We start from the raw sequence: 226207 nt of genomic DNA on the forward strand, positions 1-226207 counted from the left end.
GCAGTCCTACTCCTGGGCACACATGTGGAGAAAAACATAGCCCGAAAAAAGAGAGTGCCTCCTGGGAAGTGGGGGATGGGGAGGGGTAGGGGGACAGGATTTATTGTCATTAAATGATCCATCACACATCAATAAATGTAGAACTGGCGCAATTGAGGATTCAGTGATGACACAGAAATCCCAAGCTCAGTACTCATCTTAACAAGGCAGACACAATCATCATTGTGATTAATAATTTCCCACTGGTTTTTTTTTTTTGAATTCAGAAAAACTGAAAAACTATTTTCCTATAACTGTCATTGAAGGCAAGAATTTTTAGTAACCACTTTATGATGGAATTAGTAACCGCCTAATTATTTGGAATTTTAGCTGAAAAGTCATCTACTCATAACAGAAATATTACCTTCAGAAAGCCCCTCCAAGCCACAAGGGTCTAGAATTCTAGGACCTACGTTGAGCTGTAAAGGACTCCATTGACCCCTGTTACTGAAAACGTCATAGTTTTCAAGTGTCTCTGGCACGTTCCTTCATTCAGTGTAAATCTCAGGGGCTTTTCAGATCACTGAGATCAGTTTATGATGGGTCCTTGGTAGAAAAAGAGCTAAAAAATCCTCTCTCCTCCCCTATTTAAAATCTTTCATCTGGTCTATGCTTGAGAACAGACCAAGTGTGGCTGACCCTGCAGGGAAGTCCTCTGCTGGAAGCCCCAGGGGGCTTTCCCCTCCAGGCTGCTGGCGATCCTGCACAGAGTTCTTTTCCTTCCCCAGACATCACCATTCTCGGTCAGGCTGGGAGGCACTGGATGGAAGCTGGGTCTGGTTGGTGGTGGCAGTACCTCAGAGGAGGCACTCAGGTGTGCAAGAAGCTGGTATCACCCCAAGAACAGGTGGGCTTAGAGGACTCACCCGAGAAATGGGTGACTCTCCACACCTGGGCCTGCCTGGACTGGGGATTCTTTTCCCTTCTTTCTACATCCATTTCAAATTCCATTTTCACTTGCTACTTTTGAAAAATGACTGAAAACTGCCATATGACCCAGCAATCCCACTCCTGGGCACATACCCTGAAAAAATCATAATTGAAAAAGACACATGTACCCCAATGTCCATTGTAGCACTATTTACAAAAGCCAGGACATGGAAGCAACCTAGACGTTCATTGACAGATGAATGGATAAAGAAGCTGTGGTATATTTATGCAATGGAATATTATTCGGCCATAAAAAGGAATAAATTTGAGTCAGTTCTAGTGAGGTAGATGAACCTAGAGCCTGCTATACAGAGTGAAGTAAGTCAGAAAGAGAAAAACAAATATCGTTATTAATGCACATATATGGAATCTAGAAAAATGGTACAGTGAACCTATTTGCAGGGCAGAAATAGAGACAGAGACACAGCAAACAGACTTGTGAAGGGTAAGGAGAGGGTGGGATGAATTGAGGGAGTGGCACTGAGACACGTACACTACCATGTGGAAAACAGATGGCCAGTGGAGGTCTGCTGTTTGACACGGAGAGCTCAACCTGGTGCTCTGTGACAACCTGGAGGGATGGGATGGGGTGGGGACCTATGTATACTTTTGGCTGATTCACATTGTTGTATGGCAGAAACCAACACAACATTGTAAAGCAATCATCCTCCAATTAAAAATAAATTAAAAAAAAAAAAGAAAATGCAGTGGTTGCAAGATCTGAAAATCTTTTCTTTTGAACAATGTCTTTGTTGTGGCAGGAGGGAATACTTAGCACTTTTTAATTTCTGTAAACCATCTCCCGTCTTCCAAAAACATTTTAAAGTCACGACTTACACATCATCATAAAAGACATCTCAGGACTTCTCTGGTGGTCCAATGGTAAAGAACCCACCTGTCAATTCACCACAATAAGAAACCTGCACACTGCAACTAGAGAAAGCCCAGATGCAGCAACGAAGACCTACTGCAGGCTAAATAAATAAATAAATATCAAAAAGACACCCCAGAGAGTATTATATTAATCAAACACAATGAAAAATAAAATAAAAAGTTAGATGAGCAAAATAACCAAAAGGCTAAGGAAAAACAACAAAGCACTGAAGGTACGTCTTTCGAGAGAAGAGGACTTTATTTTTTCCTCTTTTCCTTAATCCTAACATTTTTATTGTAAAAATAAATTCACATATACTGGAACTTTAACACATATTTAAGGAGCTATTAAGAGTATTGTTTTCACTCCTAAAATAATACATTAGCTTATTTGTACAGATTGATGTGAACACAGTGGTTTGCCGTTTATTTTATATTTGACTCTAATTTTATGGCCATGGATTAGCCCTACGACAGCAAATACAGGCTAGATTTACAGGGTCGCTGTCTTTCCTTCCCAAGGAAAGTGTATTAAACTGCCACTCTGTGCCCGGGCCTTCTCAATCTGAAAGCACAGTAAGTAGCCCTTAGACCTACCTTCAAATAGAAAGAAAGAAATAAACAGAACAAGAAGAGAAGGAATGTGGACTGCAACAATTTCAAATATGTACTATCAGCTTTCTTTCTTGAGCACTGCTCTTGACCAGAAATCCTAGGAGCGACTGGCTTATCAGTTGATGGGGAAAGATATTCAAGGAGAAATCCACACAGACACTGTTAGCCAGCAGTCAGCACTGAACGCACAAAATGATAAGAATGCCAGTGTTTAAAAGAGCTGGGACTTTTCGAAACGGAGCAGTACATGGACTTTGTCAATCTGATGTTTTAACGAGGAGACAAATGCCACCATTTTACTTTGCCAACTTTTTTTTGGTGGAGGAGATGATGTTTGCTTCTGAAGATGCTAATAATATCTCTAGTTGCAGCCAAGAAAAAGTTGCCCTCTAGACTACTGTTGTTACCAGCACTTGGGCTCAGAATGAGTATTTCTGTGAAACAGCAGTGCTAGAAGTCTTTTAAAGTCACTTGAAAATACTAATAATTTAAGCTTTCCCAAATTTCCAATTTTTAAAAAAAAAATTATTAGGGCAATTTCCATTACCAAGAATGCACATGGCAGAGAAATATTTAAACAGAGATTTCTCTCTTCTGCAACAGTTAGGTTTCCTTAAATATAGGGAGATACCGTTAAACCAATACATGAGAGTCAATTTGTAGATTTTACCTTTTAAATTAAGCATAGTAGATGGTATGTTTCAGTCCCACAAAACATGTTTTGAAGTAGATAAATCTGCTTGCAGTAACTTCATAAATGTCCCTCTGACTTTGGATTTATTTCAACTGTCTCTGGTGAGGGCACTTCACATGCTTATAAATCTCTTTCGTTTCTTTTTGCGCTTTAGTGCTTCATGTTAATGGGCTCCATAACTGTTACATAAAACACATCTATCTGCTAAGGTTTAGGACCAAACATTTGTACCAAGATTGTTTAAAAGTTAGCAGCCTAGGTGAATAGTAAATAATAGTGAATAGAAGCAAACATAAATATACAGATCGATTAAATAATCGATTTTTCCCAAAGAATTTTTTGGAAAGGTTGCCTGAACCTGTCAAGGTAGACACATTCAGCACTCAGATCAATGCAGCGTGCAGCAAGAATCATCAGGGTTTCATAGCATTCAATTTTAGTTCTCTCAAGTAAATAGATTTCCCCTAATTTCTGGAATATAATCAGTGTTTAATCAATCTCCTTTTTTACTCTAAGTTGCAAGAACTATATTCACTTGCTCTCCACTTCTCACTCCTTCCCAATCATCATACTCAAACCCAACTATGCTTCTTGCTGTTCAGTTGCTCAGTCATGTCCAACTCTATGCAACCCCATGGACTGCAGTATGCCAGGCTTCCCTGTTCTTCACCATCTCCTGGAGCTTGTTCAAACTCATGTCCATTGAGCTGGTGATGCCATCCAACCATTTTGTCCTCTGTCGTCCCCTTCTCCTCCTGCCATCAATCTTTCCCAGAATCAGGGTTTTTTCCCAATGAGTCAGTTCTTCACATCAGGTCGCCAAATATTGGACCGTCAGCTTCAGCATTAGTCCTTCCAGTGAATATTCAGGACTGATTTCCTTTAGGATGGACTGGTTGGATCTCCTTGCTGTCCAAGGGACTCTCAAGAGTCTTCTCCAACACTACAGTTTAACAGCATCAATTCTTCAGTGCTCAGCTTTCCTTATGGTCCTACTCTCACATCCATACATGACTACTGGAAAAACCATATCTTTGACCACACAGACCTTTGTTGACAAAGTAATGTCTCTGCTTTTTAATATGCTGCCTTGGTTGGTCATAGCTTTTCTTCCAAGGAGCAAGCGTCTTAATTTCGGGGCTGCAGTCACCATCTGTAGTGATTTTGGAGCACAAGAAAATAAAGTCTCTCGCTGTTTTCATTGTTTCCCCATCTATTTGTCATGAAGTGATGGGACTGGATGTTATGATTTTCATTTTTTGAAAGTTGAGTTTTAAGCCAAATTTTTCCCTCTCCTGTTTCACTTTCATCAAGAGGCTCTTTAGTTCCTCTTCACTTTCTGCCATAAGCATGGTATCATCTGCGTATCTGAAGTTATTGACATTTCTCCCTGCAGTCTTGATTCCAGCTTGTGCTTCATCCAGCCCGGCATTTCTCATGATATACTCTGCATATAAGTTAAATAAGCAGGGTGAGAATATATAGCCTTGACGTATTCCTTTCCAAATTTGGAACCAGTCTGTTGTTCCATGTCCAGTTCTGTTACTTCTTGACCTGCATACAGGATTCTCAGGAAGCAGGTAAGGTGGTCTGGCATTCCCATCTCTTGAAGAGTTTCCCACAGTTTGTTCTATGTTCCCTAAATTAACCATTTGTGGCCACTGACTTAAAGTTAGATAATTGTGTAATTTCACACTTGAAATTCATAGAACAGGCATATTAAAGTTTCAGATGAACTTCAGTTCCTCAGTTTTATATGTTTCTAATAATACTTTGCTCACAGGGTCTTGCACACAGTAGGAACTCAATGAAGGTGAGATTGCCCCTTCACGGTCATTTTTAATGGGCTTGATCTCCACCTCATACTCTCAGAGCCATTGACTGGCATGAAAGAAAAATCACTTTATATAGTTTATATAGTTTAAACACATTCTACCTCTGAAGCTCCTTGAGGGCAGGAACCAAGGATCTTCAAATCTTCATTTTTTTTACCCCAGTGCCTAGCGTGGGTAAATATCAGCAGAAGTCAATGCTCCCACTTCTCTTCTGGCCTGCAGAGGAGTTCTGGGAAGGTGAGAAGAAAGGCAAGATGACCTTCTAATTCCTTGAAGACTGTTACTGAAGTTTGGCATGGGTGGTCCGTGAAGGGAGAACATTTGAGTAAATAATTAGCTCCAGAAAAAAATGTGCTATGCACATTAAAGATGGAAACAATAAGAGTCCCAGTGACTTCCCTCCAATACTGAGTCCTAGCCAGACCCTAGCACCTCCTAGTGATCTAAGGTGACTTCACCCTCATCCCAACAACTGAAAGGAATTTTCCAGGCAAAAACTCACCATTCAAATGCAAGAATTAACAAAAGCCTTCAGCATTTATTTTCTAAACATGAATTTAATTTAGCAAAGCTTCTTTGTAGTTTGAAGGAAGGTAACATTTGACTCAACTAAGGTGTCATTTATAAATGAGGAAAAAAGTAACACAATAGCAAAGAAATAAAGTGTTTTGAATTACACTGAGAGGTAGCTTTGAGAGCCATATTTATGTTAAAAGCAGCAGAAATGTAAAACTTGCTTATGATATACTAGGAAAAAAACCTAAATATGATAAAACTGTACTCTCTGGTACTTATAAATCATTAGTAAATGAAACACAGCCCTCTTTATGATGAATCAAAACTACAACAAAAGTGGCAAGCTATAAATATAAACCTCCAGTTTATTTTGACAGTACAAAAGATAACTGCTGACACACTAGCGAATCCTTTTCACATTTCACAAATGCAATACATTTGGATAGATGCAATATATACTGTACACATTTTATATCAATCTTATCTTTTATGTTATTTATATTATACAATTTACACCACTATTGTATCACAAAAATGCTTTAGAAACATGTGAAAGAGACCATGAAGGAATGCACACAAATGAAAGTAACTGCTTTAGGTAGTGGCACAGCTTATAAGTGATTTTTGAATGACTGAAACTTTTCTAAAGTTGGTAAGAGACATCAAGTCACAGAATTAAGAAGCCCTGTGAATCCCAGTCATTCAGTCATGTCTGACTCTTTGTGACCCCATGTACTATACAGTCCGTGGAATTCTCCAGGCTAGAATACTGGAGCGGGTAGTGGTTCCCTTTTCCAGGGAATCTTCCCAACCCAGGGATTGAACCCAGGTCTCCTGCACTGCGGGTGGATTCTTTACCAGCTGAGCCACCAGGGAAGCCCAAAGACTTGCTCCTTGGAAGAATAGCTGTGACAAACCTAGGTAGTGGTGGTTTAGTGGCTAAGTTGTGTCCAACTCTTGTGACCCCATGGACTGTAGTCTGCCAGGCTCCTCTGTAGATGGGATTCTCCAGGCAAGAATACTGGAGTGGGTTGCCATTTCATTTGCCAGGGCATCTTCCCAATACACAAATCGAACCTGGGTCTCCTGCCTTGCAAGGCAGATTCTTGACTGACTGAGCTACAAGGGAAGTCCATGAATCCCAAGAAGGATAAATAAAAAGAAATCTGTACTTAAGCAAATTCTAATATAACTGCTTTGAAAATATAGAAAAATATTAAAATCATCTAGATTTTAAAAAGACAGACTGCTTTCAAAGGAGTAATAGCAGATTTCTCAATAGAGATAATGGAAATGAGAAGTCAAAAGAAATGACATGTTCATGTTGTTGAATGAAAATAATTTTATTCTGGGCAAAAATATCCTTCAGGAATGACATTTCCAGATAAAAATAAAATAATTTCTTACCAGCAGACTACCACTTAAGGAAATACCAAATAGAATTCTTTAGGCAGGAGGAAAATGATCAGTGTATAAAGTTAGAAGTACAGGAAGTAATAAAGAGCAAAGACAATGCAAATATTTGGATAAATCTAAATGTATATGATTTTATTCGGCAATACTGTGTTTTCCAAATTTTCTGGCATACTGAGTGCAGCACTTTAACAGTATCATCTTGTAGGACTGGAAATAACTCAATGGAATTTCATCATCTTCACTAGCTTTGTTCGTAGTGATGCTTCCTAAGGCCCACTTGCATTCCAGGATGTCTGGCTCTAGGTGAGTGATCACACCATCATGATTATCTGGGTCGTGAAGATGTTTTTCTGTATAGTTCTTCTGTTTATTCTTGCTACCCTTTCTTAATAGCATCTTCTGCTTCTGTTAGGTCCATACCATTTCTGTCCTTTATTGTGCCCATCTTTGCATGAAAAGTTCCCTTGGTATCTCTAATTTTCTTGACGAGATCTCTAGTCTTTCCCATTTTATTGCTTTCCTCTATTTCTTTGCATTGATCACTGAGGAAGGCTTTCTTATCTCTCCTTGCTATTCTTTGGAACTCTGCATTCAGATGCTTATATCTTTCCTTTCCTCCTTTGCCTTTAGCTTCTCTTTTTCTCAGCTATTTGCAAGGCCTCCTCAGACAACCATTTTGCCTTTTTGAATTACTTTTTCTTGGGGATGGTCTTGATCACTGCCCACTGTACAATGTCATGAATCTCCGTCCATAGTTCTTCAGGCACTCTATCAGATCTAATCCCTTGAATCTATTTGTCACTTCCACTGTATAATCATAAGGGATTTGATTTAGTTCCAACCAGGAAATTTGAAAAACTCAGCAGTGGCCACAGGACTGGAAAGGTCAGTTTTCATTCCAATCCCAAAGAAAGGGAACGCCAAAGAATGTTCAAACTACCGCACAATTGCACTCATCTCACACTAGCAAAATAATGCTCAAAATTCTCCAAGCGAGGCTTCAACAGTACGTGAACTGAGAAATTCCACATGTTCAAGCTGGCTTTAGAAAAGACAGATGAACCAGAGATCAAATTGCCAACATCTGCTGGATCATCGAAAAAGCAAGAGAATTCCAGAAAAACATCTACTTCTGCTTTACTGACTATGCCAAAGCCTTTGACTGTGTGGATCACGACACACTGTGGAAAATTCTTAAAGAGATCGGAATACCAGACTACCTTAACTGCCTCCTGAGAAACCTGTATGCAGGTCAAGAGGCAACAGTTAGAATCAGACATGGAACAACAGACTGGTTCCAAATTGGGAAAGGAATACATCAAGGCTGTATATTGTCACCTTGCTTATTTAACTTATATGCATCATGCAAAATGCTGGGCTGGATGAAGCACAAGCTAGAATCAAGATTGCTAGGAGAAATATCAATAATCTCAGATATGCAGATAACACCATCCTTATGGCAGAAAGCAAAGAGGAAATTGAAAAGCCTCTTGATGAAAGTAAAAGAGGAGAGTGAAAAAAGCTGGCTTGAAACTCAACATTCAAGAAATGAAGATCATGGCATCTGGCCCCATCACTTAATGGCAGACAGATGGGGAAACAATGGAAACAGTGAGAGACTTTATTTTGTGGGGACTCCAAAGTCACTACAGATGGTGAGTGCAGCCATGAAATTAAAAGACTCTTGCTCCTTGGGAGAAAAGCTATGACGAACCTAGACAGCATATTAAAAAGCAGAGACATTACTTTGCTGCCAAAGGTCCACATAGTCAAAGGTATGGTTTTTCCAGTAGTCATGTAAGGATGTGAGAGTTGGACCACAAAGAAAGGTGAGTGCCCAGGAATTGATTCTTTTGAACTGTGGTGTTAGAGAAGACTCTTGAGAGTCCCTTGGACTGCAAGGAGATCCAACCAGTCCATCCTAAAGGAAATCAGTCCCGAATATTCATTGGAAGGACTGATGCTGAAGGTGAAACACTAATACTTTGGCCACCTGATGTGAAGAACTGACCTACTGGAAAAGACCCTGATGCTGGGAAAGACTGATGGCAGGAGGAGAAGGGAATGACGGAGGATGAGATGGTTGGATGGCATCACCGACTCAATGGACATGAGTCTGAGCAAGTTCCAGGAGTTGGTGATGGACAGGGAAGCCTGGCGTGATACAGTCCATGGGGTCACAAAGAGTTGGACATGCCGGAGCAATTGAACTGAACTGATTATGAGTTGTGGGGATAAAAATAAAATTCATGACTACACCTACACAAAATTACATGAAAGCAAATAGAATTAAGTGTCCTGAGGTTTTATATTATCCAGAAAGAGAATAAAACTAACAAGTAACAATAGGCTTTGAAAAATCAAGATTGCATGCTGTAATCTCTAATAAGACTACTGAAAGAGTATTAAAAGGATGAGTAAATATCAGACTAGTATAGGAGGAATTCAGATTACTAAAATCTGTTCCATCAAATCAGAGTAAGGCTAGAAAATGGAGAAAGAGAAACATAAAATAGGGTACCAATAGAAATAAAATATGAAGACATTATATTTAAATAGAAACATGAAGTAAATACATTAAACGTAAACAGGCTATATATTCTGCTTAAGATAAAGATACCAAACTTTATTAAAGAAACAATTTATGCTATTTACTAGAGATATATTGAAATATAAGGACAGATAGATTAAAAGTAGAATAATAGTAAAAGATAAACCATGCATTGGGTAGACAAAAGAAAGACAGTGAGTTATAATTCAGACTTCAAGGCTGAAAGCATTACCAGAAGTAAAGAGTGATACTTCATAACTTATCAAAAAATAATATTGTAGTTTTTTGTACTCATAAATAATACAGTTGCCTCAAAACACATGAAGAAAAATTTACAAATCTATGAGGAGAAACTGACAATTTATAGTGATAATGAGAGATTTTAACGCGCTCCTATAGTAACTCTTATAACCCTTATAACAAGCAGATAAAAGGTCAAGAATGATAGAGATATGAAATGTAGGATTAAAAGCTCGATCTAATGAACATACACAGAATACTGAGTCCAACAAGGGCAGAAGACACTGAATACACAGGAAACTGTTTACCCCCCAAACTGACCAGATCTTATGTCATAAACCAAGTCTCCAAGTGTTTTAAAAGAATGAAAAATAAAGAGTATGCTTTCTTACCACAATACAATTAAGCTAGGACTTCTTATTAATAAAAGGATTGTTAAAGAGCTATGTTTTGGAAATAAACCACACTTCTAAGCAACACGAGTTTTTTTAAGTGTAAATTCAAAAATATTTTTAACTGAATGATAACGAAAATACTACATATCAAAATTTTAGATGTGGAAAGCATCTAAAGTTGTGCTTCTTAAGGGGAATTTTATCATTTTAATTGCACATAGATGTGAAAGAAGAAAGGCTAAAAATTTTGATGAATTAAGGAAAATAAATCAGAGAGAAAGACAAGTATCACATTATTTCTCATAGGTGGAATCTTAAAAACATCAAAAGCAAACAAACAAAAAAACAACTTATCTCATACAGGGAACGGATGGTGATTGCCAGCAGTGGAAGTTGGGGATGGGAGAAATGGGTAACTTATTCTTGGTTTTGTTTTTAGTTTAAACAAATGGAAAAAACCACAACCTAAGTTCTTTGTATCATAGTTTTCAGGATTCTTTCTTCTCAGGAATGTTGTTATTCGTGGATTTAAGAAAAAAAAAAAAAGAATTCGGCTTACACAACATTAAGAGCTGAACTACTACACCCACCCTCCCCTGCCAACCCTGCCACACACACACCTATTAGAATAGCTAAAATTGAAAACACTAACACCACCAAATGCTGGTAAGGATGTGGAGCAACAGGAACTCTCACTCATTGCTGGTACAGTCACCATGGAAGACAGTTTGGCAGTTTTTTACAAAATGAAACATACTCTTACCATATGATCCAGCAATCACTCTACAAGGTATTTATCCAAAGGAATTGAAAAATTACATCTGTATAAAAACTTGTATACAGAGCTAGTAGTGTCTTTTTTCATAATTCCATAACTTGGAAGCAATCAAGCGCTGTCCTTTAGTAGGTAAATGGATAAACAGCAGTATAGCACACAATGGAGAGCTATTCAGCAATAAAAAAACAAATGAGTTACTGAATACCAAGAAGAGATAAGAAAGCCTTCTTCAGCGATCAATGCAAAGAAATAGAGGAAAACAACAGAATGGGAAAGACTAGAGATCTCTTCAAGAAAATTAGAGATACCAAGGGAACATTTCATGCAAAGATGGGCTCGATAAAGGACAGAAATGGTCTGGACCTAACAGAAGCAGAAGATATTAAGAAGAGGTGGCAAGAATACAGAGAAGAACTGTACAAAAAGGATCTTCACGACCCGGATAATCACGATGGTGTGATCACTCACCCACAGCCAGACATCTTGGAATGTGAAGTCAAGTGGACCTTAGAAGGCATCACTATGAACAAAGCTAGTGGAGGTGATGGAATTCCAGTAGAGCTACTTCAATTCCTGAAAGATGATGCTGTGAAAGTGCTGCACTCAATATGTCAGCAAATTTGGAAAACTCAGCAGTGGCCACAGGACTGGAAAAGGTCAGTTTTCATTCCAATCCCAAAGAAAGGCAATGCCAAAGAATGCTCAAACTACTGCACAATTGCACTCATATCACATGCGAGTAAAGTAATGCTCAAAATTCTCCAAGCCAGGCTTCAGCAATATGTGAACATCCTGATGTTCAAGCTAGTTTTAGAAAAGGTAAAGAAACCTGAGATCAAATTGCCAACATCTGCTGGACCATGGAAAAAGCAAGAGAGTTCCAGAAAAACATCTATTTCTGCTTTATTGACTATGCCAAAGCCTTTGACCGTGTGGATCACAATAAACTGTGGAAAATTCTGAAAGAGATGGGCATACCAGACCACCTGACCTGCCTCTTGAGAAATCTGTATGCAGGTCAGGAAGCAACAGTCAGAACTGGACATGGAACAACGGACTGGTTCCAAATAGGAAAAGGAGTACGTCAAGGCTGTATATTGTCACCCTGCTTATTTCACTTCTATGCAGAGTATATCATGAGAAACGCTGGGCTGGAAGAAACACAAGCTGGAATCAAGATTGCTGGGAGAAATATTAATAACCTCAGATATGCAGATGACACCACCCTTATGGCAGAAAGTGAAGAGGAACTAAAAAGCCTCTTGATGAAAGTAAAAGAGGAAAGTGAAAAAGTTTTAAAGCTCAACATTCAGAAAACAAAGATCATGGCATCTGGTCCCATCAGTCCATGAGAAATAGATGGGGAAACAGTGGAAACAGTGTCAGACTTTATTTTGGGGGGCTCCAAAATCACTGCAGATGGTGATTGCAGCCATGAAATTAAAAGACGCTTACTCCTTGGAAGAAAAGTTATTACCAACCTAGATAGCATATTCAAAAGCAGAGACATTACTTTGCTGACTAAGGTCTGTCTAGTCAAGGCTATGGTTTTTCCTGTGGTCATGTAGGGATGTGAGAGTTGGACTGTGAAGAAAGCTGAGCATGATGCTTTTGAACTGTGGTGTTGGAGAAGACTCTTGAGAGTCCCTTGCACTGCAAGAAGATCCAACCAGTCCATTCTGAAGGAGCTCAACCCTGGGATTTCTTTGGAAGGAATGATGCTAAAGCTGAATCTCCAGTACTTTGGCCACCTCATGTGAAGAGTTGACTCATTGGAAAAGACTTTGATGCTGGGACAGATTGGGGGCAGGAGAAGAAGGGGACGACCGAGGATGAGATGGCTGGATGGCATCACTGACTTGATGAATGGGAGTCTGAATGAACTCCGGGAGTTGGTGATGGACAGGGAGGCCTGGCGTGCTGCGATTCATGGGGTCACAAAGAGTCGGACACAACTGAGCTACTGAACTGAACTGAACTGAAGCCATTAGATGTTCAAGCTGGTTTTAGAAAAGGCAAAGGAACCAGAGATCAAATTGCCAACATCTGCTAGATCATGGAAAAAGCAAGAGAGTTCCAGAAAAACATCTATTTCTGCTTTATTGACTATGCCAAAGCCTTTGACCGTCTGGATCACAAAAAACTGTGGAAAATTCTGAAAGAGATGGGAATGCCAGACCACCTGACCTGCCTTTTGAGAAACGTATATGCAGGTCAGGAAGCAACAGTCAGAACTGGACATGGAACAACAGACTAGTTCCAAATAGGAAAAGGAGTACGTCAAGGCTGTATATTGTCACCCTGCTTATTTCACTTCTATGCAGAGTACATCATGAGAAATGCTGGGCTGGAAGAAGCACAAGCTGGAATCAAGATTGCCGGGAGAAATATCAATAACCTCAGATATGCAGATGACACCACACTTATGGCAGAAAGTGAAGAGGAACTAAAAAGCCTCTTGATGAAAGTGAAAGAGGAGAGTGAAAAAGTTGGCTTAAAGCTCAACTTTCAGAAAACGAAGACCATGGCATCTGGTCCCATCACTTAATGACAAGTAGATAGGGAAACAGTGGAAACAGTGTCAGACTTTATTTTTTTGGGCTCCAAAATCACTGCAGATGGTGACTGCAGCCATGAAATTAAAAGACACCTACTCCTTGGAAGAAAAGTTATTACCAACCTAGATAGCATATTGAAAAGCAGAGACATTACTTTGCCAACAAATGTCTGTCTAGTGAAGGCTATGGTTTTTCCAGTGGTCATTTATGGATGTGAGAGTTGGACTGTGAAGAAGGCTGAGGGCCGAAGAATTGATGCATTTGAACTGTGGTGTTGGAGAAGACTCTTGAGAGTCCCTTGGACTGCAAGGAGATCCAACCAGTCCATTCTGAAGGAGGTCAGCCCTGGGATTTCTTTGGAAGGAATGATGCTAAAGCTGAATCTCCAGTACTTTGGCCACCTCATGTGAAGAATTGACTCATTGGAAGACTTTGATGCTGGGACAGATTGGGGGCAGGAGAAGAAGGGGACAACTGAGGATGAGATGGCTGGAGTCCATCACCGACTCGATGGACATGAGTTTGGGTAAACTCCAGGAGTTGGTGATGGACAGGGAGGCCTGGCATGTTGCGACTCATGGGGTCGCAAAGAGTCAGACATGACTGAGCAACTGAACTGAACTGAACTGAACTGAAATGACATGGAGGACATGTTAATGCATACTGCTAAGTGAAAAAAAAAGTAGAATCTATTTCAACGAGATAGAAAATAATAGGAAATTAAACTCAAAGAAAGAGAAGGAAGGAATAAAGATATAAACTAATGAAATAAAATCAATATATTATAATCCTAAACTCATTTGATGGAGCTGTTGGGAAAAAAAAAGAAAAAAACGTGAAAACAGTCAATGTCAGGAATGAAGAAAACCTTTACTATAAGTCCTGCAGACCTACAAAATTATAAAAAGATGTATTAAACAAATTTATGTAAATAAAATTAAAAAATATAAATGAAGTAAATTTCTCAAAATATACATGGAAAAATTGACAGAATACAAAACTTAAATAGTCCTCAATCATTAAAAACATTAACCTATAATTTAAAACTACAATAAAGAAAACTCTAGGCATAGATGGCTTGAAAGAAACAATCAAGGCAGAAATAATGGCAATCATTCACATCTTTTCAGAGCATAGAGAAAAACCCCAACCATTTGCCAATTCATGTTAAGGTGCTAAAATAATCCTGACTAAGAAAAAAAAAACACTGACAGGAAATTCCAAAAAGGAAATTTTTTTAAGCTCGTCTGATTTGTGAATATAGATGCTAATATTCTGAAAAAAATAGCAAAGTTACCCATTATCATAAAAATGGAAAGCTGGTAATTTGCTTGGCCTGAACTGGAAAGCCAAATCAATTTATTTACTGGTATTTTTTCCTGAACTTCATTTCAGGAGAAATGCCTTTTTTCAGTTCTTGTTAAGTTTGCTTTATATACGTATCAGTTCAGTCGCTCAGCCGTGTCCGACTCTTTGCGACCCTGTGAATTGCAGCACGCCAGGTCTCCCTATCCATCACCAACTCCCAGAGTTCACTCAGACTCCCATTCATCGAGTCAGTGATGCCATCCAGCCATCTCATCCTCGGTCGTCCCCTTCTCCTCCTGCCCCCAATCCCTCCCAGCATCAGAGTCCTTTCCAATGAATCAATTCTTCGCATGAGGTGGCCAAAGTACTGGAGTTTCAGCTTTCTTTCTGGAGTTATTTCTCCACTGATCTCCAGTAGCATATTGGGCACCTACTGACCTGGGGAGTTCCTCTTTCAGTATCCTATCATTTTGCCTTTTCATACTGTTCATGGGGTTCTCAAGGCAAGAATACTAAAGTGGTTTGCCATTCCCTTCTCCAGTGGACCACATTCTGTCAGACCTTTCCACCATGACCCGCCCGTATAGCAATATAAAAAAAGGTTAATACATATTGGGTGTACTCCTGAAAGCAAGAATGGCTGAAGATTTGAAAATCAATGCAATTCACATGAACAGAGTAAAGGAAAATCATGTGATTATTCTCGTTGCTTTCAGTATGTGATGTTGATCAAATTTGTGACAAAACCTCTTAATGAATCAGAACTAAAAAGGAATTCTCTTAAGCTGAAAAAGGATGTCCTCACTTAGAAGAATATTCAGCAAATATCAGACTTAATGGTAAACTATTGAAAGCTTTTCCTCTGGCATTAGGACAGACAAGTGTATTATTAGTTTCCTAGACTTCCCATAACAAAGTACCACAAACTGGGATCATTTAAAACAACAAAAATGTATTGTCTCACAGTTTTGGAGGCTAGATGTCCACAATTAGGTGCTCACAGGGCCACGCTCTCCTTAGGGAGGGTCTTTCCTGGCCTCTTCTTGGCTTCTGGTGGTTGCCAGCTATCCTGGGCATTTCTTGACTCAGAGATGTACCACTCCAATCTCTTTCTTTGTCTTCACATGGTGTTTCCCCTTGCGGGGGGTGGTTCTTTGTCTCTCTTCTTTTTACAGGGACACTAGTCATATAACCTACTTCAATAGGATCTCAACTTGATTACATCCGCAAAAAAAAAAACAAAAAAAACCCATAGGGTCACATTCACAGATACTGGGGTTTCTGACTTTGATGTACCCACTTGGGGGCAAAATTTAACCCCCGAAACAATGACTCATCCCTATAGTCATTTCTTTTTGTACTCAAGGTCCTGGTGGCAAGAAAAAGAAATAAAAGGTATAAAGATTAGAAAGAAAGGAATAAAATTGTCACTATTTATGAATAATATAGTTATCTATGTAGAAAATCCTAAATAATTCACAGATAAATCATTGTAATTAATAAGTTTAAAAAACTAGCCTATTCAAGATTAATATACACAATTTATTTGACTATGATATAATACTGGAGTGGGTTGCCATTTCCTTCTCCAGAGGATCTTCCCAATCCAGGGATTGAACCCGGGTCTCCGGCATTGCAGGCAGACACTTTACTGTCTGAGCCACCAGGGAAGCCGTGATATAATACTAACAAACAGGTAAATAAATGTTAAGAAGATATAATTTACAATTGCAAAAAACAAAACAAAGACCAAATACCTTGAAATCAACTTAACATTATATGTATAAGGTTTTTAGACAGACAACTATAAAATCTTACTGAGAGAAATTAACAGGGAAATAAGTGGAGGACTATGCCATGTTCATGAATGGAAGACACAATATTACAACTATGCCAAGTCTTTCCGAAAGGAGGTATACATGCAATGCAAATCCAACTAAAATCCCAGTTTATGGAAACTGACAAGCTGATTTTCAAGTTTATATGAACACAGAAAGGGTCAAGAATAGCCAGAAATCTATTGTACAAAGTAAGAGAACTACTACTAACTATGAAGACTTATTATAAGACTATTTTCATTAAGACAATGTGGTGCTGGCATGAAGACAGACAAATACGTCAATGGGACAGAAAAGAGGGAGGACAGACAGACCCATATAGATAGGGACATTTATTCCATGACAGAAGTAGCATTACAGAGCAATAAGAAGTCACTTTTCAATAAATTATGCTAGACAATGGAATTCTTATGGAAAAAAATTCAGCCACTAGCTTGTCCTATGCATCAAAATAGCTACACACAAAATCATGGATGAATTTCATAAATTTCAGCAAAAAGAACTCGTAAGATTCCAGTCACAAGAAGTTAAAACTAAACCTTATTGGAAGACGTCAGGATCGTGGTTAATTTAGGGAGAAGAAAGTGTTAGCAACTGCAAGTGAACACAAAAGGAGTTTCTAGAGAGCTAGTGAATATTTCATTTCTTTAGATATGTGGGGTTCTAGCTGTATTTGCTTTTTGATAATTTGTTGATTTGTACATGTACATTTTGTTCACTTCTCTTTATTTGTATTAATCTTCCCAGTATAAAAATTCACTCACTGAATAAATATTTGTTGAGAAATCACTATATACCTGACATTGTACTAGATCTGAATCAGGAGAAATAAATACAGGCATAAACCCTCTGATACCCTTAGCTTGCTACAAAAGGGGGATTCTTTCTTCATTGGGGGGTGATAGTGATGAGGAAAGCCATTAGATCCTTCACTGGACTGAAATACCAAAATAGCTCACAAGTGTTCTGCCCAGCCTTCAAATGTGGTGGTTACCCTTTGTATACATAATAAATGGTTCCAGTGTAATTCTAGACCCACACTTAGTTACACATAGGAATCCTATGTGCTTACCCAAGGGAAATCTTGGCTTGAAAGTCATGGCACTAGCCCCTAAGAAAACCAAGAGAAAACTATCATTAATTTGTAGTTAATTTTGGCTCTATTACATTAAAAAAGTTCTTTGAAGTCCTAAGGCAAACAGCATTGAATTTTAAAACGTTTTCCTGATTATAAAATACTTACATGTTCAATGTAGAACATCTGGGAAATCAGAAAATTGCAAAGAAAACAAAAACCTATTATCCCACCACCATAGCTTCTGTAAATGTTTTGGTACATTTCTTTCCGTTTTTAAAATGCCTTTATACATTTACACAATCGAGGTCCGATTTTGCAACATGAGTTTTTCATTTAAAAATATGAGTATTTCCCCATGTCATTAATTTCTAAACATAATTTTTAAGTTTGTAAAAAGTATATCCCCAATTTGAATAATCTCAATTAGAGGTCATTCGTTCTGTGTAATCGAGTAGAAACATCCAGGGTCTCAAGAGTTCTGAGAGAAGTCCAGAACTTAGCTAAAGCCTCTGATGGAACACTGGAAGCTGGCAGGCTTGGCAGAGGCTGCTCGGCTCCAACGGCGGCTGCGGTCACAGAGGGGGACCCGTCGCGGCAAGCAAGATGCCAGGATGACCCGGAGCCTGGAGAGTCCTCGACTTTGCATCAGGTTTAATACGCGTCTACTCTGCAAGTTCCCGGCGATGCCCCAGCCTGCATCCCTCAGCTCACGGGTCCGGACCGATCAGGCATCATCCGAGCAGCGCCGGCTTGCTCCGGATGCCCGCGCCCAGTGCACCCTGCACGCGCGCGGCGGTTGGACTCGGCTCCGCGCTCCATGGCGCGCCTCTCCGAGTCCCTAGCTCGGGTCGCTGGGCTGAACCTGGGAGGAGGCGCCCGAGGTTCCGGGCCTGCCCGGAGAGCCGCGTCTCCATCCCCCCCGCCCCTCGAGCCGGGAGCGCGCAGGCGCAGCCGGCCAGGAGTCCCGCCGGCAGTCCAGGAGTCTGCGGTCGCGCCCCAGCCGCTGCTGCCGCCGCCGCCTCCGCTCATCATGGGCCCGGGTCTCCGGCCGCTGCTCCCTCTCGTGCTTTGCGCGGGGCTCAGCGCCCTCGTACCGTCCGCGGGAGCCTCGGGCTTCCGCAAGCGAGGCCCCTCGGTGACGGCCAAGGTGACCGGGCAGCGGGCAGCAAGTTCCCCTCGTGCCGCCCGGGGGGATGGGGGAGCTGTGGGGACTGGAACCTCAGGGGCAGGGGCGGCGATCAGGGGGCTTCCCAGGCGCAGAGGATGGGAGGCCGCCGCGGGGCTAGGTGGTAGTGGTGGGGGTCCCCGCGCGCGCGCGTGGGTAGGGGGGCGCCCTCGCTCTCCTGGGAGACTTTAGGGGCGCAAGGCCGAGCCCGCCCCCGCCGCGGGCTGTCTGAGCGTCATCTCCTGGGCTGGTGATCCGACGTGGCCACCAGCCCCCGAACCGGGAGAAGCTTCCGGAACCGGCGAGCCCTTTCTCTAGGGAGGAGACAGCCGAGGACTTCCTTCGGCGTGGCGCGGACTTGGGAATAGAAACAGGAAGAATGCAGGAGGGCGAAGGAGACGCGCTGCGAGAGGAGGGGTTGCAGCTGGGCCGCCCCCGCGGATGTCACCCGGCCGCTCAGAGCCCCAGGTCCAGCCCCTGTCGCTTGGGGTAGGGTAGGCGTTACGTGGCCTTGCTTAACCAAGGACTGTCCTCCTTTTCGTGTTTAGGAACCACCATCAATCCCCGCCAGGGAGGGAGAGGTGCGCTTTTCAGACTGGGGAGTAGACACAGGGCTTGGGATGCTGCTGAGCGAGGCCCAGGAGGCCCCTGCATGACCGAGGCCAGCCTTTCAATCTCGATGGGAGGTGGTGGGGTGGAGATCTGCCTTAGACTGCCTCCTTAACAGCTTCAGGTCTTTTTTCAGCACGTTTACCCAAGGTTAGAAAATAAGGGAGGATGCCCGGAGAGACAGAGGGAGGAAAGGAGTGATTTGGTGCCCGTGATCACTACTTCTCGAAAACCCACTGGCAGGAGTGTCTTAGAATCTGGAAGGAGCAGCTGCAGGTGGTCTTAACAATAGGTCCCCTGCCAGTAGAAATGACAGTGTTGTGTGCTTCAGTCCTCCACTGCAGACCGCACTGGAGGAGCGGGGAGGACACAGGGTGGGAGAGGTACAGCCCAACACCTGATGTAGCCTGAGAGTGAGGAGTGAACAGGAAGGCCCTGCTGCAGGGGTGCGGTGATAAATGAACTGTGGTTGGGAACCTCAGGGAGCGGGGAAGAAGAGTGGGGCTTCTTAGCCAGGGTGCTGTCACTGAGTGAGTTTTCATGCACTCTAGGTTTGGAATAGTCACTTAGCACTATCTCCTTTTTTCCCCCCGCCCCATTTGTCATGAAGTTCTAAAAACTAACTGTGCAGGCATGTCCTGCCACAGATTCGACTCTGCTGAATTACTTTTTCAGTGGGGCATTTTAAGACAACTACTCTGTTGGGAAGTGGAAATATTAAAAATGATTTCTCTGAGTGTGGACAAGTAGATGAATTGGCCATCACTCTAGTGTATTGTATGTTTTCCCCAGCAGTCTTTAGCTTTTCCTCTGATAGTGTTTGAAAACAAGAACCTGTAAATGAGAGGTATGAAGTGCTGTCTCTCCCAGGGCCCTTTCTTGTCTGTGAATCTTGCTGCCAGCCACCACCTCAGCCTCCTGCCCAGTCTCAGAGACTCACTGGTCTCAAAATCCACCCAGTTGGCATTTGCACCCTTGCATTTTCCAGCAGATGCCATGGGCTCTGTGCAGCGTCAGGCACCTGAGAGTGTAGAAAATAATGCTGCCATCTTTCCAGCTGTGCTCAAGTCACAGGTTGCTGGCACTTTCTGCAGTTCTCAGAGTGGCTAAGAGGCTTCACCTGAGGTAATAACAAGTTACCAAGAATGCCTGAGGCTCCTCCTCTGTAAGTGGAAATAGAAATAATACCTGCTGGCAAGGTTTTGCATATTAGATGTGATAGAGCAGGTAAAGTGCTTAGCCCTAGTTCCTGATTTAAGAGGTCAACTGTTAGTGTTATTTGTGTTATCTTATTAATCCTCCCGTGGCAGGGCAGGTACAGATGAGGAGCGGGGGCTTGGAGTTGCCCAAGGCCCCATGGCCAATAAGTGGTAGAGCTGGCTTGAGAACAGTTTCCTTGACCTCGAGGCTCCTGCACTTGGTGTCTTCCCCAGTTACTTTGGAAATGGAAGCACAGTTAATCCTACAAGGGTTTGGGGCAGGCTCTGTGAGGTCGTCTTGCCTCTTCCCCTATCTCTTCCCACCCTCTGCTGCTGCTGCTGCTGCTGCTAAGTCGCTTCAATCATGTCCAACTCTGTGCAGCCCCATAGACAGCAGCCCACCAGGCTCCCCCATCCCTGGGATTCTCCAGGCAAGAACACTGGAGTGGGTTGCCATTTCCTTCTCCAATGCATGAAAGTGAAAAGTGAAAGTGAAGTCACTCAATCGTGCCCGACTCTCAGCGACCCCACAGACTGCAGCCCACCAGGCTCTCACCTTCTAGTGCCCCATAATTTTCAGATGACTTTCAAGGGCAGCCTCAAGGGGAGAAAGGAGGGACCAAGGGCCAGCTCTTGAAGTGCAATGTGGAATTCAAGCGCCACCTTTTCCAGGAAGCCTGCTCTGATCTCCACAGATAATCACCACCTCTAACTATGAAATTTTACCTGTACATACCTTCTTGTAAAGCTTGACTTCCCATCACAATGACTATCTCTGTGCTTCCTCTTCTGTGGGACTTTGTAGCCTCATTCCCTTTCACAGGGCCTGTTCCTAAGGACAGGCAGAAAAGTCAGAGATGATCTCAGGGTAAGAGGGTTTGCCTGGCAGCCACCCCAGGCCCACCTTACCATCTGTTTAGGTGTGTGTATGCCCTGGTCTTCATTCAGTGTTGCCTTTTTTTTTTTTTTTTAGTATCTGCTTGAGCTAACACTGTGCTGGGCACTGGGGATCTAAAAATGCCATTTCCACCCCTTCAGGTAGAAATTGCCTAGACAGAGAGAGTCACATTCATGACAAATCGCAGTCCAGGTGAACGCAGCTTCAAATTGAAATTCTGTCTTTCACGTTCCTAGTATTGCCTAACAAAACTTGGAACTCTTAGCCAGATCCTTCCTCTACCTTCTGAAATGGGTGAGAGCCTTCCTTCCCAGCCGGTTGTGGTCAGAAGGGTTGTGTCGCTTCTCTGTGCATGGATCCCTTTTCTTGCCTCAGTGCTTTGGTTCCAGAAAGAACTGCCAGGTGGGGCTTGTGCCCATTCTTGTCCCCTCCTTCCAGGCTGGCATCCCATCACACCTCTGTCAGGATACCTTCCCTCAGCCCTCAGCATCCCTCCAGCACACTGGTATTCAGTGTTCTTGGGGTACTTGTCACCCGCAGCCTTGTGCTATGGCTGTTCATGTACTTGGCCTGTCTCTCTCCATAATCTCCCTGAGGACAGCGACTTCCTCCGCTTGTACCCTTACAATGCCTTCTGCAGAGATCGTTGACAAGTATTTAATAAGATTTGATTTTATTGTTTCCATTAGAGTTAGGGAAACTCTGCTGTATTTTCATGCCATCATGCAAGAAGTTGAAGGACGCTGTGGTTTGGGAAAAAACATCATATTAATACATGTGCTAGGCCGCATGTAGGAAAACAAGATGGTTATTGGAGAGTTACGCTGGGTGACATAGACACTTTTTCTTCATCTTCTCATGCTGTCCTCCCACATTTTATTCTCTTTGCCATTGAAATGTTCACAGGCTTTCTTTTCTTTATTTTAAAAGTCTGGCAGGCTTATGTGGTGCTTCCTTACGATTACATACCCAGTTCTTGTCCTGGAGCCTCTTCATTATTGCCTGTTATTTAATTTACACCTTGATTTGGAAATCCCTTTGGAAAACTGCTTCTTTTACCCCAGGCTGCATGCCAGGCTCTTGTGGGCATTAATGGAACTTCCTGAATTGTCCCGTTCACTGCACTGCCCAATCTCAAGGGCCTGGTCTTTTATGCATTCCCTAAACTTTTAGCATATAAATAATAATAACAGTTTTTTGCAGCTCTGGCCATGTAAAATTGCAAAATGCCACATGGAACATTAAATATCACATCATCCTATGAAAGACGTCCTGATGTATTGGTAGAGGCTCTTGTCTTGAACTAAAGCTTGACAGTCTTTACTTTGCGATTTTTCTAAACTGTGTGACATCTTTTCTCTTTGACACCTTCTTAAATTTTTTTAAAGCCATCTCTTGAATGTCTTTTGTTTTTTTACCCATTCAGATAGTGAATTGGTTCATATTATCTAAACTTGCTAACAGAATGCCCTTTGACCCTGCGGCCTTTTCAAACGTTCTATCTAGAAATCATCTTAACACAGTGATTTGTGAAGCAGAACATATATAATTTCGTTTTAGGTGAAACAGTTAAAAAAAAGTCCAAGAGAACTTTTAAGCATATCTGTCAAGAAAGAAGTGACTGACTTCTGGAGTTGTGCTTGCTCTCTTCTGTTTTAAAATGCTGTGACAGAGAAAAGGCACATTCTACTTGGGCAACTTTGGGAACTTGAGGACTGGACTTGGTGCCTCAAGTGTACAGCGTAAATGGTTCTGGCAGGACCAGCGTGCAATGTTTGCTGTACTTAGGACGCAGCAGAGGCCCGCGTGTCTTAGTGTGTTTAGATGTGAGTGGCAGGCCTTTTGGAGCAGGGCTGTGTGTTTTGATCATCTTTCACAGGCCCCTTGACAGCAGACATCTATTGAGAACTCACTGGGAATTTGGTGCTGCTCGAAGTTACAAAAAAATAAATCTGGACGGCTAGACTATTTCTTTCCTCACCAGTTTTTTTTTTCTCCTGCCAAGACTGGGGATCATCACCTTTCAGAAGAGCAGTAGTCTCCACTCTCAACCCCTAGTTTTGTCCACAGAGCTAGGAACCGAGGCGACAGTACTTGGGGGAGAGGAATTCTTGAAGACGTTACTGGCTCATTCTGACAGTACCGAGTCCAACTTTAAACCCAGTTCGTAGCACAGTGTCTGACTCAGTGATGGTGCGCCATAATGGTTTGGTGAATGAATATTTGCGAGTGAAATGCACCCACAAAAATGGTTTCAGAACTCCTTTGATTTATCTCTTGCTCCTTCACCCCCTCCTTTATAAAATGCTGGTGGCCGGGGCCCTCACACGTGGGTCTGTTCTCAGACTGTCACGTGCACTTACCTTGTACTGTGGCTTTTCCGCAGTGTGACCTGGTGCTCTGCCTTTCACCCCCATGCAGGTCTTCTTTGACGTGAGGATTGGAGATAAAGATGTTGGCAGAATCGTAATTGGCCTCTTTGGAAAAGTCGTGCCCAAGACTGTGGAAAATTTTGTCGCTCTGGCAACAGGAGAGGTATGCCTCAGTTTTATCCCCTTTAACTGTGCACAGAATTGAATCTTCCTCCTTTTAAGCCAAACATACTGATGTATTCTGGGGGATGAATGGAGAGAATAGCATGGAACCAGTGGGAATTTGCTGCATGTCTCGGGGAACTCAAACTGGGGCTCTGTGACAACCTAGAGGGGTGGGATGAGGTGGGAGGTGGGAGGGAGGTTCCAGAGGGAGGGCACATTGGCTGAGTCATGTTGATGCATGGCAGAAAAAACAATTATCCTCCAATTAAAAATAAATACCTTTTAAAAAATGTAAATGTAAAAAAAAGTTATATCTGGGAAAATAAGCATTAAATTAGCAGATGAGATGAATCTGAGACATCTAATAATATTTTACTTTGTTTTTCTATAAAATCTGTATTCTTTAAGCACTCAGTTTCCTCAAGGTTCTAGAAAGTGAAGCAGTCATTAAGTGAAAATGCAGGCTTCTCTCTTTTTACTTGTGCATGTTAGTATTTTGCTTCCCTAGTTTATTTATTTTTCAGTCAGCTAATGATAAATATCTGTCAGTAAACTATTGTAGGTACCTACTGTAGTTCTGTAGATATTTTGTGTAATTTTCTCATTTTGTCATTTCCAGATAAACACTGGGGTTTATCTTACAGTATGGGTTATATCTGCTTGTGTATTCAATTGACATAATCTCTTTAGAAAGGATATGGATATAAAGGAAGCAAATTTCATCGCGTCATCAAAGATTTCATGATTCAAGGAGGAGACTTCACCCGGGGAGATGGCACTGGTGGTAACGTTGTCTCTTAAACTTTTCCTTTCCTGCTTACCCAAGTGAAACCTAAGACTAAGATGGTATATTTGCCCAGCATATTGAACTCCCAGCTTCAAAGGAACAAAGTCAAAAAGACAAACTTAATTCTTCCAGAAAGATAAGAGTTTTTGGTTGGGGGTGGGGGGCCTCATCTAACAAAATCTTGGTAGGTGTGAATGAGTGAGGCCTCCTAATTTTAAACAGTCTTTGCTTGGGTATTCATCATCCTTCTTTAGTGGAGATGTATTCATTTAGTCGGCTGTTTTGCACTTATGAAAATCCTAGATTCCTGGTATGTAGCAATATGGAAAGAAGTCTGTCATAGCAAGGAGAGGTAGACTGAAAAGCCATGTGCCCGGAGGGGACAGCCAGCTGCAGAAGTGCATTTTGCGGGTGGGGGTGGTGGCAGTGGTCCAGAAGCATCATGCCAGAATGATGAGACTGGTATTTAGGTGGCAGGATCACAGGTGAATTTACCTCCTTCTTTCAAAATTCTCTTTTTATCATCAGCTTTTGCAGTAATAAAAAATTAAGTAATAGACCACTTGTCACAATTACAGTATAAATTAATTTTTATCAACACCATTAGAATTCAATAAAGAACCCATAATTCAGTTTATAGAATTTCAAATATAACTGAGCTTATTGTTTCTCACTGAGGATTCCAGCTGCCCGGCTCCCTGGTCTTTTTCTCATAAATGTAGTGAGTTCTTTTCCTGAACATACATACAATATGGAACTATACCAAATTTTTATTTGAGTACTTTAAGTACTTTATATACTTATTTTTATTTACTTAAGATTTTTAATTCAGCAAATACTGGGTTTGGTAGATAGTAAATGGCTTACGTTTTAAAGAAACAAGCCATTTTCAAACACTATTGTTGATTTTATGTTTATTGCAATGGTTTTTTTAAAATAACAAACTGGCTGTCATTAAATGCTTGGATTTGCCAAGACACCGGTGGAAGTGCTGCTGGGTGTGGGAAGGTAGACTGGATCAGAGGAACATGTCCAGGTTACTTGGTTGAATGGGGCTGCTGCAGAGCTGGGTCTCTGGTGGAAAAGCCTGGTTCCAGTGCTGGTCCCCTCGGGACTGGCACTCCGCAGTCCTGCCTGCGCCCCAGCAGGAATGGTGATGGCACTTCAGTGTTCTCTCTTCTGTTCCTCTTTCTTTCTCTCTCCGCTCTCTCTGCCGTGTGTGTGTGTGTGTGTGTGTGTGTGTGTGTGTGCACATGCACATGCATGTACAGAATTAAAATTCTCTGAGTTTTGGAGATAGGACCTTTTGGATCATTTAAATTTAGCCTAGACCTCTCTGTAGGCAGAACTTTCCTGCCAGGCCACTTCGTATGTCACTTACCAACCAGCTATAAATTGCTTACCTTTGGTATTCACTTCTGGTCCTTCTAACTGAGCCAGGATTGGATTCTTTTTTTTTCCTTAGGAAGATGAATTACATTTGACCTCGTCTACCAAAAAAAAAAAAAAAAGGCAGGGTTCCTTAAATTATTAAATATTAATACTCAGATTAATATAAAATAAGAGTTACAAAGCAGTGAAGTTGTTAAAATATCCAGTTAATTTATTTAGAAGGTGTATATCCCAAGATGTACACCTTAAGAAGAAAAATCATCAGGATTCACAAAATGTCCTTACTATTCCTCTACGGCAACACTTTCGAGGTAACCTGTTTGAAAAGTTAACTATGTTAGCTATGAAGAGGTTTTGGTTGTATATGAATGAAGAAAAATGCCCATGTAAGACCCAAGTCTTAAGGAACTTTTTTGCCTGGTCCTTCACAAGAACTGCATAGTAAGAAGGAGATAACATGAGCGCTGACTGAGCCAGACTTTAAGGTTGGCCACTGACGGATAAGGTGACCTGCAGTAGAGAAGTTGGGTGTCACAGGCACTCAGAGTTGCGGGATGGAGCAGATGGTCTGAACTGTTATTTTATAGGAAAAATGTGCTGTGCTAGGTCTCCAGCCCCCATGCCTGCCTCTGGCTCAAGGCTGGCTCCCCGGCTGCTCCCAGTTGCTGTCACCCTCTGTACCCTGAAGTCATCAAGCCTAATGACGTCCAGGCTGGCACTATGCTTCTTAGTACTGAGGCTCTAAGTGCTGAGAGAACCAGAATTGGAGCCAGAAGTTCAAGTTTTACTTTTTTCAAGTTTGATAAGCTCCCATTTGATAAGTTTGATAAGTTTCTCATTCACAATGGGAATGAGAGAACCTATCCTATAGGACTGTTATGAGGACTGGCTAAGGGTGTATATTAAGTGCATATTGCAGTTGGCTTGGCTGCTGAGGTATGAGTGACCCAGGACAAGTGACCTGACCCTCAGGACAGAGATGAGGTCAGTAGGATGGCTTACCCATCATTCCATCAGACATTACCATGCCATCTTGCCCTTCCATTCCTTCTCATTTCAAAGTGAAATCACTGACTTGCTTGGTCAAGGTCTGGGTCTTCGTTTGAGGCCAGAGGGCATCTTGCCTTCTTGTGTCATACTTAAGGCTTTTGTTTGTTGGTTTCTTTTGGTCCCTGGTGCTGTTTCCTTAAGGAGTAAATTTTATCCTCTGCTTAATTGCTCTTTATGTTTGACTGTCTTCCTCATTCCCATCTTCTATAGGGTTCTCTTAACCAGCTCTATTCAAACCTTATACTTCCCTTTGAAAAATTTACTTTTGTATAACATCTGTTGACCCTATCCTTTTTCTTTTGTCTCACCCAGGTATAAGCATTTATGGGGAGACATTCCCAGATGAGAACTTCAAACTGAAGCATTATGGCATTGGGTGGGTCAGCATGGCCAATGCTGGGCCTGACACCAATGGCTCTCAGTTCTTTATCACCTTGACCAAGCCCACCTGGCTGGATGGCAAACATGTGGTATTTGGAAAAGTCCTCGATGGAATGGTAACTTGATATATTATTTTTTCTCATTTAAAGCTTTATAATGAAAGTACTCTTAGTAATTTGCTCTCAAATTATGCTTCTTAGAGAGCCATAATTATATGCTGACTGGCCTCCTCAAAGGTGAATAAAGTATATATGGTACGTGGATTCAGACCCTGAGTTGGGAAGATCCCCTAGAGAAGGGCATGGCAACTCACTCCAGTGTTCATGCCTGGAGAATCCCATGGACACAGCAGCCTGGTGGGCTACACTCCATGGGCTCACAGAGAGTCAGACATGACTGAAGCGACTTAACACACACACACACACGGTATTTTAATTGTTAGGAGTATTGGAGCAGAAGCTGGGGGAGAAGTTGAGTCCTTAATTTATCATACTATTAGATATAATTAGAAACTCATTTTAATATAACCAAATGAAATCCTGTAGGTACAATGAAATATCATTTAAACTTAACAAGGAAGGAAATCCTGTCTCTTGCTAGAACATGGATAAATCTTGAGAATGTCTTGTTAAGTAAAGTAAGCCTGTCACAAAAAGACTGATTCCATTCAAATGAGGAATCTAAAGTAGTCAAGTACATGGGAACATAAGGCAAGATGATGGTTTCCAGGGGCTGGGGGATGAAGAAATGGGGAGCTGGTGTTCAGTGAGCATCTCTAAGAATCTTCAGTTTTACAAGATGAAAAACTTCTGGAGATTTAGTTGTGCAATAATGTGAATATGCTTAAACTAATGAACTTAAAGTTACACTTGGAAGTGGCTGAGATGGTAATTACACGTTATGTGTTTCTTGTGCTCAGTTGCTCAGTCGTATCTGATTCTCTGCAACCTCATGGGCTGTAGCCTGCCAGGCTCTTCTGTCCATAGGGTTTTCCAGGCAAGAATACTGGATTGGGTTGCTATTTTCTTCTCCATGTGTTCCTTACCACCATTTAAAATATTTTTAAAAACTCTGAGCCCACGTAGCTTAGTACAGATATAAGTCACTTTCAGAGGCACACAGTATAACCACCAGAATTCCTGAAGAGAATTCAAATTTATGCTCCTGTGTCTGAAAGAACATCAAAGGGGTCCAATTCATAATCCACAGGAAGAATTCTTAAAATCCTCAGTCTCTTCCACTCCCTGCATTTCTCCTCCTTAGCAGCTGCCCCAAGATGCTCTTCCAGCTCCTCAACTGGCAGCTGTAAGGTCTGCCGGTACAACCCTGGAGCATCCTTGAGTCCCTTCCCTCTGCCGTATTTCATTGTTTTCATGTGAACGCATCCAAATGCAAACAAACTGACCTCACTCACTGTAGTCCTCCCACAACTCCTACCTGTTATTCTGATTCCATTCCCAACTAAAGGGCAGGAACTGAGCTGGCTGACTCAGAACCTCCCTTACAAGGCAAAGATGTGTTCAACCAGAACTGTCAAATAATTCTCATTGGCAAGTGAGATAGGGCTTCCAAGGTGGCTCAGTAGTAAAGAATCTGCCTGCCAGTGCAGGAGATGCAGGTTTGATCCCTTGGTTGGGAAGATCCCCTGGAGAAGGAAATGACAACTCACTCCAGTGTTCTTGCCTGGGAAATCTCATAGAGAAGCCTGGTGGGCTACAGTCCACAGGGTCCCAAAGAGTTGGACACAACTTGATGATTAAATAACAAGCGGGATGAGAAGCAAAGGGGGCAAAGAAATGTCACTTAATATATCACTTTAGGTCCCATCACAGTGAAGGACATGCCTACATTTTCATAAACCAGTGTCCTCAAAAGAATGTATTCTTGAATAGCAAGGAATCCTAGTCTCCAGCCTCTGACTGCTTTTTAAATGAGTTAAACATAGTTATGCATGTGTTAAAACTGTTTGGAGTTTTAACTGCTGAGTCTAATCAGATTCCAAGTATTTTAAATGTAAACTGATTCAAGTGAGCATTTTTGAATACAATATAATGCTTCCCTTGTGGCTCAGATGGTAAAGTGTCTGCCTGCAATGCGGGAGACCTGGGTTCAATCCCTGGGTCTCGAAGATTCCCCCGGAGAAGGAAATGGCAACCTACTCCAGTGCTCTTGCCTGGAAAATTCCATAGACAGAGGAGGCTGGTAGGCTACAGTCCATGGTGTCACGAAGAGTCGGACATGACTGAGCAACTTCACTTTCACTTTAATGCTGCTGCTGCTGCTGCTAAGTCACTTCAGTTGTGTCCAACTCTTTGCGACCCCAGAGACGGCAGCCCACCAGGCTCCCCCGTCCCTGGGATTCTCCAGGCAAGAACACTGGAGTGGGTTGCCATTTCCTAGGCTGTAAGAAAAATGAAGAGTACGCATCTGGGGCTTCCTTCTTCCGGTCATGGTTTTCCTTCTGGTCTTCTGGATCTTATGTCTTGGTGTCCTGGTTGGCTGTGTTAACCTCCCTCCACCATTGGCATGCATCCTGGGAGATCTGCTTCCTGGTCCTAGACAAATAGTCCTGAACATTTTATGAGTCATAAACTACTTTGAGAAACTATTGAAAACTATAAACTGTCTCTAGAAGGAAAATAAGAAAGTGTGTGTGTCATACAGTTTCAAGGAATTTTCACAATCTCCTGACTTCCATCCCCTGACCCTCCAGAGATTGTCTAGGTGGTTTTCTTAACATTGGACCTCACCCCAGACTTGTAGAATCAGAACCTTCACAGGTGGGCCTGCAAACAAGCATGTTAAAAATTGTGGTCAAATATATCCAACATAGAAATTTCCATTTCAACCATTAAATAAGCAGTTTTTAAGCTGCCACAGGTAATTCAGGTGTGTAGCTGCTGCTTTAGGTACACATATGCACATAAGAATCCAAACACACAATCTATTTAGAAATATGTATTATTATTAGAAGAATGCTGATCTCTTATCTTAAATTAGTGTGGATTAGCTGACACCATGTCCAAAGCACTGAGAAACTTTGTTGCTATTTTGTTTCAACCTATTTTAGAAACTCATGAGAGATCTACTAGCTTAGTCCTTGCCTTGTATGAGACACAATGGTCCATGGGCTGTGAAACCATCCAGAGTAGAGAAAGGGGTCTTTATACCATTGGCAGGGTAGTGAGTGAAAGTCGCTCAGTCGTGTCTGATTCTTTGTGACCCCATGGACTATACAGTCCATGGAATTCTTCAGACCAGAATACTGGAGTGGGTAGCGTTCCCTTCTCCAGGGGATCTTTCCACCCCAGGGATTGAACCCAGGTCTCCCGCATTGCAGGCGGATCCTTTACTGTCTGAGCCACCAGGGAAGCCCGTGGGGTAGAGATTACATTAGCATCAGACTCAACCTGTAGATTCAGCTTCCCAGGTGGCACTAGTGGTAAAGAATCGGCCTGTCAATGCAGGAGATGAGACGCAAGAGATGCAGGTTTAATTCCTGGATTAGGAATATCCCCAGGAGGAGGAAATGGCAGCCCACTCCAGTATTCTTGCCTGGAGAATGCCATGGACAGAGGAGCCTGGCAGGCTACATACAGTTCATCGGGTTGCAAAGAGTCAGACACAACTAAGTGACTGGGTACACACACGTACAACATGTAGATCACTGGAGTCAGCTTTAAAATGGGCCAACTCAGAACTGGCTCCATTACTAAATCTGCTTTCTGGCTCATTTTCTTATGCTTAGACCTCTTACAGAGTGGAGCTGAAATTACCTCCAATTCCATGTTAACTCTTAAGTTGGGCTGTATAACAAGTGAATAGAAATAGTATTTATTAGAGCTAGGTTGCTAATAAAAAGAAGAGAGGAAACACACAAATATGCTCACTGATTAGCAAGCTTGTAGGTAAATTTTATCTGTTATATATAGATTTCCTAAGTTTTCCATAGTTAGCTTGCATGGTTTTTGTAATCATAAAAAATGAAAACTTATTTCCCACTAGGGCTCAGACTTCACATTGATTTTACCTCTTGATCATCATAGTTGCTGGTCAGAAGTGATCCACGGGTCTCCTTTTCTCTCACCAGACAGTGGTCCACTCTATAGAACTGCAGGCAACTGACGGGCACGACCGCCCATTCACCGACTGCTCCATCGTCAACAGCGGCAAGATAGATGTGAAAACGCCCTTTGTGGTAGAGGTCGCTGACTGGTGATGCAACTAAGAACACAGTCTGGCAGGGGGGTGTGTGTGTGTATGGGCTGATTCTTCAAAGTTACTGTTTTGCTTTGTTTTTCAATTTTATTCTCTTTTCTACTCCAGATTACAGAAAGGTTATAACAATCAACCACTCAAAATTTAGTTATCATGAATTTTGGTAAATCACTTGTTGAGGGACTTTGCACTTAAAAGACATCCCTTTCCTCCAGTGGTGCTATTTTTAAGCTAGAAACTTTGTATTTGGTATCTTCTTTTGAAGAACAGACACACAATCATTACTTAGCTGGATTAAGTGTGATCCCCAAATTGAGTGATGCTGAAGGTTTGTCTGAAAAAGATGGCGACAAGAAGTGTATTATTTTGTATTCAAACAGAAATTCTTTTCACGTAAAGGGAGATTTGATTAGTATTATCTGTGTCACAGGGACTTTTACCTTTGAAAGGTGCTTATTCTCTATATTAAATACTTTTTATATAAATCAATTATTTTTGAAAGACATTTTTTAACCTAAAGTTCTTTTAAAAAATTAATGTACAGAAATATATGCATTTTAATGTCATCAGTGAACAGATTAATAAAGGTTCTGCAATTCAAAATATTAACAAAACTGGATAATTTGTGATAAGAATGCACAGAAGTGATGCCCATCCACATTCCAGACACTCGAGTTGATTATTCACCTATTTATTACTCAATGTAATATGTCTAAAAAGTTCACTGGAGTCTAGTTGCCACAGAAAGGAATCTTTTTTTTTTTTTTCCCCCACTTACATAATAGGGATGAAGGTTCAGGCTACACTTAAACTGGATGGGAAAATAAAATCCTGTTGGTGGCTCTTGTTGTAACATACCTGGCTGTACCAGAGTGTGCCTACGCTCTGTTCAGACGGGAGTGGTAGGGATCACAGAACAATCCCATTGCTTTTCCTGCAGGGCTCAAGCTGTGAGGGTCCCCCAGAATTCCATCTCTTGAGCACTGTTCTAAGAAAACTGCTTCAATGAGAGATAAGATGATGAGTACTCATACTGTTGATGGGAGTATTAATTGCTGCAAGCCTCCTAAAAGCAGTTTTTCATTATTTTTCCAAAAAAATTCATTAAAATCCCTTTAACATGCCACATGCAAGTTTTGAGTTTGGGAATACAGCAGTGGACAGTGACCAGCATCACGGAATTGACATTCTAATGATGTCAGATGTCTAATGATGAAGACAGATTAAATGAGGTGCCATATAAAAGGGTGTTGATACTGTAGAGAGAACACAACAGGTCTGCTGGAGAGGCTGGGGTGTAGGTGGAGGGGGCTGTTCAGGTGGCCTCCTGAGGGGACATTTGAGTTGAGCTTGGAGGAGACAGAAGTGGTAGCTGTCAGGCCAGATACAGGTCTTCATGCCAATGGGGAGAGAAAATACGAGGATCCTGAGGTACAGTGAGAGGGCCCAGAAGAGCAAGCCAGTGTGCTGTAGGCTGAGGGTCACAGAGTAAGGCTGAGTGCAGAGCCTTCGGGGCCTGGGGCCAGAGCACAGCTTTTCTTTTATTTCCAGTACAATGGAGAGCTCTTGGGCTTAAGAAGTGGGGGGCATGATGTGATCTGCATTTAAGATTATTTTGCCTACCATAAGGAGGTTAGGGGGCCGGAAGGCTAAAGTATGAGGGCTTCCTTGGTGGCTCAGATGGCAAAGAATGCAGGGAGATCCAGGTTTGATCCCTGGTTGGGAACATCCCCTGAAGAAGGAAATGACAACCCACTCCAGTATTTCTTGCTGGGAAATCCCATGGACAGAGGACCCTGGAAGGCTACAGTCCATGAGGTTGCAGAGTCAGTGACTGACTAAACAACAAGGCTAAGGTACATACCTGGAAATTCAAAACATTCATATCCATTGACGATCCACTCCTGGGACCTTGCTGTAGAAAAGTGATCTGAACTTAAAAATGTGACACTGCTGTGGTCAGTCTGGCATCCAGTCCCCCTTGATCTGGAGATGGCCACCGGTTTTCTTTGAGGAATCACATCATCCCCGCAGGCATTTCTTATCCTTAGGGTGTGCTGACCCTTCAGACAGGTACATGCCTGGTCTGGCAAACTCATTCATTAACTCACTTGATAAATATTAGATGCTGGAGAGAGTTGCAAACAAACAGCCCTCATGGTTCCCTTGGAAGCAGACAAATAATTCAAATACATGCCACGTGAATATATAACAACATCAGGTGGTTATACATCCATGAAGAGAAACAGGCCAGGAGAGTGACTAGAGAGTGAAGAGGTGGTCAGGGGAGTCCCTGGTAGGACCTGAAGGGAGTGAGGGAACGGCAAGCCATGGGGACACTGGGGTGAGTGAGCGAGGCAGAGGGGACCAGAGCTGTGGTCCTGGATGAACAGCAGGCTAGAGAGTTCCAGAAACAGCTGAAGGTCCAGGTGTGCAGAGAGGGTGGTGGAAGAGTCAGGTGGGAGAGGTGGGGAGGTCCTGTAGACCAGCTGGAGCATTCCCTTGCCCTGGCCCCAGTGACGGGCTCAGGGATATGTGTTTGATCCTAGCCATATGAGTGAGCCTCAGCTCTGAGAGTTGTGTGGGAAATACCAGGACAGAGCTAAGGGAAGAGGAGAAAGAGCAGGCGTGAGAATGAAATCAGGAAGGGAAGACGGAAAGATTGATGTTAGAAGACGCTGCTCAGTCTCTGAGTCCAGCCAGCCTGAAGCCAGTCTCCACCCCCAGCTTTTCAGTTACCCAACCTATTACATTCCCTCATTTGCTTAAACCAGGGCGAATTGATTTCTTGTGACTTATAACCCAAAGCCTTTGTCTAATACAGCAATATTGGATAAGTTTTATGTATAAAGATGAAAATTACAGCATTATTTATGATAGCAAAACACTGGAAGCAACTTGGATGTCCCCAAATGGTTGTAAAGCTATAGCATGCATTCATTAAGACTAATGCTACACTTTTTAAGGAAAAAAGGAGAAATTCTGTATGCAGCACGATCTCAATTATGTAAATACATTCTCATAAAACAAAATCAACAAAATGTAGAATGACATAAAACAAAGGCCAATGGTAGGATTTTTAAAACTCTTTTCTCTTTGTAATTTTTAAACTTTTTTGTCTTCTAACTTTTCTCTATATTTCTTTATAAACTACTTAGAAAAAAATTATTAAAAAAATTTTAGAGGTAACATAGGAGGAAATTAGAAGCAAATGTCCTCTTTACATAAAAAGTGCTTTAAGTCTTCAAACGTCAGAAAGCACATAAGCCATTGCTACTGCCCCATGCAAAGAACATGTACTTTTTACTGTATTTGCCATCTAGTTTTTTGCATGACTATGAGCATAATGTGATTTCTCTACTGAATAAACTGTTAGGGTGTCTATTATAGCAGATGACCAAAGAGTTAACATCATCCCCCTGGTAGAAGCCATTTATCCTGAGGGTCAGGCTGTATACTGAAAATGTTAGCAAACTGATGACTACATATAAACTACTACTTTATGAAAGTCTATGCTTTCTGCAAGAGCTTTTGAAATAGCTCATCGTTGGCTAGTTGTGCTGCTAAAAGGACACATAATGTAGCCAAGGGTGTGAGGAGAATCGGGAAAATTACACTGGCTGCTCCTACCACCATGCCCAAATTATTACAACTTAGTCTTGAATCACTTTAATAAACAATTTAAAATGTTTTGGCATCCTTAGCCATGAGTTGCTTTATTCTAAGTGCTATTTAGCAATTTCCTGGATTATCAAATAAGAATTTAGTAAAATTTATTCTTGGGTCAGATTAATTAGAATGCCACTTTCAAAATTATTGACTATTCTATTTCTGATGAATTTTCAGAACTCACCAACCTCATTTTTTAGTTCAGCCGTTTTGAGTTACCTAAAGACAAAAATATGGCAAGGATTTTATAGCAGGAAAAGGATTTGGTTTTGTTTTTCAACATTCCTATAATTCAGACAGCTGAAGAAATCTTTGATCTGGAAGGCTTAGAAATTCAAAGGCTTAGAAATTCAAAGCCCCCTCCAGGCACTTTTTTTTTTTTTAATCAAGAAAAAGTAAAAACAGTATTTGTAATGGAAAATTTTGGTGCTGTTAAGTACATAACTTCTTTTACTGAAGTCTGCAATTCATCTTGTGGACTTCATTTTGGCCAAGTCTAAGTGTTAGGGGTGATATTAATATAACATCACCTACTTAGAGATTTGCTAGAGTTACTGATATTATAGAGTGATGGAAAAACAACTGGGAGTGCTGTAGAATCAGAGCAACTAGTCATAGGACTCCTGTTGAGGGTGAAAAAGGCTAACTGACTCTCAGTGGTGTCTGACTGTGCGACCCCATGGCCCATAGCCCACCAGCTCCTCTGTCCGTGGGATTCTCCAGGCAAGAATACTGCAGGGGGTTGCCATGCCCTCCTCCAGGGGATCTTCCCAACCCAGGGATCGAACCTGAGTCTCCTGTGCTGAGCCACCGGGGAAGCCACATCTGACACAAAGTAAGAGTCAAAACGAAGTACACTATGGAATCCACCCATGGAATTGTAAACCCATCACTGGTTCCATCAGGATGCTTGGGAGTCACAAATTTGGGGATTTAGAGAGGGTTCAACATGCCAATATCCCTTCTATTACCTATTTCTAAACTTTTATTAGGAATCATGTAACTTTTTACATTTCAGAGAGTGTAAAGGACTTTTTTCCTGAGGCATACCGGGCCTTTATATTGCTATTAAAACTAAGGTCACTGTCTGTCTTAAGTGATAAATATGATATCCTGTCATTTGGATAGATATCTCAATTTGAAAACTTGAACCTTTTCCTTCCAACCTGGACAAAAGACAGGCCTGCTTCCTATGTTTCCTCTAGACACTAGGACCTACATTGAGACAGAATGTCTTGAGGAAAAGAGTAAGAACTGGTCAGCTTGAAACAGAGATAAGTCAAGACTCGATTTATCCCTGCCATACTGAAGTACCCGAGAACTTTTAAATTGCCTCCAAGCCTATACAGGCTGCTCTCTCTGCCTGGAGAGCCTGTCCCATCCCTCCTGCTCCCCAGCATATCCCTCTGGGTTCCCTCCTCTGATGAGCCTTCACTGGAGACTTCTTCATACCTTGTTCTAGCAGTTAACTTCCCGGACATCTCCTGTCTCCTCCTTGGACAGGAAGTTGCTCTTGGTCAAATATTAGACCACACTCCTTGTCTCCCCCCAGGCAGTGTTTCATGTATGATTGATGCTCAACAAGAATGATGAGAAATGGTAACCAAAAAGAACATGCCTATAATTATACTATTAAGAGGTATTTAAACTCTTTCAGAACTAGATAGAGTTGAGCTTCCCTGGTGGCTCAGTTGGTAAATTCTGCCTGCAGTGTGGCAGAGCCAGGTTTGATCCCTGGGTTGGGAAGATCCCTTGGAGAAGGAAACGGCAACCCATTCCAATATTCTTGCCTGGAGAAGTCCATGGACAGAGGAGCCTGGTGGGCTATAGTCCATGGGGTCTTAAAGAGCTGGATACGACTGAGCGACAAACACCCACCCACCCAGGACTAAGAAAGATTGTTCAATACTGGCATTTGTCTTTGGACTGCTTCTACTCTTTTTCAAAAGGCTGTTATGTTAAAAAAAAAAATTCTCTTTATTTTCTGAATTAGAGGTTAGAAGGGCATGACAGAAGTAGATTGGCAAAAGTGACGTGGGTGTCAAGCAGTAAGGGGAGAGCCCCAGGTGGTGGCGAGCCTTCAGTGGCAGTGCCCGTGGTGGGTGGGAGCTGGCTTGGGTGACTTGCTTTGGTCATGAGCAAGCCAAGCTGCTGGCAGTCGATGAAGCCAAGTCCTCTGCTAAGCACTGCGGATTTGACCTGAGAAGCAATGAGAAACCACTCTTGAGTTGTAGGTACTATGCTGGGAAGTCATGGTGTCCACTTTGGAAACCTTTCACTTGAATCCTCGTTTGTTGGGCCATTTATGTGGCTCTTTGAGAAAACTGCACAATCACACAACTCCCCATGTGTAAACCCGATTAGGCAGCAACAGGAAGTCCTTTGTGGTCAAAGTCACTGCTCTCTGTGCTTGGCTTTGTTCCTGCTTTGGAGCATATTCCTGGCCCTTGTGAACTGGGCATGAAGTTAGAGATAGGTCAGCAGCATAAATCTGTCACCACAATGAGGGAAATCTAGCTTAGTTTCCTTCTGCCGCTGAATCAATGTTGCATCTAGTTTAGCTTCCATGCTTGGGCAGACACTAACCGGCAAACCAGGAGCCACCAAGACCTGGCAGAGGATTTATCCAGGAACCTGGGGCTCCCTGGGGATAGGGGTCTTATGTTAGTTCAGGCTGTTACAACACAACATCATGGACCAGTGGGAGGTGCGGGGCTTATAAACAACACATGGCTATTTCTCACCATTTTGGAGACTGGGATCCAAGATACAGGCACCAGCAGATTTGGAGTCTGGCAAATGCCCTCTTGCTGGTTCCAAGACTGCCATCTTTTTGCTGTGTCCTCACATGGTAAAAGAGACAAGTGAATTCCCCACACTTGAGAACTGATCACCTTCTAAAGCCTCATTCCCAAATACCATCATACTGGGGACTAGGTTTCAACATATGCATTTGGGTGGGGGTGTTAGTCACTCAGTTGTGTCTTGACTCTTTGCAGCCCCATGGACTGTAGCTCATCAGGCTCCTCTGTCCATGGAATTCTCCAGGCAGGAATACTGGAGTAGATTGCCATGCCCTCTTCCAGGGGATCTTCCCAACCCAGGGACTGAACATTGCAGGCAGATTCTTTACCATCTGAGCCAGCAGGGAAGTCCTTGGGTGGGGTGGAGGACCCAAATGTTCAGTCACTAGCAGGTCCCAACCTCCCATTCCAAGATCAATGAAAGGCACTATTGTCCAACCCAATTATTCCAACCAACCCCCCCTTACCAACTTCTTTCTCCCCTCTTTTTACCTTCCACATCCATGCCTATCAGCAAGTTCATGGGTAGCTCTTCGATACATATTGAATATCCGTCTCACCCTCTCCACAGCCACCCCCCCTAAAATAGGCCACCTCTCATCCCAGTTATCCAAGTGGCCCCCTAACAGCTTCTCTGCTTCCGATCCTTCACCTGTCCAGTCAGTCCATTCTCCACAGGTGGCCAGAATGAGCTTTTAAGAATAAATCAGATCAAGTGTGATACATCATATACCTTATTCTAAATTACATATTGTTTGCTGATGTTTCCGAGTTGAAGGATTTGTAAAAATTCTTATTTTTAAAAATTTCAGAGCCTGATCAAGAAAAATAAATGGGTATAAAAACCCAAAACAAATAACTGTTTGTCAATTATATCTCAATAAAGCTGAATAAAATAAAATATCCCTCCTGTGTAACCCCAGTCAGTTGTTTCCCATGGCACACAGGCTGTAAACCAAACTCCTCCACGTTGCAAGGAGGGCCCTGTGGGATCCAGCCCCAGCTCCTCAATATCTTTCTAACTCACCAGCTTTCCCTGGGAACGTTGACTGATACTCTCTCCTCATTTGGGCTTTGGAACCTGCTGATGTCTCTGTGACACCCCCTCTTCCCCCAGTTCTTGTCAGCTAATGCCTTTTAACATCCTTATGTCTCTACTTCAATGTCACTACCTCAGAGAAGGTTCCTGACCCGCCCAAAGCTAAATTAGATATCTTCCCTGCACATAAGTAAACCTCTTTATTTTTCCTTTATAGCATGTAACACACTTCACATTGACACATTGGGGGGGTTATTTATCCCTCTAATATCACATTATTCTACAAATTCCATGAAGTCAAGGATTCAAGTTTACTCAGATTCACATTTAAAGATATCACAGATTTAGAACAACATCATGATGCCTTATGTGATGAAAAAAATTATGATACCAAGATATAAAAGCTCATGTAAAAGAAAATAGCTTCTAAGTGTAAGATATCTCTTCTCTTTCACTACATTTAAAATACGTTTTTGGTTTTGTTGAGCTGCTAATGGGCTGGTGTCTTAAAGGTGTCATCAGCCTTTTGTAGTGGCCATCTGGCATTGTCTTGATTTTGTGCCTGCTCCTCCTAGAAGTATTGCATTTTTTTCAGTTAAAAAAAAAAGTTCAAGCATTGAAAAAAATATGCAGCACGAAGGGCTGTGGCTCTCAAACTTTAGTGCACATCAGAATCACCTGGAAGTCCTGTTAGATTTCTGGGTCCCACTCACCAAGGGTCCAGGGAAGGGCCTGAGAATGTGTACTTCCAACGAGTTCTTAGGTGATGCTGATGCTGCTGATCGAAGGTCTGAACTTTGAAAACCACTGCCCTGAGATGTCACAAAACCATGGTTTTTAATCACTGAATTAGCTTAGTAATGCATTTGTAAAGGATAGACTTTTAAGAAATCATTTGAGCCATTAGAACTTGTATCAAATTGGTGAGCAAAGTGTAGAGAAACAGAGTTTTAGAACAAACAGGAGGTAATGAATATTTATGCAAATGATTCTGGGAAAATGTTAGCAAATCCTGACTGCAAGGTCAAGGTCATTTACATATGCCACAAACATTTCTGAAGGCCCTGCCATGACGCACGCATAGCCAGCTCTGAGCTGGGTGATGGGGTGGGAACACAGGCTGCTGGCCACCTACTCCTTCAACAGTGGCTCTGGGATCTACCCATCTCTGCACTGAGAAACAGGGTAAACAAGTCAGATGCTGCCCCTGCCCTCATGCAGCTCTCCCCGGCTTCCCTGGGAAGAAAGACATTCAACAAATTAACAGATGAAGATGGTACCAGTGTGCTGTGAGAGAAGAAGGGGGCAAAGTCAGTTGTTGGGGTGCTACATAAGATCTAAGCTGAGACCTCATAGGTGAGAGTGGGCCAGCCTTCTGTTGAGAGAAGTGTTTCAGGGAGAGACTAGCAGGGTCAAAGGGCTTGAGCGAGAACCAAGGTTGGTGAGTCCTGGGAACAGAAAGGCTAATGTCACCGGTGAGCTAAGTACCAGGAAGAGGAGGGTGAGGAACTTGGAGAGGGTGGTAGGAGTTTCCATTTTAAGTGGGAATGGAAACGACTGGATAATTTTGAGCAAGCGAGTGACGTGACCCAATGGACATGTCAAGAAGATGGCTCTGGCTCTTGTGTGAAGGACAGGCTACAGTGAGAGTGGAAAGAGAGAGGCCCAAGAAGGTGCTGCAGCCGAGAGCACGGAGCACTCATTAAACTAAGAGCGCTCCCTCGGTTTAATCAAGGGAGATGGAAAAGCACAGATTTATAATGTAGGGTAGAAATACGAGCAACTGTCACAGCACTTTTCTGACTTACGTATTCAAATGTGATTCCAAAATGCACATTACAGTTTTTTAAAACAGTTCTAATGGGAAGCTGATGGGGGAGAGAGTGAGCCTGAATTTTGTGGATGATTAGTGCAAATCCTGATCCCTTTTATAACCTGGTGACCTTAGTCAAGCTATCGTGCCTTTCTAGCCTTCATTTTTTTTTCACTGTAGAATGGAAAAATAAGAACACACACCTCAGGAAGATCCTGGAAGGCTTTTATGGGATAATCCATGGACAGAACTTACCCCAGATTAGTGCTTTATCATGTTAGTTACTTACTAGTCTCTCTGATCTTCAATTTCTTCTTTTATAAAAGCTTGTAAAAGCTTAAGTTATAATGAGATCAAGTATGAAAAGCCTTAGTATCACAACAGGTGACACCCAGAGGTGCTCAGTACATCAGAGCATCTAACGGAAGAGATGATCAGAGCTGGAGACACTGTTGACGGCACCATAGCTGATGTTCAAGTAAAAAAAGACTGAAAATGTCTCACATCTTGTAGGTCAGACTTGCAATTATACTCTGAGAATATAAAACAACACTTTTCTTTAGTCAATTACGTGTACTCCAAAGACAACATTTCAATGTGCCCTCCTCCCTCCCACACAAAAATAAACACCTCCACCCTCAGAATCCAGACGGTCACTCTGCATCTTCATGGACAGAAAACATAAATGTTGCAGAATTTTCTGTTTTGATTTACTGTCTGTTATTTTCCTGGGTTTCTGCTGCTGAATTTGAAATCTATCATTATCATCAAGGATGAAAACTGGAACAAAGCCGAGATGAAAAATGATCATTTCAAAGCTGAGTTAGACTGGAGAAGATAGTTTTAATCACTGAACCTTATATCCAGTTCAGTTAAATGGAAAGATACTCCCTCATAAATGGCTAAAAATTCTGGAAAACAAGGATTATGTCTCTCTATTCTTTAGATAACTAACACCATGTTGTAATTTCATTGAAAGAATGGATGAATAAATGAATATATTCATTATATACTGTCAGCTGAGACCACTACCTAAACTTGTCTGTCATCCTCTCTGCTTCTTCAAAGAATCCTGCTATAGACTGAATGTTGGGGTCCACACCCACTCCCCCAAATTAATATGCTGAAATTAAATTCCCTAAGTGATGGTGTTTGGAGGTGGGGCCTTTGGGAGGTGATTAGGGATTAGTGCCTTTGTGAAAGAGGCCCCAGAGAGATCCCTGGTAAATTCCCCAGCACGTAAGCACACAGGGAAAACAGAGCCCCTTACTAGATACCACATGTGCTCTGATCTTGTACTTCCCAGAGTTCAGAACTGAGAGAAATAAATATGTGTTGTTTATAAGCCATCCAGTCTATGCTATTTCTGTTACTGCAGCCAGAATGAACAGAGATAAGCCCCTCCACCCCATGGCTACATGCAGTACTAGGAGAGTTAAATCTTCATTTGTTTCCTAGTAGATTCTGCAGGAGGTAGGGGAGTCAATAATCACCAAAGAAGGGGGGTTCATAAACCATCTCACACTCTCAAAGCGTCAAACAGTGGTTCCTAACCTAAGTATGTGTCAGAATGAACTGGGAAGTTTCTCTAAGTACCCATGGACAGACACTCACCCGCCACCTCCCTGATTTACTGATTCAGTTTTAGGTGATGCTGATGCACATCTCTGGTTCAGAACTATTGTTTTTAGAATCTCATAGGTTACCAGGGATATGAGAACAGCACCCTTGATAAATATCACTAATTGGTTGCCACACCCTTACTCACTGAGTCTATTCTAAAAGAACTGTTGGTAAAATACATGACATAAAATTTACCGTTTTAATCATTATTTTTTTTTTTAGTGGCATTAAGTGCATTCACACCACTGTGCAACGACCATTATCCCCATCCATCTTCAGAACTTTACCTTCCCCAACTGAAACCCACTAACTCCCCATCTCTCCCCACCCCCAGCCCCTGGCAACCACCACTCTATTTTCTGTTTCTAGGAGTTTGATTATTCTAGGTACCTCAAATAAGTGGAATCATACAGCAGTTGTCCTTTCGTGGCTGGCTGACTTCACTTAGGATAATGTCTTCAAGATTTATCCATGTTGTAGCAGGTGTCAGAATTTCCTTCCTTTTTAAGGCAGAATAATCCACTGTATGTATAGACCACATTTTATCCATTCATCCATCAGTGGACACTTGGGTTGCTCCCACCTTTTGGTTATTATGAAACTCATTTGTAACTTGGTTGTAGAAATAACTGTTCAAGTCCCTGCTTTCACTTTTTTCTTTGGTATATATCCAGAAGCGGAATTGCTAGATCATATCGTAATTTTAATTTTTTAAAGAACTGCCATACTATTTTCCACAGTTTGCACCGTTTGACATTCCTGCTAGCAACGTATAAGGGTTTCCAGGTCTCTGCATCCTTGCTGACACGTTATTTTCTGCTTGTTTTGGATAGTATCCACTCTGGTTGGTGAGTCAGAATCCTTACCTGAGCACTGTAGACAGCCATTATCAATTGACCAAGCTGACAATTTAGAAACAATTGTTGTTCTTAAACTGTGATCATAAGACTTATACACTTCTCAAAGTGAAGTGACTGAAGAATTTACCACGTGGTGATGGCCACAGTGCTGTTGGGATTGTATACACAGCCTGCTGTTTGAAATGGGGGAGAGGAGGAGAAGGAAGGACACCAAGAGAAAGGATATCAGGGCTGCCATATGCAAACTGGCCAGATGGCAGAAGTTAGGTCTGAGAAAGGCTCTGCGTGAAACAGCAATGGGCGGTGGGGGGGAACCAGTCTGAGACCAGCCCCAAGCAAAGCACCAAATCCAAGAACTAGGGGATGAGGGAGTGTGAGGGCTGTCTCTATATCCTGGCCTAAGTGGTAAGAGGGCTTCTTTTCCTTTTCTTTATTCTCTTTTCTTCCCTGTACTCTACTTCTTTACTGGCTATGAATCCATGATATGAAAAATTCATCTTACAAAAATGGAGAGACAGGAGAATATTACGTACACTAAATATACAGTATTTGCTTGCATGTGGATGAGAATTTCTGAAAGTACACACATAAACCACGTACAGTGGTGTCTCTAGGAAGGAAACTGGGAGTTGAGGAGATAGGATGGGAGAAGATTTTTCTTTTTATCTATCTTTTTATGTGTTTTTATTAAAATTTTGACTGTGGAAATACATTCCATCCTCTTTCCAACGTGCATTTCTGAGCTGCTGAGACCAGGAAGTTCCAACTCCTTCCCAAACTCCCTTGAAGTTGGGGATCAAGAAGGTTCTGCCAACTGCATGTGCTTTCATGCGCAATAGACAAGATGGAACTGGGTGAATGTCATCATCCTGCTGCTCTGTGCTGTGGCTGCTGACAAGCAAGGCCATGGGTGTTGAGAGGCAACCGCAGTGTAGGTGGTGACAGCTGGACACTTGTTCTCGTGCCCAGTCACCGGCTTCCTGGGTGCTGCCAGGAGGCAGTTATGGTGGGAACAGTTACCTCCTGAATCTATGTGCTGATCCCTGGATCACAACTACATGTGCTGGTTTTGACTTCAAGACCTTCCATAGCAGCCTCTCTGCTCCCTGAATTCCTTAAGACAGAGGTTGTAGCTTCCCTGGATGGAGGGTACTGGAAATTGCTGGGGCATTCTGCATATTGTGCCTAGAGGCCCACAGGAGGTCATTCCCTGCATCCTTCTATAAGATTCTGTAAGCACTGTTTCTTATGATTCCATTCTGCTTAAAACACCTACTGTAGTTGTGGTTTCTATTTCCTGTAATGGAACTGAAATGAAATATGAAATGACATAGTAAACATTTAAATTAAATTAAAAATGAAAGTCATCACTAAAAAAGACTTTAATTCTCAGAAAAGATTCCTTCAGAAGTGTGTCACCAATGATGGTTGATCTTTTTTTTTTTTTTAATTCTTGCTATCTTGGCAAATAAATTATTTAATGCATATCTACTGGCTTAATAGGTGAAGTAATTTAACTTCTACCTTGTTGGATTAGAAATAAATGTTTATGTGAATATGAGGGAAGTGTGTGTGTGTGCATGTGTGAAAAAAGAAAAGACACAGCTTGTGTCTCCATTATAAGATCCTAGCAGTAGAAGACAGATTCAAATACTTTGGGTTCTTCCTTTTTATTTAACTCAAAATAGCTAATAACAAAACATTTAAAAAATATCTCCAACACTTGACTCTTCGGTCAGTTTTGGTTGAGGATACTTAATTATTCAGTTCTTACTCTTTCCCATGCTGTCACACATCGAGCATAAATACATCCTCAAGAATCTGCAGCAAGCTTTAACCCTGTATGTTTAGAGCTTAGTCAGACACCATGATTTACTTATTTGTTTTGAATTTAAATATTTTTCTCCTACACAGAAGCTTATTAAGCTAATAATCATAAATAGGCTAGCTCTTAATTAGTTTTCAAGGACATGCCAAATATAGCACACATATACAGTCTGCATATATGATTTCATCCTTTATTAGACAAAATCTGAATGTAAGATGAACAGTGGAGGTGCATCATAAAACCATTTAATTTATATTAATACAAAATATGAGGTCAGTGAAAAGGAAATGATGAGCAACAAGGAAAAGAACCATCAATCTGGCAACTATACCACCTATTCAATGGAGGGATGCCCTTGAGTAAACCAAGACGAGTATTGTCAATCTGGAGTCCCCTTAGTCACTGTCAGTTCACATTCATCTTTTATAGGGCAAGCATCTTACAAGGGTAAGAATAATTCTAGTGTTTAAAGGCATGTGTTTCTTCTACAGAATAGTGCCTGAACAAACACTAACAACTTTAATTGGTCTTCAACAGTTATCTCTTCCAACACTGGAGGAAAAACTGGCTGTGGTGAATGGAGATTTCCAATATGGCACCATTCTAAAGGGCTTTCAAGGATAATCTTGAGACCCCCGTTCTGTCTTATGTGCTGACATTAGAAGCGAATCCCTGCATATGATGCAACTCCACTGTAATGCAAATTAAAATGCCATGATTTTTAAAATGCCCTAGTATGGTCAGTATAATTTCATGTCCAGTTTAGTTCCTTCCTCACATTTAGCACTATGTTTCTGTAATGCTCTCCTGGTGCCAGCATTTCAGAATGTTATCTATCACTGGCTGAGAAAAAAATCTCACGATGAAAAGATTAGTGTGTCATAGAATCTGAACCAAAAAAGCTACCAAAGCTGATCAGTCTCACAATGATTCAGGGTAAGATTTTCAATTAGCAAATGGTGTGAATGAAGTGGAGAGGAACTGTTCTGCTACACTTGGAGGTCCCAAAGAACTTCTTTAGTCTTCTTTTCCCGGGGTTTCTAAATTGGCAGCTACATTCTACTTCTTAAACACTTGGCCTTAACCTCAGCACTGCCCCAGTTCGGTTTCTATTTTTAAAAGCACCATTCTAATGGAAATGTCCCTGCTCTGAATTAAGCTGGGACTGTGAATTTTACCACTAGTGAGAGAGAGCCGTTATGTCATAGAGTTTAGGTTAATTTGGTAGGTTATCGATTTCCTCGACTACGACTTCGAAACGTGCTTCAGCTTCTTCTAGCCATGGAGGATTTCTACCTGGGCTGTAGATGAGGGTAAAATATCCCATGAAGAACTCCTTCAATAACCACATTTGGAAAATCTGAAAAACAAAAGGAAAACTGCTTTTCTTATGCACATCAATGAAGCATACGTGCATTTTGCTGAACACAACAAGGTAAGGCCTAGGCATAACTTAGGGGTGTGTATCATCCTACAGTTCGCCCTTGTTTCAGATGTGACATCAGACATGCTGCTTTGGCCTCGAGTCACTTGAGGGTACCCCTGTGAGTTGCAGGAATGTGCGGCCAGATTTGTAGCTTATTGATTTAAGGGATGTTCTAATGGTTAATGCTGCCAGGCCCCAGCTCTTTATCTGAATGTTTTCTCACAAGGAAGATAGATTACACTGGCAATTCAATTTCTAACAAAATCTCAATATACTTGAAGGAATTCTAAGATTTCTACTGGGAATACTTTGCGGCAGTTTTTCCATTGTGGTTTATAGCAGCGTTTAGCCCAAGGTGTCTTGAATCTGCTTGTTCTATTACGCTAGTTTCTAGAGAGCAGGAGGACGGGAGCCTGTCTTCCTAATGTAAAAGGGCCAATCTCTGACAAAAGGCCCCCTTTGTCAAACTTGAAAAATCAGCTTCATTTTTATAGGAGACACAAAGGAAATTCAGAGGTGTAGTTTCTGTTGTATCACTTAGTTATCAGAGTAGGTAAGACATGAATGGATAAATTGAACAGGGAACCAGTCTATCACATCTACACATAATTATACCCAGGATTTACATAAATGTAGTTATTATATGAGGAAAGCAAGAGATCCCTAAGTATGTTCACTTATTAATTCAACCTGTACCGAGGACCCACTACATAAAACCACTTACAAGGGCATTGGACCTCATCAGGGGAACAGAGAGGCTCTTAGAGGAGAGAGCTTGGGAGAGGGAGCAGACCGGCTGTGAAGTCTGAGGCAGGTGGGTGCCCTGTGGAGGGTTCAGAGACATGCATGAAGGCTAGGGTAGCAATAGGAGTGGCCTCAGTGAGGGCAGGGGGAACATTCAAGCCTGCTGAGAAGGGACAGGAAATCTGGCTTTATCTGAAAAACAAGGAGAAGCTATGGAGGGCCGTTAAACAAAGTGAGACAGAAATTAATCGTTTTGAAAAGTTGTCTGTGGTTGACATTCAGACAGCAGTCAGGAGCAAGGTGGCGATGGATTTGATGGGACTAGTGAAGGATTTCACAACAGTACCTACTGAATAGGTCATTGTGAAAATCGGGGAATGCAACAAAGTGCTTGGACCTGAAATTGGCACAGGGCTTAGTTCAGTTCAGTTCAGTCGCTCAGTCGTGTCTGACTCTTTGCGACCCCATGAACCGCAGCACGCCAGGCCTCCCTGTCCATCACCAACTTGCAGAGTCTACCCAAACCCATGTCCATTGTGTCAGTGATGCCATCCAACCATCTGATCCTCTGTCCCAGCTATTATGACATACCAGATACTGCCTAATTACTGGGGATATAAGTAACAGTGCTTGCCTAAGCCATGGAACTTACATGTTAGTCAGGGAGATAAGTGAATAAACAAACAAAATGTGTTTAAAAATGTCTCTAATACACAAGCAATTAATTACTCCATGACTGCTTGAGTTACTCAGAAAACTGCCCTTGCCTTTGCTTCTCGCTGAGAGGTGATGAGAAGGAATGTGATTTAGGGTAGGTTTTGTTGTTATTTTTGTCGGTTTTCATTTATTTTTAGAAACATTTATTGTAAGCTTATAAAATAAAATAGTAAACAGGGTGGAGGGGCTCTTGGAGGTTACTCAAAAGGAGAATCAGCAAAGGCTCCCTGAAGTTGGACCTGAAAGAGGAGAAGGCCAACATTGTGTGAGAATGAGAAGAGGGTTCGAGAAAGAAGAAATGGCAAGTACCCTGAAGGGAGAGTTCACTACATCCGGGACCCAGAAAGAATTGCTGTGTGGCTGGATCAGTGTGTGAGGGCATCCCAGCAGAAACATGAGCCAGGGACAGCCCGTGGAGGGCTGTGTCAACCATGGCACAAGTCTGGGGCTCACAGAGAGGGTTCAGATGGAAAAATAATACTGTGACTCAGCTGTACACTCAAGGTCATCAAGGCCACAGCAAGGAGGAGATTGTTCCAAAGAAAGTAAAGGTAGAAGAACAGAGAGTTTCGGAGAGCCTTCAGGAGAGCTGCCAGAACCAGGAAGAAGAGCAGAAAGGTGGGAAAGCCAAGGGGAACTGGTGTTTGAAGACAGGGAATGTGGTCACCAGTGGCTTACGTCGAGGGGTCAAGGAAGAGGAGGGCTGAGAAAGCCCACAGAGAGTAGTCACACAGCTGGCCCTGGGGACCTGGACAAGAGTTATTAGGAATTCCCCAGAAAAACCTAAACAAAGGCCAAAAATCACATGCTAAGGGAATAATGCTTTATTTTTAGCATTTTAGAAGAGGACAGTGCTTAACTGCCAAAATTTTAAAGACAGACACTCCTCTGACTTTATGGGTCTCAGTGTCTGTGTGAAAGTATTTCCAGATTCTGTATCCTCTGGAAAAGTAACCTCAACATTTTGTTAAGAAGCCGTACAACGTGAATATGGAACACAAGTAAAATTTATCTTTAAATGCTAAAGAACTGCAAGAATGCATCACTGGTATAATACCTCTAAGACAATAGGAATCTGATTTATGACACGGGTCTAGCCAAAGTTCCATGAAAGGAGATTTAGTGACTGGCTCTCTCATACCTGGTTCCATTCCTTATATCAAATTCATGATTTTCACTTACTCTCAAGCAGACATTCCCTTTCGGTGCAAGTGATTCCACTACACCAACATTCTACCAATGAGCCATACTTTTTCACTCTTTCCAGCTTCGGACTTTTGCCCCTGATACTCCTTCCCAGAAAGTTCTTCATGGTCAAGCCAAGTGCATAGCACATGCTACTTAACAACCTGGATGAATCGAGTTCAAAGAGCACAAAATACCTTCCCTCTTCTAGACAGCAAACTGGCTACTCTAGTCCATGGTGATCATTCTACTCTCCACACTTTTCTAGGAATTTCAGTCAAAGGCACAAAATATCTGAGCAGAAACAATACCTGGGGAGAGAGCTTGTGGAATCATTATTAAAAGCTAGAAAGACCACTTTATAAATCACTGCCCATGTACTCTAGACTAGGCTACATAGTGAATATTTGTTAAATGTAACATCTTGTTAACATAATATCAACCTAACACACCAGGCATATTTGATGCACATTAGAAGTAAATGCTAAAGAAAGGTAATTATTCCTCACTGAAAGAATTTTATAGGGAAAATACTATTATAAGACCATATGTGTATACTGTCTCATGACAAAAGGCAGCTTTCTTCTAGAATGGTTCTCCACAGAGCGGGGGTGTGTCTGAGCCAGGCTTCTTTAAATGGACAGCAAGTGGCTGACTCAAGCACAAGAGAACAGTCCCTTCTCTCTTGCTGGGGATAAGGTTTTATTGCCAGAATGTAGGAAAGGTGTCCACAGATAATCTATCTATTGCTATTTAGCTGCTATGCTATTTAGTTACTCACAGAAACAAAGGCTGCAAATCCACTATATGCAGAGAGCACAGAAGGAGAGATTAGGCAAAAAGAGATCCACCCTCCAGACCTGTGAAACCAGGCAAGACAGGGACCTCCCTGAGATCCACTTTTCTCAAGATCCAATGATGATAACTGCCCCGCCAGTTTCCTAAGGTGGTTAAGGAAATTGAATGAGACAATGTCTGAGAATATACTCACAAAGAGTTGAATATCAGAACACTTTGAGAGGGACTCTGAATAATTTAAATTTCTTGACACAAAGAAAGGACTTGGGCTAAAATATGACATTATGCTTAAATTGATCCCTTATACTTAAACACACAATCTTTAAAAAGATATAGTTGACTGTCAAAGATGCTGTAATCTAAATGGAAATGGAGACACATGCAATGTATATACACAGCTTTGGGAAAAAAGCATTAAAAAAAAAAGGACCAGGGCCTTGGATTCAAACCCTAGCATCTGGATAAAAACTGGCATAGTCCAAAATAACACCATCCCCCAAATTAATACCTTTACCCCCTTATCACTCTAATTCAAAACAGCCTGGAGAGAGAGAAAGAAAAATTACATTTCCTCCTGAAAGGCCTGCCCCAATTAAAATTCTGAATGTCTCTTACACCAAGAGCACTGGTTTATTGGCAGATTATTAAGCCCTGGACCAATGTCACTCTGTTAGACCTGTATTAAAAACGTGGTTTATGCGGTGCAGGGTCAGATCAGTAAAGAGCTGTTAGCAGATGACAGGTTTGATTACCGCTGGCTGCAGGCAAGACGTATGGATCCCTGAGGAACAGCAGCACCGGCTGGTGGGACAGTTTGCTGGAAAGGTCAAGAACAGGCATGTCAGCATCAGGGGACGACGGTAAACAGAAAACACTACAAACTAGCTTTGAGGGGATCAAACTGCTGTGCGGGGACATCTCAAGGTTTATGTATCTAACGGTGTGGGTGAATAATAGCAAGCAGAGCTGGAGGAACAAATCACCAGCAGTGCGCTCATCTTCCATTCATGTCTTTGTGGAATCGGAAGCAGACATACAATAAATCACTGATGCAAAGTGTTTTATTTTTTGAAATCTTGTAGTACGACTATTGATGAAATAGTATTCTTATTTCATGTATGAAACAATGCAGGGTTTTATTTCTCCACCCTTAAATAGAACTGGCTACTTCTGTAACTCCCCATCAAAGATCTGTCATTTTTAAATGAATTTTCTACCAAAGATTTTAAAGAAAATCTTGACTTGAAACAATTAGATGATGGTAATGAAACATTTAACAAAACCACAGTCCTATTCTCGGTTTGTATAACTCCTGATTGACTGGTATTTGTTCTTACCTTGACTCTTCAGATTCTGTCTCATCAAAAGATCTAAATTTTTTTGAAAAGAAAAGAAAAAGACAATAAAAGCTGGGTCAGTGCTTATGCTAACAAGGGAAGATATAGCTAGTATTCTTAGAGCTCTAAATTGGCAGACATATTAAGAAAGAGACTGGTACTTTCACAGAGTCACAGAATGGCTGATGCCTCCTCCTAAGGAATCCTAAGATGGTAATATTCTTATATTTCAGTTTTCCTGAAGAAGACCACTCAAAAATCCTACAGTTTTGCTTTTGGACTTATATAATGGAGAAAAGACTTCACTCACTTCATTCCTGCTATTTCTTAAAAATACATAACCACATATGAAGCCCAACTTCCCAGCAAATGCACCAAGTCGAAACAGGAGTACACCGGCCATGTAGGTGATTTGGTGAGTGGGGTATATGGTTCTTGTTCTGCGGTCACTGAAAAGTGGCTCTGAGTGAATGCTGCCAGTGAGGGAGCTATGACAGGTCTCAGTGGCTTCTCAACCAGCAGACGGCCGGGGTTTAACCTGCCTTTGGGTGTGGTTAGCTTAAACATCCTGTAGCTAGTGTGGGTCCTTCAGGCAGGTCTGGAGACAGCAAGAAAATGGATACAACACTTTCCCCAGCTTGGATCTGCAGAGAGTCTGTGGTGACGGAGTTCTGAATGAATAGATCTAATATGTCAGGGGTGTTGCTGATGGCCTTTGGAGGTCGGATTATCACAGGTACCCAGAGCTGAGTGAGAGGCTTGGTTCAGTGTTAACTCTTCGGAAGAACTCTCCTTGATTGCTGATGATATCAAATGTCTGGTTTCTTGGTAGAGAGAGATTAGGATACGCAGCTCTGCATTCAGAAGTTCTTGAGGGAGGCAGTGGGGAGGCAGAGAAAGAGTTTATGCCAGAGGCCTGGGCTCTGCCAGCTATAAGGCAGGAGATTTGGGAAAAGGCACTTTATTCCTGTGGCTCAGTTTGCTCAACTATAAAATGAAGGGAGTTGGGTAAAATCATTTTTAAGATCATTTACAGCTTTAAACTTACATGAATAAATGTGTTGAGGGGATATAGACTTTGCCCAAGTATCCACAAATAAACATGTGCTGTGCTTAGTTGCTCAGTTGTGTCCAACTCGTTGTGACCCCATGAAGTATAGTCCGCCAGGCTCCTGTCCATGGCGATTCTCCAGGCAAGAGTACTGGAGTGGGTTGCCATGCCCTCCTTCAGGGGATCTTCCCAACCCAAGGATTGAACCCAGGTCTCCCGCATTTCAGGCGGATTCTTTATCATCTGAGCCACCAGAGAAATCCAAAAATACAGGAGTGGGTAGCCTATCCCTTCTCCAGGGTATCTTCCCGACCCAAGAATTGAGCTACGGTCTCCTGTATTGCAGGCAGATTCTTTACCAGCTGAGCCACCAGGGAAGCCCACAAATAAACATATCAGTTCTTGAACAGGGTATTGAGAGCCATAATTCCCATCATGTAGCATCATTCCATGTAACAATAATTTAAAAAGTCAATTCTTCAAGTCTAACCCCAGTTAGTTGGTCCCTTGGCCTCAATATGGAGATGAGGACTCAAGAGCAATTCCTTTGACTACGAGTAGGGGGCGAGCAAGTGCTGTCCCAAGCCAGAACGGGTGTGCCCAGGCTGGCCCTTCCGGCATCATTAGGGTTATTTGGTAGGCCAATAAGTGTTTGCAAAGTAACTTAATGTCCAATAGGTAAACAACAACTCTTACCCACAACTCTCTGTCTTCGGTAGAGAGGGCAAATGTCGCACATTTAGGAAATCGAGAAACAGCTTGGGAAGTTCTTCATTTTCCAGAATGACAGCCTGTGAAAGTAGAAAACAATTAAGAAAGTGAAGTTTGCTAGACAATCAATCAAATAAACTATTCTGAAAAGTCATAACCATCCATCAAAGTTCTTACCAGCATTATTACTCAAAAGTGAAATGAGAGTGGTCCCTATTTCACCCACCAAGAATTCAGGCCAATACACATGCTATTCAGTGTCAGCAAATGCTTCCATTTTATCTATTCCTTCACTCAACCAGCATTTACAGAACATTTTCTATACTTTAGATGCTGACTAGGGGGCAAGACAGCTGGGTACCAGGTAGACACAGTTCCCTGCCTTCAAGGAGGTTCTAAATAAAGTACTTCAAAACCTGGGAACACCAACAATACTTTTAAGACAGTTTCAGCAAGTTTTCTTTATTTAGTGATGAAACGGTTTGACTGTGTGTGTGTGTGTGTGTATGTGTGTATCCTGACCACAACTGTTCAGGAAATGCTATACATGTTTTTTTAAACTAGAAGATTTAGTCAAGATCTTTTAGCTATTACCTATTTCAGCAACAGGATCAACTGACATTTATTGCCATTTGGACAGTTCCACTTAAAGGGTCAGTAACAGTTTTACCACTAAGTGTAAATCAGTGTATATACTGAAAAAAAAAAAATCTATAGAGTTCTTCCATTTAGGGAGCTCTGCTGAATAGCTGCCATAATGGCATAACTATGTCAGTTCTCAGATACCCAAATTATGCAATTTCCAGGAGGGATCGAATAAAGAACTGTAAGAGTGCATTTTCATATATATTTATTTTTGAAAGGGTCTGCCAGAGAAATGATTGCACCTCCCTCCCCCACTTTTAACAAAGACCATGGGAAAAGCATCAAACATTGTGCAATAATTTCTAAATTAATATAACTATTTTAAGGGTCATTTTTTGTAACTTACCATGGCTTTTTTTTTTTTCACCCTAATCATACACTATTTAAAAAACAATGAGAATTGATGGTGAAATGTCACTCACACAGCTGATCAGGAATAGCTATGTAAGGTGATGCAAAAGGTATATAAAAAATGACAAAAGATCAAACTGCATGTATCTTGTGTACACATAATTCTACATAATGCATTGTTTCTAGTTATGATTTTTATCTGGAGCGGCCCCATTTCTCACCATGGTTTGGAATTCTGTTACCCAGTTCAGGACACATACATGGAATGAGCTCGCACAGAGGTCACCAGTGCTAGCAGACCGATCTCTGCTTGACACTAGTGCTCAACTCTCCTGCTGCTCAGTTCCTGGAGAGTCATCAACTGAAGAACCAACCTCGTCTGGGGCTCTTACTATTCCTTACACAGCCCACTGTGTCGCTGAAGCTTAAGCAATGAAAAAGAGAGGGGGAAAAAAGGCATTGGGGGTAATATTTTATTCATTAAACAAATATTTACTGATCACCTATTATGTTAGGCACTGGAATATGACAATGAATATTATGTGTCCAGTGGAGTGTGGATTGGTATAGAAAATTGGTGATACACAAGTAAACACAAACACACATAACTTAATCTTGCCTTAGAATAAAGTGACACAGGGTCTGCATCTTCTGAATACGTTTGCATTCATCCATTTCCCCACCCGCTCATCCATTCATTCATCTTTCTCAAATGTTTACTCTTTTCTTGATTATAAAGTAGAAAAATGAAAAATTGACAAAATGGAGAGAAAAAAACCAGGTCTTTTATTCAGAGGCATACTTCTATTACTATTTCCATTAGTTTCCTTCAATTCTTTTGACCTTCATCTAAATTTTTATCTAACTGAGGACATTTTGGGGGGGGTACTCAGAAGGTCATTATTTCAGTGCCCAGAAATGAAAGATTTTAGGAATCATGATACATGTGCGGGTCTAAGGAATTTCTGCCATAATACAAGATGCAATGATTATCTACTTGTTTGTAGATATTTGTTTAAGAAGATGATATACTTATTTGAATAATAAAGCTTCATGTTGTAACAAACACAGAGCTGTTCACCCTGGCAATAGTTTTAATTATGTGAACAAGTGGTAGCTTTCAGATTAAAAAAAAACCCACACACACAACAGGGGAGTGGGTAACCGTTCTTATCTCCACCCCCACCTTTTAAAATAAATTAAATCAATAACAAGTGTGGGACACTTTTAATGACCTGAACTACTTAATTTCCAGGATCTTTAGACATGTCATCCATCACTGTAGTATGCAGGAAGACATCTCCTGAGTGTTCAGGGGGTTACTTTCATTTTATTAATGCAAGATTTAGGGAATTTTAACAAGGTGAATTGTTTATTTGCCTTGACAGATTGGCTTACAATGCACTGGGTACATCTACAGCATGATCATTAATGACAAAAGACAGGCAAAAAGCTGTTTACACTGCAACACCAAGACAGGAATTAATCCTGCTCACCCTCCCTGAACAGAGTACTCCAAATAGATGGTCACATTGTTTTAGGTCAGATATACTGGGGGAAAAAGAAGAGAGAAGACTTTAGAAATTTGTGAGCATTTTATTTAAATGTTCACTGTGCTGTGCTTAGTTGCTCAGTTGAGTCTGACTCTTTGCGATCCCATGGACTGTAGCCCACCAGGCTTCTCTGTCCATTGGATTCTCCAGGCGAGAATACTGGAGTGGGTTGCCATGCCCTCCTCCAGGGGATCTTCCCGACTCAGGGATCAAACCCAGGTCTCCCATATTGCAGGCAAATTCTTTACCATCTGAGTCACCAGGAAAGCTGAATAGCTTCAAATAATATTTTCCATAAAACAATGACCTATGTGGATTTCAGGATTTACAATTGTAAGAAAGCAGCACTGGGCAGTTAGTTAAGCATTCAGTTATGTGGAGGGAGTATTCTCTAACCTCTGCTAAGAAGTCTTATAAAATAATAGTTAAGTCCAGAGATAGAATAGAGTAGAACTAATTTAATAAAATATGTATAAGTGAAATGACTGTCATCAGTTAGTACAGAGATGTAGAAGAGCAGCTGAGCTCAACCAAATCTTTTGGCTCAGAAACACATGACCTCATTCCATGAGAGACCCATCAGTGAAGAAGGGCCTCATGACCTATTTCCTTTAAATCTTCCTCAGTTTCTCAAAAAGCTGCTGCTCAAGAAGAATCACTCCTTCTTGATGTTGCATTCTGGGCCATTCCACATGCTTGGGACCCCAGTCTGGTCTAGATCACCAGAACAATTCACTAGGTAAGCTCTTACTAAAAATATATATTATATGAGAAAAACCACTCCATCCTGATGCTAGAGCCTAGGCCATTCCATGCTTGGGACCCCAGTTTGGTCTAAATCATCAGAACGGTTCACCAGATAAGCTCTTAATTAATATATATATATCCAATGGATGGAGGAGCTTGGTGGGCTACAACCCCATTCTTTGCATGGGGTTGCAAAGAATCGGACACAACTGAGCGACTTCACTTTCACTTTCTATTTTATATATATATATAAATTACATTTTGAATATCAAATCACATTTCCCTGTTGTTTTAGCTTGCTTATCTTTATTTTTGATTGATCTTCAATGGTTAGTCATTTTCATTCTTTATAGAGGTAAGTTGTGTAGCTGGAATACGTAGATTTAGACCAAGACCTGGGTTTGAGCATCTCCTCTGCCTACCCTAAAGGTCATTGTAAGGATTAGGTGATGTCTTCAAGAGTCTCTGGTATAATTAGCATTTGATAAATGTTAATTATGTTTTCTTTGAATTTTTTTTTTGCTGTATCAATTCTCAACAATCTATTTGATTGGTTTTGGAGGTTTGGATTATTGTCTATTTACCAAAACTTCTTAGTCCTCTGTGATTCGTGGATCCCCTTGAAAATGATGAAAGCTGAGAATCTTGCTTGCTGAAACATACACACACATATATAATTGTGCTGCCGGTGGTAGGGGGTCCAACAGCCCTCTGTCAGCCGCGCCAAGGATGCCTCCTCTCAGCTCGGGTGTGGAGCAGCGCTGCTGGGCACTCTTCATTTGGCCTGGAGCCTGAAGCACTGCTGAGCCTGCGCTGAGGGCCAGCCCCTCGAAGGACACGCTAGCCTTCTTGTTTCAGTTTTCCACCTCTTTGTCAATTAGAACCCCGCTGGAGTGTGTGCCGCCTTGCTATTAGAATTCATGAGTGCTTTCAGCTCTAGGCTGTGGGTCTGGCCGTGAGGCAACCCCGGTAAAGGACTTTTTTCTGAAAGACCAAAATCTATCGCTGTGCTGGATGTAGAAAGCAGTTCATATTTATGGCATCTACATCTTCTGTATGTAACTCTAGAATTCAACAAGCCATGGTGCTGAAGGTTTCCTAATTAGCCAAAAAGGAGGGAAAGTAAGATTTAAACTCTATTTCTGCAGAGTATATGATAGTACGCCACACCTGTTATGAGAGGGGGAATCTGAATTGCTGGGCAGTACTGGGTCCCGGGCTGAGTGCTTTCTAACTGATTAATAACTCTGATGGTAGAGTCCTGACATCAAATGCAAATTGAGATGGTGAATTAGGTTAACTAACCATTTTGTTAGTTAATCTAACAAAGGCAGAATCAGAGAAGGCAATGGCAACCCACTCCAGTACTCTTGCCTGGAAAATCCCATGGATGGAGGAGCCTGGTAGGCTGCAGTCCATGGGGTCTTGAAGAGTCGGACACGACTGAGCGACTTCCCTTTCACTTTTCACTTTCATGCATTGGAGAAGGCAACGGCAACCCACTCCAGTGTTCTTGCCTGGAGAATCCCAGGGACAGGGAGCCTGGTGGGCAGCCGTCTATGGAGTTGCACAGAGTCGGACATGACTGAAGCGACTTAGCAGCAGTAGCAGCAGCAGTAACCATTTTGTTAAGGAGGGTGGCATGGTTTGGTAGCTAATTTATGCCGTAAAACATCAGAATTCAAAATGAAAGTGACACATTGGAGAAAAAGTTAGAAATAATCCCATTAAATTGTACAGGTTAAAGTACCAAGTCAACTACTGTAAAAGGCAGAATGAAGTACCCAGATGCATGCTGGATAGTAGGTCATAAGCCCTGCTGGTTGCAAGTGGTGGGTCAGCAAGAAAGTGCTATTTCCACAAAGGTCTAAAATGAGCTGAGCAGCCCTCTCACTCCACTGAATGCAATACTATTTAACCCCCAAGGAAAGAGAAATAAAAAGAAACTCAGACAAGCTAGAAGCAAACAGTGAAAATGACGAAAAGATTCAGAATGGTTTCCATATGAAGAGGTTACCCACCAAGCATGCAAGGGGGTGGTGGAGGACCAAGGAGATAATGTGGCCTTCTGGTTAACTAACCATTCTGTTAAGGAGGGTGGCAGTTTCCAAAGCTGCTGGAACAAGAAGAAACTACTGTCTAAACCAGCAGAGAAGGATCTATCTCTAGCTGAAACCTGGGCCATAAAACCAGGAGAGGCGGCGCATGTATGGGAAAAGTAGGCTCCTAAGAGCTTCTAAATAACTGGGTTCTGAATGTCTGTTGCCTGCTTTTTCACACACATGCAGACTGGAGATGCTACCAAATTAACTGAAAAACCACAGGAAAGAAAGTTTCATCCAATTTGCCACTAAGGAAGTACATAGATTAAAAACCAGGTTGTTATTAAGATGCACAAAGGCAATGGGGCTAAATCAAAGAATTTTACCAAGTGTGTGATAGATCACGTAACAGACTTTGCTAAGACGATATTCAACTCTGATAAACATGAACACAGGCGATTGGGTGTACCTTGTAAAAAGCAAAAAATAATCATTCTTTACTACGATGTTACTCAGTCACAGAAGAATAAATGACCTTCCTTATTATAGACCAAAATATCACTCTAAAAGAAGAATGGGGGAAAAAAGTCTCTATGAAAGTATTTACCCAAAAATTGCCTAAAGGGGGCAGAAAAACAATAGCATTGGTACCGGCATCCTCCACCAGCTAAGTGTTTACTCCAGGAGAAATGTCTCTTTTATTGAAAAGGTGCAATTATCATCATGTAACACAAATCACAAAATCCCGATTTTTCTACCTTATCAGCTTTATAAAATCGTGTTCCCAAAGGATAGCATTGATTAGCTGCACATGTTCTTTCTGTGACATCCCAAACACTTAATTGTCAGTTATCTTTTCTTCTTCAGTAAGTAAAATGCAGTCACAAAATTACAGAGGGACCCGTGCTGCCTTAACCTTCACTAGATGCCATCATGCAGTGGAAAACACTGGTAAAATATCACAGGATAACGCTGTCCGACAAGGGAGACGTATAAACACTGTAATGATTTCCCACGAGTTTCCATTTTAGAAAATTGTCACTAAGGCGAGCATAAACGGTGACATATCTCCACCGAGGACACGGTGAAATCGAACGCTGGCATTCTAGTTAGGTCCAAACCTAGCCAGCAGCCAATTATAACAGGAACGGAGAATCTTGTTGAAAACTTGGACAAGACCACTGTGCTAACCTTCCAAGATCACTGCACAAAGCTGTATTGTTTTCACTGATTTGATCCTTTTATTCTCTTTTCGAAACATTAAAGGGAAAAAAAACCCCACCACATTTCTTCCCATTGTCTATCAAGGTTTGTTATGAACTGGAAGGAACCTCTTGGTCACAAAAGTCAGGGTACTGAATTAAGTCAGGAGGTTTCCAAGAGCTTTTAAAGCTCTTTTCCTACTCCATCTCGTTTGGTTTGAAATGTCCGATTGGGGTGACCAAGTTCGTGACAGTTTTTCCTCTCTTTACCAGGAAAGATACTGCACACCATACTGACTTCAGAGGTGCAGCTGAGAACAGGGAGGGAGAAAAATCAATACCTTTTCACTGCAGTGAGTGGGCTTCAGTGTTCTGTCCTTTGGGAACCAAACCTACCATCTCAAAGAGGCTCTGTGGTCCTCAGTCCTCCACGTACCTCCTTGCTCACGATTTCACAAAATGAACCACAGGAAGGTTACTGAAGGAACATTATTTTTAAAAAGCCAGCCAGTAAACAGATCTAAGAAGGCTCATGATCACCTGAAAAATAAAAATCAGATGTGCTTTGGAGGAGCCCACTTCAGCACACATCCTTCTCTGTGTGCCACCCTTCCTAGGATGAATCGGCTCTGGTTCTGGTGGAATTTGCACTATTCAGAGATTCAGACAGACATCTGCTATCATTTCACAGAGCTTTATAGACTATCTTACAAGAAATCTGAGGACCTGCATGAAAAGCTGAAGGCTTCTGACAAGGGCCTGTTTAAAATGGTAAAGAATCTGTGTAAGGAAACAACGTGATTTGGCTTCAGGGATATTTGACAGAAGAAATCTAATTTCTGATAATACGGATAAAAAGAAAACTAGGGAACAATAGAAACTGGGAAAAAAACCCACCTTTTGAGCTATTCTAATAGCAAATTTTAAGTCTCTTATGTTTCTAGAATATCTATTCATAAAAAAATATATTTATTTACCAGGCATTAAGTACAACCCCTGGCACAATGGGTAACCAAACAAACATGATCTTGTCTTTCCAGGACTTACAGTCTAGTGGGGAAGATGGATAGTGTTCCAATAACCACAGGGATGGACATGAGATTACAAACTGAAATAAGTACCTTGAAGGGAAGGAATCTGTTTCTCTAAGCATTAGTAACAAATCACCCTATTTATGTATATGTATGCTCAGTCGTATTTGACTCTCTACGACCCCATGGATTATACAGTCCATCGAATTGTCCAGGCCAGAACACTGGAGTGCATAGCTTTTCCCTTCTGCATGGGATCTTCCTGACCCAGGGATCAAACCCTGGTCTCCTGCATTGCAGGCAGATTCTTTACCAGCTGAGCCACCAGGGAAGCCCAAGAATACTGGAGTGGGTAGTCTATTCCTTTTCCAGGGAATCTTCCCGACCAGGAATCGAACTGTGGTCTCTTGCATTGCAGGAGGATTCTTTACCAGCTGAGCTACCAGGGAAGCCCCCATTAATCTGTGAAGTATTAACAAAGCTTCCCTGGGAAAGTGACCCTTGAGCTGAGGGTTGAATGAGCTGACAGAGTAAAGGGAGTGGGATATTTCAGATGCAAAGCACAGATACTGTTCAAAACAGTGTGTTCAAAGGCTTGTGGAAGGTGGAAGCATGGCATTAGGAAAACAGAAAGGTCAGTGAGGTTGTGCCTGAGGAAAATAAAGCTGAGCAATAACACAGGAGAGCCTGAACTATAAAGGTGGGTTGGGGCTTCTGCGTCATGTGAAAGATGATTTATGCTTTGACTACAACTGGAACAGCAGCGGCATTCCTCAGATCCAGTGATCATGCATAATGGCCTCTCTCCTGCCTAAAAAATCCCATGGACAGAGGAGCCTGGCAGGCTATCGTCCACAGGGTCTCAGAGTCGGACATGACTGAGAACTAAGCATGAGCACAAATGGCCTCTTAATCCACGGAGTTAATTGTGATGACCAGATTTTTCATTTCATATTTGGTTCCTTTTCAATCCTGCCTGTTTTGCTCTTCATAGGTTCATGATCTTTTCTTATGCCTTCAACTATTTTAGACATTTTAATTTGGGCTTTCCATTCAATCATGCTTGCACTTGAGCTGCTTGGGATTTAGTCCTGTTTTTGTGTCTCTACGCGTAGCTGTTCATTTCTTCTGTTTTGCAGTTTTGCTTCATGAACTCATCTTCCGGAGGGCTTTATCTGTGGGAGAGGCTAGACCAGGCTCAAGGTATGCACCCCCTGAGTGGTTTTGCTTCTGCTCTGAGGAAACACATCCCCGACAGATACAGTCAGCTGGGGGAAAATATGTTACTTTTCTAGACTGGAGTCATGAGATCATGCAGATGCAGAAAATACAAACCCTAAACTCTCACAAAACATGGTTGGGAAGCAGGAGGAAAACTTTTGTTCACGTTCAATGGATGTTCATAGGCCAGTGTTCTCCACAGTGGGTTACAGACATGTGGGGAGTTGAGCAAGATAACTGTGATTCAGAAAAACAAATATTAAAAAACATTAAAACTATATTTAAAAGATTGAAAATAATAATGAAAAATAAAGAAATCTATCTTTTCTAATTTTTAATGGATGTATATCAGTATATGTAAAAAACATTACTAAATATGCATATATTAAAGTATTATGCTCCAATTTTTCTTTTGATAAGCATAATATAGTCCTAGGTTAATAGATTATTACTCTGATTACAGTGCACACAGGGTTTATAAAAGCCATTAAGGCCCAATCTGGCCAAACAATACTATTCAAATAGTCTACCTTAGACTTGGTCATACTCTTGCCTGGTGGTGGTGGTTTAAACACTAAGTTATGTTGGACTCTTGCAACCCTGTGGACCATAGCCAGCCAGACTCCTCTGTCCATGGGATTTCAGGCAAGAATACTTGAGCAGGTTGTCATTTCCTTCTCTAGGGGATCTTCCCTACCCAGGAATTGAACCTGGATCTCCTGCATTGCAGGCGGATTCTTTACCAACTGAGCTACGAGGGAAGCCCTACTTTTACCAGGGGATAGCAACCCACTCCAGTACTCTTGCCTGGAAAATCCCATGGACGGAGGAGCCTGGTAGGCTACAGTCCATGGGGTGGTGAAGAGTCGGACATGACTGAGCGACTTCACTTTCACTTTTCACTTTCATGCACTGGAGAAGGAAATGGCAACCCACTCCAGTGTTCTTGTCTGGAGAATCCCGGGGACCGGGGGAGGGGGGGGTCGCCTGGTGGGCTGCCGTCTATGGGGTCGCACAGAGTTGGACACGACTGAAGCGACTCAGCAGCAGCAGCAGCTCTGTTATTAGAAATGCCCTTCCCACCTTCTCAACAGGCCAGCTGCTACTTCTCCTTCAAGTTTCAGCTCAAGTGTTACTTTCCTTAAAAGACATTCCCAAGATCCTCAGGTTGGGCTAAGTTATCACTTTTTGTGTGTGAAATAACAAAATCATTTTGTGATATGATTGAGTCATGCTAGCTTTTGACAATTTTAACCTACTACCTATGGCATTTTTCATACGGTTTATAACAACAATAATCTTTATTTAATGCCTGGTCTGTGCTGGGCTCTTATTTAATCTTACTTAATTTTCACAGTACTATGAGAGATGTTCACTATCGACATTCTACATATGAGGAATCTGCAGCTCAGAAAAGGCAAAATCACCTGTGCATATTTTCTCAAAGGGTAAGGGGTCAAGCAGGAATGGAACCCAGGTCTCACCTGCTGTAGAACTACTGGTCTACAAATGTTATCTATTCACTGGGTCATTCATTCATTCTGGAAATATTTACTGACATTTACTGCACACAAAACAGCACTGGGCTACATAGTTTAGTTCTTTTCTTAGTAAATTTTATTGGAATCCTTTATCTTTTCCAATACATATTTTTCTACTGTTTTTATAGATTTAATTTATCCCATAAATAAATTTAAAGGAACCACTGAAATTAGCTCCCTTAAAATAACACTTCTAACTTTCTTTGGATTTAAAAATTTTCTAGGGACTTGCCTGGTGGTCCAGTGGTTAAGAATCTGCCTTCCAATGCAGGGAATATGGGTTCAGTTCTTGGTTGGGGAACTAAGATTCCATATGCCTCAGGGCAATGAAGCCCATGCGCTCTAGAGCCTACAACTAGAGAACCCGTTTACTGCAACAAAGAGTCTCCATGCTACAAATAAGACCCAACACAGCCCAATAAATTAATAAAATATTTTTCTAAAAGTTCTTAAGATCTCAGCTAATTCTTACAAGTATATAAGGACTCCAAGAAGGAAAACAATAAACTCCATTAATTTCTGTCCTATTTAAAAAAAAAAAAAAAACTGATGACAAAAAAAAAGCAAAGACAGAAACATTTCAAAATCTATTTGACAACCTCTGACCAACTCAGTTCTTCTTTGGCTTGGCAAAATGCTTTAAAGGGACATCTTATATACCTTTTATCTATTTAAATTATCTAACTATACGCTGAAGAACAATGTGGCTCAATTACACATTATAGATAATGTCAGATTTATGGGAACATTCACAGATGATCATGTTCTTGATCATCCAATAGAAAAAAAAAATTCTAAAAGCAGTTATAAACTAGCTACTTACCTAGAAGTCAAAACTGAGATCAGGGGACTGATACATTTGAATAAAACCATATATTACAAAGCACCTCAAAACTGATTTGCTAATTCAAAGAATATGGTGTGATACCAACTGAAATACAAATTACAGAATATGCTTATGGAAGCATTGTCTTTTTACTTTAAAGAAGAAATAGTAATCAGAGCCTGGCTTGCAAGATGTTGCCTGGGGAGAAACTCTAGAGACTGGTTTCTAATGAAAGATTTACAATTAGCATAGCCTATGCATGTTGAGGAATTGATGTTTTTAAAGTGCTTAAAGTGCTTGAAAACCATTTGCTCTCTCAAGTCACTTAAACATGCTCCCAACTATCTGCTTTATTCCTCTAATTTATTTCGTATTCTCTTTCTTCACATACTGTATACTGTGACACAGCTCAAGCACAGCTGAATTTGAAGAGGTGTAGTTTTTTTTTTTAATTTTATTTTATTTTTAATTGAAGGGTAATTATTTTACAATATTGTTGTGGTTTCTGCCATACATCACGGAGAAGGCAATGGCACCCCACTCCAGTACTCTTGCCTGGAAAATCCCATGGATGGGGGAGCCTGGTGGGCTGCAGTCCATGGGGTCGCTAAGAGTTGGACACGACTGAGTGACTTCACTTTCACTTTTCACTTTCATGCATTGGAGGAGGAAATGGCAACCCACTCCAGTGTTCTTGCCTGGAGAATCCCAGGGACAGAGGAGCCTGATGGGCTGCCATCTCTGGGGTCACACAGAGTCAGACACGACTGAAGTGACTTAGCAGCAGCAGCAGTAGCAGCAGCCATACATCAACATGAATCAGCCATGGGTATACATACGTCCCCTCCCTCTTAAACCTCACTCCCGCCTCCCTCCCCACCCTCACCCCCCTGCCCCCCTCCCCTACCCTCCTCAAGGTTATCACAGAGCACCTGCTTTGTGTTCCTTGTGTCATACAGCAAATGCCCATTGGCTATCTATTTTACATATGGTAATGTATATGTTTCAATGCTACTCTCTAAGTCATCTCACCCTCTCCTTCTCCCACTGTGACCCTAAGTCTGTTCTTTATGTCTGCATCTCCTTTGCTGGAGATGTAGTTTAGATCAACTAGGCCTTCTGAAGTATACACATTCTCATTGCGTTACAGGTAAGATACAGCATACTAGGCAAGTATCTTTTTAAAATTTTAAATGAAGACTGCCAACAGTAACTGACAACAGCTTATGGTTGTTAGAAGTACTGCACTGAATCTCCTTTTAAAATGCTGAAGTTATACAAGTAATGTTTTACGTGAATGTAAGAACCTTGACTGCAGCCATGAAATTAAAAGACGCTTACTCCTTGGAAGAAAAGTTATGACCAACCTAGATAGCATATTCAAAAGCAGAGACATTACTTTGCCAACAAAGGTCTGTCTAGTCAAGGCTATGGTTTTTCCAGTAGTCATGTATGGATGTGAGAGTTGGACTGTGAAGAAGGCTGAGCGCCGAAGAATTGATGCATTTGAACTGTGGTGTTGGAGAAGACTCTTGAGAGTCCCTTGGACTGCAAGGAGATCCAACCAGTCCATTCTGAAGGAGATCAGCCCTGGGATTTCTTTGGAAGGAATGATGCTGAAGCTGAAACTCCAGTACTTTGGCCACCTCATGCGTAGAGTTGACTCATTGGAAAAGACTCTGATGCTGGGAGGGATTGGGGGCAGGAGGAGAAGGGGACGACAGAGGATGAGATGGCTGGATGGCATCACTGACTTGATGGACGTGAGTCTGAGTGAACTCTGGGAGTTGGTGATGGACAGGGAGGCCTGGCGTGCTGCGATTCATGGGGTCACAAAGAGTCGGACATGACTGAGCAACTGAACTGAACAGAAGAACCTTGAATGAAGTTGAACTTGAACATTGATAGCGCATAGAATTCAGTGGGAACACTCCATGGGAAGCAGCTAGAGAGTAAGACACAGACTTGTTTCAGGCTGCAGTAGCAAGTCCTCATAGAAACGTGCCAAAAATGAAAGTAGCCCTTATGGAGACAGTGCATAGGCCTATAGTTAAAAACAAGTCTCTCTAGGAAAGAATAATGGAAGTGGGAGAGGGGCCCTTGACCTCTTGGCAGCAGCGCAGAATGCAGTCAATGAAATTGTTCACGTAAAATACACAGGTGGGCTACCAAAGGGACTAAGAAAGGTAAGCCACAACAGCATGAAAGATGAGAGAGGGGGCCTCTATGTGCACGACTACTCGCCATTGCATTGTATGTCCAAGCAGGAGCCTGTGCTCGAGTCCATGGAAAGAACATACCTACTCTGGCCCTTCCCCCCAGATCTAATGCTGAAATAAGTCCTCCCATGACTTGGAGTTAAACTATACATGTCTATTCAGGAATTTATGGGCTTCCCTTGTGGCTCAGCTGGTAAAGAATCTGCCTGCAATGCGGGAGACCTGGGTTCGATCCCTGGGTTGGGAAGAAGGGAATGGTTACCTACTCCAGTATTCTGGCCTGGAGAACTCCATGGACCATATAGTCCATGGGATCACAAAGAGTTGGACACGACCACGTGACTTTCACTTCACTTTCATTCAGGAATTTACACTCAACAATAAGTATGGATCCTTTCCTGGTGGTTTCCAAATTATACCAGTCTTTTTCTGATAGGCTCCCAGGTTTCCCAGGAAGCTGGCAGAGAACAATGGCAGGGACAACTGCTTCACACATAACCTTGAATTCTCTGCCTGCCTTCCGCCACTGGAGGCTGTGACAGTCAGTTGCCTAACGCAGATTCATTCTCCCCTTCATCCTTATTAATGAAACACCAATTTGTTTTTTGGGGGTGGCAAACTGCCAAGCTAAAAAAAATAAAAAATAAACAAGAATAACAAAAAACAACATCTGCCCCCCCTTCCCCCAGTATTTCCCAGATTCCCTTGCCACATGGCACAGACCTGGCCACTAAGATGTCAATGGTAGTCACTGAGTGGAAAAGACCCAAAATGTTTCCTGAAAGTGAATATTGAGGCTCTGCTGTCTCTCATCTTTTTGCTAATTTTCCCACCCCTTTCCTCTCCCCTCGTGCCTGGAACATGCATGCAGTCCCTGAGTTTATCTGTTATCTTGTGATCCTGACGGAAAAGCCAAAAACCCAGAGATCCAATCCCTGATGATTTTGAATTACAGGAAAAAACCCCACAATTACTTGCTACTGGCAACGGTTGAGGAAATAATAAGCCTGAGAAAGAGAAACCCCAATTTCAGTTACGTTCTTTCACTGGATTGCTACCTGTGGTAGAACACAAGCCTCTACTGGGACAGACTTCTTGCCTCTGCAGATCATAAAGTCCAATTTTTGGCTCAAAGAGCAGAGTACTGGGTAGAATACCTTAAGAAAGAGAGAGAAGAAAAGAAAAAACCCAGCTCTGCTATTTTACTTTTAATTCACTACTTTAGTACTGGGTAGAATACTTAGGAAGAAAGGAAAGAAGGAAGGAAAGGAGAGAGGGAGATAGAAAGGGAGGAAGGAAGCAACCCAGATATTTTTATTTTTAACTTACTAAGATACCCTGGAGAAGGGAGAGGCTACCCACTCCAGTATTCTGGCCTGGAGAATTCCATGGACTGTATAGTCCATGGGGTCGCAAAGAGTCAGATACGACCGAGCAACTTTCACTTTAAAAAAGCCCACAATATAAAGAACAGCCTATGAAAAATGAAAAAGCAATTAGGGTTCACATATACACAGCACTATCTATATATAAAAAAAAAAAGGACCAATACATGAAAAACTTGTCTGTCTAACACAGCAGGTGCCAAGAACATATATTACCAAATAGTAAAGAATTCAAGCATACAAGTAATAAGACTAAACAAAAGAAAAATTTAAGCTGATTATCCAGAAAAATATCCTACCAAATTGAGTCTATTACACAAATCACACACAGCATCCCTATGTGTTTCATTAAACTTATTTTACAAAGGACTGTCCAAATCACTGTAAAATGACCCAGGGGGAATAATTTAGCATTGGCTAGTGGAAGAAAATATAATTCCACTTTAACTTTTTAATCACAAATTTTATGATCTTTTAACAGCTCTCTATTAAGAGCAATTAAAGGGAGATACCAAAGGTTTACAGTGATACTCTAGCAAGTTGAAATGACCATATACATTTACAAGCAGAAGTTTTACATTTTGAAGATCTTAGCAAAGTTTGAGAGTAAAACACGGATTTATTTTTAAAAAGGAGGAGGAGGAGAAAAGCTGGAAGATGTGTTTCTGGGGCCTGAAGATAACATTTTTGGGTTCAGTTCTGCTTCCTGTCGAAACAACTGAGTGACTTCAATTTCACTTTTCACTTTCATGCATTGGAGAAGGAAATGGCAACCCACTCCAGTGTTCTTGCCTGGAGAATCCCAGGGACAGGGGAGCCTGGTGGGCTGCCGTCCATGGGGTTGCACTGAGTCGGACCCGACTGAAGCGACTTAGCAGCTGCTTCCTGTCCCTTGGTTGCCCCAGTGCTGTCTGGCTGTCCTTCCTGCTGAGGAGTCAGACATCACTGGGGCTAGGCAGAGATACAGGAAAAACTCAAGGGTACAGACACAACAGTGGGACCGACGCGCAACAACCTGGACATCTCGTCAGGCGTACACACTAACAGCACTGGTTGACCGGATCAACCATCCCAGGCAGGGGTCTACTCAGCCACCTTCAGCCTCAGCCTGATCCAGCTGCGCCCCAGGGAGGGAGCCAGGGAGCCTGGCATGCTCCTAACTTTTGCCAACACGTCTTTTTCATGCATGTTTCCTCAAGGCTCAGCTGGGTGCTATCACCTGGGGGTGGACACTGATCAAGTGACAACTACACCTTTTTCTTCTACAGTTACTGAAGAAATGGTAGGCAGGTTGTTTAGGTTTGTAAGAATTGTGTGCACTTTTGAACATTTACTTACTTAAATTGTTTAAAATTAATCATAGGCAATTTTCTTAGCTCCTCCATGCTTCAACAAGGTCAATAACAGTCTACTCCGGAGGCAGCGGTCATGATGAAATAAGACTCATGCCTATAAAGAAACTGCTACGGTGCCTGCTGTACTGTAAGTGCCTAATAAATGCTATTTATTATTATTCTTAGTAGCAGTAGTTTAAGGTGAACAAAAATAATCTCTCACAGAAGGTGAATACTTTAAAAAGCTGATTTAAATAAACATTTTCTTATATGGTTTTACTTGCGTCATTGCTAATTTTTTCTTTTTTAAAAAAAGGCTTGTGCTTTGTATGAGATCCAACTATCTTACAACTTCCTGTCCTCTTAACGTATACACTAATGCAGGCACACAGGCCAAGTATTTGTTTTATGGAATTTTTACACAGAACTCATTTAGTCAGAACTCTAAACACTATCTCTGTGGACCCATGAACTCAGACATGACCTAGCTGCGCTATAGAGAGCCCTTCTTCTCAATGGTGTTACCCCCACCCGCCCCCAACCCCCAACCCCTACCATGAGTGAAACCTTCAAATAATCGATCTGGAGACTTCTTTTTTAATTTTAATTGGAGGCTAATTACTTTACAATATTGTGGTGGTTTTTGCCATACATTGACGTGAGCCAGCCACAGGTATACATGAGTCCCCCATCCTGACCCCCCTCCCCCCTCCTCCCCACCCCATCCCTCTGGTTGCCCCAGTGCACCGGCTTTGAGTGCCCTGTTTCATGCACTGGACTTGGACTGGTCAGCTGTTCCACATATGGTAATATACATGTCTCAGTGCTAGTCTCTCAAATCATCCCACCCTCTCCCTCTCCCACAGAGTCCAAAAGTCTGTTCTTTATAGCTGTGTCTCTTTTCTTGTCTCAAGTATGGGGTCGTTGTTACCATCTTTCTAAATTCCATATTTATGTGTTAATATACCATATTGGTGATTTTCTGTCTGACTTACTTCACTCTGTATAATAGGCTCCAGTTTCATCCACCTCATTAGAACTGATTCAAACACGTTCTTTTTAATGGCTGAGTAATACTCCATTGTGTATATGTACCACAGCTTTCCTATCCATTCGTCCGCCGATGGACATCTAGGTTGCTTCCATGTCCTGGCTATTGTAAACAGTGCTGCGATGAACACTGGGGTACATGTGTCTCTTTCGGTTCTGGTTTCCTCTTTGTGTATGCCCAGCAGTGGGATGGCTGCGTCATATGGCAGTTCTATTTCCAGTTTTTTAAGGAATCTCCACATTCTTCTCACAGTGGCTGTACTAGTTTGCATTTCCACCAACAGTGTAAGAGGTTCCCTTTTCTATCTGAAGACATCAGCCCCTTCTGACTTTTCTGTCCTCCTTGTTCAGCTTCAGATTGCATGACTGACCATCATAATCAGTTCCCTGCAGTGCTTCCAACTCCATCAGCCCCCTCTCCCACCTCTGCGTACTTAGGACCTCTCAGTTCTGGTTGAATCCTGGCACCTCTCACCCATGCCTCAACCCCAGCTGCTAAGCACCAAGAGAAAACCACACAGTACAAAGAAACTGGTTTCACTTTAAATTCAAGGTCATAGCTACAAAATGTTGTCTCGCTACTTTTCTCTAGGACAATGGTTCTCCAACTTCAACTAGCATCGGTATCATCAAGAAGACTTGTTAAAACAAAAACCTCTGGCAGATCTCACTTTTCCTCCCTGGGATTCAGATCCGGAGTCCTCGCTAGGGGACTGTGGTCCAGAACTGTGGCGGTCACCATCCAAGTGGTTTATTGTGGCACTCAAGTGTCTTCAAGTACTGTGGCACTTCAAGTATCTTCAGCTCAAAAAGAAGTTAGAAGATGGGTTCCCTGGATGTTTGGACATTTGTGGCAAGGGGACTCTCTAGGTCACCCGCTTCTTTGAAGCATTCGTAGCAGGGAAGCTGGTTCACTCCAAGAAGGGAGGCGATGGCTACATGGACATGGAGAGCAAGTTTCTGAAGCTGGTGGCCGCCATCAAAGCTGCTCTGGCTCAGGCCTCATGTGCCATGAAGGCAGAGGCCAGTGACCTTGGCTCAGCCCCTCTGCATGACGGGAAGGACGGAAATGTCTTATGGATACCTCGTCCTTCCCTAATGTTCTTTCTCATGGCCGTTGACTGTGGGGAGAGGGATACCCTGGTCTTTGCCTGTGGGAGTGTGTGTGTGTCCCCAGGAGTCTAACTTTGCACACTGGTCCTGCTTCCTCCTTCCCGTCTCCCTGCATCCCCCGCATGTCTTCTTTCTACCCTCTGGGCTTTGGGGTGGTTCTGCTCCAGGTTTCCTTTTCAAGGGGAAGCTGAGAGAAGGATCAGGATGAGTGAGTCTCGGATTTCAGTAGTATAGTGATTGGAGCAGTTTACAACTCAATAAATGGTAAGGAGGTTAATAACAAAAACACACATTGCTGGGTTCCACCTCCCAAGTTTCTGGTCTAATAGGTATGGTATGGGATCTCAAAAACAGCATTTCAGAAAAGTTCCCAGGTGATGCTGATGCTGTCGGTCCAGGAACCACATGTTGAGCACCACTGCTCCAGAGGAACCACCATCAACCATGCCACACCTTCCCCTCTTCTCTTTGAATCTCCCTTGCCCCTTCCTCCACCCTCCCTCTGGGCTGAGAACTGCTCTTCACACTTCAGTAATACAGAAGTCACCAGACTTGAGATCCCTCATCTTTACCCCTACTCTAGCCACATCAGCCTTCCACAATCCTCTCTTCCTTCCTCTGCTATAGTGGAGGGAGTGCCCCTCCTTCTCTGAGAGGCCAATTCCTCTAGTTACATTCTAGCTCAGTTCACCTCTTGACTTTCTCAGATATGTCTTTAGTTCTAACCCTTCCTTCCTCTGCCTATTCACTATTAATTCCATCCATCCACTTTTCTATTATTATCTCTGCTGAATCATTCCTAGAAGCTTATAAACATGCTCTAGGATCTCACAGAACCAAGTAAACAAAGAAACAAAAGATCTCTCAGAGAACACAGCTTATTTCTCTGCTGCTTTTCATGGCAGAAGTTCTCACCAGTGTACTACAGATGCTGTTTTCTTTTCTTATTTCTACTTCACCCATTACTCTGCCTTGGACAAAAATGGCTTTGGTTGCCACCATTTTTAGCTTGTCAAGGTCACAGGTCTTTTCCGCGTTGCTAAATTCCACGGCCACTTTTGTCCTCGCCATACTCGACTTCTGAGCAGCCATCACTCAGCCGAACAACCCTTCTCCCACTTCTTGAAAAACTCCTTTCTGTGTTTCTGTAACTCTTCCGGTTTCCTCCTATCTCATTTTCACCCTCCTTTGTCGTCTCTTCCTTTACCACCTGACCTCAGAACTGCTGGGATTTTTCAAGGCTTAGCCAGTGCCCTCTTGTCTCCCCACATTCTAATCAGAATGTATCAATTGCCATGGATTTTAATACCCTTATTCTGATAAGATGCAGATTATCTCCAAGCTGGAACTCTCTTCTGGGCTCCAGACTCACAGAACTAAATACCAACGTAACATCTCCACTTGAGTTTCTTATAGATCCCTTCAGTTAAAAATGTGCAAAACAGAAATTGATAATTCCTTTAAAAAAAAAAAAAATAAACCTGCCACCCCCTCCTCTGCCACCTCTTCACCTTAGCCATTGAAAGCACCGCCCTGCCCAGCTGCCAAGCTGGAGTTTTCCTTCCCCTCACCTTCCACATGCATCACCTGGAGCTCCCCTCCCACTGGCTCATAACGTGATAGCCACAGTGGCCTTCAGAGCCACCAGGGGCCTGTGCTCCTTCCACCACGGCCTCTGTGGTTCCCTAGGCCTTCTCGGGCTCGACACGATTAACGTTCCTCAGTCTTAGTCTAAATGTCACCTCAGAGGTGCCTTTTCTGACCATTCTAGCACTTGCTCTCACTCCCTGACAGTCTTTTCCTTGCTCTCTTATTTTCTGTTTCCCTTACAGTGCCTGCAGTTATTTCATTTATAAGTCTACTTGGTTTTTGTCCCTTTAACTCCGGGCTTTGAGTGTGTGAGGGTTATTCCAGAGGCAGAACGCAACAGAGATGAACACTGAGGAGGCAAATTTTGACCAAATATAAAGAGAAACTCGGTGACTGAAGTCTCTGATGGAAGATTATGCTTTGGGAGATAACAGGTATCACCCCAGCAAATATTTGACCAAATGTAGTTGAGGCCCAATTGCTGCAGAATATTGTAGAAAGAATTTATAGACAGGAAATTAAGCAAGGGATTTGCTAAGAAAAACAGTAATATATAATACTGGCATGATATTGTATGGCTTGCTAAGTAGCCCTACATACACAGCATCACTTAATGCTCATCACCACCACTGAGGTAGATAGGATCAAGAACATTTTATGGGAAAATAATTCTGTGATGTCAAATGACTAGCTGTTAATAACATCCCCTAAGGTGGACAGTGTGCCCCTTGAGGTGGCTGAATTGAGCATCCGGTCTTGTACTATTTCCCAGCTGCATTGCCTCCCTAAAGGGAAGTTTCAGTCCCTTCTTTAATGACCTTCTGGTCCTTCAAGGGTCAGCTGCTCCTGCCTCACCCTCTGGCAAGAAGGGGGTCCACAGCCCCTCCCTTAAGCTCTGGAGCTCAGCCCAGGTGTGGCTGAATAGATCAGCAAGACTCAACAAAGGAGGGATAAAGAGGGGAATAAACAAAGAGGGACATGAGACTAGTGGCTTACAAATTACAGCAAGTTTTAAGCAATTGCTCATCTATGTCTTAGGGAAAAGAAGCCAGAGAGAACTGTGATGCTGCCATTTGTTGTCAGACTTACCCTGCTACTCAAAGGAGACCCCTTTCAACCTCTTAATTACAGCTCATTATAAGCTGAACATCAATATGGATAAAAAGAGAAGCTGAAAATAGCCTTATTTCAGTACACTTTTTAATGGGGAAAATGTATGTTGAAAATTAATAATCTTTATTTGTCTTTAATTTTTAAATCTTACTTTCATAAGAAATGCTCAAACCATTGTTAAAATGTCAGCTGTTTTCTATTTTCCTTTTTTTGTACTCAGCCCACCATGTCTTCATTTTTAGAAGAGGAAAAAGGCTACCTGCTGGAGCAACTTTCTCTTGAGCACAAGTTTGCAACCAGAAAATTACTGAGCCAGACAGCAAACAGGACTCTTTTTAAAAACATGCCCCCGAGTAACGAATAACGCAGTGAGAAGGAGCTTCCCAACTGTGATAACTTTTCTTGTTTTGTCTCACTGATATTTTCTTACAAGGGTTTTTGGGTCAGAGTAAACTCCTGAGGACGGATCTGACATTCCCTTTGAAACTAATTACGTTAAACAGCAGGTACCCACTTCAAGTCTGAGCAGGAGAATGCAAGACGTTCAGGGAATTCAGTGCACTTGGGGTTAATGTTCTCATCTTTTAGGAGCTTCTTTAAGCTTAGATATCCCCAGGTCCACTAACGGTGTCATTTGTGCAGAGATAAAAGGATCAATCTGATAAATCGGAGAGAAAAAATGAAAAATGCATTTTTTTTTTTTTTTTTGCTGTACAGTAGCTGCTCTTAGAATACACTCTGAAATGTAAGTGCTTAAGAACTAATTGACTAATTATATTTTAAGGGTTCAAACCTCTCAAGTTAAGACTTTCAACGGATTGTTGGATGATCATACACATGTAAGGCAGGAATGGGCTGCAGAGAGAAGGGTGATGGATCTGTATTTCTGTTTGAACCTTCTACCAGTATACCCAGTTTCGATAGATACGCATTTCTTCACTAATTTCTGCAAAATGGGATACTCTGAAAAAACCATTGATGCTGACGCTAAACCAAACCAATGGATTTCAATGATTTTTCAGTGGCCTTCTGTTATTAATTTGATGAATAACTATCACAATTAATAGGAATAGTTAGCAAACCCCAAAGTGTACCTTTTCAAGTAACTTCACTATAAACAAAAGTAGAAGTGATACAATCATAGCTTTAAAATAATTGCTCATTACTTTGCTGCATGTGTTTAAGGATTTTGATGAAGTTTGAGTCATGCTAATGCTATAAGCTAACTCTTGACCTTGGCCTGAAAGTCTGCTCTGATCAGTGACTCACTCACATGAAGCCCATGCATGGCAACTACAGAGTAGCTCCCACTCGTTGTAACTAGAGAAAGCGCATGTGCAGCAACAAAGACCCAGTGTAGCCAAAATAAACCATTTTTAAAATAGTTTTCAAAATGGAAATATCTAATGAGTAGGTAAATACTTAATGTACTGTACAGGATAATGTCACACATACCACTTCTTAGTTACTTGTTTAGGTACTGAATGGCCAAACCAAATCCCTCAAAGACAAGGATTAGGTGTGAATAATTTACTCTGTGCCAGGCAGCACCCACAGTAGATACTCAATAAGTATATACTGAACACTGACATCTTTCTTCTCAGCTGTTGACAGTAAGCTATGTATTTTGATAACTACAAAATTTATTCCATAAGAAATGCTTTTGTATTTTAGATGACTCATCAGTCTTTTTTCCCCATAGCAAAATAATTAAGTTTCCTAAATCCTAAAGCTTTGCAATACTTTACTATTAGAGTATTCATATTAAATATAAATATATTAAAGTATATAATATATACTATTATATATTAAATATATTAAATATAAATATATTAAATTATATATTATATATATATATAAAATATATACTTTCAGTTCAGTTCACTCACTCAGTTGTGTCCAACTCTTTGTGACCCCATGGACTGCAGCACTTCAGGCCTCCCTGTCCATCACCAACTCCTGGAGTTTACTCAAACTCATGTCCATTGAGTCGGTGATGCCATCCAGCCTTCTCACCCTCTGTTGTCCCCTTCTCCTCCTGCCTTCAATCTTATATATATATATATTTTTCTAATATATTAATATTAAAGTATTAACACTTTAATAAGGCAGTTTGATTTGCTGCATAATACTACATTTTACATGCTAAATGGAACACGATCAAATATATGGTAAAAGAGCTGCTCCAAAGGGGGCTTCGATATTCATCAGGTGAATAAGCAGCACTGGGATTTGACACGCCAGCTCCTTCAGTTCAGTTCCGCCACACCTAGGCACAGCAGAGGGCTAGAAACACAGCTGGTGTTGGACGACCTCAGCTTCCCCTCTTTCCCAGCAGCATTCATTTCTATCTGGAAGGCAGGGATAAAATTAACGCAGAAGAGATTTCTATTATCTACCAGTCATTCTTCCCTGGAAAACAAATGTATGCCCCAAAGAAAATAACTCAGGCACAAAGATAATGAGTTAAGTTACTGCTTTCCTGCCTTTCTTTCCCACAAATTCCTATCTTCATTTTGTTCTCTTCATTCTTCGGGGGTACAGGTTCAAAAAGCCGCATCTGAGTTAAAGCTATCATCTTTCAAGATGGTCTACATTGCAAGAAGAAGTCACCTCCCCAACCTGAAGCAGACTGATGAGATCCAAAGAGTAACGAATATGAAAAGGGTGGCACCTTCAGCTGTTAACATGTATTTCCTTTTTCAAGTTTATAGTAAGAGTTGCTCAAACTGGGCAGGAAAAGAAGCAGATTGAGTAGGCATGAGGGTAATTTGGGGGGCTGTCATAGAAATGTTCTAAACCTGGATTGTGTTGATGGTCACAAAACTATAAATTTGCTAAAAATGACAGTACAACATTTATGTGTATTTCATGGTATATAGTTCCTATCTCAATAAAGCTATTTAAAAGTATATCTTTTCTGTCTTTTCATTCTCCTGTAGTTGATCTCCAGGAGTCTCACTGTCAGTTGATTTTGCTAAATAAATACTGTAAGATGCTGATGAAGTTGTTAATGAGTCAGCAAAGAGACTGCTTTCTAAAATAATTAATTTAGTTATTTTGGCTGTGCTGCATCTTTGCTGCTTTGCAAGGCCTCTCTCTAGTTGTGGTGAGTGGGGGCTGCTCTCTAGTTGCAGAGTGTGGACTCCTTATTGTGCTGGCTGCTCTTGTTGCCGGGCATGCGCTCTAGGGTGCACGGGCTTCAGTAGTTGCAGTGTGTGGGCTCACGAGCTGAGTTACTCCAGTGCATGTGGGATCTTCCCAGACCAGGGATCCTGTGTCCCCTGTATTGGCAGGCAGACTCTTATACACTATGCCACCAGCAAAGTTCAAAAGGACTGCTAACCAGAGATGATACTTGGTGTTAGATGTTGCCAAGAAAATGCAGTGGGGGATTTTTTTTTCCTCATGAAAAACTAATGAAACATACATACCACTTTTATACACAGAAAGCTATATCAGCTAGAAACAGTAACTACCTGCTCAAAACATACTAAATTGGCCCAAATTATATATCTTGCCAGAATTAGGACAAGTTCAACATGAGAAATTCTAAGTAGATTTCAATAACTATGCCTAACTAACCGAGCCCATCAGTCTTAACCCTTAATCATCTTGCTTAAATTTTTTCCACCATCAACATCAACATATTGCCACACAAATGTTGTGCTGATAGCTTGGTTTCGGAGCATCCTAGTAACTCTCCTACAGTGTCATTGACAACTTCAGCTTGCTGATTACTTTCTGGCTTCATGAACACAGCTCTCGTTTGTCTGAGAGAAGGCACGAGCACTGTCAATAGCAGAGGCTCTGGCCTGACTCTCCCTTCCCAGATGTGTCCTGTTCTCCTACTCACAAGAGCAGAGAAGAGAAAGGCTTCCCTCTTTTTAGAGTTCTTTTGAGTTTGACAAACCTGATGCCAACTAGTCTTCTCTCTTTAACTTGGAAATGAGGGCTGCATTTTCCAGAAGCACAGAGGAGGTATTCTCTGTATCATACTAGACACCGAAAGGGACACAGTAAATAAAACACGGCTATGGCCCATAAGGGCACGACAGCCACCCAATACCCCAGCATGTCCAGCATGCCTCTTTCACCTTAATGCCTTCTGCCCTCCAAGCTTCTCTCTTGCATGAAAGGTTTGAGAAATTAGTTGGGTTTTCTGGTACTACAAGAAGAGAAGAGAAGAGAAAGAAACATAAAGGGTGACTGCTTTTTGTAACAGAGTAAATTTAATTCATTTTCCCAAATCTTTATCACCAGGGTAGGGGTAGAGTAGAGGAGAGACAAAGCTAACATTTACTCAGGACCAAGCAAAGTAAACTGGCCACTCTCCATCACAAATAAGCGGCACGGCTTATAATAAAACATTTCAAGTATAAAGAGTAACAGGAAAATGCTTTCAGAACAGTCATTTGTAATAACAGTTTATTTATGAGAAGGAACCCAGTGAAGTAGGTCTATAAAGGGCAAGCAGCTTCATTACAAATTTTTGTTAAGATTTTACTCATATTTAAATTATAAACTACAAGAAAAATTAAGATATTTAGCTAAGCTTGACTAATATATGCATTATTGAGTAATAAATACCTGTTTTATTATGTTAATATATCTATTATTTGTTCCTATGGTTTTGAACAAGTGGTTTTCAGTATTTCATGCATCTGGAAGGGGAAAAAAAAAAGGCACAATTGGTAGGTCAGCTTATCCTTCGTTTTTGAGATGTAAAGTCATTGTTGGACACAGCTTCAAGGAAAATATTTATAAATTCAACATCTGTAACTACCTATTATGGAAAGACATTTTAAAACCAAATGTGATTGCTGACAAAGGATCTGGGTGGACCGTTGTATAAATGGAGATCACACAACTTGTAAATAAGAGGGAGGCTGTCAGCCCAACTTATGTGTACATTTATGTTAAGGCCAGAAAGCTCTGCCGTGGACACCACATGAGACATGTGAAGATTACATAATTCTACCCCAAAGGAAAGGAGAAAAAACTTTATTTAGTTTCCTTTAAATATAAATGCTTATAATCAGTATTCTGTGATGGTTACTCTGTTTGTTATTCACTAGAGAGACCTGCCTTAGTGATGATCACAAATGTTGTTCTTTTAAAAGCATCAGCCCACATATGATGACAGTAATTCAAGTTTCCATTTAGTAGACATTCATGGTTTCCAAATAAGGTGGTTGTTGTTTCTTTTTTTTTCCTTAGGATTTTAGGGAGGGTCAATCAGTTCCTTCTTGGCTTCCATTCTGGTCCCCAAATCTGCACCCCTTCTCACAGTGGGCATGCAGGGTTGCAGGCTGCTCCTTAACTATGGAAGCAAATCAATAGCAGCTGAATGCCATCTGCTTCGGGCCGCAGAACAGAACCAAAGTGTAAGCCATGCATCTTCCCTTATTGAAAGGTTATTTTATGCAAGTAAACAATTCATCGTCTTCTTGCACGCTTGATGCTCATTTACCATTTTGATCAATAAAATATGCAAAACAACAAAAAAATTGAATCCTAAGAGTAGTTCTGATGCCAGCGTGATAGTTAATCAATACCCGGCCTCTGTTCACTAGGGCAAGTGGTGGGGGCACTCCTATTGTAACCTGTGAAATCCACAGAGTGGTCGACGTGGCAGAAAAGACTGTTTTCAGAAGGGAGATACATTATATTTGCCCTATAGATTAAAAAGGAAAACACATTCTCATTGAATTAAATCCAAACGCTAACATCAACAGGCTTGAATGTTACTGATTCAAGCCAGTACTTCTCAAATCTCACGAAAAAGCAATTTGGGTTCATATGTCTTTTAGAATCTCACAGACAATTGGATGAGATCACTGACACAGACCTTTGGACAGCAACCCTTTCTAAGCTCTGTCTTATTAAGTCTTGGCTTTCAATGTATTCATGTTTCAGGTGAACTCAGTTTTTCTTCTAAAAACAAACTGCTGTGGGAATTTCTTGTGCACGGTATTTCTTTTAGTCATACCACAAGTTGCCTTATTATATTAAACCTCTTGACAATTGATTCAGGCAGAATACTTTTCTCCCAACAAAGAAAACTATATCATCTCACAGATGCTACCATCTAAGAGCCCTCAATTCAAGACTGTTTCCTAGCAAAACACAAGCACTAAAAAAAAAACAAAGAGGATTTTTTTCTCCCCATTTGGACCAGCTCTCTCCAGCTGAATTGTGACTTTAAGCAGATCACAGGAATTTTTTGTTTTAAAAATGATGAATTGGATACCTTTCTACAACAGAATACCTTTCTTGTTAAAACACAGTTTAACAGAAAGAAAAACATCTCCATGTGAAATAAGAACTGCCCTGACAAGGTGGTGGCTTTTTTTTTTTAGCAGATTATCAGATTTTCTGTGTACTATAAGAGTGAGAATCATCAAATAGTCTTCAGTTTACTAGAAAACCATTATAACAGTTTAAAAACCTAATTTTCTTACTCCTTACCCTGATCTACTAAATTCATCACACTTACCCATACCTCTGCAATCATTAGATACAATTAGTATCATCCACTAAACATATTTTATCCTATTTTTTCACATGTTTACCTAAGTGCACAGTGAAAGATCTTAATGATATATGGGGGAAATGACTAATGCTGTTTAATGGATAGAGGGAAAGAAAATTTTCAGTCTTAATGGGATATCTTCAGTATGAAGGAAAAAAATGAAAAAATCCTATCAAATTTCTACCAGTACATGTTCGTAATAATTTCACATCTAATACTATCATAAATACATTTCCTTACAAATTATTTAGCTGAGACTAAAATTTTCTCCATGTTCTCCTTTATGAAACAGGCTAAATTATATAGCACTAACTGTGGGAGGTAATTTCTTTGTGATCTTCTTAGCTTCATACAGCAGAGCTCTCTATTTCTAGCTATTACTTTAAGATTATCATTCTAGAACTGTATTTAATCCTCTTCTCAGCTTTTTAAAAACACTACATATACATAAAAATTTAAACATGCATTTAAGTCAAATAACTGTGATGAAATTAATAACAACAGCATAACTACAGAAGTGCAGAAGCTTTGAGTCAATGACCCAACCAGCAGCAAGGGTATAATTTAAAGGCAGAAATTTCCAGTGCATGCACCGTTAGCCACAGTGAACCTGTTACTGCTCTAAAGGGAATTGTTTGCCTCTTATTAGATTTTCTACAGCACAGCCATAAGTGATAAATGTACTGCTGTACTCACTGTCAAGTTAATCAATGCTGCCAAAGTTTTGTTGACTTAACAGTAATCCATAAAGTGAGCAGCATTTTCTCTATCCCTATGACATCTCAGTCCAGAGAAGGGTTACGAATTCAAGAGCAGCTTCAATGAGAAAGAGCTGGGTTAAGGGAATTACAGCAAGAGAGGGTTGATAGGGTGGACGGACTGGGTGATTCTCAAAATTAAGCAGGTTTTTAACCCCCTCTTCTGATTTTATTACCAAAAAAAAAAAAGTATTTACGATCACCTCCACATGCACACAGAATTCACTTTTGTTGTTTATAATCCTAATAAATGAGCAATTCTCCTGATGAAAGATGATGCTTTCCACAACCTGCCTCTCTCACCTCAAAACAAAATGGATGAACGAATAATAAAAACACCCAAACCTTCAAGAACCACAAAGTGAACTAGCCGTTTCTACTGCATGATCTCAGCCTGTTTACAGTTCAATGCACGGATCAAATCCAGTACAGGGCACCAGTAATAAGAATGGTAATGTGGACCAGAAAGAAGAAAGGCCCCACGTTTTGCTTCACCGTAAATGTGAGCATGTGAAAGACGTGACCGTTAGAACCAAGAAGAGAAAGGAGACAACGGGCGAGGAAGAGCTGCCCTGCAAACAAACCGCTGCCGTGCTTTCACAAGCAATTACAGACATATGAAATATGAATTGCAATTGATTTTTCTTCCTGGGGTCACTATGCTCTGCGTTTTACACACTCGAGGCATTTATTTGGGCAGCAAACTGACAAGTTTTGTAGGATGACCTGAGCAGTGTAATCTCTGCTCAGTCCCGAGCACTTCATTGTGGCTTCTCATCCTTGACACTTGTCCCTCCCAAAAACTTACTGGCGAGGGATTCCTTGATAAAGACATGGAACAATGCAATTACTGGGTGTAAAGGGCTGGCAGAACCTGACCAGGGGATGCTTAGCAACCTTCCGTGTGCCAATGAAAAATAAATAGCATCAATCTGGAAGAGCGAATGTCATCCGTATACTTCTACAGCAGATTTTCTTATGTGGCTGGTGATAATACAGTGGGATTACTAAACTCATGTGGTTTGTCTTGCCAAGAAGAAGAATAACAGTAAAAAGCTGTGGCTATGAGAATAAGTAATACAGATTTCATATATTTTAAAAAGGCTTAAAACTTCAACAATGGAAAGATAAGGTCTTTTAGTTGCTGGTTTTCTATAACTCTGATTATAAGGTTTTCCTGTATTTTGGTCCTCACAGAGCTCTACATTGTGAATGTTACTGGTCATAAGACAAAGTATTACTTAAACATTTTTTTGTCTTTGGAGAACTTTCTTTCTTTCTTTCTCCCTCCCTCCCTCCCTCTCTTTCTTTTTTTCTTTCTTTCTGTATCAGTCCACAGGTCCTAGACATCTTTTCCTATTGATACATATAGAATTACTCCATTCTTTTGAACTGCTATTGTGTATTTTGTATCACCCTCCACTGTATGGCTATTTCAATACATTTTTAACCAATGTTACTCCTATTGGGAAACTTTGATAATTATATTACAATGAAAGAAATGCCTTACACACAGCATAGCCCAATTATGCAAGAATAATTGTGGGATAAATTCAGAGACAAAACTGTCACATTTTTTGCCAAAATGTTGCCACAAGGGGCAGATGCCTCAAAGGTACGTGAGAATGTCTATTCCTTACCAACAGTGAGTATAAACGGTTTGTTTTAATCTTTGCAAATCTACAAGTAAATATACTATCTCATGAGTCTGAGTAAGCTCTGGGAGTCGGTGATGGACAGGGAAGCCTGGCATGCTGCCGTCCAAGGGGTCGCAAAGAGTTGGACACCACTGAGCGACTGACTGAACTGATTACTAATAAAGTATTTTTTTTAATTTTTTTACTAATCATTTATAATGACTTCTTAATGAATGAATTATCATTTTCCTGTTTGATAATTTTCCTCTCCTAACAACCTATAAAATAACTTTTCATACCATAGGAATCAGACCTTTGTCATATATATTGTTCATTTTTTTAGCCTATCGGTCTTATGGTTTGAATTTGTGGTGACTTTCTTGCTGAATAGATTTTCAAAATTTTATGCAGCCTAATTTTAAATGTTTCACATAACAAATAATACAAAATTACCACTATCAACTCAGAGAATATCACACAATGAAATATTGCATAATAAAGTAGATATTCCATTTGAATCATTTTTTTTTAATTTAATTGGAGGCTAATTGCTTCAAATATTGTAGTGGTTTTTGCCATACATTGACAAGAATCAGCCCTGGGTGTACAGTTCCATTTGAATCTAATATTTTATCCCAAACTATCAGAGAGGAACAAAAATAACAAAAGAAAGAATTAGAATAATATCAAATATCATTAAAACCAAGTTATCTATCTGGCAATCTTGAAGTAGCAGTTACAGTGTGTGTTAAAGAGTTAGTTGCTCAGCTGTGTCTGACTCTTTGCGACCCCATGGGTTGCAGTCCCCCAGGCTCCTCTGTCCATGGGATTTCCCAGACAAGAATACTGGAGTGGGTAGCCATTCCCTTCTCTAGGGGATTTTCCCAATGCAAGGGTCAAACCCAGGTCTCCTGCACTGCAGGTGGATTCCTGGCCACCAGGGTAGCCCCAGGAGTCACGGTGGGCTGAGCTAAAGTTACATGTTTGGGGAGGCAGATGGGTGGCATGCAGGACTGAAAACTGAGTGTGGAGAAATAAAGTTAGTGAGCTATAACAGAAGGTAAAAATGCAGTGGGGTAACAGCCAACTATAATGTATTCGGGTTTGAGAATATTACATCTGGGTGTGGAGAACTGAAAAAGAACCCGTAAAGAGGAGGTCCTGGAAACGACCTTGTGGGATGTTTTGGTAAACAGAGATGAGAAAAGAGGTGATACCAGGTGCAAGGTATGGTAAACACAGGAGCCAAGACAAGGGCAGTCAGTAGGCTAGTAGGCAGTGATATCCATGCAGAGTAAGGCTGCGGTTCTGAGTATCCAGCCTGAGAACATCACAGTTCAGTAGCTACCAAGAAGCCATGACATAATTCTTGGTAGGTGAGTATCATGGACAGAGAGGAAGTTGAGAAGGCACATCTCCCCGGATACTGTGCAGAACAGCTGGAGCTACTGAGGAAACGACCATGACATCAGGAAGGGATAAAGCGCTAAACAATGAAAATGGCAGTGGGGGCGACAAACAAGGAAAGTGCTCCTTTGCTTGATCGAGACTAGCTTCCAGGACAGTCCTGGGACTGTTTTTAGCGAAAGGGTGATTTCATAAAGGTACCTAAGAATGGCCTAGATTTTTCTGGAACAGGATAGGAATCTCCAACAGCAGGATGGCAAGTAGTACCTGAAATAAGCCCAAGAGCATCCTAGGGATGACGTGCAGGATTCAGTTGTGTGTGTAGAGTGTAAGGAAGCTCCTGGTAGGTAGGAGGTGACTCTCCTATCACGGATGGTTTAAAATCGTAACAGAGACGGATGATCAGAGTTCCAACATCCTACCCTCTGCTCTGATGTTGTGACCCTACTCTCCTGCTCAGGTGGATGAGGGAGAAAATGGAAAGAATTCAATTTATTGGCATGCCCACTGCCTAAAAGGCATTCTGGGACAAGAGACAATAACAAGTCTTCTTGAATCACTATGAGGGGCAGGATCAGAAGAAAGGGGATAAAAGCCACAATTTCCCATCAAGAAAGCAAGCATTCTCTGTGAAAAAAATGCCAGGCTTCCCTGTCCTTCACTATCTCCTGGAGTTTGCTCAAACCCATGTCCACTGAGTCAGTGATCCCATCCAACCATCTCATCCTCTGTCGTCCCCTTCTCCTCCTGCCCTCAATCTTTCCCAGCATCAGGGTCTTTTCCAATGAATCAGCTCTTTGCATCAGATGGCCAAAGTATTGGAGCTTCAGCATCAGTCCTTCCAATGAATATTCAGGGTTGATTTCCTTTAGTACAAGCAAGATGAGAGTTGGCCAAATTCTGAATTGGGAGAGGTCTTTTAAAATAAATACAACGTATTTTCTAATAAAGAAGAACCACAGGAAGAATATTTTTTAAAAAATTCTAAACACATTTTACTTACTTAAAACACACTGGCATGAATGGAACAGGAGGTTCCAACGACTTGGAGCAGTGTCTCCATGTCTCCCAAACATTTTTCATCGTACACATCTCCCGTGAAAAAGGGCTGAGCCCTCACTCTAATACTTACTTAATTATACATGAAATAAAGGTATTACTGTATTAATTATGTTCTATTTAAAACATACACAAAAGAAAAATTTTAAGTGATATAAAGATGAACTAATATTTAAATTCTCTTTAATGGCATATATTAATGATACAAAAACAATTTCTGTTCCTTTTAAAAATTCCAGATAATGATATTTTAACAGGAGAGTAATATGACTGACTAAGCTCTCTTAGGTTGAAATACAGTGATTATTCTCTAATTGTGTTCAAGAGCGACTGAAAATTCTGTTTATTTCATAATATTTTATTTCAATGACCACTACTGTAGAAAAGAGTATCTCAACAAGACAAATAGATCCAAAGACTGTACTTACTGAATCATAATAGTAATTTTTCAACTTCCAATCTCCACCACCACAAAGGCTAATTTTTTAATGAGATGTGGCCAGGAATCTCCCTTTCTTGATGCTGCACAGTTGTTCTTACAGAATTACAAAATATTGTGTTTAGAAAAATCTGGGTCCAAGAGTCGCTGAAACTCTTCTTGTGAAAGATTTCTGAACAGGCTAGAAAACTCTGTTTCCAAATATTAAGGGAGCTGGAGAGAATTTCAGGCTATAAACATTAATTCTGGCAACAAAATCCCACACTGACAGAAAAATTTTCAAACATCCAATTTCATCATGTTCTCTCACAGGCTTGTGTTCTTTCAAGGCTGCATTCTCTCCTACTTGGTGCTCCTAGGCCTTTCATCTGAAGAGCCAGGTTAAGTGAGGGCCTTGGAGCTTGCAGAACCGGAAGCAGTGCTGGGATCAGGGCTGCACCTTTCTGCTGTTCACCGTGCACCTGGGCGAGCATTTCCAAGCTTTCTCTTCAGTCTGTGACTTCTTTCCAGGGCTCCTATTAAGCTACTGAAACTTCCATGAGGTTCAGGGCTTCCCCACGGCTGAGTGGTAGAGAATCCACCTGCTGTGCAGGAGACACAGGTTCGATCCCTGGGTTGGGAAGATCCCCTGGAGAAGGGAATGGCTACCCACTCCAGTACTCTTGCCTGGAAAATCCCATGGACCGAGGAGCCTGGTGGGCTACAGACCATGAGGTCACAAAGAGTTGGACGTGACTAAGCAACCAAACAACAACTTCTGTGAAATTTAGCTGAAAGTAGGTAATATAGATCATAAACCGACCTAATCAAGCATAAAGTGCAACAGACTGGAATGTACAAGCAAATGAGGGCTCCTGGTTGTGGACCCCAGGCTGACCGACGTCTGGGCTTGCCAGAGGGCCAGTATTGGTTTGTACCATAATTTTTTTTTTCTTTTTCTTTTTTTGGCCATGTCACGTATCTTGAGGGATCTTAGTTCCCTGACCAGGAACTGAACCTGGGCCCGGACAGTAAAAGCAAAAAGTCCTAGCCACTGGATCACCAGGGAGTTCCCTCTACAGCAACATTAATAAAGCTTAATTTACTTCTTTATCAGACTAGAAATTTCAATATACTTGCAAGTTGCATGACTGCTTTCTAACTCCAGTGGGTCATCATGAACACTCCACCTTGGAGACTTGCTAGCGAGAGTCCTGCATGAACTGCTCCCCTAGGGACAAGATTCCCACCCCAGCACTCCTCAAATCTCTCCCTTGACTGGCAGGTTCTTTAAAAAATTCAACCTGAAATGCCTGCCAATTGTTTGTCTGTGGAGGGAAATGGAGGTACTTTACAGATGGGCTTACAAGTGTCATTCTATACAGAACGGTCCATGTTTAAGCGGGCTGACTTTCAATACCAGATGATGCTACTGAGCATGGATGGTGGTGAGGATTGTGAAACAATAAATGTAAGGCCTGAGGGCAGAGTATCTGATCATGAATAGCTCTTGAACAATGTTTATTTTACGAACCAATGAATACAGGAGTGAATGGATAGAAGATTAACACTAGCACTTCCCCGTGACAACATTCTGCATCATCTTCAAGATTTCTGCCTTGTATGGCCTCCAACAGCATTTTTAATTAGTTACAGTTTTAGCTGAATTGTTTAGACGGGTTTCTAAAAGAATACTTTCTAATTTAATTTTCATGGCCAAATAAGATTAGGCATTAATCCCCATGGCTCTGAGGAGTCCTAGGAATATTCTGGAATTTCAGAAAAATGAGGACAAACATGTCACATATGACCTGGATTTGATGGGAAAAGAATGATGGCTATTTTTCATTGTATGCCTCTTCTATATCAGGAACTGGATAATGCTTCATGTACATTAGCTTATGTAATCCTCACTAACAACTTTATGAGGTGTATCTTCTTATTCCTTTTTATAGAAAAGGTGACTAGTGCTCAAGGAAGTTAATTAACTACCTTAGCTTATACAGCAGCAAGTAGATTCAGGACTCTGAACCCATATTCACCTGATGCCAGGCCACATTCTTCATTCCAGCCATCTGCTGCTGCCCATCCACCCAAATCTGCCACTGGCCTCTAAATCCAGGGCTCAACTAGAGCCCCAAAGTCAAATCTGGCCTGTTGCCTGCTTTTATAAGTAAAGTTTTATTGGAACACAGAGAAGGCTGAGTGCCAAAGAATTGATTCTTTCAAACTGTGGTGCTGGAGAAGGCTCTTGAGAGTTCCTTGGACAGCAAGATCAAACCAGTCAATCCTAAAGGAAATCAGCCCTGAATATTCATTGGAAGGACGGATGCTGAAGCTAAACGCCAATACTTTGGCCACCTGATGCAAAGAGCCGACTCACTGGAAAAAATCCAGTTGCTGGGAAGGATTGAGGGCAGGAGGAGAAGGGGCTGACAGAGGATGAGATGGTTGGATGGCATCACCGACTCAATGCACACGAGTCTGAGCAAACTCCGGGAGATACTGAAGGACAGGGATGCCTGGCGTGCTGCAGTCTATGGAGGTGCAAAGAGCTGGACACGACTGAGCGATCGAACAGTTACTGGAACACAGCCCCTCTCCCTGTTTTATATATTATCCAGGGCAGCTTTCATACTACAGTGGCAGAGGTGAGGAGTGTGACAGTTCATACAGGGCACACTGTCTAAAATATTTACTGGTTGGTCTTTCACACACAAAAGATTGCCAGCTCCTGCCTAGTGTAAAAACTCTTGTGTTTATAGCTGTACCACTTCCTGTCAGAGGGACAATATACATTTCTCTTTTAATTCCCTCACTTTCACCTTCCAGATTCAATGGTCAACTCTGATTCAGAACACACCAAAAGTCCTTCTAATATTTCTTGAGATTTTAGAAAGCAAATGGTTTGGGGTAGGTATGAAAGATCACAAGCAATATGATAACACTTAATAAATTTCCTTTTTTTGATGGACCAGAAGATACAAGTGACACAGGTATCAAGCCCAAAATTGCCAAAGTTCATTAATAATGTTGGTTCACACTTCCTGTTATAAGGAATCTGGAATTAATGGCTCTCAATTAATCTGCTCTACTCTTTGACTGCTTATTTATCAGATCAGGAAAGATAGATTTAATAGTGCTTGCTTAAAACAGGTTCTTTAATTGGAAACATCACAGCATTTAGCTCACTTTGTACTCCAGCAATTAAGAACAATTTGGAAAAGTGTTGTTGATTTTTTTTTACACTATTGTCTCCTTGATTAGATTTCCGAAGAGCCAGACAAAACAAATGACAATACTAGCTAGCGCTATTGGTACAAATAAAAGCCCAACAGCCAGATTACTTACGATGAGAAATGTGAGCCATCCTCATCCATTTCATCAGTGTCTTACATTCATTTCCCTGTATCCTTGTCTCCTGTGTAGGTAAGTGGCAATACCTCTTGTAAAAGGCATCATTTTTGTGCCTAGCTTTACACGATTATCTTTTCTCCAAATAAGCCAAATCAACAGAAGAAATTATTTTTCTTGATTAAGCACCCACATTTCTCTTGGGAGCGAACAAAACAAACAATTAATCTTTCCTTATTTGTTCTCACAAGTCCCTGCCTCCTTAAACACAGACTATCCAGGTACCTGTGGCAGCCAGTCGGCAGCAATTAGGCCTGAGCAGAAAATGAATGGACTCCAGGCTGAGTGCCTAATCTGCTGAGAGCTTGTGTGAGAGGGCAAGGTTATACCAGGAAAATTCCCTTGTCGTCGGAACACTGCTCAAAATTACTACCTGACTTCAGCATAATTAACCAGGCTTGGGAATTTATATGAACTAAGTAATTGGAAAGAATTAGCAGGAGATATGTACATTAATCTTTACCAGTTACACAGTGTTTAATGAAATTAAGGGTCTTGCGCTCGTTCTCGCCTTGCTTAGTTTGCACACTTTCTCTCTCACCTGTAGAACAAGGAGATTGTGTCATATAAAGATTAAAAAAAAAATTTTAAGTGTAAAAGTAAAAAAAAAAATGCAAAACTCAACAGTAGGCACTTAGTTAAATAAATTATAATTCCACAGGATAAGGTAAAATATTATGAAGCAGTATTAAAATTATTTTTTAAAAGAAACTTTCTGTTAGAGATACATACTGAAATATTTATAGATAAAAATATTTTGGAGTTTTTTTCAAAGTAACATGAGAGGGTGGGGTAAGATATAGGTCAGGTTAGATTGCCCCTGTATTGACAATGGTTGCTTATCAACCATGATGCTCATGTTGGAAGATTTTATTACATTATTCTGCCAAGTCATTATATGTTGAAATTCTCCATAATAAAAGTTAAAATAGTTTTTAAAAAAACCTTCTCTTAGAGGAATACTTAACACATGATAAATGTTCGAAATCTGTTTTGAAAAGAGGAGTTTATAAAGCATTATAGATGATGTAAAAGCACTTTAAAATACAGGGTTAAAACTATGCATAGGAAAAAGACAAAGCAAGCACACTAACATTTTGAGATGTCTAAATCAGGGTTTCTCATCCCGGTCAATATTAACATTTGGGGTCAAATGCTTGTTTGTTTGGGGCTGTCCCACGCCCTGCAGGATGGCTAGCATTCCTGAAGTACCCACTAGATGCATGCTAGCAGCAGCCCCATCCTCAGCTGTAGCAACTAAAAATATCTCTGTGCATTATCAAATGTCCGGGTCTAGAACCAGTGGTCTAAATGGAAGAATCACAGACAATTACTTTTATTCTTTTGTGTTTTTCAATGTTGTTGAGTATGAACATACATGTCAGTTCAGTTCAGTTCAGTCGCTCAGTCGTGTCTGACTCTTTGAGACCCCATGAATCCCAGCACACCAGGCCTGCCTGTTCATCACCATCTCCCAGAGTTCACTCAGACTCATGTCCATCGAGTCAGGGATGCCATCCAGCCATCTCATCCTCGGTCGTCCCCTTCTCCTCCTGCCCCCAATCCCTCCCAGCATCAGAGTCTTTTCCAATGAGTCAACTCTTCTCATGAGGTAGCCTAAGTACTGGAGTTTCAGCTTTAGCATCATTCCTTCCAAAGAAATCCCAGGGTTGATCTCCTTCAGAATGGACTGGTTGGATCTCCTTGCAGTCCAAGGGACCCTCAAGAGTCTTCTCCAACACCACAGTTCAAAAGCATCAATTCTTTGGTGCTCAGCCTTCTTCACAGTCCAACTCTCACATCCATACATGACCACAGGAAAAACCATAGCCTTGACTAGCCGGACCTTAGTCGGCAAAGTAATGTCTCTGAACAATAAAACAATACTGTAATACTAAAAATATGTTAACCTGCAAGGAAAGAATGATTGATGCCTGTAAAGAAACAGATAGTGATCAGAAAATAAATGACCACAGAAAAGATATATAATATTCTTCCTCTGATTAAACTACAGTCATCAAGCTAAAAGTGAACCTCACTACAAAAGCCAGTTTTTGGAAATTCTTGAATCCATTACAATGAATCTGATAAAATACAAAAGTATCTCTAGAATAATGCTGGGCTTCCTAAAATCTTCTCTGAATAGAAAACAGCAGTAGTAGTAGAGACTCAAGACACCTTATAGCCACCTTAAAGGCACCGATAGTTAAAGAAATACAATGCTAGCTCAAGATGTGAAGTTTTTATCATCTAAATCCATCTACTTGTTAAGAGAAGTTTGGACGTGAAGAAGTAATATACAGTCTATCTTTCTCTTCATGAGCCTAGAATGGCATCACCAACAACCTGTTTTGGGGAGGGGCTTTGAGCTGGCTTTGCATAAATGAGTGCAGGTCTGTGCCTGTTCTCACCACACACACCTCGCCCATTTTCTTTCTAGAGAAGGCCAGCAGCCATGAGCTGGCAGCAAAGCATAGCCAGCTCAAGAGGAAGACAACGCAAAATATCCATCTTATTAACCCAGTGTTCTTGTTCAGAGCACTGAACCTTAATTACTGACCCCTTAGAGTAATTTTTTTAATCAGTGCCGACTGCCAAATTGGGTGGTCGATATTTGATAATTCACAGGTTTGGGAAATAACTCCCAAAGTTTTAAGTTCTAAGTCTGATCAAAGCTTTCAGGCCACAGTGCACTGTAGTGCATATTTCCATTCTATCTCCTTCTTTCACACAGGTCTTCTTCATGAAATCAGAAACATTTTTGAAGGCCCTAATGCTTCTTAAATAGGCATTACTAATCACACCTCCACTGACCCATCTGACCTCTGAAAGTTCATTATCTATATAGTTTTGTAGGACAGGCTTCCACCAGACTTATCCACCAAGATGAGCAAGAATGCATTATCAGAATTTTAAAAATACTGGTTTGTTTCCTTGAAAGAAAAGTATACTGTGATCTTTAAAGAAATAATATGTGTGACTGCCTTTAGAAAATTAAAAAATTTTTCTGCACTGAAAATTATTTTAAACAAAGTATTATTTTGAGATCAATGGGAAGTAGGTAAATTACTGGGGGAAAAAGGACATTTGAACTTAAACAGCACAATTCTCTGTAATTAAAATGGAAACCTTTAAAATACAGTATAATGAGAAGAAATATCATACATTGTCTTAAGTAATTATTTATAGCCTTCATACAGTGCTTTCAACTTAGCACAAAAATACTCTTACAGAACTACTATAAAACTAGTACAGTTTTACTTTTTCCTTTGTATTTCATCAATTACTTCAACAATTCTGATAACAAACTTGCCTGCCAAATTCTGGAGAAGTGGTTAGGGTTTTCCTGTACGAAAAGCCAACCGCTGAAACAAGGTTATAGGATTTCTAACCAGGGACAAGAGAAACATGTATGCACGACAGAATCTGAAAACACTTGCTAGCAATGATGGATTTAAGTTATTAACAGATCAAAAAGAGATGGATGGTGGTTTGCTTTTCTTAATCTACATCATCATCTAGATCTAGTTAAAGATATGTGGTGCACTAACAAACCTGGTTAAGATTTCGATAGAATCAGTAAAAATAATCTGCTCCTGTTACACTGAGTCTGTATCAATCAATAAAATCACTTGTACAAGGAAAGTACTGTTAAGTACTGACAATCCTAGCCATTAATATTATTTAACACACTGTTCACAATCTTTAACGAGAACAAAGAACAGTTTGTCTCATGTTATAAGCAAGATCTCCACAGATTCTCTTACTTCTATGGGTTTCTACAGGGATTTTATGAAATTCAAGCTGTACATCTCTCAGAAAACAAAAAAACATAAGGTCTTCCACCTCCATGGTGGGGCTATTTAATCCCTGTATATTTCAGGCTTGATTTTCGTCTGTTGTTGGGAATAATAAGGTTCATTATTTATTTTAAAATGTATGTAAGGTCTTGTTCTTTAGTTCAGTCGCAGTTTAAAAAAAGTCCCTTACAAGAAGCGAAGCTGCCATGGTATCACTTCTTAATCTGTGAATTAAACTCAAAATTCTAAGGACCTAGGCTATCAGGTCCTATGCTGGTCACTGGGGTAGCACAGGGCTTCTCTGCTGAACTGAGTTGACTCAGCTTCATCAAGGCCTTTACCGATTCAAGGCCGGATTAAATGAGAAAATTTCAATTAGTCCTTAGCCAGAGTTGAATGGCTAGGAATAGATATGTAGACATATGACTTAAAAGCCACAGAAATGAAAGGTAGAGGAAAAGAAAGAATAAAATTAGATTGTGTGTAAGAGATTGTTTTTAACTTTATAGATATCTATGATTACATGAAGAATAATGAGAAAATGCCTTTAAGAAGTAAAACTAGCTTAGAGATTATTATAATTCTAACATCTTAATTAGAAACCTGTTCCAAGCTTAATGTTTGCAGTAATGACTGCTCACAACCCCAGCAGTGTGATGCGTAGTGGTTTGCAAGTTTGCTGACATAAGCAAGAGAAAGCTGCGGACCTGGTAAGTGGACACTGAAAACATTAAAAACTGAATCTCAGTTCAGTATCATTTAGCCTATTGTTCTCCACTCAGTTATGCCTACTGTGAAATTCTCATGGAATGACTGAAAAAAACCAAAAACCTTTGGGGGGTGTCCAAACAAGACTTGGATAAAAGCTCCCCCTACCAAAGAATACTAATTGCTAGTACTGGCTCTTGGTCATAAAACAGATATTTTTTAGTAATTTAACAGTAAAATGTCAAATTTGTCAGTGGTCTACAGTTGAGAAAATTAAGTCCACAAATACACTGTAGTATGGAAGTAAGAAAATGTAGTTCATAAGATGTTTAAGGGCAACTAGTACAGTAAGTACAGTAAGTACTGCTCATCAAGCAAAAGAGAGAACTTCAGAGAAGACACCATGGTGATAGCAGACACGCTGGCCTGTCACCTTATGACCCCCGGATTCTGGGGGTAAGAGACCTTGCCAAGCCCTGGCACCTAGCAACAGGTGATGAGGCAGCAGAGCAGATGTTAACCGAACTTTCTTCAAAAGAAAATACCTTTCCAGCATTTTAGAAGCAGTTCCTGGTGCACATTAGGGAAGGGGACCACATTACCAGAGAATCCTATCTTGAGAAAAATAAAGAAGCTCGCTCATGGAAGAGAAAGATAAAGCGCTGGAATACATGCCCAGTGGAAGTCAGAAGCAACCTAATTTATAAGAAAATGTCTTCTGAAGCACTGGGGGTGGTTAAAAAGGGTCACAGGCAGACTGAGTGGCGGTAACTCATTCATGTCTGACTCTTTGCAACTCCATGGACGGTAGCTTGCCAGGCTCCCCATCCATGGGATTTTCCAGGCAAGGATATTGGAGCAGGTTGACATTTCCCTCTCCAGGGGATCTTCCCGAGTCAGGGATCAAACTTGAGTCTCTTGCATTACAGGCAGATTCTTCACCGTCTGAGCACTGGTGGTTAAAAAGGGTCAAAGGTGTGCTGAGAGACCCTATTATTCTGTGAACTCTGTAACATTAAGCCTATATACAGCCTACATAAAAAATTAAAAGACATGTTTAGGTCATGATGCAACCTCTTTGGGGATTATGTTATAGGAATGTTGAAAGTCTCTTCGACACCACCTGTATATAAGTACAAAAAAATGAAAGTGAGAAGTGAAGTCGCTCAATTGTGTCCGACTCTTTGCGACCCTATGGACTGTAGTTGACCAGGTAGGTCATGATGCAACCTCTCTGGGGATTATCTTGTAGGAATGTTGAAAGTCTCTTCTATACCACATGTGTATAACTGCTGAATTTTAAAAAGGATATGTTCCAGTTAGGTTGAGTTGAAATGCACTATCTGTATGACTGTCGACTTTCAACCACTATGGACCCTACCAGAGGTAGCTGCCTAAACACATTCTCACCTTTGAATGAATGAAATATAAAATCCATTTTGATTTGGAAGCAAACACTGTCAAATAAACTCTTATAGCCGGGGAAATAATTAAACTCGTTTTCTAAACCTTTCCATGTATGTTTGAAGAATGTGTTATAGGAAATTAAGTAGTCTCCAAAGTAGAGCTTGGCTAACTGTGAAGAGTGATTTGGCATTTAAAACTTCCTATGGCTCAGATTATCTTGGAAAGGAATCATTAAGATCCTAAAATCACATATCCTTGTCCTGTGGACATACTGTGAACTCTGTAACTTTGAGCATCTGGTTGGGGAGTGTACGGACAAAGGAAATTAAGATAAAGCCTGAGGTTTGCCCAGGGCAAGAGGGTGTAGGGAATCTAAGATGAGCTCCAAGTAAAGCTGCTTCCTCCCCAGGGGAGGGGAGAATAAAGAACTGTGAAGAGTAGTCTTGAAGTAAAGGAGAGGAGAAGAAACATCCTCTGAGAATTTAAAGCCACAAACTGGCCCCTTCACAGGTTGGTAACTTAAATTAGTGCTTTCTAGTGGCAAAAAAGACCCACAGAAAACCCCTCAACTATGAAGTCTCAGTGGACAATGCTATGGATATACAAAGACAACTAGAAGGAAACAGATAATACAGAAACTTGAAAAAAATTTCATTGATTCGGTCATTCTAGTTGGTATTTGTAAATTTAAAGATGAAAATATTTTGTAATTATGCAGCAAAGATATTAGTCACTGTCTCCTCAAGAAAACTACTAACCATTGCGGTTTTGGGTTTTAACAATGCAGGTCCAAAGAGAAGAGTCAGAAACAATGACACACTGGAACCTATTAGAGAAGGATATAAAAATCTCGAATCGGTATCTATAAGATGGTTTATGTCTCATGTTCATACATAGAAGCTGATAACAGTCAGGTTTACTGTTCAAAGGACGCTGCCCTTTTAAAACACAGGGAAGTGTGGACTGACTTTGGATCTGCCATGTTGAAATTCTGATAAAAGTTCTAATAAATTTCTGTAAATTATTTATAAAATATAATTAGAAAAAAACTACACATGGTCCCCTGAATTCAGATGATAGGTGGTGGTGAGCATTTTTCCTGAGGAAATGAGTTAATATGTCTAAGAGATAAAATATAAACGAGGTGTGAAAATGTAAGCAAAAATATAAGGACTATTAAAAAAAATGTAAAACCCAGGCAGATTAGGAAAAAAATGAAAACAGAATTCATGGAAACAAAAAAAACCATAATATTAAGTTCAAAAATCAATGTATGGCTTCGACTTCCAATGAGATGGAGCAGATATACTTTTTCCCATTGATCCTGCTAAGTACAACTAAAACCACTGGGCCCTGTATAGAAAGCAAACAAGACGATTATGACAGGTTGAAAGAAGAAAAGAGACTTTTTAGGACCCAAGAAATGACACAGTATTGAGCTTCATCTTCCCTGGGTTTTCATTTTGCCTCACCTATCTTGACTTGGAGAAGAAAAAACTAGCAACCAGGAAATACCAACATATGCAGACAAATAAGGCCCCAGTAAAATCCTGTTTCCTTTAGCAAAACCATACAAGAGACAACCTAGCAAGACAGAAAACTCTCCAACTCTAAATTGCTCTACTATAGCCAAAACACCACAGAAGGAACTGTGGCCAACTGCCAGTCATGCCAGTAATGTCCGCATGGGAAGACTAGACTTCCATCCTCGTAAAGCTGGTAATGAAGCACTCCATCCTGGGGTGGTGTCAGAGAAGGCCAAGAGAGGACTTTCATCCCCACAGCCGGAAATGTGCCCCCACCAACAGGGTCTGTGGAGACCATGTGGGGAGCTGGAACTCCCATCCTCTCAGCAATGATGAGGAGCACCCAGCCCAACCCAGCTGTCAGTGATGCTAGGTGAGGAATCTGGTCTTCCATCCTCACTTGGTAGAAAGAAGGTGGAGTCCCCTGCCTTGACTGACCAGTACCAGAGAAAGCAAGCTAAAACAACCAAGATTTAAATAAGGTTCAGAGTTTCGTACCATAACACAAAAATGTCTAGAATGCAACCAGAATCATTCATTATATCAAAAACCTGGAAGATCTCAAACAGGATGAAAAAGTCAACCAATACATGCCAGCACTGAGATGGCAGAGACAGGTGAAAATTATCTGACAATGATTTTTTAAGGCAGCCATGATAAATATGTTTCCATGAGTAATTATGAGCATATCTGAAAGAAGAAGAAACAGAAAAATTCAACAAAGAAATAAAAAGTCTCAGTTCCCTGGTGGTCCAAAAGTTAGGATTCAGTGCTTTCACTGCTGTGGCCCCGATTCGATTCCTGGTCAGGGAACTGAGATCCTGAAAGCTGTGCAACATGGCTAAAAAAAAGGTGGGGGCGGGGGGGAAATATATATATATATATATATATACATACACACACACACACACACACACACACACACACATATATACATATAAAGTATCAGCAAAAAGTAAAAGCTACAAAGAAATGGCAAATGGGGATTTTGGAACTGAAAAATACAATAACATAAAGAAAGGGCTCAGTGCAGGGTTCAATGGCCCAATGGAAGGAAAAGAGAAAAGAATCAGTGAAGGGGAAGATAGAAACAAAACAAAGTATCTAATCTAATCCCATGGAAAGAAACAGTCAAAATAAATAAATAAAGGTCTTAGGACCTTGTGCAACTATTATAAAAAATAGAACATTCCCATTATTGGAGTCCTGGAAAGAGAGGAGTAAGAGAAAGGGGTTGAAAAAGTACCCAAAAAATAATGGCTAAAAACTTCCACATGTGGCAAAAGAGAAACCTACAGATTCAACAAGTTGGTAGGATTCCAAACAGGAAAAACTTAAAGAAACACAAACCAAGACACATAATAATGAAGCTTCTGAAAACCAAAGACAAAGACAAAATCTTGAAAAAAATGCCATTTGATTTTTATTTTTCAAGAATAAAAGTTTTCTATAGTTCTTCCTCTCTTTAACATTTATAGAGTACCTGGGGCTCCCCTGGTAGCTCAGCTGGTAAAGAATCCGCCTGCCATGCAGGAGACCCTGGTTTGATTCTTGGGTTGGGAAGATCCCCTGGAGGAAGGCACGGCAACCCACTCCAGTATTTCTGCCTGGAGAATCGCCATGGACAGAGAAGCCTGGCGCGCTACAGTCCCTGGGGTCACAGAGAGTAGACACAACTGAGTGACTAAGCACAGCACGGCACATAAGAGCACCCATTCTGTGCCCTGAGACGTTTACATGATTAGACAGTATTTGAACAATAATTGTTTTAATAAACAAAATAAATCAAACATCTTGCCTTCACCATGCTAGAGTAGGCACAAAGGCAATGAAAACAGCCAGTTTAAAGCAACATCTTACATATACAGGAAAAACAATTAATATGACAATGGATATTTAAATCAGAAACCACGGGGGCAAAATGAAGTTTCGAAATATTTTCCAAGTGCTGGAAAAAAACTAGAATTGTCAACCCAGAGTCCTACATTCAAGGTGATCAGATTTAAAACATTATAAGGTCCTTGTAAATGTCAGGAGGCAACTAAAGATAATAGGGAATCACTGAAAGGATTCATACATACTAACGGGGTAAAATGGAAAGAGAAAAAGGAGGAAGAAATCTGCCACCAGTCCAAAAGCAAGCAAAGAAAGAAAAATTCAGCAAAAGGGGGACTAATAAAACACATGGGTAAAAATTAGATATTGTATTTGAATATAAGCAAACAAACAAACAAAAAAAATGGATGGTTGTACTAAGCCCAACTATATCAATAATCAGGAAAACATAAGTGAGGAATTTTAACATACCTTTTTTCTTACAGATCAAGCAGTCAGGTTAAGATACAGGAGTTTCACTTTTAAAATGTCATCTGATTATATATAGTTCACCGCACTCAAGGGATTAGAAATTTGCAAGTGCACATGGTCAATTTTAACAGATACCTCAGGCACTACTGGAAAAGTCAAAAGTACAATACTCTTTAATTCAGACTTCTGACCGAATGGAACATTATACTGCACAGTATAATTTAAAGAATGAGTGAGGGGCAGGCTAGCCAGGTAAACAGGGTCCTTTGAAGATAGCACTCTGCATCTACCCAGCCTGACCCAGATGTGGCACAATGTTCTTCAAATGAACTTTTTTCTAAGGGATTAAAATATCAGCTTCGGTTATCCTTTGTCATGAGTTACTATGAGCTATTTCTGGTCAGCTCCCAAAACTTTAGTAACTTTTCACTCCATGTGATAGAGATGAAAACATAAACAAGTGCTATTCCTGAATAAGTGACATAAGACATGAGTCCCTTTCTCAGAAAGATAAATTTCACATTATTGCAATAAATAGCACAAGTGTGCTGTTCATGCAAAGTTCTGGTGAAATTCCTTGTCTGAAAATCATGAGAGCTTCCAATTTAAAGTTGCTAATAAAGAATGATAAGAGACTTGCCCATTAAATCAGCCCTAAATAAATAAGTGAAGATACAGCCTTGCTAACCACTGTTTTCTCTTTCTGGAAGAAAAATTGAGGGTCTTCATCTTTGATGAAGTACTGAAGTGTTGCCAGATTATGTCTAGGCATTAGAGGGTTTCTTCATTCATTGTGCTCTGCCCTTGGAGAACCTTCTCTGAGGAAAGGTGGAATTGTTAAGTATTTCTCATTTGATTATTTTCTTCCCCACTTCTGTATTTCCTCCTCTTCCTTCTCCCTGGGCCACCAGAAGGAAAGAGGACATCAGACTTGAACTGACCTCTGTGTCCCCCGTCTTCTGTTGGCGCTTTTGTTGCTGTACTCTGTGGAACAGTTGCCCAACTAGGGAGGGCAGCTCCCCATCAATTGGATAAAACAGTTTCATCAACTGGATAAAACAACCAATGCTAAGAACGCTCCTGTGTTCTCTGATTGGGCCTTTCACACAGTATCCTAGAGTCATTTTTTGAGCGTAATACCTTTGGGAAGCTCTTGAGATTTATGAAATCCATTTCTATGACACATGTTATGTTCTGAATTATCTCTTTCCTGAAGAGTTAGTGCTTTCGTTCATCTTGGCCTTTTTCGTCAATGCTTGGAGATCCCTGGTGATCAGATCTCACTGCAGAAAGCAGCTTGAGGGGACCTCCTCACGTCAGCAGGAGTGCTTCCTTCTGAGGGCAAAGTGTGGGTGGAGCGTGCAGTTTGACGGGCTTCTCCTTGAGGTAAGAGGAGGGGGAGGGGGTTGTCAACGTGGGGGCCCTGATATCCACCTTAGAAGCTTTAGCTTCCTCAGACATTCTGTTTAGTATTTTGTTGCGTTTGTCTTATTTTCAAGAAAATAGTCTTTACAAATTTTGGACTTGGTCATAAACATGAGGATGTATCCTGTTCAGAGTAAGTAGCCTGGGCACCCGTCCGGGTTCAGTCTCACTGCTCGCCTCAGCCTCTGCCTCACCTGCAGACTCCAAGTCCAGAAGACTATCTCCACCACAGCTGTGAGTAGGCTGCCTCCCACATCCACACAGGCTCTCATGGCTGAGCTTTGCTTTTCACTTTGTAGCAGCCATCACATGCTACCAGAACATTCCATCTTCTAGAAAAACTGTCAATTTTTTTTTTCCCCGTTGATGATCCCCTCTTTTTCCTGCCCATCCACCATCTAACTGCTGTGATTTATTTCTTTTTAAGTTTTTATACTCTTGTTTCAGTGGGGTCTTAGGAAAGGTGGAAAATCCTCTCAAATTGGGAGATAAAATATTACATAAACCATGTCTGATGGTCAAGTAAGTTTGGGAAACCCAAATTAATTTATTCTTAAGATTTCTGTTTCTATCCAGATGACTTAACACAGAAAATACATTGCTCACAGTTTTTAAAGGATTCTAAATATTGAAGTCAAAGATATAAAACAAATCTATCGATCAAAGAAGTTGGGGATAGACAGCCAGTTAAATTGTGATGGTTTATAAGCTATTTTCCTTTACTTTTATTATCATCATCCTTAAGATAAACTATATGTTAAGGTTGAAAATTTCTCCTGACTTAGAAAACCTACAATACATAATAAAAAGAGTCTAACTTGGGAGTTAAGAAATTAAAATTCCAATCCTATCTCTTTAACTAATATATTCCAGGAAGTGAGCAAGTTTCTTAACCCCACTGGAATCCTGGTTCTCCATCTCCAAAATAAAAGAGCAGTGTGGGCCAATTTAGGAAATGTGTGCTGAACCCATCCATGGTCTAGAGTGTATCAGTTGCTTTGGGGACAAAAGGAAGGGTTTTCTCTGGCCCTTCCAAGAGTTAATCTGTCTGTTTTATGGGTGGTAAACTGAGACCAGAGGGATGCTCGTGAACTTAACTGAAGGGCAGGAGACAAGCTGGATTGGATAAGGTCTGAGATCTCTATGAGTTTAAGATGCTATGGCTTGGGGTATTAATATTTTCTCAAGTGTATGGGCCTGAACAGGGCCATCCCATATACCTCAAGCTGAGACGGATTCACTGCAGAGTGCTGCCTGCCAAGCAGTGCTAGTGGTACTTACGCTCAGGGGTTCAGACTGGTACAGGGGGTGAGTGGGATTCAAACTGGATTACACAGGTGAGTAGAAGAAATAGTGGGAACTGTCTTACTTCTGAAGAGACTTAAACACCAAAAGCTATTAAGAAGTGACCCCTAAGCCAGGGTTTTCATTTCCCTGGGAATTGATCAAGCACTCATCTTTCATCCACACTCATCTCTGTAACTTCCATTTGGCTCCCACAGCACACAGACAGAATCAGAGGAAAGGCGGAGAAGAGAAAGCATCCTTGAACTCCTTCAGGACTTAACTGACAACAAACTGAATATTAAACACACAAAAGCAAACAAGCCCTCTCAGTCGTTCAACCACATCTTTCAAGCTCTGTTTCTGAGAATAGAAAATTCTAAGCTCAATTTGAGTGTCACTGTAAACTCCTCTCTATGCCAGATGATTTTATCTGCATATTTATATCCGAAGTACAAACATCTTAAAATGTTTACACTGAGTAGTAATGGGAGTCATGTGTCAAATACAATGGGAGGAAAGAGCAAAGCTTTCTTCAGAACTGAAGCTTGAAGATATACAATATCTGTGGAAAATCTGGCTTACAAATTAAAATGCGTTGTTTACCAAGCCCGTATAATTATAGAGAGCATGCATTTTTACCCTTTGCGTACAACATCTAAAGTCTCATTTTGGGGTTTTGGGGTTTGGTTTTGCTCTGCAGTTGCAGCCCGAGGCTCTGGAAGTCTCATGGCTCCATATACAGAATCTCTAGGCACACGCCACACACTTTCCTGTCATGTGCAGTCTCTGCTTCCCTTAATCTCCCACTGCCGGGGAGAGGCAGTGAAGGATCCATCTACCACATCCCCAGGCAGAAGAACAAGAGTGAAGACAGCCCTCCTCTGGGTTCTGGGGGTTTCCACACACCAACTTTCCCCTGTGAACACTGTAAAGACCAAGAAAACTGTGGGAGGCCAGAGACAGCTCCTTGACAATTTTTCTACTGGGGGAGAGGCCTGTGAACTGCTCCCTAAGTACAAGCCTCTGTCAACAGCCTCTCTTGAGCTTCCGGGTACTAGTCACTCAAGCACAACCAACCAGAAAACCTCTGTAGAGGACACCAGATGTAGGCTTCATGAAGCCCATAGCTGCCTGCCCAAACAAAATCCACTGAGGGTTAACGCTGAAGGGGGTTACAAAGACAGCTGTGGACGAACACCAACTTCTTTGAAGAAACATGTCCTGGTTAGATCATCATGATAAATTCAGAACTCCGAGGAGATGCCCAGTTTTTGAGAGCCAAGATTCCCCTACACCAACCCCTCACTCCTGGTCAGTCAGCCTCATGCATCAGCCCCTCAAGTGGACTCACGTCCTGACGAACACAGGCGCCCAAGCCCCCCACCCTCCTCTCAGCGCCTACTCCACATGGCGCTCTTTGGATTAATGATGGCTACACTGACTGTTCACCTGAGGCCACTAGCACTTTTTGTTTCAAAACTCAGGGAAGTTGACATTGCCTCACTCTTTCCTTTTGTTTTTTTCTGTCACTTGGCAGAGAGACTGCTTTGTCTTATCTGACTTAGGTAGATCTGTTTGCTCCTCATAGCTGCAGGAAAGAGAGTCCTATGGATTGTTTTAAAAACACACATTCTACTTTTTGAAGAAGCTAGTACTTTGTCAGAGGCAATTTTTATATACTTATTCTCAATTTGATTCCAGACGTGTACCAGCCAGGCCCACTGAAAATGCAGTTTCTCTCATTTTCTCTCGAACACTCAACATCTAAAGGCTAGGAACACTAAGCCACCAGGAAAGCCCTAATAATGAAGTTGCTCAGTCGTGTCCAACTCTTTGCAACCCCACGGACTGTAGCCTACCAGGCTCCTCTGTCCATGGGATTTCCCAGGCAAGAGTACTGGAGTGGGTTGCCATTTCCTTCTCCAGGGAATCCTCCTGACCCAGGGATCGAACCCAGCTCTCCTGCATTGCAGGCAGATGCTTTACCATCTTAGCCTATGAGGAAGAGACGAATCTTGAAGAGGAAAGCTAAAAACAAAAAAGCAATTTGTAGGATTGAACAAAAAAATAGACATCTTGTACACTTGTTTTTACTTTTATACTAAATTTTCACTTCCACATAACCATTTTAAAATAGAACCTAATTAAAGATAAAAGAACCAACCAACAACATATTTATAATTTTAAACTTTCCTTTCATTCAGAATGTTTGGCTTCTTGATACGGTCTGCATCTCACCCATAAGTTCTGAGAAAAAACACTGAGATATATGATTCTTTAAGTGACATTATATTAATTGAAGATCGAAACACATCTTACCTGTAAATATGTTTCCAAACCTTGTCGTCGTTGTTCTAAGACTTTGGGGACCCAGTTCCGAACATGTTTAGAAGGAATTTCTGGAGTTTTAATGCATTTCTTAAGCTATAAAGACAGAAATGAAAACAAACACAGGAAATGTCTTTTGATTATAAAGACATTATTTGAGGGAAAAGCCAATAAAAGAAAGTGAACCACTGTGATCTCCAATAAAAAGAAAGTAAGATATCTATACACTGAAATTTTATCGACAATTCTTTCGTTAGCTGGCCTAAATATTCATGTTTCAGAACATGAGTTCTCTGTTTTAGTAGTTGTTATTGTTATACATCATCTGGTATAATAGATTGGAATTTTTTTTCTGAAAAATTAAGAGTTCCATAAGTAAATTATAAAGAAAGTATAGAAGTTTTTAATTTCCAAAATCAATGAATACAATAACATTATGGTTGGAAGAAGTACATTTCTGATGAAAGGTCTTTCTACATATTTTTCACAGAAAAAGGCAAAACAAAATGCAACTGCTGATAATCATCATTCCTGGAATGCCATATGAACTAGACCACATCATATGGAGGGGTTGCTTAAAAGTTCTATAATAAAAAGAACTGAAAAAAGACTGATCCTTCCAATATCCCTAAGCATTAGGTCTAAATTTTGTTCATGATAACTGAGTGATGGTTCTCAGCTAAAGGGTTCTCTGCCCTTTCTGGGAAGCAGTTTTAAGGGACAATATAAATAAAGGAAAATTCTTTTGGAAGTTGAGTCTTAGAGCTGCCTGTTGCAGGTTCCTCCTACCACATCCTAAACCTGTGAATATTACCTTATAGGGCCAGCTACTACTGTGTATATCTGATTACATGATATTACCCTGGAGAGATTATCCTAGATTATACAGGTGGGCTCAATGTAATCATAAGGCTCCTTGTAAGAGGGAGGCAGGAGGACCAGAATCAGAGAATGGAAGATGATACATGACTGGCTTAGGTGACAAAGTAAAGGCCGTGAGCCCAGGTGACCTCTGAAAGCTGAAAAGGGAAAGGAATCAATTATCTCCTACAACCCATTCATATCTTAATTTTAGCTCAATGAAACTCAATTTGGGTCTCTGACCTTGAGAGGCATAAGATAATAAATTTGTGTTAAGTCACTGCTACTGCTGCTAAGTTGCTTCAGTCGTGTCCGACTCTGTGCAACCCCATAGACAACAGCCCACCAGGCTCCCCCGTCCCTGGGATTCTCCAGGCAAGAACACTGGAGTGAGTTGCCATTTCCTCCTCCAATGCATGAAAGTGAAAAGGGAAAGTGAAGTTGCTCAGTCATGTCCGACTCCTAGCGACCCCATGGACCGCAGCCTACCAGGCTCCTCCATCCATGGGATTTTCCAGGCAAGAGTACTGGAGTGGGTTGCCATTACCTTAAGTTTATGGTAACTTCTTACAGCAGCAATGCATAATAAACTAACACACTGCCTCTAAAGTGGAAATATTTTAATGCTCTAATTTAAAAACTTGGAAGCCCTACTAAATTGCTCCTTTACATGAGAAGAAATGGCATAATGACCTCTAAGAAAATATTAATATACACAGCTAAACCCCAGGATCTAAAACTGTAATAAAACTTTTTTTCTCATTCATAAGCACATATTCACCACTAACCAATCTAGGCTGAAAGAAGGAATCTTGTGCACTTCATAGCTCAGTGCTTCTAGTTCAAGATGTTAGGCTGAGCCTGTGTTTGCCTCCTCCATTCACAGCTGAAGTGCTGCTAACAAAGGGTAAAAGTGCTAGCTGCAAACCCAAGTCTATCCTTCACTTGATCATCAAACTCCTAAATTATTGGAAATAATACTGTATTTAGCTAAATTCAGCTTTAATTTCCCATACCCCCTTGCAAAGAGTGGGGGCCAAAGGTAATCAGAAGTCATAAAGAAAAGTTTTCCATAAATACTAAGTGCAGCACACTCAGCTGACTTGCACCATCTGTCCTGTTTCCCCTTTACCTCTTCCTCCCCAGAAGGTGACTGTGATGGCTGGAGCTGCCATGACCATATGCCACCACGAGGTGAGAGTACTGAAGATGGAAGACAGGTGTCCCGAAGACTGAGCAGAAAAAATGGTCAGTACCTGAGCACCTCCTGGAGCTGCCACAAGAGCCTGACTTGTTTTTTAGGACAAAAAAAAAAAAAAGTCCTCCCACCCTCCTATTTTAAAGTTACTGGCATGTGGACTTTCTGTTTCATAGACCTGAATTTAATCCTGGTAGACATTAAGAAAAGAATGCCAATGGAAATAGGACTCACAACAACAGAGAGAACAGGGCAAGGAGGAAGGAGCAATCACCAAGCAAGAGATTAACAGCTTTGTAAAAGACAGAAAGCAGGGGCATGATGCTAAAGAAAAGGCTGGAGCAGAGGAAGCCCCAGCCCAGACCTCCTCAGAAAGCGGACTGCAAAGGTCTGGATGCCAGTCTTCTCAGAAGCCTGAGAGGCTGTGTGCTCAGGACTGGCATCAAGAGGAAGAGGGAACAAGAAGCGGGACTATGTCTTCAGTTCAGTTCAGTCGCTAAGTCGTGTCCGACTCTTTGCGACCCCATGAATCGAAGCACGCCAGGCCTCCCTGTCCATCACCAACTCCCGGAGTTCACTCAGACTCACGTCCATCGAGTCCGTGATGCCATCCAGTCATCTCATCCTCTGTCGTCCCCTTCTCCTCCTGCCCAATCCCTCCCAGCATCAGAGTCTTTTCCAATGAGTCAACTCTTCGCATGAGGTGGCCAAAGTATTGGAGTTTCAGCTTCATCATCATTCCCTCCAAAGAAATCCCAAGGCTGATCTCCTTCAGAATGGACTGGTTGGATCTCCTTGCAGTCCAAGGGACTCTCAAGTCTTCTCCAACACCACAGTTCAAAAGCATCAATTCTTCAGCACTCAGCTTTCTTCACAGTCCAACTCTCACGTCCATACATGACCACTGGAAAAACCATAGCCTTGACTAGATGGACCTTTGTTGGTAAAGTAATGTCTCTGCTTTTCAATATGCTATCTAGGTTGGTCATGACTTTCCTTCCAAGGAGTAAAAGACCACTGAGATAAATAGCAGCCCAGTGTTATCCCTAAGCATGCACACCCCTATTCTATAAAAAAAGGGTAGGTGTTTTCCAGTGGTCATGTATGGATGTGAAAGTTGGACTATAAAGAAAGCTGAGCACCGAAGAACTGATGGTTTTGAGCTGTGGTGTTGGAGAAGACTCTTGAGAGTCCCTTGGACTGCAAGGAGTTCCAACCAGTCCATCCTAAAGGGGATTAGTCCTGGGTGTTCATTGGAGGGACTGATGTTGAAGCTGAAACTCCAATACTTTGTGCCACCTGATGCGGAGAGTTGACTCATTTGAAAAGACTCTGATGCTGGGAAAGATTGAGGGCAAGAGGAGAAGGGGACAACAGAGGATGAGATGGTTGGATGGCATCACCAACTCAATGGACATGGGTTTGGGTAAACTCCGGGAGTTGGTGATGGACAGGGAGGCCTGGCGTGCTGTGGTTCATGGGATCGCAAAGAGTCGGACACAACTGAGTGACTGAACTGAACTGAACTGAACACAAAGGAATCAATTGTTCCATTCTGGTGATGTCAAGCCAGCATCCAAGCAGAGATAACGTGTAGGCAGTTGGATGTGGGTCTGTAAATTGGGAGGGAGAATATCTGAGTGATACTGAGAGCTCCAGAGCTAGGTGCCATGACATTGGGAATGAGGTACAGACAGAGGAGAAGGGCTGTGAGGGGCCGAATCCTGAGAAGCTCCCAAGACCTTGCCTCCTTCACATGCCTGCAAAATTCCTCCCTTGGATCTGGAGAGGACTGGTGAATGAGGTAAGACAGTCACTCCTCTGATTGGGTTCCACTCTATGAGACCCAGTCCTAGCAGAGGCCTGGCTTTGAAGAAGTGAGCTGTGGGTAATGACAGGGACACATGGCTAGGATTTTAGGATGGCCTCAAGGATCTAAGAACAGTCCCTGGCTAACAGTCCGCAAGAAAAGAATGGACTTCAGTCCTACAACCGCAAGGAACTGACTTCCATTCATATGAGGATAGGACGGTAAAGAGGACCCTGAGCTGCAGATGAGACCACAGCCTTGGATGCCTCTGATTTCAGCCCCATGAGGCCACAAGGAGAGAATCTGGCTAACCTGTGCCCAGACTCCTGATCCATGGGAACTCTGAGGTAACACATTATCTTGTTAAAGATGCTAAGTTTGTGGCCACTATATGCTGCAGTATAAAACTAATGCAAAGGCCTTGGTCTGAGACACCCAACTCTGAGGGGCAGAGAAAAGAGGCTAGACAAGCAGTGAGGAGGCAGTGAAATGGTAAGCTAAGAAAGTGTTTCTAGAAGAGACACGATCAGACTGTGCAGACACTACAAAGTCAGAAACGCCAGGAAGCAGGAAGGCAGAGACTCCTCTTCCCAGGAATCATACTGAGAGAGGAGAACAATGCAGCGAGCATAGCAGGGAAGCATGGAGTCAAAGTGGGTTCTATTATGTTCAATGGGGAATATTATAATATATTCATTTATTGATGAGACTGATTCAGTCCTGGATGGCATAAAAGGAATAATTGATGAATATCTGTAAGGGAATAAACATATACCTCATCGCTACACTATCTGAGACATTTCTCAAACAAGAACAAAGCCAAAAAATGCTAATTATCCTGTGGTAATAAGCTTCTTAAGTTTTACTTTAAACATGAAGAAATTGTCTTTAACACAACTGAACCACAACATTTCTTACGTTTCAGAATAGAAAATCAACTGCATCATCTGTCTCTCTCTCTCCTTCTTAAAAAAAAAAATCTTGACGATATAGCACTGAAAAGATTTTCCCTTTTTATTTATGTCAGAAGTACTGAGGAAGCTGATCATCATAGTTGCCGGGCTCGGTGACAGCATTTGTAGGTGAGTAATGAATGGCTCGAGATGAGGAGAGACAAACCCAAGACAATATGTCTCCAGGAGGGCTCAGCTGCTTACAAGAAAAACACTCTTCTGCAGCTCCATCCGATGATTAAGTCCAGGCCAGGCTGCATCCAGACCAACGGCCTTTCTGATCCCCACAGATAGCAACCAGATTCCACAATGCCACAAACACAATCCCCCTCTGCGTGGCAGGACCACTCCCTTCCCTTTCCATACTGTTACAGGACTTTACACAGAACTTACCCCACAAAGACCTGCTGGATGTACACTGGTGATAGCAACCATTTTCCACCAAAAGGAACAGAAATACTTTCCCCAAGCATGGGGATGAAACGATGAAAAAGGAAAAAGAGGTTAGAGAAAGAGGTGGGGAACATTTCACGGTGGGTAGGGGGTGGGCATTCACACTTTCACTCCATGTTGTCATCCTATCTTCTCAGGGTTCCCTTGAAGGACAGTTCACAGGGTGCTATACCCCCAGTTTAACACCATACAGCAGTTTTTTGGTTCTTCTGAATCATGGACTTTGTTAAATTGAACATGAGAAGGCAACAGTCTACCCAAGCCAAAAGTAGGCAGGCACAAGAAACTTGTTCATTTAGGAAGGGACCAGCACCAGGCTTCCTGGAAACCTTTGTGAATAAAAGGCTGGTTGCCAATGGACAGGAAACAGCTGGGAAGGCCATGTGAACTGTGTCTAGCAGTTTGCCAGGTGGGGATGTTTTCTCTCCACACCGAGGATTCAGGCCAAGGAAGTCAGAGCTGCTTTCAAGGACCCAAGATTGATAGTGCAAACACCTTGGCTGCAGAGTGGCAGAGCCTGGGCTGGGGGGAGTGTGGAGAAGGCTCTTGTCTTACCCTGTCATAGCCTGGGTCTGAGCCATAAGGAGAGAAGCCTACAACTTTTAAGATATTATGCTAAGAGTGTACCTTCCCAGGGGGCACAGTGGTAAAGAATCCACCTGCCATGCCGGAGATGTGGGTTCGATCCCTGGGTCAGGAAGATCCCCTGGAGGAGGGCATGGCAACCCACCCCAGTATTCTTGCCTGGGAAATCCCACGGACAGAGGAGCCTGGAGGGCTACAGTCCACGGGGTCACTAAGAGTCGGACACGACTGAGCAACCGAGCACGCACATGCTAAGAGTGACCAGAGAACAGGGTGGGGGTCTGTTTTGGTTTCAGTGTGGTGGTCATGCTTTCCCACCCAGGACTAGCAGACCTTCAGAACAGGGGCAAGTGTAACCTGGGGTTAAGTGAAAGCGAAAGGAGCTTGTTCAGTCGTGTCTGACTCTTTGTGAATCCATGGACTGTAGCCTGCCAGGCTTCTCCGTCCATGGGATTTTCCAGGCAAGAGTGCTGGAGTGGGTTGCCATTTCCTTCTCCAGCAGATCTTCCTGGGATCAAACCTGGGTCTCCTGCATTGTAGGCAGATGCTTTACCGTCTGAGCTACCAGGGAAGTGGTTAGACTTACCATAAACTAAACTCCCACAATAAAAACTGTTCTTGTTGACCAAATATTCCTCTAGTAATTCATAAAAATGCATAATGTTCTCCAAATATCTCATTTGCGAAATACTTCAGTTCAGTTCATTTGCTCAGTCGTGTCCGACTCTTTGTGACCCCATGAATTGCAGCACGCCAGGCCTCCCTGTCCATAACCAACTCCCAGCGTTCACTCAGATTCATGTTCATCGAGTCAGTGATGCCATCCAGCCATCTCATCCTTGGTCGTCCCCTTCTCCTCCTGCCCCCAATCCCTTCCAGAGTCTTTTCCGATGAGTCAACTCTTCGCATGAGGTGGCCAAAGTACTGGAGTTTCAGCTTTAGCATCATTCCTTCCAAAGAAATCCCAGGGCTGATCGCCTTCAGAATGGACTGGCTGGATCTCCTTGCAGTCAGTTAATGCCTAATATGTGCCCAACACTAACAGACAGTGAGGAATATACAAAAGACATGGTTCCTATTTTTATTTATTCATTCATTTTTTTCCTTTTAGTTTTGAGATTTTAGTGACACATAGCACTATGTAAGTTTAAGGTGTACAGTGCGATGATTTTACTTACATACATTGGTTGCCACAATAAGTTCAGTGCCTATCTATCATCTCATATAGAAATAAAATTAAAGAAATAAAAAAATATTTTTCCTTGTGATGGAACTCTTAGGATTTAATCTAACAATATTCATATATAATGTACAGCAGAGTTGATTATATTTATCATGATGTACATTATATCCCTAGTACTTTTTTATTTTATAACTGGAAGTTTGCTTCTTTTGACTACCTTAATCCAATTCTACTTCCCCCAACACACTCCCTGACCCCCGACTCACCCCCACCTCTGGTAACCACAGATTTGACTTCTTTTCTATGAGTTTGTGTTTGAAGTATAATTCACCTACAAACACTGTGTTAGTTCCCAGTACTGACTGGATATCTCTATGCAATATAAAATGATCACCTGGATAGTCTAGATAAGGACACAGTTCCTAGTTTTTTAAATGTATCTTCTAGTTAGATAAAACTTAGGGATAACTAAATTTTAATTGGGACGTCCCTGGTGGCTCAGATAGTAAAGAATCTGTTTGCACTGCAGGAGACCTGGGTTCAATCCCTGGGTCAGACAGATCTCCTGGAGAAAGGAATGGCTACCCACTCCAGTATTCCTTCCTAGAGAATTCCATGGACAGACAATCCTGGTAGGTTATAGTCCATGGGGTCACAAAGAATCAGACATGACTGAGAGACTAACACAACAGAAAAGTTTAAATTCTCTCATAGCCGTTCTTAAGTAGAAATCTCTATTCTAAAAGGGAAAGGTGTTCCAAGGACAGAGAGATTCAGGAATAAAAGAAACTCACCTTGAAGAAGAACCTGAAATGTTTCAGTTTTATTTAAACAGATGAGAACACAGAGGAAAAGCAGTATGACAAAGTCAGAGAGGCAGTGATCTTCATATACTGGGTTGATGGGGAAGACTGGCTTGGCTGCCATCAGCATTTTCTTGGGAGAAGCAGTGAGAAATACAGCTGGCCAGTAAAGGGGTATATGGTAGACAGAATCCTGGTCTTCCCAAAGATGTCCATGTCCTAATCCTTGGAACCTCTAAATATATTACCTTACAGGTATGATTAAAACAAGTACTTATAGATGGGAAGATTGGGCTTCCCTGGTGGCTCAGCAGGTAAAGAATCTACCTGTCACTGCAGGAGATGCAGGTTCACCCCTTGGGTCAGGAAGAGCCCCGAAGAAGGGAATGGCTGCCCACTCCAGTGTTCTTGCCTGGAGAATCCCATGGACAGAGGAGCCTGGAGGGCTACAGTCCATGGGGTTGCAAAGAGTCAGACACGACTGGGCAACCAAGCACATCCAGGTGGGCCCGATGTGATCTCAAGGGGGAGGCAGAAGTGTCTAGGCCAGAGAGGAGATGTGATGACATGAGACGTGACGGCGGAAACAGAGGATGTGCTTTCCGACTCTGAAGACAGAACAAGGCCATGGAAAGCGACAGCCTCTAGAAGCTGGAAAAGGCACGGAAACGGATTCTCTTCTAGAGCCCCCAGAACGAACATACCCCTACTGACACATTCAAAGCGAAATAACAAATGTCTTAAGCCACTAACTTTGTGATGATCTGGTATAACAGAAAACTAACGCACAGTTTAAGATTTCTGGTTTTGAAAGTCAATGTGGATTTCATTGAGTTGGTAGATAATACAGGCCCATTTCAATGATTTTGAGCTAAAAAATGAAGATGAAAATAGTGCTTTAGAAAGATTATCTGTACCAGAGGAAGAATAAAAAGAAAAGGATCTGAAACAGTTAAATAAATACATGAAGTAGCAAGACACTGAATTGAGATGATAAGAGCAGAAAATGAAAAATTAAATGGCACATATTACAGAAGTTTGGAAGAATGAATCAATAGGCTTGTTGACACTCTGGAAATGAAAGAGAAGAGAAAGGTAGGAAGGACTTTCAAGGTTTCAAAGCTTGTGGCTTTAGTATGTGTAGGGAGGGTTACGTCTAAGAGATACCTTTAAAAACGGAACCACACAATAGGAATTCTCGAGCTTCAGTGAGCATGAAGGTCATCTGGGATGCTGGTTTAACATGCAGATTTCTGGGCTCCATCACAGAGATTCAATTCAGCATGCCTGGTGGTGCCCAGGAATCTGCAATCTAATAAACATTTGTTTGGATTCAAGTCATCCAAAATTCATAGTTTAAAAAAATAACCAGTCAAGAAAAATTAAAAGAAAGTGAAATCGAATTCTTCCAGAGTGCTGGAAGAAAAACCAATCTTACATAAAATCTGAAAGAGTGAAAATAGACATATATTTGAGATCACAAAAATGTTAAACTTTTATAATTTAAAACATTATAGACAAAATAAAAAAGTCCATCGTGAAAAGTAGTTTCATCAAGTGACTAATATTTTATTAATAGGCTATGCAAATTAACAAGCAAAAACAACGGAGGCCCTAGCAGATAAATGGGTAAGCACACAAATGGAATTCCAAAAAGAGGGACTACAATCATAAACGTAAGAAATACCAATTAAAACAGCAACAAGGCAACACACCTTGCTTTCTAAGTAAACAAATATCATGGTGGAGGGGCTAATAGTCAAAGCTGATGAGGTAATTTCATGCTTGCTGGTTGCATTATAAACAGCTAAAATCATTTTGTAAAAAAATAATTTGGCAATACATAACCAAAGCTGTTAAAATAGTCATACTCTTTGACAGAGAATGCTCCTTTTGTAATCTAGCTTGAAACTGTCCTGGATATGGGAAAAAAAAACAAAAAACAACAACTATATGTAATGAAGAATATCAATCATCAGAAGTTGACCCTGTGATGCACACGATTTCATTTAGTCTGTAAAACAATCCTATGCAGTTAGCGCTTTCATTGTTCCCATATTAAAACTAGGGAAATGGAGGCACTCAACTTGCTCCAAGGTAAAGGCAGGTTCAGGAACATTCTGCCACCAGAAATTCTACACTTAGTTTTTATACCATATTATCACCATGAGGGAATCCTGCAACCCAGTAGCATTTGTTCCATTAGAAAATGCAAGAAATGGAGAACAGTATGGAGATTCCTTAAAAAACTAGGAATAAAATGACCATATGACCCAGCAATCTCAATACTAGGCATATACCCTGAGGAAGCCATAACTGAAAAAGACACGTATACCTCAAAGTTCACTGCAGCATGACGTACAATAGCTAGGACTTGTAAGCAACCTAGATGTCCACTGACAGATGAATGCGTAAAGAGGTTGTGGTATAAGTACCCAATGGAATATTACTCAGCTATAAAAAGGAATGCATTTGAGTTGGTTCTAATGAGATGGACGACCTAAAGCCTATTACACAAAGTGAAGTTAGAGAAAGACAAATATCATATATTAATGCATACATATGGAATCTAGAAAGATGGTACTGATGACCCTAATTACAGGGCAGCAATGGAGATGCAGACATACAGAACAGACTTTTGGGGACAGTGGGGGTGGGAGAGATGGGATAATTCGAGAGAGTAGCATTTAAACACATTCTTTACCGTATGTAAAGTAGATAGCTAGTGGGAATTTGCTGTATGACACAGAGAACCCAAAGCTGGTGCTCTGAAACAAGCTAGAGGGGTGGGATGGGGAATGAGGTGGGAGGGAGGGGACATATGTATACCTATGGGTGATTCATGCGGATGAATGGCAGAAGCCAACACAATAAAGTAAATAATTATCTTCCAAATAAAAATTAAATTAAATCAAAAAACTGCAAGACAAGGAAGAAAGGAAAACAGTAATTATAGCAGCACAATAGAAATATATGTGAGTAACAATGGGTTATTTCCCCCACCTCCAAACTTTCTGCAAGACTTAGCTTTATTATCTAAAAAAAACTCAGCTTACTTGACGGGAGGAAAATAGAGCACATAGTAAAGGAAAAAAAAAAAAACAACCTTCTGACTTTTTCAAAAAATTAGAAAGAAATCCTAAGAAAAGTGTAGAGGATGAGAATGTTTTGAGAGAAGGATAATAATAATTATACAAAATTATGAGCTTGAGAGAAGTATAATAATAATCTTCAGATAATTAGATAAACTATCAAATGAGTAATGGTTTTAGTTTGTCTCTAAATGGGCCTGACAGTAAGTCAGGAGGCATTGTTGTGTTTGTGGCAAATGGATATGAACCATGCGTCTATGATTTTAAAGGTACAAAGCACTTATTAATAGTTCATATACAATTTTAGAATTAATTTGGGAACATTGGCTAAAAACTTTTAATAAGTGAGAAATATAATGTACAGTGTAAGAGAAACCAGGACACTGGCAACAGAGCAAAGTGCATCCACTGCAGAAATAATTGAATATTCAAAAAAATAATGATAATTGATTTAAAGAGAAAATATTTTATGTAAAAACAGAACATTCAAAGCACCCAAACATGGAAACTGGAGTACCAAAATTCTAATAAAAGGATAAAATTGTACACCATGGCAGCAATAATCAGTAAAGCTTGTGTATTCTGATTTTTTGCCCATGTCAATCCTCCTTAACAAACAACTTTACAGTCAGGATTACAGATTTATATTTATTTTTACACCCTGTCTTTATTTGCATTTCATTGCTTTTTAGTTACTTTTTTGCCAAATCTAATACAATTAAAATGGGACAAATAAAGAGGACTTCTAACAGCCACTTACTGCTCTATAATACATACGATTCAGTGTCTCTCCACTAAAACTCTGCCGCACAATGTTATTTTTTTCTCCAAATCCCTGTAATCACGTTTTAACGAGGCTGCTAAAAACATGCAAAACTGAGAGATTTGAGAATTTCTATTTCCTCTTAATTCTGATCGTCTTGATGATATAATTTTAAGAATAGCTCAAATTATTAACAGAACTACAGAAGTTGAGAGAAGCATCCTAGAAAATCTAGCAATTTCTTCTGACTCTGAGAATCTAAGACCTTGCCTATAATCACTGGGGAGAGGGTCTTCTGTAGAAGAAAAGAAATCGTAATAGAGAAGAGAGCATGAGCGAGCCTCCACTGATAAGCAGCGTGGGCAGCCTCTTGCTCAGGGCGGGCCTAATTGGCAGTCACCCAGCTGTGCCTCGGGTGGAGTTGGCCCCCAAGTATCTTGGGGGACAGCTGGGCTGTGCTGGGGTCATGGAGACCTGGCAGGGTAGGAATGAGGCTTGCATGTGACAGGCTGCCGAGTCCAGACTACTGCAGCAGAGGCCGGGGAGGGGGAGGACTTCAGGTTTTAATTTCATTGTATGGACAGATTTCATAAGGTCCCCAGCAGAAATCTCTCTAGAATCTGTTTCCTCAATAAACAAGCAAACAAAACCAGAATTCCTTAAAAAGGAAGTGAAGCCCAGACTCCACGTTTGTTTCTCTGTGAGGCCCATGTGTGGGGGAGCTTTTTGTAAAGTCGGCTGGCAATGCCCAGCCTAAGTCTGTGCTTCGCCTGTGCTGTTTCTTGCGGAAGTAAAGCTGGATGTAACACAACTTTAAGTAGAAAATTCAGTGTTAATTATCCCTTGCTATCCTAATGGAAAAGTATACAGATAACCTCAGACAAGGGGGAAAAAGGCTTACTCACTTCCCAGTATAATCTGTTTCAAGTTTTTACTCAATACTCTGATTGTAAAATAAAAATTTTAAGTTTTAAAATGCTACAAAAGAAATGCTACACAGCTTTTAATACAGAGTAAGCCCACTACCACATCATTCATGCACTGATATTTCCCAGAAAAATTTAAGTTGTCCTTAATGAAATTAAAAGCATAGATTAAACATAGCAAAATGTATAATAAGTGTAATTAAATAAATTAAAAATAAGAAAATAAAAGCATAGATTATTTCTGAACATACTATCTTTCCATCCAGCTTTTTTCTCCCCATCTAATTTCTTACCTTGAAGAAATTGAACTGTGCCACACATTTCATATATGTGTAGGTATATAATAATACATATTAATATACAGGAAGTGTATATATACATACACATATACATATACAAAGATATGAATATGTATGTATATGAAAGAAAAATGCTAAAACTGTGTTAGCTCATATGTGGTGATTTCCTGGGCAATTTCATGAGATATTTCTAGTTATTAAGGTATTTTAACACTTTAATAATAATCTATAACCTGTGAAATATTAAAATTTGATAGAAAAAAGTATGCTCTCTTCTACTTTTTACTAATCATTTTTCCAAAACCTCAGCTATTCCTTTTGCATTCTTATTTCTTTTCTCAAAGACTTTAACGAAATGGTTCTGAGAACTGAAAAACCAGTCTTGTAACATGGCCTTGATAATTCAAAAGAAAGCCTTGAGCTGACTTTACATGATCCCCAAACAGTCCTTGAATACAGGAGACATAGATGTCATCTTTTTCAGATATATTTGAGTATAAGTTGATTTTGATAAATTTATTTCTGTAAAATAATCATTTGACTCCCCTCCGTTTCTGTAAAGCTTTAAGTATATTTTGTGGATAAAATAGGATTTGGGTCTTATTCTTTCTGAACCTACAACACCCAGCATAGTACACTCCAGTTTGCCATCACACATATATTTATGCAAAAGACCTTAATGGAAAATCCACCTACTCAGAAAGCATACCTTTGAAAGGACTGAACAATTCATTTTAAAAGGAAATCTACTTCATGATAAAAGAAATCATACTGTTCTCAGAACTGTTAAAGCTCTAAGAACCACAGGAAGCGGTCTTAATGTTATACCATCTGTCCTGTAGAGAAGAGCTGGGGGGAGAAGTTACCTTTTTGTGCAGGGCATGAAATTCGCTGTACCTTTTTTCAACAAAATGTTTTCTCCCATTCATTAGAACTTCTATCTTAAACACCTAAAGGAAAAAAATAAAAAAAGATTAATTCCACCAGTTCCAAACCTTCAATTGTCTGATGTGGTAAGTTTGTGACCATGATATATTTCATCCCTTTAATTACAGTAGCTGATCCCCCAAAACCCAGAAGGCTCAGGAGACCCTGGCCCAACAGCACTGATTAATGAGCCCTGGAGCCAAATGCTCACTAACAAACGACAGCAACCCCGCATACGTGTTTAAAAATAGCGGCAACTTAAATGCCTTAAAATGCTCCTTAACTTTTTAATCAGAGAACACTCCTCTCCTAAAATTATTTCACTAAATGCATATGATGGCATCAAAATACAAGCATGATGCCACAGAAACAGTCTGTCAAAAATCACAGCCCATTATGGGTATTTCAATGACGGCAGTGCTGTGTCATCTTTAAGACAACGAAGCAAACAGTAGTACATTTTAGGTTAATTTCGTTCTAACCTGCATATTCATCTCCAGTCTCAGCTGGGCTTATTCTGCTGTTTGCAAAATGGGGAAAATGTACTAAAGGTTCGTTTTCCCTGCATGATACGAGTGACAGCTTGTGCTCCCACCTTCAGGAGGTTGAAAGGCCAGATGAAAAGGCTCTCTGGGTGCACTAATTAGTAAGCACTAACATGACACTTTCTTGATTCTTAGGTCACGGGTCAAGACTGGGGACAAGGGATGAGGAATATGGTGAAATGCTCATGAGAACACAGCACTAAGGTAGGTGGGGGAAGGACGCTCGGCAGGAGCTGAGGAGCAGATGCTCTGTGTTTCCAAGAGTTTGTCTTTGGTTCCGTCTGCTTTGCTGAGGGAAAGTCTGTCATCACCTAGATGAAGGAGAATTGTTCCACGACCTAGTAAGTCTGGTTTCCCATTTCAATTGCCCTTCTGAAGGAAACAAAACTATGAGGTCATGGGACACTAAAGAGTGTTAAACACATTATGCTACCCCTATTTAAGCATATGAGATACAAGATCACACAGCTTCATTATGAAAATACCTCTCTATGGGTCTAAATTTCTGCCTTACATGTATATATGACTGTTTTGGAAAGCCAGAAATTATGTCATCAAACAAAACGTGTTCATATTTTTGTACTTCTTCCAATTAGAAACAAAATCTTCTGTCCCATGACTCAGTTTAAGAAACCTACTTTTATTAAATAAGTGTGAAATTTTTTTTATCAATTTCACCAATTAGAATTAAAATTTATCACGTACTTTTCTCTATGTGTCTATGTGTGTTATGTACACCTCAGCCCCTGTTCTTTTTTCCTCAAGAAATCCCTCTAAAAAATACTTTTTCTTTGCTGAATTAGTGAAAATATTTTCTTCAAAAACATATGCATATGCTTCAGATTCTAAGATATATCTGTATTATTTTTTAGAAAAAAAATTTGTTTACTAGTTCACTAAAGTAAATCCATCTTCTTCAAAGACCCTTCAAAGCCAGGAATACAATGAGAAAATCACCCTGAGCAAAGCAAACAAAAGAAGCACAGCTTCAACTCAGGGGCTTGGTTAATAGAAATCAGAGTCTCCTTTTTAGTGTCAGGTCTCAGATTTAAATCAGGACAATGTGGGAGCAATGAAAGTACTTTCCATCTGCAGAACTGTAAGAAATAGAGGAAGTTACGTTCTGAGTTCAGTTACTTGAGGCTTCATCACAAAAACCACCACTTTAATTGGCACGTTTGCTGAAGAACCCATAGAAGGAGAAAGTTGAAGACTCAGAAAGGTTCAGCTTACTAGGTTGCCCCTCAGGTGCTCCCTCCTGAAGGCCACAGATAAGACACATTACACAGCAGCTGCCTCATGGAATGTCACCCCTTCAATCGACCAGATGGCTTCATTACCAAGTTCCACAGTTACTTCACACAATCACTCAATTTCATTTTGGGGAGGAGGGGCTGGGATGTAGGTAACACACACAGACACATAGAGAAAAGTATGTGATAAATTTTAATTCTAATATTATTATTAGGTTGCTATTTCTTAAATGCACAATATACCTAATACTGTTAAGACGTTTTTCTTTTAAATGGGAAAACACCTTGGAAAGGAAGTTTCTTAATCAAAATTTCCATGACAATATGAAACAAGAAATGGAGTCCATAAATTCCATAGCAGACTTATTTTTTTTTCTTAATAGTTTCTGACACACGTTGTCCCTGCTGCCAGGAAAACATTTTCCCTCTTGCCTTTCCTGGCAAACTCCTAGTGGCTGTTATCTACCTCGAAGGCGGGGGCAGCACAGATGATGTTAGGAATGAATGCACGGTATCTGGCCTTCATTCTTTCAGTTATTTAATAGATATTTACTGAAGGACTACAATGTGCCCACGAGTTGTTTGAGGCTCTGAGGATCCAGCAGAGAACAAGACAAGCAAGAGCCCAGACTTCACGGAGCACACCTCCGTTATAGGGTCCAGTGAGGAAGGCAGAGCATGAGCAGATAAAAAACCGCGGTGAGGTCGAGACACAAAAGCGCAGTGAAGAATACAGCAGGGTAACCCAGAGCTGGACGAGGGTGCTGTTTTACACACTGGTGAGAAGAGGTCTCTCTGAACAGAGGCCGCTAGGGGTACAAAACCTGACAGGAAATACCAGGAAAAAGCGTATGCAGGAGTTGAATGTGGCTGCCTCTGGAATTTCAGACTGGGTAGACAAGCATTGTTTGTTTCTGTCCTCCCCCTACCCCCCTCATCCCCATATTTAAGGTAAAGCCTAGAGCAGGGTGATTTCCACTTCTGGCCAAGATCGGCTAACAGTGTCCAATAACTGACCCAGTTGAAACTCTGGCTGGAGTTTCCAGAGAAGGAGAAACAATTATACAATTGGACAAAATAAGTGGGAGAACTGGCTCTTGATGAAGACACTGGACATGAGGAAATGAATGACACCGAGAGATGGGAAACAGTGATTCCTAAGATTACCCCAGGCCACAAGGTGGCCTGAATGAGGGACAGGGAGGAGAGAGTGACAGGAAGCCATGGCGATTTCCGGGGCGCAGTTTTGGAGAGGAGTGAGCCACAGGTGAAGGGAATTTCTGTGACTTGCCAGAGGTCTCCCTCCAGCATTCAGCTGAATCCTCATCAGCACATGGGACTGAGCAAACCACCCAAGGACAGGAAGAGGTTAGAGACCCCAGTGCTCAGCGCTCACACACACCTGGGCACAGCGCTTGCTCCCAAATGCCAAGGTAGAAAACCTCCTAATTCGGGAAGCACTCGTTAGAGAGCTCAGAGGGGTCCTGTCTCAGCAGGACAGCTAAAGTAACTGTAAACTAAAAGCTTTTCTAATCCCGAGTAACAAACCTTAAAAGCAAGACCTGGAGAGAGTAAACTGTTTCTGAGTAACTTAACCACTTGCCAGAGCAAAGTTCAAGAATATTTTTGAGAGCATAAAAACGTTCAGTACCCAACATGACAAAATGTACAAAGCCTGGCATTTAATCCAAAAGAAGCAAGAAACTTCAACTCATAATGAAAAGAAAAAACAGTAAATAGAAACTAGTCCAAAAATGACACAGATGATAAAATTAGTAAAGCATTAACTTGTTATAAGAAAATTTCTTGTGTTCAAGAATCTAGAAGAAAGGTTGACTGTGTTAAGTGGAGGCATGGAAGATATAAGCAAGAGTTAGATGACAGGTCTGGGTCCTACTGAAGAGTAAAAAATGTCTGTGAATAAAAATATACATATACTGGAGGAGATTAGCAGCAGGTAAGAAAAGGTAAGTAAACTTAAAAATCCAGCAGTAGCAACTTAAATCAACAAAGCATTCGTGAACCATGGGACAGCTTTAAACATCAAAGTGCATGTATAATTAGAGTACTCATAGGAGAAGTGAGATGTGGGGGGAGAGGTTGGAGAGAAAGACGAATATGTTTGAAGAAATCTTGATCAAGAATTTCCCCAATTTGATAAAAACTATAAACTTGTAAGTCCAAGATGACCAATGGACCCAAGTACAAGAAACAGGGGAAAAAAACCCAAGGCAAAACATAATCTGATTTTTAAAACCAGTAAGAAAGAAAACCTGAAAAGCTGCCAGAAAACAGAGACATCACATAGAAAAGAAAGATAAGTCTGAGAGCAAATTTTTCAAATGTTTCTATAAATAACCAACCTTGTAAGAGTGAGTCAATGAATATATATTTCGGTTATGTAAACATGTTCTATGTAAAGTGGCATATATAAAATCAACGTACGATTTAGTGTTAAACTTTTAATCATTAAAGTGTTTAGGAATTTTTCCCAAATAGTAAAGCCAATAATAACAAAGACTTTTATAATTCTTATATGCAGGCACTGCTCCAAGCTCCTTTATCATGACAATTACTCATTTAATTTTCACAACAACCCGCCACAGGATAGGTAGTGTGATCCTCATTTTACTGGCAAGGAAACTGAGGCACGGGTTAAGTATCTTACCTATGGTAGCTACATTTTGAACTCAGTGATTCGGTTCCTGAATCTGCCTTCTTAACTACTGCACAATACTGATTCCCAATGAACAGACTCCCTTATAGTCCTGTTCACTGGGGGAAATACTCTGGAGTGGGAACAATGCCTTCCATACAGTCTCTTCTCAAGGCTGCTCTGCAGGAACCTAGGACCCTTGGCAGAGAGGGAGGTGGTGATGCTGGAGTGAGGAATTCACCCCTAACTACAGCCTGTGCTCCTCTCAAACATTGATCTATGTAGAAAGCATACAATTCTGCAGAATAGAAAAAATCCTTCTGCCAGGATCTGTGTCCATATCACCTCCCCAGTCAGTCTCCTTACATTGCCATCCCCAAACTCTGTGTGTATGGTTTTGCTACAAAAGTATATGCTTACAAGGAAGACTGCTCAAAAGTCCAAAGGAGATAAACTGAAAAGCATGTTTAATACATAAGAGACTTGGATAAAACCATATTAAGTTTGTTTATTTGGATCCATTTAAGCTACTTGTTTCCTTTCAGAAATTGTCTATATTCATATAAGCTCTTTACGTACATATAAAATGTTATTTTCTTAACACAACTGTAGCTAGAGCATACAGTTCTACTACTTTTATTTTTTACTTTATTTACTTAATACATAGACACCTTCATTAATGAGCACATTTTGACATACTTCCTTCTTTAATGGCTACATAGTACTACCATGTATGTTGTTACCATACTTTATTTAATGAGGACCCTAATCAAGGTGAATATTAAGTTACTGGAGTATTTTTCACTGTATATTTTTAATATGTTTATATACATTTATTTATATAAATATGTACATATATATTTATTTATGTCTACATATACCTACATATATTTTATTTATATATGTTAATGATAAATGTATCTGTATAGACATACACATCTCATTCTTGTTCCTGTGTATGAACTCACACACATATATACAGAAGATAAATTACCAAAAATTTTACCAAATTCACCCCCCTCAATTGTACTAAGTTACCCTGCCACCAAAAGGATATGGAATGCCTGGCTCATCCTGACCAACATTGGCTACCAGTCACTTTGGCAGCATGATGAGGAAATGAGAACGAATTGGGAATAGTTTGCCCAGGGTTTATAGTAGCATAAGTTTCCATTCCAACTGTCTTACATAAAATCACATAGAGACCTGACCTATCCGTCTAGCCCTCTACTTTTGGAGATATCCTTGCCTTCAGAGATTTCTAGAAATTCCTCTGTATAAAGCAAGGGAAGCTTCATGTAACTAAATAAACATATTAGGATTTTCATTTAAGTTTGTTTAAAAAACAGAACTATACTGTTCATGTGACTATACTGGCCACAGTCCTAAGAACATTATTAAGTCCTCAGACTTCCAATTGAAAAGAAAAATAAATATGACTTTAAAGAGATTTCAATCTGTAAGTGCGGTTTTGACTACATGTTAGAGTCTGTTCTTTCCCCCCCCCAATTCAACAACATCTCTGAAGTTAAACTGTAAATCAATGATAAAAAATTTTATAATTTGGTTTACACCTAGTTTTTTCAGGAATGTTCCTAAAAAAAAAAACAAAATAAACTTAATCTAAAGAAGGACTTAACTTATGTTCTAGGTTGAATGATCTCTGTCTTCAGAAGCTCATATCTTTCATAGTCATTTAGTTTCAACAAAAGAAAAGTTTCGTACCTAAAAGTGTCTAATAAATAACTTTTAGGTGCCTTACAAATAAAGATGGAAACTCTAAATGAAATTAAAGTTTTAAGTCCAGTCTTCCAAGTAGTTTGGATCACTAATGCATTATAATAAGGATATACTAAAGCATTATACTAAGAATACACATAAAGATACACTATCAGCTTCAAAATGACTTTTCTTTCTATATACACATATATATACTAGGCACATTTTCCACCGGGAAGATGGGAAGGTGCTTGTCTCAGACATGCGGGAGAGAGAATACTTTATGTACTATGTTTATGTCTATGAAATTCTCTTTGAAGATTTTTTCAAAAAAGGAATTCAAAAAAGCAGCCAAGAAACAGCGGAAATCTAGAAACAATACGCGGGTATTGGGGGATCCTAAAACACGAATTCTGCAGCCTAAAGAGTATTCAAATTAGAGTAAGAGGCCGAAGGGTTCCAAGAAGCATGCTTTCAAGAACAAAATGGGTATGATTAATAACCTATTTTCATTAATGAGGTTTTAGTGATAACATCAAAGCATTCACCTTTCTCTGTTATGAAAAAAAAGTGCTTAAGAATTTCAAGAAAACCAACTAAACAAAACTGTATACAATGTACAGTTCCAAATATAAAGCAAAATAAATGCAACATGACCTGAAACAGTTTAGAGAATTAAGAGTATCAGGACTTCCCTGGCGGTCCGGAGATTAAGACTTCACCTTCCAGTGCTGGAGGTGAGGGTTAGCCTGGATGGGGAGCTAAGATCTTACATGCCTCACAGCAAAAAACCAAACCATAAGACAAACAATATTGTGACAAATTCAATAAAGCCTTTAAAAATGATCCTCATCTTAAAAAAAAAAAAACCTGAACAAGATTGTCCATCTGAAGGAAAGCTTGAAACATTCTCCAATGAGCAGTACAGGTTAACAATATATAAGGCTACCTTTCCTTCTTTACAATTCCAAAAACTTGATTACATGGTGAAAACATAAATAAATGTACACACACATATAGAATTATCATATGGGAACATTAATTATTGTACTCAGCTTTTAGAATCAATCTATACAACAGAGAAGACAATTATTTTTACAGAACAGACTGCAAATATTTTTTTGTGTAAAAAGTAATGGCATAACTAGCAGAAAACGAGAGATGAATGGGGAAGGAACGGGATGTAAGGGAAGTAAACAGGGTCCACGTCTTTCCATCTTACATAACCGACAGTCAAAGCATGCTGCTTAAAAGTTGGTGAATGAAAGTTGTTCAAGTTACACAGTAACAAATATAAAGTCATAATGTTGATTTTAATTGTGAAATTAAAATCATATACACAGTGAAAATGGAGTAGAGTTTAATACAGGCGTGGAATCAACTCAGTTCATATTTCTAAGAGATTAGGAGGGACACAGAGATTTTCCAAGACACCAAGAAATAGAGATTCAGTTATAGTATTAATACTTACAGTAACATTGCTTAAAATAAATTAGTAACTTTTCAACTAACTTCTGGTTCTAGAAGGTATTAGACATTTTATTTTTCCTTTTACATGTTTATGAAGTGTTGACATTTTTTCCGTGTATATGAAGCACTTCAGGTAACCTAAAAATGACATAACCTCTGCTAAATGTTTTTGTTTTACATCTCTCTGGTTATAAAGGAAAGATTCTCTTGCATTTATTAATATTTACAGAATTACAGGTTTTCAGTGTAAACCCTACTGCTGACTAATTTTAGCTGCAGCTCCCTGACTGATTACTTGATTATGAAAAGTCTTCATTTTTCTTTTCCTCTTCAGCCACATCTATGACACAAACCCAATCAATCAATTCAGGATGAGGGAAAAAATGCACTCAGATATATCAGGTCATACATATTGATTGGTTAGCATAATTTTTCATTAGTTTCAATATCATATAACTTTAACTTAGATTTTCTATAAAATGTGAAAGCTGCTAGTTCTTTGCTTACCTGAATTGTTATGGCAATAAATTTTATACAGCATATTATGTTAAACAATTAAGCATTCTGGAAGATAGATGCTACGTGAACCTTATTATTTTATTTTATGACCTGCTTTGAAAGAAGGAAAATAGATAAATAAATTTTATCTGCACTACTTCCTAACTTGGGCAAATCTCTAAGTTTCTTTGAGCCACAGTATCTTCACTAATAAAATACGGAAGATGAAATGATACCTACTGTATTAATTTGTCAAATAATAAATATCTTGGTGCTTTGTAAGGTGCTCTGAAATGGAATGAAAAATTTCTAACTATGAACACTGTAACGCAATTATCCCCCAATTAAAAATTTTAAAAATTGCTGTGAAGCAAAGACATCACTTTGCCAACAAAGGTGCATCTAGTCAAAGCTATGTTTTTTCCAGTAGTCATGTACTGGGGCCACAAAAAGTCAGACACAACTGAGCGACTAAACTGAACTGAACTGAACTGATGCAGATGATACCACTCTAACGGCAGAAAGCGAAGAACTAAAGAGCCTCTTGATGAAGGGGAAAGAGGAGAGTAAAAAAGCTGGCTTAAAACTCAACATTCAAAGAAAACTAAGATCATGGCATCTGGTCCCATTACTTCATGGTAAATAGAAGGAGAAAAATGGAAGCAGTGAGATTTCATTTTCTTCAGCTCCAAAATCACTGCAGGTGGTGACTGTAGCTGTGAAACCAAAAGATGCTTGCTCCTTGGAAGGAAAGCTATGACAAACCTATACAGCATATTAAAAAGCAGAGACATCACTTTGCCGATAAAGGTCCATATAGTCAAAGCTATTGTTTTCCCAGTAGTCATGTACGGATGTGAGAGTCGAACCATAAAGAAGGCTGAGCACTGAAAAACTAATGCTTTCAAATAGTGGTGCTGGAGAAGACTCTTGAGAGTCCCTTGGACTGCAAGGAGGTCAAACCAGTCAATCCTAAAGGAAATCAACCCTGAATATTCATTGAAAGGATTGATGCTGATGCTGAAGCTCCAATACTTTGGGCACCTGATGCAAAGCTCCAATACTTTGGCCACTTGATGTTGGGAAAGAATGAAGGCAAAAGGAGAAAAGGGTGGCAAAGGATGAGACAGATAGCATTACTGACTCGATGGACATGAATTTGAGTAAACTCTGGGATACACTGGAGGACAGAGGAGCCTGGTGGGTTACAATCCATGGGGTCAGAAAGAATTGGACATGACTTAGCAACTGAGCAACAACAACTCACTGGGCTAAAATCATGGTATTAGCAGGGCTGGGTTCCTTTTGGTGGTTCACTGGGAGAAAACATTTCTGTTTCCTTGTGGTTCTAGGACTTGGTCTTCATTTTCTTCCTGACCCTCAGTTAAGGGCAAAGTTTGCAGCTTCTGGAAGGCACCTGTACTCCTTGGTTCATGATCTCCTTTCTCAGTCTTCAAAGCCAGCAACAGGAGATCAAGACCCTCATGTCCTGCTTCTGTGACCTGCTTTTCTGCTTCCCCTTCTTTTTAAGCGAGAGACTCATGGGATTATATTGATCCTATCCAGATAAGCTAAATTGTCTCTGTGATCTCAAGGTCCATAACATTCACCACCTCCATTAAGTCTCTTCTGTATATCAGGAAACATACTCACAGGTTCTGGAGATTAGGGTGCAGACATTTTGGGAGATCTACTATTTCTTTTATCACAGACCAAGAGGAAGTGAGAATATCTGGGTGTGGGGGCAGGATGGTCCCGGCAGGTGGAAGATTAAATGTTTGACAGGGTTATGTGCCTAAAGTGATGAGGAGGGAGAAAAGTCAGAGAGAAGGTCTGAATAGTAGTGGAGAGAGGTGAGGAGAAATAGAAACAAAGGACAGGCTATCATAATTAGATGTCGAATTTCTTTAAAAAAAAAAAAGAAAGAAAGAAATGGAAATAAATATAATGGTGAGGTTTGGGAATCTGAGCAACCTGAAGAATGGTGGTGCCAGTAACCAAGCTGGGAAGACCGTCGGAGGTCGGGGGCAGGGGGCGGGTGCAAACAGGAGCTCTGCACTGTTGCATTAAGTTTGAGATACATGTTCAGTTCAGTTCAGTCGCTCAGTCGTGTCCGACTCTTTGCGACCCCATGAATCGCAGCACGCCAGGCCTCCCTGTCCATCACCAACTCCTGGAGTTCACTCAGACCCACGTCCATTGAGTCAGTGATGCCGTCCAGCCATCTCATCCTCTGTCATCCCCTTCTCCTCCTGCCCCAAATCCTTCCCAGCATCAGAATCTTTTCCAATGAGTCAACTCTTCACATGAGGTGGCCAAAGTACTGGAGCTTCAGCTTTAGCATCATTTCTTCCAAAGAAATCCCAGGGCTGATCTCCTTCAGAATGGACTGGTTGGATCTCCTTGCAGTCCAAGGGACTCTCAAGAGTCTTCTCCAATACCACAGTTCAAACACATAAATTCTTCGGCGCTCAGCTTTCTTCACAGTCCAACTCTCACATCCATACATGACCACAGGAAAAACCATAGCCTTGACTAGACGGACCTTAGTCGGCAAAGTAATGTCTCTGCTTTTCAATATACTATCTAGGTTGGTCATAACTTTTCTTCCAAGGAGTAAGCATCTTTTAATTCCATGGCTGCAATCACCATCTGCAGTGATTTTGGAGCCCCCCAAAATAAAGTCTGCCACTGTTTCCCCATCTATTTCCCATGAAGTGATGGGACCGGATGTCACGATCTTTGTTTTCTGAATGCTGAGCTTTAAGGCAACTTTTTCACTCTCCTCTTTCACTTGCATCAAGAGGCTTTTTAGTTCCTCTTCACCTTCTGCCATAAGGGTGGTGTCATCTGCATATCTGAGGTTATTGATATTTCTCCCAGCAATCTTGATTCCAACTTGTGTTTCTTCCAGTCCAGCGTTTCTCATGATGTACTCTGCATATAAGTTAAATAAGCAGGGTGACAATATGCAGCCTTGACACACTCCTTTTCCTATTTGGAACCAGTCTGTTGTTCCATGTCCAGTTCTAACTGTTGCTTCCTACCTGCATACAGATTTCTCAAGAGGCAGGTTAGGTGGTCTGGTATTCCCATCTCTTTCAGAATTTTCCACAGTTTATTGTGATCCACACAGTCAACGGCTTTGGCATAGTCAATAAAGCAGAAATAGATGTTTTTCTGGAACTCTCTTGCTTTTTCCATGATCCAGCGGATGTTGGCCATTTGATCTCTGGTTCCTCTGCCTTTTCTAAAACCAGTTTGAACATCAGGAAGTTCACAGTTCACGTATTGCTGAAGCCTGGCTTGGAGAATTTTGAGCATTACTTTACTAGCGTGTGAGATGAGTGCAATTGTGCGGTAGTTTGATCATTCTTTGGCATTGCCTTTCTTTGGAATTGGAATGAAAAAGATAGACATTAAGTAGAGATGTTCAGTGGACTGAATTTACACGTTTGGGGCTTAGGGAGAGGTTTTGGCCAGAGATATACATTTGGGAATCATCTAATTGTGAATGCGATCTAATGTCAGGAGACAGGATCTGATTACCTAGGAAGTTTATTCTGCGGTCTTGAGCCCATATCAGGGCTTATGGTTTTCCATTCTAGTATGAGAAAACTTTGCTGCATTTTCAAGTCTTCTCCTTCCAGATTGAAACTTCTCTAGCTCCTCTAGCTGTCCTTCAGAAGACCCACCTTCTGGTTAAAATATAGTTTGTCACTATTCACCTAAAATATAGAATCCAGGACTTAAGAAAATATGGCCATTCCCCAGTTAGTGAATGGATTATGTCTCCAAAATCTACAATTGAGGTAGTTTAAAACTCAACACAGATTTTCTCATATAATAAGTATAAAAGATAGATTTCAACTCATAAAAGAAACTCTGTTTAGCCCATATATGCAGAAATGACAATAATATTTTTTGGTAGGAATTATTCATATACATGTTTTTATTGTAGATTTCTTTTTGTGCTTCTATGAGATTTTAGAAACACAATTTCTCATCATTTTATAAAGACATTTTTCTTACTTGAAGAATTAACCATGTTCATTACAGAAAACAAGGAAATAAAAGAGGACAGAAAAGACTCTGAGTCATCACATCATACCTACTTTTTGTAATTTTTTTTCCATTTAAACATCATAAGCCACCTTTCATTCTAACAGATTCTGTCTTATATAATGGTTACATGAAATAGTGCGTGCATGCTCAGTCATGTCCAACTCTTTGTGACCCCATGGACTGTAGCCTTCCAGACTCCTCCATTCATGGGATTCTCCAGGCAAGAATACTGGAGTGGGTTGCCATTTCCTTCTCCAACAATAATATTTTTATTTCACCCACCAGCTTGGCAGGATAACACAATGGTTAAGACTTCTGACCCTTGAATCAAACTGTCTGGGTTTGAATCCTATGTTTTCTATGGTTCTCTGCTGGGCTTGGGTAGCACTCCATGATTTGGGGCAAATTATTTAACCTTTATAAACCTCAATTTTCCCATCTATAACATGAAGCATATAATGGTACCTTTCAAATAGGTTTGTTGTCAGGATTAAATGTGATTATCAGTGTCAATAATTTACTATATTATCTCACATTTAGCAAGAACTCAAACAAGAATGTTATCTATTAATATCATTATTAACCTCTAGTCACTTTCACAGCTGTTTCTGTATCAGCATGGGGGAGGGAGACTTGGTGGACAGAGAGGGAAAAAGATGACCCCACAGGAGTGTAACTACTGACCACATCCATTCATCTCCACAAGGGAGAAGGGACTTTTCTCCCATCAGCAGAGGTGGTTGAGCCTGCAGGGCAAACCTGTGGCTTCTGCACTCACCTCTATCAGCACCCACTCAGAATCCTGCATTGCTGATAAGACCCATCCACTAAGACCCAGTGGAATCCTGACTTTCCTTGATCTTAGTGTAAGATTCCTTATCTTTGACCCATATTCTTCTAAATCTTTTTGGAAGCTCTAGTTCACTGTTGGCTCACAGTGAACCTTGAGGTCAAACAAAAGCGCTAGGTCTTCCCTGATAATTCTGGAACAAGTGATTGTGAGAACTGAGGTCAGGCTTACAAAGGACCATGTCTGTTTCCACCCATCGTATGAGGATGCTGCAACTTTTCTGAAAATTTATGCTATCATCCAAATCATAAGCAAGCATTTCTGCCCAGCCTTGTGTCATTGGAGAGTCTACAGTAGTCTTCCTTCATTCAGGCCCGAAAATTCATTCTACAACCTCCCCACTGGTCTCACTGCTCCATTCTTGCCCTGTAACCATCTGTGTTTCACAGTAGCCCTTTTCAGGCCTCCACCAGATCACATGACTCCTCTGCTGCACTCATTACATGGATTTCCACCACTCCTGGAGTAAAATTCCAGTCCCTATTGTAGCCTACAAAGCCCTATACCCACAGGCTTCAGAGCCCCTCTCTCTTCTACATCTCCTAACACACCCCTCTTACTTATCCTGGTCTATGCACACCATTCAGTTCAGTTCAGTCGCTCAGACATGTTTGACTCTGAGACCCCATGGACTGCAGCACGCCAGGCCTCCCTGCCCATCACCAGTCCCCTTACTGACCATCAAATGTATCAAGCACATTCCCAGCTTTAGGGTTTTTGTTGTTGTTTAGTCACTGAGTTGTGTTTGACTCTTTGTGAAACCATGGACTGTAGCCCACTAGGCTCCTCTGTCCATGGGATTTCCCAGACAAGAATACTGGAGTGGGTTGCCATTTCTTTCTCCAGCCTTTAACAATATCTGGCAACAAAGTAGGCTGAATACAGGAAATAAATGAGGAAGCAAAGAGGGGAAGGAGAGTGAACAAGTAATTAACAGCAAGACAACACACTGGGAAGAACATGTCCACAACTTAGCCCAGTTCAGCAGTCTGATAGTAAAAAAAGAGATGAATTATTTTTGTCAGAGAGAAAAATCAGTAAGTTAGACATGATAGAGCAGACAGTACAGAGTCTGATCATTTCCTATAGAAAAATTTGTGGTAGCTGGTCTAAAGAATACTGTTCATGAGGGCATGAGTGCTATGAAGAGTTTTGAAATCTAGCCCTTTTATTAAAAAGAAACTACCCATGTTAATAATTAGCACCACTGTGGAGAAGCTACATGATATGGCACAAAGCATGCCAATCTAGAGTCAGACACACCCGACACCCAGATCTGTCACTTGCCAGCGGTGATTCCTTAAGAATATTGCTTATTCACTTTGAACCTCGATTTCCTCATATGGAAAATGGAGATGATACTATCTGTTTCTTTAGGCCGGTGGCAGAGTAAATATGAAGACATGGTATATAAAACACTTGGCACTTCACCAGACACAAGACTGGTGCCCTATACATCCTAGTCTCTTCCCACATGTTATTGGGTTTCTCACAAATCTAAATGGAATCTGAAGCCATTAATAACCTCCAATTCTCTAACATACCATGAAGCTCTATGATGCGCTATGCTTCTGTCTTAAAAAACATCTTCACAAAAAATCATGCAACTCAAAAGTTCAAGTATTCCCAAAGACATTTGGGAAGAGACTAGAATGTGTATTCTCTTTATAAAAATGAGCTTCCCAGGTGGCACAATGGGAAAAAAAATATCTGCCTGCTGATGCAGGAGACCCAAGAGACAGGGGTTGGAGCCCTGGGTCAGGAAGATCCCCTGGAGAAAGAAATGGCAATGCCCTTCCCAGTATTCCTGTCTGGAAAATTCCACGGACAGAGGCGACTAGCAGGTTACAGTCCATGGGATCGCAAAAGAGTTGGACACAACTGAACATACATACACACACACACACTATATGAATATACATATACACATAAGCATATGTACGCAGATAGATAAATAGGGATAGACAGATGAAGTGCAAAGGGTAAGCTTGGGTAGAGAAGAACTACTGCTTATTCCTGACGCGTTTTCTTTCTATTGGCATCAAGCATTTAAGATCCAAGACCCTCTTGTGTTCTCTCAGGACGGAACTAATGGTCCTCAGTGGCCCCCACGGAGGAAGTTTACTTGAGCACATGCCGTCTGCAGTATGCCTGCCAGCTTCAAAGCTCTGCTGCTCAGCCCTGAAACCTGGGCAGAGAGCAGGTGGAGAGGTCAACTCTGTTTCTGTAATAAAATACAGACTGTTGCATAGACTTTACAAGCAAGGGTGCTGAAGAGACACCCTGTTATTCTTGCTGAAGGGAAAGAAGTTTTTTTTGTTCTATAAACAGTATTAGGAGGCAAGCATCCACATTTTAAAAATGCCCACCTACACAAAGGAAGGAAGCTCTTAAAGACTGTAGAATTCTCAACCTTCTTTCAAAATTCCAAATGAGAAAAAATATCAAGTATTTTATGTTCCCAATATATGTTTGGTTTAAAAACAGATGATGATGTTTATTTATCCACGTATTTATTGAGCACTTCAGTTCAGTTCAGTTCAGTTCAGTTCAGTCACCCAGTCGCATCCGACTCTTTGCGACCCCATGAACTGCAGCACGCCAGGCCTCCCTGTACATCACCAACTCCTGGGGTTCACTCAGACTCACGTCCATCAAGTGGGTGATGCCATCCAGCCATCTCATCCTCTGTCGTCCCCTTTTCCTCCTGCCCCCAATCCCTCCCAGCATCAGAATCTTTTCCAATGAGTCAATTTTTCACATGAGGTGATCAAAGTATTGGAGTTTCAGCTTTAGCATCAGTCCTTCCAAAGAACACCCAGGACTGATCTCCTTTAGAATGGACTGGTTGGATCTCCTTGCAGTCCAAGGGACTCTCAAGAGTCTTCTCCAACACCACAGTTCAAAAGCATCAATTCTTCGGCACTCAGCTTTCTTCACAGCCCAACTCTCACATCCATACATGACCACTGGAAAAACCATAGCCTTGACTAGACAGACTTTTGTTGACAAAGTAATGTCTCTGCTTTTCAATATGCTATCTAGGTTGGTTATAACTTTCCTTCCAAGGAGTAACCGTCTTTTAATTTCATGGCTGCAATCACCATCTGCAGTGATTTTGGAGCCCCCCAAAATAAAGTCTGCCACTGTTTCCCCATCTATTTTCCCATGAAGTGATGGGACCAGATGCTATGATCTTTGTTTTCTGAATGTTGAGCTTTAAGCCAACTTTTTCACTCTCCACTTTCACTTTCATCAAGAGGCTTTTTAGTTCCTCTTCACTTTCTGCCATAAGGGTGGTGTCATCTGCATATCTGAGATTATTGATATTTCTCCCAGCAATCTTGTTTCCAGCTTGTGCTTCTTCCAGCCCAGCATTTCTCATGATATACTCTGCATATAAGTTAAATAAGCAGGGTGACAAATATACAGCCTTGATGTATTCCTATTCCTTATTTGGAACCAGTCTGTTGTTCCATGTCCAGTTCTAACTGTTGCTTCCTGACCTGCATACAGGTTTCTCAAGAGGCAGGTCAGGTGGTCTGGTATTCCCATCTCTTTCAGAATTTTCCACTAACTATGTACTAATTCCCATTCAAAGTGTCTGATATTTATCAGTGAAGTAAAGTGGCAAAGGGAAATGCCCTCATGAAATTTACATTCTAGCAGGGAAGACAGAGAACAATAGATATATTTTTTAAATAAGTAAATTATACAATATGTTTTAAAAAGTGATTATCTGGTATGGGACGAGAAAACAGAACCAGGTAAAAGGAACTAGGAGTGCTGTGGGGGGACAGGAAGAGAGGAGGAAGAGGGGGTGGAGTTGTAAGTTTAGACAGAATGGTTGGACAGCACTGAGACAGCAAGGGCAGGTGATGAAGCTGTATCACAGAACTGAACTTAGTAAGAGTTTTGTTTTCTTAAATTTAAGTTAACCTATCAGTCAAGCCCTTAAAGGAGAATGAAATAATGTCATTTGCAGCAACGTGGATGAACCTAGAGATTATCATACTAAGTGAAGTAAGTCAGACAGACAAAGACAAATATCATACGGCTTATACGTGGAATAACAAAAAGATACAAACGAATTTATTTACAAAACAGAAATAGGACTCACAGACTTATGGTTATCAAAAGGAGAAGGGCAGGGGAAGGGATGAATTAGGGGGTTGGAAATAGCACATACACACTAAAGTGAAGTTGCTCAGCCGTGTCTAACTCTTTGCGACCCCATGGACTGTAGTCTACCAGGCTCCTCCTTCCATGGGATTTTCCAGGCAAGAGTACTGGTGCCATTTCCTTCTCCAGGGGATCTTCCCAACCCAGAGATCGAACCTGGTTCTCCCTCATTCCAGGCAGACGCTTTAACCTCTGAGCCACCAGGGAAGCCCACATACACACTACTATATATAAAATACCTGGAGAAGGAAATGGCAACTCATTCCAGTATTCTTGCCTGGAGAATCCCATGGGCAGAGGAACCTGGAGTGGAGGGCTGCAATCCACAGGATCGCAAAGAGTTGGACATGATTGAAGCAACTTAGCACATATATAGAACACATAAACAATAAGGTCCTACTGAATATCACAGGGGACTATATTCAGTGTAATAATCTATAATGGGATAGAATCTGGAAAAGAATATATGTATACACAGCTGAATCACTGTGCTGTACACCTGAAACTAACGAAACACTGTAAATGAACCATGAAAAGTGAAGTCACTTAGTCGTGTCTGACTCTTTGCGACCCCATGGACTGTAGCCTGCCAGGCTCCTCTGTCCATGGGATTCTTGAGGCCAGAATACTGGAGTGGGCAGTTGTTCCCTTCTCCAGGCGATCTTCCCAACCCCAGGATCAAACTCAGGTCTCCCACACTGTAGATGGATTCTTTACCATATGAGTCACCAGGAAAGCAAATGAACTATACTTTTATTAAAAAAAAAAAAATTCAAATTAACCTACTTTTAAAAATGTACTGATACAGGACTATTCAAAAAGTGAGTTTATCTAATAAAAAACTTACAAGCAAATGTCTGTATTTAAACAAGCATCACCTTTTCTAAATCCATATAACACACACCACTGTCAAAGACTTTTAGAGAGAAGTTTGCAGTCTAAGGAGGCCAGGCCTCAACATGTATCACTGCCATTCTTCATGTAGAATCAGCATTTCTAAATCCATATAGAAGGAGCTGCTAAAGAGGAAAGAAAAAAGAAATATTCCAAGAGTTCCTTGTATTGATTTCTTTTAACCTAAACAAAGAGATTTTCCTAGTTACATGATGTATCATAATCACTTAATTTGTCTGACTTCTTTAAAGATACAGAAGGATGAATTGAAGAAAAGGGGTTGACTTGCAAAAATAGATTCATTTTGCAAGATTCTGTTGTTTGTATGAGTCACTTTTACCTTAGTAATATGACATATGTGGTCTCTATAGAGAAACAAAAAAAGCATTAACTCTAATTCCTGCCATCCCCAAGGGCCTGAGCTAAATCTAAAGCAGTCAGCATCTGAAAAGTCCCAAACTGCTCCCGAGGGCAGGAAGGACGAAGCCTTTCCCTAAGCCTTACCTCTAGATATAATGTACTAGACACTCACAATTTAATCACCTTCAACACCTGGACGTGATCATCTGCTTGCTTTCTCTTCATTGTGTTCCTGCACGGGCAGAGTCAATGCAACTGAGAACCCTGTGCCAGGCATTCCCCCACAGAGCACAGCACAGATTTGAAGGGAGCTCTCTGATGAAGTCCTTTCCTGGACAAAAGAAACTGGTTCACCATTTAGGGAATTAACACCTGCAGCCACGATTTGCCCATTCCCTTTTCCAGACGTTTGCTCTGTGAGTGTCTGAGCACTCTACTACTCCTCACCAAGGCTTTGCCAAAGTGACCCTAAATTTTACAAACTGAAATGTACAAGATCAGTGTGATATGGAAACACGAAAGCATTTCCAGATGGGTGAGCTGCTTGGCCCTCAGAGATAAATAGTACATTCAATTTAAATAGTTGAGAGTAGAAAAGAGGAGCTATATCCATTTTATTATATAACTTTTCAGAGACAGACTACAAAAGTACATTAATCTGCAAAGATACATATGAAGAACATAGAACAAAAATGTATAAGGATAATTATTTCTCAACTAACATGTGAATGTAAGTTGATATGAATTATCTGCTCAACACAATGGCACCAAACTGAAATTGAAATATGACTTTCAAAAGTGAAAAAGTATATCCATAATTATATAAATGTGAACAACCTAATATTTAGTAGAAATAGTTAATAGACATAGAACATTCACATGTCATAGCAGATTTATTAACATAAAATGAGATGTTAATCTTGTTCAACATAAGAGCAAGCTATAGAGAGTACACTTTTGTGTTTAACGAAATACATAATCATGAGTGTATGTATATATTATGTACTATAAAAGTCAGAAGAAAAAAAAAACCACTAAAATGTTCTGAAGGGATGAATAATGTTTTTTCTTCTTTTCACTTTTCAAGGTTTTTGCCTCCAAGTTTTCTGCATTGAAGATATATCCCATCTTGTTTACTCAAGTTTTGAGTGATAATACTCTCTCAGTTCAGTTCAGTCACTCAGTCATGTCCGACTCTTTGCGCTCCCATGAATAGCAGCATGCCAGGCCTCCCTGTCCATCACCAACTCCCGGAGTTTACCCAAACTCATGTCCATCAAGTCAGTGATGCCATCCAACCATCTCATCCTCTGTCATCCCCTTCTCCTCCTGCCCCCAATCCCTCCCAGCATCAGAGTCTTTTCCAATGAGTCAACTCTACGCATGAGGTGGCCAAAGTATTGGAGTTTCAGCTTCAGCATCAGTCCTTCCAATGAACACCCAGGACTGATCTCCTTTAGGATGGACTGGCTGGACCTCCTTGCAGTCCAAGGGACTCTCAAGAGTCTTCTCCAACACCACAGTTCAAAAGCATCAATTCTTCGGCACTCAGCTTTCTTCACAGTCCAACTCTCACATCCATACATGACCACTGGAAAAACCATAGTCTTGACTAGACAGACTTTTGTTGGCCAAGTAATGTCTCTGCTTTTCAATATGCTATCTAGGTTGGTCAAAACTTTCCTTCCAAGGAGTAAGCGTCTTTTAATTTCATGGCTGCAATTACCATCTGCAGTGATTCCGGAGCCCAAAAAACTAAAGTCTGACACTGTTTCCACTATTTCCCCATCTATTCTCTCTAGTGAGAGGAAATAAGCTGTAAGTCAGCTATTCTGAGTTCCAGGTTCATCTTTGATCCTTATTAGCCATAAAGATAGAAAAACCACTTCTGAGTACTATGCCCTTTCATCATCTATAACATGAGGGTGTTGACCAGATGCTTTCTAATGTCTTAGTATTTCACTTATGTATTAAAAAACAACCGTACATTGCTTTGTCACATGTATTTTTCTCCCAGGGACTGTGTCATACGCACGTATTCTGTGCTCTGTTTTACATAACCAATGATCAGGGCAAATAAATGTTAACTCATTCACAGCTAACTGTGCATGGGTACCCTATTGTTCAAACTCACTGTCTTCAGGGTCAGATTCTATTCAGTTAGTTGTTTTTCTCTCTCTGTCTCGCCAAAGAGCAAATTCAGCAGAGAAGGCAATGGCACCCCACTCCAGTACTCTTGCCTGGAAAATCCCATGGATGGAGGAGCCTGAGTCGCGAAGAGTCGGATACAACTGAGTGACTTCACTTTCACTTTTCACTTTCATGCATTGGAGGAGGAAATGGCAACCCACTCCAGTGTTCTTGCCTGGAGAATCCCACGGACGGGGAAGCCTGGTGGGCTACCATCTATGGGGGTCGCAGAGAGTCGGACACGACTGAAGTGACTTAGCAGCAGCAACAGCTATCCTCCCCTATGGCTTCCCAGGAGGCTCAGTGGTTAAGTACCCATCTGCCAATGCAGGAGATGCAGGACAGGAGGGTTCGATCCCTGCGCTGGGAAGATCCCCTGGAGGAGGAAATAGCAACCCACTGCAGTATTCTTGCCTGGGAAATCCGATGGACAGAGGAGTCGGGTGGGCCATGTATATGCTGTGGGGTCACAAACAGTCAGACACAACTGAGCGTGCACGCATGCCCCATCTTCCCTCTTGTATGTGCAATATCTGGCTGTGAAATCAGGGTGCTCTTTCAAATGTAAGCCCTAAACTGATCTGGGCCAGACAATGCCTTTCAGAGAGACTAGACCACACGTCCTCTGCTCACTTCTCATCCCACTGTTTGTTTTTCTTTTCCAAAATGCTCACCCTTCCTTCTTCGTTGGTCTGAAAGCGAATGCAGTAGGCCCTGTATGTGACTGTTCACCTGAGTTCTCTAGTTCCTAGACACTTCCTCTTGCCTTGGAGGGGAACGTACAACATCCCATTGTCAGAGGTTTTGAGCACATACTCGCACTTACTCAGGAAAGGATGGATGTGGCCAACAGTTTGCTATTAAAAGGATGCAGCTAGGATAACTAGGATAAAGGGATATGTAAAAGCAGGTTCTTTGAAAGGCATTTTTCTGAAGTTGTTAACAACCGTATGCCTCTACAGTATGAAAGGGTGTGCTGGGTCCCGATGGGGGTGAACTCTGCAGCCAGTCTGGCGCCAGAGTTGGCTACGCAGACCCTTCTCTTGCTACTGTGACAAAGCACACTGTCCATCTGACAGGTGAAGAGGTACCAAGTTTGTTTTTTTAAATTTTGTATTGAGGTATAGCCAATTAACAGTGTTGTGATAGTTTCAGGTGAACAACGAAAGGACTCAGCCAGGCATATACATGTATCCATTCTCCCCCAAACCTCTCTCCCACTGAGGCTGGCACATAACATTGAGTAGAGTTCCATGTGCGATTCAGTAGGTCCTTGAGGTGCCAGTTTGTTTTGCCTTTTTAGTTAACATCATTATATCTCATTTAGATTATTTTTCTAATATCTAAACAACCTGGAGTTAATCTACTGTTGGGATCTCTTTAATAGGCATTCTGAAATAAATATAACTAAAATGACTAATTTTTTTTGGCAACAAAGTAAAAACACTGCACCAAACCCTACAGAAGCAAGTTAAAAGAAGCCCTCCACCATTTTCCTGTCCAGGTTTGCTTCTGACTGCAAGATACGGCCTCCAACTGAGTTTTGTGCTTTTTTTTAATCCAAAGATATTCCTACTTCATTAACACAATTCTTCATTTTTTTTTTTTTTTACTGCTTTGTTAGCATGAAGGAGAAATTCCAGGCTTTAAAAGATTCAAATGACTTGTCTCTAAATCAGACCTGGACTCTCTCCTCTCAACGTGCCGATTTACATGAAATCTCTTAGAGTTTCTCTGCTTCCATAAAATGCGTGTGCCACTGCCCATCAAGGCCCAGGTTTGCCTCTTTGCACAAACAGTCCAAAACAGTTTTCCTGATCTGTTTCAACTTGAAGTGTTGTCAATATATGGATTGTCTTGCTTTCTAATTCAGTGAAAAATCTAGTTTTCCATTAGTCTCTGCCTTTCTAATTTTCAATACAGCTTTACTAAATGTAATTATTAAAGGCAGATTCAAGAAAGCAATTACTGAGCTACTGGTTTGTATCTCTGAAGTCTTAATAAGTGGTAAAAAGTTGTAATTGCACTAAGAGTATAAAATGAATTTTTCTATGGATTTGACATATACACCCTTGAATCTGTATATGGGGAGACATGTTTAAAACAATATATAGAGCATGCTCTCTTCAAACCTGCATTTAAACTTTATTCAATGGCAGTGCTCTGTGCTGGAAAGGGCAGGAAAGGACATCTCAGAAAGGCTACACTCTGCTCTTTCTCCAGGACTTTTGACTTTGGTAAAGGACTTAATTCCCCTGGATCTCCTTTTTTTCCCATACCTCTATAAATATTAATATGTGAGAATGTTAAACTAGATGGCTACCAAGTACTCTTTCAGCCTAAAGTTCTATGAACTATTTATTAAATGCTTAATCTCTGGTAGGCTCAGTATTATACACACAGAGTTTCCAAAGCTTAAAATTTAGTGAAAAACATACAATTAATATTAATAATATAAATATAAAGCAATATATAAAAGTGCTATCTAGTGATATGAACCAAATTAATTTTTCAAAATGTCCTAAGGAATAGCTGTGCATATGAAATGGAGGATATAGCTTCTTTGACAGTTATCCAAACTATATAATATGGCTTTCTATCTACAGGCAAATAGTGGAACATCTGCTATACAGTCACAAATAACAAACTCTGAATGGAGCCACTGTCCCCAAACCAAAATGCCTCTGAAACAGTTGGTAGGCATGTAGTGACCACTCAACATTTATCTCAGACCATTCAACTTTATCTCAGTGTTATGATATTATTTATTAACTCATGAGAGGCAGAGATGCAGGTTACTGTCATTATTTTAAAGATAAGAAGACTGAGAATGAGAAAAGTGGATGACTTTTCAGAAGCCTCATAGCTAATCAGGGGGTTGTCTCCTGGAATACAATCATGAGTAGCTTTTCTGCAAAATTAATTGCTGAATAAGGCCATAGAAGCCCCTGTCCCTATGATTGTTCACCCTCACACCAAAGCTTAAAAGGTGACATTGAGCATCATCACTACTACCATTATCTGAAGGGACAACTGCAAACTCAAAACCATGCTGTAGTGATTTCTTCAACTCCTCCTTCATGAAGGTCTAACAACCAAATTAGAAGCCAAGGGGGAGAAAATGGGAAACAGAAGCCATCAGGCAAACAAACCACATGGCTCTTCCTTTAATTCTAAGTGGAAAACCTGTATACTATGTCCATACTGAATCATCCTTCAGGGTGGAAGCTACATTTTAAGAACATCGCTGTTGCAGGAGACAAGAGTCTTTTCCATGGAGAAGCCACGGCAGGACCAGAGGTCTTTCCCTGTGGCATTTGAGGAGCAAGGAAAGATGTTTACCCTGGGGGAGCAAACGCAATCTTTGAATATTTACTGAGCAAATGAGTACAGGAATCACGGTGAAGTTGTATCGACCCCAATAACAAAATTAAGGCCAGCTAGTAAATTTTCCATATAGTCTAAAGCTGAGAAAAAGGATTCTGACTTAAGAATTTGCCATGCAGGCATAATGAGCCCACACTTCAAGTCACCCACCAGATAAGGCTGACGGACAGCTTGAAGACAGCTCATGTGAAGAAGGACTACTATTCAACCCATTCTCTGGTCAAAGATTGTGTTTGGGGAAAACAGACTGCATGCCACTGTTAAGTAAACAGCCCCTTTCTTTAGAGTGAGTCAATACGGGCCGGGGTGTCATTAAGCCAGAGAAATAACTAACATAAAATCTGAGATGCAGAATGTTAAAGATAAAGACCTCATTTTACAAGGAGGCCCTGAGACCGAGATCCAGAGTAAAAGCTTCTAAAACACAAAAGCACAAATAATTATAAACACAAAATCTGAAATTAAAGAATTAAGACAAGGGGGTAAACATTCGACTTTCAGCTCTGAAACACCAAGAGAACAAATGCAGTGATGAACCTTAAGAGGGGCCACAGAAAATGCACCCAAAGGACCCAAATCCACAGAGGAGCGGGGAACAAAAAGCAGAGATCCAGCCCAACTTGAGAACAGAGTCAGGAGCACACTTTCCTCACGCAGTCAGAATGAACAAGCCACGCGTGCGGACACAGACTCTGAACAAAGAAGCAAAAACTAGACACAGTGCAAAGTCCTCTGGGTTTTGTGTTAATTCTGATATTATGTAGCCATGCTACCCTGAAGAGTCATTTATTCTCACTTCTGATCCCACTCTGTCTGTCTGTCTGTCTGCCTATCTATCTACCCATCTATCCCTCTAGTGAAACTGTACAGTTCACTTCTACGTGTAAACATGTGCGAGATGCTGTTGTGTTCAGGGAACTAAAGGCACAATGAATAGCCTTACATATGCTCTGCCAGACAGGACAGTTACTGAAATAGGACACCCCAGTCAGGGCTAAGTCCTTGAGAAAGTGATGCAGACACTGAGACCTGAAGCCTCACGGGGAGGTGAGCAGGGCCAAGGGACAAGGTTACTTAAACTAAAGAAGATTCATTTGAGTAGCTGGACTGTGAGACCAAAACTCAGGGCCAGGAAAAAGGATCCTTAGGAAGGGAGGAGCCAGACCACACTGGGCCCCTTAAGCCACACTAAAGACTGGCTGGCCTTTACCAAATGAGCAATGAGGAGCTGCTCATTGCTGGTAAGCAGGAGCCAACGTGATCAGATGTGCAGAAAAATCATGCTGACTGCAAAATGTTGCATTCCAAAGGGTTCAGAGTGGATGGGGAGGACTGAGTAGGAAGTTATTAACGTCTTCTTCAATGGTCTGCTTCACACTGAAAATTTTATGTTTCGGACATTTTCATGTAAGCATTTTATAATTACAATATATCAGATTTAAAATGAACTCAGTCATATAACAATTATTAAACTCACCCTTTAAAAGTTGAATAGTGGGCCTTTTAAAAAGGAAGTCATGGGGACCCTTTAAGACACCTCTCTTCAAAGGCTATTCTCCCTTCCTAACCCACACAAGACCAAGAGAAGGCTGTTCTGCTGGTTACGACAACAGAGGAAACCACTGTAGGTTGTGGGCACTGGTCTAAGAAGGAATAGAGGGGCTTGGTTGTCCTCCACCTCACAGGGGATGTGTGGAGGCCCCCTCAGGCCATGAAGGCAGTTTGCAGGTGTCCCCGGAGGAAACAAACAAATCAAGGAAAAAGTATGGGTGGGACTGGGGGTGAAGGGAGAGGAGAGGCGTTGGGAGTCAGGCATACTATAAAGGCTAGCTGAAGGAGAATGCAAAAGCAGAAGGCATTCTCAGGGCCCTCTCACTTCAGGGTGAAGTGAGCTGCCCACTTAGGTGAAACGGAAAAGAGTGAAAATCAATGGATATACGAAAACCAAAGTCACCATTGGGGTAAGACACTGAGAGAAGAGCATTTTGAAAGAGAATCAGAACTATTTCACTTGTCCCATAAAGGATACCATAGGGGAAGAACTCTGAGGCCCCCAGATGCTAAGTGTCTGATGATGGGGATCCAAGTAAAGATGGGTTGTAATCTACAAGCTGTAGGTCTGTGTTCATCAGGATGAAGCGATGCATTCCACTTACAACTGGGATTCCACGTTACAGAGATCAGCTCTGGGTTCTGTCAAAACTGTGTAATGATTAGGCTGGTGACATAATTCTGAAGCATAGGGAGAAAGTACCAACAAAGGGCTTGGTTCCTACCCAGCACATGACTGGGAGTATGGGTAGCCTATTCATGCATCGTGGAAAGCACTTGAGGACAGAGCAAGCCAGTCTTCGAAAGGGGATGGATAGCGAAGGGACTGAAAATAATCAAAGCAGAGTTTTTCACATATCCATTAGTAGCATCCGCCTGCCCTGCTCGCCACCTCAGTCTGATTAAAGGGAATGATGGCCAGGAACCACCTACTCTGTCTCCCTTCTCAACAGAGTCACCGCATCTAATATCCTTCCCTCCTCCACCACTCACTCATCAATGCTTGTCTTGCCTCAGGCTAGGGCCTCAAAGACCAGTCAGGATGGCCCTATTTTGAACCAGTCAGTCCTAAAGGAAATGCTGCATATTCATTGGAAGGACTGATGCTGAAGATCCAAATACTGTGGCCTCCTGACGCGAAGAGCTGACTCACTGGAGAAGACCCTGATGCTGGGGAAGACTGAGGGAAGGAGGAGAAGGGGATGACAGAGGGTAAGATGGTTGGATGGCATCATGAAATCAATGGACATGAGTCTGAACAAACTCTGGGAGTTGGTGATGAACAGGAAAGCCTGGTGCGCTGCAGTCCATGGGGTCGCAAGGAGTCAGGCACGACTCAGCGACTGAACGACCACCACCACCATATTCTTATAACCTTGGTCCTGAAATAAAGGGAAAAGAACTTCAAAAGTAAAAGCGACAGCAGAATGAGCAGAGACGTGAGGACCGTGAAGAAAGCAGAAGCCTGGGCTGTAGTCCAGGGGATAAGCCCAGGAGAGAACCCCCAGACAGGAGGCGAGAGTGCCTCACATCCTGGAAGTTCTGATGCAACTCTGTTATACTGGATTCTTTTAATTACATTTCCCACTGTCAAAGTAAACTTTATCTCTGGTGATTGTAACTTCCTAATCGTCTCCCTTTACAGCTGCTAACCCTAATAGTAAAGTAATGGTTGACTATTTATAGAATAAACTGATATCCTTCTGCCTTGAATCTACACGCCCTCAATCCTCTCTGGCCTCAAAGCTGCATTCCTCAACAGTGAAAAGCATGCACTAGAAAGGATAATTCCATTAGGTAGTTTGCAAAAGATAACCACACCGATGTAATGTGATCCAGTCATTACTACAGGGCCTGCCTCTGAAAATAAGTCATTCCCTTGGCGAGTAATTTTTAAGTACTCCGGTGGATCAGGCTCTGAGCTGGCATACAGTGGGGCAGAGAGACAGTCTCTCCCTGACGGAACTCAGAGAAGAGCTAGAGATGGATCACTTGTAAGTATGTGATTATGACTGCAATAGGAGCTGGAAGAACTCATTCTAACAGGGAAACCTAGGAACGTAAGGCCAGCCCTGCGATTTAACACTGTGCTCTATTCCTGATGGGGCTTCCTAGATGGTTCAGTGGTAAAGAACCCACCTGCCAATGCAAGAGACACGAGTTCGATCCCTGGGTCAGGAAGATCCCCTGGAGAAGGGAATGGCTACCCACTCCAGTATTTTTCCCTGGGAAGTGCCATGGACAGAGGAGCCTGGCGGGCTACAGTCCACGGGGCCACAAAGAGTCGGACATGACTAAGTGACTGAACAACTACCTTGATGAGATGGACAGGCTAAGGCCATTGTCCTCAGGGTTTACAAAGCCCTGGGCTGCATATAGCTCTCTCCACTCTGCTATTCAGACTCTAGACTTACCCTTGGAGACCAAAGACCCAGGTTCACACTCCAACATTATTGGCTGGGTGTCTCAGTTCAGTTCAGTCGCTCAGTCGTGTCTGACTCTTAGCCTACAGTTACTTAAACTCCCTGGGCATCAACATTTTCATCTGTTAAATAGAAATAACACCTTCTCTATGAGAATTTAAATGAGTTAATACTTATAAGTTCACTGTAGGGTGTCTAGCATACAGTAAGCACTCAACAAATGTTTTAAAAAAAATTTTCATGACCTAAGTATCCCTGAATTTAGTCAATGCTACTAAAATTATTTGAACTAGTGTTTAATGACCCCTCATTTAATACAGCTTAATGTCTTTGACTCACTTTGGAAATGAAGAGTCTAGAAAGACTGGTCTTGGAATATGTGTCCTTTGTTAAATATGGTAACTAACTACTGTATTTCCTTTTGCACATTTAACACAGTTTCATATGTGAAATAAAGAAATGCTTTTTATAATTCAATATTTTAAATAGGTAATATGTTCCTACGGTTTTAAAAGCTTTAAAAAAAAAAAAAGATATGCAAACATTCACAGTGACGCCTCCCCTGAAACCCCAACACTCTGTGACCAGGCTGCACCCTGCACCCTGCTTCGGATGCTGTGAACAGGCCCTATTATGTGCACAGCTGACTCAGTCAGCCTTACGTTCTTCACTTTAACATCACACACCGTTCTACCTCTTGCTTCTTCACTTAGCAATGGATCCCAGCATTTTCCCATAGGAGGATATGAAGACTGTCCTTTCCCTCCTTTTATTGCTACATAATATTGTCTTACATGGATACTGTTATAACAAAAGTCTTTTTGGCTACTTCTCTTTCTGGATTGACACAAACTTTCCTAATTGTAGTCTTGGCAGTGGGTGATGGAGAAAATGGGTAGAAATATATTGTCATCTGCCTAGATCATTCTTAGTCAAAAAAATAAAGAGCAACTAGTTACTTTTGGTGGATTTTACCTAAACAATTTACATAATCACTATGCTTCAGTTCACAATACTAACTTTTCCCTTAAATTATTTCAGGCCATCTGTTCTGTATTTTACACACTCCGGGATCGTCTTCCTTGGTGTTTCTATGGGGAAAAGCGCTGGCTGCTACAGTATCCAGTCAGTTACCCTGAGGAGATGTCAGCTGTCAAGCATGTCTTCTGCTGTGATTTCCCGCTCCTCTCTCCCTTCCCACTCTGGGTGAGCTGTCAAGTTTCTAGTTTCTGACGTGCATTTACATCACTCAATGACATCTGACAGCAGTGAAAGGCCACAGAAAACTGCTTATTGATCAGAGCAAAACTAGTTGACGGAACAGATGAGGTTGTATCACAGAAATGCAGCCACATTCAGGTGATGACATTTTGCTCCCCGCACACAAGAGCTTAATGGAATACAACTTCATTATATCATGCCACTTGTGCTTACTGCACCAAGCCCATCTCCTGACTGTTTTGTCTATGTGGTGATGAGGACAATCTATTTGCGCTGGTTTCAATGTATTGCTAACCTGATTTGTTCATGGACACTTGCAAACTGCTTGTGGTCTGTCCTGACAAATAGACCCAAAGACACTGAAATCTCAATCTTGCTAAAATCTAATTGCGCTGTCCTTTAAAAGAAAAAAAAAAGAAAAAGAGAATTACCACTTAGTGGACTGTAACTACATAGTTTAAAGAAATGGGAAATCTTAGTTATTTCTAAGAACTAAAATGGAGAAGGAATGGCAACCCACTCCAGTATTCTTGCCTGGAAAATTCCATGAACAGAGGAGACTGGTGGGCTACAGTCAGTCCATGGGGTTGCAAAGAGTTGGACACAATGAGTAACTTCACTAAAAAACACCAGATTAAGGCCCTCAGCCTACAAACTGTTCTTTTCCTGTTTTAAAGATAACCATTTCAACAATTTCCTATTTCCACCGCCAATGCAGGCAGAGAGAGACTATAAAGTTATGAATCAGTACACGTCTGATAGAAGGATCATTAAGCCAAACAGATTCAAATGTTTTGCCACAAACATATAAGAAAAGGCAGAAAGAAAGGAAAAGGCAGCAAATGGGACAGAATCACCAGCCCTCGCTGACTTCTAGCTGAAAAAATGCTAAAACTTTCCCCTGAGGGTTGTCTGGCCTTCATCTTCTGTCTTTAATTCCTCCCTTGAGGCAGGCGTGTTCTCCCAGATTACGCATTCCCACAGCACCCTCACAACCTGCCCACATCTGCATCTTATCTGGACTCAGTATTTTTCTTTAAACAGCCTTTTTACTTCAATGAAAGGTAAAGAGAACTTTAAGGTGAATATGAAAAGAAACACTTGTTTTAAGATCATGTTTCCTGCTGAAGCTTATAAGCCTGCAGCCTGCGCTCCAGTCCAGAGAAAGGGAGATCAGCAAAGCAAAGCCAAGTTAAATGCTTTGGAAAAGTTTTAGGAGGTGGGCAGAATGGCATAGGACGAAAAGGTAAGTCAGCAGGAGGAACCTTCTCCCCTGTCTATCAGCGTTATTGAAAGCGTGGGCAACGACTGAAATCATGCCCTGTAGCACTGGTGGCCTGTATCTGCTACTGTGCAGGTCCTGTGGGGCTCTTGGGCACAAGGCCTTTCTGTGTCCCCCATGTCTTTGATTACAAGCAGTAGCCTTCATTCAGTCTCCACAACCTTCCCAGTGTTCCAATAGGCAGATTCAAGCAGTTGTTAACTAGAGAAGGGAGGGGATGGGAGACCAGGGAGAAACAGTGAAGAGCAGCCTTGGGCAAGGTCCGGTTCCCCCACCAAGGGATACACACAACAGTACCTTTGAGCTCTTCTGAAGATGGGGCTTCCAAGGAGGCTCAATGATAAAGAATCTGCCTGCCAATGCAGGAGACTGGGATTCGATTCTTGGGTCAGGAAGATCCCCTGGAGAAGCAAATGGCAACCCACTCTAGTATTCTTGCCTAAGAAATCCCATGGACAGAGGGGCCTGGCAGGCTACAGTCCATGGGGTCACAAAGAGTCAGACATGGGACTTAGTGACTAAACAACAAACAACAATTTTCCAGACAAAGAAACCCCCTCCTGTTGGGAGAAGTTAATGATTAATGATGGTATGCTGCCCACAAGCATGTATACCCCAGACAGCTGGAGCTGAAAGTTGATGATGCTGATGCCTACTTACCTCACCACTGGCCCATCAGAAGAATGTCCATGAGCTGATATGTCCTCTTTGAACCATGACTATAAAACTTGTCACTATTGTTCCAAAGCTGGCACATAGAGTTTTGAAGGGATTCGGCTGCTGTGTTCCCCTTTGCCTGGCAAGGCAATAAACCTATCCTCTACTTCACCCAAAACTCTGTCTCCAAGAACTGATTTGGCACCAGTGTACAGAGAGGACTTCCCAGGTGGCACTAGTGGTAAAGAACCCACCCGCCAACACAGGAGATATAAGAGATGCGGGTTCAATCCCTGGGTTGGGAAGATCCCCTGGAGGAGGGCATGGCAATCCACTCCAGTATTCTTGCCTGGGAAATCCCGCGGCCTGGCAGGGTATAGTCCATGGGGTCACAAAGAGTCAGACACGACCGAAGTGACTTAGCATGCACGTACAGAGAAGCTGAATTTTTGGCATCATATTCAAACCTAGGGAACACAGGCACAGTACAGTGAATGAGCAGGGGCTGGGTTCAAATTCCATCCCTCCTACTTCCTATATGGTCCCCATCAAATTATTGACCCTCTATGAGCCTTACTTTCCTCTCATCTGTAACAGGAGATTCTGACCACATACAAACCTTAAAGAATTGTTCCGAGGAGTAAAAGAGACCAAGCATGCATGCTACTTAGCATAGTAGGCCACATTAAGAAAATAGTTGTTGCTATTCCTTTCTTCCCATCTCCTTGTGCATACCTTGAGCTTAAAAACCGTAAAACAAAAGGACAGAGGATGGAAGAAGCTCAAGGCAGAGGGTACATGAAGAAAAGAAAGGAACGGAAGGACTTCTTTGGCGGTCTAGTGGCTAGGACTTGGTGCTTACAGTGCTAAGCGTCCAGGTTTGATCCCTGGTCAGGGAACCACACCATGCAGCAAGGCTAAAATACAAAAAAAAAGAAAGAAAAGAAATGGAGAAAAAGAGAAAGAGAAGCACAAGGATTAAAGAGGGAAAAAATGGAGTTGAAAATACACAAGGTTTTCAAACTAATTTCTGCAGCTTCCTTGCTGGTAAAGCTCTCCTTCCTCACCTCACCCAGGTTCTGATCCCTTCTTTCTGGAAAAGCTCTTGTCGAGGCTCCAGTAACACTTTGCTCAAACTCAGCTGCCTGCCCCTTAAGAGCTGAGGCTTCTTGAAGACAGCGGCCTCATCTCCCCTCACACCCTCTCATCCACCCTCCACCTTCTTGATCCTCAGGACCCAGCTGAGCACCTGGATGCCCACAAGCATGGGGTGGAGTGGCTGAAATGAACGCCACCAGATCACTCTAGTATCTTTATTTCAAACATGTCAGGTGTTTCAAGAAATACATTTTTGACTCTTCACAAATCATACCATAGAAAATGCTTCTGCCACAGGCCGCATGTTTTTCTCCAAATACTTTTGTTTCATGCACTAAACGTGCTTCCTGCTGCTGCTACTAAGTTGCTTCAATCCTGTCCGACTCTGCAACCCCATGGACTGCAGCCTACCAGGCTCCTCCACCCATGGAATTTTCCAGACAAGAGTACTGGAGTGGGGTGCCATTGCCTTCTCTGAAACATGTTTCCTACATGGAAGCAAAAAATTGGCTCAAATCAGATCCATCCTGCTGAACTAACCCTTAATACAGCACATGACGGTCATTACATATAATTGTGCAAGGCAGATGATGACAGGAAATAGGCACGGCGGCATGGTGAGACCCAGGCAGAGTCAGGTGCAAGTGAAAAGTGCAGAGAGCAAGCGTGCACCCCCACCAGCCCCAGACAGCCCAGGTTTAACGCTCTTATCCCAGCCCAGTGACCAAAACCGCCCTTTCACTTTCAGAAGTATGTCAGTTTGGATGATACATTTTGTGGCCACCCTAAGAATGCAGAGGAACATCCCACCCCATGCAGGTTTTTGAGGTCTTAAGGCTCTTTATATACACTGATGTCTTTGTGGCTCATTGCTTTATACATATTTGTTTTTATAGGCATATCTTCCCCTGACTCTAAGGTCTTACTCTAATTCCGCCTCTAGTACCTAATTGAGACCTCTCCATATAGTAGGTACTTAACTGTGGTTGAATGATTCATCCCAAGACATCCTCAACTCAATAAACTAGAATATAACATGGGATGGAATTTAACTAAGGAAGCTGGTGAATGGCCAAGTGAAATTCATTTAAACTGAAATTCTCAAGTAATGTCTGTGACTCTGAAAACCAAAATTATGAATCTTACAGACAGGAGTAACATTTGAGGTGGAAAGCAGGGACTAGGGCTTGGAAAATGTGGGCAGATCTTCAAGTAAGTGTTCCCAGGAGAAAGTTGCAACACTTTACCATAAAGATTTCTGGATGCAGTTAGCCAGTATTACCTGTATATAGGGAACCTCTGGAATGAGTGGCTTAGACAGACTACCCCTAACCAACAGGGTGAAGATCTAGAATCTCAGGCTTCGTCTCATGTGCACTGTCAGAATGAACCCAACTGTCAGGAATGGACCCTCTCACACACTCCTCCCACCTCCCAGGGTCCCACCCGCTTCTCTACCCTCTGCCCTGCTGATAACCTCAGAGTGAAGTCAGGACCCTCACCTACCAGAAAACCCTTAAAATCAAACATGTCTACTGGAGTCCTGGTTCACATCTTCACGGCTGGAATGTGGGTTATAAATACACGCTATGTTCTAACGTATACTTCCACTGAGGATATTAAGGACTTCGAAGAACTTTTCTGAACTGAAATATCTTTCACTTAAAATGACGCCTGTAGCTAAGACCCTCGCCAGGCCCCCAGAAGCCGACAATGTGAAGCTCAGGGGTGGGCAGGTGCCTGGAGACCAAGGCTGTCTTCTTCCACGTGGCCTATGACTTAACCCAATGGCATTCTTTTTTTTTTTTCACTTAAACTCCATGGAGCCTAAGTCAAAGTCAAAAGCAAAACGAATCCTGGATTTATTATCAAGAAACATTCTGCATTCGTAACTGTGTTTCCTTGGTCATAGAGTTTAATTTAAATAGCATGTTGAACAGAATTAAACACATGAAGCCAAATCACTGATGATTATGTAAATTACTAGTAATTTAAGTCTATAAAATATAAACAAAAGCTATAAGACACTTTGTTTAAAAGCTAAGAGCATATAATTGTGGATTTGTAAAAAAGGCATTTAGACATTTAATGATCTTAAAATAATTAAGAAACAAATAATTTTTAAAAGATGAAACATTCCACTGGGTGACTGCTCTACTTCAACAAGTGATTAAAGCAATGGCAACCCACTCCAGTATTCTTGCCGGAAGAATTCCATGGGCAGAGGAGCCTGGCAGGCTACGGTCCATGGGGTCGCAAAGAGTCAGACATGACCGAGCAACTGTCACTCACTCACTCTCCTGCTCTAAACATTTTATTATGCATTATGCTTGTCCATCTCTCAATGCAGTTATTAGAAAATACTGTATAACTAGGAAAAGAAGAGAACCAGATGCATACGTACGGTAAACGGAGTATTTCGATTAGGAATAGGAGTCCACCCAGATGGGCCCACATCATCAGTGAACACAGCATGCTACCAAAAGTAGGGAAATTTAGAAACATACCCTTCCCAAGCAGATTCACCAAATGTTTGCACTTTAAACTACAGGAGCAAGGGGGCAGATAAACTACAGTAAATCACAATTAAGAATATTTACGAAACAAAACTCACTATTACACACATGGCCCAAAACTCCCCACGTTTTAAAACTCCATTCAACATGACTCTTCTTTCACCCAGAAAAAGATGAACTGAACACCGTGAAGATGCCCAGTACACGGGACATAAGTGGATGCATAAAGCATAATCTTCAGGTCAGAGTTCATAGACCAGTAGAGGGGACCCGCCTGCTCACTGATCATTATAACAGAGTGCAAAAACCGGTATAAAAGAGACACAAAAGGACAGAGCAGAGGCACAGCAGAGAGCACCGACAACCCTGCCCGGGGCCGCTAGCCCACGATTCGCAGAGAAGCGAGTGTCTGAGCTGGGTGCTGCCTGGGCTCTCTGTCTACGGGGCAGACATGGCCCCAGACTACAGAGCAACAAGGACCCAGACAGAGGCCCAGAACTGATGCGGTACATTTGTGTGACCTTCATAGACTGGCGGGAGGTGAGGCTTGGCTGAGTCTTGGGAGAGGGGAGAACGGTGGGGGGCACTGTTGAGAGGAGGTGACGAGGCAGACTGGGATGAGATCAGGAAGGGGCTTTTCTTACCCTTACCCACAACTCTAAGTTTTGGGCTGCAGAGGGCCAAGAGGCAGCAGAAGGGCAAAGTCAAAAGAGGGCATGGAGGGACACCATGAGGGAGAGGCTCCTCTAGAGGGCAGGGGTGACACAGCCACAGAACACAGCGGAGATGGAGGAGGCAGGGAACAGGGACCTGGGGCACAGATACTTCCCATAAATCGTGGCATCCCAGTTGAGGGAGAAACAACGAGCATCTTGTGTTTTATGTCAGGAACCTGGGTGGATGGTGGTACCCAGACTCAAAGATACAGAGGGCAAACAAATGTTGTTTTTTTCTGGAAGAGAGAAAGAAAGGAGGCAATGAAATCAGTTGGGGGCCTCCTGAATTTAGGTACCTACAGAGTATCAAGACAGACGCCGCTAAAAAGCAAGACGCAGAAGAGTGATGCCAAATGGACGACAATGGAGGCAGGCGCCGAGTTTCCCTCAAGGCCAGGGTCAGACAGAACAGGAACAAATATGCAAGACACTCTCAGGGAGAGGATGGAGGGTCAAGATCCTGAAAGAAATATGTAGAGCCCAAGCGGCAATGACAGGAGACAAAGTCAGAAGAGTCAGAGGCCAGGTAAGCCTCGGGCTACAGTATGGAACAAAGCCATCAGAGGAGCAACAAGGGTTGCTTTATGATGAGTGAATATAATTGTGAATATAATTGCTTCAAAGCAGCAAGGAGAACATGGGCAGTAGGGGACCAGGCTGATCATTCCGGAATTCCAAGACCATTTATTAACTCTTTGCATTTTGTCCTTAACCATATACTGGTTTTCGCTGTTATAACTACAGTAGCTTCAAATAGCCTATATTCCAAAGGAATGAAATTACTTTTTATGTATCCTTACATTCTCCTTAGTGTTACCCACAGTACACGGCTTAAGGGAGGAACAACAAATACTAGTTAAACGAAAAGAAAACAAGATATATTTCAAGAATTTCAAAACTTAAGTAGTATGCAATCAGTTCAGTTTAGCTGCTCAGTCGTGTCCGACTCTTTGCGACCTCATGAATTGCAGCACACCAGGCCTCCCTGTCCATCATCAACTCCTGGAGTTCACCCAGACTCATGTGCATCGAGTCGGTGATGCCATCCAGCCATCTCATCCTCTGTCGTCCCCTTCTCCTCCTGCCCCCCAATCCCTCCCAGCATCAGAGTCTTTTCCAATGAGTCAACTCTTCACATGAGGTGGCCAAAGTTCTGGAGCTTCAGCTTTAGCATCATTCCTTCCAAAGAACACCCAGGACTGATCTCCTTCAGAATGGACTGGTTGGATCTCCTTGCAGTCCCAGGGACTCTCAAGAGTCTTCTCTAACACCACAGTTCGAAAGCATCAATTCTTCGGCACTCAGATTTCTTCACAGTCCAACTCTCACATCCATACATGACCACTGGAAAAACCATAGCCTTGACTAGACGGACCTTAGTCGGCAAAGTAATGTCTCTGCTTTTGAATATGCTATCTAGGTTGGTCATAACTTTCCTTCCAAGGAGTAAGTGTCTTTTAATTTCATGGCTGCAATCACCATCTGCAGTGATTTTGGAGCCCAGAAAAATAAAAGTCTGACACTGTTTCCACTGTTTCCCCATCTATTTCCCATGAAGTGATGGGACCTGATGCCATGATCTTCATTTTCTGAATGTTGAGCTTTAAGCCAACTTTTTCACTCTCCTCTTTCACTTTCATCAAGAGGCTTTTTAGTTCCTCTTCACTTTCTGCCATAAGGGTGGTGTCATCTGCATATCTGAAGTTATTGATATTTCTCCTGGCAATCTTGATTTCAGCTTGTGCTTCTTCCAGCCCAACGTTTCTCATGATGTACTCTGCATAGAAGTTAAATAAGCAGGGTGACAATATACAGCCTTGACATACTCCTTTTCTTATTTGGAACCAGTCTATTGTTCCATGTCCAGTTCTAACTGTTGCTTTCTGACCTGCATATAGGTTTCTCAAGAGGCAGGTCAGGTGGTCTGGAATGCCCATCTCTTTCAGAATTTTCCACAGTTTATTGTAATCCACACAGTCAAAGGCTTTGGCATAGTCAATAAAGCAGAAATAGATGCTTTTCTGGAACTCTCTTGCTTTTTCCATGATCCAGCGGATGTTGGCAATTTGATCTCTGGTTCCTCTGCCTTTTCGAAAACCAGCTTGAACATCTGGGAGTTCACGGTTCATGTATTGCTGAAGCCTGGCTTGGAGAATTTTGAGCATTACTTTACTAGCGTGTGAGATGAGTGCAATTGTGTGGTAGTTTGAGCATTCTTTGGCATTGCCTTTCTTTGCAATTGGAATGAAAACTGACCTTTTCCAGTCCTGTGGCTCCTGCTGGAATGCTGCTGCTAAGTTGCTTCAGTCGTGTCCAACTCTGTGCGACCCCATAGATGGCAAACCCACCAGGCTCCCCCATCCCTGGGATTCTCCAGGCAAGAACACAGGAGTGGGTTACCATTTCCTTCTCCACTGCATAAAAGTGAAAAGTGAAAGTGAAGTCACTCAGTCATGTCCAACTCCTAGCGACTCCATGGACGGCAGCCTACCAGGCTCCTCTGTCCATGGGATTTTCCAGGCAAGAGTACTGGAGTGGGTTGCCATTGCCTTCTCCAAGTATGGAATAGTTCCTCAAAATAAAAACTAGCATATGTAAGACAGCTAGTGGGAACCTGCTATAAAGCAAAAGAAGCCCAGCTCGGGACTCTGTGATGACCTAGAGGGGTAGGATGGAGGTGGAGTGGGAAGGAGGGACATATGTGTACATACAGCTGATTCACTTCATTATACCACAGAAACAACACTGTGAAGCGGTTATATTCCAATACATAGGTTTTTCTTAAGTATCCAAGTCTTTTTCTCACTCAAAAAAAAATAAATAAATAAACAGTCAAGATGGTGGAGGAGCCGGTGGACATGGAGTATGTCTCTCTCCATGGATGCATCAGAGATATATCTTCAGATGCAGAAGATCTTGCAGAGAACCAGCTGGGTACTGTCAGGAGCCTCTGATTATCGAAAAGGAAGATATAACTCCACTCAAAACTCAGTAAGACGAAGGAAGGAAGGGAAAAGGAGGAGGAGAATGAACAAGACTTGACCTGCACCTGGGGGGTGAGGAACTGAAGCAGGGGTCAGATCCCCACATGGGGGCATCGGTTGGGACAGAGGGGAAGCTTCTGAGACTGCTGGAGACTGCAGCAGCTCATTTGTGACAGTCTGAATGGAGTGAGAACCACACAGAAAATCTGTGCCTACATGCTCTGGACAGGGACGCAAGGCCACCAGAATGCACGGTGGCTGGGAGCTAGAGGGGCATGGGGATTGAACAGCAATCCCAGGGCAAGGACTGCTGTTGGCTGTGGGGGGAAAGTCCGCGGTGGGGAGTGCTTTTAGAGGAACACTGGGCAGCCATGGAGTCACACTGGGCACACACTGGGCACCGCCGCTGAGTCACATGCAGGGAGTGAAACCATCACTGTAGCTTCTCTCTCTGCAGATGCCAGTGCTGGCAGCCGACCAGTAGAGAAACACCCTGGACGGGGGGCCCTTTGAGTGCCTGAGGGAGTGAGCAATAGAGAAGGGCCCTAGTCAGGGAGGTCCTATAAGCACTAGCTGCCAGAAGCTGGAAGAGAATTCTAATAGTGCCATATCTCTTGCACCTGTGGCTGTTGGCTTCCCTGCACACCTGGTGCTGCTGGGGTTCCCATGATTCAAGCAGCTGCACTACCTCCACGCTCAGTCCTCACTGGGGCAGACCTAAGCCCTCCAGGGCTGCCTCGGGAGCAAACTCCTGTGGATGGTCCACATGCAGAGGTAGGGAGAAAACCACAAATGAGCTTCAGAGGAAGAGTGACTAAGAGGATCGGAAACCTTTTCACCAGCTGTATAAGCGGCAGATTAAATCCACACGATCAAGCAGGTAGACTCTATGTCAATGGACCACATAAAAGGACAGTGAGTATTCCCACAAAAGAAAAAGCCCTAGCTCTGGCAGCTGTGAACACTGGACACAAGAACATGCAGGAGTAGGGCTAGATTAGAGCCTGAGCTGTCCTCACAGCAGGTCCAGAGACCTGCTGCCACAGTACTGGAGGGCCTCCTAGGGGGGCAGAGGTGGGCTGTGGCTCACAATGGGGGAAAGGACACTGACAGCTGAGGCCCAAGAAAAACATTTATTATTATTCTTATCTTTTGATTCATTCTGTAGTTGGTTCTGGATTTAATTTTTTTCCTCTTCTTTTTTTCTTGTTGCTGTGGCTGTTGTTTCATTACTGTTATCTCTACTGAGGCTTTTGAGAACTTTTTTGGTTTTGTTTTTAATCAAATTTTTTATTTCCTTTTATATATTTCCACTTCTACTTTGGCTTTCTGTGCCTCTGTGGTTCTTTTTTTCTTTATTTTTTGCTGTTTTTCTTTTCTTGTTCCAGTTATTCTTTAATATATACAGATCTTTTTAATATACTTCTGTTTAACTTTGTTTTTCTTTTTTTTTTTTTTCTTCTATTTTTCATGTTTGTTTTGTTTTCCTTGCTTTATTCCTCACTTGGCACTCTGCCTTGGTCTTTTTTTCTGTTTTGTGTTTTAATTAGTTTTGTTTTTAATTGGCTGATACCATTTTTGGCTTCCTTTGCTCACTGACTCACTCTCTTGTGCGTTGCTTTCTTTGGTCTGTTTTGGGTGGGTGGGTGTGTGTGTGTGTGTGTGTGTGTATGTTCCTGGGTATATGCATGATCCTTTGCTTTTGTTTCTATTGGTCTATTTGTCTGATTTTAATTTTACCATTTGTCTGGGGTTCATTTTTGTTTCCTGTTTTTTTGTTTGTTTGTTGTTTTTTGTTTGTTTTAATCCCTTTACTGCCATAACAAATGGCTTGTGGGATCTTGATTCCTCAATCACAGGTAGAACCTGAACCTCTGGGGTGGGAGTCCTGAGTCCAGGACACTAGACTGCTGGAGAATTCTTGATCCCAGGAAGTATTAATCAGTGGGAACTCCCACAAAGACCTCCACTTGTATCCAAGACTTGGCACCACCCATCTGCTGGCATCACCCAGAGCAGGATGCCTCACCCAAACCACAAGCAAGACAGGAATACAAACCCAATCATTAGCAGACAGACTTCCCACAGACACCCCAGAACATAGTCACCTCATACAGCCCTGCCCATCAGCAGGAAAAAAATTCAACCTCTTCCCACCAGGATGCAGGCACAGGTCCCTCCCACAAGCCACTGGACTAACCATGCCCACCAAGGGCAGAGACCCTACAATCTGGGGAAAGGAGACATCAAACACAGTAAAAGTTAGACAAAATGAAAACAGAAATACTGTGCAAATGAAGGAACAAGGTAAAAACCCACAAGATCAAATGAATGAAGACAAAATAGGCAAACTACCTGGGGGGGTGGGGGGGAAATCAGAGTAATGATAATAAAGATGATCCAAAATCTCAAAAACAGAATGGAGAAAATGCAAGAATCATTTAACACATTTAACAAGGACCAGGGACGGGGGAGCCTGGTGGGCTGCCATCTATGGGGTCGCACAGAGTCGGACACGACTGAAGTGACTTGGCAGCAGCAGCAGAAGAAATAAAGAAAAAGCAAACAGTGATAAATAACACAATTAGTGAAATTAACATTTTTTTCTAGAAATAAACCAATAGCACAATAACTGAGGCAGAAGTATAGGAATGCTAGAAGAAGAGAAAAAGAAAGGATATGAAAATTTTTTTCAAGAGATTATAGTCAAAAACTTTCCTAACATGGGAAAGGAAATAGTCAAATGCAAGAAGCAGAGATTCCCATACAGGATAAACCCAAGGAAAAACATACTGCTGCTGCTGCTGCTAAGTCGCTTCAGTTGTGTCCAACTCTGTGCGACCCCATAGATGGCAGCCCACCAGGCTCCCCTGTCCCTGGGATTCTCCAGGCAAGAACACTGGAGTGGGTTGCCATTTCCTTCTCCAATGCCAGAAAGTGAAAAGTGAAAGTGAAGTTGCTCAGTCATGTCCGACTCTTCGCGACCCCATGGACTGCAGCCTACCAGGCTCCTCCATCTATGGGATTTTCCAGGCAAGAGGACTGAGACACATATTAATCAAACTAACAAGATACTATAAAAGAATTACTAGAGCTAATCGGTGAATTTAGTAAAGTTGCAGGATACAAAATCAATAAACAGAAATCCTTTGGATTCCCATACACTAAGAATGAAAAATCAGAAAGAGAAATTAAGAAATCAATTCCATTCACCACTGCAACAAAAAAAATAAAATACCTAGGAATAAACCTAAATAAAGAGACAAAAGACCTGAATACAAAGAAACTATAAGATAGTGATGAAAGAAAGCAAAGCTGACATAAACAGATACACCATGTTCCTGGACTAGAAATATCAATATTGTGAAAACAACTATACTGCCCAAAGCAATCTACAGATTCAATGCAATCCCTATCAAATTACCAATGACATTTTTCACAGACCTATAACAAAATATTTCACACTTCATATTGAAACACAAAAGACTCCAAATAGCCAAAGCATTCTTGAAAATGAAAAACAGAGGTGGTGGAATCAGCCTTCCTAACTTCAGGCTATACTACAAAACTACAGTCATTGAGACAGTATGGTACTGGCACAAAAACAGAGATACAGACCAATGGAACAAGACAGAAGCCCAGACATAAACCCATACCCTATGAGCACCTTATCTTTGACAAAGGGGGCAAGAATATCCAATGGACAGAAGACAGTCTCTTCAATAACTGTTGCTAAGAAAACTAGACAGCTATATGTAAAATAATGAAATTAGTACACTTCTTAACACTATGTACAATAAAACCCCCAAATGGATTAGAGATCTAAATGTAATACCAGAAACTATAAAACTCTTAGAAGACAACATATGCAGAACACTCTTTGACATAAATCTCAGAATATCCTCTTGACCCACTTCCCAGAGTAAAGGAAATAAAAGCAAAAATAAACAAATGGGACCTAATTAAACTTAAAAGCTTTCGCACAATGAAGGAAACTATAAGCAAGGTGAAAAGACAGCCTTCCGAATGGGAGAAAATAATAGCAAACGAAGCAACTGACAAAGAATTAATCTCAAAAATATACAAGCAGCTCATGCAGCTCAATTCCAGAAAAATAAACAACTCAATCAAAAAACAGGCCAAAGAACTAAATAGACATTTCTCCAAAGAAGACATATAGATGGCTAACAAACACATGAAAAGATGCTCAGCATCACTTATTATCAGAGAAATGCAAATCAAAACCACAACGAGGTACCATCTTACACCAGTCAGAATGGCTGCGATCCAAAAGTCTACAAACAGTAAATGCTGGAGAGGATGTGGAGAAAAGGGAACCCTCTTACACTGTTGGTGGGAATGTAAATTAGTACAGCCACTATGGAGAACAGTGTGGAGATTTCTTAAAAAAATGGAAATACAACTGCCATATTGCCCGGCAATCCCATTACTGGGCATATACCAGAATTGAGACACGTGTACCCCAATGTTCATCACAGCACTGTTTATAATAGCCAGGACATGGAAGCAACCTAGATGTCCATCAACAGATGAATGGATAAGAAAGTTGTGGTACATATACACAATGGAATATTACTCAGCTAATACAAAGAACACATTTGAGTTTGTTCTAATGAGGTGGATGAAACTAGAGCCTATTATACAGAGTGAAGTAAGTCAGAGAGAAAAACACCAATATGGTATATTAATGCATATACATGGAATTTAGAAAGATGGTTAACGACAACCCTATAAGAGAGACAGCAAAAGAGAAACAGATATAAAGAACACTTTTGGACTCTGGGAGAAAGTGGGATGATTTGAGAGAACAGCACTGAAACATGTATATTACCATATGTGAAATAGATGACCAGTCCAAGTTTGATGCATGAAACAGGGCACTCAAATCCAGTGCACTGGGACAACCCAGAAGGATGGGATCGGGGGGAGGTGGGAGGGGGGGTTTGGGACGGGGGGACACATGTATACCCATGGCTGATTCATGTCAATGTATGGCAAAACCCACAATATCGTAAAGTAATTAGCCTCCAATTAAAATAAATTAATTTTTTAAAATCTACAAACCATAAATGATGTAGAGGATATGAAGAAAAGGCAACTCTCTTGCACTGTTAGTAGGAATACAAACTGATACAGCCACTATGGAGAACAGTATGGAGCTCTCTTAAAAAACTAGGAATAAAGCTACCATCAGTTCAGTTCAGTTCAGTCACTCAGTCATGTCCAATTCCTTGCGACCCCATGAATCACAGCATGCCAGGCCTCCCTGTCCATCATCAACTCCCGGTTCACTCAAACTCATGTCCATCGAGTCGGTGATGCCATCCAGCCATCTCATCCTCTGTCGTCCCTTTCTCCTCCTGCCCCCAATCCCTCCCAGCATCAGGGTCTTTTCCAATGAGTCAGCTCTTTGTACAAGGTGGACAAAGTATTGGAGTTTCAGCTTCAACATCAGTCCTTCCAGTGAACACCCAGGACTGATCTCCTTCAGAATGGACTGGTTGGATCTCCTCGCAGTCCAAGGGACTCTTAAGAGTATTCTCCAACACCACAGTTCAAAAGCATCAATTTTTCGGTGCTCAGCTTTCTTCACAATCCAACTCTCACGTCAATACATGACCACTGGAAAAACCATAGCCTTGACTAGACAGACCTTTATTGGCAAAGTAATGTCTCTGTTTTTGAATATGCTATCTAGGTTGGTCATAACTTTCCTTCCAAGGAGTAAGCGTCTTTTAATTTCATGGCTGCAATCACCATCTGCAGTGATTTTGGAGCCCCCCAAAATAAAGTCTGACACTGTTTCCACTGTTTCCCCATCTATTTCCCATGAAGTGATATGACCCAGAAATTCTATTACTGGACATATACCCTCAGAAAATCACAATTCTAAAAGACACACGTGCCCCAATGTTTGGGCTTCCCTGATGTTCCAGTGGTAAAGAACCTGCTTGCCGATGCAGGAGACAAGGCTTCAATCCCTGGGTCAGGAAGGTCCTGTGGAGAAGGAAAGGGCAACCCGCTCCAGTATTCTTGCCTGGGAAATCCCATGGATAGAGGAGCCTGGCAGGTTACAGTCCATGGGATCACAAAGACTCAGACATGATTTAGCAACTAAACATCACCACCACCACCCCAATGTTCATTACAGCACTATTTACAATAGCCAGGACATGGAAGCAACCTAGATGTCCATCAACAGATGAATGGATAAAGAAGTTGCGCTACATATATACAATGGAATATAACTCAGCCATAAAAAAGAACAAATTTGAGTCAGATCTAGTGAGGTGGATGAACCTACAGCCTGGTATACAGAGTGAACTAAGATTATGGCATCTGATCCCATCACTTCATGGCAGATAGATGGGGAAGCAATGGAAACAGTAACAGACTTTACTTTCTTGGGCTCCAAAACCACTGCAGATGGTGACTGCAGCCATGAAATTAAACGATGCTTGCTCCTTGGAAGAAAAGCTATGACCAACCTAGACAGCATATTAAAAAGCAGAGACATCACTTTGTTGACAAGGGTCCGTCTAGTCAAAGCTATGGCTTTTCTGGTAGTCATATATCGATGTGAGAGTTGGACCATAAAGAAAGCTGAGTGCTGAAGAATTCCTGTTTTTGAACTATGGTGTTGGAAAAGAGAGTCCCTTGGACTGCAAGGAGATCCAACCAGTCCATCCTAAAGGAATTCAGTCCTGAATATTCATTGGAAGGACTGATGCCGAAGCTCCAATACTTTGGCCACCTGATGCGAAGAACTGACTCCTTGGAAAAGACCCTGATGCTGGGAAAGATTGAAGGCAGGAGGAGAAGGGGATGACGGAGGATGAGATGGCTGGATGGCATCACCGACTCAAAGGACATGGGTTAGAGCAAGCTCCAGGAGTTGGTGATGGACAGGGATGCCTTGTGTGCTGCAATCCATGGGATCACAAAGAGTCGGACATGACTGAGCAACTGAACTGAATACAAAGTGAAGTAAGGAGAAAAACAAACATTGTATATTATTGCATATATACAGAATCTAGAAAAATGGTACTGATGAACCTATTTGCAGGGCAGCAATAGAGACACAGAGATAGAGAGCAGACTTGTGGGCACTGGGGGAGAAGAAGAAGGTGGGATGAACTGAGAGAGGAGCCCTGAGACATATGCCTTACAGAACTGAAATTTGAACATGTGTACTTTCCAATGCAAAGACTTGTGTCTTCCCTGCTTCTAATTTTTAAAGAAGGTTTTGTATTTCTCATTTTTATAAACTGCTTCTACTAAGGCCGTTTTTTTTTTCCACTTGTGAGTAAATCATTCTTTAAAAAATTTCCCCTTCCTCTCCTATGAGGATTATCCTTAGAAGAGCATATGCTGTCCTCAATATTTCACTGAATTCCTTCATCATTGTCAGAAGCATCCAACAAAAAGTGAAGCTCAAGTAACTGCTGAAGGAATTTTATACTACTCAACAGAAGCATAATCAATAGACTACATGTGAAGACTTTTTTTTTTTTCCTGGTGCAGCAATAAAATTTCCATTGACCTCATGATAGTTGAAGAAATAAATCCACTGAAGTTAGAAGTTAGTAATAGCGCATCTGATGCCAGAAATCTACTAACAGCAAGGGACGCACTGTGCCAGCTCCAAAGTCATCATGACAGCTCCCAGGTGGACACTGATGGCCAAGGCAGGGCAAGAGCGGAGACCAGGTTACTTTAGACAAAGCAGAGGCTGGCAGGAGGTGCTGAAAGTCAATCCACCGGGAATGGCAAAGAGCAAAGTTCTCATACCTAGAAAAAGTCCTCGAAAATGGGCAGCATAGCCCACCATCAATAATGCATATACATGAAGCACCTGGCCACCAAATAACATGTACACATCCACCAATGGATGGGATCCACTTTCAAGGTTCTTTGACTCCAACTCCCAGACTTTGATTTGGACACTGCCCCATCACCATATTTGGCCTACTTGCTTGGTAACAAAAAGCTCTTCAGTTCAGTTCAGTTCAGTTGCTCAGTCATGCCTGACTCTTTGCGACCCCATGAATCACAGCACTCTAGGCCTCCCTTGTCCATCACCAATTCCCAGAGTTCACTCAGACTCACGTCCATCGAGTCAGTGATGCCATCCAGCCATCTCATCCTGTCGTCCTCTTCTCCTCCTGCCCCCTATCCCTCCCAGCATCAGAGTCTTTTCCAATGAGTCAACTCTTCACATAAGGTGGCCAAAAGTACTAGAGTTTCAGCTTTACCATCATTCCTTCCAAAGAAATCCCAGGGCTCATCTCCTTCAGAAAGGACTGGTTGAATCTCCTTGCAGTCCCAGGGACTCTCAAGAGTCTTCTCCAACACCACAGTTCAAAAGCATCAATTCTTCGGCACTCAGCCTTCTTCACAGTCCAACTCTCACATCCATACATGACCATGGGAAAAACCATAGCCTTAACTAGACAGACCTTTGTTGGCAAAGTAATGTCTCTGCTTTTCAATATGCTATCTAGGTTGGCCATAACTTTCCTTCCAAGGAGTAAGCGTCTTTTAATTTCATGGCTGCAATCACCATCTGCAGTGATTTTGGAGCCCAAAAAAATAAAGTCTGACACTGTTTCCACTGCTTCCCCGTCTATTTCCCATGAAGTGATGGGACCAGATGCCATGATCTTCGTTTTCTGAATGTTGAGCTTTAAGTAACAATAAAAGCCCTGCTTGGTAACAAAAAGTCCTGGTAATTCACAGCTCTGGTCTATAAACCTGAAGGGTGTTTGAAATTATTAATGTCCAGGCCTTCAACCTGACCAATTGCACCAGAGTTTCTGGGCAGAAAACAGTATAAACAGACACATTCATAGTCATTAAGATTTGACAGATATTTACATTTTTCCATATTGACTTTGATTTCACTCTTTCCTCTAAGAAATGAAATGTTATTGATTCAGCAGAACCCATATTTACCCTTCACATTACCACCATCCCCTTCCTTCCTTGACCTGCGCTCTGCCATAAATACACAACTGGGAGTGCTGGTGGGCTGACCAGAGCCTGCCTCTGACCCCAGGCACATGGCCAGCTGCACTGCACCACCCTGCCTGCGAGAACCTGGGTATTGATTATTATTTAAAAATGGAAAGGGATTCTAAGTAAGACACGCTGCCTTTTAATCGCAGCCAACTTTCCCCTTGCCATCAATAGAATACACTTCCATTTTTATAATATATGTCAGGGAAAATAAAGTTGAAGGCAATTTAACACTGACTCCACAGGAGCACTTCTATGCCTTAAAGTTTCATACAGGCATGCTCACTGTGAATCTTCTCTAAGTCCCTATATAACAGTAACATCAACCTTCTAAACAGAAAAATCACATTTCACCCAACACACACAGATCACAATACACACACACACGAGAACATTTGTATCACCTTGATTTGTAACTACTAAATCAATACTGTTGATCTTAACATTCAGTTCAGTTCAGTCGCTCAGTCGTGTCCGACTCTTTGCGACCCCATGAATCGGAGCAACATTAAAGCCTTATAAATGAATCAAGGAGCATGTTTCCATCCCACCCCCCTGCCAAAGGCAACAGAAGACAAAAAGTCAAACACTTTCACTTTTTTTGAAGGGCTCAGGAGAACAGTGAACCTATAAAGTCTCAGATATTTAAAGAATTAAGTTCCACTAATATTACAGGGAATATGATCAATTAACAGTTATTTTAGTTAGAAAAAAAATTAGAAATCTAAAAAGCAGCCTAATAAATATGGAGAATATCCAAAATTAATCATTAAAAAAATTTTTCAGGTGCCCATGTGTATATGTTTGTGCCCATACAGATTAACTCACTGCACCTTGTTAGGAGATTTTAAAATATACTCTTACGTTGTCACCACAAAATATTTGGAATAAAGAAATCATACCCCTCCCTACAAACAGCTGATATGATCAAGTTCCACATCAGCAAAGTGACAAGTGCAAAATGATCCACTCTTTCCATTTAATAGGTTGTATACTATCTTCTGCTTCTTGTGAATGTGCCCGAAACAAATGTTTGTACATGTATGTAAAAGCTCATAGAAAAGAGTAATGTAGCACTATGGGGAAAGAAAGAATCGGGCCATATTTTCTTAAAACAGCTTAAGAAGGTAATTAAAAAAAATAAAAACAGGAAGGGGTAACAATATTCTTGCTTACTCTCATAAGCTGTCTTTCTGAAAAACACTATAATGATACTTAAGTTTGGAAATTTGCTTAATGACAGCTTTTGATCTCCATTTAATGTACACAGTGACACCTACTGGCATACTTATGAGGCAAGGAAGATCTGAAATTTACGCATAAGCAGAGACCTCTGAAATACATATGTTCATGCCCCTCATGTTAAATGACACTTCAGTTAGTAGGATATTCTAAAGCACGGTATTGATCTAAGGTCAGAAATAAGCTAGAGGAACGCCTACATTTAGGGCTTTCAATTTTAAGTTATGAAGTGCTATGATACTGACACACATGGGGTTTTGGAGATTTAAACATTCAGTTCACATTTTCCAAAAGCCATAAGCATTTATTTTCAGTGGTTGGAGTTAAACCTCAGACCTCACTGAGTCAGTATGTTTGGCTGAGGGCAGTCACATTACGTGATAATTTTGTTTCAAATGTATAAACCAAAAAAATAGTAGTTGGGAGGAACTACCTGCTTTATAAACAAGCTGTGGGATGTTACAAATAAGGTGGGTCCTATGACAATAAGCTGTGGTCTATCATAGGAAAATGGAGAAGGCAATGGCAACCCACCCCGGTACTCTTGCCTGGGAAATCCCATGGACGGAGGAGCCTGGTGGGGTGCAGTCCATGGGGTCACGAAGAGTCAGACCTGACTGAGGGACTTCACTTTCACTTTTCACTTTCATGCACTGGGGAAGGAAATGGCAACCCACTCCATTATTCTTGCCTGGAGAATCCCAGGGACAGAGGAGCCTGGTGGGCTGCCATCTATGGGGTCGCACAGAGTCAGATATGACTGACACGACTTAGCAGCAGCAGCATCATAGGAAAAAGGCAAGACTTACAAGACATTTTTTCCCCAACTATGTATATGCTATTGTTGAATCTGGCCATAGAGAGAGAAATAAACTCCAGATGAAGCTGGTAGGGAAAACACGGGCAAGTGAACAGAGGATCCATCAGAAATCTAGTAAACTATAGGTGGTCTAAACTTTAAAATAGAAATGGAATTAAAAATTAATTAAAAAAAAAAAAAAGAAACAGAAGGGCTGGGACAGGACAAGAGGTTTCCGAGATAATAGGAATGGTGGCTGGCTGCCTGCCATGGAGGCCACCAAGGTATGAGAGCAGATCAGCCTTGGTCAGCAGCAGCTGAATCGGCCTCAGTCAAGCAGAATCAGACAGAATGCCACGGACATGTGCTTGGTAATTTCTGACTGTGAAGTGAACTTGTTGACAGAATGCAGTTACCTTAAGAACAGGATAAGCATCTCACCTGCCAAGTCGGATCACCAAGGATGGCTGCACTGCACTGCTAAGGTGCCCAAGGATGAGTCAATAGAAAAGAGTGCTGGGATTGATTAGCAATGTCTGCCATGGACGCAGAGAAGGAAAATGACAACGCGTGTGCCAAAGGTCTGCAACCTCATCACCCTAAGATTTAAAAAGCAACTCTGCTGCATAACGTTACCCGTGTCTATCCTGCTTCTGCTTCGTGACGTTACCCGTGTCTATCCTGCTTCTGCTTCGTGACGTTACCCGTGTCTATCCTGCTTCTGCTGCGTGAAGTTACCCGTGTCTATCCTGCTTCTGCTGCGTGACGTTACCCGTGTCTATCCTGCTTCTGCTTCGTGACGTTACCCGTGTCTATCCTGCTTCTGCTGCGTGACGTTACCCGTGTCTATCCTGCTTCTGCTGCGTGACGTTACCCGTGTCTATCCTGCTTCTGCTTCGTGACGTTACCCGTGTCTATCCTGCTTCTGCTTCGTGACGTTGCCCGTGTCTATCCTGCTTCTGCCGCGTGACGTTACCCGTGTCTATCCTGCTTCTGCCGCGTGACGTTACCCGTGTCTATCCTGCTTCTGCCGCGTGACGTTACCCGTGTCTATCCTGCTTCTGCCGCGTGACGTTACCCGTGTCTATCCTGCTTCTGCCGCGTGACGTTACCCGTGTCTATCCTGCTTCTGCTGCGTGACGTTACCCGTGTCTATCCTGCTTCTGCTGCGTGACGTTGCCCGTGTCTATCCTGCTGCAATTTTTTCCCTGTCTTTGGTCTTTGCAATTGGTCTTTGCCTTTGTTTCCAAGTGAAATTTATTTTGAAACAGCCCCATTTTGGCTCATATAAGGAGAAGGGGAGATTTTCTTTGGCTGGCAGGAAAGACACGGGGAAGGTGGCAGAGACAACTGCTAATGCAGGAGGGCACTGACCTGAAACGGGTGTGACTGCTGGTTCTCATGGAACACACCATGCACAGGCCCACCCACTCAGGGGTGACAGCTGAGGGTCTTCAACACAAAGAACGCAGCCCAGGCTGTGTGTCAAGTCACCAGGACCCCAGGGCACCTACACTCTTGGCCCAAGATGTGGGAGACAAGATGGTGTGAATTACCTCAGGGGGGCTGACACGTCAATCCACACAGTGAACTCGCTTCTCCACCACTAAATCACTGGAACTTTAAACCAGCCTATAATGTATTACATTAGTTAGACATGATATCATAGTAAAATGAGACGTGTTTTACATAAAACTAATGTAAATGGAGTAAGTTAGCCATAAACAAAGTAATGGTTAAACCCATCCCTTAGGTTTATTTATTTACTCCTCTATAACTTTTCTATTACAGATACATACTACTTTCTCTGAAAGTAACTTAAAGACAAAAGATCACCATTTCTTCCACGACTATTAAAAATTAGATAATCTCTGGGACTTCCCTGGTAGTTCAGTGGTTAAGAATACATCTTGTAATGCAAGGGACACGGGTTTGATCCCTGGTCAGGGAACTAAGGTCCAACGTGCCATGGAGCAACTAAGCCTGTGTGCTGCAACCACTGTGCCCACAGGCCACAACTAGAAGGTCTGTGCATGGCAATGCAAGACCTCATGTGATGCAAGGAAGACCTCGCATGTTGCAAGGAGATCTCACACGTTGCAACGAAGACCTGACACAGACAAATAATTAATGAAAATATTTTTTTAAACTGTATAATCTCTAAGTTTTTCATAGATTTTGTTGGGGACCGAGATTGGCCCAAATAAAATAGAAAGTAAACCATCTCTGAAACAAGTTAATAAGATTGACAAAACTGTCCTTTAAACATAGGGAGCATTTATTTGAAACTTTCTCTAAAAATTAATAGCTATAGGTTTTATGGGTTGACCATGGCAGAATGAATGCCAGGGTGCGATTAGGCAACAGGCAGGGTCAAGGGTAGGATAGATCTACACAGTGAGGCAGGAGAACTCAGCAAGAGAGAGGCCAGATACTGCCCAAGTCAGCTAGAACTGTAACCATGCCCATGTGTTCACTCTCTAAGTTCCCTGAGCCAAAATGTATAGTCCAGGTGTAACCACAAACCAAAAGCCAGAAAGGCAGCCATCACTTATGGATAATGTACTGCACGTGATTTACAGTGAATGAAGCAATGCCAACGTATTCAGAGTGCATGTCTACACCCACATTAAATACTCTGCAATACCATGTCGACTCTTTGCGACCCCATGGGCTGTAGCCTACCAGGCTCCTCTGTCCATGGGATTTTCCAGGCAATAGTACTGGAGTGGATTGCCATTTCCTTCTCCAGGGGATCTTCCCGACCCAGGGATCAAACCTGGGTCTCCCACATTGTAGACAGACGCTTAACTGTCTGAGCCACCAGGGATGTCCCAATACCATGTAATAACTGCAGGAGACTAAAAAGGTATTTGGCTTTACAGAATCTGCCTGCAATGTAGGAGACAGGTAGAAGACTTGGGTTTGAATCCTGGGTTGGGAAGATCCCCTCACGGAGAGAAGCCTGGTGGGCTACAGTCCATGGGGTTGCAAAGAGTCAAACATGACTGAACACGTGGGCATGCACATTCATTAAAGATGGGAGTGTGACACTAAAGACTATTTTTAAAAATCAAACAAATTGTCTGAAACTAAGGCAACAAGTCCTCCAGAACTATGAATGGGTCATGCAACCATATTTGTTTTCACTGTGCAGGAATGCAAGTTAGATAAAAAGCTTTAAAAAGAGATAAAATAAATAAGACAGACTTTCCTGTTTTATCATTCAGACTTTGGCTGAATAATACTGATAAGAGAAAAATTTCCCTAACTATATTTTACATCTAGAGAGCACTGCTAAACTAAGACAATTTCATAAAACCTAGAGCTTGTAGCTCAATAAAATTTTTAGTGCTGATTTATTGAAGAGTATTTACTATAAAATGTTTCCTTTTATTTTTACTTGGAAGCTAGACAACAACATAATATGTGCTCCCATATACTCGTCTCATGTTGTCTCTATGAGAATGTGCAGTTACTGAAAGTTACTGAGAATATCTAGATTATACTAAACTACTAGATACTGTGTGGCTCACAATCAACTGTGGAAATTCTGAGAGATGGGAACACCAGACCACCTGACCTGCCTCTTGAGAAACCTGTATGCAGGTCAGGAAGCAACAGTTAGAACTGGACATGGAACAACAGACTGGTTCCAAATAGGAAAAGGAGTGTCACCCTGCTTATTTAACTTCTATGCAGAGTACATCATGAGAAACACTGGGCTGGAAGAAACACAAGCTAGAATCAAGATTGCTGGGAGAAATATCAATAACCTCAGATACGCAGATGACCCCACCCTCATGGCAGAAAGTGAAGAGGAACTAAAAAACCTCTTGATGAAAGTGAAAGAGGAGAGTGAAAAAGTTGGCTTAAAGCTCAATATTCAGAAAACGAAGAACATGGCATCCGGTCCCATCACTTCATGGGAAATAGATGGGGAAACAGTGGAAACAATGTCAGACTTTATTTTGGGGGAGCTCCAAAATCACTGCAGATGGTGACTGCAGCCATGAAATTAAAAGACGCTTACTCCTTGGAAGAAAAGTTATGACCAACCTAGATAGCATATTCAAAAGCAGAGACATTACTTTGCCAACTAAGGTCCATTTAGTCAAGGCTATGGTTTTTCCAGTGGTCGTGTATGGATGTGAGGGTTGGACTGTGAAGAAGGCTGAGTGCCAAAGAATTGATGCTTTTGAACTGTGGTGTTGGAGAAGACTCTTGAGAGTCCCTTGGACCGCTAGGAGATCCAACCAGACCATTCTGAAGGAGATCAACCCTGGGATTTCTTTGGAAGGAATGATGCTAAAGCTAAAACTCCAGTATTTTGGCCGCCTCATGCGAGGAGTTGACTCATTGGAAAAGACTCTGATGCTGGGGGGGATTGGGGGCAGGAAGAGAAGGGGACGATGGAGGATGAGATGGCTGGATGGCATCACTGACTCAATGGACCTGAGTCTGAATGAACTCCGGGAGTTGGTGATGGACAGGGAGGCCTGGTGTGCTGTGATTCATGGGGTTGCAAAGAGTCGGACACGACTGAGCGACTGAACTGAACTGAACTGAACTAGATACTGGGCCATTTCTTTTCCTAGTCCACTTCTAAAAACTTCCCTCCACTGGACTATAGCATTTCAAGGGCAAAAAATAAACCTTATTCACTATGTCACAAACGGGCTTCCTTGGTGGCTCAGATGGTAAAGAATCCACCTGTAAAGTGGGAGGGCTGGGTTCGATCCCTGGGATGGGAAGATCTCCTGGAGGAGGGTATGGCAACCCACTCCAGGATTCTGGCCTGGAGAATCCCCATGGACAGAGGAGCCTGACGGGCTATAGGCCATGGGGTCATGAAGAGTCCGACATGACTGAAGCGACTAAGCACAGAACAGCACGTGTCACAAAGCAGTACTGAGAAAATGCTGTGTCCACAGCAGCTGCTCATTAAAAGTTGCTGCAAAAGTATTATTTGTAAGAGCAGAACAATGAAAACCCAAATGCCCATCCATAGGAGAGTAGCCACATAGGAAGGACCATGTACCCATTACAAATAAGGAGGATTCTTATGAACTCATATGGAGCATTTTCTAGGATATACCAACTGAAAAAAAAAAAAGGAGAAGGATTATATATAGTATATTAATTGTTATGAATGGTAAACTAAGCAATGGAGATACATTAGGATAAGTGTGTGTGTGTGTATGCGTGTGTACAAAAAAAGAAACACAAGAAGTATAAACCAGAACAATAACACTAATTCCTGTAGATAAGTGCATAGAATGCAAGGGGAGCCTCACTTTTCCAAAAGTACATTTTTATATCGTTTCGAACCAAATAAATTGTCCTATATTTTCATAAATTTAAATTAAACAAAAAAGCTTAAAAAAAAACCCACAAATTGAACATAAACAAAGAACCTAAATGTTCATTAAACTTTTAACATAATAATATGGAGTAAATAATTCAACTAACTTTTGAACACAGTACTCTAACTACACAAACATAACAGGTCATATTTAGGATAAAGAGGATTGCATAAAGGTCTTAAATTTTATTTGGTAGGCTTACTGTTAGAATGATTTTGGGCTTGAAATGCTGAAAATTTTATGTATGAAGAAAAAAGAGATACATGAAATGTCAAAATTTTAAAAGTGTATGTATTCATATGACTATCATATGTATAATATATACTCACATATATATATATACCACACACATGCATATATAATAAGTATACAATATATTTTATATAACTATATTTGTTTGTTCCAGCAACTGAAAGGGTCTGGTAGCAATGATAAACTATAGCACACTTAGCATCCATAGCTTCATTTCCAGATGTCATTCCCCGCTAAAAGAAAGCAGGGTCCTTGGGAAAGTCTAGAATTGGGCAAGCCCACAGTGAACCTTCATATCTTGTTGAACAGAAAGCAAGAAATGGTAACCAGAGACAAATAGGGTCATGTCAAAAGGACACAAGCGTCGACTTGAATGAGATCCTGTGGGACAAATTTGGGCATCAAAAGAAGAAAGACAACATTTGAAAAAACTTTTAATTTAAATAAGTCTATAGAGATGTAAGGGGAGAACTAGGAAGGGGAGAAGCTCCTCCTCACAGAAGAATGCCAGTTAACAGACATGGAAGGAATGATGGAATTAGAAAATCATCTGGCAACTATCAATTTAATGGCTTAACCAGGCCAAAGACCATTACTGTAGTTAACCACTGGGTCAAAGGAATGAAATGTTTCAATTTAGGGGTGAAAGTGATTGTGCAACTTATTTTCAAAGGATTCATCCAAAATAAACAAACAGCAGTGTGTGTGAGAAAGAGAGAGAACAAAGCGAAAGGGGCAAAATGTTACCAACTGGTGAGTCTGAGTGAATATAAATACTCTTTGTACCATGCTACCAATATTCCTTCAAAATAAATCACTGGAAGAAAAATAAAAAGAAATAAACCTGCTACAAAGACTACTCCATTGTTCGTTGGTGCTATGTTAAAGACATATGCTTCTGACCTCACAACACTCATATTCTTACCCTCACTCGTCATATTTCAATGGCAGAAGCATTGGTCACTAGACCGTCTCCAACCCTCACACTTTCTTTGTTCTTATGCGTTTGCCCGTAAGTCAGTATCTACCACTCACTACACATTCCTTCACAGAAACATTAATTTTCCTGGCTATTCCAAAAAATCTATTCAAAGAATAATACAGCTGAATATAATAATGAGTTTGAAACAGTCAGTTTATTCATAAATAACTCAAACCAAAGCCAATTTAATTTTTAATAAAACTTGAAGATCTAGTAATATTTCTCCAGAATAATGAGAGGCCTTTTTTTGGGAGGATGCATTATTACTGGAAAGTGAATAAGTGTTGGAGGAGACAAATGAACATTTGAGGTAACTGCAAAACTTATACTTTTAACAAATAGACTATATATTTTTTTAATATGGATACATTGTCACTGTAAAAAATGCAAGCAAAACAAAGTTAAAATTCCCACATTTTCCCTTTCCTACATTATCCTCCCTAGAGGTAACTATGATTATCATGTTGGTATATTTGTACCTGAAAAAATAAAGCTGACTTGTTTTTTTTCCCCACCGTTTCATACTATTTATAGCTTTTTAACAACTTCTTTTTTAAATTTAACTTGCTTTTATTATTATTATTTAACACTATTCTACAGAGAGTTCTTAAAGTTACCTACCCATCAGTATGTTTTAAAACAGACTACGTTAATGTTCAAATAAATCAGCACTTTAAAGTCAACACTCCTGAACAATTCCAAACAGGAAAAAGAAAAAATATTGTCAGGTAAAAAGTGTTGGGTAAGGTTTTATAAGGTCAAAAAGACTTGATACATAAATCCGCAATTTAAAAAAGCAATTTGGGACTGCTCTGGTAGTCCAGTGGTTAAGATTTTGAGCTCCCAATTTAGGGGTTCTGGGTTCAATCCCTGATCAGGGAGCAAGATCCACATGCTGCAACTAAGACCCGGCACAGCCAAATAAACTTAAAAAGGAAAAAGCAATTTGTCGAATAATAATTATATTTTGTCTGAAGGGTATATATAACTACCTCTGAGAGATGAGCAAAAGGGAAGAAAAGAGGCTTTTAGTTTCTATTTCACACCCTTTGTGAAATAGAACACAACCTGTGTTTTATAACTGTTACTGGAAGTTACTGAAGGGATAAAAGTTTTAAGTAATAATGTTGTTGAATAGGTTAAAAAAGGATTATGATTATACTCACTACACATCTAGGGTACATTTCCTTAAAAATAATCAATTTCAGTCAAAGAAAGGATAACATTGGGGCCTTAACTGTTAGGACCGGGCTGTTTAAGTCCACACTTTTAAAAGCCCCTCTAAAGGCAAACCTCTTCCTTACATGAGAAAGAATGATGGAGTTAGAAAATCTCCATTTTGCCACCATGACAGAAAAAGTTACTCAGGCAAGAATCATCAGTGGGTGCTGAATGAGGGAGGGACCCTCGAGAGGAAGAGAACATTTATGTAATCATAAAATGGCTCTTCAAATGTTACTTACTAATTACAAAAGCGAAAACAGTAAATCCGCAACAGTAAAACCCAACCAAACCTAACCAAGTGCTCAAAGCAATCATCACCAACTGGGGCAAAAATACCAAGCGCCTCTGAATGTGAAATCCTACCGAGGACACAGTGACATGAATGGGGATTTCCAGGCCGAAATCCATGACCTGAGTCTCCCCATTAGGAGCCAGTGGACAAAACTAAAGTTAAGGATGGTCTATTTGAACTGCCTTTTATAAAAGCAACAGTGTCATGGAAGACAAAGAAAGACTGAGAGAGAATTCCAGGTTAAAGGGGACTGAAAAGACACGACAGCTAAATAAAACGCTTATCTGGACTCTGTACCAGCAACAATAAAATGCTCTAAAGCATCGGTCCCCAATCTTTTTGGCACCAGGGACCGGTTCTTTGGAAGACAGTTCTTCCACAGACCAAGGTGGGAGTGGTTTCAGGATGATTCTTACACATTACATTTATTGCACACTTTATTTCTATTATTATTACATCAGCTCCACCTCAGATCATCAGGGATTAGGTCCTGGAAACTGGGGCCCTCTACTCTAAAGGATATTATTCAGACAACTGACAAGCTCCTGATACAGCCTACCAAATAATCCTGGGTCAATGTTACATTTCCTGATCTGACAATGTCACTGTGGTTATGTTAATGGTTCAGAAAGAAAAACTATGTATATTAAGAGAGGAAGGCAGGGAAGAATATCAAGCAAAAGTGGCAAAATGTTTAAAACTGGTAAATCTGGTTAGAAAGCAATGAGGCTTCATTGTATTATTCTTGCAACTTTCTGTAATTTGAAACTATTTCAAAATAAAATTTAAAAAACATTAATGGAGTATTACTCAGCCATTAAAAAGAATACATTTGAATCAGTTCTAATGAGGAGGATGAAACTGGAACCTATTATACAGAGTGAAGTAAGCCAGAAAGAAAAACACCAATACAGTATGCTGCTAAGTCACTTCAGTCGTGTCCAACTCTGTGTGACCCCATAGACAGCAGCCCACCAGGCTCCACTGTCCCTGGGATTCTCCAGGCAAGAACACTGGAGTGGGTTGCCATTTCCTTCTCCAATGCATGAAAGTGAAAAGTGAAAGTGAAGTCGCTCAGTCGTGTCCGACTCCTCGCGACCCCATGGACTGCAGCCTACCAGGCTCCTCCGTCCATGGGATTTTCCAGGCAAGAGTACGGAGTGGGTTTAGAAAGATGGTAACGATAACCCTGTATGCGAGACAGCAAAAGAGACACAGATGTATAGAACAGTCTTTTGGACTGTGGGAGAGGGAGAGGGTGGGATGATTTGGGAGAATGGCATTGAAACATGTATAATATCATGTATGAAACGAGTCACCAGTCCAGGTTCAATGCATGATACTGGATGCTTGGGGCTGGTGCACTGAGACGACCCAGAGGGATGGTGCAGGGAGGGAAGAGGGAGTGGGGTTCAGGATGGGGCACACGTGTGTACCTGTGGTGGATTCATGTTGATGTATGGCAAAACCAATACAATATTGTAAAGTAATTAACCTCCAATTAAAATAAATAAATTTATATTAAAAAAATAAAATACATTTCCTCTGGTCCCATTGCCTCTATGACCTGCCCTTTCTCTGTTTAATCTGCTGATACTGAATAACAGGTGTCAAGGAACTGCGGGGGGGTGGGGAGTTGTATGGGTGCCAAGACTGGAGGGCATCTCTATGAGGGGTCTGTGTTCAACCTCATCTGTCAGAACCTTTCTCTGAGTCTCACCTGACATATCGTACAGTCTCTATTGCTTTCTCTGTATTATTAAAGTTTGTTGTTGTTTTATCGCTAGGTCACGTCCAAGGGCTTTTGCCACCCCAAGGACTATAGCCCACCAGGCTCCTCTGTCCATGGGATTTCCATTTCCTTCTCCAGGGGATCTTCCCAACACAGGGATCGAACCTGCATCTCTCTCATTGGCAGGTGGGTTTTTTACCACTGAGTCACCAGGGAAGCCCTACGAATGTTTAAGATGAGTCAGCTGCAGCTGGACTACAAGTACTGAGTACAGACGTTACTGTGGAGAGAAACGGATTGTCTGATGTATGTTTTGTCAACTGAGGGCCCAACAGGGACCGGCTGTACAGCACATGGAACTCCGTGATGCGCCAGCTTGGATGGGAGAGGAGTTTTGGGCAGAACGGGTACATGTGTAAGTACGGCTGAGTCTCTTCACTGTTCACCTGAAACTATCACAGCATTATTAATCAGCTGTATCCCAATATAAAATAAAAAGTTTAAAAAAACAGAGGGTAATTCAACATCACAGTAAGTAGAAAGAAGATTCATAATTCATATCAACTGATGTACTCCTACATGAACCCAAGGAAAAGTTAGAAAATGCATTTCACATCTGAGATGTCCAAATTCTAATTTCATAAGTTAAAATGGACTCAGATACTCAATTGAATAAATCAAACCATGTCATTAATACTCTGACACTAAATCTGCTCCCTCTACACAACCAATGAGATTACCACAGAAAATATTTATCAATCTATCCAGGCAAAGTTCTAGCATAAGAATCAATGATATGACAATCTTGGGTAATGCATTTCTGACAGTTCTGAAAGCCTACTGGATGCATTAACTCCTTAACGTAATGCACAACCATTAACAGAAGTTCAGAGAGTTATGGCAAAAGAGAACCATCTCTAAAGAAAAAAGATGTACTATTCAGGAAGATATGCCATTTACTCATTTCAAGGCTCATCAAGAAATTGGGCTAGATACTAACCATATATGAACAAATACAGAAAGATGCTAAGACATGAACAAGACTGCTTAACAAAAGACGAAATCAAATATACAGAAAAACAACTTAGAGAGCCATTTCATCTCTGACAGGAAGGTCACCTGGAATTGTGATTTAGAGTAAATGATTTTTCAGCCTTTCTTGGGGTCACAGATGTGAAAATCTGCAGACCTCCATGGAAACATACATACACATAATGTGCAAGATTTTACGTGCAGTTTCAAGATGAGGAAATCTCTCTGAGGGACCGTTACCTCCTATCTTCTGAAACAGATGCGCTAGCTAATTTAGCCCCACTGGTAAAGAATCTGCCTGCAAGGCAGGAGACCCTGGTTCAATTCCTGGGTCAGGAAGATCCCCTTGAGAAGGGACAGGCTACCCACTCCAGTATTCTCGGGCTTCCCTGGTGGCTCAGCTGGTAAAGAATCTGCCTCCAGTGTGGGAGACCTGGATTTGAGCCCTGGGTTGCGAAGATCCCCTGGAGAAGAGAATGGCAACCACTCCAGTATGCTGGCCCAGAGAATTCCATGGACTGTATAGTCCACATGGTCGCAAAGCGTTGGCCACGACTGAGTGGCTTTCACTTTCACAGCTGATCCTGTACAAACCTTGGTAGCCTACCTGACTCTCCCTCTTGCCTCTACACTTCCTGCTTTGCACGCCATCCCTTCCTCTCTGCTCACCTATCCCCTCCTATACCATGCTCCCCCGTCTCTGTGCCCAGTCTTCCCCAATTCCTCACGCCTCCCACTTCTCCCTTATGTCTTTCACTGCCTTTCCTGGTCCAGACACAGAAATAAAATATTACCTTTGAGTGATTTAACTCAAGTTTTATGTTATTGTTCATAATTTTTTTAATTAATTAATTTATTTTAATTGGAAGCTAATTACAATATTGTAGTGGTTTTTGCCATACATTGACGTGAATCGGCCATGGGTGTATAATTTTAAAAGCCAGTGAGCCCCAAATTTTACATTTACAGACAGAGACTGAGAGATTAGGCTGGGAGGAGTGGGGGCAGAGGGGGAGAAAGAGATGAAGGGAGGAAAAATCAGTGTTTTCTAACTTAAAAAAGAAAAGTTGTTTTATATCTGCCTGTTACTTTATGTTTCTGCACATTCGCCCAGCAGGCCCACACTAGCAGAAAGTGCCTGCACCCACTGCCTGTGACAATCAAGAGGTTTGGGGAAGACAGACAGCCCTGAGCACCCACAGTGGGACCACAACATAGGGCCTATCTATGGAGGAGAGCATGCTCCTTCCATGCTGGACCAGGGGGCTGGGCATCATCTACAACCAGGACCTGGCAGAAGCTGAGGTGGCACCGAGCCCGGCCTCCAGGAATCGGTGGGTGCATCTAGCCTACCTCTCCAGGGACTGGCACTGCCCATCACTCCGCCATATCCTCTAAGTTATGACAGAACAGCACTGTAGAACAAAGGTGAGCAGACAGGGGATTATGTGAGGAGGAAGACTGTTTCGTCACACTCAGCTACAGTTCTTCAACAAAGTCATAAGCCCTCTATTGTGGGAATTATTTGAAGATAAATTACTTCACAATTAGACCCGTTTTTCACTGCTTAAGGCAAAATCCATGGAGGTGCCACTACCTATCTTTCTTTTATTATATGCTCCCTCTGGGGCTCCCCAGGCGGCACTAATGGTAAAGAACCTGCCTGCCAATGCAGGAGACGTACGGGACGTGGGTTCGGTCCCTGGGTTGGGCAGATCCCCTGGAGGAGGGCATAGCCACTCACTCCCATATTCTTGCCTGAAGAATCCCTTGGACAGAGGAACCCGGCAAGCTACAGTCAATGGGGCTGCAAAGAGTTGGACATGACTGAAGCAATGTAGCACGTGTGCATGCCTTCCATATAAATACAGGCACCATGTAAATACAGAGGATGAGATGGTTGGGTGGCATCACCAACTCAATGGGCATGAGTTCGAGCAAACTCCAAGAGATGGTGAAGGACAGGGAAGCCGGGCGTGGTGCAGTCCGTAGAGTCGCAGCAAAGAGTCAGACACAACTGAGAGACTGAACAACCACCTCCATATACAGAGGTATAGGTAGAGATATATCTGTACACAATCATTACTTAATTTCATCCTCAAAATAACCATATGATGTAGTTATATAAACCCCACTCTGCAGATTAGCAATCTGGAGCTTTAGCACAAATCACCCAAAGTCAAACACAGTCAGAAAGATGGAATCTGAACACAGCTCTCGGACTGGAAGCTCTAGGCCTGAGATTCTCAGCTTCTCACCCTCCCCTAAGCCTGTGCATCTCCTGGGGATCTTGTGAGGATGCAGAGTGACTCCCCTAGGTCTGGGGTGGGGCCCAAGAGTACATTTCTAACAAACTCCCCCGCCTGCTGCTACTCCGTGGACCACAGGCAGAGTAGCAAGGGGGTTAAAGAAACAGTTTCATTTACTAGACTGATTCCATCCTTACAGCTGTGACTTCTAAAAGTTGAGACTGCTGCCCGCCATACATGTCTAAAGAGTTAACCGCTTTAAAGAGAAAAACCATGTTCGACCTCTATGAAACTGTGCAGGGAATTTTTTTTTCCTTTATAATTCAGAAAACACAAGTTTGTAACCTAAAACCAATTTTTAATGAAATAAGATGCATTGCCAATGTTTTCTGTGTGCATTTCTGTTGTTTTCAGCCAGAAGAGTTTCTTTGGGGTCCTACGCCCAAACCAGATGCATTCCGTGTTTCTACCAGGAAGCCATCGGAACCTATTAAAATTACTGTACGCTGATAGCAGCGGGGACATGACAAATCGCAGGCCAAGAGTCAGATACCGCAGAATGTATTTCAGGGCTTTGGGGGCAGGCCCATTTGCAACCAAATGATATTGTGCGAGGCTGGCATGCTCAGTGCATGACAAACGGATGCAATTTCAGCCCTGTCTGCGGGTCAGGGGAGATTTCTCTGATGCTGCTTGGGGTTGGTTTACAGAATTGTGCAGAGTTCCCAGATTTGAATCGCTTGGGGCTTGAGAGGGCTTCCCTTGACAAGCTACAAATAATTACACTCTACTCTTTCCATTGTACTCTATTATTTTGCCCCCTTATCTCCAGGATTTGAGCTTTTGCGAACAAGCAAGGTTGGCTTCTATTCTGACCACAGCACAACACAACATTGTTCTTCTTTTCTGATATGATAAATAAAACAGGCCTGGCAGACTAAACATTTTTTATCCGTCCCATTTTCCACTTTTAGAGGCAAAATTCAACTTTGGGCTCAGTTGGAAAGGGTGAGCTGGAAAAGCAGACAGGCAGCTTCCTGCAACCCTCACTTAAGGATGGGTTCCCGCTACCAGGTTATTGCAAAAGCTCATATGAAAAATGGGCGACTGACAAATGAAGAGCACATGAGCTGCAGCTTTTACAAAGTTTCTACTTCCTGTTCCCCTCCCCCTTGTCTCCAGCTCCATCCTAACAGCTCTTACTCAGATATTCAAAATAGAAAAAGTTTTCCTAACTTGGGATGCAATTAGAACCACGCTGCCCTGTCGGTGGCAGGCTTCTCAGAAACCCCAGAGACTCTACATTCAAGCCTGCTATTTCACTTGAGAAAGATTTCAGAGCGTAACACCCACCTTCAGGTGGCTCCTAAGGATGATATGCTGATTGTTGCTCCACATATTTTAATTAAGTAAATGTGAAGCTTTATGCCTCCTGAGAAATCTGTATGCAGGTCAAGAAGCAACAGTTAGAACTAGACATGGAACAACAGACTGGTTCCAAATTGGGAAAGGAGTATGTCAAGGTTGTATATTGTCACCCTGCTTATTTAAAATATATGCAGAGTACATCATTTGAAATGCTGGGCTGGATGAAAGATAAGCTGGAATCAAGATTGCCGGGAGAATATCAATAACCTCAGATACACAGATGACACCACCCTTACAGAAGAAAGTGAAGAAGAAATAAAGAGCCTCTTGATGAAAGTGAAAGAAGCGAGTAGAAAAGCTGGCTTAAAAAACAACATTCAGAAAACTAAGATCATGGCATCCAGTCCCATCACTTCATGGCAAATAGATGGGGAAACATTTGAAACAGTGAGTGACTTTATTTTTTGGGGCTCCAAAATCACTGCAGTTGGTGATTGCAGCCATGATATTAAAAGACACTTGCTCCTTGGAAGAAAAGCTATGACCAATGTAGATGGCATACTAAGAAGCTGACACATTACTTTGCCAACAAAAGTCCGTCTAGTCAAGGCTATGGTTTTTCCAGTATCATGTATGGATGTGAGAGATCAACCTAGACAGTATGTGAGATGATCAACCTAGACCGCATATTACAAAGCAGAGACATCACTTTGCCAACAAAAGTTCATCTAGTCAAAGCTACAGTTTTTCCAGTAGTCATGCATGGATGTGAGAGTTGGACCATAAAGAAGGCTGAGCACCAAAGAATTGATGCTTTTGAACTGTGGTGTTGGAGAAGACTTGAGAGTCCCTTGGACTGCAAGGAGATCTAACTAGTTAATCCTAAAAGAAATCAGTCCTGAATATTCATTCATTGGAAGGACTGATGCTGAAGCTGAAACTCTAGTACTTTGGCCACCTGATGCGAAGAACTGCCTTGTTGGAAAAGACCCTGATGCTGGGAAAGATTGAATGCAGGAGGAGAAGGGGACGACAAAGGACGAGATGGTTAGATGGCATCCCCGACTCAATGGACATGAGTTTGAGTAAACTCTGGGAGTTGGTGATGGACAGGGAGGGCTGACGTGCTGCAGTCCAAGAGGTCGCAAAGAGTTGGACATGAGTTTGAGTAAACTCCGGGAGTTGGTGATGGACAGGGAGGGCTGAAGTGCTGCAGTCCAAGGGGTCGCAAAGAGTTGGACATGACTAAAACTGAACTGAATGGATGCCTTCATATTTTTCAAAAGGAAAGTACAAGACTGAAGGAGGTGGTGTTTTGTTTAAACTCCAACCTTGAGTAACATTTCATAAAGCTCTAATTCCTAGGAAAGTTTATTTTAAAAATCTGTAATGATGGCTAACAGTGACAGAGAGTAATCTGAACATCCTCTTTTAAACTTTGTTAGGCCTTAAGTACAGGTCAGCCCTTCACACGTACTTTTGCAAGAACACTAGGACACAAGTACAGAATTTCATACAATAAAGACTGTCATTTACTATCCCCATTTTAGAGATCAGGAAAGTGAGGCATGGAAAGGTAAAGTAACTTGCTCTGTGAGTCACAGCTACTAAGTGGTTGCAGCTGGGAACTGAGCTGAAGAGTGACTTGAGCTGCCTTGAATACAGCTTCCTAGTTGCACAGCTCCAGCTACTCAAGGCCAGCTCAACCACAAGCATGACAGAGCCTCACCTGAGCAGAAACTAAGAGCCTGGAAAGCACTCAGCTTGACCATATAGACAAATAATGGTGAGATTAAATTCTCATCAGGAGTTGAAATGAGTATCTTGACTTCTACTCTCCAAACCTGCCTTGTCTAGTATGGCAGCACTCAAACCACTATTGGACATCTGAAATGTGACTCGTCCCAAGGCAGGCATCCTCTAAGTGTAAAACACATCTGATTTTGCTATTACTAAGTCACTTCAGTCGTGTCCGACTCTGTGCAACCCCACAGATGGCAGCCCACCAGGCTCCCCCGTCCCTGGGATTCTCCAGGCGAGAACACTGGAGTGGGTTGCCATTTCCTTCTCCAATGCATGAAAGAGAAAGGTGAAAGTGAAGTCGCTCAGTCGTGTCCGACTTAGCGACCCCATGGACTGCAGCCTACCAGGCTCCTCCATCCATGGGATTTTCCAGGCAAGAGTACTGGAGTGGGGTGCCATTGCCTTCTCTGCATTTGATTTAAAGAACTACTACAAAACATAAACTATCTCATTAAATAATTTTATAGTGATGATGAGTTAAATACTATTTGGATTTACTGGGCTAAATAAAATTTATCATTACAATTCATCTCCCCTGTTTCTTGTCCCTTTTAAAAACACGTCTACTGGAAAACTTTAAATCCTGCGTAGTTTGCGTTGCATTTCTATTAGATGATGCGCTCTCTACTCACAGCGCCAATCTTTGCACGGCTGAGCCATCGGCACAAGCTGGTCAAAAGCAGCTCTGAGAACAGCAGTCTGCCTGGCAGGAAGCCCCCTTCCCACCCCCTCTCCTGCTTTCAGAATCCTCAGGCTCTCGCACCAGTGCCCCACCCCTCGCCCTTGAAATTCTGATTTAGAAAGGGCCTTGATCTGACCCTGCTCTCCTTCCTGTCGCTGGGCTTTCTCTCTCTACTTTCACTGTCAGAGCACCTGGAAGGGCCCACCCTCCATTTTCTTCACCCTCTTTCCAACTTCCCTAATTCACTGCAGCCCGACCTCCAACCCCCACGCTGAAACGGCTCCTCGAAGGTTCCTCATCCTCACTTTGTCCTCCTGACCTCTCTGTTCACTCTAGAACAACTGCCGGGCCCCCAACCACACAGCAGGCCTTACCTACCCACGTGCCTCCACTGGGCTGACAACCAAGCAGGAACTTGGAAGAGAGGGCTGGAAACCTTTGTATCAAGCTCTGTTAACAAAAAAGGATGTGGCACCAACCTCCCCCTCAAAATACCATTCTCCCACCGCTGGTCCCAAGGAGGATGCTCTCTCACTCTCCAGGAATTCTTTGGCTCATGGCAGCTGTGCTGTGCACGGATCCTCCCTGGTGGACCGTGATTCTGCCGTAGGGTCCTGTAAGCAGATAGGGTAGTGGGCCCCTGCAGAAAGAGAACCAGGCATGGCTTCCTTTTTTTTTTTTTTTTGGCCACAGCATGTAGGATCTTAGTTCCCAAACCAGGTATCAAACACACACACCCCACAGTGAAAGCGTAGAGTCTTAACCACTAGACATTCAGGGAAGTCCCTGGCATGACTTTCTTGACATAAGAGGAACCATTTTGGCCTCAGCCATTTTGTGATCCAAGGCTGGCCAAGATTCTTATCCTTGAACATGTTCATCAATGATCATAAGGGGAGTGAGAGAAAGCAGAAACAAAGGAAAAGCCATCAAGAAACAATAGTTTAGCAACTAGAATCCCAGTTCCTCCTTAAGGGAGACACATCACAAGCTGATACAGTCTTAGAGCTCTGCAGGAACCAACACTCCCACCAGGTGGAGGACGGAATGATGGTGTCGACCCTCCTGACCTCAATCCACTAAAGCTTGGACTCTGTAGACTTTCACCCCAATGCTATGTGAATTCTCTGCTCAAGCCCCTTTATGAACACACACGTATCCTCAGCTGAAAACTTCCCCAATTTTGCTGTTCAGGGAGACATTGCTTTGGGAAAGATCGCCGGTGTTCTCCTAACTTGTCGTGAGCCAATAAATCCTTCCTTCTCCGGATCTGTGGTTTGGCTGTATCTGTTGCCTCAACATCCGCCAAGACGCAAACCCAGTTTTCAGGTAACAGCCCTCTCCCCTTGCCTTTCCTGCCCAGAACCACACTGAGCCTCAGGCATCATCCAAACAAACAGTGGACATGTGTGAAGCCACCTTCAGGGCCCGGCCTACAGACTTGCAGACACAGCTGAAGGGATAAGAAGCCAACTCTGGGGCAAAGGTGAAAGTCTCATCTCTGGCTCCTAGGAGTAAGTGAAACTGGAACTGTTTCCAGAAAGAGAAAACACAAGCGAAGCAACTGCAGGTGGGAGAGTGGGGTAGGCTTCCTGCAGACTGTAGAACAGGAGATTCAGAGGTGTGAGAAGCCCAGGTCCTCCAGCAACAGAGGGCTTGGCGTACATTCAGGCATGTAGGGCAGACAGTGCCAAGTGAACAGACCAGAGGTGGGGGACGCTACATTTTATTCTTGTATTTATCTTTTTCTCTTAGCTACCCATCCTAGACAGTTTCTCAAGACCACTCTCATATCCACTTAATAGTACCACCCAATCCAAACCTTCATCTGGTCATTTCTGCAACCCCCTACCCTAGCCTGGCCCACCACAGTAGTCCCATGTGTGCATGCTAAGTTGCTTCAGCTGTGTCTGACTCTGCAACCATATGGACTATAGCCCGTCAGGCTCCTCTGTCCGTGGGATTCTCCAGGCAAGAATATCATAGTGGGTTGCCATGCTTTCTCCAGGGGATCTTCCAATCCAGGAATCAATCCCTCATCTCCTGTGGCTCCTGCATCGCAGGGAGATTTTTCTACCCTTGAGCCATCAGGGGAAGCCGTGCCTTAATTAATCGCTAAATGAGGCTTATAGTTTCATTGAGTTAGACCAGGTCCCTGTGATCAGTTTGATTAGGTTTCAGTGATTGTGGTTTTCATTCTGTCTGCATTCTGATGGATAAGAGGCTTATGGAAGCTTCCTGATGGGAGAGACTGACTGAGGGGGAAACTGGGTCTTGTTCTGATGGGCAGGGCCATGCTCAGTCAATCTTAAATCCAGTTTTCTGTTGATGGGCGGGGCTGTGTTCCCTCCCTGTTGTTGACATGAGACCAAACTATGGTGGAGGTAGTGAAGACAATGGCGACCTCCTTCAAAAGGTCCCATGCACGCACTGCCCCACTCAGTGCCCCGACCCTGCAGCAGGCCCACCGCCAACCCACACCTCCGCCGGAGACCCCAGCACACTCACAGGCAAGTCTGGGTCAGTCTCTTGTGGGGTCACTGCTCCTTTCTCTTGGGTCCTGGTGTGCACAAGGTTTTGTTTGTGCCCTCCAAAAGTGCTTCCCCAGTCCTGTGTAAGTTCTGGCAGCTCTGTGGTGGGGTTAATGGCGACCTCCTCCAAAGGGCTTAAGCCACACCCAGGTCTGTTGCACCCAGAGCCCCTGCCCCTGGGGCAGGCCACTGCTGACCCGTATCTCTGCAGAAGACACTCAAACTCTCAAAGGGAGGTCTGGCTCAGTCTCTGTGGGGTCTCCTGGTGTGCACAAAGTTTTGTTTGAGCCCTCTGAGCATCTCTGGCAGGTGTAGGGTTTGATTCTAAATGCAATTTTGCCCCTCCTACCATCTTGCTGGAGAAGGCAATGGCACCCCACTCCAGTACTCTTGCCTAGAAAATCCCATGGATGGAGGAGCCTGGTAGGCTGCAGTCTATGGGGTCGCTAAGAGTCAGACACGACTGAGCGACTTCACTTTCACTTTTCACTTTTCACTTTCATGCATTGGAGAAGGAAATGGCAACCCACTCCAGTATTCTTCCCTGGAGAATCCCAGGGACAGAGGAGCCTAGTGGGCTGCCGTCTAGGGGGTCGCACAGAGTCGGACATGACTGAAGCTACTTGGCAGCACCATCTTGCTGGGGCTTCTGCTTTGCCCTTGGATGCAGGGTAAAAGTTGGCTTAAAACTCAAACATTCAGAAAACTAAGATCACGGCATCCGGTCCCATCATTTCATGGCAAACAGATGGGAAAACAATGAAAACAGTGACAGACTTTATTTTCTTGGGCTCCAAAATCATTGCAGATGGTGACTGCAGCCATGATATTAAAAAAGCTTGCTCCTTGGAAGAAAAGCTATGACCAACCTAGACAGCACACCAAAAAGCTGAGATAGGATGCTGGGCAAGATTGAAGGCGGGAGGAGAAGGGGACAACAGAGAATGAGATGATTGGATGGCATCACCAATTCGCTGGACATGAGCTTGAGCAAGCTCCGGGAATTGGTGATGGACAGGGAAGCCTGACCTGCTGCAATCCATGGGGTCGCAAAGAGTCGGACACAACTGAGTGACCGAACTGAACTGAAATGAGGCTTTCGTGCATGCTAAGTCACCTCACTCATGTCCGATTCTTTGTGGCTCTCTGGACTGTAGCCTTTCAGGCTCCTCTGTCCATGGAATTTTCCAGTTAAGAGTACTGGAATGAGTTGCCATGACCTCCTCCAGGGGATCTTCTCAATCCAGGGATTGAACCTGCATATCTTACATTTCCTGCATTAGGAAATCAACCCCTTTTGGAAACATTCTGTACATCAAGGTTAAGTTTAATGAACATGATATCCTTATTTTCATGTCACTACACTGTGCAGAAATATGATCTGCAGCCCTGTTTCTCTCTTATTAAGGTTTTTAAAATATCACTTATTTCTTGAAAGTTAATATGTATATAATAGGAAACCAAAAAACACAAGAAGCAAAAAACAAAAGTCATCCATAATCACAAGCAGTTTCCTATTTGATGTGTCCTTCCAGGTTTCATGTGTATCCTGCTTTTTCACACATCATGAATATTTACCATTTCAAGATCCCAAAGTGTGAAAGATACTCAGTTGTGTCTGACTCTTTGCAACCCATGGACTATATAGTCCATGGAATTCTCCAGGCCAGAATACTGGAGTAGGTAGCCGTTTTCTTCTCCAGGGGATCTTCCCAACCCAGGAATCAAACTGGGGTCTCCTGCATTGCAGTCAGATTCTTTACCAGCTAAGCAAGGTTCCAAAGCTACGGGCTGTTTGATAACCAAGAATACACTACACCAACTCAATCCGGAAGGAAAAAAAGAAATGTAACCCTGCCTTGCTCGGCGACAAAAATTTCAGAAAAGACAAAAATGGCAAAGGGCCTCTAGACAAAGATATTGGCAGCATTATGATTAAAATACTACATTCCCTTAATGTTCAATTTAAAAATGAGACCTAAAGCAACAGAGTAGACAAAGTACAATGCTTCTAGGAGGATTCACTGTCGACCTAAACTATTAAAGTATTAGCAAGGAGGTATGTTTCCACTGAGTTACTTAACAATACACTCCTATAAGACAGCCAAGAGATGCACACTCAGTTATTATTAAACACATCTGCATACACGCCTCCCTTTATGCTACCTTCTGCCCTTCTGCTGCCAACTGAATGAGTCCTGATTGCTTAGCAAGTCCATGCCTGAAGTGCTGCCTTTTTAAAAAAATCATAACAAAGATATTTACAAATGGGTAGATTCATTACCTTTACTTTTTATCACGCATTGTCACTTCAGGACATCTAGAAAGTCTAGATGTTGCAAAATAAAGAATGAACCTTGTCCACAATAAACATAGGTACTTTACAAAAATGCACATACACACTTAATGTTGTTGAGTCACTAACTTGTGTCTGACTCTTTGCAGCCCTGTAGACTGAAGCACGGAGAAGGCAATGGCAACCCACTCCAGTACTCTTGCCTGGAAAATCCCATGGACGGAGGAGCCTGGTGGGCTGCCGTCTATGGGGTCGGACAGAGTCAGACACAACTGAAGTGACCTAGCAGCAGCAGAAGACTGCAGCACGTCAGGCTTCCCTCTCCTAAACTATCTCCTGGAGTTTGCTCAAACTCATGTTCATTGAGTTGGGGATGTCATCCAGCCAACTCATCCTCTGTGACTGTCTTCTCCTCCTGACCTCAATCTTTCCCAGCACCAGGGTCTTTTCTAGTGAGTCAGTTCTTCGCATCAGGTGGCCAATGTTTTGGAGTTTCAGCTTCAGCATCAGTCCTTCCAAAGAATATTCAGGACTGATTTCCTTTAGGATGGACTGGTTGGATCTCCTTGCAGTCCAAAGACTCTGAAGAGTCTTCTCCAACACCACAGTTCAAAAGTATCAATTCTTTGGTGCTCAGCCTTCTTTATTGTCCAACTCTCACATCCATACATGACTCCTGGAAAAACTGTAGCTTTGACTAGATGAACCTTTGTTGGCAAAGTGATGTCTCTGCTTTTTAATATGCTGTCTAGATTGGCCACAGCTTTTCTTCCAAGGAGCAAACATCTTTTAGTTTCATGGCTGCAGTCACTGTCCACAGTGATTTTGGAGCCCAAGAAAATAAAATCTGCCACTGTTTCCACTTTTCCCCCTTCCATTTACCATGAAGGGATGGGACCTGATGCCATGATCTTATTTTTTTTTTGAATGTTGAGTTTCAAACCAGCTTTTTCCCTCTCCTCTTTCACCTTCATCAAGAAGCTCTTTAGTTCCTCTTTACTTTCTGCCATTAGAGTGGTATCATCTGCATATCTGAGATTATTGGTATTTCTCCTGGCAATCTCTATGGTTAAAACCTAAAACTGTCTTCTAGATATGGAGATATTACTTACCGGCACCAGGTAGGTGATATGGAGATATCTATTTCTGCATAAAGTTATCAGATTTCACAGTTTCACAGTTTCCAATCCCATTCTTACTTGACACTGGTGACGGGCGGTCTCTCCTCTCCACCCCCAAGCAATTCAGACATTCCACCTACTAGAATGCGCCCTCCTCTCCTCGCCACCCTTCAAGAATGGAATGGACTCTGACACCTCAACACTGGAGGTGGTCACCCTCCACAGAAACAGAAAGCAGCAGTCCTCTACAGGGACCTCTGATTCCGGGCTCAGCCCAGGCACCTGGAGTCCTTCACGCTCCACTCGCCATGACCTCCTGCATGCCAGACATGGCTCTCTTCCCATCTCCCATCACATAAATTCATTTTCGTGTTTTTAACTTGGGTGGGGGGGGGGTCCTTCACAAAAACCTTATCTTTTCCATATGCTTATTTAGATCCTACTGGCTCAGATGGTAAAGCGTCTGCTTGCAATGTGGGAGACCCGGGTTCGAGTCCTGGGTCAGGAAGATCCCCTGGAGAAGGAAATGGCAATCCACGCCAGCACTCTCACCTGGAAAATCCCATGGATGGAGGAGCCTGACAGGCTACAGTCTATGGGGTTGCAAAGAGTCGGACACAACTGAGCGACTTCACTTCACTTCACTACACTTCAGAATGCAGCATAAGCCCAGTGCCTTGCAGGAAGTCTTTCTAGTACTTCAGTCCTCACTGATGCCACTCTCAAAACCTCCATTCAATACAACTTGTTACTTTCCTACCTATTGTCATAAAGCATTCACTGTAGCTTCATGAGTGCTGAGTCACATGTGTGGAACTAAACTGCAAACTCCTTGAGGGTTAGAATCACGCCTTATTGTTGTCAGCTGCCATAGTGGGCATCCAGCAGGCATTCGAAGACTTGATTTACTGTTATATTGATTAATTATGCTACTTTATAAGAGAGAAAAGCTTTGATTCCTTTATATGTTAAGGCTAAGAGCACAAAAGGTTAAAAAGCAGTCACCATTAACCACCTCCATCTATCTTTCATGGAACTATCCCTAAAAATGAACTGTTACAATGTTATGAATATATTAACTAACAACCGATTAGTTCAAATTATGTGACGGGACTTTCAAAGACTAATGTTTCTTTATTTTTATATAAACTGATGCTAAAACTAATGCTAAACAAATGTTAGAAAATATCTCTAACATAAAGCAAATGCTGCTTTTTAAAACTCCAAATCTAAAAACCTGGAAAATATATACTTTCAAAATGACAATATGGAAGCCATTGAGAATCAAGGGCCTACCCACATTCATTTAAGAACAGTCCATACATCAATTGAGGAACATCAGCGGGATTGCTTAGAAGGCAAAAAAATAAAATGGGGCAAGGAAACTCAGGAAGAAAGTCATAGCTCTACAGCTCTGTGTCCAGCCAGGAGGTGTTCCTGCACAGACCCGGGGGAGCCAAAGGAAGCAAACACTGAACAAATCACACAAAAGAAGCACTTAGTCTACCTTTCAGATAATATTAACACACACAAGATTTTAAATCATTTTTTCATTATTATTATTAAATAAAATTTTTTCCTGGAACTTTTGGTTCCACGCACACATAGATGCTAAGTCACTTCAGTCATGTCCAGCTCTCTGCAACCCCATGGACTGTAGCCTGCCGGGCTCCTCTGTCCATGGAATTCTCTAGGCAAGAACCTGCCCTCCTCCAGGACCTCGTCCCAACCCAGGGGTTGTACCCATGTCTCTTACGTCTCCTGCATTGGCAGGCAGGTTCTTATCACTAGCACTACCCTGTTCTATACCCATATTCAATATGAGAATGTTTCCCATATTTTAACTCTGCACATTATTGGACATTAACGCTTACAAAACACTTCCTCCAATTACCAAAATTCATTCTCTGATGAACCATATCCCTGGTACCGAGTTTCTGTTTCAAGTTCCTCTCCAATGTTTAATAGCAATACTGGAAAACTCTTTGGTTACCTAAATTAAACTCCCAGTGAACTGGGTGCATACCTTCCAAATCTGACTCCAAATTCCAGGAACTTCCCACATGGCACTATAGAATGCCCCTCCACCATCACCACTCGGGCAGCAACAAGGCCAGAGCCCTTGGGTCCAGCTGGTTCATGGGGAGCCCTGCTCATGGGGGCTGCTGGCACACTGGTCCCAACAACAGTAACTCTACACCACTTCTCACAGTGTGAGAATCACAGCACTCTTCATTATAATCTCCAGACAGAAGGAGATTATCATGTGCAATCTACCTGGCAGGCCAAACAGTTTCCTTCTGTGCACTGTAAACTCCAAGGGACTTTGAACCCCTGGGCAAGTGGCATTGAGCAGGAAAGCAGAGATGCCCAGGCCAGAGGTAGAGAAGATATGTGAAAAGGGGGAACACATGCTTCTTGTGAGCTGCTGCAATAAAGAAATCTATCACTCTCCTCCTGTTTTTCGGATCCAGGATAGTAACAGCGACTCTTTTTTCTGTATATCCAGCACCATACTATGTGCTTTTCATTTATTATTTCAGTTACATATTTATCCTCAAGATTCATGGTGCCACCATTCCCCCAACCTTACAAATGAGGAGACTGCCATGAAGAGGCTGATCCAGGTGAGCACCCAGCTCTGGGTTGGCTTCAAGCCCAGACACTTTCTGCCCCCCTGTACTCCCCTTAGAATGCATAGCTCAGTTCAGTCACTCAGTCGTGTCTGACTCTTTGCAACCTCATGGGCTGCAGCATGCCAGGCTTCCCTGTCCATCACCAACTCACAGAGAGTGCTCAAACTCATGTTTATTGAGTTGGTCATGCCATACTACCACTCTCATCCTCTGTCGTCCCCTTATCCTCCCGCCTTCAATCTTTCCCAGTATCAGGATCGCTTCCAATGTGTCAGTTCTTCACATCAGGTGGCCAAAGTATTGAAGCTTCCACTTCAGCATCAATCCCTCCTCCAATGAGTATTCAGGACTGATTTCCTTTAGGATTGACTGGTTGGATCTCCTTGCTGTCCAAGGGACTCTCAAGAGTCTTCTCCAACACCACAGTTCAAAAGCATCAATCCTTCAGTGCTCAGCTTTCTTTATAGTCCAACTCTCACATCCATACATGATTACTGAAAAAACCACAGCTTTGACAAGACAGACCTTTGTGGTCAAAGTAATGTCTCTGCTTTTTAATATACTAAGTTTGTCATAGCTTTTCTTCCATGTAGCAAGCAGTCATCATCTGCAATGATTTTGGAGCCCAAGAAAATAAAGTCACTCACTGTTTCCAGTGTTTCCCCATCTATTTGCCATGCAGTGATGGGACCGGATGCCGTGATCTTAATCTTCTGAATGTTGAGTTTTAACCCAACTTTTTCACTCTCCTCTTTCCCTTTCATCAAGAGGCTCTTTAGTTCTTCTTTGCTTTCTGCCATAAGGGTGGTGTCATCTGCATATCTGAGGTTATTGATATTTCTCCCAGCAATCTTGATTCCAGCTTGTGCTTCATCCAACCCAGCATTTCACATGATGTACTCTGCATGTAAGTTAAATAAGCTGCTGCTGCTGCTGCTGCTAAGTCGCTTCAGTCGTGTCTGACTCTGTGTGACCCCATAGACGGCAGCCCACCAGGCTCCCCTGTCCCTGGGATTCTCCAGGCAGAACACTGGAGTGGGTTGCCATTTCCTTCTCCACTGCATGAAAGTGAAAAGTGAAAGTGCAGGCACTCAGTCATGTCCGACTCTGTGAGAACCCATAGACGGCAGCCCACCAGGCTCCCCCGTCCATGGGATTTTCCAGGCAAGAGTACTGGAGTGGGGTACCGTTTCCTTCTCTGAAGTTAAATAAGCACAGTGACAATACAAGCCTTGACATACTCCTTTCCTGATTTGGAACCAGTCTGTTGTTCCATGTCCAGTTCTAACTGTTGCCTCTTGACTTGCATACAGATTTCTCAGGAGGCAGGTCGGGTGGTCTGGTATTCGCATCTCTTTCAGAATTTTCCACAGTTTGTTGTGATCCACACAGTCAAAGGCTTTGGCATAGTCAATAAAGCAGAAATAGATGTTTTTCTGGAACTCTCTTGCTTTTTTGATGATCCAGTGGATGTTGGCAATTTGATCTCTGGTTCCTCTGACTTTTCTAAATCCAGCTTGAACATCTGGAAGTTCATAGTTGACATACTGTTGAAGCCTGGCTTGGAGAATTTTGAGCATTACTTTGCCACCATGTGAGATGAGTGCAATTGTGTGGTAATTTGAACATTCTTTGGCATTGCCTTTCTTTGGGATTGGAATGAAAACTGACCTTTTCCAGTCCTGTGGCCACTGCTGAGGTTTCCAAATTTGCTGGTATATTGAGTGCAGCACTTTCACAGTATCATCTTTTAGGATTTGAAATAGCTTCACTGGAATTCCATCACCTCCACTAGCTTTGCTCACAGTGACGCTTCCTAAGGGCCACTTGACTTTGCATTCCAGGATGTCTGGATCTAGATGAGTGATCACACCATCGTGGTTTTCTGGGTCATGAAGATCTTTTTTGTATAGTTCTTCTGTGTGTTCTTGCCACCTCTTCTTAATATCTTCTGCTTCTATTAGGTCCATACCATTCCTGTCCTTTATTGTGCTCATCTTTGCAAGAAATGTTCCCTTGGTATCTCTAATTTTCTTGAAGAGATCTCTAGTCTTTCCCATTCTATTTTTTCCTCTATTTCTTTGCACTGATCACTAGGAAGGCTTTTGTATCTCTCCTTGATATTCTCTGGAACTCTGGATTCAAATGGGTATATCTTTCCTTTCCTCCTTTGCCTTTCACTTCCCTTCTTTTCTCAGCTATTTGTTAGGCCTTGTCAGACAACCATTTTGCTTTTTTGCATTTCTTTTTCTTGGGGATGGTCTTGATCACGGCCTCCTCTACAATGTCACAAACCTCCATCCATAGTTCTTCAGGCACTCTATCAGGTCTAATCCCTTGAATCTGTTTGTCACTTCCACTGTATAATCATATATAGTGGTACAGAGCTATGGTTTTTCCAGTAGTTTTGTATGGATGTGACAGTTGGACTATAAAGAAAGCTGAGCCAGTCCTGTGGCCACTGCTGAGTTTTCCAAATTTGCTGGTATATTGAGTGCAGCACTTTCACAGTATCATCTTTTAGGATTTGAAATAGCTCAACTGGAATTCCATCACCTCCACTAGCTTTGCTCACAGTGATGCTTCCTAAGGGCCACTTGACTTTGCATTCCAGGATGTCTGGATCTAGATGAGTGATCACATCATCGTGGTTTTCTGGGTCATGAAGATCTATTTTGTATAGTTCTTCTGTGTGTTCTTGCCATCTCTTCTTAATATCTTCTACTTCTATTAGGTCCATACAATTGATGATGCTTTTGAACTGTGGTGTTGGAGAAGACTCTTGAGAGTCCCTTGGACTGAAGGAGATCCAACCAATCCATGCTAAAGGAGATCAGTCCTGGGTGTTCACTGGAAGGACTGATGCTGATGCTGAAACTCCAATACTGTGGCCACTTGATGCGAAGAACTGACTCATTGGAAAAGACCCTGATGCTAGGAAAGATTGAGGGCAGGAGGAGAAGGGGACAACAGAGGACGAGATGGTCGGATGGCATCACCAACGTGATGGACATGGGTTTGAGTAGGCTCTGGGCGTTGGTGATGGACAGGGAGGCCTAGCATGCTGCAGTCCATGGGGTCGCAAAGAGTCAGACACAACTGAGCGACTGAACTGAACTGACTCATTTGCATATCTCAGGTTACTGATATTTCTCCCTGCAATCTTGATTCCAGCTTGTGCTTCATCCAGTCTGGAATTTCACATGATGTACTCAGCATATATGTTAAATAAGCAGGGTGACAATATACAGCCTTGATGTACTCCTTTCCCAATTTGGAACCAGCCAATTGTTCCATAAGCCTCAAGCAAACGATGGAAAAATATTAAAAGGAGATTTTTTTAGAACCGCATATCTGCACAGCCAATCCGTAAGACTCATCTACTTTTCCCCCATCAGAATGAAGTCATGATAGTTGAGCTCTCAAGTTCTAAAAAACTTTATTCATGGCACCAAATGTTGCATTTGGTAAAACTTTATCATTAATTGGTTTTGATGGAGTGCGTCTACTGGACATGAGAAAGTCCTAAACAGCTCATGAATAAAACAAATATAGGTAAAACTTTAATTCACCTTCATGAATCAAACAAATATAGGTAAAACTTTAATTCACCTTCATGAATCCCAAATCCCTTTGCTACACTGGAATTTCTATCAAATATTTACTTGAAAGGCATTATTTTTGTTGTTTTTGTTTTGCTTTGGTGGTAAAGAGAAGGATCAGGAGAGAGGGTTACAGTATCAAATGTATTCAAATCAGAAATCCCACAAAAGCTTAACTCAGGGAACGTGCCATAGAAATCCAACACGTAGATTTAAATTTTTAGAAACAAATGCCAAAAACTAACTAGTACAGAACCAGTCACATGGTAAGGGATTTACACCTATTTTCTCATTTGATTGAAATAATCCCAAATGGATATGAAGCAGTTTCTATTATCCCTATTCATGGGAGCCAAAGCTCGGAGGATTTAAACAACTGGAGACCATTAAACATGTGGTTAGCGAGGGGCTGGAAGGCATCCGAGGTCCACTCTTCAGCGGTATTGCTACTTCCCTTCTCATGAAAGTCCTCTCAAGGAGGTCAAGGTTACAAAATAAACATAAGTATCTGCCCGATTCACAAAAGCTGGCTCTCATTCTGTATGGTGCGTGGGGCAAAGTCACATCAGTCGTGTCTGACTCTTTGTGACCCTGCCTGTAGCCCACCAGGCCCCTCTGTCCATGGGATTCTCCAGGCAAGAATACTGGAGTGTGTTTCCATGCCCTCCTCCAGGAGATCCTCCCCACCCACGGATTGAACCTGCATCTCTCTTGTCTCCTGCATTGACAGGTGGGTTCTTTACCACTAGCACCACCTGGGATGTCCCATGCTGCATGGGCCAGTATTAAAACAAGCAAAACACGCTGATATGGGTCAGCACCCAAGGACACACATCAATTTTCCTTTCTACTTGGACAATCACATCCATTAAATGCTCCCTGGTTTCCCCAGGGAGCATTTAGACAGCAAGGAAACCTGGAAGACCCTGGTCCTGGCTGTTTTTCACACAGGCTTCTACACTGTGTAGCAGCTGGCTTTCAGAGAAGGACTGAGCTAAGGTGTGAAGGCAGAGAGAGGCCTGATTACAGTGGCGATTCTTTTTGCACTAAATGTAATCTGAGGCAGACATCTTGCCAGACAGTTCACATGGCTCATGCCATTTAATACTGGCAATGACTTTATGGTTAGGTATTATTGTTCACCTATTTTAAAGATGAGAAAATTGAGGTTAACAGTTTGCTCACGCTTAAGCTTATTCTCATAAATGTAGTTATACATTTAGCTCTCCATGAAGTGACAAAAGATTAGTTGATTACATGCTGTTCACAAACAGGAAGAATCTTCTGAAAGAGAGTTCTGGAATTTCTTGAGGGTTTTGGAAAGAAATTGCTGAAAGTGATGGCATCCCTGGTACCCCGTGCAACACAGGGTGTACTGTGGGCCTTCAAGAACCACAGGTCAGGTAGCTCCTTGGTGGTCCATGCTATTACTGCCTAGGACCTGGACTCAATTCCTGGTCAGGGAACTAAGATTCCACAAGCCTCACAGCCAAAAGAAAGAAAAAAAAAACCACTGGCTGAATAAATGAGTGTACGTAAATACTAGGGCTGATGAAACAGCCTCACACTCCACCTCTCCATGCCTGCTTCCCTAGCCCTCACCCATCGCCCCCTCTCACAGCTCTGGCCTGTGCCTGCTACTCATGCTGGGCTCTCCCTGCCAGCCCCCTTGAGGCCCTACACAGCACCCTGTACACAGACGAGCTCACCCTAATCACATGAACTCTGACCTAAGCTTCCAGTGGAGCAGATGGTCAGCCTCCGCAGCCAGGCATTTAGAATCTTCTAGATCACAGAAAGATGAACTCCACAGAACTTTTCTAGACCCAGAACTCACTAGAAGAGCAAACCCTGACTGCAGAAACAGCTTCTAATACAAAACTCCAGGTTATAATGACATTTACTCAAACTGGTGTCATCTGAACCTGGCTAAAGCTGATGAGTCAGAAGTCAAAAGTTCTACTTCTGCTCAGAGCAAAGTACAAGAATGGGTCTGGGTAGGGACTGGCCCAGCCCCTCTGCAAGGTCAGAGCCATGTGCTAAAACACAGATTTAGCTTTGGCTGTCTGACTTCTTACAAAAAGACCTTCTTATATCAGGAGAAAGAAGGAAAGCAATTCAGTTTTACCTGCAAACACTGTTAAGAGACTACGGTGAAACAGAGGGGCTGGAATTTCATTGGGCACTCAGTGATCAATCAATAGATAGCAGTTGTAAAAATTGGCTGTTTGGCCACATAATCAACATTCTTCATTTAAGCACACTTCAGATGTCATTCTCTAATCTGAAAGCATTGCAAGGGTCCATTGATAATGCTTTTGAAAATTAATTTACTTAAAAAGATACAAATGAACTTATTTACAAGATAGAAATGGACTCACAGATATAGAAAACAAACATGGTTCCCAAGAGGGAAAGGGGAGAAGGATAAATGAGGAGTTTGGGACTAAAATATACATGTTACTATATATAAAATAAACAACCAACAAGGACCTACTGTATAGCACAGGGAACTATACTCAAATCTTGTAACAACCTATAAGGGAAAATAATCTGAAAAAGAATAAATATATAGAACTGAATCACTGCACTGTATATCTGATACTAACACAACATTGTAAATCAGTAAATAAATAAATACAATAAAAATCAAAGATAAATAAAAAACAATCATTCATTTAAAGCAGTGAATAAAATATGAAACTACTCAAAGGTGAAAAAATTTCCTAATAGATGAAAGCAAGGTAAAGTACATGATGACATATTAAACTCTACTGGCAAAAATTTAATTAGAAGGATTAGAAATAATAGCTGCCCCACACAGCGAGTCACATGGGGTCCTTGAGAGGAAACTGAGGCCAGCGATTTAGGGAGCCAGGGGAGGGTGACGACGAGTTCCCTGGCTGGGAAGTTACAAGTCAGAACGTGGAACCTGTCTCACACCAAAGCTTGCTAGTGACTTGCCTTAGAAGTTCCTCAAACTTGCTGACGTCACGAACACTTTTCTTAAGTTCATTTGTTCATGAGTCCAAAGACTTAAGAGGGTTCTAAGCACTCAGTCATAGGTGCACTTTGGCTGAATCGGAATACAAGTCAGCCTTTAATGCTTTAAGACAAACCTGACGTTTCTCCTTCATGCTAAATATACACTGTACAGGGCATCCTTTTCAAAACCAGCTACTCCGTAGTTTGCGGGCTTACCTACAAATTAAAATCACCTGAAGGGCTCAACCTACCAAAGCCTGGGCCTCAGCTACACATGAGAATCTCTGGGAGTGGAGCATGAAATTTCTCTTAAGAACCAATGACTTCTGCTATTAAGATGTGCGGGGGCAAGTGACCTGCCTTAGCGATCTCTACAAGCATTGTGGGGACACATTTAGTGCAGCTCAGAATCACCCAGGGGACTTTAACAAATTCCAGTGTTCAACCCATGCTCCAGACCCATCTAACTCTGAGGGCGGGACCTGGGCATCTCTAGCTTATAAAGATCTCCAGGTGATTCCAATGTGCAGCAAGAGGGGAGCACCGCAGCTCTAGCAGCTAATTATTCGCACCGGAAGTTCAGTCCCTCATTTGGAGAGCATCCCAGTGGACCATCCACCAGCAGCACTGTCACATCAGCCATTGGCCTTTTTCTCCAGCTCCCTGCCTTGTCTCAAGGTTGTTGCTGACACCCTAGTCTTCCCATCTGTCAGTCACAAGCGTCTGTCCACTTAAGAGTAATGCTGCCTGACTCTCCCCTCAGTCCTTCCGAATCATTCCTGCTATTGGATGATTCATCTCATACACACAGGGAACATGGGTCATTCTCTCACCACTTTCAATTTTATTATCTCCACTTCCTTTTCTCACTTATTCACATTTTCAACACTGTCACTTCTTCTGACCTTGTTGACTATATGAGGTTGAGGCTGTTCTGGGCACTGAAACCTGGGCTGAAAGCTACAGTGTGGCTGAAACTAACCCGACATCCCAGGACTCTGCCATTCACTGGTGGGGGGCAGAGCTGTTATCCTCTTTGCTCTAGACCAGGGTCCCAACCTTTCTGGCACCAGAGATCAGTTTCCTGGAAGCCAATTTTTCTACGAATGGTGGTAGGCGAGGGCAGGAGGAACGGTTTCAGGATGATTCAAGTGTATTACATTTATTGTGCACTTTATACCTATTATTATTACACCAGCTCCAAGGTCAGATCAGCAGGCATTAAATCCCAGAGGTTGGGGACCTCTGCTGTAGAGGGTAGTCCTGCTTACAGCTGTAAATGTTCACATGAAAAGTCTTAAAATAGAGGAGCTTTGGGCTCCCTTTCCTTGAGAAGCAAAGCTCAGAAGGTTATCCCAAAATTCCCAAAGCACACTCTTTGATTGATAACAAATACAGTTTAGAAGAATAAAAACCTTTGCACATTTCAGTTCTAAACTTCTGAATTATGTAAACCTTCTTACAAAGGACATAAGTGAAAAAAACTACACTGAAAACAACATGCTCTCTTTCCAGCAATATTTATATGCAAAAGAAGCAGTATTTATTATGAAGATATTCTCTCAAAGAGCAAGTCATGTGTTGATTAAAGTTTCCTGAAAACATATACTACTTTGGACTACTAATGAATGCTGACAAAATTAATCCACATCTTTACTGTGAAAACCATCCCCCTTCTAGGCACACACAACATCAGTTAAAAAAAAAAAAAAACAGTTCAAGGAACTGAAAAAATATATTTGCTTGATAAAATACTTCCTGTACTACATATGACTTCATTCTTTACCTTGCCAAATGTATTCCATGCTATCTCAGATTATTTCTGCAAAACCGTCAATGGAAAACCTGCAGACAATAAATTCGGAGTCTATGGTGAGAAAAACAGATCTAACTTCCCTAGAAATTATAAAATGTAACAATAATTTACTCTAATAATTTTTATGGGAGAGATCAAGACTATTGATTTTTAAAATAAGGTGTCCACCAGTGTCCTAAGTTAATTTCAATCCTCTACCTAATAACTGGTAGTTGAGAAGGAATTTTAGGATAATATTTAAAAGTTAATTAAAAACAGTGTAAGCATTCATGTCAGTCAAGCATGGCCTCTGCTCTAAATGCATTCAAACGCATGTCACCTTGACCTGTAACACAGCACTGTAAAAAATTTTGGTCAATATAAATCAAATGTACACTAATTTATTCAGCAGGTTTCCTGGTATCTGAATCAACATTAGAAATCTAACCAGTATTTGTTATTCTGCTATTGACAAAAGGAAGCATATTTAAATGATAACAAGTACTCATGGGTGTCATTTGGAAGTTAAATTGTTCCCCAAGGACAGTCTCTGTAAACATCTACATTTAAAGGTCATTTACCACCACATTATGGACAACTGTTGCATTTATTAGCACAAGCTCGATAGTTTGGAAGCTGCAGCCATCAATTTTTACTGACAATGAGATCTAATTGTTCACTAACAATAAACAAGGAAAATAGACCATCTCTATAAACTTTTATTCCCTGCACTATGATCACTTTTCAAAAATGGAAGTACAAACTTTCCATAGAATGTATTTGAAGGGCAAACTTTCCAACTGCAGGAAGGACTAAATCATAGTTTAAAATAAATCTCAGATCTTCAAATATAAGAGCTCATCTTCTCATGTTACTTCCATCTGAATAACAACAAAAGGGAGAACAACATCACAATGTTTATATACGGACAAAGTGTCTGATTTCACTTTTAGAAGAAAATGTGATGGTGCCCAGATAGTCAGTTAAACATTACTCTAGGTGTTTCTATGAAAGTGTTTTGGGATGAGATTAATATTTAAACTGGTGGGTTGAATAAAGCAAGTTGCCCTCCATAATGTCATGGGCCTCTTTGGATTTTGGACACAATATATGCCAGTGCCTTTACCAATGAACTAAAAAGCTGCTAGTTTTGAGTGGACTCCAGAACAAGGGGAGGCTCTGCAATTGGTCCTGCTGCTGTTCAACATGCTTCACCAGTTCCATGACGGTCCAGCATATCCGACGGTGCCAGAAGGGCAGGAGCACATGGGGACAATGTTTGGAGCCTTTGGCAGGACCTTGTAGGCTCATCACAGCCCAGGCCTTTAGGAGTCTAGAGCAAAGTCCTGCCACCCTCTGCGGATACCAACTCTTCCTTTGAGAAACAGCTCTTTACCTGCTACTGAGCCTGAACAGAGCTTGCACACTTAGTCATGGACCAAGTTACCAAGCACCCTGAGCTGTTCCTCATGAACTGGGTGTTACCTGAGACTCACCAGGCTATAATGCTGGGCACACACAGCAACACTTCATCATCAAATCAAAGTGGTACCGATGTGATGGGGCCCAAGAAGGCTGTGATGGTCCAAGCAGGTTACTTGAAGAAGTGGCCCAAATGGCCCATGGTTCCCACTCCAGCTATACTACATTCTGTCTCCTAGTCTAACCTCTGGCCTCTTGGGGGAATTCCTCATGATCAAGTGATAGAAGACTCGAGCCTGGTCTACAGATGGCTGAAGCTCCAATACATTGGTCACGTGATTTGAACAGTGATTCACTGGAAAAGACCCTGATGCTGGGAAAGATTGATGGCAGGAGGAGAAGGAGGTGACAGAGGATGAGATGATCGGATGACGTCATAGACTCAATGGACATGAGTCTGGGCAAACTTCAGGAAAGAAAGGGAAGCCTCGCATGCTGCAGCCCACAGGGTTGCAAAGAGTCAGACACGACTTAGTGATTAAATGATGACGATGATGACAGATGGTCCTGCACCAAAGGCAGGTGTTACCTCAAAGTGCACACCTGCAACAATATAAGCCCCTTTCAGGGATATCCAGGGACAACGCTGGTGAAGGGAAATCCACCCGAAGAACTAGAATAATTTTAATCATTCAATGCACTTGGTGGTTCACTCAGCTAGGAAGGAGACATAACCAGATGTTACCTTCCATGCTACCACATTCATAGGTTGTGAGCAATGATCTGGCTGGATGATCAGAGAACGGGAAAGAACACGACTGGAAAATGCTGACAAGGACGTGTGAAGAAGGGCATGTGGCCAGACCTCTCCAACAGGGCAGAGCAGTGACAGCACTTATCAGTGGCTGTAGCCAGGTTGGCCTTGGTGAATGGAAGGTCATGTATAACCTCCATCCCTGCCACCACGCCTTGTTCATAAGCTCCTTAGGGATGAGAGAAAGGGGTGGCTGGGGAAAGAAGCTGACGTGCATCTACAGAACAGGTCCTCCTATCCACGTGACTACTAAAATCCTCCTCTGCTGAGGTCGCCCTTCAGTGAGCATTCACATGGGACACAGATATCTTCAGAGAGGTCTGTCCAACAGACAGTAAAGAACCTGTCTTTACCATCAGTACTGGCTTTTATCAACCTTTTTCATTTTGCCTATTCAAATTACAAAAAAAACCCCAAAAACTCATCTTCAACTCTGCCCTTCTTTAATTACCAGTGAGACTATCGTATCATATGTTTTTGGTTATTTGTGCCTCTGATATTTCTGTCCTCTTAAAAGCAAACAAATACTCTCATTACTTGTAGTACTTCCAGGACAACATTTTATCTGGGCATCTACAACGACACTAAACCACTCAACCCACCCTTCAAACTCCAGCCCGCCCCCACCACCTACCCTTCTTACAGCCACTCACACTTTTCATCCTTCCCCAGGCCCTTTCTTGAACCTGAAATGATCTTCCTCCCCTTCTCAAACTGGCAAACCTTCCATCATCCTTCCAGGACAACCTTGAAGTCAGCTACCCTGCACACCCAATACCAGTGCATTGCTTGAGAGAGGAGAGACATATAAGAACCATAAGAATGAATTTCTGCTCTACTGCGCTTGTGTAATACCATGGGTTCTGTAATTCTGAAAATAAGATTAAGTTCCACTAGCAAGGTAGGGAGAAGGCAATGGCAACCCACTCCAGTACTCTTGCCTGGAAAATCCCATGGATGGAGGAGCCTGGTAGGCTGCAGTCCATGGGGTCGCTAGGAGTTGGGCACGACTGAGTGACTTCCCTTTCACTTTTCACTTTCATGCACTGGAGAGGAAATGGCAACCCGCTCCAATGTTCTTGCCTGGAGAATCCCAGGGATGGGGGAGCCTGGTGGGCTGCCATCTATGGGGTCACACAGAGTCAGACACGACTGAAGCGATTTAGCAGCAGCAGCAGCAAGGTAGAGAGAACATGGAAGGTACAGAAGAGAGAGCAGATCATAGTTTTTAAAACAACTTCTAAATTCCTAAATTTATCTAAATTCGAAGAACTAAGAAAAAGCAGATGGTGAGACTCAACCCACATATTGGTTCTACCTTAGAATAAAAATTATAAGGTGAAAACCTGCAGTAATCTGTGTTTTAAATAAAAATCAACAAGAGGACAGCCATATATTTCAAATACCCACACTACTCCCTTAAGCGGGGGCGGGGAAGGGGGCGGGGTCGGGGCGGGGCGGGGGCGGGGCGGGGCGGGGCGGCAACTAGAAGGGGAGGAAAGACTGTTTCAAATACGCCCAATCTAGTCATCAGAATTCAGCCAGCAAACTACATGGAGATACTGTGCACCTATCAGATTGGCAAAAATCCAAAAGCCTGACAACATACTCAGTTGGCAAGCTTGTGAGGAAACCAGTACTCTCATAAACTGCTATGGGAGTGCAGAGTCGCACAATCCCAGGAAGGGAATTTGACAATACCTGGCAAAATCACATACCCATTTGCCTTTTGATCTCATAACCCACTGCCGGGAATCTAAAGAGACACTGACAAACACACAAAAAGAATATGAACAAGGGTAGCGATGCAGACAACAACAGAAAGCAAAGGGCTATAGAAAAGAACACGGGATCTCTGTATACACCCATGGGGTCATCTCCAGGATATACTGTTACATCAAAAAAAAAAAAAAAGCAGGAGGAAGAAGATGTCTTAGTGTCCTACTGTTCAATCTAAGAAAGAGAGTAGGGGAACAAGTATATTTGTATTTGTGCATATATATTTGAAATATAAGGATAAACCATAACTTTTTTCTTAATGGACGTCAATGGCACCCTCTTAGGGGGAAGAGGACACAAACAGAAGCTAGATTTCCGCAGATAGACCTGACGCAGCAGATACTTTACACAAGTTCAAAACAAAATTAATTTTTAAACATCCCTGGTGGCTCAGACAGTAAAGAATCTGCAACGCACGGGACCTGAGTTTGATCCTTGGGTGGGGAAGATCCCCTGGGGAAGGGAATGGCTACCCGCTCTAGTATTCTTGCCTGGAGAATTCCATAGACAGAAGAGCTTTGTGGGCTACATTCTTGGGTTGCAAAGAGTTGGACATGACTGAGCAACTAACACTTTAACACGTAACAAGAGCATAAAATAAAATGAGAATGGGTAGCTAGTCGGTGTTATCAGAGGCTGACCACAGGGCTTTAACATCCTCGAATCTGAGTATGCAGACAGGATCCCAGAACCAACGGGTCACAGATAGCGAGGGACAACTGTACGGAGATTTTTAGTGCGGGAGAAAGAAGACACAGTTGAAGACACAAGAGACTAAGATAAATTCCTACCTTGACCACAGAAAAAGGTCTAGAAATCTCCACAAACCCAGTCAGCCCTTGGAAGCCCTGGGGGATGAGTTCCAGGAGCCCCAGCCAACCTCACACTCTGTGTATGCTCAAGTCCTTCACATAAAAGGGCACAGTACAGGGGGCACAATCAGCTCTCCATATGGGCCCATTTGGCATCCGGAGTCAACAAACTGCGAAAAGGTTTTGGTTGGTTGGTTGGATGGGTGCGAAGCCCACAGAGACCCAGAAAGCTGACTCTGTGTATCTCGTGTCCAGATCATGGTCCCTGAATCATTTCCCACTAAAGGGAACCAGGGACCATTAGAGAAAAAGCTAATTCCAAGTCTGGGGCTGGAAAGGTAAAAGATTTACTGGGAACATCTTGTTATACTAGAAAGCAAGGAAGTTCACAAAGACATACAATTGAAAATTAGAACAGACACATATAAGGCAAAATGACAGGAAATCGCATTAAAAATCTGAATGAGTACTTGCAAAACCAACATAAGAATACAAGGTATGTGCCTGATGACTCACTTGTTTTGGAGAGGTGCAGTGGGGAATGCAAGAGAATGGAGAACATGGGAAGTGTGTATCCCCACGCCCTCCAGAAGACAGCCTAACATTTATGTAAAAACACTAGTCGCTAGGATCTTGGAGGAAAAAAATGTAGTAAATAAGGCTAGAAAACTAAATCTGAATTGAACACACCGTCAAAAGCTGTAATAAGACTATGAGTTGGTTAAATGTAACTATTCCTTTTGTAGTACTTCAAAGTATCTACAAGAAGTTTGTCTTATACAACACAAATATTTATTCTGGACTTTGGTTTACATTATTAAGTCATATTAAAAAACTTTAAAAAAAAAAGTAAACTTCAAGGCAGTTCATACTTGAAATAATATGAATAAATCATGAACATAGCTAGAGACAGCATTCCTTGCACTTTGTAAAGATTCTTTCTCCATCCTTAAACCATCCTACAAAGTAGGTACAGACAGACCTCATTTTATTGCACTTTGCATAAACTGCATTTTTTTTTTAAATTGAAGGTTTGTGGCAACCCTACGTGAAACAGGTCTATCAGCATCATTTTTCCAACAGCATTTGTTCATTTCGTGTCTGTGTCACATTTTGGTAATTCGTGCAATATTTCAAACATTTTCACTACTATCATTTTTATTACAGTGATCTGTGATCACTGATCTTTGATGTTACTACTGCCAATGTTTGGGGGCACCACAAAACTGTGCCCAGATAAGACAGCACACTTAACGGATAAATGTTAAGTTTGACTGCTCCACAAACTGACCATCCACCATCTCTCTCCCTCGCCTTGGGCCTCCCTAGTCCCTGAGACACAGCAATACACACAATAGGCAGAACCTGGAATTAGACTAATTAAAAATCCTACAATAGCCTCTAAGTGTACAAGTGGAAGGAAGAGTCACACACCTGTCACTTTTAACCAAAAGCCAGAAATGATGAAAGCTTAGTGAGGAAAGTATGCTGAAAGCCAAGTTAAGCTAAAAACTAGACCTCTTCCACCAAACAGCGAACCAAGCTTGTGAATTACAAACGACAAGTTCTTGAAGGAGATTAAAAATGCTACTCCAGTGAACATACAAACGATCAAAAAGGTAAACAATTTTACTGCTGACACGGAGAAAGATGTAATGGTCTGGATAGACTATCACACCAGCCACAACATCTTTTAAGCCAAAGCCTAATTCAAACAAGGCCCCAACTCTCTTCAGTTCTGTGAAGGCTGAGGGAGGTTAGGAAGTTGCAGAAGAGAAGTTTGAAGCTAGCAGAGTTTGGTTCGTGTAGCTGAAGGAAAGAAGTCTCCATAACATCAGAGTGCAAGGTGAAGCAGTAAGTGCTGATGTGGAACCTGCGGCAAGTTATCCGGAACATCCAGTTAAGATAATGAATGAAGATGAAGGTGGTGGCAGTACACAGCAGACTTCGAGTGTAGGTGAAACAGCCTTTTATTGGAAGAGGATGTCATCCAGGGCTTCCCGTAGGCAGAGAGGAGAAGTCAAGGCCTGGATGCAAAGCTCAAAGGGGAGGGTGAACCTCTTGTTAGGGGCTAATGCAAATGGTGATTGAAGATAAGTCAATGCTCCTTCACTATTACGAAAGTCCTCGAGAATTAGCTTAATCTACTCTGCCTGTGCTCTCTAAATGGAACAGCAAAGCCGAGGTGACAGTACATGATGACAACATGGCTTATCAAATACTTTAAGCCCACTGTTGAGGCCTACTGCTCAGAACAAAAAGATTCCTTTCAAAATATGACTGCTCATTGACAATGCACCTGGTCACCCGAAAGCTCTGATGGAGACAAAGAGATTCATACTGTTTTCCTGCCTGCTAACACGACATCTATCTATAGCCTGTGCCACGGATTAAGGAGCAGTTTCAACCTTCAAGTCTTACTTCTTAAGAAACATATTTTGTAAGACTATAGCGGCCACAGACAGTGATTCCTCTGATAGATCTGGCTAGGCAAAGTAAACTGAAAACCTCTGGAAAGGATTCACCATTTGACATGCCATTAAGGACATTCATGATTAATGGTAAGAAGTCAAAACATCAATATAACCAGATGTCTGGAAGAAGGCGATTCCAACCCTTCATGGATGACTTTGAGACATCCAAGCCTCCAGTGGAGGAGGTCACTGTGGATGTATTGGAAACAGCAAGAAAGCGAGAAGTGGAGCCTGAAGAAGTGACTGAATTGCTGTAATCTAATGAAAAGATATAAACGGATAAGGAGTTGCTTCTTATGAGCAACAGAAGTGGTTTCTTGAGATGGAATCTACTCTCAGTGAAGATGCTGTGAAGATTGTTGAAATGATAGCAACGGATTTAGAAAATGACATAAACTGAGTTGATAAAGCAACAATACGGTGTGAGAGGACCGACTCCAATTTTGAAAGAAGTTCTGTGGGTAAAATCTTATCAAACAGCATTGCCTGCTGGAGAGAAATCATTCATGAAAGGAAGAGTTCATCAATGCAGAAACTTCACTGTTGTCTTATTTTAAGAAATAGCCAAAGCACCCCAACCTTCAACAACCATCACTCCGATCAGTCAGCAGACACCAACATCATGGCAAGACCTGCGACCAGTATAAAGATTATCATTCACTGAAGGCTCTGATGAAAGTGAGCATTTTTAGCAGTGAGGTATTTTTTTAGTTAAGGTGTATAAATTGGTTTTTTAGGCATAATGCTACCACTCACTTAATAGACTACTGGAGAAGGAAATGGCAACCCATGCCAGTATTCTTGCCTGGAGAATCCTGTGGACAGAGGAGCCTGGTGGGCTAATGTCCATAGGGTCACACAGAGTTGGACATGACTGAAGCGACTTAGCATGCATGCATGCATTGGAGAAGGAACTGGCAACCTGCTCCAGTATTCTTGCCTGGAGAGTCTCAGGGACAGAGGAGCCTGGTGGGCTGCAGTCTATGGGGTTGCACAGAGTTGGACATGACTGAAGCAACTTAGCAGCAGCAGAATATAAATATAATTTTTATAGTTATGGGAAACCAAAACATTTGTGTGACTAGATTTGAGATATTTGCTTTACTGTGGTAACCTGGAACTGAACTTGAAATAACTCTGAGGTATGCCTGTACTGGCACCCCACTCCAGTACTCTTGGCTGGAAAATCGCATGGACAGAGGAGCCTGGTGGGCTGTGGTCCATGGGGTTCCTAAGAGTCAGACATGACTGAGTGACTTCACTTTCACTTTTCACTTTCATGCACTGGAGAAGGAAATGGCAACCCACCCCAGTGTTCTTGCCTGGAGAATCTCAGGGACAGGGGAGCCTGGTGGGCTGCCATCTATGGGGTCACACAGAGTCGGACACGACTGAAGTGACTTAGCAGCAGCAGCATGCCTGTACTAGTATCCTCTTCTGTTGTTTAACTGCTAAGTTGTGTCCAACCCTTTTGGAAGCACCTGAAATAATCAAAATTTGATTTAATCCATACAGGTTCATATCTAATAACACGCCTGTCTCATTTTTAGAGACAGTGTGCTACAGCCTGGGACTACAGACACGGCATCATTTCAAAGCAGACAGAACTAAATGCATTGTGGTATCCTGGATGAGATCCTGGAACAGAAAAAGGACAGGAGTGGAAAAATTGATGAAATCCAAAGAGTCTGGAGTTTAGTTAGTTAACAAGGTACTGGTGCTAGTTTCCTTGGTTTGACATTACCATGGCAATGGATGATGTTAAGAAGGAAACTAGGTGAGCGGTATATGGAACTGTTGGTACTAATTTTGCAACTTTTCTGCAAATCTAAAATTATTTCAAAATCAAAAGCTTATTTGAAAAGAATCGATCAATTTCTAAGCACCATCCTTGCAAAATTCAATCGCCTTGTAAAATTTTGAATTTCCAAGTGAATGTAGCATTCTGTTTGTTAATGGTCAAGAATATTTTCAAACTGCATGTCTTGTCTTTCAGAGTAAGGAACATACACACGGTTGACTTAATTACTCAACACACGTTTATTGTTTGTTTTTTGCTAGGAGTTTACCATGTGTGAGGCACTGTGCCTGCTATGCCCTCGTTACACGGAGGCCTTTGGCATCAAAGATGCTTATAAAGAAAGGGTGACTGGAAGGTACTGTTGTGGGCATTGTGGCTTCACTATCCTTCTGAGCTTCTCCCACTGCGGTGTCTACAGGGTTAGGTGGCTGGAATGAACTGACCTCATTCCTAGCTCCAGAGATGCCCCCTAACTATTTTCCATCTGGTTAACTTATCCTTGCCATGGTGATGGTAATAAACATAGTGAAGACAGCCAGTCAGCACACAGAATCCCCCTGGCAACAGCATCCGTTGAGGAACCAACTAGGGATAATGAGATACAAAGGAAGAAAGGTGCCCTTGCTCTGAAGGAGCATCCTCTCTTCCTCTGGATGTTGTAGAATACAATGCTTTTGTTTTTTTAAATCTGAAGCATGTTGCCATTTTGTCACTAGGTGGAAGCTACTCTGAGGATGAAGGTAAACAGAGAGAGGAAGTGGCTAGGCCCCCTTACTCAATCTCTCGGACTCATTCTCACAAATACAAAATGGTAGTAATAATACTTGCCACAGATCACTGTTAACTCTCAGGCAATATCTACACTGGGGTTATATAAAAACAACAAAAATAACGAAGAGTTGGGATGTTATTAAGGTTTTGCTAACCTTGCAGTAATATTTACCTTTTGGTTGTTTCTTTAAAGTCTAACTGACAGATATTCACAGTAAAATATTTACAGGTGAAATTTTATTTTGGATTTGCTTTAAAATACTGCAGAATTGCTTTAAATGGAAGAATGAAAGGTGGTGAATGAAATAAGTATTGTAAAATACTGAAGGTGAGTAATGAGCAAATGGCAGTTCATTATATTGTTCAATTTGTGTATTTCAATCCAGAAAATATTAAAGTAACTATCCCTACTATCCCAAGCTCTTCCCTGGTGGCTAAGAGGTTAAAGTGTCTGCCTCTAATGTGGCAGACCTGGGTTCGATCCCTGGGTCGGGAAGATCCCCTGGAGTAGGAAATGGCAACCCACTCCAGTATTCTTGCCTGGAGAATCCCATGGATGGAGGAGCCTGGTGGGCTATAGTCCATAGGGCTGCAAAGAGTCGGACACGACTGAGCAACTTAACTAACTAACTAATCCCTACATAGATCTCGATATTATGACTATGTACATATGGAGGTGCCTTATGCACTAAGAAACATGATAGAAAATAAATCAGTAAAAGAATTGAGATCTCAAGAAAAAGGCAGATTTGTATACGCACAACACACTCAATCACACACATATAATTAAAACGGACTTGAAAATCTATCTAATTCAATGCCTTGATTTTTACAACTATGGAAAATGAAATCTAATACATTCAGACTTTTATGTTGTTCCTGGAACAGTCTTTCTAGTTTTCTTTAGTTTTTCTGTCTCTCTCTTTAGTCGCTAAGTCGTGTCTGACTCTTGCAACCCCATGGACTATAGCCTGCCAGGCGCCTCTGTCCATGGGATTCTCCAGGCAAGAATACTGGAGTGGGTTGCCATTTCCTTCTCTGGGGGATTTTCCCAACCCAAGAATTGAACCCAGGTATCCTACAATGCAGGCAGATTCTTTAACAACTGAGCTATGAGGGAAGCCCATTTTGTTTTTACTAACCATGTATCTGAAAACAGAAAATATCAATACTAGCCTATAGGATGGGCACCCAGGACCTGCTTACTCTCATGTCCAATGGACTGTGCTCCATCCTCTCCTGGAAAGGGCAGCGAGTCGCATCCAGCGCGTTGCTCCTTGTAACGCGTCTACTCTTTTTTCTCTTCTGCCTCACACCCGTGGGTTTCCTTGTTGCTCTGGCTCCTGTGCTGAGAAGGGCTTTACCTTCAGTCCTGCCTCCTTCCTCACTTTTACATGCTTTTCCTGAGAAGAGCATCAACATATATGATTTTTTCCATCTTTGATGCTAAAAGACCCCCTGGAGCCATATTTCTAGCCTTGACCTCTCTATGTATCCTGAGTTCCAGAACAAAATAGCTCCATCTGCCACAACAAGGCCCAACAGGCCCCCAAATGAAACTGACTGCATGCCAGTTCTTTTCTGGTCCCTGGCGACCCTGTTCGCAGGGGTCACCCTGATGCCTCACATCTAGTCACCAGACCCTGGGGATTCCTGTAAGACCCACCCCCTTCCCTGCCCAGTTGCCTTAGTTCAGCCCTCATCCTCTTCTTCTTGGTCATTTTGCAAGCATCTCCTCCATGATTAATGCTCCAGGGTCATCCTTCTAAATGCAAATCTAGTCATGTTACTTCCTTCCTTAAAACTCCAGCGACGTCCCATGGTCTGAAGCTGAAGTCCAGACCCCTTTACGGTTCTCAAGGCTAGCGAGCTGGTCTCTCCACACCTCTCTCCATCAGGAATCACTCGGCACCAGCCCGGTACAACTCGAGAAGCTGTTTCACACCTCAGGATCACTGAAGCCCAGTGACTTCTCTCTACTGACCTTCTTCTATCAGAAGACTCAATCATTCACTATTTATAGTGAATTTTCACTATGGATAAACCCTGAACAATATGCATGAGCCCAGGACAACATGGATAAGCATAGGAGACTGACATTCTCCTAGCCTCAAGGAGCTTATGACTAGAATAGGAACAGATATTAAATAAAGGCACAGTGGAGGGTGGGGGGTGGGGTGGGAAGGGTTGACTTGCATTTTGTTACAATATCCTTTTCTGCGTCTTTGTAAACTACAATGATGTAGAAGTGTTCTTTCTATTGTTGCTTTTGTTTGTCTATTTGTTTTGGTGAATCTGGGAGTTTAAAATGCCTTTCCCCTCCTCACTGGGTGAAGAAATTTTGCCCTGCACTTCCTCCTTTTAGAATTCACAATCCCAGCAAAAACCTCATCAGATTTCAAAAGTCAGCATTCCTGAGCACCCTGCCCCCACCCCCAGCACACCATCCTAAGGCAGAGCAGAACTGCCCAGTTCCTTCTCTTCCTCAAGACTCCAGCTGACATTAGCACCCTAACTCTTCCCCACCTGGCCCCTGCAGGATGGGCTGAGAGTCCCCAAGGAAGGAACAAGATCCTTCCACCATTCAGTTCCCCACCTAACGCACGCAGTGCAGGCCCACAGTAAATGTTTAAATAATCAAAGGGCAAATATTCACTCTTTAAAGGTAAATTACTTGTACACAGAGCATAACTTTGCATATGTTTTTTTGAATAATAGGGCTTGAGCAATACTGATAAAAACTTAGAGGGCCAGAAGTACCCCTTCTATTTAAGGTTCTACAGAAATCCTAGTAGCCTGCATAAAAAGGCATGTATAGGGATGTCTTATTTCAACATATTTGACATAGTTGCTAAAAAATTAGAAGCAAATGTCAATGGCCATCAGCAGAGAGATCTGTGTAAACAAATTATGGTACATTCCTTCTGTGAAATATTCCTTTGCTATCACTAAGAAAGATACAATCCCGTCCATATTGGGACCGAAAGATATCCATAAGTTATATGATGACAGCTATAGTGAAATCTTGCTATTTATTCTAAAAAGGAAAAAAACATGTTTTCATAGCATAGGGGGGAAAGTCTCTAAGAAATTACCCCTATGCCTTATCTCTGAGGGCATGGGACAAGAAGCAAGGAGAGAAAATCATCCTCTACTTAAAATGTCCTACCACTGAATTTGTTAGATTGCAAATTAATATTTCTTAAATTTAAAGCACAGTCACTAAAGTAAAAATGTAACTTTTATAGTAAAATATATGTTATTTGGAGACTTCCCAAGTGGCACTAGTGGTAAAGAGCCTGCTATGCCAATGCAAGAGACTTAAGAGAGTCTGGTTCAATCCCTGGGTTGGGAAGAAATGCAAACCCACTCCAGTATTCTTGTCTGGAGAATCCCATGGATAGAGGAGCCTGGAGGGTTACAGTCCATGGGGTCGCAAGGAATTGGACACGACTGAAGCAACCTAGCATGCACGCCACATACATGATTTTACCTAGGAAAATGAGATTATAACTGAGATTAAACTTTTAAACTCTGGTTTTTTTGTAAGAAGGTGCTAACTTCCTAGCATCCAGAATAGAGACCCACAGCAGGCACTCCAGTTAATACCTGCTGAATGAATAAACTGCCTAGCAATTACGAAACTGTTATGCCAAGGATACAAAGTATCTACTTCACAAACTCACAAAGGAAAAAAAATCACTTGCAGAAGTAACAAACTGCTACTAACCTAAATACTTTAGGATTGTTTTTTTGAAAGTGAAGTGAAAGTGAAGTCGCTCAGTCATGTCCAACTCTTTGTGACCCCATGGACTGTAGCCAGCAGATTCCTCCATCCATGGGATTTCCAGGCAAGAATACTGGAGTGGTTTGCCATTGCCTTCTCCAGGAGATCTTCCCCACCCAGGGACTGAACCCTGGTCTCCAGCAATGCAGGCAGATGCTTTACCATCTGAGCCACCAGGGAAGTCATCGTTTCAGTAAACTTTTAAAAAGCACACAAGCTCTCCTTAGAGAAGCAATCTTCTAACCACCAAGTTTACCAAGACAAAGGTGCCTTCCAAATCAGTTTAATCCACAACGTGGAGTCTGGCACATGGCTGGCCATAACACCAATAAAAAAAGAAACACAAAAACTTGGGTTAAAAACACAGATCCTCTAATGGAAGAAAATCAATCATTCTGACTCACTTAAGTGCTTATTTGAGAAGGTAGTTAACTTTTAGCTTGGACGACTGAGACCAAGGGCTGTGACAAGCAGCCTTTTTATCTCCAGATCCTAGATGGAAGGCCTCCCGTGACTGTCGATGCTGACTGGGGCTGATGGGACAGGTGAGACACCCAAAGAATGAAAGACAACCAAGGGTTTAGGCCTAAGGGAAAAGCCTAAATAGGTTCACATTCAAATTCATTCCCCCTTCGCTTTTGAAATACGATATGGTATATTTTTAATCAAATTCATAATTCATTTGTTTATACAGATAAGGGCCACGGAGCTCAGCTCTCCCTTGGTTGAAGTCTCCCCATCCCCCCACCAAGGGAAGGGACTTTGAGAACTTGTTTTGGGGGTACATGGACCCAGCAGTCTACTAATTCTAGAAACCCACATACTTCTTGGATTTTCTTTTTTCAATCACTACTCTTAATTCTAAAAATTCCTTTGAGAAGGTGATTTAATCCTCTTCATGAAAAAACAAGGGTCCAAATAAACTGTGACCAAAACCCAACAATCTTCAGAGAAGACAGAGATTAAAATACTGCTCTGCCAAATTAATGCAACTGGAGTTTAGCGAGTGAATTAGAAGTGAATAAAATAAAAATCCTTCATAGTGCTCTACGCAAGTCCCTCCAAAGCCTACCAACTCTAAATGGAAATAAAATTGTCCAAGGTCAGACATGTCCAGGGTGAGGCATTTCCCCCTCTAGCAATGACCGTCTAGATGAAGATGTCTAAGTTCACCGGGAAATCAACTGTTCCCAGACGAAACTTATCATCCAGAGGCTCCAGGCATGGTCCCTGCCCTCCCCGCCACTCCTCCACTACTGAAAGCGGGGACCCTGTTTCTCATTTCTGAGACCGCAGTCCCCCTAGGTATAGAACAGGTGCTCAGTGAGTACCTGACTTTGCCATTCCAAGGCACTGCAGAACTAGAAACAGCAAACAAACAAAACTTTGGAATTCATCTAAAAGCAACTCATGAGTTCACTTCGGCGAATAAATTCTACAGACGATTATTTTTCTTAATGAGCCTGTTTTCCATCTGAATGAATCCCTACCGAACTTGGAAACCAACAGCATCAGCCCGCGGCAAAAGCCACTTGTCTGGACGGAGCGGGCAGCTGAGCCAGAACCAGTGCAGTCCATCCCGGGCTCCAGGGGGCGGGCGGCGGGGAGAACCGCAAGCGCCGCGTCCGAGGACTCGACTCCCGGCGCTGCAGCCCGGAGGCCGGGAGCGGGGCTGGGAGGGGGAAGGGACCAAACCGGGGCGCCCCGGGAGCCCGCCGCCGCCGCCGCGCCAGGGAGGGGGCGCCCGTTTCCTAGACAACCGCGCCCGGGCGCAGCCGTCCCAATGGGCCGGGGGAGGGGAGGGGAGGGGAGAGGAGCGAAGGAATCCCCCCGCCACACACGCACACAACCCCGCGCAGGGGCGGCGGCGGCCGGGGGCACCGCCCGGGCTCGGCAGCCGCAGGGCCGGCTCGCGGGCCCTGTCCGGACCTACCGTGTACCCCCGCTCCAGGTCACTCTCCTCGTAGCGAAAGGACGGGATGTAGACCTCCATGGTCGCGCCGGCCGGCCCGCGGAGGGCGAGGAGGGGCGGGCTCACGGCCGCGGCCGCCGCCCCGCCCCCGGCCCGGCCGCCCCGCCCCCTTCCCCGAGCCGGCGGGAGCGGGAGACCGCGCGGCTCCGGCCCGGCTCCGCCGCCGCCCGCCGCTCCCAGGGCGGCCTGGGGCTCTCTCTCGGAGCCTGGGTTCCAGGCCCGAAGGGCCGCGGAGATCAGCTGGGCCCGGAGGAGGCGGGGCCTGGAAACCTGTGAGTCTGCAGAAAAGGGGTGTGCGCGCCACCGCGCCGGGGACAGGGCCGCACCCAGGCGCTCCCTGCCCTGGAGGCTCGAGCAGGCACTGGATTTGCAGTTTGCAAAACGCCACCCGTAACAGATCGCAAGACAAGGAACAGAAAAGCATGGAGCTTCTGGATTTTGTTTTGGTTGGTTGAGTTTTCGCTTTAACTCTCGGTTGGCATGAACAGCAGCGAACCCTGCACTACTTTTACCAAGACTTTACTGTTCCCCTTCGGTGCCAGGGTCAGCGTCTAGTTCTGAGTTAGCCGGCGAACCACAGAATTCAGCGTCTAGTTCTGAGTTAGCCGTCGAACCACAGAATACAGAGGCAGAAAACCGGCTGCTCACGGAGACAAACATTCCGAATTCTTGCTCCAGTTCTAAAATGCTGTCGGTATAGAGTTTCTTAACTATAAGAGAAAACAGAAGAAAAAGAAAAAAAGAAAGGCAAGGGCTGGAATGTGCCCCTCGGGCCAGAAGCTAATTACCTGAAAGTACCTGAAAGATAAAAGTGCTCCAGTTGAGCAATGTGGTTATCAGGATACCTTTGCAAACCACGAGTTTCTTTCTTAGGTTAGAGCAGGGAGCAGAATAGAAACTTGAAGGTGAGTTGTCCAAAGAGCTTCTTGGGCTGCAGGTAAATGGCTGCGCCTAGTTTGCTCTTGAGGCCAGGGGGGCCTTTCAGCTTGAAACTCCTCTTAAGTTCGTGATGAGACCTTAGTCATGGAAAAGAGGACTAATCAGGCCTTTTGCTTTAAGAACTTGTCTGATGTGGACCGTAACCTCAGATGAAGCCCTCACCCACACACTTGCAGCTCCAGGTTGTGTCTGCCCCTCAGAACCCCATAGGCTCGGCCCTGTGAAGACTAGCCCTCCTCTTTTCTTCCAATGGCCAGCACCTCCAGATGTGACCAAATAGCTCTGTGGGCTCCATGTTGCCCAGGTTCAGAGCCCACCTTGCAGGCTCCCCTTAGCCTCTGTGACTGTATCACACTGTATTGTGCCATGTACTTACCTGCCTCACCTCCTAGATTCTAGAGAAAATATTTAAACAAAAAAAAATTTTTTATCCCCTTCTTGGTATATTGATAGACACATTTTTCTTCAAAGTTTTATATAAGCATTTAAATGCTCATCTTTACAAAACCAATGGGATACAGCAGTTACCACATGGGATGTTATTACATCCCATGTTTCATTTAAGCTTCGTGTGAGGAAGTGTCATGTACAGTAGGACTTTAAAGGACTAAGAAGTAGTATTCCTGTTTTTATTTTAAAATAATGGCTACTGATGACAGCAGGCTCCACCCCCAGAAACAATTTCAAGATTGGTTGAAACAGGTTATTAAGGTCTCAAGAGTATAATGTATAATGTAAATGAAGGATTGTGTAATCATAAAATCCTTGTGCTATAGATTGCTGATGAAACTTTTAATATGATTTTTATGTGATCCTTTCACAAGAACCTGCTAGTAGCCTGGCATATGTATTTCTGTCTGGTGGCAGAGCTCACCTATTCACCTTTGAATTTAAGAGTCAGAAATGTACGGGTCCAAGAAGCTCTGACAAGTGGTCCAAATGGATTGTCCCTTTTTCTTTTTTGCTGTATTCTACTAATAGCTGTGTATAACTTAATTTTGCCTTGCTGAAAATATATACAGGTTCTCAGGCATGTTCTTGAGGGACTAAAAGCTCAGCTGTAACTGTTACTTCAGTTATTTCAGATGGCATAATTAAAGCTCAGAGAAGAGAAATAACTATGAAATTGAAAGTGAAAGTCGCTCAGTTGTGTCCAACTCTGTGACCCCATGGACTGTAGCCCACCAGGCTCCTCTGTTCATGGCATTCTCCAGGCAAGAATACTGGAGTGGGTAGCCATTCCTTTCTCCAGGGGATCTTCCCAGCCCAGGAGTTGAACCCAGTGGGTTCTTTACCATCTGAGCCACCAGGGAAGCCCAAGAATACTGGAGTGGGTAGACTATCCCTTCTCCAGAGGATCTTCCTGACCCAGGAATTGAACTGGGGTCTCCTGCATTGCAGGTGGATTCTTTACCAGCTGAGCTAATTATTAGTCTAGCTAATAATTAGAAGAGGTAAATTTCTAATTAAGTTCTGTGGGTTAATCACTATAAAGGAAAGAAGAGAATAGCACTAAAGTAAGAGAACATGGCAATGTATCATCCTGATGTTCTTATATATCTTCTCTACACTCCGACAGGTCATCTAAATAGTATCTCCTCACAACATTAATAAAAACACATGGCAAATACTATATAAGAAGTTGTACACTTAATATCTGTTCATAAAAGCAAAAACATTACATAAGAATGTGGACTTCCCTGGTAGTCCAGTGGTTAGGGCTCTGCACTTCCACTGCAGGGGTGGGGGGAGGGTGGTGGAGGAGGGGGAAAAAAGAAGAAAGAGAGAGAAAAATTCTGCTGGAATCAGAGTATGAAATCCATGCACTGAAAATACAACACCTAGTATTGAGTAGATAAATATTTCAGCATATTTAATGATAAACTGCTTTAAATACCAACTTATAAGTCCTGACCAATATCTATCTAAAATATATTACTTATTCAACATTCTACTCTAAGACTAGCATATCATGACCAAACAAGATTTATTCCAGAAATATAAAGGCAGTTAAACATTAGAAAATCTGTTGATATCTATCTCAACATTGTCAGATTAGAAAAGAACAAAGATAAATGAGTATGCCAGTAAGTTCTGAAGCAACATTAATAAATCAGTACACCTCTTCCTAATAATTCTTAACAGCCTAGAAACAGCAAAAAAGAAAAAACCAAAACCAGCTTTAATTTGATAAAAGTACCACAACCCTACAGGAAATATCCCATTAAACATCACAGGAGGAAGCATAAGAATAGTGTTAATAACTTTATCACAATTACTGGTTGACATTTTGCTGGAGGCCCCACTCAATACAATAAGAAAAGCAAAATAAACAGGTACAGACACTGGATTGGAATATATAAAACTAAGGTTATTTGTAGATGAAACTATCTACATACATAAAACAGAATCAACTAAAAATTTGTTAGAATAAAAGTTTCATAAGGTGCCAGAGAGTAAATCATCACATAGGAATCAGTAGATTTCATAGACAATAACTTGCTTACACATACCAACATTAACCGATCCAAAAATAACAGGGAAAAACCAAACAATTTCATGAATAACAATATTAAAAACTTACAAATTTCTAAAGATAAAATTTAAGAAACATGCAAGATTTATATGAAGAAAACTAAAAAGCTATGCAAGGACACAAAAGCAAGTTTGAAAATAGTTGCATCACATTTCTGAATGAGAAGAATCAATAGTTTGTTGCTTTATTTGGGTAAGTTTTCACCAAAACAATTTACAGAACTAATACAATCAAATAACCAACATGCTAAGAAAAGGGACAAGCTTGTTTGAAAAATGAATAGCCAGGGCAGGTTTGAACAAAAAAAGGAAAGAAAGAATGAGAGGATAAGTTAATTTGTAGGACATTAAAACATACTATAAAGTCATGGTATTTAAACCAGTATGATCCCAGAGCAAAATTAGACAAATGACGAAGGGCAGCTAAAATTAGACAAATTATGAAGGGCAGCTAAAATTAGACACCTGCAAAGGGAACCAAATAGCTCAGAAATAGATTCCTTAATATATAGGAACATAATACGAAACAACAATGGTATTTCAAAGCTATGAGGGTAAAAAAGAAAAAAAGCTATTCAATAAATAGCTGAGTACTTATATAGTTTTAATAAATATTTAAATATTAAAGTTTTAGCAAATGTTAAAAATAGTATAAATAAATGGTGTAATGAAAGTTTATGAATAACTGGCTCTCCACCTGAAAGAAAAGTAAAATTTATTTTTAAAATGAATTCCACGTGTAGTAAAAAAGCTCTGTGGAAAAACAGAACTGTAAAACACCTCAAGGTAGACAAAACCTTATTACAAAAACCAAAACAAAGACTTTGGGGGAAAGATTATACTATATAAGGCTAAATAAGGATTTTAAATTAATGTAAAACAAAGACCATTAAGTTAAAAAATGTTCAATAAACTGAAAAGATAGTTGCAACATGTAGAACAAAGGATTAGTGTACATTTTATGTGTAAAGAATATATCATTTTTCTTAATAGCACTATAAAAAATGAACACAGTATGAACAGGGAATTTCCAGAAGAATGCAAGCAGACAAAAAAAAAAAAAACAACTGTATAAATGATCTATTATCGAGTAACAAGTTATCCCCAAATTTTAGCTTCTTAAAGCAAGAAGTACTTATAGAGTTTCTGTTGGTCCAGGAATCTGGGAGCAGTTTAAAAGGCAGACAAGACGTATACCCAGGCTACAGTCATCTCAAGAGTCTACCAGGCTGCAGGAGCCATTGACAAAGAGGTTCACTCACAGGCCTTGAAAGTTAATGTTAATTGTTGGCAGGAGGCCTCAGCTCCTGGCCACTCAGACCTCTCCCTAGAGACAGAGGCTTCCTCCAAAGCAAAAAATCTCAAAGAGCTCAGAGTGAAGACTACATCTACACTAAGAATTTACACTCCATCATTTCTGCAATATCCTGCTGCTTACAAAGGTAAGCCTATTCAGTGTAGGAGGGACTATATAGTGGCTTGAGTCTCAGGTGGCAAGAATTAATTGGGGCTCTCGTGGAGGTTAGCTGCTATGTAACTGTGAGCAGAGAAAAGAATTCCATCATGTTATGGATTAAAATATTTTGGTGTGCTTACACTATGAATATTATGTTGCACTTAAAAAAAAAAACTGTTAGGATTTCTGGGTTAAGATAACGAATTGAACATACATAATTAACGTCACTGCTTCTTCTAGCCGCAGTAAAATGAAAAGGAATTTCTCCTTAAAAACAATAAATAAATAAAGATAGGAAAAGCAGAAGAGAGAACAACAAAAAGATTTTTATAAACTAGAAAGGAGATGAATGAGAAGCAATCATTCTGGTAAACAAGAAAAAGCCAAATTTAAGCCAGCAGTGAGAAAGCAGAAAATCAACCTGATTTACACAGGACGATACCCAAAAGGCTCAGTGAGAGGGGACAGAGAAGATACACCTAATCTAGAATGGGAGATAGGCTGGCTAGAAGGAAGACTGAGTGAAAGTTGAGTGGGAAAATCCTTCAATCCCCTCTTCCACATTGGCATAATTCCAGAGGATATTTCCTGGAGAGAGAGAGAGTAAAAAAGAGAGTCTTTACCTTGGAAAATGACTTGCCCACCTGAGGGCATGGGAACTTTCATCAAAAAATAGTTGAGGCCTAGGGGCACGTGATCATACACATGTTGAATGATGAGTATTAAAACCTCATAGAGGCTGACAGCTATACCTTTACCTTCCAGGCAAGAAAGTGGAAGGTTTTCTCTGGGAGATCTGATGAGCCCAGGAGAAGGAAACTCTAGAAACACCAACATTGGAAATTCCCTACAAACAGCCCAGTGAGGTCACTCTTCAGTGATTTTCAGATTTGATAGGTGTGGTCAACATGGCAGAGTAGGAAGAACTTGAGCTCAGCTCCTCCCACAGGCACACAAAAAACTAAGACTATTTACAAGCAACTATTGATGAGACTTCCCTGGTGGCTCAGACGGTTAAGCATCTGTCTACAATGCAGGAGACCTGGGTTCGATCCCTGGGTCGGGAAGATCCCCTGGAGAAGGAAATGGCAATCCGCTCCAGTACTATTGCCTGGAAAATCCCATGGACAGAGGAGCCTGGTAGGCTACAGTCCATGGGGTCGCAAACGGTTGGACATGACTGAGCGACTTCACTTTCACTTTCAATTGATGAGACTGATCTGGACTAGTGGAAAAGACCTTACACCACTAAAAGTATAAAGACAGACCCACAATGAGACCTTGTAGAGGGGCCAGAGTGTTGCTTCAGTCAAGACCCACCTTCCTGGAGTAGGCAGCAGCACAAATGGAAGGATCATCCCAACTGGAGAGGTTCTCCCCTAGGAGTGAGGGGTGCAAGCCCCACGCTGGGCTTCCCACCCTGGAGGTCCTACAGTGGGAAGACAGGTACTCAGAACATCTGGCTACGAAGGCCAATGGGGCTTGCGTACAGGAGCCATAGGGCTGTGGGAAACAGACCCTCCTTAAAGGGCACATGCACGTTCTCACACGCTCCAAGTCCCAGCACAGAGGTAACGATCTGAAAGGAGGCTTAGACACTCCTCCTGATCTCGGAGGACCTGATACACAGTACCAGGAGGCAACTGGTACTCCCCCTGAGAACACAGATACTGGCAGTAGCCATTCCGGGGAGCTCATTTCTACTACGGGAGCACTGATGCTGGCAGGCACGATTTTGGAATCCTCCCTCTAGCCTACCAACACCAGGGGCTTAACCCCCACAAGGAGCAGGTCAACACCAGTCCTAAGCAGTCGGCCCCACTGGGACACAGCCCTACCCATCAACAGGCTGGCGGCCTTCATATGAGGCGGGACCTGATAGCCAGCTAGATTGGATGCTTAACATACACCCAATCTATAAAACATATGACAAAACATACAGTTTTTGTCAATTATACCTGAAGAAACCTGGAAAAATGTTTTTCTTTAAGTTTGACAGAGCTTCCATCAGCTTCAGTTCCCACTGCTAACCTTGAGAAGACATCCAAAAATTAACAAATATCTGAGGAAAGCAGCTAACATGCAAGAGAGATAAAAACAGAAAATTAATTTTGAGGAAACAGGAACAAGGAGGAAAAAAGAAACTTTAAAACTATCACTAATATTCTCAGAGAGATACAGGAAGGCATTGCATCTGTGAAACAAGCAGCAGCTACTTAAATCCAATTAGAAAATGAGGGTAAACTCAGAGAGTAGAACAAAATAACAGATGCAAAATAAGAAAATAAACATCATCAGTTGAGAACATCCAATATCCAAATAATGAAAGAGAAAAGAGAATATAGAAGGGAGAAAATCATGAGTGGAATAACTCAAGAAAATGCCCAGAACTGAATTTCGTGTTTCCAAATTGAAAGCACTCACACAGGATGAAAACAGATGCATACTACAGCAAATCTGTATGAGATTTAGAACACTGAAGGAAAAAAATGACATCTTACATTCTGGAAAGGGGTAGGGGTGAAGGGAAAATGCATATACAAAAGATCTGAAAGCAGAATGGCTTTGGAATTCTCAATAGCAACACTGCAAGGTTAAAGAGAAGGAAGCAATGTCCAACATATGACCACTTAAGTTATCAAGGACGAAGGCAAAATAAAGTCTCAAAAGTTGTTTCTATGCATCATTTCCAAGAACTGTGTATCTACCCAAATGAAGGAATAAATCAAGAAAGAGGAAAATGTGGGTTATAGAGAATAGGAAGCCAGGGGGAGAAGCGAAAGGAATCTTTAGGATCCTCTGTACAACAGGCAAAGAGAGACAACAAGTCCAGACCAGAGCAGTCTGACTCAAAAGGAGGACACTGGGAGAGCTGCTTTCCTAATACTTTCTGCCGTATCTTCTTTTTAACCGAGGAAACCACTGGAGAACATACTATTCCAACACAAGGGAATAAATCAAGAAGGAAGAAAGCATGAAACTCAGGATATAGGGAATGGATCCCAAGAGAAAGGTACAGGCAATTCCAAAATTCAGGGCAAATCCAGAGGTACAATATGCTCGGAGAGCATCAGTTCAGAGAAAAGCGAAATCCTCAGGAGAGCAAGCCCTAGGGAAGGCAGTTGGAATGGTTGAATTACTTGATCCGAGTGGTCCTGTGGGAAATGTACTGTAGGAAGACATGGAAAAAACTGGCAATAGATTAAAAAAAAAAAAAAAGGCACCAGCCAAATGAAAAAAAAAAAAACAAAAAACAAAAAACAAAAAAAAAAACAAGGTATGTTCTACTTCAAGAAAAACAAAAAAACCCAGTAAAGTCATTGAAGGAAAGAAAGTCTAAGAAACCATTACAACCAAGGGTAACAGGAGACATAACTAAATGTAATGTGGTATCTTGCATGAAATCTTAGAAAAAGGACATTAGGCAAAAACAAAGGCAATCTGAATAAACTATGGTCTCCAATTAATAATGGGCCTCTCAGGTGGCTCAGGGGTAAAGAATCTGCCTGCCAATGCAAGAGATGGGTTCTTATCCCCGGGTTGGGAAGATTCCCCGGAGGAAATGTAACCCACTCCAGTATTCTTGCCTGGAAAATCCAATGGACTGAGGAGACTGGTGGGATACAGGCCATGGGGTCTCAGAGTTGGACATGACAGCATGCATAGACGCTAGTTCATAGTAATATAACTATATTGGTTCATTAATTGTAACAAATGTACTACACTAACATGTTAATAAGAGAAGCAAGGTATACAGGATATA

General features: G+C 41.8%; 2 protein-coding genes across 3 annotated transcripts; one reads left to right on the forward strand and one right to left on the reverse strand.

Annotated features, from left to right (window-relative positions):
* Positions 1–18636: 18636 nt before the first annotated feature.
* PPIC (peptidylprolyl isomerase C) lies at positions 18637–32444 on the forward strand. The gene is made up of 5 exons (XM_068980488.1): positions 18637–18811; positions 23957–24070; positions 24763–24856; positions 27614–27798; positions 31773–32444. Exons 1-5 carry the CDS (start codon positions 18695–18697, stop codon positions 31899–31901), a joined length of 639 nt encoding a protein of 212 aa, XP_068836589.1. The 5' UTR covers positions 18637–18694; the 3' UTR covers positions 31902–32444.
* Positions 32445–45562: 13118 nt separating this feature from the next.
* SNX24 (sorting nexin 24) lies at positions 45563–217537 on the reverse strand. Of its 2 annotated transcripts, XM_068980553.1 has the most exons (8): positions 217476–217531; positions 201874–201932; positions 118277–118360; positions 104476–104580; positions 53491–53585; positions 51744–51776; positions 51159–51223; positions 45563–46896 (listed from the first exon to the last, which is right to left on the reverse strand). In XM_068980553.1, exons 3-8 carry the CDS (start codon positions 118337–118339, stop codon positions 46829–46831), a joined length of 429 nt encoding a protein of 142 aa, XP_068836654.1. In that variant the 5' UTR covers positions 118340–118360; positions 201874–201932; positions 217476–217531; the 3' UTR covers positions 45563–46828. The 2 variants fall into 2 exon arrangements, with proteins under 2 accessions (XP_068836654.1, XP_068836653.1); XM_068980552.1 differs by lacking the exon at positions 201874–201932 and having other exon boundaries at positions 217476–217537.
* Between the last annotated feature and the right edge of the window lie 8670 nt (positions 217538–226207).

This window comes from Capricornis sumatraensis, chromosome 9, assembly GCF_032405125.1.
Source record: "Capricornis sumatraensis isolate serow.1 chromosome 9, serow.2, whole genome shotgun sequence".
Classification (NCBI taxonomy): Eukaryota; Metazoa; Chordata; class Mammalia; order Artiodactyla; family Bovidae; genus Capricornis; species Capricornis sumatraensis.

What these genes read in the sequence shown, in the direction of transcription:
- PPIC (XM_068980488.1), top strand. Translation starts at nt 18,695, where the DNA reads ATGGGCCCGGGTCTCCGGCCGCTGCTCCCTCTCGTGCTTTGCGCGGGG. An exon ending in TCGCTCTGGCAACAGGAGAG is followed by an intron (nt 24,071 to 24,762) that starts GTATGCCTCAGT and finishes TAATCTCTTTAG; the next exon opens with AAAGGATATGGATATAAAGG. An exon ending in CCGGGGAGATGGCACTGGTG is followed by an intron (nt 24,857 to 27,613) that starts GTAACGTTGTCT and finishes TGTCTCACCCAG; the next exon opens with GTATAAGCATTTATGGGGAG.
- SNX24 (XM_068980552.1), bottom strand. Translation starts at nt 217,535, where the DNA reads ATGGAGGTCTACATCCCGTCCTTTCGCTACGAGGAGAGTGACCTGGAG. An exon ending in CCGAAGACAGAGAGTTGTGG is followed by an intron (nt 51,777 to 53,490) that starts GTAAGAGTTGTT and finishes AAAAAAATTTAG; the next exon opens with ATCTTTTGATGAGACAGAAT. An exon ending in CGTCTTGCCTGCAGCCAGCG is followed by an intron (nt 46,897 to 51,158) that starts GTAATCAAACCT and finishes TTTGTTTTTCAG; the next exon opens with ATTTTCCAAATGTGGTTATT.